The following is a 287336-nucleotide window of genomic DNA, read 5'->3' on the forward strand; positions in this document are numbered from 1 at the left end:
AACCAGGAAATTCTCCCAACTGGACCGCAGTTTGCCCGAGAAAAACCTGCAACAAGGAAAGAACTCAAGCGTGGTGAGTTAGCTTTCTTGTCGGCAGTGTTGCAATGGTGCAGCGAGCAACTCGTCGTCGAGTGGCAGCAGCAATGTGGAGTCACACAAGCAAGACAGCAGCCTCTCTGGCTTGGCTTTGCGAGCTGGTTGACGGCGATGAAAGCTATGGAAAGGACGGCAACAGCTCTTCAGGTTTGCGGAAGGGGAAGAAGCAACGGCATCTGGTGGGCTGAGCTTGGGCTTCGCTGCTGGTAGGACTCTTGATGGATCAGCAATGGCGACGGCGAAGGCAGGCATTGTGGTGGGGGTGAGGCTATGTGAGGATCGCGGAGATTAGGTGAGCGGTTCCAGGTTCCGGTTCGGTTCCATCTGGAACCTAGAACCTACTCCTTTTCGAGTACAGGTTCCAAAAATTTGGAACCTGGAACCTCCTACGTAAAACTAGAACCTGGAACCTGCCCACTGTCACAGGTTCTAGGGTCGTCTCTAGGTTCCAACAGGTTCTTTTTTTTTTTTTTTTTTTTTTTAATTTTCAGATTTGAACTATAACGCATGCGCATAAAAGAAATGTGGAGTAGTTTGAAGCAAGAATGATACCAAAATGAAACCATCAAATTGAGAATACATCAATTAAAAATGGTATTTATTATGCAGAATGAACCTTGGCATTATAAGCTGCTGCTTTGATGCCGAAGTCACACAAGAATTTGGCAATTGTCAAAGTTTCTTTCCTGTAGGGACGTAAATAGTAGGTCCATGATCTAATGACTCTTGCTGAAGCTTCAGCCTTTCCTCCAGTTCCATTGGTGAATCAAACATCTCAAAGAGAACCGCATACTCATGGCTTCAATTAGGAGATTCTCCACGTAATTCTCCACAGGGAACTGCAAGGGCCAATTGAATAGCACATCAAATTACAGGATGAATAAGTTCTAGCACAGTTTTCCGGACAATTTCCATTTTATGAGTAAGTTTTCATAAAGTCCCTTGCTCCACATCCTACAAGTATATATAAACAGCAATGGTAGAAACATCATGCCATAATCAGAATTCTGAAGATATTCCTCTTTAATAAGAAGTTATACCATCCCAATCATCCACACCCTGGAAGGTGTCCATTTCATCTTCTAAGTATTCAGGTCTAAGATGGTTAATCACCTGCCGGACAAATTAGGTAGTGCACGAGAAAGATCAGATCAGAAGAAAAGGGTGCCCTTATTCATTACTATCAATACTCTGCATACATTAAAGAATTACCTGAGTGACCATGCGGTTTTGGTGCTGCAGCCTCTCTGCTGATGAAACTAAAATAGAATCATGTATCCCCTTCATTGTTCAAGTTCATCTTTTGCCAATAACAAAAGAAACTTCAAGAATAGATGAAGGCTTTAGGAGAAGCTAACTTCGGTGTTCATTGGGATCAAAAACCATGTTGTGGCAAGTAGGGTTGCAGGGATAAGCGCCAATCAATCCAGCATTTACAAGATTTCATTCAAAACCCATAACAACCAAGTCATTTATGTAACCTTTCACCTGGACAAGCAATGGCATTTCCAATCATGATGAATCTGATAATACTTATATCATTGTAGATATTCCAGGATCTGTCCATTTACCTTCATCATATCATTCAATATGAGATGGGAGAGCACAAGAACAGCATTCTTCCTAACATATAGAGAAAGATCCATCGTAAACCCTCTCTAGCAGTGAAAATGTGTTCTGTCTCTGCAAGATCAGCGAGTTTAGTGGTTGCGAAGGATGTAGATCATAAATAGAGTGTGCATATAATAATATAGATATTTACCATGTTATGCGGAGCGCCATTCGAATGAGATCAAAGTACTCGAGGTAAAGTTGAAATATGTTTGAATAAAAGATTCCAAACACAGCACCCGAATGTTCTAATTTACTTCAAGAAACATCAATTTGGTCCTTCCAGATTTCTTCAGCTTCAAATCTACACTAGCCAGCCACTTTCAACATTCGTGAATATTCACTCCAAAACTAATCTGTATTTCCATGAGGTTACGAGTTGTTCACCCACCATTTCACGCTTCCCCATTGGCAAGAGTTTTAGCAAAACAGAGCCATGAATGATCCTTAACATCAAAATCACGTCATAAGTATACTTCCTGAGCTATGAAAACAATAAAAGAAAAGATAAGGATGTTCGACTTCATGTGAAATTAGTTATGACTGCAAGTCGGAGAGACAAACTTGGGACTTCGATGAGAAAGAATCGGCGTCGCCGGCTTCCGGCGCAGCAGCGGCGGTCGCGAGCGGAGACAGCAAAATCGGCGTCGCCGAGGCTTCCGCGCGAGCGAGCAGCCGGCGGTGGGTCGCGAAGACAAAGAATCGGCATCAAGCCGGGCTTCTAGCACGAGCAGGCGTGGGTCGCAGCGGAGACGCCAGACCTAAGGCTGCCGGGCCTTCTCCGCAGTGAGCGCTGGTGGTGGGTCGCGAGCGGAGACAGCAGAATCGGGCGCTGCCGGGGCTTCCGGCGCGAGCAGAGGCGGTGGGTCGCAAGCGGAGACGAGCTCGACTCAAATCTGCATGCGTCGGGTAGTCGGCGACGGCGTCGAGGCAGAGACGCGGAGCGACGAGCGTCGAACAGCGAGGGTTCGCGCGAGCGACGTCGGCACCGGCGTCCGCCGCGTCCGCGGCGGTGGCCTTGAGGGCGAGCGGCGTCCGGTGGCGAGACTCAAAGCGGCGTCCGGCGAGACTAAAACTGAAAGTGAAAGGGTCGGGAGTCTCGGGAGTCGGGAGGGGTCCTTTGGAACCGAAACCGGTTCCGCAATCGTTCTGTTCCGTTCCGTTCCCTGAAAATGGAACTGGAACCGAACCGGTCCTTTAAGAACCGGAACCGCGCTCACCCTAGCGGAGATGACAAGATCACCGCCGAAGGGAGTCAGCCGTGACTCTTTCTTCTTCTGTTTTTCTCAATGTGTGTGCGAACTCGTCACTCTCAAATTTTACCACTCTATGTATAATATGTCAGCTCCAAGTCAGTAAATACGTGCTGAATATTCTCTAATTGATTTTATCTCTTCAAATTGAATATCACCGCAAGTTTGTCGATTTCTTTCCTTTCTTGCTGTGAATAGAGCCAAGAGAATATCGCTGAGTTGGTGCGGTGATCCAGAGAATTCTTCTCTTTATTTTAGCACACATGGACAAAACCTCTTAGGTTACATTTGGTCGTCTGAATTTTTAATTGGGATAGAACTAGATAGGATAGGATATGAAATCCTGTGATTTTTTTATATTATGTCCATTGTTTGGTAAATCGCAGTATTAAAGTCGGATTTATTCACATCATATCATATACATTTTTTTGATTTAAATGGCATATCATTATAAATGAACATAAATGTTTTTTGTTTTTGTAAGTTAAATGAACCTAAATGTTTATAAATGGAGATGGTGAAAATCTCTCGTAACACTATTCTTTAATTTATTTTTATTTTATTTTTCCTCTTTTTTATATTATTTCTTTTTCCCCTTTCATCATTCTTTAATAAAATTTTATCAAATAGTAAAGTGTATTAACATACCTAAAATACAAAAATACCTAAAATATATAATAAATATAAATATTTAATTTAAAGGTTGAATGTTTATTATAAGATAGAATTATAGTTGAATATATAAATTAAAATAAGATTAACTAAACATAAATTTCTATTTTTAATTTTTAATTTCTTAAATTATAATTCAAATATTATTTATATTGAAATATAATTTCAATTTTGTTAATTTAATAAGTTTGCTATTCGAGAAAAATAACTTTTCTATTATAGATATTAGAAATCATATCCATCTTTATCACACCTCTCCTATGGGATAGTTTTATCCTATCTATATTCCCCTTATATCTGATTTTATCCCGTCCTAAGCGAAAGACCAAACGTAGAATGGATAAATCATATCATATCCGAATTTTATCCTAACCGCCAAACGCAGCCTAGTCTTCAATTGCTTTTGGTTCTTTTCTTTATTGATAAAAATCCTCGAGCGTCAAGCTGTATGATGTTCCTTCCAATATTCTCTCCTCTTGCCGACCAATCCTTCTTCTTTCAATTTGCCGAACATTGAAATATATTCAGCCATAATCTTGCTTAGTACAACATCGGGCAAATCTCTCACCACTGAATACATGACTACAATTTCCTTTCTTTAATCAAATTACTTCCCAAGGCAAATCAATATCTCAATTTGGCAACTTCCCAATGAATTTCAGGCCATGTGTGACATCCGAATTTCAACCCCGTCTTGATTATATGAAATGGGCATTTCGCCGATGCGCCGATGGTCATTTTACTCTAAGTTGGCCACTCACAGTTAACTAATCTATTAGGTGAAGCTGTTAAGGATATAAACGCGACAAACTAGAGAATCGATCGGAAATCGATCGCTCGACCGTAATAATCGGCAAGGGTCAATACGACGCCATTATAATCGAATTGCAATCGAATATAAGTCAATTCGACGGAAACGTGTAATTGAATTACGGGTGATTCCGCGTGATTGTGAAATTCGCATCGAACGGCACTAACCCGATTTTCTATCGAAATTATACTGGGACACGTAATTGAAACCCGTGATTTTTACGACAATCGAGAGTCGTCTACGAGTCGGAAATGCATAAACATGGATCGAAAATTATCAACCACGGGTCGAACGCGCTAAAATCCCTAAAACTACCCGATAGGTTAAGTTGTACTAAAATCGCATTCGGTCGATTTTAACCATGAAATTGAATTCATTTTCGGAATCGGACGTTCGAGCGTGTCACGATTCATTTATAGGACGTCGTCTCATCTTTCGAAGAATTTTCATCGAAAGGGGATTTTTTGAAAAATCACTTTCGAACAAATTGAAAAAGAAGAGGAAATTCGTATGGGTTGATTTGGTGGAATTTTTGGCTGCCCAAATGACTTATTTATGAGGAAATGAAGGAAATTAGTCATGGATGGCCTCTGACTTTGTTGGCCAAGACCGGCTTGGCACTTGAGTGCTTGATATTTTTGCTTGGCTTGCCATTGGCTATGCATTTGACTTATTGGTTTCCTCCTCTTTCCCTCTTTCTCTCTATTCTTTCATGCGCATCCCTTAGCCAGCTCTCTTTCTCTCACCCTCACCCCCGGTTCCTGTTCCTTCTTCTTGGCCACCGCACCAGCGACTCCATCATCACCGTTTACTCCATCTTCCATCATACCATCACTCTTACACCCAACTCCACCAATTCCACCATCAACACACCCATCATCCCTTTCACTTCCGCCAACGTCCACCAAGTAGTCGACCAGCCCTACCGCACACCTCCACCTTCAGCCCAACTCCAACCTCACCGCCTCGCCCAGGGCCACCGGGCCTAGCCACCCACAAAGCACCACACCACCATCACCAAGCAGCACCTCCATCCACCTCGCCCATAGAATCGACTGTAGCCTTTGGCTGAAGCCTTGTAAGGCTATTTTCCCCGCCATTTGAGCTCCGTTGGAGATACGGTAGTCTCGGGTCTTCACTACCTTCGAGTCGCCGTCGCCGTGAACCCGTTGCTACCTAATCCGATGAGTTAACTCCCTAATCCTTGATTAGGTAGTTAATTGCACTTAGGGGTTGGGATTAGTGTTAATTAGCTTGGTTAGATTAGTGTTTAGTTAGATTAGCCTTAAGATGGATTAGTGTTAATCTAGTTTGGTTATATTATCCTTAATATGGATTAGTGTTAATTTAGTCGGATAAATTAGTACTAATAAGGGTGGTTTAGCTTAGTTTAATGGATTTCTCTTCGGATTAGTTTACTAGACCTCGCTATTTGCTATTTTTGTGGATGAAATGTGCTGCGATTTTGAGGTTGCTTCCTTCTTGAAAATGTTCTAAACATCTTCAACTATAACATATATTTTACTCAAGATTTTAGGGATTTTAAAGAATAAGATTTCAGCTCGTTAATTGTAAAACTGAATCTCGGTTTGTGCTGGAAACTGTGACCTTTGGTGTTTAAAGGATTTTTATCAACTCTTAGGGTTCGATTTTCAAAGGGTTTCTTCACAAAAGTTGTTTATCATAATATAGTCAAATTTCAGGACACTGACACAATTTTGGTCACGGTTTGAGCGAATTACTACTTTTATTCTAGGAAGATCTGGGTCAATGTGTTTTCATGAAAAGTGTTCATTTAAGTGTCATTTATAACATATTTAAATTTGAGAATTTTCCAAACTCGTTCGGTTATGTTTCTGGAAATAAACTTAGAGACGTGTGAGTGGACTTGGTTTCGCCAGCTAGGTCAGAGAGGGTGGTCTGTGGTTGTTCTTCGTGTTTTGCTTGCTGAAAATTGTATGTTTTGTGATGGTTGACTTGTGGGGCATGCTGAGAACCTATGCATGATATGATCGGATTGATTGCTCTATGTTGGTTGTTTATTATTATTGCAAAAGGTGGCCTTATAGGCATTTAAATAGAAAAACAATTAGGTGTCAAGTTGAACACCAAAACGTATTTGCTCAATAAAACAATGAGGTTTTAAACTAGGTGCATGCAAAGTTTGACGGATTAATTTTGAGAAACATCAGATACTTTCTTTCCAAAGGTTTTGATAAAAAAATGGGATTACCCAAATTTAATCCAAAAAATGGTTGGGAAAGAAATAAATAAAAAGTTGGGTTTGATCAATTTATGCTCAATAAAACAATGAGGTTTTATATAGTAGCGTGCAAAATTTAAAGGTTTGATTTGAGTACGTGACCGCATACGAATTTATTTCAGAAATGAACAAAAAAAAGGAATTAAGGTTTATTGTTTTAAAAAGATTTTGGTGTTTTGGGCTAATTGACGGAAGATAAGAAATGGGTTGATTGATGGTGTGCTCGTGTGATAACTTAATACCCGGTGCGTATGAATATGCGGGGTAATGAACCGTCCGATGCATATGAATATGGATGATGCTCATTGTTGGATGCTCCCCACATAACGGATGCCGGTCGCTGGAGACCGGACCGATGCTTCTGTGTGGAATGTGCTGATGCGATGAATATGCGGGATGATGCAGTGCCCGATGGAGCGGACGATGCCCGGTATACCAATGATGATCGCTTTGAATGTAAGGTCATTTCTAAATAATGAACACGTTAATAATAGGGAGAATTGTTGATTATGGAACAAAATTGTGTGGCACAATATGGCATATGTCATAACGGCTTGGCCTTATAATCGGGACCCATGTGAATGTCTGATGAATGAGAATGATGTGTTCCAGTTATGAATTATGCTTGCGACATTTATAAATGCATATGTGATGAGCTAATGTGCATAGACGTGTTGAGGTGAGGTGAGTCTTGTATGGTGCCTGCTAGGATTACCTTCGAGGCGAATTTATGTCCTAATCGGGATTTAGGTTTTGACTCGCTAAAATTTTATCTCACCCCGTCGTGGGCTAACCTTTTCGGGGCCGTAGCGTGAGATCCGCCGTGTGCGAATGTGATGGGCGAGATGCGACACCTTTGGCTGGCCTTACCGTTAGCAAAGTTTAGGTGATCCTAATCCTTGAAGGTTTTTGAGAGGGTTGGTTGGAAGTTGCCGCGTAAGGACTTGTAAATCATTAAACTTCATAGGGTCAATAGTTGATAAGGAAATTATTGTTTTTGGGGAAATTGTTCCTTGTGTTTACTATCCCTAAATTGGTTGTTGACTCGGGTGTTGTATTTAATTTGCTTATGCATATGCTTAATTGAAAAATAGAAAGAATGGGTCGGCAACATGTTCTAGACGTCGCATTTTTAATCGACCACAGGCATGTGCGCACGCCAGGGTTCGGGTGTGACACCATGAGAATTAATAGGCTAAGTCAAATTTTCATCAATGCGGGCTTAACGGAAAAGTGCTAAAAAGTCCAAACCTTCATATTTGTGCCAATTTAGTCCTAAACTTTTGGTGCCAATTTAGTACTAAACATTTTTATTTAGTGCCGATTTACAAAAACGGCCAATTTTGGCTGAATTTTGCTGACTAGATGTCACCTAACCGACATGGCTTGATTGGCCGACGTGGACAACTTTTAATAATATTTTAATATTTTTGAATTTTTCTTTTTTTTTCTTTTTTCATTTTCCTTCCCTCCTCCGCCCGATCGCCGACCTCAACGTACCGACCTGGAGGCGACGGCCGGCAAGGTCAACTCCGCCGGGATCTTGCCACCACCTTGCTAGAGGGGTGTGAGGCAACCTCACTGCCAACGCCGCCTGCCGCAATCTAGAGGTCGAGCCTCACCGGCCATGGGCGAGGCTCTAGCAAGGATCGAGCCTCCCATGGCCGGCGAGGCTCGACCTCGCCAAATGATGGTCTGGTGGCGCCCGGCGAGGGCAAGCCTCACCGCCCAGCACAAGGTCGTTCTCGTGGCCACTAGCGAGGTGGCGGCAAGGTCGGTGAGGTCCAAATGGAGTCGACCTCGCTGGCTCACCGGGCCGATCGCTAAGATTCGTAATCGACTCGGAGGAGGGGAAGGAAAAAATAAAATAAATTCAAAAAATTAAAATATTATTAAAAGTTGTCTATGTCAACACCGATCAAGCTATCACAATGGCGGCCCGGGTCCACAAATCCGGCCAAAATTGGCCGGAAATGACTAAATCGGCACTAAGTAAAAGTTTTAAGATTAAATTGGCACCAAAAAAACGTTTATGACTAAATTGACACCAAAAAAAGATTTATGACTAAATTGGCACAAATACAAAAGGTTTATGACTTTTTTTTAACACTTTTCCCTGGGCTTAACTTATTTAAGCTCTAAACCATTTACCTAAGTTCATCTCGCGCCGCTTGATCAAATGCAATTAATTGAAATATGCTCATCATAACTATAGGCAATTTAACTTCATATTTTTACTAAGGATTAAAATTTAGTCCATAATTTTCTATGCAATGAGCCAATAAACTGGGTCCCGAGCGTGACCTTAAAAGGCTCGAACACCGGGAAAGTCCGCAGGCGGGTTCAAGCCTTGAAAAAGATTCTCGACCCCATTGTTCCTCCCGTCCTGAGCAATTTAATCTCATATTTTTACTAAGGATTAAAATTTAGTCCATAATTTTCTATGTAATGATTAACAAATGGGGCGTCAAAATTTAGGATGTCAATTATCTTTAAACCACATGTGCGCGGTGCACACAAATGAAGGAATACTTTACTTTTAGTGTGAGAAGCACCAAACAAACTTGTTAACATGATTGATTGTTGTTCTCCATTCACACTTATCATCAATAGTAACTATGCTACAAAAAACAATACAATGAGAGATGAGTTAATTGTATATAATTCATCAATCACCATATTCAATTTACACTGAAAATTGAAGTAAAAAAAATTCACTATCATGAGCATTATCTAGGTCGGAGAAGTCATGCAAATTTGTGGGAGAACCTACAATATCTCATGGATTTGTGGCCTTGGACAAGTGGAGATACTACCCAATCTAAGTAATTTAAAGAAACTAAGATGCCTTCAAGTAGAAAACTGTGGTGATCTGTTGAGATTCAAGGTGAACTATCACAATTTTGGAAGAATTGAATATTTCTTCCCAGAATCTTTAAAGAAGTTGCCTGGTCAAGCTTGAAGGGATTGCGAAGGGTTAAAATATATCGTTGTGGGAAATTGAATGTAGAGGCAATTTCTTTTGCTTAGAGATGTCAATTGAATTTGTGGGATAAGACTGTATCCGAATGTGAGGAGAAGATGACGGATAAGTGCACGTTGCTCTTGAAAGCTTCTTGATCCACGGCAACAAATTGTTCCCTTCGTTCAGGCTTTAAATGAATTGAGGTATGTTATTTTGTCGTGGCAACCAATGTTTTCCTTTTTTGCAATCAAATTCTTTTACAGATATAAAAAGTTTTACTTGTGTTTTTTAATGACCTTTTTGTGAGTTCATGTCTGGAAATCTGATGAAGTTTTATGATACCTCCAAACAAGTAGAGGGTTCTTAATTATGTACAAATATTTGTCTTTGTTTCCTAGTTTGGTTTGACTTTTAGCTGTATTTTGTTTGTTTGGTTTCTCCACGCTTTTATGTTTCCTAGCTGGAGGTATGCACGTCGATTGCATTATTTTTATTTGAAATCTAACAAATTATTAGAGATCCTTGTCGATTTGCTGCTTCATAAACTCGCTTCACATTGGAGATAACTTCGTTATGCTATAAATAATTAGATGGAATGTGTGTTGAAGCTCATATAACTATGATTCTCATCCTCGCAGCTTTACAAAGATAATCAACTCATTGTTGCAACTGTGAAGAAGACGTGTATACACTATTGATATCCTTATGTTTAGTTTATTTTCTAGGAAAGTTGCGCTTCTTAGTGGGATTTACAAATGTTATGGAGAAGTTATAAAATGAAGAAAGAGGAATTTCACTTGGCCGGCTAAATTCAGTAATATTGTTGCCTAGGACGATTATAAGTCTCACTTGGTGTTAGAAATCATGTAAATGAAACTCGTGTGATCTCCATTACTGCCTACATTTTCTAGAAATGGTTCTGCTTAGGTGATTATCTGTCATAGAAGCCCTTCCGCTCATCTCAAGCTGACAAGAAGTGTTGAGGGAGACATCTGCCAGTTTCTAATGTTGCTGTGAGGAATTAAAGCTTAAGAAACTTACAAAAAACTTTTTGTGTAGGGAGCTGTGGCTAACTGGGCAGCTGAATACATGAAGACTGAAGAAAAGCAGATAAAAGATGAAATTTGATGTTGACCGTATTCCCTCTCACAATCTTGGGGTGGTTAACCCTATATTATATCTGTTTTAGGGGGTAAAAAGGGCTATTTAGGCAAACCCTGATTGTGGTTTTTTTTTCTTTATTATGGCCCACAAAAATGATTATTACATCTCATCTAAATGTGTGTTCTCTTCATTGTTATGCAATAGAACTTGCTTATCAGTACCCTGATGGTCTTTTTTATAAGAAAACACTTGAAGGGCTTGTTTGGATAGGGAGAAAAATTGTGTGCTTAAAGGGCTGCTCGAGGTAGTATTAGTTACTCCTGCCAAAATCAAAATCAGTTCAAGGACCTCTCGATGTGAAAATGGTGTTCCAGATTGTCTTAGTCATGAGTATGATGGTCACTTGCAACACGAGAAACACAAATTGTTGGAATTCATGGAATGGGCTGTGTTGGAGAGATGACCCTCGCCAAACTAATCTACAATTAACTTTCACATGGTTTTGAGCACTATTGCTTGTTTTTTCCTGACATCCGTTGAAGCTTCAGATCCCAATGGCATTCAGTTCTTGCAGAATAACTCATCTCCAATATCCTTAAAGGAAATTGACAGAAACGAGTAATGTTGATGAAGGGATCAAGACAATTAAAGGTAGGCTATTTAGTAAAAGAATTCTTGTCTTATTTGATAATGTTGACCTGAAGAATCAATTGAATGCACTCAAGGGTAACATCTATGATATTCAGGCATTACTGAATTCTTTATTGCTGAATATCAAGCACCCAAGGATCTTGAAATTCTAAGTACTTTTGGATTATCATTTAATAAAATATTTTCCACTGGTCACTTGACATGGCTATTGAGACTCCCTTAGAAGCACCACAATGGCACAACTTCACTTGCTCAACTTCCCTTGTCGACTGGAGCTCTTATGGGCCCTGAATCCTAGTCTTTGGAAAAATGTAGATGTATAGAGAAGCTTCCGGAATCAATCAGCAATCGCTACTTGAGTTGGACGTCTCCTACACGTGCACTAAAGAGCTACCCGATTCAATGGGAAACATGAAGAGTCTGAAAGTAGCGAGGATCAATAAAAGTTCCATTGGAAAGATACCTAGTGCCTGATGGATGCTGTAAAAGCTTGAAGAAATAGATGCAGCAGGCAGCGAAAGCTTGCAATTGGAAATTCCAATAATTTGCATCTAGCCATTCGACCAGATGCTTAACTCGTGTCATGGTTGTTGCGACCTACCACCTTGAGGTTCAATCCCAAGGGAAGTAAATTTAGAGCTAATTGCCTCTGAGATGGTCTATGCTTCGAACAAATGATAGCCAGTAGATCCTCATTTGCTAATGCCACTATTGGACTATCAATCATAAACGTGGGCTCTCCTTAGCCCTTAGCCCATATCTTGCGTGATGGGTATTCATTTTAGAGTTTTTTACTAACACCCTAGGTGTCATCTAGGAGTCGTCACTGACCTCGTTTTTGGGGGGTCAGTTAGGTTACCCAATCGAGAAACAGGAGCATTTTCTCGATTTCTATAGAACTAGAGATTAATGAGCTCGGGGACTCGAGTTACGCTAATGTTTTTATTATCGTTCTTTTGATACCTAATTAGTTGAGTTGTTACCTAAATGATCATGCATTTGTTCTTTACCTTTTTCGTGGTAGTTAGATCTCATTAGGTGATCATGTGTGGACGGTCCATTAAGATATCTAAACTAGTTCTAATCACAGCATCTAAGAAATACAACAAACAATGAAAAGAAAGGGGGTTGCATAAACAACCAATGGACCGCCTTGGTGGTGCTGGTTTTGTATTTGGACCATTCAAATCACGGACAAGACATACAAACAACCATCCAATGCAAAACAAAGGCAAACTGTTGCGAAACGTAAGCGATTGAACAATAAAATCGACAAAATAAGAAAATAGATCGGACGTCAGATTTACGCGGTTCAGTCATAGTAAATTACATATACGGGTAAAGCAATAATGAATTTCACTATAGATCAAATAATATAATGGAAATTACAACTTTTGACACTTGATTTTTTAGTCTACGCATTGATAAAGGTAGAAAATTTGAAATTAGAGTTTCTGATCACAACGGAACCGTTTCCCAAAAACAAAGTGTTGTTTTTCGTTTCTTTCTTTTGTCTTGTCATTGTTAAACAATTTCTCATTCATTTCTAATGATTTGACCAAAAGTCAACCTCGAGTCAAAAGTTAGCTTTTTGCAAAAGAAGATTATAAATTACGCTAATTTCCCTTTAGCCAAATTAATTTTTAAAATTTTAAAGATTTGACTCAAAAATCAACTTTTAGGAAAAGTCAATTAAAGTGTTTGACTTGTGGTCATATCTTTGACAAAAAAAAAAATTGGAAAAGTAAAAAATCCACAAATGATCTCGTTTTTGTCTCAATTTGACTTTTGCATTAAAAATTTTGTGAAAATGGATTACGAACTTTGTTTTCTGAATTTTTTGGTTTAGGTTCAAAATTGGCAAAAAATAAATTATTTTTGTTCTAGTCATAATTATGCTTAGTTCTTTTTACGATATTTGGTCCAGGGGTCACTACACATTCAGTCGTCCAATCAATTTCAAAAACGGTGGTTTCTAAGTGTGAATTGTCATTTTTAACCTTAATTAGGGGGTCAAATTCAATTCTTCGTGATTTGCGAATAGGCACTTCCACTCCACTTATTTTTTTGAGATAAGTTAAAATCCGGGGTCTATTTTGGAAAATTGATTCAAGGACTTCTCAATTTGAGGAATTTAGTCTTCTTGAACATAAGAAAACTATGCTAATGAAATTCATTTGGAGAAATTCAAGTTGACCCATTCGAAACTACGGTTTAATGTAAAAAATTGAGGCTCAATTTCACCATTAAACCTCAAATACAATTTTAGCATAAAAGTCATGCCATCAATTCAAAGTCAATTTGGATACAATGAGTCACCCTAGGTATGGGCAATTAATCCAATAGATGCCTAGCGATATTAATTGAATCAAATTTCAATTAATTTGTAATTTTGAGCAAGAAATTACATGCCATTGTCCAATTTAGCTCAGAAAGTCCAATGACATGCACCCATGAGGTAAGTCTAATATTTGTCATGTTAATTATGTAATTAGGCCGATACAAAATTATCAGATTGCGTTTATATGGTTTCATTTGGCCTAATTTCATCAAAATTGGACCGTTTCTTTTTAAATGGGATTGTTTTTCCTCAAATTAGACAAGATTTCCTTTCAATTTAGTCCTTGAGAGTGTTTCAGAACCCCAAGGACCAAGCTGCCCAAGGAATAGCCGAACCGGTTGGACTAGTGCGACTGATCCGACCGACCACTAGCGGAAAAGGTTGGCTTGGCCTGTGACATCCTAAATTTCGACCCCGACTCGAATATATGAAATGGACATTTCGTCGATGCGTCTATGGTCCTTTTTCTCTGAGTTGGCCACTCACGAGTTAATTAACCTATCGGGTGAAGCCGTTAAGGGATATAAACGTGACAGACATGAGAATTTGATCTTAAATCTACTACTCGATTGTGATAATTGGCAAGGGTCAATGCGGCATCGTTTTAATTGATTAGTGATCGGATATAGGTCGATTCGATGGAATGGAGTGATTAAATTGTGGGTGATTCTGGGTGATCGCAAAATTCGCGTTGAATGGCACTAACCCGATTTTCAGTCGATTCTGTACTCGGTACCCGTAATTGAAACCTTACAATTTTTACGACAACCGAGAGTTGCCAACGAGTCGAAGATGCACAAATGTGGATCGAAAATTATCGACCACGGGTTAAATACGATAAAATCCCTAAAAGCTACCTAGTAGGTTAAATCGCGCTAAAATCGCGTCTGATCAATTTTAACCACGAAATTGAATTCAGTTTCGGGAATTGGATGTTCGAGCGTGTCACAATTTATTTTTAGGACCTCGTCTCATATTTTGGAAAATTTCTGTCATCGGTTCTCGGCAAAAAAAGAAAACAAAAGTGGAAATTCGGATGGCTGAGCAAAAAGGGATTTTCTACCTTCAATTTAGTTTGTTTTTGAAGAAATAAGAGCAAATTCTTCATTGGTGGACCATTGGCCTTTAGGGGCAAAGACTTTTGTGCCAAATTGATGATTACATTGGATATTTACATTGACTTATGTGGCTTTCTCTCTCCCCCTCTCTCTTCTCTCGCATGAAGACCCATCTGCACCAGACCATCCTTTTCTTCTGCCCATCTTCCTCACGTATCTCTCTCTCCCACTTCTCTCTCTCTCTCTCTTCTTTCCCCCCCATATGTGAACCCCTCACTACCGAACAACTCCCATTTTCCCCTGGTTCTATTTCTTTCATCCCTTGTTGCGGCACCACACTCCACCGAGCAACCTCTTCCCCACGTCTCCACCAATTCCACCCATAGCACCATCACGCCATCTCCTTTGTTGTTTCAGCCCCATCCTCACACCACCAGCAACTTCCCACCTCACGCTCAGCCACCAAGTCCATTGCAAGCCCCTCACGTCCGCAGCAGCTTCACGTCCAGCAACCACGTCCCAACCAGCAGCACCACTCACCAACCTCAGCCCGTGTCCAGCACCTCAGCCGAGCCGAACAGCAGCCAGCAAGCTCAGCCAAGCAGAACCACTTACCAGCCAAGCTATGAGCCTTGAGGGCTGATTTCAGCCTCATTTGGGCCACCGTAGGAATCGCCGTAGTCACGGGATCCCACCGCCGTCGCCGTGGACCCATTATCTCGCTAATCCGGTGAGTTAACTCCATAATCCTTGATTATGTTGTTAATTATACTTATGGGTTAGATTATTATTAATTAGCATGGTTAGATTAGTGCTAAGAAGGAATAATATTAATTTAGTTAGATTAGCTTAAATTTGGATCAGTTTATTGGACCCTCGCCGTTTACTATTTTTGTAGGGAAAAATGTGCTACGATTTTGAAGTTGCGTTCTTCTTGAGAAATGTTTTAGACATCTTTATCTATTACAGATATTTTTCTCAAGATTTTATGGATTTAAAAGAATGAGATTTCGACTTCGTTAAAAAAAAATACATAATCTCGGATTATGCTGAAACTTGTGACCTTTTGGTGTTGCAAGGATTTTTATCAACTCTTAGGGTCTATTTTCAAAAGGGTTTCTTCATGAAAGTTTTTGTCACATATTTTAGTTTAACATACTCAAATTTCAGATCAAACAGACATATTTTGGACCTCGAACCAAACTGATTTTGGAAAACAGACTTTCTGAACACGGTCACAGTTTTTGCAACGGATTGAGCAATTTACTGCTCTTAATCTAGAAAGATATGGGCTGAGGTGTCTTCATGAAAAATGTTTCGTTAGGTATCTTTTATAACATATTGAAATTTGAGAATTTTCCAAACTCATTTGGTTGGGTTTCTGGATTTAAACTTGGAAACGCGTGAGTGGCCCGGTTTCTGCTAATTCGGACCGGTTATGGTTTTGTGGTTGTTCTTGATGTTGTGATTGCTGAATAAGGTGTATTTAGTGATGTGGTGGACTTGTGGCATGCTTAGAGCTTATGTGTGAGATTATGAGGTGGATTGTTCCTTGTTGGTTGTTTATTGTTATTACAAAACATGACCTTTTGGACTATTAAATAGAAAATAAATGAGGTGTCGGGTCTAGACACCAAAAATTATTTGCCCAATGAAATAATGAGGTTTTAAACTAGGTGTGTGCAAATTTTGACGGATTAATTTTGAGTTCGTGAGCACCTATGAATTTATTTATAAACGTTTTGAATAAAAAAAAAGGGTTACTAAGGTTAGTTTTCAAAAGAGGGTGGTTGGAAAGGAAATTAGAAAAAGAATATGGTGTCGAGTTTGGATGCCAATTTTTATGTGCTCAATAAAACAATGAGGTTTTATACGAGGTGCGTGCAAAGTTTGGCGGGTTAATTTCAAATATGGGACCCTATACGAATTTATTTCGGAAGGTTTGAACAAAAAAAAAAGAGTTACTAAGTTTATTTTTAAAAGGGGATTTTGGTGTTTTGGCTATATGATGGAAGGTAAAAGTTGACTTGATCGATAATGTGCCTGCATGGTCAGGTTAATCAAGTTAATTAAACACAAATTATTTATTTAATTACGATTTATTTAATTAATTGTAATTTATTTAATTATTTATTATTTTCTTGAAATTATACCGGGATAGCTGGTCGTCGAATTTCGTGCTAATTGTTGTGGTGTAATCGGTTTATGCAATTGAGTGCTAATTTGCACAATTGAGTGATGATTGTTGATTTTCATTTATTATTTCAAAATTATGAAATTTTGGTATTTAATTAGAAAATATCGGGTGTCGGGTTTCGACCCGAAGATATTTTTAAATATTATATAAAATAGTGGGATTTTAAAAGGAAGAATATCAATTTTTAAGACTCGATCTAACCGTGTACTCACACATGATTATTTTCACTGGGTGTTTTTAATACGAAGAAAATAGGCCAAGCGCATTATCTTAATTGAAACATTTGAGTGCAATGCACAATGTCCTTGACCGGAATTGAATGATCGTGTAATGGTTATGAGAACCTGTCCCCGATGTGCATTAGGTAGACGTTGCCCCTATATGGGATTCCTATGGACAACGGATGCCGGTCACAGTAGAGGCTGGATCGATGCTTCTTCGGGATTGTCGTCTAGTGTAGACGTTGCCATGCTTAATGGGGTGAGACGATGCCTGGTTACGCCAAAAGACCGCCGAACATCAAGTAGGCCATGCCCAATGGGCCGTAATCAATTGGAACGTGTGAATGATTGAGATAAACGTGCCTGATTATACGACAAAATTGTGTGGCACGAAATGAAACATGTCATAACGATTTGACCTTATAATCAAGACCCTTGTGATTGATTGAGATTTGAGTGAGACATTCCAATTGATGCATATGCATTGAGTATATGAACTGTGCTGACGTGTAGGAAGGAACTGAGATAAGGTAAGTTTTCTGTGATGTGTGGTTAGACTATCTCTAGGCGAATTCTCATCCTAATCGGGGTTTAGGGTGTGGACTCATTGAGATTTGTTCTCACCTCATCATGGTTTGAACATTTTCAGGTCCCTAGTGTGGAGAACCGGAGCCCGAGGCTAAAGATTCCGGAGTGTAGGTAGCTTAGTAGTTTCTTTTGGAGACAGACGTGTGTATAAACCTATAGGTTGAACCTAATGTATTTATAATGTGTGTTTTGTGAAAATTGGTTGTCCTGCTTTTCTATCCCATGCTTGATTATTATCTGGGGTTTATTAGTTCGGTTTCGCATGTGCATAAAACAAAAGGGTCGGCGACGCATTTTGTGAATGTCGAAAAAATTTTAGTCGACCGCGGAGGGATGTGTGCGTGCTTGAGGTTCGGGGTGTGACATGGCCCTCCGCCGACCGGCTCTTGGTGTCAACGACCACCCATGGTTGTCCCATCATGTGTATTTCATTCCCGTGCCCTTCAAAATTTCATATTTTGCGAAAATGCCCATTGATTTTGTGAAATTACAGAATTACCCATAACTAAGCCTTGCAAATTTAGTTTAAAATTTTGTATTCGACACAGCGACACCATCTGGATGATCATATGACACATTTTAACCTTGATTAGCCTCTAATGGAATTAATTAGGCTATCCGATCAAGTTTTAGCCATCGGATTGAACCGATGGCTAAGATTCGATCTTGAAGGAGAGAGTATAAGACATTTTCCCTCCAAATCTTAAGGGGGTCTCATTTGCATATTTTCAGATCTGAAATTTCTAAATTCACTCTCTCCCCCCTTCCCTCTTTCTCTCTCTTCTTGACTACCGTCTATCTCTCCGGTGATCCTCAGCTCCCTTCTATCACTATCGAAGTAGTAGTGTGCATCCCAAATTTTCAATCCTGTATTCTATTAAATAAATCAAGCATTTCATCGATGCACCTATAGGGTTGTTTTCAGAGCTAATCATTCTCAAGATAATTAGACTATCTAGGGAAGCTATTAAGGAATTTTAATGCGATAGACTTGAGAATTTGACCAAGAATTAGCTTCTCGACCATGATCATCTTTAGAGGCCATTACGGCACAGTTAAAAATCAATTAGGGATTAGAGATAGGTCGGCTCAATTGAGGAAAAATACCAATTGGATCGGTGAGTTGTTGGTTGAATTTATAGAGGTCGAGAAGATTTGATTCGAAGAGAATTTGAAATGGAATTGAAGCAATTCCACCCAAATTCGTGTGCCCCCTCTAGCCTACAACAATTGGACCATTTCAATTAGTTCCTAGAAGGATTTGGTAGCTGATTTTTAGCCAAGGATGCAATTGGTGGTGGTGGATGGTCAAGGGGACCAAAAGGAGGAAGATAAGGCAAGTGGTGGCCCCCTTGTTCCCTCCCTCTCTCCTCCATCTCTTCCTCCCCCTCAAGACCGGTCGACAACCCCATTTCTTCCTCCATCTTGTTGTTTTCAAACCCTAGCAGCCAAGGAGAAGCCACCGCAACAAGCCCGCATGCCGCCAGGATCGCTTGCTGCCGCCGTTCGTCGCCGTGCGTCGCCGTTGCACCATGCATCACCGCGTGTGTCTCCGCCTTGTTGTGCCCAGCTCGCCGTCGTCCTTGGTTGTTCGTGCGCCGTCCAACACCATGAGCCACTTCCAGAGGTTCCTCCGATCACTGTGAGTTCCCGCTTGAACCCGATTTAGTCCCTTCAACCTTCCTCGGTCCATCATCGCCTCAAACCGAGCTGGTTTCCCTCTTTTCCAGCCAAGAACATAAGCTTAAGGAGTGGATTTTCCAGCAAGGGTTTAGCCCGTTTTGAGATCTTTCCCGGCCCCGAAAGTTAGGCTCGCTTTGGAGAAAAGTGAGCCCCATTGTGTCCCTGACGATTTGAGCCGATCGGATCATCGAACAAGTGAGTTTAACTCATTAATCCTCTCTTAGTAGGTTAATGACGCTTAAGGGTTGATTAGATTAAGTTAAGTATGATTAAGTGGTTAGTTAGATTAGATTAGTGAAACTTAATTAATTGTCAATGCATAGTAGGTGGTTAGTTAGTGCAATTAGGGCCTAGACGAGCTCTAGTATTTATCTAGAGTGACTTAGAAATTTTCCGGATCCATTTCGGCATTCAATTAGGCTTTTTCGAGCCTAAGTTGATTTATTGTCATTTATTTAATATTTTGTGTAATTATTTAATTATTTATTTATTTTCTAGAAATTAGACCGAGATAGCCAAAGGACTGGAATTTTATGCTGATTGTTGTGGTGTGGTTCGTTTATTTATTTGAGCTCTAATTTGTGCTAAATTGATTTAATTGTAATTTTAGGATTTTATTCCTAAATTAATTAATTTTTGGTAATTAATTGGAAAATTACCGGGCGTCGGTCTACAGCGCCAAAAATCTAATTTTGGACTGTTGAAAGTAGTGGGAAGATCAAAAGTGAAATTATTGTATTTTGGCTAAGACTGACCATGTACCCACACACAGGTATTTTTATTGGGTATGATAAAAATGATGAGTTGGTTGTATGGTGGAAGTGATATACTATATTGGCTTGGGGCCCTAATTTATCAGCTTTGGGTGCATATATAAATAGTATACCATAGTATCAGCTTTGGGCGAGCAATTTATTATTAGCTTTGGGTGAGCATATATAGTATACTATATTGGCATGAGGGCCCTAAATTATCAGTTTTGGGTGAGCATATATATAGTATACTATGTTATCAGCTTTGGGTGAGCTATACTATCTATTTATCAGTTTTGGGTGAGCAATCTTGATTTGATAGGACTTTATAGATAGTATTGAATGTACAGACCTGGGGAAGGTCGTGGTGACATATAATCGACTGAGTGAAATTGATCGACGATTCGATCTGAGTGAATAACTGTTTGAATTCTATTATCTGACAGGAAGGAACTGAGGCTAAGGTAAGTCTTTTGACCCGTGGTGTGCTTAGGCAGCCCTTAGGGTGTATTTTATTCCTAATCGAGTCTTAAGGAGGTAGAACTTGTTGAGACGTTGTCTCACCCCATTGTGGGATAACATTTCAGGTCCATAGATGATAGCACCTCCAGCTCCTCCCGAGCATTTTGGTATACCAGAGGAAATCACTGAGATAGGTTATCACATTCCGATACACCATCACTCTGAAGGCTTGGAATATGTACTGGTGAAATCCATCGTCTAGGTTGATGTGGGTGAACCCCAAAAAGTGCCCCATAAATACCGGCCGTGGTATCGCCATTACAATGATGGACGAAGGGTGGGCCCTTTACCGGAATCTAATGTATCTCTGTACGTTTTAGAGGTAGCGTTTGGGAAGGGGACAGCAGATCCCAAGGGTGGATCAGTGGTTGATGCGAAGGATCCTAAGCTCAAAGGCGATTTTGACTCTCCGATGTACTTAGCAGTGGGCTCTAGCTGGAGCATGAAAGAAGGAGAGATCGTTGAGTCAGAGGAGGATCCAGAGGAGGATCCTGGAGAGGATTGAAACCCCACCCTTGTTTGCAAGACTTGTGTACGAAACTAGCTTAAGTAGAACCTGACCTGTTAGTGTACTGTATGTATATATATGACTCAGTTGTTATATATGTATATAAGTGTGATGGTTTTTCAGGTTCAAGATTTTTAGTCCTACTCTCACATCCCAACTGTTTTATTGTCTGAGGATTTTATATTTGTTTTCGCATGCGTATTAAAATGAACAAGGTCGACAATGCGTCCTGGGACGTCACTATTTAATCGACCAATGAGGGATGGGCGCACGCTTGAGAATCGGGGTGTGACATCCCCGTTTAAGTGGTATCAGAGCAATGGTTAGAGATTTGAGTGATAATGTGCGATGGTTCATGGGATAGTAGTATAAAATGACATTTAAATTCATGTTGATGCATGTCTGTGGTAGCTAATTGGTAGACTTGCTTGTTGGTTAGATCACTCTATTTTTAATTCGGTATGGAATTCGGAGCAAGTTTCAGTAGATAAGGCTGAGCCATGAGTTATCAAGAGCAGCGAACTCCCACCAAGTGGACCATTAGGGCCGTGACTCGGGGTAGAACGTCGACTAGGGTTGGTACTCGAGGATGCCGAGATCGAGCACCAGCTCAAGTTAGCACGAGTGGAGTGGCATCGCCTCTCGTTGGTGCCAGGGTAGCAACCCCTAGTGATCCCAAAATTGAGGGGATCATGTAGGCGCTAGAAGCCATGAGAGATGTGATGGCACAGCAGGCACATAATTAAGTCGTTGTTGCTACTGCCGTAGTTGCCGCACCTGCTGTCGCACCTGCTGCCGCGCCTGCTAAGGTTCAACCTGAGAACGTAGTGGTGCAGAGAGAGAGAGGTCGATACACAAGGTGGAACAGTTTTTGAAGCTGAGCCCGCCAAGATTTACGGGTACCAGAGACCCCGAGGTCGCGTCTCTATGGATACAAGATCTGAAGAAGGCCTTTACACTCTTGATGTGCACTGAGGTAGAGAAGGTAACCCTAGTAGTATATCAATTGCAGGGCAATGCCAACACCTGGTGGAGAGCCGCTAGAGAAACAGTGTTTCCAGAAGGAGTGGTCCCATCGTGGGATGCATTCCTCCAGTCGTTTAATGAACAATACTTCTCGAAGAATGCCAAGGAGCGAGAAGATAGAAGAATTTCCGCGACTCCGTCGGGGGTCAATGATTGTTGACCAATATGGCGTCAAGTTTGCGAAGCTATCTCAGTATGCTCCGAGACTGATTGAAGACCTTGAGGAGAAGGCTCGAAGGTTCAAGAATGGCCTTCGATAAGAGTTAAAGCAGCTGCGGTGTTGTTCGATTTGGTTGATTACCAAGAAATCTATTGCTGAGCATAGCTGCTCGAAAAGAGCCTGAGTGAACAAGTCACCTCGTTTGGATCGAGGTTTACTTCGCACCGAGAAGGAATTTGCCAGGGAAAGAGGCCCATGCCTAGAGGTAGATTTCAAATTCCGCCTAATAGGAATGGTGGAATTGGAAAATTAGGGCCGAGTCAGAATGGCTTATGTCGCTTCTGTGGAAGGCGATATGGTACAGCTCCGTATCCTCGAAGATCGGGTGTTTGTTTTGGATTTGGCCAATAGGGTCACATGATCAGAGATTGTCCTAACATGCCAAGAGGACAATCGCAGTTGCTGTCGCTGCCGCAGATGGGTCAGATCAGACGGTATGCACCTCAGAATGTGCCACGGGGAGGACAGCTAAGACCACCAGTTCAAGGCACGGTGTATGCCATTACGCAGGGTTAGGCAGAAGTTGCACCTGACGTGATCACAGGTATGGTTTCACTAAACGACGATCCTGCTTACACTTTATTCGATCCAGGAGCAATATTGCCGAGCAATATGTTAAGTTGATAGCAGTCAGTCTTGTATTATTGGAGTCAACAGTTAGTATATCTACACTATTGAAGGATAAAGTGATTGCTTCTTTAGGTTGTTCTGGTTGCAAGCTAGTGATTGGTGAGTGAGAGGGGAAAATAGACTTGTTAGTCCTAGCCATGTATAACTTTGATTTGATAATTTGCATGGACTGGCTCACCAAACAACAAGCTAAGATGGATTGCTATCGCAAAGCGATTCAATTTGATCTGTTAAAGGGTGAGAGCTTCGAGTTTGTCGGAAATCGAGGAGGAACCCTCGATTATTTTGATCTCGTCGCCAGAGGCAACTCGTTTGTTAGACGAGGGTTGTCAAGGGTACCTGGTAACTCTCGTGGATATGATAGTAGAGGAGTTGAAGATGGAAGACATTATCGTGGTACAAGAATTTTCAGATGTTTTTCCAAAGGAATTGTCAAGATTACCGCCTATCGCGACCTCTTTTTTTTTTTTTTTCCGACGCCGCAATCGGGTACGAGCGCCTAAAGGAGGCTAATGGCTCGGCTGAATTTATTAAGCCTGGACTCTCCCAAGTCCACCAATTCGCGACTTAATGGTCCAAGTTTTTAACTTGTAAATCAATTTTTAAAATGGAGTCGCCACTAATCGATTTAGGGTGGGTTGATTAGAAACCCAAGCGAAGTATCGGAAGAAATACTCACTCCCGCGTAACCGAGAGAAATTAGGATCGGGGACTTGATTACACTAGTTAATCACTAATGCCCTTCGGTACCTAATCTTGTTTAAACCCGAGGCCTTTTGGATGTTCGAGGGATTTTTTCATGTATTTTGTGAAAAAAACATTTTTCGGGTCTTTTTCTCATTTTTTTTTACATAAAAAGAATTTTTGGATTTTTGATCTTTTTCTGAAAATATAAATCATTTTTTGGCTTTTTCTGACTTTTTTGGCTTTTTTAGGAAAATATGGACATTTTGATTTTTTTTTTTTTTTTTGGAAAATAAATTATTTTTTTGATTTTTTTAGTTTTATTTATTAAAATATTATTTTTATATTAAAATAATATAAAAAAAACCAGGTCAGCTCCTCGGGTTGGGTCCGACCCGCTTCGTCCGCCCGAGACACAAAACGGGCCCACGTTGCGGCCCGACTGGTTTTTTTTTCTCTTTCTCTTTTAATCGCAGCCTGACAAAGGGACACCCATCCTCGGAGCCCACGAGAGATTAGCCCACACGCAACTGGCCCAATCGACTTGCAGAGACCCAGACGCCTGGCCCGACGACCCGATCCGGCCAAACCCTACCCGATTAGAAGGTTTCGCCGACCCGGCTCGCGGCGCCTCTCTTTCCCACCTCTCTCTACTCGCGGTGCCTATGGAGACCGAAACTTCACCGGACAGACAGTGACGGTGGCGGCGATGACGGGCGACGGATCTGCGACGCAACGGCGACTAGGAAGATAGCAACGGTGGACTACTCGACAGGATGCGGTGCGGCGGTTCGGTAGTGGTGACGGGTGGAGATGTAGAGGGGAACAGCGGACGGAGTGCGACCGGCAGGATTGGATCCCGCGGTGGCTCGAGGCGATGAGCATGGATGGCGAGCGTCGGCTGATACCTGATTGTAGCGACGGCGCAACGTGGCGGCGAACGGCGGTGGTGACGAAGACAGGGCAGCGACGGCGCCTCAGCTCCCAGATCTGGCCCCTTTCCCTCTCTCTCCGAGTTTGCTCACTGTTCGGCCTTGGCTCCGCCCACGAGCACCTCCAACTCCGATCTCTTCCCTCTCACTCTGGCCAGATCCGAGCCTCCACCGGCCGGATTTGACCTCCTCGGACTCACTCGCCGGCGGCCTCCCCCGAAGTCTCTCGATGGGAGGTCAGCCGAGCTCGCGGCCCGAGTTCTCTCTCGCTTGCTCTTCGATTCCTCCCCCGAAGTCTCTCAGTGGGAAGATCTCAGAACTCGCTCTCTCTTCGTCGACGGAGGTGCTCCTCTATTTATAGGCGAGGAGGAGGCCGGTCGACGGAGGTTTGGCCGTCGGCTCTCGCACGCTGACTGGCCCTGGGTGCGGCTGAACCGGCGTAATCTTCGCTCCTCCAACAAAGCGTGCTCGGCATTGAAGGCAGCCATTAATAGCGCCTGAGATCCGTCATCTCTGGCCGACGTCGGCCTACCCTCCTTGGCCATAGGTTGTCTTCGAGCGCGTGAGTTGCGGAGGTGTAGGGGGAAGAAGGGAGAAGAAGGAAGAAGAAGAGGAGAAGGGGGCCGGGCTTTGGGGGAAAAGGCCGGGCCTTGGGCCTGCGTGGGAAAGAAAAGAATAGGGGCCGGGGCGCGAAGGCCCAACCCCGATAGGCTGCTTCTTCTTTTTTTATTTATTTGTTTTTTTGTTTATTATCCGAAAAAGGAAATATAAAAGAAATTAAGGCCTAATTAATAACCTAATCAAAATTTAGGTGTCAACACCGCCATAGAGAGAAATTGAGTTCGTAATCGAGCTAGCACCCGGGACAGAGCTAATCTCTATGGCTCCTCATTAGATGGTGTTATCTGAGTTGAATGAATTGAAGGTGCAGATGTAAGAGCTACTGAATAAGGGATTCATTCGTCCCAGTGCATCACCTTGGGGAGCACCAGTTTTGTTTGTGATGAAGAAAGATGGTTCGTTGCGCTTATGCATCAACTATCAGCAACTCAATCAGGTAACGATCAAGAACAAGTATCCACTCCCGAGGATCGATGATTTCTTCGATTAGTTGCAAGGAGCCTCGATATTTTTGAAGATCGATTTGACGATAGGATATCATCAGCTGAGAATTAGAAAGGAGGACATTCCTAAGTCAGCATATCGTACTCGGTATGGTCATTACATGTTCACAGTGATGCCATTCGGGTTGACGAATTCTCCAACTGCCTTCATGGATTTGATGAACCGAGTATTCAAAGAATATCTAGATTAGTTTGTGATCGTGTTCATCGATGATATTCTAGTGTATTCAAGAAGTGATGAAGAGTATGAGAGTCAACTGAGATTAGTGCTGCAAATGCTGAGAGTCCATTAGCTATACGCCAAGTTCAGCAAGTGTGAGTTTTGGTTGACTCGTGTTGCTTTCTTAGGTCACGTGATTTCATGCGAAGGAATCTCTGTGGACCCGAGCAAGATTGAAGCTGTGATCAACTGGCCAAGACTGACTATAGTGACAAAGATTAGAAGTTTTCTGAGTTTGGCATGTTATTGTAGATGGTTTGTGGAAGGGTTCTCATCATTAGCGTCGCCATTGACAAGACTCCTAAAGAAAGAAGAAAAGTTTGTGTGAACAGACAAGTATGAGCGTAGTTTCCAAGAGTTAAAGTAAAAGCTGACTATCGCACCTATACTGACCATTCCATCTGGTCCTGGAGGATTCGAGATCTACAGTGATATGTCGTTCAAAGGATTGGGTTGCGTACTGATGCAACATGGCCAAGTTGTTGCATACGCCTCCCGTCAGTTGAGACCTCATGAACAGAACTACCAGACGCATGACTTAGAACTCGCTGCAATTATTTTCGCCTTAAAGATTTGGAGACATTATCTGTGCAGAGAAAGATTCCAGATCTTGATGGACAATCAAAGTCTCAAGTACCTGTTCTCTCAGAAGGAGTTGAACATGAGACAATGCCGATGGATGGAATTACTAAAGGACTACGACTGTGATATTCTATATCACCTGGGAAAGGCGAACAAGGCCGCCGATGCTTTGAGTCGAAAGTCTTCAGTTGCTCATATATTGATTAAGGAGTAGAACCTAATCGAGAGAGCTTGAGATTCGGTATTCAAGTTTGAGGTAGGCCATCTTTTGAGTCTTATGGCCACTCTTAGAATTGAACCGGATGTCCATATCAGAATCAAGCTACTCCGACCGACAAACCTAGATGTGTAGAAGATTTTAGAAGAAGACACTGAGAAAAGAAAGGCTAACTTTTAGATTTCTGATGAAGGAATACTGAGGTTCCAAGGACGTGTGGTTGTACTTGACAATGTAGAGCTTAGAGAGGATATATTTTCAGAAGCACATCGTAACAGTTACAACATCCATCTTGGTAGTACCAAGATGTATAAGAATCTGTGTCAACATTATTGGTGGTTAGGTATAAAGGCGGACATCGTCAAGCATGTCGCCAAGTGTTTGACATATCAGCAGGTTAAAGCTCAACATTGCAAGCCGGGAAGACTTTTGCAACCTCTTGAGATCCCATAATGGAAATGGAAGCATATCACGATGGATTTCATGACTAGACTATCAAGGAGTTAGAGAGGAAATGATTCGATTTGGGTAGTAGTCAACAGATTGACGAAATTGGCTCACTTCATTGCAGTTCGAAAGGACCTCAGTTTGGATAAACACGGAAATCTGTATGTGCGTCAAGTAGTTCATTTGCATGGAGTGCTGATTACGATAACTTCAAACAGAGACCTGAGGTTTACCGCCGCTTTTTAGAAGAGTTTACATAGTGCTTTAAGTACCATGTTGCAATATAATACGGCATATCATCCTTAGACGGATGGCTAGTCAGAGAGAACTATTCAAACCCTCGAGGACATGCTACGAGCTTGTGTGCTAGACTTCAAAGGAAGTTGGGAAGAACAGCTACACCTGGTGAAATTTGCCTACAACAACAGTTATCGCCAGAGCATCCAGGATGGCTCCATTCGAAGTGTTGTATGACGAGTGTGCAGGACACCCGGTTGTTGGGATGAAGTTGGGGAAAGAAAGATTACAGACCTAGAGTGGTCCAGCTGTCAGTGGATGCCGTTGCAGTGATTAGAGATAGATTAAAGACCGCTCGAGCATACAAAAAAGTTACGCAGATAAGTGCTAGAGGTTATTGGAATTCCAAACTTGTGATCACGTTTTTCTGAAGGTGTCACCAATGAGGGGTAATTCGCGTTTTGGTAAGAAAGGAAAACTGAGTCCGAGATACGTAGGTTTGTTTGAAATTCTTGAGAGAATTTGGACCTTAACGTATCGTCTTGCGTTATCGCCGAGATTGGCGCAAGTGCACGACGTGGATGACCGTGTGTCATACATTGAAAGCCCGGTTTAGATCGTGGACAGGAAATATCAAGTTTTGTGTACAAAGACCATTCTGTTGGTCAAAGTGGTTTGGCAACACCACGGTACTGAATGAGCAACATGGGAGACTGAAGAGTCGATGAGACAGTTGTACCCCCACCTTTTTGCTTAAGTATTATAATGATTTAAATTTCGATGATAAAATTTTTATAAGAGGGGAAGAGTTGTGACATCCTAGATTTCAATCATGTTTTCTATTAAATAAATCGAGTATTTCATCGATGCACCTATAGGGCTGTTCTCAGAGCTGACCACTGTCGAGATAACTTGACTATCTAGGGAAGCCATTAAGGAATTTTAATAAGATAGACTTGAGAATTCGACCAGGAATCGGCTTCTCGACTGTGCTCTCTTTAAAGGCCATTACGGCATAGTTAAAAATCAATTAGGGATCAGAGATAGGTTGGCTTGACTGAGATGTGTAGCTAAATGTGGGTGACTCCACTAAATTGGAAAGTTCTTGTTAGTCGGAACTAGACTGATTTTTCTATTGTTTTGGTACCTTGTGTCCGTATTTGAATTCTCGAGATTTTCACGACAACCGAGAGTTGCCAATGTGTCGAGTGGGTTCATTGTGACTCGAAGAAAATCGACTATGGGTTATTTGCACTAAAAATTTCTGAAAGCTACCCGCAGTAGTTTAGGTCACGCTAAAATCGCACCGAATGGAAATTAACCGTGAATTTAAGTTCGATTTCAGAAATTGAAAGTTCTGTCATGTCACAATTAATTCTAGGAGTATCGACTCAGTCTCAGAAGATTTTTCTGCAAACTGAGACTTTTTGGAAAAAAGTCGTCTTAAGGCCATTTTTGTCCAGAAAATGTCAAGGATCGTTTTTTATTGCAAAATTGGAAAGCAAGTGGGATCAATTGGTAAGGAAAAATACCAATTGGTGAGAGTGCTAGTATGAACACCTAGAGGGGGTGAATAGGTGTAAAAACAAATTCTTTCTTTCCTTTAAAGCTTGAACCAGAACAATAATATAATTAAACAGATTAAAATACGAAATACGTAAAGAGATAAGGAAAGAGAATTGAAACACAAAGTTTATAGTGGTTCGGCTTAGATCAAGCCTACGTCCACTCTCCCACGCTAAGAGCCCACTGGCTAGATTTCACTAAGAATCAAAATAGATGTTACAATCTCACGTCCTCGAATCCACAGTGTAGAGACTCTACTATACTTTATCGAGATCTCACAAAATTCTCTCTTTTTAGTACAGTTGTATGCTCAATAAATGAAATAGCAAACAATAAAGAGCTTCAGACTTTGGAATTTTTCTATCTCGTACTCTCTCGAACAACTAGAGCGTCTTTCTTTTATACTCCTTCATACCTACATAATTGTTGGCACATTCCAAAGAAGTTCGTCCAATCTACCCGTTCGACCGAATTAATTAAGGAGATCTCGCGTTATTTAAGGAATATGAAGATAGCCTATCAATCATGTTCGCCCATACAATCAGGATCTAGGTTTCCATAAGTAGAACCTTCCAAGTATACTTCACTAATCAACGGATCTGTCTTACTCGATTTACTTGTCATATGAATAATAGATCTTTAAATGCTTTCTCCAACCGTGAGATAATCTCTGACCAGTCAAATCAAATCCTTAAGGATATCCTCATTTCTGGATATGACTTCTTCGATGATCTAGAAACTGTCAACGAGGATAGATTTTAAATCTTGAGTCTGGCGATCTTTAGTCTGGAAGTCCTCAGACTTTGATAGATGAGTTTGGAAGTCTTCAGACTAAAAACGTTTTGTCAACTTCAAAATACAGAATGAAGATTTCTCCAACAATCTCCCCATTTTTTTATGGCAACAAAACTTTCCTGCAGATTTAGACATTTTGACCTGCAAAACAACACTCAAGCAAACCAAGATTTTCTTGTACAAATATTAAAGATTAGAGAAAGATAGTAGCGAATCTGTAAATCTGCAATCACAGAAAACATGTCAGTCCTGAAAACACAACTATTTTTAGCATAATCAATAATAGCTTAAGTTACTTTAGCAGTGATGGTAGTCTAAACTAGTCCAAAACAAAATCACACCAAACAAATATAAAGTCCAAATCAAACAAAGATAATGTCAACACGAAAACATAAATCTACATAAACTTTTTCCCCTTTTTGGCAATAACAAAAAGTGGAGATCGAACAAAAGATGGTTTGAAAAAGATTGAGAGTTAAGGCTTCTTGGACAAGCAAACAAGCTCGTATTCTCCCATTGAGTGCATAGTCTTTTCAAGCTTGTCGAAACTTTGCTTCACACCTAAAATTCTTCACTCTGCACGTTAGACTGAACTCGATTCTTCAGGGTATTTAACTGTTCATGAAGAGACACTGAAGTGGCCTTAACAGCATTCTTGAGATCTAGCATCTCAAAACTCATAGCATATTGCTGATTCTGCACATCCAATAAAATTTCCAATAGTCTTGAAAAGTCTGTTGTTTGAGCAAGATTGTATCACTTGGACTAGCGAGTGAAATTCAAGGATTTTAAGAAATGCCAGGGCCTCGGTGGATGGTCCACCATGACTCTCTTTCGGATAATGGGAGGCATATATTTCTTCGTGGTCTGCTGCGAACGACTTACATCACTAGTAAATAAAGGTGAAGAGGTACATTTTTGTCCAACAGCTCCCCCTGTTTTGATGTCCTCAGGTGGAGTAGGTAAAGCTTCTTCAGCCTCAGAATGATGCGCTCCAACAGATTCATCTCCTCTTATCTCAGAATGACTAGACAGAGAGATAGCCAAAGTTGGCTCGAATGAGTCTTCTGCACCCTAATCTCCTTCTCTCTTCTTCTTCTGCTACTTCTTCTCCTTCTTCCACTTCTTCTTCTACTTCCTCCACTTCTTCTTTCTTCGATTCTTCTTGTCCCTCTTCTTCCTCTACTTCTGCTTCTTCTGTTTCTTCTTTCCTATGTTTCCCTCTGTTCTTCTTCTTTCTCAGATTCTTCTCTCTCTCTTCCTTCCTCTGACCCTTCTCCTCTCTCACGAAAGCCGACAAAAGTTTTTAAATTTTTCAAGGCAGATATAGTAAGCTCATCCTCATCGTCTTCATCTTCCGGAATGAGAGCTCTTTTCTTCTTTACAGGAGCAACCATGGGCTCCTTGCCTTGAGAGGAGATTTCTCCTTCATACGTTCCAGCACTTTGTTCAGCTTTTTTAAGCGCATCTTTGTCACCATTTTGAACCCAATCACCATTAGAGCTATGGCTTTCAGACTTAATGGTGCAGAGATATGAATTTTAAAGTGCCTGAAGAGTCTTGTAATAAGAGCAAAATAAGGAAGCTGTCCCTTATCCTTTGTCACAGTTCGATACATGTGGAACAAAGATGGTGTGAGGCAGAGAGAACTTAAAACCGCATATTGATTGCACACATTAATTTGGCTTCGTATCGAGAAACATTAGTCTTGGATGTCGATTTAGGACGGATGCAATTAATCATAATTTTGTGCAACAAAATGTTAGAGGCACTCATCCTTGAATAAGAAAGTTTTCTTTCCACATCTCTATCTCTCGCCAAAGACAATATAGCATGTGCAATGGACACACTAATCGGCTGGAAACTCGTTCTTTCCACCCCGATTATGTCAGCCAGAATGTCTGTAGTCACCAAAATTCCCTCTCCTTCACAGTGAAGATAAAACTTTGTGCATCCAAGAAAGATAGATTCGAATAAAAGTAAGCAGTAAGCTCTGGAAATGCAGCAGTGGATTCAGAACAGAACTTTTCCATTTGCAAAAGAGCAAACTTCTCTCTCGATTGACTTTTATTGAATCCAGGAAATCGAAATCAACAGTTTTAGGGTTCATCACCCCTCTCTTCAACAGACTTGCATAAACCTTTTTATGATTCTTGGATCTAAAAAGGTTTGAACCATCAGTAATGTTTGCAGCCACCCTAGACCTAGGTTGAAAGTGAGAATACAACCTTTTATCATCATCCAGTTTGTGGTTGATTCGCAGTGCCATATTTGGGGTCACTTGGAATATTTGCATACACTTTCTCAGCCGATCCTTTCTCCACAACTCCTAACCTCTCTAACTCTCTCAAAAACAGGGTTTCATTCTTAAACCCTCTATCTTTTAAGAACTCATCAATAAGAGACATTAGCGTCCCTCCTTTCTTCAAATTCGAGTAGAGTTTGTAAGCATTTTTTGGAGTTAGAGTTCTTATAGGTTCAGCCTCTTCTATGACTTCATCCGCTGGTCGATTTGGAGAAGGTTGACACTGTTGAGAAGGTTGTTGCTAACCTGGACGCATTGGAAGAGAATCTTCCTTCTTCCGTTAAGTCAAAGTGGGTAAGACCCTCAGGCATGCGATGTGGTCCCCTACTTGCAATCTTTGAAGACTTTCTTGAAGACATTGACATTCCAATAGAGAGAATCACCAACTTGTTTCGAAAAAGATGAAAACTTTCGAACGAATTGAGGGTGAAAGTGAAAGAAAATAGGAATTTTGTATTCTAGGGTTTCGGAGTAAAAGTGAAGAAGACGAAGCACAGTGGTATATAAAGCAAGTAAAGCGGGGTAATCGAAGCGTCACAAAAGGAAATAAAAAAAATGTATTTTCAAAAATAATAACTTCCCTTTATGAAATTAACTGATTTTAAAAAAAAAAATCGATAACTGCCTTTTTGAAATAAGAAGTAATTTAAGAAAGATAAAACCAATCGACTAATAGCCAATAGATAATCGTACCTTTTCAAATTAAAAATTAGAAACAACTTACAGTCGAGATTTGAGGTCTTCTGAGTCTGAGCATTTAAAGACTTCTAACTTTGAGTCTTGAAAGTATCCAGACTTTGCTAAGTAAGAGATATGATATTAAGTTTGGTATGAATAGACTCAAGTAGATTGTTATCCAGTGGCTTTGTAAATATATCCGCCAATTGATTCTTGGAGTCAATGAACTGGATCAATATTTCTCCATTTTGAACATGATCTCTAATAAAATGATGTCGAATCTCTATAAGCTTTGCTCTTGAATGAAGAATAGGATTCTTGGTAAGATTAAGCATGCTGGTGTTGTCACATTTGATCTCGGTGTAAGAGTCTTTGACTCCAAAGTCTCTCAGTTGTTGTTTTATCCATAAGATTTGAGAACAGCAACTTCCAAGAGCCACATATTTTGCTTCTACTGTTGAAAGAGCTACCTACTTTGTTTCCTTGAGAACCAGGATACTGTCCTATTGCCGAGTATTTGACAAGTATCGGAAGTGCTCTTCCTTTCAACTCTGGAACCTGCTAGATCTGCGTCTAAATATCCAAGGAGAGTAAAGTCTCCTTCTTTAGGATACCATAGACCTAACTTTGAAGAAGTTGCAACGTATTTGATGACGCGTTTTGCAGCACTTAGATGAGATTCTTTTGGATCTGATTGAAATTTGGCACACATGCAAACACTAAACAAAATGTCAGGTCTAGAAGCAGTAAGATAAATAAGTGAGCCAATAATACTCCTGTAAAGTTTCTGGTCAACTTTCTTTCCTCCTTCATCTTTATCAAGCTTCAAAGAACTAGACATTGGAATTTCAACCTTTTTGCAATTTTCTAAACATAACTTTTTAACAAGTTCTTTCGCATATTTTTCTTGGTGAATGAAAATTCCTTCCTTCAATTGCTTTACTTGTAAATCGAGAAAGAAGGATAATTCACCCATCATGCTCATTTCAAATTCATCCTGCATAGTCTTAGAAAATTTCTTGCATAGACTTTCGTTAGGAGAGCCAAAAATTATATCATCAACATAAATTTGAACAAACAAAAAAATTTTACCTTCCCTTTTGATAAACAGAGTTGTATCCACCTTACCTTTGGCAAAACCATTTTGAGTTAAGAAATTACTTAACTTATTGTACCAAGCTCGAGGTGCTTGTTTTAAACCATATAGAACATTTTTCAATCTGAATACATAATCCGGCTTCTTTGGGTCTTCAAAACCGGGGGGTTCCACATAGACTTCTTCTTGGATAAATCCATTTAGGAATGCGCTTTTGACGTCCATTTCGAATAACCTGAAATTTTTGTAACAAGCAAAAGTAAGTAATAATCTAATTGCTTCTAGCCTTGCTATTGGTGCGTAAGTCTTATCAAAGTCTATCCCTTCTTCTTGCGTATATCTTTTGGCCACGAGTCTTGCTTTGTTCCTTATAACTTTTCCTTTTTCGTCAATCTTGTTCCTGAAAACCCATTTTGCCCCAATAACAGATTTTCCTTTTGGTTTAGGAGTTAATTCCCAAACATCATTAACACTGAACTGTCTAAGCTCTTTTTGCATAGCTTCAATCCAGCGTTCTATTTCAGAAATAAAAACCACAACACTAGACTCTTCACGCCTTTTGGATCTTGTACGAATTCCTTCATCAATGTTACCAATGATGAGTTCTTTGGGATGACTAAACTTGTGCTTTCGGTTGCTGATAGGTTTGTCAGATTGTTCATCTTCCTTTTCAGTTGATTCTTCAACATTCGATTGTTGTTGTCCTTCTATAGTCTGAGCTGCTTCAGAGGAGGTAGACTTTGTAGAGTTTGGAGTAGGTTCAGACTCTTCAAGTTGAGTTTAAATTGATTGATTTTGCATAGAATCTTGAAATTTGACATTCATTGATTCTTCCACAGATTGAGATTTCTTGTTGTATACTCGTATGCTTTGTTGGAAGTTGAATATCCAATAAAGATTCATTTGTCTGACTTTTCTTCAAACTTACCAATTCGATCATTTGCATTTTTCAAAATAAAACATTTGCAACCAAACACATGAAAGTAAGAAACAATTGGCTTCTTTCCTTTGAAAAGGTCATAGGGAGTTTTCTCCAGAATTGGCTTTAAGACAATTCTGTTTATGATATAACAAGCTGTAGAAACAGCTTCAGCCCAAAAAGAGAAGAAATATTGCTTTCAATTAAAAGAGTTTTAGCCATTTCTTGCAAAGATCTATTATTTCTTTCCACAACTCCATTTTGCTCAGGAGTGTAGGAAGAAGAGAACATATGTTGAAAACCAGATTCTTCACAAAATGTAGTAAAGTCTTGATTCTCAAACTCACCTCTATGGTTTGTCCGAATGCTTGAAATAGCATACCATTTTTCATTCTGAATTTTTTTGGCAAACTTTGAAAAGTAGGAGAAGGTTTCAGACTTACTTGCCAAAAAGTAGACCTAAGTAAATCGTGCATAATCATCCACTATTACTAGGCAATATTTCTTTCCACCAATGCTTTGAGATCTCGTTGGTCCAATAGATCCATATGTAGGAGCTGCAGTACATGATTAGTGGAAACTTGATTTATTGGTTTAAAGGAATTTCTAACCTGTTTTCCCAACATACATGGTGTGCATAGGTCAGATTTTTTATACTTCAGGTTGGGAAGTCCACGAACAAGCTTCTTTGAAGAGATTTTGGCAATTTGCTTCATGTTGATATGGCCAAACTTACAATGCTAGAGATTTGCTTCATCTTGGATTGAGATTAGACATTGAAATCTTTCTAGATTGATATCCAAAAGATAGATATTCCCATGTCTTCGCCCAGTAAAGGATTGTGAAAGATCTTTACTAATGCCTGAACATATCCCTTCTTGAAAGTTGATCTTGAATCCAATGTCGCACAATTGGCTGATGCTGAGCAAGTTGTAGTTAAGTTCTTCCACTAAGGAGACATTATTGATTATGAGACTTCCAATTTTTTCAGTTCCTCTTCCAACAATTCTTCCTTTGCTGTTTCCGTCAAAAGAGACTTTTCCACTTGTTACATGTGTAAGATTGATAAAAAAATTTGAATCTCCAGTCATATGTCTTGAGCAACCACTATCCAAATACCATTTTACCTTTCTCTTGATAGTGACCTACATTTAAAGAAGAAACTCAAGCTTTCTTTGGTACCCACACTTTCTTAGGTCCAATAGAGTTAGTGCAATAAACAGTCTTGGCCCAAACCTTCTTAACAGGCTTCCAAACCATAGGACATTCTTTCTCAAAGTGTTCTGAGTTATTACACTGAGAACATCTAAGAGCACTTCGGCCAATAGGTTTTACAAAGACTTTTTGAAAATGATTCTTGTAAAAGATTTTTGTAGGTCTTTGTTTGATTCTTTCTTTTACTTTTGGAAAATCAATTAAAGGAATGGTTTCAGAGGTTATTCCCAATCCAGATTTATTAAAGTAACGTCTTTGTACTTGAAAGAATCTTTTCCAATTTCTCGAGATCCCATAGAAAACCTTTTGAAATACTCGAAATGTCATTTTTCAAAACTGTGTTTTCTTTTGAAAGAGAATCTGCATTTTCTTTTAGAGTGACGAAACTTTTATTCAGATTTTCAAAATTTTCTTTCCAAAGAGTTTCATGTTGCTTAAGTGTAATATTTTTTCCCTTTTTAGTTCGGAAATCCTCTTAAGAGAGACTTTGAGACTAAGACACAGTTCATCAATGTATTTTGAAACTTTAATAGGAATCTTTTAATTACTTAGCTCGATTTCACTATATGAATCTGAGTCTATATCAATTTCAGAGTCTGAGTCTGATTCTGATTATACCATTAAACAAATGTTGGCATAATCATCATCATCGCTTCGCATTCTGTATCACTCCAAGTTTCTGCTTTGAGTGCCTTTCTGTATTTCTCAACTTTTCCTTTCTTTTTCTTCAGCAAGGGACAGTTGGGTCTGATGTGTCCCTTTTCTTGCATTCAAAACAAATCACATCTTTATTTGAATCATCATCCTCAGCTGGTTTGTTTTGAAATCTTTAAGAACTTTGTTTCTTCCAATTGAATCTTCTTCCCTTTTTATTAAGTTTCCTAAATCTTCTTATCATGAAAGCAAGTTCTTCATTGTCCATATCATCTTTAGAATCTGTGACATCAAAATCTTTGTTAGATTTTAAAGCAACAGACTTCTTACCTTTGGGATCATCTTCTTCATTAATTTGCTCTACTTCATAAGATTGAAGTGTTCCAACCAATTTGTCAACGGAGAGTGGTATAATCCTTTGTGTTTCCCTTATTGAAGTCTTTATGTGATTCCATTCTTTGGAGAGTCCACGCAGCAATTTGTTAACCTTCATAGGTCCTGAGATTGGTTGACCTTGATATTCAAGACCGTTCACAATTTTTGTAAAACGTCTAAACATGTCAGTAATAGATTCTGCTGGCTTCATTTTGAAGGCTTCATATTGACCAAGCAGAATGTTGATTCCGGTTTCTTTTACTTGATCTATTCCTTCATAAGTAATGTGCAGTCTATCCCAGACTTCTTTAGCTGTTTCACAGGAAGATATGCTATTATATTCAGTAGGAGATAATGCACAATATAAGAAGTAAATTGCTTTTGCATCAAGAGCTTGTCTCTTGGTTATCTCTTCTTGAGTCATGTCGCAAGCTTCTGCAATTTCTTTCCCTCTTTCTGAAATTGTAGCTTTAGGAATGATTCATTTGTCTACCACATCCCATTCTAGAGGATCTTTTGATCGTAGGAATACCTTCATCTTGTTTTTCCATATGTTGTATTCCTTTCCATCAAAATAAGGCGGTCTTGTGTTGCTTTGACCTTCAACCAACCCTGGAGCCAACATATTAGCCATGGATCTTTAACTCTGAAGTAAAAACACTTCAAATAAATGAGTACACAAGCTCTGGTACCAATTGAGAGTGCTAGTATGAACACCTAAAGGGGGTGAATAGGTGTAAAACAAATTCTTTCTTTCCTTTAAAACTTGAACCAGAACAAGAATATAATTAAACATATTAAAATACAAAATATGTAAAGAGATAAGGAAAGAAGATTGAAACACGAGTTTATAGTGGTTCAGCTTAGACCAAGCCTACGTCCACTCTCTCACGCTAACAGCCCACCGACTGGATTTCATTAAGAATCAAAAGAGATGTTACAATCTCACGTCCTCGATTCCATAGTACAGAGACTCTACTACACTTCCTTGAGGTCTCACAAAATTCTCTCTTTTGAGTACAGTTGTATGCTCAACAAATGAAATAGCAAAGAGTAAAGAGCTTCAAACTTCATAATTTTTCTATCTCGTACTCTCTCGAACAACTAGAGTGTCTTTCTTTTATACTCCTTCATGCCTACGTAACCTTTGGCACCTTCCAAAGAAGTTCGTCCAATCTACCCGTTGGACCAAATCAATTAAGGAGATCCCGAGTTATTTAAGGAATATGAAGATAGCCCATCAATCATGTTTGCCCATACAATCAGGATCTAGATTTCCATACGTAGAACCTTCCAAGTATACTTCACCAATCAACGGATCTGTCTTACTCGATTTACTTGTCATACGAATAATATATCTTTAAATGCTTTCTCCAACCGTATGATAATCTCTGACCAGTCAAATCAAATCCTTAAGGATATCCTCATTTATGGATAAGACTTCTTGGATGATCTAGAAACTGTCAATGAGGGCAGACTTTAAATCTTAAGTCCGGCGATCTTCGCCTGAGAAGTCCTCAGACTTTGATAGATGAGTCTCGGAAGTCTTCAGACTAAAAACATTTTGAAGGAAGATTTCTCCAACAATTGGATCAGTGAGTTGTTGGTTGAATTTATAGAGGCCGAGAAGATTTGATTTGAAGAGAATTTGAAATGGAATTGAAGCAATTCCACCCAAATTCGTGTGCCCCCTCTAGCCTACAACAATTGGACCACTTCAATTAGTTCCTAGAAGGATTTGGTGGTTTGATTTTCAGCCAAGGATGCAGCTAGTGGTGGTGGATGGTCAAGGGAACCAAGAGGAGGAAGATATGGCAAGTGGTGGTCCCTATGTTCCCTCCCTCTCTCCTCCATCTCTTCCTCCCCCTCAAGACTGGTCGACAGCCCCATTTCTTCCTCCATCTTGCTGTTTTCAAACCCCAGCAGCCAAGGAGAAGCCACCGGAGCAAGCTCGCAAGCCACAAGGATCGCTCGCTGCCGTCGTTCGCCGCCTCCGCCCCGCACATGCGCCGCCACTACACCGCACCTCACCGTGTGTGTCTCTGCCTTGCCGCACCCGGTTGCCGCCATCCCTAGCTGTTCATGTGCCATCCAGCACCGTGAGCCGTTGCCAGAGCTTCCTCCGACCACCGTGAGTCCACGTTTGAACCCGGTTTAGTCCCCTCAACCTTCCTCAGTCCATCTTTGCCTCAAACCGAGCTAGTTTCCCTCTTTTCCAGCCAAGAACAGAAGCTTAATGAGTGGGTTTTCTAGCAAGGGTTTGGCCCGTTTTGAGGACTTTCCCGGCCCCGAAAGTTAGGCCCACTTTGGAGAAAAGTGAGCCCCGTTGTGTCCTCGACAATTTGAGCCGATGAATCGCCGAACAAGTGAGTTTAACTCACAAATCCTCGCTTAATAGGTTAATGATGCTTAAGGGTTGATTAGATCAAGTTATGTATGATTAGGTAGTTAGTTATATTAGGTTAGTGAAATTTAATTAATTGCCGATGCATGTTAGATGATTAGTTAGTGCAATTAGAGCCTAGATGAGCTCTAATATTTATCTAGAGTGACTAAAAAATTTTCTAGGTCCATTTCGGCATTCAATCAGGCTTTTTCGGGCCTAAGTTGATTTATTGGCATTTATTTAATATTTTATGTAATTATTTAATTAATTAATTATTTTCCAAAAATTAGACCGAGATAGTCGGTGATCAGAATTTTATGTTGATTGTTGTGGCATGGTTCGTTTATTTATTTGAGCTCTAATTTGTGCTGAATTGATTTAATTGTGATTTTAGGATTTTATTCATAAATTAATTAATTTTGGCAATTAATTGGAAAGTTACCAAGCGTCGGTCTATAGTGCCAAAAATCTAATTTTGGACTGTTGAAAGTAGTGGGAAGATCAACAGTGAAATTATTGTATTTTGGCTAAGATCGATCGTGTACCCACACACGAGTATTTTTATCGGGTATGATAAAAAATGATGAATTGGTTGTATGGTGGAAGTGCTATACTATATTGGCCTGGGAGCCCTAATTTATCAGTTTTGGGCGAGCATATAAATGTATACCATTGTACCAGCTTTGGGCAAGCATATATAATATACTATATTAACCTGGGGGCCTTAAATTATCAGCTTTGGATAAGCATATATATAGTATACTATATTATTAGCTTTGGGTGAGCTATACTATCTATTTATCAGCTTTGGAGGAGCAATTCTAATTTGATAGGACTTTATAGATAATATTGAATGTACTGACCAGAGGAAGGTCGTGATGACATGTAATCGACTGAGTCGATTGATTGATGATTCGATCTGAGTGAATAACTGTTTGAATTTTATTATCTGACAGGAAGGAACTGAGGCCAAGGTGAGTCCTCTGACTCATGGTGTGCTTAGACAGTCCTTAGGGCGTATTTTCTTCCTAATCGAGTCTTAGGGGGGTAGAACTCGCTGAGGCGTCGTCTCACCTTATTGTGGGATAACATTTCAGGTCCATATATGGTAGTTCCTCCAACTCCTCCCGAGCATTTTGGTATACTGGAGGAAATCACTAAGATAGGTTATCACATTCCGATACACCATCACCTTGAAGGCTTGGGATATGTACTGGTGAAATCTACTGTCTAGGTTGATGTGGGTGAACCCCAAAAGGTGCCCCACAAATACCGGTCATGGTATCGCCATTACAATGATGGACGAAGGGTGGGCCCTGTACCGGAATATGATGTATCTCTGTACGTTTTAAAGATAGCGTTCGGGAAGGGGACAATAGATCCCAAGGATGGATCAGTGGTTGATGCGAAGGATCCCAAGCTCAAAGGCGATTCTGACTCTTCGGTGTACTCAGCAGTGGGCTCCAGCTAGAGCATGAAAGAAAGAGAGATCGTTGAGGAGGAGGAGGAGGAGGAGGAGGAGGACCCAGAGGAGGATCCAGGAGAGGATTGAAACCCCACCCTTGTTTGCAAGACTTGTGTACTGAATTAGCTTGAGTAGAACCTGACCTGTTAGTGTACTGTATGTATATATTTGACTCAGTTGTTATATATGCATATAAGTGTGATGGTTTTTCAGGTTCGAGATTTTTAGTCCTACTTTCCTATCCCACTATTTTATTGTCTGGGGATTTTATATTTGCTTCCGCATGCTTATTAAAATGAACAGAAGTAACAGGGCCGACCGTCGCTCCTATCTTCCTATTTGGCGCCATCTCCTCCACAGGCATGAAGGATGGCTCTCAAGCCGGTGATTTGTTCAGCTCCTTTCTAGTCATCGATCGGCCCTTCAATGATCCCTTAGCTCGTTTCGATTGCTATGATGACAACTCTCAACTTGCACGGAAGCTCTAGGTGGTGGGCACTTGTTAGAGAGCCATTGGAGAAGCTCTGGTCACCGTTTTCCTCTCGGCGGTTTGAATCAATTCAAATCGAATCAATTCTCCTCACTAGCGAACCAGTGCCCAATTAGCCCCGATTCGACCCCTTCGTTGATCATTGAGGTCCTTAGAAGTTTCCTTGATGCCTCTAAGGTGCTGCGATAGCTTGGTGATAGCTTGATCAAGTTTGTTTCGTCAAAAGTCATGCAAAGGTAAACATCTAATCCCGAGTTCGATGAAGCGAGATCTCGTTTGGAGATCGAGGCTAGAGCTTGCACCTAAAGTTTGTTCAATAATGAGTATGCCTATTATAGGATGTTTGGGATGATCTAGAATGGATATGGATGATTAGTTATGGTTCCATGATGGTTGATTGCTTGATTGATGTTGTTTTGCAATTTCGGATCCCTGATTGGACGGTTTGAATGTTTTTCTTGGAACATGACGTTCGAAGAAAATTCAAATATCTTTCCAACAAGCCATAGAACGCCCTGATCCGATCTTGTTTGATATGGCTTTTGCTTGTCCACAGTCGAGTCCAGAATCTGCAATTTGCTTATTGTTCTGTTGATTTGTGGTTTGCACTAGTTTGTCGATTTTTGTGTTCTGATTTTGAAGGTTTCCTCATGAAAATTGCTCAAAATTGTTTTGATCATGACATATTTTTTTTCTAGATTTTTTGGAATATATTTGATTAGGAAAATCCTAAAAATATCGTCTTTATACTGATCTACCCTGTTTGAGCCCGATGTATGTTTGCTCAAAAAATGAGCTAGTAAACCATACTTGATTGGAGTTGCATCCTTCATGGAAATTATAGAACACTTCATAAGCTTTCTAATGAGGATCGTCATTCGCTAGTTCAATTGCTTGCACAAAGTCTTGTTTGGGCTGCTGTAATTTGAGATGTTAAATGTTTTGCTCCATTTTCCCATCTTCATGTAGATTTTTGTGGATCAACTTCATGAAAAAATGATCATGACATTGCATTCTATACATAGGAATTTTCGTGGACTTTAACGATGTCATTAGATCAATGAAAATCATCCATATTCTGTGCAACCCCTACTGCAATTGTGATTGCTTGTGTCCTTGTGAATATGCCTTCAAATGAGCTCCTTAAGAGAGAAATTGGTGCATGATGCCTTCTAGGCATATTAAGAGCACATCATAAGTTTCGAAATGATTTATGGCATGCATCATAGGTTTTTGCTATGTGAAAACAATTTACCAAGTTGACATGTTACTGTTGAAATTGTCATGTATTTTGTCATGAGTGTTTCTTAATGATAAGCTACCTATGGACGTTCGTGTGATTTTTTGTGCATCAATCTAGGGTTAGATGTCCCAACCAAACTTGCTCATTGCATTTCGCCCTACTTCATGTTTGAATGTCACAATTTTCATGCATCATTTATGTAGTTTAGTGAGACTATTATCATGCATTATGTTTTGCCATGCTTATGACTGATTTGCGCACTTCTGCAATTGCCTTCATTTGAGCATAAATTGACTTTAATTGAGCTTGATGTCTCCTAGAAAGTCTTAGGGAACATCTTGATCTTTCTAATGACTTCAATTTTGTATCATTTGCTTGTCATTTGACCCATTTTCCATTTTTGCAAAATTTGCTCTAAAACTTGTCATGAGTGAAATTCAGAATGCTCGTTCTGCTATTTTTGAGTCAGACCTTTTGTCATTTTCGTATGAATTTTTCAGTAAGGATTTTGAGGTCAAGTTCTCAATAGAATTTATTTGTCATTATCATGTCTATATTGTGGTGAAATTCCAAAATTTTTAGACATCGTCTACTAGGATAAATTGCCATTGATTTGCCATGATGTCCTGCTGCTCTATTCTGTTCATGATGCACAATCTTATGTTCTTGGATTTTTATTAATTCATGTGTAGTTTATCTTAGGGAACTTCCTTCATGGAAATTGTTCCTTATTAAGTGCTTGGTATGCCTCTGAATTAGCCTTGGCAATTAAATATGCCTCATAGCTATAATGGAATGATATTTCACTTGCACTATTTTCTTTTCAATTTGACATTGAACTCATCCAGTTTTGGGCCGTATTTAAAATGTCTGCGACATCCATTAGTAGTGCATGATATGTGTCCGAGATTAGCTTTAGCAATTAAATGCGTTCCATAGTCGAGATGTACCTATGTCAAACCATCTCATCATTTTGTTTCAAATACATCCTAAACATTTTTTAGGCATCACATGGATCCTACATGCATAACACCACTTCATTTTTGTAAAATGCATGTGAGGACTGAATAAGTGATCCGATGTCGGCTCACTAATTTACTTGATTGATTGAGAACCAAGGTCTGATGGCCTGTGTGCATGTTTACTTTTGATTATGCATGTGATTTTTAGATATATGCAAAGGTGCGATGCATGATCTCTATTTTGGGTCATACTTAGAATTCATTTTAGGGACCTGTAGCATCGGTTGCCATGTGAGAACACAAATGGTAGTCAATGGCTATAAGTCATTCTAAAAATGGATTGTGTAGGCGTCTTAGATGAATCGTTGCATGAATCACAAAGGTTGATTCCGAGGCCATGTTTGATCAATTAAATGCGTTAACTGGATTTCTTGATTGTGATTATTTTTGTCTATTTGTATTTGTGATTGTTTCTTTATGTATCGTTGTATGTACATTTTTTTCATATTGTAAATATCTAGTCTCAGTATTAAATTAGAATTAGAATAGGCCCATGGAGGTGACGATCTCGAATACATGAAGACAATGAATGGTCGATGTCCAATCCGACTCCATTTTGTATCATTCATTCCATGATATATATTTCAAGTTGCTTTATATTGCACAAACACCTAACAAGTTGCAGATTTCTTCCTTTGGCCTTACTTCCTATATTAGAATTGCATGTTAAATTTACCGCTTTTCTTAAACTATTCTGAGTGTTTACTAACTGCATTATCTTTAAATTTCAACCGATTGTCTTCTTTCCTTTTCTTTTTTAGTAGAAATAGGATGGCATGAAACCGACCATCCACGCATGATCATCTAGTCAATTTCTCATTTGCACGAAAAAATAAGAAGACACGCATGGACACTTTAGGAAACATGAGAAACTATTAGGATCGAAAGGGCGTTAGTAGAAATATTGACGTAACCCAGGTCTCTGAACTTTAGAATCTTTGGTTGCATAGATCTTGAGGGACCACTCTAGAGCCCCGATTGGGTTTTTCTAGCCGACCCCAAAAGCGAGACTAGTGGCGACTCCTAGAATCAAGTTTTAGGTTGTCTAATACAACTAATAATAAAATAAACCCGTTGTAAGGGGCATGGGTCTCGTAGATACTCACTATGGTTTAGCATACTTGATATGGTAGTAGTCTAAAAGGATAAAGTGATGTCAACTTTTTGGATGAAGAGTACGGTCGAGAGGGCTATCATGGTAAGAGTACCTATATAATCGTCATTCATATCCGATCTCCTTTTTAAGGTGAACCGTACATGCGGAAGCGAATCGTGACACAATTCCGCTATCACGTGAGGTGCGGGCTTAGGAGAGCTCATGATCGTGATTGAGTAAACTCATGTGGTTGATCCCAAAAGATAAGGTGATGACATCTTTTTGAGTAATATACCATGAGGGAGCTCTCATAGTCGAGAACTTTTAAACCCTACCTTCATGCCGTCCCTCGAGGATCTCCTCCTCCCTTGGGCATCGAAGGTTGGGTCGCGACAACAACTACACTCGAGTCACTTAAATATTATTAGTAATTCTCAAGTCCCAATTACACCCAATAACTCATGCAGTATTTAACCACATAATTCTTCATGAAATAATCTCTCGATCTCACTAAGGAGTTACACAAATCTATTATAAGATTAATTGACTTCAACACTAAAACTATTATGAAAACCCATGCCAAGCACTCGAAGTAAAACGATTCTTCAATATTTCTTTCATGATCAACATCGCAACCCATGAGTACATGTGTTTTATATATATATGCACTTTGCACTAAGAATCCAAGCCAACTTCTACAGAATTAAAATTAGGGTTAATTGATGTTGACCACTGTTTTGTGAACACAAATGATGGTTGATTATTATTAACCAACATTTAATCAATCAAGTGATTTGTGGTGGCCATTGCGTATGCAATGCAAAGGCCCGATGCCATTTTTTTTGGGAGAAGTACACTATCAGTGTCATAAGTTGTGTACGGCACTCACTTTGGTGACAAAAGTTTTCGTAGGATCACTTAAGTGCCAAATTGGAGGAAAAGTGATCACTTTGGTGCCACCGGCGAGAGATTACAGCCAAAATAATTACGTGGCTTTAATATTTATAAAAAAAAAAATCGACAAAGGCCTTTAAACGACGTCTTTTTCCGTCCTCCTTAAGAAAACAATGTCGTTTTGCCATCCTAAGTGGATGGCCTCGAGAAAATGATGTCGCACAACTCATTTGGCTTTTTTTTAAATATATATTTTGGGGTTGAAATTAGGGTTTTTTTGTCCAATCCTCGCCCAACGCCGACCGCCGTCGCTCGGCCTCTGTCACTCGGCCACCGTCGCTCGGCCTCCGTTGCTTAGCTGCCATCGCTCGGCCTCCATCGTAGTAGCACCGTGTCCCAATCTCGATAACATTTCACCAGCTTCAACGTCCTCAAATTCTTTGAGCCGGGACTGCGTCCAGCAGCTCCGAGTGGGCGTGGAGGGCGAGCCTCTAGTGGCTCTGGCCTTCGATCGCGAGCCAGTGGCGGCACATGGGGGAGCACTGGCCCGGGTCGCCGAAGCCTAGGTATTGGAAGACGCAGGCCAGGCACTCATCGGGGAGATCAAAGATGGAGAGGGAGAGATCATGGGCGGCGCACTCGTCGGCAGCCTCCCCGAGCACCAGCCGATCACGGCCTTCGACGTGGCCGCCGAGTGGCTGTCGTTGGGGTTAGGGTCGGAGCCGCAGCCGACGAGCACGGGGCCGTTTAGGACGGCAAGCGGTCCATCGCCGTTGGCTTATCTTCTCTCTCTCTCTCTCTCTCTCTCTCTCTCTCTCTCTCTCTCTCTCTCTCTCTCTCAATTTGGCGATTTAGGGTTTTGAATTGGGGGAGAGACACCAAACGGCATCATTTTGTTGTTTAAATACTAACTGTACTCTCTCGGCGAGCTACATTAGCTTCAAAAATTAATAAAAAAGTGCCACGTTGGATTTCCGGCCAACCAGATCGAAGTCGGCACTAAAATGATCATTTTTTCAAACTTTTTGGCACCAAAGTAAGCGCCGTACTCAACTTATAGCACTAATAGTGTACTTATCCAATTTTTCTTTTGATTCAATGAATTGTTTGTGTCAAAATATATCTCGAGTTTGAGCCTAAAGTAAAAATCTGAATTTCGAAATAGTAATAGTAATAGTAATAGTAATAGTATTAATAATAATAATAATAATAATAATAATAATAATAATAATAATAATAATAATAATAATAATAATAATAATAATAATAATAAAAAATGAATCCGAGGCCAAGTTTCGGAAATTAGCTTTCCTACTGAGGTTAATATGGATTTTGAATTTACTCGACTCGGTCAACAATGGGTAAGAGAAAGAAATAAAAGATACGGTGCCATAAGAAAGTCTTGGTACTTGGATTTTTCAACAATTTCACCCATTTTGAGATTGAAAGATTAGGAGTTCAATCTTGATGATTCTTGAATGCCTCAATGGGATGATTAAAATCACTAATGTAAATAATATTCATGTAATACCAATCTTGCCTGTATGAGAAAAGAACTGGATTTGTAAAAGCTCAACCAGTGTGTGAAAGGTTTTGTCTTCATTTTCATTAAATTGGGCGAGTGAAAAAAATGTTTCAGCTAGTTAGTGTTGACGAAATTAATTTCAACACATACTTGTTTGACCACCCGTTTAATGAAAGGATCAATAGCATTCTTATGAAACGGAAAAACTATGAACTCAAAGAAAACTAGAAGGAAAATCTTGCCCTTTAAAAGAGTATTAGCACTAGCAAAACACTTGTTGTGACTCGACCTTGGCCACTCGAGGGTGTTATGGGAAAAGGTCAAGTTTAGCAGTACTTGACTATGAGAGTTTCTCAGGGTACCTATTCCAAAATATGTCATCACTTTATCTTTTGGGATCAATCATGTGAGTTTACTTGGTCACGGTCGTGACCTCCTCCAAGCTTGTACCTCGGGTGATAGTGGAATTTGTCATGATTCTACCTCAACGTTATGGCACATCTTGATTGACCATGATGAGCCTCTCAAGATGTAATTCTGCTTAAGATGACATCGCTTCATTTTTTAGCTTCACCATCTCGAGTATGCTAAATCATGATCATGAACCTTTTCTTAAGGTTTATATTTTTTTATGATGATTGATTTATTATCTATGAGTTTAAGACAACTTAGATGATAGTCAGGAGTCACCACTAGCCTCATTTTTGGGGGTCAGCTAGAAACCCAATCGAGAGTCGAGAGTGGTCTTTTGATATCTGCGTAACTAAAGATTCTAAGATTCGGGGACTTGGGTTACGCTAATATTTCTTTTAGCTCCCTTTCGATACCTAACAGTTTGTCATGTTTCCTAAGGTGTTAATACACTTTTTTTTACTTTTTCATGCTAATGAAAAATTAACAAAGTGATCATGCGTGCATAGTCAATTTCATGCCATTCTACTTCTATCAAAAGAGAAAAAGGAAGAAAACAATCAATTGAATTTAAGGATGGTACGGTAAGTAAATAGCCGAGACAATTTTAAGGAAAGTGGTAAATCTAACACACAATCATAAACAAAAAGTAGATCAAAAGAAAGAAATCCACAACTCATCGGGTATTTATACAGCACAAAGCGACCCGAAACATATATTGGGGAATAAATGGTGCAAAACAAGATCAGATTGGACATTGACCATTTGTCGTCTTCATGACTTGGGGATCACCACTTCCATGGGCCTATTCTAAGCCTAATCTAATACTAGGACTAGGTACTTATAATGTGAAAGAAACAATCATCATTACAAACAAACAAGAACAATCACAATCACAAAATAATAGAAAATAGTTAAGAAATCAAGACAATATGTCTAATTGATAAACTTAGCCTCGAGATCGGCTTTTGTGATTCATGCAACAATCCACCTAGGACACCTACCCTATTTTTTTTTCAATGATTTATAGTCGTGAGCCACCATTTGTGTTCTCACGTGGCAATCAATACTAAAAAGTCCTCAAACAGGTTCTAAGGATGACCCAAAATATTCCAGGAGATCATTTATCGCACCTATGTATACATTTAAAAATCACATGCATAGCTTGAATGTAAACATGCATGTAGGCCATTGGATCCTAGTTCTCAATCAATCAAACAAGATTAGTGAGCTAACACTAGATCACTTATTTAGTTATCAAGCACCAAACAAAATCACATACATTTCTAACAAATGAAGTGATGTTGTGCATGTATGATCATGTAATGGCTCAAAATTTTTAGATGTATTTGAAACATTGATAAAGAAATGAGATATTTTGACATAGGTACATCTTGGTTATGGGATGCATTTAATTGCCAAAGCTAATCGGGGGCGCATATCACGCACTACTAATGGATGCCATAGGCATTTTAAATATAGTCCAAACCTAGACAAGTTCAATTTTAAATTAAAGAGAAAATAGTGCAAGTGAGATAGAATTCCATTATAGCTATGGGGCGCATTTAATTGCCAAGACTAATCTATGATGCATATCATACACTACTAATGGATGTTGCAAGCATTTAAATACGACCCAAACTTAATTGGAATCAATCTCAAATTGAAATTTTGAGGGATACTAAAACAGTTGATGTTGGAGGCATCACATACAGGAAAATTACATTAACATGCAAAATCAACTTTTGCCTTAAATTCGGAACAAATTGACAAAAAATCACTAAAAGACCTTTTCACTCTTCAAGGATTCTTTACAACAAAGATTGGGAAATTCGGAATAAATCTCATGAAGATGAATAATCCCAACTTAGCATGCAAGGCATCCAAAAAAATCCAAGAAAAGAATTGCATCTAAGAATCATCATAGAAACCATGAAATAGGGCAATCAAGATCAAAACAATCGGGATAGGATCCATGGATAATTGGTTAAGAAAATTACAAAACACCAAACACAATAAGGAGTAACCTGCATGAAGGAAGTTTCCTAAAATAAGCTACACATGAATTTATAATAATCTAAGATCACTAGGTAGTGCATCAGAAACAAAACAGGGCAGTAGGACATCATGGCAAATCAACAACAATTTGTCCTAGTAAACGATGTCTAAAAATTCTGAAATATTATAACATAGGCATGAAAACGACAAACAAATTTCATTGAGGACTCGACATCAAAATATTTACCAAAAATTCCTATAAATTTGACAAAAGGTCTGGCTCTGTAAGGGTAGAACAAGCATTCTAAATTTCACTCATGGCAAATTTCAAGGAAAACTTGGAAATATGTAAAATAAATCAAATGACATGTAAATGATGCAAAATCAGTGTCATTAGAAAGGTTAAAACGTGCCCTAAGACTTTCTAAGAGATGTTGAGTTCGATTAGGGTCAAATTCATGGTAAAATGATGGCAATTATCAAAGTGTGCAAATCAGTCATAAGCATGGCAGAAAATGATGCATGATAAGTGATTTCTTAGACTATCTAAATGATGAATGAAAATTGTGAAATCCTGAACACGACGCAGGGCTAAATATGACAAACGAGTTGGAAGAAGACATTTAACCCTAGATTGATGTACAAAAAATCATACAAATTCATTAACATCAATAGGTGACTTATCATTAAGAAGCACTTAGGACAAAATGTATGGCAATTTCAGTGAAGACATGTCAATTTGGTGCATGATTTTCACATGGCAAACGATCTTCAAATGAGGCATGCCATATATCCTTACAAAGCTTGTGATATATTATAAGTATGCCTAGAAGACATCACGCACTAATTTCACTATTAAGGAGCTCAATCGAAGACATTTTAATAGGTATATGATCAGCCATAATTGCAGAAAGGTTGCACAAAACATGAACTGTTTCCAATTATCTCACGACATGGTAAAATTCTAAAAAACTCCTACATCCAGAATGCAATGTCATGATTGTTTCTTGTGAAGACACCAAAGTCTAGTTCAGTTCACAAAGGCTTCAACGAAAATAAGAAAACAGGACAATGCAATCAACGTTTCAAATTGCAATAGCTTGAACATGTCTTTGCGCAAGCGATTGACCTAGTAAACGATGATCATATGGCATATCTAGTTAGAAAGCCTATGATGCATTCTACAACTTTTGTGAAGGACGGATATTCAATCGAACAATTTACTACCTCATTTCAGATCAAACACAAGTCTCACTCAAACAAGGTAGAATAGTATAGTGATGATTTTATTTTTTTTAAGATTTGCCTAATCAAATCAACTCCGAAAATTCTAGAAAAAAAGATATGTCATGACCAACATAATTTTGTACAACTCTCATGGAGAAACCATCTCCAAAATCAAAACACAAAAATAAGTAAAAAATCAGCAAACAGACAACACCTTCAAAAAATAAAATCACCAGAACATCACACAAATCCAGCATAAATCATCCAAATTTCGAGATGGATTTCAGGCACCAAATGAACTCCGTTCAAGGCCCGTAACATATCAAATCAAAACTATCAAACATGTCACGCCCCGATTCTCGAGCGTGTACCCATCCTTCTGTGTTCGATAAAATTTTGCGACTTCCCAGGACGAGTTGCTGATCCTTTCATTTTATTGCGCATGTGGAAGCAAACAAATATCCTATGACAGTAAACAGCTTGGGATAGAAAAGCAGGAAACGGATTCATAAACAAACCACGTTTTTATATACATGTTGAGTCATATACAAAAGACAGAAACCAAAAGACTTCAAGAGACCGACTCAAAAAGAAGCTATCCTATCTAACATACTCTATAGATTACCTCAGCTCGGCTCCAGATCCTCCGCTCTACGGTCCTGAAAATTTAAGCCCACGACGGGGTGATATATAAATCTTAGCGAGTTCACGCTCTAAACCCCGATTATGAGGGTAATACGTCTTAAAGCGTCCTAACCATACAACCACACAATTAGAATAGAGGACTTACCTTGCCTCAGTTCCTTACTACAAGTCAGTACAGTTCATATCATAACCATATGCATATAGCAACTTCACACATCAATTGAAGCAACTCACTTTCAAACAATTCACAAAAGTCCTTATTATAAAGCCAAATCATTATGACACGTCCCATACCATGCCACACAATTTAGTCCCAAAATCAGGCACGGGTAACTCATATCGGTGATTCTATCCACACCCAATATTCACTCTCAATAATCAAATTCCCAATTCAACTCGACATCCCCACTCAATATTTCAACTCAATACTCAATACTAGGCTCAAGGTTCTAGAGGTGCCCTCTCCCCACAAAGTTCTAACATCGCGTGGCACTTAGTCCCTGATCACAAATAGTTGTAGTACGAGGTACTAGAGGCAGCTCCCGCGAATTCACACTATTGTGTAGCACTTAGTTCTCAACTATACTAAACAATAGCTCGAGGTACTAGAGGTGGTTCCCACGAAGTCATGCTGTCATGTAGCACTTAGTTCTTGACTATAAAAAGCACTAGTACAAGATCCTAGAGATAACTCACACGAAGTCTCGCTATCGTGTAGCACTTAGTTCTTGACTATGCAAGACAGTGCCGCAAGGCTTCTAGAGGTGGCTCCCATGTGACTCATGTTGCCATGTAGCACTTAGACATTTACTACAAATAGGTCATGATAAAAGATACGAGAGGTGGCTCACACAAATTCTCATTATCCTGTAGCACTTAGTTCTTTACAGGCTCACAATCCATTGGGTTCTCTCAACACAACACACATCAACTCATCTTTCAATAGTCATCTTGCCATGGCTATAAACCATCACACGATTATTCATTCACGGCCAATGACATTGTGTTTCGTACTTAAATTCATTGATTAAAATAATGTCTTGGCATATTTTCTTCATATTAAAAATACCTGATAAAAATAATCGTGTGTGGGTACACGATCGGCCTAAATCCAAAAATGCAATAACTTTCCTTTCAAAAATCTCACTATTTATTATAGTGCCTAAAAACATTTTCGGCGTTAAAAACCGACGCCCCGGTATTTTTTTTGACTAAAAACTGAAATTATTCAATTTTGGGATAATTACCCAAAATTACAGCCGCCACACAATTTGCACAAAATAGCATCTGATTAAATGAACCAAGCACACAATTGCAATCAACACGAAATTCTCGTCACCGGCTATCCCAGGTATAATTTCGAAAAATATTTAATAAATAAATAATTACTAAAATTAATTAAATAAATCAATTTAAATACCGAAAATGCTAACTTAGGTCGTAATTGCTAAATTAAATACCGGAATGGGCCCGGAAAATTGCCGAACCAATCTAGATAAGTAATATGATCTATCTAGTCTCTAATTTAGCCATTCTAACCACCTAACATGCATAATTAACTAATTAAATCACTAATCTAATCTAACTAACCACATAATCCCTAATTAAATTAAACTAAACACCCATTAAATGTCATTAGCCTATTAAGTAGAGTTTAGTGCATAAACTCACCGGTTTAGCACGAAAACTAATTCACCGCGACGGCGGCCGAAACCTGAACTTTTGGCGGCGTCAACGGGCACTTGGACCGAGCCTAATAGGCCTTGCAAGCCCACGGCAACTGCTGGGCTTGGTCTTGGGCTTGGGCTACGACTGGGCTTGCTCCGCGAGCTTCAAGTGGGCTGAACCAAGAAAACAGCAATTTGCTAGGCTTCAAAACTGGGTTGAAATTCACATGGGCTGCTGCTAGTGCAAATTCAACTGGACTGGGAGATGGGCTGATTCTGGCCGAAGATGCTGGATGGAGTTGCTTCGTGGATGGAACAGGCGGAGAGAGAGAGAGAGAGAGAGATTGTGGACGCTAGCAGCGGCAAAGCAGAAGCTATTTCGGACGAGCTGCTGGGTCAACGTTGGGGCTACTTCAAGCGGATGAAGGTTGACTTGCGGAGTTAGATGGCGACGGCTGAATGGGAAGGGAGTTGGTGGAGACAACAGCTGGCGTGAGAGGGGGGAAATGATGAAGTTGGTCGAAGATGGGATGGAGTGGGTGAGTGGCTTTGCTGGCGTGGGGTATGCGGTCAATTGATCGATTGATGCTGACTTTGGTGAGCTGAATTGAAGACGTGAAGCGATGGAGTGGAGCAACTGCAGGGATTCGTCCAAGGAGGGGGGGCTCAACAGAGGAGGAAATGAAAGCAAAACAAAAGCAAGGTAGAAATGGATCAGGTTTTCGATTGAGATAGGAATTGCACGAAGAAGATGGAGGCCAGCTGAGACATGTCCGAGAAGCCATGGAAAAAAGGGCTTAAAGTCAATACAATTATCCTTTCAATTGATTGCTTGTCCCCTAATACTTTCTAGTATAAATTCCACCAATTAATCAAAATTTGATGCTAAAAATCCAGCCCCCTCTAGTAAGCTCCGAATTTCAAAATCTTAGACCTCAATTTCTTCATAAATTCCCCAAATCGACGTCCAAAATTACCAAGGAAAAAGCCCATACAATTTCTACAAGTCCCTTTCGCCAAGTAGCTCGGTAAGGAGGCCAAAAATTCCTTTAATTTGGTCCATCCGAATTTCCGTGATTTTCCAAATCATCCAAAACGAATTTTCGAAAAAATATCGGGCTCGCCGAAAAAATTCTTCAGGGGATGAGTCGACGTTCCTAAAATAAATGGTGATATGACAGAACTTTCAATTTCTAAAATCGGGTTCAATTTGTGGTTAATTTCAATCTGACGCGATTTAAGCGTGACCTTATCTACCGAGTAGCTTTTAGGAATTTTTTTGTGCAATTAACCCATGGTCGATTATTTTCGAGCCACATTGTACATCTTCGACTCATTGGCGACTCTCGGTTGTCGTGAAAATCTCAAGATTTCAAAAACGGACACTAGGTACCGAAATGACAGAAAAATCGATCTAATGCCGATCGATCGACGAGAATTTTGCAATCAAGTGGAATCACCCACACTTTGATCACATATCTCAGTCAAATCAACCTATCTCCGGTCTCTGATCGATTTCGACAGTGCCGTATTGACCCTCCCAGACTAGCATGGTCGAGCAATCGATTCTTGGTTGAATTCTCAAGTCCATTGCGTTAAAATCCTTTAATGGCTTCCCTAGATAGTCTAGTTATCTCATGAGTGATCAACTCAGAGAATAGTACTATAGACGCGTCGATAAAAGGCCCGATTCATTTAATCGAAAACAAAATCTGAAAAAATTCAGGCCGTCACAACTCATCCCCTCTTATAAAAATTTCATCCTCGAATTTAAACCATTCAAATCTTTAAACAAAAAGGTGGGGGTACAGTCGTTTCATCAACTCCTCAGTTTCCCAAGTTGCTCATTTAATGCCGTGGTGTTGCCATACCACTTTAACCAACGGAATGGTCTTGGTGCACAGAACTTGCTCCTTTCGATCCACAATCTGAACCGGGCTTTCAATGTACGACACTCTGTCGTCCACGTCCATTCCTCAAAATTAAAAACTTGGGTCGGGTCAAGCTCATACTTTCTCAACATCGACACATGAAAGACGTCATGCACTTGTGCTAGTCTCGGCGGTAATGCAAGACAATACGCTAGGATCCCGATTCTTTCAAGAATCTCAAATGGACCTATGTACCTCGGACTCAACTTTCCCTTCTTGCCAAAGCATGAAGTACCTCTCATCGGTGACACCTTTAAAAAGACGTGTTCACCAACTTTGAATTCTAATGGCCTTTGACGCTTATCGGCGTAGCTTTTCTGGCGACTCTAAGCGGTCTTCAATTTGTCTCTAATGACGGCAACTGCATCCACTGACTGCTGAAGCAACTCTGGGCCTGTGATATTTCGTTCTCCAACTTCATCCCAACAAACTGGCGTTCTACACGCTCTGCCATACAACGCTTCAAAATGAGCCATCTAAATGCTCTGCCGGTAGCTGTTGTTGTAGGTGAACTCAACAAGATGAAACTATTCCTCCCAGCTTCCCTTGAAATCCAACACGCAAGCTCACAGCATGTCTTCGAGGGTTTAAATCATCCTCTCAGACTGGCCATCCGTCTGAGGATGATGTGATGCCATACTATATTGTAGCTTCGTTCCTAAAGCACTTAGCAAGCTCTTCCAGAAGGTAGCTGTGAACCTCGGGTCTCTGTCTAATGTAATTGTCATCGGCACTCCATGCAGGCGAATGATCTTATGCACATACAACTCTACATGCCTATCCAAATCAAGATCCTTTCGAACTACGATGAAATGAGCCGACTTCGTCAGTCTGTCGACCACTACTCAAATGGAATCATTACCCCTCTAACTTCTTGGTAAGCTTGTCACAACATCCATTGTGATGTGCTCCCATTTCTCTTCTGGGATTTCAAAAGGTTGCAGAAGTCCTCCTGACTTATGATGCTGTGCATTCATTTGCTGACATGTCATACACTTGGCGACATGCTTGGCGATGTCCCCCTTCATACCGAACCACCAATAGTGTTTATGCAGATTTTGATACATCTTCGTACTGCCAAGATGAATGCCGTAACTACTACAATGAGCTTCCGATAAGATCTCCTCTTTAAGCTTTGCATCGTTAGGTACACAATTGTCCTCGAAACCTTAGTGTTTCGTGATCAGAAATATGAAAGTTAGCATTTCTCTTTTCGGTATCCTTTTGCAGGATCTTTTGGATCTCTGGATCTGTCAACTACAACGTCTTGATTCTTAGCTATGCTTCGGTTCAATTTTAAGGATGACCATAAGATTTGAAAGGTGGCCTACTTCAAATTTGAAAACCGAATCTCTAGCTCCTTCAAGTAGAATCCATTCTTTAAGTACCATCTGCGCAATCGATAATTTCCGACTCAAAGCATCTACGACCTTTAGTTCCTCCAACTTTGACAACGCCATTCGATAAGGGGCCTTAGAGGTTGGCTCCGTCCTAAGGGCCAACTCAAGTACGAGCTCGATGTCCCTTTCTAGGGTAGATCGGGTTATTTATTCAAGAAACATCTCAAAAAACTACGGTACCATGGCTATGTTCTCCATCTTTGGTTCCTCAAATGTCATATCCCTACAGTCACCAAATAAACTTGGCAACCCCCGTGTAACAAATGGGTTGCCTTAAGTGACAAGATAAAAGGAATTGAGGGTCCTCCTCGACTTTCGATAAATTCGATTTTTCATCCGTCAACTGGTCAACATGTATTACCTTATGACAATAATTTATTACAAAAAAAAGCTCCTTGAGCCAAACCTTTTTCATATCTGATATCAAAGTTATACATATGCAAAATCATCAAGTACAACTCTAATCAGCGATTCTCCTTTTTATGACTTCATTACAACTGACTGAAGTTCTATAAGCTTAACCAAAATTCATCTGCGCCACTCTGATAAAATTTCCCCAAAAACACTTTTCCCATGTTCGGTGCATGGCTCGGTTCATTCCTGTCCCCTTCGCCATCCTAGTGGCGTTCTATCTATGGTGCCTTCCCTTTGTCTTGTCCCATTAGTGGCGGTGGTAGCAGCTATGGTCCCATTTGCCTGCACGAACAATCCTTAAACTGGCGGTCTTGCTGGCCACATTTAAAACAAGCTCTTGTTCTGAGATGACATGGAATTGGACCATGTCTTTTCCTATAGAAACGACACACGTCGTTCGAGTTGTGCATTGACTTTCCGATCCCATCTTTTTTGTTGGGCGGAATGGGATATCTTCCTTCAGACACCGGCTTCTTCCCGAACCGATTACCATCTCTATTAGACCTAAACCGTGACTTAGATGCAGCAGCTTGTTCATTCCGGTCTCTCTATATCATCTAGACCCGTTCATACAGGTCGTTGTAGTTCCTCAAGTTGAGTAGTATCAACGAACTCCTCAGTTCTGGTCTGAGTCCATCTTTCAACCTTTTAGCTCGGTCTACTAGATCTTCGACCAATCTAGGGCGTACTGTGATAGTTCAATGAACTTTGCTTTGTACTGATCCACCGTCATTGTACCTTGGCGAAGGCGCTGGAATTCTGCCATCTTCAGTTCTCTGCCAGTCTCAGAAAAGTACTTACTGTTGAAAACCTCGACAAAGGCGTTCAACACTTCGGAACCATGCCTTTAGGAAACACTATACCTCTAGTGGCTCTCCACCATGTGCTTGCAATTCCCTTCAGTTGATAGACTGCAAGGACTAGCTTCTCTACCTCGGTGCACATCATCATGCAAAGACATTTTCCAATTCCTAGATCCAGAGGGCTGCAGCCTCGAGATCTCCCGCATCAATGAACTTTGGCGGGTTCAACTTCAAAAACTATTCCACCAACTTATGCATCGGCCTCATAGCGATCACGTTCCTAGGTGGAATCTCAGCAGGTACGGCAGCAGGTGTGGTAGCAGCAACAGCAGCATTGGCAATGATAGTAGCAGCAGCTGTAGCGGTGGCGATAATGGCGACGGCTTGATTCTGGGCCTATTGCCCCATCAAGTCTCTCATCACCTCTAGCGCCTACATTATCTCGACAGTTACCGGATTACTAGGTGTTGCTACACCAGCACCGACTGGAGGCGGTGCTACTCCACTAGCGGTAGCCTGAGCTGGCGCTCAATCACAACCACCTTGGGTACCGACCCTAGTCGGCGTCTTACACCGAGTTACCGGTCTAATGGTCCTCTTACTAGGAGTCTTCTACTCTTGATTACTCATGTTGTAGAATTTCTACAAAACCTGTTCCCAATTCCATACAAAATTAGAAACCGAGTAATCAACACAAAACAATCTACCAAACAACTATCACTCATATGCATCAGCATAAAATAGAGGTCATTCCTACTAACTATCCCAAGAACTCATCGCACCTTATCACTCCAAACATAGACCTTGCTCTAACGGGGATGTCACGCCCCGATCCTCGAGCACGTGCCCATTTCTCTATGGTCAATAAAATTTCGCGACTTCCCAGGACGAGTCACCGACCCTTTCATTTTATTGCACATGCGGATGGAACAAATATCCACTGATAGTAAATAGCTTGGGATAGAAAAACAGGAAACAGATTCACAAACAAACCACGCTTTTATATACACATTGAGTCATATACAAAAGACAGCAACCAAAAGACTTCAAGAGACCGACTCAAAAATAAGCTGTCCTATTTGATCTACTCTTCAGATCACCTCAGCTCGGCTCTAAACCCTTCGCTTTATGATCCTGAAAATTTAAGCACACAACGAGGTGAGATATAAATCTCAGCGAGTTCACGCTCTAAACCCCGATTAGGAGGATAATACGTCTCGAAGCGTCCTACCCATACAACCACATAATTAGAATAGAGGACTTACCTCGCCTTAGCTTCTTCATGCATGTCAGCACAATTCATATCATAACCATATGCATATAGCAACTTCACACATCAATTGAAGCAACTCACTTTCAAACAATTCACAAAAGTCCTGATTATAAGGCCAAATCGTTATAACACGCCCCATACCGTGCTACACAATTTCGTCCCATAATCAAGCATGGGTAACTCATATCGGTGGTTCAATCCACACCCGATATTCACTCTCAATAATCAAATTCCCAATTCAACTCAACATCCCCACTCAATATTCCGACTCAATACTCAATACTAGGCTCAAGGTTTTAGAGGTGCCCTCTCCCCACGAAGTTCTAACATCGCGTGGCACTTAGTCCCTAATCACAAATAGTCATAGTACGAGGTACTAGAGGTGGCTCCCATGAATTCACACTATCGTGTAGCACTTAGTTCTCAACTATACTAAACTATAGCTCGAGGTATTGGAGGTGGTTCCCACGAAGTCATGCTGTCATGTAACACTTAGTTCTTGACTATAAAAAGCACTAGTACAAGGTCCTAGAGGTAACTCACATGAAGTCTCGCTATCGTGTAGCACTTAGTTCTTGACTATGCAGGACAGTGCTGCAAGGCTTCTAGAGGTGGCTCTCATGTGACTCATGTCACCATGTAGCAATTAGACTTTTACTACAAATAGGCTATGATACAAGATACGAGAGGTGGCTCACACAAATTCTCATTATCGCGTAGCACTTAGTTGTTTACAGGCTCACAACCCATTGGGTTCTCTCAACATAACACACATCACCTCATCTTTCAATAGTCATCTTGCCATGACTATAAACCATCACACGATTATTCATTCACGGCCAATGACATTTTGCTTCATACTTAAATTCATTGATTAAAATAATGTCTTTGCCTATTTTCTTCATATTAAAAATACCCGATAAAAATAATCATGTGTGGGTACACGATCGGCCTGAACCCAAAAATGCAATAACTTTCTTTTCAAAAATCTTTCTATTTATTATAGTGCCTAAAAACATTTTTGGCGTTAAAAACCAACGCCCCGGTATTTTTTTTTACTAAAAACCAAAATTATTCATTTTGGGATAATTACCCAAAATTACAACCGCCACACAATTTGCACAAAATAGCATCCGATTAAATGAACCAAGCACACCATTGTAATCAGCACGAAATTCTCATCACTTAGGCTATCCCGGTCTAATTTTCCGAAAATATTTAATAAATAAATAATTACTAAAATTAATTAAATAAATCAATTTAAATACCAAAAATGCTAACTTAGGCCGTAATTGCTAAATTAAATACTGGAACGGGCTTGGAAAATTACCGAACCAATCTAGATAAATAATACGATCTATCTAGTCTCTAATTTAGCCATTCTAACCACCTAAGATGCATAATTAACTAATTAAATCGCTAATCTAATATAACTAACAACATAATCCCTGATTAACTTAAAATAAACACCCATTAAATGTCATTAGCCTATTAAGTAGAGTTTAGTGCATAAACTCATCGATTTAGCACGAAAACCAGTTCACCGCGATGGCGGCGCAATGGCGGTTGAAACCCGAACTTTTGGCGACATCAACGGGCACTTGGACCGGGCCTAAAAGGCCTTGCAAGCCCGTGGCAACTATTGGGCTTGGTCCTGGGCTTGGGCTGCGGCTAGGCTTTCTTCACAGGCTTCAAGTGGGCTGGACCAAGAAAACAACAATTTGCTAGGCTTCAAAACTGGGTTGAAATTCACGTGGGCTACTGGTGGTGCAAATTCAACTAAATTGGGCTGGGCTTGATTGCAAGTGGCTGAAGATGGGCTGATTTTGGCCGAAGACGATGGATGGAGTTGCTTCGTGGATGGAACAGGCAGAGAGAGAGAGAGAGAGAGAGAGAGAGAGAGAGAGAGAGAGAGAGAGAGAGAGAGATCGTGGACGCTGGTAGTGGCAAAACAGAAGTTGCTTCGAACGAGCTGTTGGGTCAACGTTAGGGCTGCTTCAAGTGGATCAAAAGCAAAAGCGTTCGGATGAGCTGCTGGGCACTTCAAGCGGATGAAGGTTGACTTGTGGAGTGAGTTGGCCACAGCTGCGTGGGAAGGGAGCCGGTGGAGATGGCGACTGGCGTGTTGGGGGGGAATGATCAAGTTGGTTGAAGATGGGATGTGGGATGGAGCGTGAGTGGCTTCTGGCGTGGGGTATGCAATCAATTGACCGATTGATGCTGACTTCGGTGAGTTGAATTGAAGACACAAAGCGGTGGAGTGGAGTAGTTGCAAGGATTCGTTCATGGACGGGGGGCTCAAACCAAGGCGGAAATGAAATTAAAGCAAAAGCAAGGCAGAAATGGATGAGGTCTTCAGCTGGGATAGGAATTGCATGAAGAAGATGGAGGCCGGCTGAGACATGTCCGAGAAGCCATGGAAAAATGGGCTTAAAGTCAACACAATTATCCTTTCAATTGATTGTTTGTCCCCTAATACTTTCTAGTATAAATTCCACCAATTAATCAAATTTTGATGCTAAAAATCTAGCCCCCTCTACTAAGCTCCGAATTTCAAAATCTTAGGCATCAATTTCTTCACAAATTCCCCAAATCGAAGTCCAAAATTGCCAAGGAAAAAGCCCATACAATTTCTGCAAGTCCCTTTCGCCAAGTAGCTCAGTAAGGAGGCCAAAAATTCCTTCAATTTGGTCCATCCAAATTTCCGTGATTTTCCTAATCATCCTAAATGAATTTCCGAAAAAATCCCGAGCTCGCTGAAAAAATTCTTCAGAGGATGAGTCGACGTTCCTAAAATAAATCGTGACATGACAGAACTTTCAATTTTTGAAATCGAGTTCAATTTCGCGGTTAATTTCAATCTGACGCGATTTAAACGTAACCTAATCTATCATGTAGCTTTTAGGAATTCTTTTGTGCAATTGACCCGTGGTCGATTACTTTTGAGCCACATTGTACATCTTTGACTCATTGGCGACTCTCGGTTGTCGTGAAAATCTCGAGATTTCAAATACGGACACCGGGTACCAAAATGACAGAAAAATCGGTCTAGTGCCGATCGACAAGAATTTTGCAATCAGGTGGAATCACCCACGCTTTGATTACATATCTTAGTCAAATTGACATATTTCCGATTTCTGATCGATTTTAACAGTGCCGTAATGACCCTTTAAAACTAGCAAGGTCGAGCAGTCGATTCTTGGTCGAATTCTCAAGTCCATTGCGTTAAAATCCCTTAATGGCTTCTCTAGATAATCTAGTTATCTCATAAGTGATCAGCTTAGAAAATAGCACTATAGGCACGTCAATGAAATGCCCAATTTATTTAATCGAAAACAAAATCTGAAAATTCAGGCTGTCATAGAACGTATATCGAATGTCTAAAACACCTCAAATGTCATGCCCCGACCCGCTTTGAGCGTGTAGTACCTATCGCTTCAACACTTATGGTCAATCAATTACGACATCCCAGGAGGCGTCGTTGACCCAATATGTAGTCACGATAAAACACACAATTGGAAATGTAAAAAAAAAATCTCCATTCCATCATCAAATAGGGATAGTAAAAACAAACATACTCATATATATGCATCATAATTCAAAGCCACACACACATCAAGTTCAAGAGTTAAACAAAAACTTCACCACATCCGATGCGCTTGACCGCACTTGTGACGTCCCAGGGCATCACGTACTAAGCGCAAGCGGAATTATAGTTATTATTATTATTATCTTCCTAACTAGTAATCTCCTTTAGATAACCCATAGCGTTTACCATTGAAGGTTAGCATGTATAACATGGATTACTTAAAATCTCAAGTTTATGTTATGAGGTTATCCTGCAATCACTCTACCTTCATTTAAGTATAGGCCAAATCATTCATGCACATAAACAAGAACACGAGAAACTTCATTACTTCTTATCATCATCAGGGCTTACAAAATTTATCAACCTGGACTCTTTCCTTGTTCATTGCCTATATATACAACATGTACATAACAAAAGTAAGGCATAACGAAAGTCAAGGATAAAGGGTGAGGGTATCTACTCCATGAGTTCCCATACCAGCCCGCATCTAACAAAAAACAAAAGTCAGTCAGCCTCTACACGATCCAAGGCGTCTAGGCGTCGTCCATTCCCACTCGAGGTCCTCTTGCTCCAAAGGGTTAAGGTCCGAACATCTCCCCTTCATGGTTGATAAACCATGCAACGAACGTCATCGGTAACAACTCAGCTCTACCGTCATCTAGCCATAAAGTTGCCTCATACTTGGAGAAAATCATGTCAATGTCAGGATCATACACGTCATGAAGAGAAACATCAAGACGGACTACCGCCCCGTATCGAGCTATTGGCGGTACATCCATGCTATCAATCTAAAAATGTAAGGTATGAGCAAACAACCTTGCCCAGTAAAGAATGATAAAACTCTAACTTAAACAATCCACAGTCATCAATATTGCAAGAGAATCATCAAACAATTTAGGATACTAAAGGAAGTACATCACAAGCATAAACAGTTGGATATTAACACATTATGTATATAATCACCTTATGAGCATCCATCTCTATGGTTACCTTTCTCAAACTCAATCTCATATCAAAATGCAATGTAGCAATAATAAATGGACTCACTCGCCAAATAGAATTATATTTAGTGAGCATATGATCCACCCTCGATCAATCACTAACCGGAATTCAACCGGCCCGATCGAGTCACTTTCGGAAGTTACCTCATCCGAACTTCCACAATATTTCTATCATGGGCGTCTCACTCCGAGGCATCCCAGCATCACTCAACCGAAGTCCTCCCAAGACCACACAGCAAGTGGCATCTCAGTATCACACAACCGAGGCATCCTTGATCACACACAAGGGCATCTCACTCCGAGGCATCTCAGTATCTCTCTACCGAGGCATCCAAGACCACGCAGCAAGGGCATCCCAAACTTCCGGGGGCATCACCGGTATCTCGGTACCGATGGGTTCATTCATCTTAAGCACACGTTTCACACCACCACACCTTTGATTAATGCATTTATCGTATGCAAAAGAAAAGACTCTAAAGTATCTATCTAACTCTCATGAACCTAGCACACGTGCGTGTCCAAATTATAAGATAAAACCCATTACTACATGTCACATTCCATGTCAAACAGATATTTATCCCATAATTAAGCACTATGCATCGCACTCATTGCACACACATGATACTATATGCATCTACACCTCAAATGATATATGAGACTTACTCTTACACAATTAACATCTATTAGATGTTTATTAGACTCTATGTGTTTCATACAAGTCTAATATAAAAGACACATCATCTAATATATGTTCTCGGGTCTAGACAGTTTACTAACTAAATGTACAGTTTCGGTTTCGGACATAGAAGGTATACTAATTCTTGTCGAAATATTACCAAATTTTAGTATGTTATACTTAAGACATAGAATAACAATTTCCGTGAAGAAACTTAAGTCTGATTCTCACTGTATTAAGAGTAACAATTGTCATAATCTTTACTAGCACCCTGTACCGACGTCCAGATTCTTTATCTACAAAGAAAATTGTTTCACTAGCCAATTCTTATCGATTTAATCTCAAATTTTGACACGTCATTACTTAAGATTTTTTCTACCATTTTCATTGAGGATTCAAATTCCAAATCTAACTAGGTAAATACAGAAAATTCGGATAATCAGTAAAGGTCATACCATTTCTCACAAAACAGTTTACTGGTTTTACTAAGTTCACCTCTATCTCTACGTTTTCTATATTCATATGGTTATAGCTACGTGTATAACTTGATCTTATAGATGTTCTATCATGTAGAATGGTTTCTATCTTATTTCCATTAACATACTTAAAGAAAATAACACAGAACATAAGACTCTATAATCATTTTCACCTAGAACAGAATAGATACACAAATTTTCTCTCTTCTAACTCAACTAAACAACTTGTCTATCCACAAATCTCTTCTAAAATACTCCAATGCTTACTCACAGCAACTTAAGACACCTTCAGCATGTCTTTCTCTAACAAATAATCAATCCACAACTCGGCTCGAAGTATAAACGCATCCGTGAGTTCACCCATCACAGTAAACACCATATCCATCCACTCGGCATCCATGTCATCACTTCACTCAACAAAACAGCATACTCACACTTGGATTTCAAAACATGCAAGGTTCAAAAACAACATGCAATGGCTTCTAACTTTAATCTAACACTTACTCAGCTTAGATTAACCACAAAACAGCAACTACAAACTAAATCCTTCACTGTTTGGATTGACCCGCAAGCTTTCTTGACAAAACAATGGATAACTTTCAATTTAAAGTTATATCTTTCCTTACCTTGTTCAGCTAGTAGACAACACAAAGATTCTTCAAGATCAACACCAAAATCTCGCATGCAAGAAGAAGAAGTCGCTGGTTTGCTTCTGGTTTTTTCGCTGCTCACCCGAGAGAAAAAGAAAGAAGAAGATGAAGATGGGTTGTTCGGTTTTATATGGAGAGAGAGAGAGAGAGAGGGTTACGAAACTTAAGTGGGAAATAGGTCTACAAAGCTAATCCCTAGGCTAGACTAATGATGAAGTTTGCTAATGATTATGTCTCTTGAGTTTTGCATGTCTTGGTTTGTGGGAATCAAAACCGTGGGTGTCGCATGCAAGAAGAAACGAGAGAGAGAGTGATGTGGCCTCCAAGCTTGTTCTCTCAAGTTTAATTTGTCACTCAAAATTAATTAGCCTCTAATCCGAGTCATTAGTCGGTTCATTAGTTTCTAATGTTTTTCAATTAATTTCCTTTTGTTTCTACTTGATTTCAATCCTTTTATGATTATACAAAGTCATGACATAACATATCAACTAGTCAATGTTAATCTATAAAGAATTCATCACAAAAACGCTAAAGTTAGAAATTGATATTAGCATTATAAACATTAATCAAGTTATCATAACTATAATCTATAAAATAAAATCATTCGGGCCTAAATATTCATCTCTGGCCCAACGGGTTTAATCTATAACAATTCCGGCCCACTAAACTAAATCTACAAATCTAATAATTCCGAACCTTGGACCGCTTCAAGCCAAGTCCAAGCCCATAATCTCTCATTCGATTTCTTAAGTCCAATTCGTGTGGCCCACTTACTTCTCAAGCCCACACGTTTTTCACGATCCATCGGGTTCACTTTCTGGCCCAATCTAATTAATCTAAGTTCCTAATGATCTAATTACACTAATGAAGGTCAATGAAATTTGGGATGTCACAGCACTACTACAACCTTCATCAAAAAGGGGCCCGGAGTACATCTACACCTCTAATATTATTAGGGTAGTTCAAAAGTACTATTACCCCACTACTACCTAAGCCTCTATGGCCTCCTATATCCATATTTCTAGCTCGATGATCAACTCGGGTTGAGCTCAAGGTCGGACACTTCCTCATCGGGAATGTTCCCTCCTTGGCATCCCAGTGATGCCTCCCCTTGAACCTTTGACACTCGGTGGACCATCAAAGTCGCAAATAGGACCATGGCTCTCATTGCCCACCTAGAAGTACCAGCCACAAATCAATGAGACACAAGGTTAGGTAGGCCCTCGTTGACCCAGATGGTCATGATGTAGCGCGTGTAATGCACGTTGGCCCCTTCCTCTACAAGATACTATGTCACCGCTTAACTGTGCTCTATGGGGTGGCCGAACCGGATTTGGCGGAATGGTTGAGCCATTCTTAAGGCTTGTAAATATTTAACAAACAACCATTAGATAAACTCAATGAGTGAACTTCCTAGATCTCACGTAAGGAAGTCGTTCACCTCGTAAACGCCCTATACATGCAATTTTTTATCGATCACAAAACATGACAAAGCTCTTCTCGCTTTACCCTAACTATTCACATGAAAACGAATCTATTATTCAAGGACATCAATATAAACACATAGGCAATTTCCATCATATAGTCCATGCTCTTGAGCCAAACATACAAATGCGCATTATGGTTTAGATCATGTGCTCATGCCATGCAATAATTCAGACCTAAACACATAAGAATCACATGCACTCTCCGTACAAATATGTCCAAATTATTATAGCCACTTAGGACCCAAGGCCAACCCAAAGGTTTGCAGTCATCCGACGTAATATCGTCTCGCCTCATTGAGCATGGCATCATCCCATGTAAAACGTATCAAGACGGTCATTTCTATAAGGAACTTCATTCCAAAATTCATCCGTGAATGGGATCCCGTTGACTTGGGAGCATCCGAACTTAATCGAGCATCATCCCTCATAAAACGCATCAGGACGAGTTCACACCCCGCATAAAACACATTGGGGTCTTAGATGATCACATGGGCATATCATCACACAATTCTTTTCATATCTTTCTTATTAATCCATGTAATACGCATGCAATATGCCACATCACTTGCCAAATGCCATCATGTTACACACGTGCATCATACTATATCATATGTAAATGCACCATTTAATTCATAACCCATGGCATATAGGCCACTTATCAAAATAGAATAAAGTCATCATAATCTTTCAAAATCATTTATCACGTGCCATCATAACCCATCACATAATTCATCATTCAATTAATATAACGTACACATCACGTATAATATCTCAAATACATACCACACATAATACATATAATCCATTTAGCACGTACATCACATAACCCATATAACACATTTAATATATAATTCGTACCCCATTTAACACATGCATCACATAATAGTCATATCTCCTTTTATGGCATTTTAAGACAACATGTCAACTTCCTTTAACATAACCTGATAGCTTATCGCTCTAATAATGATATCATCAAAACCCAATAATTTATCTTTAAAAATCTGATAGCCTATCGCCCTAAACATGATAACTTATCATCCAAGATCCGATAGCTTATCACCTAAGGTCCGATAACCTATTGTCAAAAGGTCCGATAACCTATTGTCAAAAGGTCCGATAACCTATCGTTAAAAGTCCGATAACCTATCACTTTAACCTCAATAAATTATTGGTAAAAGTTCGATAGCCTATCTAAGCCCAACAACCACTTATCACACAACATCCACTTATCACACTAATAAATCACTATTTAACCATAAACAAACCCTAAACTACTCCTTAAGTGCAATGATAACCCCAATCAAGGGCTAGAAAGCCACTCACACCCATGTTCGAGCTTCCACAAGCATTGAGGGAAGAGCGGCAAGGACGGACAGCAGCTGAGGGTTGCTGGTCGCACGTCCACAGGGCACGAGGGAGCTGGACGGTGGCTAGTCGGCGGCCTAGCGGTGGCACGACGGCGGTTCGGTTGTAGTTCAACATCCGGGCTTTGTGGGAGACCAAACCAAAGAAGAAATGAGCAAGAGGCGGCTGCCATGGGGGCTGGACAGCGGCATCCATAGCTTCAAAAGCTTGGCTACGGCGACGAAAATGGTGTGCGGAGGGCGGTGCGGCATCGGGGTTCAAAGGACGATCGCCGGGAATGGAAAACAAGAGGAAAATGAAGAGAAAAGCTTGCAAAAGAGGGCAATGGAGGTGTGGTGTTCGGCTGGTGCTATGGGGAGAGAGAAAAATGAGTTTGAGATTCAAAAGTGAGAAAATGAAGTGAGGGTGAGAGAGAGGATGAACCAATGGTGAGGGAGAGAGAAAGAAGAGAGAGTGAGAGAGGTCTTGTCCATTCAATGCATGGTACTTCAAGTCTTCCAAATCTCTCAAATCTAGGGTTCAATTATTGGGGAAGTGACGTCTTGAAGAGAGAAAATCCAAGGTAATTAATGAAGAGATTGCACTTGAGTGTGTAGGGCTTAAAATAGGCTAGACTAGGCTTCAAGCTTCTTTAAATCGCCACCCCCTCCACGCATGAGCTGCCTCTTGCCTTGCCAATTTCCACCTTTGCCCTTTTGTCCTAAGTCCAATGGAAGGGCATTTTGGCCTTTTCACCAAGATCTCGCACTATTCATGCATTATTCATGTCCTTGCATGCATTAAATGCCAAGATTATGCCATGATGGTCCTAAAGGCTAGAAGAGCGTATGGACTTCCCTTTTGGGCCACCCATTAAGGGTGTGGGCCCAATTGGGCCTCTTTGGCTGCCCACCCCTTGGGCATATGGCCTTGGGCCGCCCACTTGGGCTTGGGCCCATTGGGTCCTTGCTCGTGGCCCGTTCTCAATTCTCTAAATTTTTGCGTCTTGCCTATGAAAAACCGACCCGAGGGCCAGTCCTAAACGTAGATGGACATAGCCATGCCGACTTAAGGGCTGGCCAATGCCAACCCCCTAAGCCGACCAACCCTCCAAGGGGACGGTTTTGGCAAATATGGGGTGTGATGGCCGAACCTTGGGTGTACGTGATTCGGTTTTTTGAGGTGTACTTAATGATCCATTCTCCGACCCCAAAACCAACTTGGATAATAAAATTTTCTAGATCGTATTCTTAAGGAAAAAAAAAAGGACAAAGCGAAGAAAATTCTAGAACACCCTCATTAATGAAGGGGGTGATGTGTTCTTTGACTCTTCCAAAGTAATGATGAAATTGTAGATATCCTTGATGAGCAAGAAAAGGGTGGCGTACACAAGAACCAATCGGAGAGCAAAACCCAAGCCCCTCATTAATGACCGAAGAATCTAAATGCCAAGTTGGCAACTATGATGGCATCTTATCCAAACTTCATTAAATGCTCATTAGATGTGGGGTATAGGTGGACTTATGGAAGAGTGAAAAGTGGGCCATCATCAATGATGTCTAGAAGCTAGAATGCCAACCAAGGTCTTTTAGTTATGCTACCTCATTCTTTTAGGTGCAATTTTTGGACAAGTAGGCTTGCCAACTAAGGACCTCAGGCTAAACACTTGGAAAAATTAGAATGGACCATGTGGCTTGGTAATAATGACTTGAGATTTACCTTGGAGAAGAAATTGGTGACTCATAAGCTTAGGTGTCTTCTAGAATCTTAGATTATGATGAGCCTAGAAGATAGCCTTGGTGAACAAGGTAAAGGCCAACCAATTAGAAGATGACATTAGGCATCAAAGGGGCTTATGTGTCCCTTAAGACCATAGGCACATCATGAGCCTAAGTTGAGCCTTGGAGAGCAAGCCAATAAGTGGTCCAATAAAAAGATGACAAATGTTCTCTTAGAACCCTAGGCATGTCACCTTGTAAAATAGGCTTGCCACCTTGATACCATAGCTATGCCACTCTAAGAAATGTGATTGGATCGCTTAGATGAGTAATGATTAACTTGATGCCTATAAATAGGAGGAGCTCCCATTCATTTCCACCACTTGAGCCCACTTTCCAATTAATGCCTATCCTCCTTCTCCTTTCTCTTGGTCGCGCACCACCAACCTTTCAAGTCATTCAAGTTAGTTCTTGAGGTTTGCCCATGTAAGTAAGGTTCCTCTTTCTCTTCTTGGAAGGTAGATTTCTTTGTTGAGGCTAGCTAAGTGCTCATCCGTCAAGCCATGGGTGGTGTGTGACGTCTTTTGTTTTGTTTTACTTGTAATTGTGTTTTGCCATGTGCTTATGTCATGTACGTCCAGAAATGAAGCCGATGTTCGCTTGGATTGAGTTCATCCCAAGGCAAGACCGTCCAAACCATAAGGTTTTGAATCGGCATAAATAGTGTACTGGTTCTGAATCTCGCTTGGTGCGGGAATCGCCCAAGACCGCAAGGTCCTAGATCGACATTGAGGTGTGTCAATTCTAAACCTTGATCGATACGGGAATTGCCCAAATCCACGAGATCTTGGCAAGGTACAAAAGGGTGTCAATTCTAAGGTTCGATTTGGTGTGAAGACCTTGCACTTGATGTTGAATCAAACCAAGAGCCGAGGGTCATTCATGGTATGCGGTATGTTCACATCGGGTTAGAGCCGAGGTTTGTCAAGCTTGAGATCATCACTAAAGTGAGGTGTAACCAATCCTCGAGGTCTTGGATTGGTATTGAGGTGTGTCATTTCCGAGCCTTGTTCGATGCGGGGATCGACGCTAAGTGATCGATTCAAGTTATGAACCAAGGATCGTTTCCCAATATGTTTATTAGTTTAGTGTGAGGACTCACGGTACACACTAATAGATGAGCATGCCTTCAGGCCATACATGTGTTGTGTGACATCTTGATTTTCGGGTTCTGTTTTTTATTGAATAAGCCGGGCTTTTCATCGACGCGCCGATAGTTCTTTTCTCTGAGCTGATCACTCACGAGATAATTAGTCTATATAATGAAGCTGTTAAGGGATTTTAATGCAATAGACTTGAGAATTCAAAATCGAAATCGAATCGTGCTAATTTGCAAAGGTCATTACGACCGTGCTAATCGAGATAGATCGATTCGAAGAGTCATTACGGCACTATCAAAATCGTTCAGAGATCAGAGATAGTTCGATTCGACTGAGATATGTGATGAAAGCATGGGTGATTCCACTTGATTGCAAAATTCTCATTGATCGGCACTAGACCGATTTTTTTATCGTTTTTGGTACCTTGTGTCCGTATTTGAAACCTCAAAGAGATTTTCACAACAACCAAGAGTCGCTAATGTGTTGAAGATGTCAATATGACTCGAAAATAATCGACCACGGGAAGCCAAGGTGCTGCAAATTGGCTAAGGAAGACAGCCATGCATGGTGGGGCATAGAACTCAAGTGCTTTGGAAATTTTGTGGGCCCTCCTCATCTTCAGCAACCTCCTTCTTCCTCTTTGCTCCTCCTTTATCCATTGTTGAAGCTTTGGAAAGCTTGAGAGAACCAGAGAAACCAGCTCTCACATCTCTCTCTCTCTCTCTCCCCTCTTTAGCCCTAAGGAATTCGTAGCTCTTTCTCCCATGTTTTCCTCTTCTTCCTATTTTTGCTCCAGCTGACCTTTCTCCAAAAACCCGAATTAAAAGTTGTCTTCCCATGAGAATCAGCCTCCGTGCCACCCACCACCATGTCCTGGAGGTCCAATCCGTATGAAAGGACCCCGCCGCTCGCCAAACGGAGCCGCCGGCCGACCCGCCTGTCGACCGGAAGTAACCGCTCGCTGGACCACCTCCTTGTACACCCGCTTGCACTGTTTTGCAATTTTAGCCCGTCTTCTCCCATTTCGACCAAGCTTTCACCTAACCTAGCTACTAGCAGGTCCCCCTCGACCCCTAGGAGCCACCGGTCGCCGGCCAACCCCTCGCCAGAGCTCCGGCCATGCCCGTTCATCTTTGTTTCTCCTCTAGCAGTCTAGTTTTCAGAGTTTCAGTGGGAGTCTGAGTTTGTGGTTGTTGTTCCAGCCCCGAGACCACCTTGGATCGTTGTGGTTGAGGTTCCCGAGCATAGCCTTCATCGTCGCCTTCGCGTTCGTGTCTCCAGCCTGTTTAATGGGTGAGTTTAGCTCATAATCCTTTGATTAGTGCCTAAACTTGCTTATGGTTGGTTTAATTAGTGTTGATTCTAGTTTAGGAGATTTAATTAAGCTATGTTAGTCCTAAGATAGGTGGTTAGATGAATGGCTTAGATTAGTTTAATTTAATCATGCTTTATTTGTTTAATGTGGCTTATGTGGTTGATTAAACATGTTTAGCTCTAATTGATTGGTTGTTTATTTTAATTAATGTTTTTAATGATTTTTGGATTTAATTGTTTAGTTATTAAATTCTGAAATTTTACTGTTCACAAGTTACTGTTCACACACACTGTTCACGGGTTACTGTTCACGAAAGAATGTTCACATGCACTGTTCACCCGAGAATGAAAAGTTGACCAATTTCATGTGTTTTGATCTTATGAGGTGATTGAGTGTATAAATGCATGGGCATCCACATGAATCAAGTGATTTTTAGAAAAAAATGAATAATGGATTGTCTAAGAGACGTTAGAAGTGGACCGCCTTTAGGGGAAAATGATTTGAAATTATATTTGTAAGCATCGTGCATTGGTTAAATGCTCAAAGATAATAAGAGAGTTTTAGTGGTGTGCTTGCATGATTAAGAGGTGGAATCTATCACCCAACGGAAGTTTGGGGGCGATACCTGACGGGAGTCAAAAGCCGGTCGCAATAGATTATGGATTGATGTCCCTCTTTAGGATACCATCTGAACGGAAGTTCTCAACGAAGCCGTGCCTAACGGGGCGGGACGAAGCCCAATCTTTTTATAGGTAGCTCGGTGGAAGTCAAATGATCACTGACTAGAAAGTTAGCTATGGCCAGTAGGTCATTAATAACTAGAGCACGCGTGAGGTTGGGCTTTATTATGAGGTAAAATTGTGTGGCGTGGTATGGGACGTGTCATAACGATTTTACTTTATAATCGGGACCCGTGTGATCGATTGATGCATGGTAGGTGATGCATTTAAGTGCAAAAGCGTATGAGAATCATAGCATCATTAGTTTTGATTATGCATGAGTTGAGTATATTGTTTATGGCACATACGCATGAATCGATAACGTGCAGGGTGTGGCAATGGCCAAGTGAGATCGTTTGTGACACGACTCGTATGTGATTGATGAACTGCATCATCTAACGGCCATATACATTATGTGTATTGTGCTGAGATTTAACGTGCAGGGTATGGCATACCAGATAAGATTGCATGCAAACCGACTATGTAGTTAGTAGTTGACCCTAACTGTTGTGATTTGTTGATTGTTGGTTGTTAGTTGTGGTAAGTTTGTGTGGTGGTTCTAGAGAGATACCCTGAGTTGAGTTAGTGTTCTATCCGGGGGCTTAAGGGAGGACTCGCTGAGATTTTAATCTCACTGGTTATTGTATAACCATTTTCAAGTCCCTAGTGTGAAAAACCAGGAGCTTGAAGTGGAAGGGTCAAGAGCATAGGTGGCTCAATAGTTCTTTTTGAGATAGACCTTTTGTATAAGAACCTGAGGTGTTTATGAAAGTTTGTTTTGTGAAAATTGTTGTCATGCTTTTCTATCCCACATGTTTACTGTTTGGGGATTTTATTATACACTTCCGCATGTGAAATTAAAATAAAGGGTCGGCGATGAGTCCTAGGACATCGCTTTCTATTGACCAAGGAAGGGGTTGTTGTGTGCCTAGGGTTCAAGGCGTGACATGTTGACTAAGAGAAAAGATAAGAATCAACTTGTGTGATGCACTTATGCGTGTGCACTTAAAGAGGAAAAAGTGTCCGTCGTCACATAGCATCGGTGGCAATGCCTCGTTCATTGAACGGGATGCCCTAATTGAGCTAGGAAGCCCTTGAAAGTATGAGATGCCTAGCTTGATAGCTGGATGCCCTGGTTGAGCCAGGAAACCCCTGAAAGTATGGGAAGCCCCTAAGAGTATGGGATGCCTAGCTTGAGGCCAGATGCCCAACCTATAGTTAGAAGCCCTTGAAAGTATGAGAAGAACCATTTATACGATTAACGAACTTATTAACATGTTATTATGTGATGTTGAAAAGCTTGTTTGGTGAAATAGCTTATTTGGTAAGCTGAAAATGGATCACATATTAGGGGTGTGCAAAATACTCGGGATCCGCCTGGACCGCTTGAAACCGGCGGTTCTTGAAGGAACCGGTTCGGTTCCCGGTTCCATGGGTGGATCCGCCCGCCCGCCCACCCGGACCGGACCGATTCCCTTTTAATATTAAAAAAAATTACTAAAAGAAACCTAGGTCAAATCTCACCGTCTCATCTCACTTCTCTTCGTTTTCTTCTGCGGCTACCTCTCTCTCTCTCTGTCTCTTCCTCAGTTCCTCTCGCCATCTCGCCACTGCTGTCCGCCCCCTCGCACCGGTCGCCACCCGCCACAGCCTCTACTCCACCCAGTAGTGACCCGCGCTCTCGATTTCTCCATCGTCCCTCCTCTCCTCCATTAAATACAACGTCCCCACAGCTTCCGTCTCGACAAGGACTCCCTCACCTGCTGCTACCGCCGCTCCACTCAATTCCCGCCGCATTACTCGGGGCCTTCGCCGCCTCTCCCTCTCGAAGGTATGTCATCGTCATCGGTATCATCGACCGCTTGGTCTGCACGCGAAGTCGGACGCGATTGTTCGAGCTTGCGGACGTCGTTCTGTGCAATGGCGCCCTGAAGGTGCCGCGCCGTGCCTTGTCGTGCAGCGTCGATTAGGTAGCGCTCCGTGTCGTGTGCCGTTGCTATTTGCATGCGCTAGTGATTGATTGTGCTGTTTGTTTTATTGTTTGAAAATGCCGATTCTCGGGGACCCAAATTAGCTCTTTGGTTCGATTGGGAAAAAGGTCCGTTCTTTGCGGGAAAAAATGGAATTTTTGGAAGAGGGTAGAGGAGCTTGGCCGAGTTCGTGCTTCCCTATTTTGGGCCCATTTGGTTCAGCTTTAGGAAAATGCCCTTAAGAGAATGCAAATACTTTTGAGGTAAAGGGGTTTTCCGAAATGCTAAACTGTTTGGTAAATTATAACTGAAAAGTGCTTTAGGGAAATGCAATCTTGTTTGGAAAACATATATTTGAAAAGCCCTTTAGTGTGACCAAATTAAATTTTTAGTTTTAGTATTTTTAAAATTGCAAAAAAGAAACAATGACTATATAACCTTTTACATTTTTATGTTGAAAGTAATGTAAAATATATATATTAGTAAATTTATTTAAAGATTATATTAAAAAAATTTGATTATAGATTAGATGCAAAGCTAGAAAAATTAATTTTTTTTTTTTAGTATTTTAAAATTACAAAAAAAGAAACAATGACTATATAACATTTTACATTCCCATGTTGAGAGTAATGTAAAAGATATATATATATATATATATATATATATTAGTAAATTTATTTTAAAATTATATTAAAAGAATTTGATTATAGATTAGATGCAAAGCTAAAAAATTAAGTTTTTTTAGTATTTTTAAAATTGCAAAAAAGAAACAATGACTATTTAACCTTTTACATTTTCATGTTGAGAGTAATGTAAAATATATATATTATTAAATTTATTTAAAAATTATATTAAAAGAAATTGATTATAAATTAGATGCAAAGCTCAAAAAATTAAATTTTTAGTTTTAGTATTTTTAAAATTGTAAAAAGAAACAATGACTATATAACCTTTTACATTTTTATGTTGAGAGTAATGTAAAAGATATATATATATATATATATATATATATATATTGGTAAATTTATTTAAAAATTATATTAAAATAATTTGATTATAGATTAGATGCAAAGCTCAACTTTTGGCCTATGGTTCTTTTAGGTTTGTTTTCAACTTTGAATAAAAAAAAATTTAATTATTGTAGTATTAATCATCTTCGTTAAGTAATGATCATTCTAGTATATTGATAAAAAGTTGGGCTATTGATTGTCAAAAGATAAAAATGACCAAAAAAAAAAAAGGTGAACCCAACATTTGCAAAGGGTTTTTATTGTTTTTTAAAAAAATAAAAATAAAATCCGATGAAACTCCGTCGCCGATCAACGACGGTTAGGGTGTGGGGAAGATGATCGGTTTAAAAAAAAAAAAAAAAGAAGTCAATGGATGAACAATAAAGGTTGACTTGCATTTCAAATGCCAGCATTTGGCCAAGGACACCTCAAAATGCTGAACTAAACACCTAAATTGTTTCCCAAAGGGCTTTCAGCCCTGAAAGCCCCTTGGGAATGCTGAACCAAATGGGGCCTTTGTGCTTTACGTGAGTCCTCGGTGGTGACTAGGGAGTCAATCCATTGAGAATGCGATCGTGGTCCGGAGAAGAAGTTAATTTTGAGTGTGTTAGTGGTCTGTAATGGTTAATGCTGGGCTAGGCACTCGCGCGGAGTTCGATCGTGTGTTCATGGTCATTCGCCATAGCCATGGGTGTCCTGACTCATGACAGGGGCGTCCGCATTTTGTGATGCCTTTTAAAATAGTTAATTTCATGGCGTGATAAGTGTTTAAGGGTTGATAGTGCGTTGCTTGATTCAGGCGATTCATTAACATGTCAATGGAGGAATCCTATGATGCAATAACGCCAATAGTGGAATCAACATCACAAGAACATGAAGGAGATGAAAACTTTGAAAAAACATCCAAAACAAATAAGGTATCTAGTTCTTGTCCATGTCCTCCTCCTAGTAAGCGAAAATCAGCAGCTTGGCTTCATTTTCAAAAGGAACAACTCACACAAATGGGAAAGTTGATGTATTTTGCAATTACTGCGGATCCAAGTATTCGTACCACGTTGATAATGGTACTTCAAATATGTTGAAGCACTTGAGAAAGTGCAATAAGTATCCTCGCAATGTGGATAAAAGACCAAATTTGTTTGCATCACAAAGAGTAGATGGAACTCAAATGATAGGAGGAGATACTACTAGTAGTACTGGGAGTGGTGGAATGTTAACAACATGGAAGTTTAATCAGGAGAAGTGTAGGCAAATGCTTATTCGAATGATTATAATTGATGAATAACCATTTTTGATTGCTGAACATGTTGGATTTCATGATTATGTGAATCAATTACAACCTCTCTTCAAGCATATGTCGCGATTTACGGTGGCTAGGGATTGTATGAAGTTATTTTTTTGTGAAAAAAGAAATTTGAAGGCTTCTTTTCGTAAGCTTAATTCTAGGATCGCACTCACACGATTGATGCATGGAGTTCCATTCAGAATTTGAACTATATATGCCTTACTATACATTTTATTGATGAAAATTGAAAATTGCACAAAAGGATCATCAATTTTGTGATGATAGCTAGTCACAAGGGTATGGATATTGGGAGAGTAGTTGAGAAATGCATATATGAGTGGGGAATAGAGAAAAAAGTGTTCGCAATCACAATGGATAATGCTAGTTCAAATGATGTGGCCATTAATTATTTGAAAGAAAAAATTTCAAGAGAAAGGCTATTAATCTTAAATGGTGAATCTTTACACATGAGGTGCACGGCTCATATATTAAACTTGATTGTGAAGGATGGCTTGGCCGAGATACGTGATTCCATTGCACGTATTCGAAACGTGGTTAGGTATGTGAGGAGTTCTCCTATGAGAGCTAAGACTTTCGAGATTGCATTGAAAGTACAAGGATTACTTATAAGGGTTCAGTTTGTCTTGATGTCTCAACTAGGTGGAATTCCACTTACCTAATGTTAGAGAGTGCCATAAAGCTAAGAAAAGCTTTTGAAAGGATGGAAGAAGAAGATGTGTCTTTCTTGACTGAGCTTAATTCTGATACTTCAAGTAGTGTTGATTGGGAAAATACTATTGTTCTTTCTAATTTTTTGAAGAAGTTTTATGATACCACCAAGAAGATGTCTAGAACTTTGTATATCACTTCAACTGATTATTTTGTGGAGATAGCTTCTTTGTATAAATATTTGCGAGAAGCAACGAAGGCTTTTAATCATAGGGTGAGAGTTATGGGCTTGAAAATGAAAGATAAGTTTGACAAATATTATGGGAGTTTCGAAAAAGTAAATATGATGGCGTTGATTGCGGTAGCATTGGATCCTAGAAAAAAGCTGAATTATGTGAGGTATTGTTGTAAACTCATTTATGATGATGCTGCAGAAGTTGATGAGATGTTTGATAAGGTGAAGTTTGCCCTGAAACGTGTGTTTAAATTTTATGAGAAATCTTGTCACACTTCTAGAGACAAAAATTTGGATGGCGAATTGGTAAGTTCTACTAATAGCGGTAGTAGCTGCGATTCTTATTTCAATGAGGGAAATGAAGAGGACGATTGCAGCTTAAATTTCTATGTGCAAGAGCCTTCGTATGATGACTTTCTTAATGAGGAGAAGAAAAAGTCCGATGGCAACTTATCTGAGCTTGATCGATATCTTAAAGCTGAACTTGAAGATAGTCGTGATCTTGACATTTTGAAATGGTGGAGCGTTGCTGGCCAAAAGTTTAAAATCTTATCTTTGATGGCTTGGGATATTTTGTCTATTCCCGTTACTACCGTTGCTTCATAATCAACTTTCAGTACTTTTGGTCGTGTGCTTGATGGTTTTCGGAGTTCTTTGACTCCTAGAGTTGTGGAAGCTTTGATTTACACTCAAGATTGGTTGAGAACAATTCTTGAGCCGATTAATATTGAATAATGTATCGAAAATGCTGAAAAGTTTGAATTGGGTAAGTCCATATCATTTCATCATGTAATTCTTTTGTATATCTATTATCTAATAATTGAATACTTTATTTAATATCTTCTTTTTGTTAGATAAGGATGATGTTAGCAAGGAGATTAACAAGGAGATTGACAGTCCATAGAGTTTACAAGTTGAAGTGGAAGGAATATATGTGGTGAGATTTTCAATAATTGTTTGAGTGAAACCTGATTAATGTAGTTTCTTAAATTAGTTGCTGTTTTTGCTTTATGTTTTGATTTCTAGTTGTTGTAGCTTTTGGTTTCTAGTATATTACAGCAGGTCCTTGGTTCTTTAGCAGTGCCGCCTGGTAAGTGTAGAGATGGCTTATTTATTGGGCAGGTCGGTACCTTTTACATCCTTCAAATTATTGTAGGTGAAACTTTTAGAATTTTGTTGAAGTTGTTGGGACCTTCACATCTAGGCATTTAGCCTGCCATTCTAGAGAAAAGGTTGATTGGAAATCTTTACCAAGAACTATGTGTTATGTGGTTCTAGAGATACTTACAAGTGCGGTCGTAAAGAGCAGGATGGGTGGGTAGGTCGTTCTACTAGTCTCCGCAGCATATCTAATATGGACATGAGGTTATACAAAGTGGAGAATTTTAATTGCTTGAACACTGTCCATCTAACTTACTAGTCACTTTATGAACGTGGTTTCATTTGGAGGTTGACAATCTGAATTGCTTGCCCACACTCCTTGTCATATCTTATAGTAGTAGTTCACTATTGCAGCTTATGGAAGTTTTAGAGTTGTTGAAGTGTTTGCAGACAAAATTCTCTTCTAGTGAGTCTTTGAACTCCAATATGGTCTTTCCCAATTCTTTTGTTTATTTTTTCTCTAGGTTTGTCTGTCGAGGTTATTACAGAATGTTGGCCTTTTATATAAGAATATCCTTTCTCAGATTTTATTTAAAACTAATTATGATACACTACCTAATCATAGTCCAAAATGTGAAGATGCAGTGAAGTTTGACTACTATTTATGTCAAAGAAAGATATTCTACCTAACCTTTATATTTACCTCCATGCTCTCTAAGGTTTATCTGTAGTCCATTTTGCAAACAATTGATTTTCTCCTGTCAAGGGCTTATTTTAACTGGTGAGCCTATTTGTCAACATGCACTACCTGAGAGCATGAAAGCCTTCTTATTCCCCTTTGTAGAAAAGTCTTTTAGGTGTAACTATGATATAGGGTCATGAGGATGTCCTTAAGAAGTCCGGCCTACTTGTGACACTTGAAATATGCTAGGTGGACCAAGTTCATTGTTTTTTAACCTTTCCTCAAGGTTGTCCTTTCTATAGTCAAGCAAGACTGCCTTTTATTTGTTCCCATTCTTTCATTCTTGTTTTGCTCAATGTTGCTTACTATCTTCCTTTTAATGCAAAATTGGCTTTTTGGCCTTATTTGTTGGATGATTTAGATCTAAGAAAGCTCTTGCTTCTTTTGTTAGGTTTCCAGCTTACTACTACATGAAGTTCGCATTTCTGGTCTGGTTACAATGTCCATCGGGCAATGTAAGTTTGATATTCTCATTTACGCTATGTAAAATCTGTTGCTAAATCATTCATCGAAGATGTTTAACTGGGGAGCTTAAACTTTTTGGCTTGCTTTGATGATGCTTGTTGTGCGGTTGAGAATTGAGATCAATTATGTCCTCTCTTTTGATGTTGGGTTTTCCTTAGCTTAAGATTTTCATCTCGTTGTCGGTGAGACCGGATCCATGGATCCACCCAGGAATCGGACCGAACCGACGGTCCGGTTTCCAGGTGGATCCATTCAACAAACGGGTGGATCCCGGTTCCAATTTTTCGGAACCGGTCCTTAGCGGGCGGTTCCCGATTCTAGGTCGAGAACCGCCCGCCCAGACCATGCACACCCCTATCACATATAGATAGTTGAGAGATGGCAATGAACTTGCAATTGATCTGCCATCAACACTGTTTGCGAGTGTTTTACTTGCTGGGCTTTGATGATGGGATGCTTTCCTAGCAAATAACTAGGAATTTTACTTACTAAGTTTCCCCAAAACTCACTCCTCATCTTTCAGTCTTGTAAGCATGGAAGTCTCACGTCGGTTTTGGGAGCTGCAGTCACGCTAGAGGAAATAGGATTTCCCTTGGCCTATGTGGGAAACTTGTATTGTGATGTAAAAAGAAAAGAGGGCCCGTAGAGAAATGGCTTGTAAAAGCAGTTATAATATAATCAGTGTGTTCTATGTGATGTATGTTTCAATCTTCTAACTATTGTTTATCCAGGGAATTGTTTATTCACGTTCCCACATGTGCATGATACAAGACAAAAAGAATCGAGACGACGACAAGCCTGGGACGTCACGAAAATAACCTTTGTCGCTCGTGACCCTAGAGATAGAGTTGGGGTCGTGATAGCTGGACTGTTAGATCTGACTGTCGGACAGCTGGATCTGGACCCCAGATGGCCTCACCTGAAGTCGCCCACCTCAAGCGAGGTCGCTTGGGTTGCTCAACCCATGCGTCGCCTGAGGTCTAGCGACAGTTGCCAAGGTCAGGCAACCCTTAGGCGGTGGTCGCCAGCACATGCAACCCCTTAGCTAGCCGTCATCAGCCTCCGATTGACTTTTCTGTTCGACAGTCTTTGAAAAAGATGAATAGTAACCAAGGCCTAGACTTGCATTCCAAAATTGCAACTTCCCAAAATACTTCAGGACCTGCTTTGTACTAAAGGCCCTTAAAGTCCTTTGGAGATGCAATTGTATTTTTCCAAAGTTGAGCAAAAACATGAACCAAACGTGTTTGCATTTGGCCAAAGGACTTTAGAGTCCCAAAGCCCGTAGTAAATGCCAAACTAAATGGGGCCATGGTTTGGTTCAACACAATCTTTTAATTCCTTTTTTCCTTTTACCTCCAACAGACACTAGACGAGAAGGTGAGTTCACAAACAGAATTGCCCAAAAGGCTTTCATTGAGTTGTAAAAAGGCTTATCTTGCTGGAAACGAACTAATTATGTGACATCTTGAAAATTCAGGTTTTGATTTCGATCGGATAAGTCGGGCCTTTCATTAACACAACTATGGTGTTTTTTTTTCTGAGATGGCCACTTACAAGATAACTAACCTATCAGGTGAAGTCGTTAAGGGATTTTAAACGCAATAGACTTGAGAATTCAATTAGGAATCGATTGCTCGACCGTGCTAATCTGCAAGGGTCATTACGGTACTATTAAAAATCAATCGAAGATCAGAAATAGGTCGGTTCGACTAAGATGTGTGACTAAACGTGGGTGATTCCACTGATTTGCAAAATTCTCGTCGATTGGCACTAGTCGATTTTTCTGTCGTTTTGGCACCCTATGTCCGTATTTGAAATCTTGAGGTTTTCATGACAACCGAGAGTCATCAATGTGTTGATGAGGTACGTGTGGCTTGAAGAAAATTGACCACTGGTCAATTGCACTAAAAATTCCTAAAAACTACCTGGTAGGTTAAAATCGCGTCGATTGAAATTAACCGCGAATTTGAACCCTGATTTCAGAAATTGAAAGTTACGTCATGTCACGAATTATTTTAGAAACGTTGACTCATCTTTCGAGGAATTTTCGACTAGTTCGAAATTTTTACGGAAAATCGATAATGACGATTCATAAAACGAATGGAAATTCGAATTGGCCAAATCGAAGGAATTTTTGGCCTCATGTGTGAACTACTTGGTGAAAGGAAGTTGTGTAGGCTTTTTCTTCAACAAAATTGGATATCAATCGGTGAGATTTGTTACGAAATTGGATTCCGGGGAAAAAGGAAATAGAATTCGAAATTGAGGGCAATTCGTAGGTTTGAGGAGCTGTTGCATTTTGATAACCTTATTTAGACTTCAATTGGGACAAATTGGTGTGGAAATCGACATTGGATAACCAAGTAATATTATTGTGTGAAGTTGAACTAAAAATATTTGTGTTTTATTTAATTTTTCCCCTCCCCCTCTCTTTCCCTCTCTCCCTCACACGTTTTCCCCCTTGGCCAACAGTCCCCTGCAGCTTAGTCTTCTTCTACTTTATTTCTTTGACTTTCAATCACCCTTATCTCTCCATTTTTCACACGTTTCTTTCCTCCTTTTTGGCCGACAACCCCTGCTCCTTTTATCCATTTCCTCCCCTTCGGTCTCTCTCTCTCTCTCTCTCTCTCTCTCTCTCTCTCTCTCACTTGCATACGCCATCATCATCGAATCCCTCCCTCTTGGTTGCTTCTTTTCCTTTTTTTTATTTCTCTTGCCAGCTGCCCCACAAAGCAAACCTCCACACTTGTCCTCCAGCTGCTATCCCCCATCGAAGCCAACCTCCATGCTGTCCTCCAAGAACTTCGCAACAACGTCGGCCCATCTCCACCGCTCGGTCAACCACCCGCATCAACGACCATGTTCCAACTCCTTCACTGGTTCTCCTCACGGTCAGCTAGCCCATTCGAAGCCCCACAGCAGCTTCGATCTAGCGACATCAAGCTCCGCAACTTAGCCCATGCACGGCCAACCCTCTTGAAGCCACTGTTCAATCTCAGATTAGAACCGGAACAGCAAGACCATCTCAACCGCGGACTTGCGTGGCCGATTTTGGCCTCAATTTGGCCTCCTTTAGTGTCCTTGCTTTGGAGTTTATCGCCCTCCATCACGTCGCCGTCGTCGTGGTTCAGGCAAATCGTTAATCAAGTGAGTTTTACTCACTAATCCTTGCTTAGTAAGTTAGTAACGCTTAAGGGTTAATTAGTTTAGGTTAAGTATGTTTTAGGTGGTTAGTTAGAATATATTAGTGAATTAGTTAATCGTTTGTGCATGTTTGGTGGTTAGATTAGTGCAGTTAGCAAGTAGAGAGGCCGTAGTATTTATTTAGATAGGTTCGGAATTTTTCCGGACCCGTTTCGGTATTTAATTAGGCTTTTCTGACCTAAGTTGCATTTATTGGTATTTAATAATTAATTTCCGTAATTAATTAATTAATTAATTAATTAATTATGTTCCAAAAATTAGACCGGGATAGCCGATGACCATAATTTCATGCTGATTACAATGGTGTGTTCGGTTTATTTAATTGAAAGCTAGATTGTGCAAATTGAGTGTTGATTGTTATATTGGGTATTTATCCTAAAATTTATTAATTTCATTATTTAGTTAGAAAATTACCGAGCGTCGGTTTACAACACCAAAAATATTTGTATAGACTATATAATTAGTGGGGTTTTATAAAATAAAGATATTATATTTTTTGCCAAGGCCGACCGTGTACCCACACACAATTATTTTTATCGGGTATTCTTAACATGAAGAAAATAGGCCAAGAAATTATTTTAATTGAGGAGTTTAAGTGTGAAATACAATGTCATTGGCTATGGGTAAATAATCTTGTGATAGTTTTTAGTCATGGTAAGATGACTATTGAAAGATGAGGTCACAAATGATGTACGTGATGATAGGGATTGGGTCAAGAAAACCACCTAACATTGAGTAGGCCGTGCTCATTGGGCCGTGATTAACCGCCGAAATATGGCCATGCCTATCGAGCCGTGATTACCACCTAACCTAGGCTATGCCCATCGAGCCGTAATTTACCGCCGAACTTGGAATCGGCTATGTATGTTGGGCCGTGATTACCGCCTAACCTAGGCTGTGCCCATCGGATGGTGAATTACCGCCGAACTTGGAATCGGCTGTGCCCATCGGGTCGTGATTTACCACTGAACTTGGAATCGGTTGTGCCCATTAGGCCGTAATTACCGCCTATCATCGGTTATGCCCATTGGGCCATGATTAATCTGGTTACACTAGGAGACCGCCAAACATGGAATAGGCCGTGCCCGTGAGTGGCCGTGAATAACAATTGGATCGAGTGATTGATTGAAATATAGTGAGATGCGTTCCAATTGTTGAATGATGTCACTGCATATATGAGATATGCATTGTATTAACATGCAGGAAGGATCTAAGGCACAAAGGTAAGTCCTCTATTTCGTGTTTGTGCTTAGGCAACCCTTGGGACGTATTTTCTTCCTAGCCGGGGCTTAGGGGGTGAACTTTTTGAGATATTGTCTCACCCCATTGTGAGCTTAATTTTCAGATCCATAGGGTGAAGAACCCGAAGCTTGAGGTGGAAGGGCCAGGAGCATGAGTAGCTCAGAAGTTCTTGTCGGAGATAGACCCCTATACTTAGACCCTAGAGTTGGCATCTATTTGTAAAATCAGATTGATTGTAAAAGCTGAGTTGATTGATTTAAAATTTGTTGTCTTGCTTTTCTATCCCATGTATGTTATTGTCAGGGAATTAATAATTCGCTTCCGCATGCGCATTAAAATGAATGGGTCGGCGACGTGTCTGAGATGTCGCAATGTAATCAACCACCGAGGGATGGGCACAATCTTGGAGGATCGAGGCGTGACAAATTAGGTTAGTGTCAACCAACATGTGGACGTGATCATGGAAATAATAGGCACTCCAACAAGTGAAACAAGAATAGTTGGATTCCGTGGGATAGGTGGCATTAGAAAGGCAACTATTGCCAAAATCATCTGCAACTAGCTTTCACACGATTATGAGGATTGCCCATTTCATATGAAAACATTCAAGAAACTTCAAAACTCAAGGGTATTGAGTTCTTGTGAAAGATGGGAGGTTAAGCAAGCTGAAGTCCAACGGTGTCCTCTTCTTTGTGACAGCCTTATCATCATATATTGGTATCCTTTCTCGACTCAAGGCCTTTATTGTTTGGAGAACTTGGGAGACTTGTGGCTTCGAGACCTTCCGTAGAGGGAGATATTACCTGATCTAAATAATTTGAACAAGCTAAAGAGTCTTCAACTAGGAAATTATCATAATATGGTTGAAATTCAAGGCCAATTACCGAAAGCTTTGTAAGAATTGGAGATTTTGTGCAATGAGTCTTTTGGAAAGTTGCCTCACCGGATTTGAAAGACGATGTGGAGGCGATTTTTGAGTTAGATGCTCCGAGTCCAATCTGCGATGGGTTTAGGCTAATTATATTGGAGTCTTTTTCGTTTGAATCACATCCTTTATAGATATTGGACCTGAGCATGTCCTTAAAAGGCTTAGTCACTCCAGGGAGAACCTGGCAGGGGTGAGAGTCCCCAAGTGACTGGTTCGGAGGGATCCGTCAAAAACCCTCCCCAAGGGCTCTCCGCCCCAATCCTCATGGTTCGCCCAGAGGAAAGGATCCCCTAGTGATCCCGCGATGCCTACCCCAACTAACGACTGGTCGCGGTATTCCACCCCCGGCCTTGCACAGGTAAATTTTATTTGTCTAGCCTTTAACAGTATTAGTCTTGCTCGCTGTTTTGCACCGTTACTTTTATAAGGTAAGTGTCATGTGACTGCTCATTGAACGGGAACATGTTGTCTTTCGTTCTATCTCCTAGTTTTGGTTTGTGATATTTATTCTCTTTGATGGTTCTTTTTTTTTTTTTTTTTTTTTTGACGAGAACCAAAGCTGATGATATTAGATAATAGGCGAAGCTAATACAGCATGGGCATCAGTTCATAGTAAATCCGAAGAGCGAAGGGGGACAAGTCGCCCCGATTGATAGGAAGAAAATCAAAACGCCGGGCTTTTGCAACCCAAAGAACCCGATTAGAATTTCTACTATAGTGAGCAAAAGAAAGACCATAAATAGTCTCCAATTTGTGCTTGGCCCGGTCCACGAGGGGTTGCACTGACCAATTTAAGGTAGATGACGACAATAGACTGTCCACCAACAACCGACAATCAGATAAAAGAAGTATTTCTTTTTCTGGGGAATTGGGGATTAGGTTTGCAGAGATAAAATCTAGGGTTTCAACCAAAGCAACAGCCTCCGCTTGCTCAGCCGAACTTACCTCAATATGCTTTGCAAACCCATCGCGAATTTTACCAAAGGAATCTCTACAGACGCAAGCAATAGCAGCCCGAGGTCTTGTTCTTGTATGATGAGGACCAAAAGAAGAAGATCTTGTCTGGTAATAGCCGAAGTCAGCTTCAGTCGTCTCTCTGGATTGGGCGTGGCCAAATACCGAAGATAAAGCAGGCTGATGGATGAGATCAGGTCCGGGAAGAGGGGCTTCTCTTTCTTCAACAGCACAGGTGCGTGGGTTGTTAATATCTTCTTCCCTCTCTTCCGAATCGCAATGCCTTCCCTGGTGAGCGTTAGTGATGATGCTATGATGCTGCTGCTGAGCTGGGTAGTCAGATCTGGTAGATCTGAAGCTTCTGTCTTCGGTTGCAGGGGCCGTATGCATAGCTGTGTCGTTGCCGGTGCCGGAGCTCAAAGGAAAGTCTTCTGCCTCTTCCGAACTGCAAGTCTTGCCATGGTGGGCGTTATTTGTGGGTCTTGCGAGCATCAGTGGTGCTGGAAGTGCAGATATGGTGAAACTGAGAATTTGTTCGTCAGTTGCAGGGGTACCATCTTCGGCAGCGAAAATTCCGCAGGTCAGGGGAATGCGATCGGTGAGATCTGGTCGGGATCTCGGGCCTTCTTCCACAGCACAGGTACGTTGGTTCCTCGTTTCTTCTTCCCTTTCTTCCGGGTCGCAATGCCTACTGCGTTGAGCATCGATAGTGACTCTGAGGTTCTGCTGTATTACTGGGAAATCAGATCTGGTAGATCTGAGGGTTCTTTCCTCAGTTGCAGCTCTTTGATGGTTCTGCACTTCCTAAATTTACCCACCAAAGACTAGTCAAATCAATTTCAGAGGTATCATTGCCAAGGGCCTGCCTTCTTTTTCCAATTTTACTGAGTGGAGCTTTATAGGAAATCCATGTAAATTGCTGTTTACTGTATTGAATTTGAAGCTGTAACACCGACGCATTGAGCAGGGCAAAATTCTACGCTAAAAAACTGGAAAATTCCCGTGTCGATATCATTTCAAAGTTGCTGGTAATTATTCAATTTTATCGATGAAGGAAATATCACCAATAATTTGCTTGCTGCGTAAATCCCTAATGAATTACCAACACTATTAAAAAAATTCTACATTCCAATGAAGTAGTAAATTACCAACTCCTGTGAAATTTTATTATTGCTATAAGTAATTTAAGAACTTATCAATAGTCCAATGAAGTCGTAAATTACTAAACGAATTACCACCATTATAAGGAAATAAAATTGTTATTATTGAATGATCATAATACTTCACAAAAATAGAAATGATTGATCAGCAATGGAACAAAATCACCGTTTTTGTTCAAAATTTAGCAACATTCCAATGAAATAGTAAATTAGCCACTCCTCTCAAATTTTACCAATATAGTAAGTAAATTACTATCACTATCAAAAAATTACCACCATTCTAATAAATTAGTAAATTACCAACTTGTATTAAATTTTATTAGTGGGATAAGTAAATTACTAACGCTATAAATAATTTGCCCACATTCCAATGAAGTAATAAAGTACCAAGTCCTTTGCACGTCGACGGAGCCTTCACACCAGGGACGAACGACGGATCTGTAGCAGGGGTGTGTAGGGACGAGAATGGCGTGCTGCTCGACGGTTTTTCTCGCTCGGTAAAAGCGCAATCCCCTTTGCACGTCGAAACCCTAGCTGTTTGTGAAGGTCTGGAAATGGCAACGAAGTGGAGGAAGAAAGAAGGGTCACGTGGGGTTGCTGTTGCGTATGATTGCTCCACAACAGTTCAGACAATTTTGGGGATGGATTCTCCCCCTTGGGAAGTCAACTACGCAGTTCAAATGGGCCGAGTTGTGCTCATCTCTAATCCAGGTTTAAAATTGATCCATGAGCCGAGGGAGTTAAATAAAACCGCGGATTGAGTTGCAAAAGCCCATCTCCGCCAACCTCTACCTCGGAATTGGGTCTCTTGCCCCCTCAATCTCTTTTGGATGTTCTTTGTTCTGAAGCCCATTTGGGTTGTTCCTTGAATTTCACTACTTGAAATAATATGAGAAATCTTTTGACCAAAAAAAAAAAAAAAGTACCAGGTCCTTCGAAATATTTACCAGTGCCCTGGGCAACACCATCACAGGATCAACGGCAAAGGCTGTGGCCCATTATTTAAAAAATATGTGATGATTTTGATGTGGACCTATCCTAATATTTTGACAGGTCGAAAGGGGTACTTGAAAAGGCCAAAGGAAGCGTCAAGGAAACCGCTGATGAGCCTTATTTCGTAAAATAAACTATAGTTATATCATGTGCCATCCATAAAAAATTATGGCATAAATTACGTGCACGCTAATAATAATAAAAAAATTTAAATAAGAATTTGAAATGCCTTCAATTTCTTAAATAAAAAGATTTGAAATAAATATTATTTCAAATAAAGATTTTATTTCAAATATAGATCTAAAATAGTCATGTTAGTTTCAAAAAAAATAAAAATAAAACCTGACTTTATTGACTGGTTATGGCATTTCTGTCCTTTACATTTTTTATTTTCTTTCTTTTTCTTTCTTTTTTACTTTTTCTGTTTTTCAGTAAAATACACAGCTAAAAAAAAAGGAAAAAAAGGACTAAAACTTTATAAATAAAAAAAAGTACAGCGGAGGGGCCCTCCCTCCCACTGAGGTTTTTATTTATTTGTATTTTCTTTTCTTTTATTAAGTTTTAGCTCAAATAAAAAAAAATGGGTTAATACTCACTGAAAAGCTCAAAATTGGTACACCTTAGCAAATTTATCCAAAACTAATTTTTTGACCACCAAAACCTAAACTGATACACATTTGACAAATTTACCCCAAACTAATATACATGTAATAAATTTACCCTATATTAGTTTCCGTTAAATTTTATAATCAAATTATTAAGTTAAATGACACGTGATAATTGACCGACATACTAATTTGGGATTTTACTCTCCGTTTGTCACAGTTTATAATTTTTGTGATTTTTTGTGGTATTAATCCAATTTAACATATGGTATATTTATTATAAATGTACCGGTTTAAGATTTTGGTGGTCGAATAAATTAGTTTTGGATAAATTTGTCGTTGGTATAGGGTTTTTATAGTCGATTGGAATAAATTTGTCATAGTGTATATCAATTTAGGATTTTTCATAGATAAAAAAATAGTTTGGGGTAAATTTGTACACGCGTGCTAGGTTTGAAGTTTTCGGATATTAACCTTAAAAAAATTACGTGGGAGGCTCGCCCGTACCTTTTTCTTTTTTCTTTGAGTATTTTTGGAAAAAGTAGAAAAAAAGAAAGAAAATAAAAGATGTAAAGAATGAAAATACTTTTTAGCCGTCGGTGAATTTGGACTCTTTTTTAAAATTAATATGACAACTCCATATTCTTATTTAAAATATTATTCATTTTAGCTTCTCAAATGGAATTTTTTCTGAAAAAATATCATCTTTCTGCAATTTGGCAGTAGCAAAATCGACATCCAGTTGATAATAATCAACAGATTCCAGAAAATGACTTGGTTTTGGCCATTTGTGGTAGGTGGGTCGCGTTCCCGCGTGCGGGGGACCAAGAACTTCAAGTCGAGTGAAATATACATAGACACTCTAGAAAGCTGGAGGGGCAGGAGTCAGCAGCCTGGATATACCCTTATTACCCCTCCTTTGTAAAACCCCTCCCTCACCGGCTATCTGACTCCTCGTCTCCTCCGGACGCCCAAATCACACGCCGCTCTCGGTGGCTGGCCCCCACCACCACCACCACCCCCTAGCCCGTAAACCCTAACCTCCTCCTCTCGCGAAAACACCGGGCAATGGCGTCGTCCGCTTCTCCCTCCGACGCGACCAATGGCGCCGCCTCAGCCTCATCGACAAGCGCCTCTTCGCCCTCCGCGAGAAGCACAGCCGCATCCTCCAGGTGGAGGGGTCCATTGCCCAGGGAAAGACCACCAACAAGGAGCAGGAGGACGTCCTCCGCTCCAAGCCCTCCGTTCTCGCCTCCATCGACGAGCTCGAGAAGCTCCGCCCCCAGCTCTCCTCCGCCCTCCAGGAGGAGCTCTCCCTCGCCGCCCAGCGCCTCCCTCGCGACGACGACGCCCCCGCCGCCGCCCCCGAGAAAGGGGAGGCAAATAACAATGCAGCTGCAAACCATGGAACAGCAGGAGGCGCTTCTTCTACTCACCCTTCAACAGAAGGTCAAGGAATGGCTACTTCGTTAGGATATGACTATGAAGTATTCTTATCCTTTCATGGACCAGATACACGATCAGCTTTTACCGACTTCCTTTACACTAGTCTTAATAAGATGGGAATCCGCACATTTAAGGATGACAAAGAGCTCCAAGTTGGGGAAGAGTTTGCCCCAGAACTTCTCGAAGCAATTAAACAGTCGAAGATTTCAATACCTATCTTTTCGAAAGGTTATGCGTTTAGCCCATGGTGTCTCAAGGAGTTAGTCCAGATGGTCGAGTGCGAGAAAGTTGGAGGACAAAAGATCATGCCCATTTTTTATGATGTGGCACCTTCAGAGGTTCGATATCAAACTGGGGGTTACGCAAAGGCCTTTCTTTCACATGAAGAGAAGGGGCGATATGGCGAAGAGACGATAAACCAATGGAAGTCTGCTCTCAATGTAGTCGGGGCAATAAACGGATGGGACCTGCACAGTAAGGAGAAGAACAGGTGACTGCTTTTAACGTTCCATCTGATGTGCATTGTATCATTAAAACTGGATGCATATCAATCGGTTTCTTTTTCAGATTTGTGTTAGTCTTTTTAAAATTGAATTCAATGCTATTGAAGTTATCCCGTAGAAATCACGTAAAATAATGGCATAATCCCAATTTTGTCCTTTTTCATTCCAAACAACATTTTTTTTTTCGGATCAGGTCCTTCATTAACCATCTGTACAAACGCTGATTCATCTACAATGGAATAAAATCTTGAAGAACGCATTACGAATGTCTCTAGTTTCAAATTGGTCTTGTCAGAAACATGATATGGTTCAACATAGTTTTCTAACTTGTTGCGTTTTGATCTCCAACACTAGGCGAGAAGGTGAGTTCACCGAAACAGTTACCCATGAGGTTTCCAATATGTTGTCAAAGGCTTATGTGGAGGTATCAGACTCCTTGGTCCGCGTCGACCACCATTTGGATGCAATCATGAAAATGATAGGTGCTGGGACAAGTGAAACACGGATTATAGGAATCCACGGGATGGGTGGCATTGGAAAAACAACTATTGCCAAAATCATCTACAATGAGCTTTCCCACGACTTTGAGAATCGTTGCTTTCTTCGTGATATTCGAGAAGCTTCAAAAGGTAATGGCATTCAATGCTTGCAGAATCAGCTCATCTCTGACATCCTAAAAAAAAATGCATAGATGTAAAAGACGCTGACAAAGGGACTCAGATAATTAAAGAGAGGCTGTCCAATAAAAGAGTCCTCCTTGTTCTCGATGATGTGGAAAAAGAGAATCATATCGATGCACTTGTAGGTAAGTGTGATTGGTTACACAGGGGGAGCAAAATTATTGTTACCACAAGAAATGGAGGTATTGTTTGTCCTCCCAAGGTGGACCACAGTTATGAGCTTAGAAGGATGGATGACGATCTGTCTCTTAAACTTTTTAGCAAACATGCCTTCCAAAGAGATTCTCCTTTAGATGAGTATGTCCAGCAATCCAAGAGGGCAATAAGCATTGCTGGAGGTCTGCTGCTAGCTCTGAAGGTCATAGGCTCACTTTTATTTCACATTAGAAAGGAAAAGTGGGATAGCAAACTAGAGGAGTTGGAAAATGTTCCTCCTGAGGATGTTCAAAGTATGTTGAAAATAAGTTATAATGCGTTACGTGCTCGAGAAAAGCATATATTCCTCGATATAGCTTGTCTTTTCATTGGATATGACAAAGATATTGTGGTTCACTTCTGGGATAAATCTAAATTTTTTCCAGACAAAACTATGGAAGTTTTGCAAAACATGTCTTTGATAAGTATTGAAAAGGACAATAAAGTGTGGATGCATGACCAACTCAGAGACCTTGGAAGAGAAATAGTTTTTGAACAAAGTAACTTGAAAATAGAGAAGCAGAGTAGGGTGTGGAATCCTAAGGAAGGATCGGATTTGCTGAGGAGACATAAGGTAAAATCTCCCCCTATAGGAATGATCGCACTAAACTTAACCACTTAATACGGTGCACCTGAATAAATGCATTTGCCTTAAACTTTTTTGTTTTTAAATTTTATCTTTGGGCAGGGAAAAAGGAAAGTTGAAGCTCTTCGTCTCAAGTTGGACCATCAGAGGCAGTATCGGTTTACCTGTGAAGGCTTTGAGAGCCTATCACATCTAAGGTTCCTTGAAGTGGATGGTTCAAAGGAAAATTTTTGTGCAGAAGAGAGGCTTTATTGGCACGAATCGCCATCAAATGTTCTTCCAACTAATGAGAATTCAGATTTCCTTCCACAATTACGATGGCTTTCATGGCGTGACATTCCCCCAACATTTAACATCACAAATTTCTTTGTAGAGGATGTGGTTATTCTTGATCTATCTTGGAGTGAAATTACAGATGATTGGAAGGGGTGGAACCACATGAAGGTATGTTATATGCTAAATGACACTAATTATTCCGTCGTATTAAATTCGAAAGTGATTTTTGCATGATTTTTCTTTTACAGGTGTTGAAGATATTGAAAGTTTTGGACCTGTCCAATTATCGGAATCTTTAGATGTTGCCTGATGAGCTGGGTAGAGATCTTGCAAGCCTTGAATACCTATCTCTGGAATGTTGCATATCATTGCAAAGACTTCCGGATTCAATCGGATATTTGAAATCACTGATTGAGTTGGATATATTTGGCACGATGATCAAAGAACTACCCAATTGCATCGGAAAGTTGAAAATTTTGAAAAAAGTGAAGATGAGGAATTGTGACATAAGCAGAATACCCAATGCCCTTTGGACAATTGAGAACCTCGAAGAAATAGTTGCCAGATGTACACCTTCTTGTAGAGTCCATGTGAACATTGGTAGTTGCATCTACATGAGGATCTTGAGACTAAATGGTGCAGATATATGTGCGCTGCTGAGCCTTCCAGAAAGTCTTATTGAATTACAACTGTCTGAGTTGAATATGGACACATTTCCAGATCTCTCAGACCTCAATTTAAAGGAATTTGATCTTGGATTTGGCCGACCTGATTATGATGGGAAGTCTAATGGGCTTGTGGAATATCCCATACCACAGTGGATTGGGAACTTAAGCAAACTGGAGTCTCTGGCCCTGGAGTCTCATTATGTGACCACCTCAACAGACATTAGCTTCCCTCCTCAACTCAAGTCACTTTGCCTCAGATGCTCAAATTTGCGTTGCCTCCCGAGGCTTCCCTCAAGCTTATCATCCTTACATTTGGAATGTTGCGACTTACTTTGCTCAATGGAGGATCTATCGAATTTGAAGAAACTATCATCTCTCCATATTTCGCGTGCTACAATTACAAAGATTCAAGACCTTGGTTGTTTGGAGAACCTACGAGATTTGCAGCTTATGTCACTTGGACAGGTGGAGATACTACCTGATCTGAGCAATTTAAACAAACTACAGCATCTTCAAGTAGGATTTTGTAATCATTTGGTTGAGATTCAAGGTGAACTACCACGGTGTTTGGATAGATTGCATATTTCTTCATGTGATTCTTTACAGAAGTTGCCCGATCTGTCAAGCTTGATGGGAGAGCAAGATGTTGAAATAAAGGATTGCAGAAAATTAAATGTGGAGACAATTCATGGATTTGTGCAGAAGAATCCACGAGATTTGCAGCTTGTGGGCTTTGAACAGCTGCAGATCCTACTTGATCTAAGTAATTTAAAGGAGCTCAAACGTCTTCGAGTAGAAAACTGTTGTTATCTTGTTGAGATTCAAGGCGAATTACCACAATCTTTGGAAGAATTGGAGATTTCTTCTTGTGAATCTTTACAAAAGTTGCCTGATCTGTCAACCTTACAGGGACTGCAAAGGGTAAAAATGTATCGTTGCGGGAAATTGAAAAAAGACGAAATTCGTTGGCTTTGCTTGAAGAAGGGGGTCGAATTTGTGGGACAATACAATTAATGGTCGAATTTGTGGGATAATGCAGTTAATGTTCGAATTTGTGGGAGAATATAATTAATCTGTTACTGAATCTGAATCTGAGGGAGAAGACCGACAAACCTGAATCTGAGGGAGAAGATGATGGATAAGTGCACACTGCTCTTGAAAGCTTCTTGATCCACGACCACAAATTGTTCCCTTGTGTTCAAACTTTAAACGAATTGAGGTAAGTTATTTCATCTGACAACCAGTGTTTCCTTTTTTTTGCAATCAAATTCTTTCGCAGATATGAACAGAGAAGTTTACATTTTATTGACCTTTTTGCGAGTTCATGTCTGAAAATCTGATGAAGGTATTGAAATTATGATACCTCCGAACAACCGGAGGGTTCTTAATTATGTGCAAATATTCATATTCTTTTCCTAGTTAGGTTTGGCTATTTAGCTATATTTTCTTTGGATGGTTTCTCTTTGCTTTTATCTTTCCCAGCTTGGAATATGCATGTCGATTGCATCGTTTTAATTTGATTTGTATCAAATTATTAGAGATCCTTGTGGATTTGCTGCTTCAAATATTTTGAAGTTGATAACTTCAGTTCGCATTGGAGATAACTTCATTATGCTGTAAACAATTGGATGGAATGTGTGTTGGAAAGTCATATAACTATGGTTCTCATCCCAAAACTTTATAATCAAGTCATTGTTGCAACTGTGAAGAAGACAAGTACTCTATACTGATATGCTTGTATTCAGTTTATTTTCCAGGAAAGGTGTGCTTCTTAGTGGGATTTGCCAATGTTATGGGGAAGTCATAAAACGAAGAAAGATGAATTTCGCTTGGGTAGCTGCATCAATAGCTGGTGCGGCCAAACTTCTGTTTGTGACAGGAGAAGGGAACTATTTAGCTTCTCCAAGGTATCATAAATCACTGTGCAGCTAAGGCTAAATTTCAGTAATATCGGTGCTTGGGACATATAATAAATCTCCCTTGGGTTAGAAATTTTTAAATGAAACTCGTGTGTGATCTTTATTATTGTCTACATTTTCTGAAAATGGTTATGCTTAGGTGATTATCTATCATAGAAACCCTTCCATTCACCTCAAGTTACACTAGAGGATTCTTTTATGGTTTGACAAGAAGTGCTAAGGTTGACAAGGAGGGAGTGCTCCCTGCGGAGATGGGAGACAACTCAAACTGACCAGCTATGGGAGACTCGAAAAAAAAAAAAAAAAGTGCGACCAGCCTTTTGCCGGTTTCTAATGTTGCCGAGAGGAATTAAAGGTTAGATGAACTCACAAAAACTTTTCTGCACAGGGAGTTGCGGCTAATTAGGCAGCTGTACAAATGAAGACCGAATAAAGGAAAATGAAGATGACATGCAATGTTGACTGGTTCTCTTACACAATCTTGAGGTGATAAACTGTTCATTCATCTGTCAGGAACTCGAAGATTAATGAGGGAAGTCATTGCCTACTGATGACTATGTTAAATCTGTGGAACTCGATGTAAAGTATCACTTGAACTATTTGCCCTTTTTTTCAGAAAAATCATTAGAGCAGGGCAGAGGATTTCATTTTGTAATTGGGGGAATGCATTCCTTTTTTTCTTTTTTTTTTTTTTTTGGGGGGAGGGGGAGTAGTAAAAGTGCTAATTAGGCAAACCTTATTGTTTCATTTTTCCCTTTTTGTGGGGCCATAAAAATGAATATTGCATTTCAGCTAAAAGAGTGCTCACTTCATTGATATGCTGTAAAACTTGCTTATCTGTACTGAAATGTTTATGAGGAAACACTTGAAGGGCTTGTCTGGACAGGGAAAAATTGTTTGCGCTTGAAGGGGTATTCAAGGTAGTCTTAGTTGCACTTACCAAAACAAGTTCATGGACCTTTCGATGTGAAAACGGTGTTGAAGGTAGTCTTAGACATGAGTATGAAAGGCACTTGCAACACAGGAAACAAGAATTGTTGGAATTTATGGATCATGTGGCGTTGGAAACACAATTCTTGCCAGAATGATCTACAATCAACTTTCACATGGGTTTTGAGCACTGTTACTTACCTACTAACATAGTTGAAACTTCAGAGCTCAAGGGCATCCAGTACTTGTAGAATCAACTCATCTTCGATGTCCTCGAAAGGAAATTGACAAAAATAAGAAATGTTGGTGAATGATCAAGACAATGGAAGATAGGCTGTTGAGTAAAAGATTTCTCATCGTTTTTTATGATGTTGATCACATGTAGTTGAATGCACTCATCAGTAGCATCAATGATATTCAGGCATTACTGAATTCTAAGTGCTGAATATCAAGCTCTAAATGATATTGAAATTCTCAGTGCTTCACATCGTTCATCAATGAAGATGATCTTTTCCGTTGGTCGCTTGACATCTCTATGGAGGCTTTCTCTTAGAAGAACCATAATTACACAACTTTCCCTGTCCGTTGAAGAACAAGCCATGACTAACTTGTCTTTGAACGATTGTATAGAGAGGCTTCTGGACTCAATTGGCAATGAGTAGTAGCTAACTTGAATTGGATATCTCCTATACATGCATTAAAGAGCTACCTGATTCGATGGGAAGCATGTAAAGTTTAAAAATAGTGAGGCTGAATGATTGTTCCATGGGAAAAATACCTGCTGCCTTATTGATGCAGTAAAAGCTTGAAGAGAGAGATGCAGCACACGGTGAAAACTTAAAATTGGAAATTCCAAATGATTTTTATCTGGCCATCTGACTAGATGCCCTGTGTAAAATGATCAACTTGTGGAAGATCCAATGCCATGGTGAGTAGTGAGATTAAATCAACTGGATTCTTTGACCTTATTGTCTGCTGTTGTAACCACCTTATCAACAGATATTGTTCAGCTTTCTCATCTCAAAAGACTAGAACTCCGGGGTTAACTTGCTTGTGCCTCCTAAGATTTCCCTTGAGTTCATCTTTTTTACATGTTGAATCTTGAGAACAGCAATGGATCTCTCAAATTTGAAGAGACTGTCAGAGCTAAGAATTGGGAAGTCTGCAATAACGAAGACTCAAGGCCTTGACTGCTTGGAGAATCTCCAAATTCCGTTGATATTGAACGACGGGAGAGTTTTCCTGACATGACTCATTTGAAGAAGTTAAAGCGTCAGTTGCATAGATTATTGTGGTAATATGCATTATGCTCATCGCAAACTACCAGAATCTCTGGATTAATTGTTGATCGAAGGCCTTGTCATCCTTGATGTAAGTTTATCTGGTTGAAATACTTGGCAGAGGGGTTTAACGTGTGAGGCCTCTTACCATTTCAACTTGAAGAGGTTCAAATGATGCATCGTTGGGCTGCAGAGGAGATCTTTTTCCAATAAGGAGTGCATGTGGTACTTGAAAGGTCCTGCATCTACAATCAAGTTTCTTGTCAAGGAACCCATTGAAACTTAAACAAATTGCTTATTTCCCTATCTCATCTCAGCAGACATTTATTATCGTCTTCCTAGGAATTATGTTCTTTTTACATAAATGAGAATCGCACTTTGGCAAGTTGACTTGAAATCTGACGTTCTTGTACCGTTGAATAGTTATTACAGGCTGTTTTTGCTACCATTTTCTACCTTTAAGATGGATGGCTGTAAACTACTGATGAAATGGGACCATGGTTTTTTCAATCTATTTCATGACTTAGAGTTGGTTTAGATATATTTCCTTTTGATGATTTTGGCTAATTGAGTTACCAGTAAAAGACTAGTCGAATTGATGATTTTGGCTAATTAATTTTGTCAATTTACACATTGGTCACTTATGTGGGATCTTTGATGCTTTAGGTTTCAACATTGATAAGGAGAATTGCTGAACGACAGAAGAGTCTGTATGACGGGACAGCCTAAGTTCTTTCTCTCAATAATTAGTGAGAAATTTATGGGGTCATACTGTGTAGGTGAGCTGTGGCTAACTCGGTTTATGCATAAGAGTTGATGACCAATCGACCTAAGTAAATAAAGATATGAGTGAGACGGCAGTATATCTTTCCCGATCTTTTGGTTCCATACTACGGCTTTTACCGCAGCGCACAAACTCTAGATTATCATTTAGTGCCAAGGACTTAACTGGTGTCTTGCACGATGTGCTTTGAATGGGCATATTTGGCAATATACGCTTTGTTATGGTAAAGGAATTTCAGTTTTTCAGGTTTCCACTGATTTTATTCCTGCATATCAGAGAAAGAAGATGAAAGCTTACAAGTTCCAAAGGACGATCAGTTCATTCTTATATGTGGAAGCCAATATATTTACCTCCTTGAAATTTAACAGAGGTTGCCGGTGGAAACAATGCGAACTTCAGACAACCTCATCATTTTTTCCATGATGGCTTTATTCAATTCCTTCCGGGAAACAGTTTTTAAGAACTTGCTTGTACCGATAAATCTTATGTTCCAATGTGCCAGTAAAACAGTTTTGAGAAAGTGGTCTCCATTGACAGTTTGTTCACCTTATAAAACAGCTTAATTGCCTAACAATGCAAGTCTCATAGTTCCAGGATTCACACATATGCCAATTTTGTCAAGTTCTACCCGTAAATAACTTAGCTCAGAATCCCCAACCCTTGGTAGATTTTGTCGAGTCTGGTAAATGAAGCCATAGGCCCAAGATTAGATTGACAGGTCACTTGCGAGCACATTCATTCAATAAAAATAAGGGTTGATACCTTAAAAAACCCCAAACCGGTACACTTATGACATATTTACCCCAAACTATTTTTTTGACTATGAAAAACCCCAAACTGGTACACCTCTGACAAATTTACCCCGATTGACTATTAAAAACCATAAACTAATATATTTATGACAAATTTACCCTAAACTAATTTATTTGACAACAAAAAATCACAAATTGATAAATTTGTGACAAATATACCCTCTCATAAATTGGATTAATACTACAAAAAAAATTCAAAAATAAAAAAACAGAGCTAAAATCCTAAATTGCATTTTTAACTTAATAATTTGACAAAATTAAAAGGATTTGATTTTGGGTAAATTTGTCACAAATTTGTCACAAATGTACCAGTTTATGACTTTTTAGGATATTAACAAAAATAAAGCATTTACAAGGATTTACATTCATTCGTAGTGATTTTCAGTGGAGCTCCTGTGCATCTTGCGATGGACATGAACTGATAGATGGAGTGCATTATGTGAACAAACTTCATCACAGAGCTCCCTGATGATCTTTGAGGAACCAGATGCTGAACTAGAAGCAATTTAAATTAAGTTGCTCTTGGCATCGGAGTTTGAAGGCAGCCTCAGTGCAGAAGTTGAAGGATTTTGGAAAGCATAAATTTCCTTTGACATCTTTGCTTCCCTATTCGTCCATGACGATTTTGCACGATCCCTGTGGCTCAGCCATTAATTCCACCCCATAGTAGACTAAATGATCCACAATGCTATTACCAGTTACCAGTCAACAGAAACACACTCTCATCAGTCGTCCACAAATATTCCTGGTAATAAAGGATTGGTTCTCTAGAACAAGCTGGTCTGTCACATGACTTACTGCACCAGCATGATTAATTCACAATTGAATAAGTAGCTACAACTGAAACTACCTCCTTCCCTGCTGCATGATGAATCTTCTCCAGAGCTATCACAAATTTTCTTAACCTGATAAATCAGACTATAAAATCCTACATTATACAACCATACCTACAACAAAGGGAAGATTTCAATTACATGTGAACACTACAATGTAAAGAGTACGATCAATCACCTGAGAACTAAGTGGAATCAAATCATTTCCACGTTATCTCACATCAATATGTTTATCTGTAGCTGTCTTTGAGCTAGTTGCCCATAACTATAAGCATTAGTAGACATACATAATTAAAATGTGTAATGCTATTTTCGTAGCTTAAGAGTAGGTCATCAGCCATCACAGAGTGACACAGAGAGAGAGAGAGAGAGAGAGAGAGAGAGAGTAAACAGTTAAACCTTATTACATGTCTTAAATTTGGATTTGGTGCGAAAAGCTCATGATGCCTTCACAAGCACGAGAGGAATCAGTTAAATATTTTTCTAAAAGTTCATGAGTACTACAAAATACCCTGCTTTGTTAAGAAGATAAACAAACAAAAACAGAAAAAAATTGTACGCTGAAAATAGTGGGAGTACTGCAATAAAACTTCACCAGTTAGATTGGTTGAAAGAAATGCGAAGCACATCAAATTCAGTCAGCAACAATTCCCCATGACTTATTAGATATTTCGTCAAGATTGAAGCCATACCTCTCTAAGCGATGGTATGTCTTCTGAGGGAACCGAGAATAGCATGAAGGCAAATGAGCAACAATATCATGTCCATTAGTAAAACGTATTGTATTTGGTACAGTCACTGTAATAAAACGAAAACATTGCATTGCCAATTTGAGGTTGTCCAAATGTTAGAACGTGAACATTCCGTGCATCATGATTGACCTGGAAATTAAGGATACCCAGTTATATAAGTAAAATAAAGCGAGAACTGGTCTGGAAAAAAAGCTTCAGCACACTTAATTAGACAGCCAAATAACTTGAATGTTAATACATCAATGGCACTTTCAGGACAGGGAAAACAACACTATGCATTAATACCCACATGTAGCATTTAACATATAAAGGTGAACAATGAACAGCCCTTCTCTCCATGAGGGTTGAAGGTCTAGCATTACTCTGTCAAGATCCCATCCATAATTTTCCCCACACCAAGCCCCATACCCACAACAAAACAAATTCCAAATCCGCCCCGAGAAAGGGTGTTAATATTATTGAATAGTGAATTTGAATTTGGGGGTGAATTTACAATGAAGGTGCATTTAACTGCTTCCACAAGAAGCACTTGGATGTCAGTGGGCTGAGTCACATCCTGCTAATGACATAAACAAAAAATTCCAGGTTCATTAATTCCAGGTTCATGGTGAAAATGAACCCTCGAACTCCGAAACTTACTGTCATAAATAGCAACAGAGAAACTAAATCTTAAAAAGGGCCACGACACACAGGCATGACGTCACAATCGGCTCAGAACAATTTTCAGCAAGAAACCAGAAAACAATGTACAATTTAAATCATTTAAATGTTACAATTGCCACTAATACTTCGAGAAAAGGCATAGTCTATACTTCATGTGACCTATGATCCTATCAAAGCATGAGCTTTTGTACAATTTGAAGACAAGATAAAGTTTGACTCTAAAAAATCACCACTTTTCATGGAGAAGAGAATCAATGGGACATGAATTTGAGGCGGGTACCATTTCTGGTACCAGTTCCGCAACAGGTGCCTAGAAAAGTACCCTGGACCGATCTGTCAAAGAAAGCCGAGACAAAAAGCCTAATATGGACATCTTAGAATTGGCCCCAGCCTACAACATATCTGGCCTTGTAGTCCGACTGAAGAGGAGCTGCCTCATTTGATTCGAGAGAGAGAGAGAAATTGCGCACAAAGCACAAATTTAGGATCGATATATAATCTCTCTTAAAATGCATTAATGCTTCAAGAACACATGATATAAATTTGAGCTTCAAGTGCCTAAAAAAGTTAATTGTCCAGACCATAAACATATCAACACTCCTATAAAGTTTCCCGCAAGTAAACTTTGTCCCGAATACTTGGATGTCTTTATCCACTATATTTAGGTATTCGACCGGGTTGAAGCTCCAAAGCTTAACATATAAGACTCAATTCAGACAACTACATACCTCAACTATTGATGGTTCGCGTAAAGGGCTGTTTGCACCCTATCCTGCTTATGCTTTGTCTATGGGTTGATTTACCAAAAAAGAAAAAAAAAAGGAAAAAAAAAAAGATGCTGCTTGTTACAAATTGTAAATATAAATATGAGAGCCATAGAAAGTTCAAGATCCACATGAAGAGTCTAAACTCTTCAAGGCAGATTTGGCAGAGAATTCCAGAAAACTCTGAAAAGACCAAAACTGAACAGTTGGAAGAACATATAGAACCAATAAAAATCACAAGTCCCAGCCATAAAGATTTTTCAGCTATCTTACCACAAGATCAAGTCTACAAAAAGGATGCCATAGCTCCTCCCATAGAATGCCCTGTCACCATGACATTGATGTCTCCATACATATCCTTGGCTCTTATAACGACATCCAAAATACCAGGTCGAATTGTTGTATTGTTATAAGCATAATAAAATCCACGATGAACCTAAGCAACAACCAATAGATTAGGACTCTGACTGTTTACAATCACACTCTTGCTGCGATATCGGTGGAGTATGCATCTGCTATAAGTGTTCTTTATAAAAAAATTTGCAATAACCTAGAGCTTGTTGCTATTATATCCAGGCACCATTTCAAAACCACAAATTGTAATTAGATGCAAAGCTTTTTATTTTGCAGGTTTACATGTTAGATTTGACCGAACTTTTTAGTCGGACATGTCCTTGATGCGATGGAAAGACCGAGGGAATTTGATTTGTTTAAACTATAACATCGTTACTAAGGTTGCATGAAGAATGGATCCTCAGTACAAGCGGGGGTTGAAAGTCATTCAACCGATAGCTGACGTCCAGCACTGCTTAAAGGTATATAATTCATGTTCCAGTGGCCTACGAATTTGCGATTCTCGTGATGCCTCTCTGTTTGAATTTTATCTAATTGTTTGTCACTATTCCTAATCCAGCATACAAATAACTGAAGGCATATGTTGCAGTGGCCAAGGACCTTAACGCTGTGGTTATAGCTATCAGAGGTACTGAAGAACAAAGGTATGCATGTTAACTTTGGCTATTCTTCCTTTTACAATTGACACACGAAGGAGTTGATGAAAACTTAAGAGGAGAGCAGCCTCGAGGAATGCATACACAAGGTACATCGGTCTGCTGTCCATACGAAGGGAAAAGGGTGAATCATTTCCACCAAGACATGAAAGTTACTTTCTTGTAATTTTACATGGAGTCGCGAGGAGATCACATGCTTTGCTCAGGTTGTTCTATGAAAAATTCTGTCACCTCTCTTTATTATTTGAGCTGTTCAGTTAGTGAATACTTCTATGTATGTCTGCCACATACAGAATTGCGTTGAAGATCTCTACTGGAGCTTGAAATAAACTACCCTCGCATGCCTGGTGCCACGGTGAGTTCTAGAGATGACGAATCAAGTGAGGGGATCAAATTTGAGTAAACATCAACTCATACAATATATCAGTATATTCTTGCCTTCCTTCTTCGTGAACTTAAAGAATTATATATTCAATGCAATGCAATGAAAGGGGAATAAGTGAACAACATAAGGCTCAGCTTTCCCATATAAAGCTGCTCCACTAAAACCTACAGGCAACAGTCATCACTTAGCTGGAGAAAAGCTGAATAGCTGATATTCAATCAGAGACACTCAACAAATTTTATCCCCAAAGTAGAAACAGCAGAATATCAAACAAACATAAGGAAATTCTATCAATCCAAACATATTCCAGGTGCAGGCATTGATCCAAAGTCTGTAACCCAAGGCCTTAAGAAAACCAAGCAAATATGACACAATGCTCGTCAATTATAGTTTGCCCCATTCGATCAGGCATTACAGCTTCACAGCACAGTCAACGACTCAACGATTTCCTCCAACCCTGAAATGCCCAATCCCCCAAATTCACAATACAAATTTCACCGTCCAAGCTCAAAACCGACCTACTCAATCGTAGAGCCCGTCGATTCACACGTTATCCTAACCGGAACTTCCAAATCCAAATCAAGTCAGAGCATCAGAGCAGTAACTGACACATGAACATGAATAGAGGCAGCCGAGGTTAATTGGGCAGCCGTACAGATGAAGACCTGATAAAGGCAGATGAAGGAAGGCATTCAACGTCGACCGTACTCATCATGTCGACAGCCAGAAACTTGAAGATGAGAGAGGGAAATTGTTGCCGGCTGATGAAATCATATACAGCTCGATGTGAAGCTTCAGTTGAGCGCTTCCCTCTATCGTTCAGAGAACTCATTGGAGCTGGTTCCGGGGATCAATTTTGCAATTCGAGGATTCATACGTAATTTTCTTTTTTGGGGGTAGAAGGGATATGTAGCCAAATATAATTGTTTTTTTCTTTTATCTTTCTTATGGGTCCATAAAAATAAATATTTTAAATTTTATTTAAATATCTCACATAAATACAAGTTTTGAATTTTTAGTATTACAAAAAGGTTTGAAATAAATATATTGAGGTGGGTATAATTGCAGGTTTTTTGTGGCATCTTTGAAAATTATTACATAAATTATGTGTTATCGGTAATTAAAGTTGGGCTTTACGCCCTTCCTTTTGAATAGCCCGTCCTCGTCCCCGATCCTTATGGGATCTTTTATGTCTAGGTGCCGCTTTATTGGGCTTTTGTTTTAAAAACTATTGACTTTTAATAATATCATAAAGTATTTCGATAAAAAAAAAAGGTAATTAAAGTTGGAAGTTGAAACGATTACAAATGGCAAGCAAAGTACAAAATGTGCTAGGACAAGATAAATGATAGTTTTTTTTTTTTTTTTTACTTTTACCCCAACCGAATACTTCATGTATTTTTTTTTTCGATTGCAAAAAACTCGAAAATGGTAAATTTGTGATAAATATACCATTTGCTAAATTGGATTAATACAACAAAAAAATCACAAAAATTTTTGCCACTTTCTTTGTGACAAACGGGGCATAAAATCCTAAATTGATATCTTTCTCAAATGAAATCACGTGTAATTTAACTTAATAATTTGAGAATAAAATTTAATAAAAACTAGCATAGGGTAAATTTGTCACAAGTGTACCGGTTTATGGTAAATTTGTCAAAAGTATACCAGTTTAGGGTTTTTTGTGGTCAAAAAAAGTTTGGGATAAATTTGTCACAAGTGTACCAGTTTGGGGTAGGGTATTAACCCACAAAATAAATTATAGTCTTTTTTTTTTTTTTACTTTCCTTCATGTATTTGAGAGAGCAAAGGTTCGCGCGTCTTCCATGACTTACATGGACCAAAACGCAATATATGGACCGAGGACTCCGCCACATGCCCCCGTGCTCAAATCTTCCATGACTTACATGGACCAAAATGCAATACAATGAGTTAATATGCAGGCTTTTGTGCTTTTCTTCGTAAATTTTTGATTGAATAATTAGGTTCAATTGAATTTTTCTATAAGCAAGTGAATAAACAGGCAAAATTAAATAAGATAAAAAGGAGGATATTTGATATTGGTTAATTCAGAAGCTACGCTTGCAATTAAATTAGTACAACAGCACCGTGCATGTCACGTAGATATCAGAATCGTGTATGGGTTTGCCATACCAAGCGGTCTAATGAGGGTGAGAAGAGAACTATCCACTTGAATTTAGCTTGCATCTTAGTCCGTTCATCACTACAGTACTAATAATCCATCACACACCCAAGACAAATTCTGAAAAAGAGTCCAAATCCGCACTAGTTTAAAAAATTGCATGGAAAAGAGAAACCCCTTAACCTGCCCAGTTACCAATTGCCCTTGTTTATGACATTAGCTAGTAACATCGTAATATTCATCAGTTTCTAAAAGTAGCAACGTTCATTAATTCAATCAACTTATAGCATATTATCAAAGAAATAATGATTTTACTATGTCACTGCTTTGTTGATGGTCGTAAATCGCCCAGCTTTTTGGAACTTACATCAATATATATGACTAGAAGTATAGCAGGTCGCATGATTTTATCACCATTATTTAGAATTTACAACTCCTATTACAAGTTTACTATGGACAAAATATTGTTCCGTTTTGAGAAACTAGAATATTAAACACATCCTGTTAGTTAACTCACTGGTGGATTATTTGAGATTTTCAATATTTATGCTTTACGTCCTGTTAATTAGATCCATGTTGCTATAGAGACAGTTTACAAAGATAGTCTCTGGGGTTCGGGATAAACTTGTGGGAAAAAGCGAATGGATCCCTTCGTCCACAAAATGCGAACAAATCACAAGGACATATAGCAGAGCAATTGTTTGAATTCATAGGATCTTGTACTCCATGAGGAACACTTTGGAGACCTCTTGCCTCCGAAATTCTTTGTATGTGATGGGATGACAGAATGTCTTGATCAAATAAATTATAAAAGAAACTCATTGTAACCATACAACTTGTGAGCATGCACTCAACTCTTAAATTCATGGTGTCTCTAGTATTTAGTTCATCTGGCAAAGTGCAAGGACTCTAGGGGACACAAAAACAGAGAAGAACATGCCTATTTTCTAAGACGTGGCGCCTGCCAAAGTTCGATGATGAGTACCTTATCTCTGTAGAATTCGCTGCTATGTCTCTCATGTTCTAAAATATAGTGAGTTAAATCTATGAAGTTAAACCACTAGTAAATCTTGCTAAAAGTGGCATTATTTGATTAAGAGTTTTACTTGTTCTGAACCTAACAAGACCATCTTTTATCCCTTTCCTTTTCCTTGCAAACAACGTCATTCAATTCAAGTCATTATCACTGACATTTGGCCCCATTAATCCATCCATAATTGAGTTAGAAATGTTGAAAGAATCCACTTCGAATAGGTTATTGTGGTATTTTTAATTGGGTATTTCTGGAGCATAGTTTGGTTGGACGTGATTTTTATCTCCTAGCATTGCTACCTCCAACAAATATCAGGAATGAAGGAGAGTTTTCGACAAGGTGGCCAAGGAGGTTTTCTGTGAGTTGAAAAAGGTTTATTTCAGGTGGTCGCTCCACGGTCATCGCGGATCCCCAAAGAAAAGTGGCAGTCAAATTGAAGGAGTTCGAAAAAGTTCGTGAAGAGGAAGTTCAACGTAAGTGCAAGTGAGTTACAGTACTTTAGGAGCGTGAATGATAATTATATTATTTTAATAATCAAATTTTTATTAGAAATTAATTTTTCTACTTCTATTCCCTCAACTAATTTTTGAGCAAAAATATACGTTTGATAACAATACAAAATTTATATTCTTAGAATAGAAATTCGTTTAATGACGACACAAAATTTCTCCATTCCAAGTGACGGTGAGAGGTGGCCAATGGCAAGCAACCGGCGGTGAGCAACAAGCATTCGGTGGCCGGCGATAGGCAAGTGGTGGGCGGCGACGCGCCATGAGCAAGTAATGAGAAAATTTTTATTTCTCACTTTTGTTTCAAATATAAAAAAAAATTTAAAATTTTAATTTCTTCTGATTTTATTCTAAACATATTCTTGAAGTAAAAATTTGTTCAAAATATAGAAAAATGAGAGTATGTTACTAAATAGATTTATGTTCCAAATCTGTTTTCAGAATAATGAAAATAGAAAAATAAAATAATAAAATAATTATCATACGTGCTCTAAATGATTGGTAAAAGTAAATTTTTCTTGATTTAGTTATTAATTGAAGTGAATAATAGTCCCACAACATGTTTTATTTTCTCACTCTCGTGCGTCATTTCTATGTGAAATTAAATGATTTGGATCTTTTTTCAGATTTAGCTAAAACATTATCTAATGTCAAGACGGGCGCATTTGGTTACCAGGCAGGTGCGGGGGTTTCTCTTTTTTCTTGTGCATAACTAGCACGCTTTCGGACTTTATTCAAGAATCTGTCTTGAGTGTGTGGCGGATTAGTAACGTAGTGGTGCTGGACTAAAATGCAAGATAATTTCAAGTAGATATTCAAAAGGCCCTTGTCGGCCCTTTGCCGGCCCTTACCATGGTGGCGAGGGTGGCCCTCGCTAGATCAGGCGGGGCGACCCTCACCCAGCCCTTTTCGACATCACCAATGGCCGACTAAAATGCTCTTGATCGGCTGAAAAATTAGGCCTTTATTTCAAACAGACACAATCACTTCACTTCACTTCATTTCATATTCTCATTTGAAAATAATATCACTTCAAACTCTTATTTAAAAAAATGATGAAACTTCAACCCATTGTTTTGAAATAAAATCCATTTAGATCTTTATTTAAAATTTTCTCATAAATCAATCCCTCATCTGGCTCAAGTCAAATTTTATAAGCACAAAACAAATTTATACATGGCTTTATTTTTCTTACTAAGCTCATACACTACTCATTCACTTTAAAGAAATGAAAAAAAAAAAAAAAAAAAGATAATTGTGTTATTTATTTTTGTGATCCCACATTTTAGACCCATATTTTCTCTTAAAGTTACAACTATTCGACATGAAATTTTTCCACACTTCGTACCCTTCGTGACAACCACCCATTTGGTGACCGTCTTGATGGAAGACGAGATATAAATAGGAACGTACGTTCATTTCTGACGGATGATGACAATGTCTAACTCAAACTCTCTCATTCATAATAAACCATCAAGATGCGAGAGTGAATTGGGGTAGTAGCGTGTCCCCAATCTTCTTTAATTTCAGGTTTTCGACGAACTTAAACAAGAACAATGGCTGGAGGTTTGTCTTTAATCGATCCTAGCTTCCGCATTTGAATTATTTTATCTTACATTTGGTATCAGAGCATGTTAAAGGCCTCTGCCTTGTTTTTGTTGTATTTTTGTGTGTTTTCGGTGTATTTTCGGGTTTTTGTAACATGAACAGTAATTCGGAGTTATGAGGCCAAGAGAGAAACTCGCAAATTCCGGCGACCCACCCCTTGATTTCGGACCCGTACGGTCGCACCGCCATGAGGAATATTAGCCATGAGTTATTTCAGCATATCGGTGTTCGCCGGAGGCTAATCGGGCGGCGGAAGTCGCAGTGGTTGAGGATTTGTGTTTTTGGGAATTTTCGTCTGATTTTGGGGCCAATTTTTGCTCATTTTCGCCGAAACTTGGACCCATGTGATCGTACCGGCATGCTCTTCAAAACCCATTATTTATTTCTGTCTGGGATGGGCTGCCGGAGAAGAAACGGGGGCGAAACCGCAGCGGAACGGCGAAAAACGGCGAAGAAAACGACTCTGTCGCGCGAGGAAGAAGGCGCGTGGGCTCCACGCGCGCGCTACAATTGCAGGCGCGTGGAACCCACGCGCCACACGCCGTTCGCGCGCGCAAACGCTGTGCACCCGCGGCTCCTTTTTTACACTTTTGCCCCAAATTTTTCATGTTTTTGCAATCTTGCCCTTGGCCAATTTATTTATTTACTGTTCTGCCCTTGATGTATTTATTTATTATGTCATTTCATGCATTTTTTTTATGAATATTTTATGCATGAAATTTAATGTCCAATGATTCATATAATTAATTAATTAGAGAGTAGCCACAGCATCTTTAATTAATTAAATTATATATTAAAAAGCTCCGGATCATATTTAGAAATGGACATTGATTGTAATTAATTATATTAATATGATGAATTTTATCCCATAGGAATTTTCATTATATTAATATGATTAATTAGGATTAAATATTATATTATTTTTCTTAATTTACCCACAGGGATTAAGAAAAGGCATATAATATGGTAGTTTCTTCATGAAGTAATTATGAATCTATTTAAATTAAAAACTTAGCCCACAGATAGTTTTTATGTTATGTGATTCATATTGTGACATGTTTACATTGGTAAAACATGATTTATTTATATTTGCCTCAAATTTTGTGACATAAGCATGATTATTTGATATGTAGTTTCGCAACCTGTGAATTTCTCTGAATTTAAGTTTGATGTTCCTATACTGAATGGTGAGAACTATAAAGTTTGGAATGAGTCAGTTCTTCTTCAATTGGGGTGGATGGACATTGACTATGCTATAAGGAAAGACGAACCACCTGCTCCCTGCGATTCGAGCACTCCCAGTGAGATAGCTCTTTATAACCAATGGGAGCGGTCCAACCGCGTTTGTGCCATGTTTATAAGAGCTAAGATATCTCCTAGTATTCGTGGTTCGGTTGCTCGGCATGGCAATGCTAAGGCTTTATTGGAGGCCATAGATGCGCAGTTTGAAAGTTACGAGAAGGCGCATGCCATGACCCTGATTATGAAGTTTTCATCATTGAAGCTCACTAGTGTTAGAGGTGTGCGTGAGCACATCATGCAAATGAGGAACATTGCAGCTCAACTTAAGAACCTTGAGGTTGAGATATCTGAATCCTTCCTTGTGTATTATATTCTGAACATTCTCCCACAACAGTATGTTCCTTTCAAGATCTCTTATAACACACATAAGAATAAATGGTCTATTAATGAACTCATGACCATGTGTGTTCAAGAGGAAGAAAGACTGGTTATGGAATTGGGAGAAAATGCTCATTTGGCAATACAAGGAAAGAATAAGGGCTATGGCAAGTATAAGGGAAAAGGTAAAATACCTCTCCAAGCTGACATTAAGAAAGAATCCAAATGCTTCTTTTGTAAACAGAAGGGGCATATAAGGAAGGATTGTGTCAAATTTAAGGCCTGGCTCGAGAAGAAAGGTAATCCAATCTCTTGTGTTTGTTATGAATCTAATATGACTCATGTAAGTCACAACACTTGGTGGATTGATTCTGGATCTACAATCCATATTTCGAATTCCATGCAGGGTTTTCAAAACCACAGGAAGCCAGTGGGAAGTGAACAAAGCATCTATTCAGGAAACAAGATGCGTTCGCATGTGGAAGTTATTGGGACATATAGACTAGTTCTCAATAGTGGTTTTGTTTTAAATTTGGAAAAGACCTTTTATGTTCCTAGTTTTTCTAGAAACTTAATTTCAATTTCAAGACTTGTACCTTTGGGATACTCTTTTAACTTTTCAGATTCAAACTTCTTTTATCATTTAAATCTGAAATTGTCGGGAGTGGTACTTTGTCGATGGTCTTTTTTTCGAATTAATTTACAAGACAATGCCTATTATGATGCGATGCATGTTCATGATAAAGCTGGTATAAAACGATGTGTTGTGAAAGAACATTCCTCTATGTTGTGGCATCGGAGATTGGGACATATCTCCATAGAAAGAATTAAGCGATTAGTAAATGATGGAGTACTCGGTACTTTAGATTTTACTGATTGTGATATTTGTGTGGACTGCATAAAGGGAAACGGACTAACAAGACAAAGAAAGGTGCCAAGAGGAGTACAGAAATATTAGAAATCATACACACGGATATTTGTAGTCCGGATATGGACTCATGTGGTCAGAAATACTTCATCTCCTTCATAGATGATTATTCACGTTATATGTATCTCTACTTGATTCATAATAAGTATGAAGCATTAGATGCCTTTAAGGTATTTAAGGCAGAAGTATAGAAACAATGCAATAAGCAAATTAAGATCGTGAGATCAGATAGAGGTGGAGAATCCTATGGTAGATACACTGAAGATGGACAAGCACCTAGTCCATTTGCAAGATTTCTTCAAGAGCATGGGATAGTTGCCCAATATACTATGCATGGTTGTCCGGACCAAAATGGCGTAGCGGAAAGAAGAAATCGGACCTTATTAGACATGGTGCGTAGTATGCTTAGCAGCTCCAAACTTCCTAAATCCTTGTGGACTGAAGCACTTAAGACGGCAATGTACATATTAAACCGAGTTCCGACCAAGGCTGTCCCAAAGACACCTTTTGAGTTATTTAAGGGTTGGAAACCGAGTTTGCATCATGTGCGCGTTTGGGGATGCCCGTCTGAAGTGAGAGTTTATAATCCACAAGAAAAAGTTGGACCCAAGGACCATAAGTGGGTATTTCATTAGATATGCCGAAAGGTCTAAGGGATACATGTTTTATTGTCCATCTCACACCACTAGGATTGTGGAATCAAGAAACGCTAAATTTCTTGAAAATGACTTGATCAGTGGGAGCGATCGATCGAAGGACCTTGATCCTAAGAAAGATCATACAGATACTCAACATTCCACCTCAAGTTTAAGATTGGTTGTTGCTCATAATGCCCCTTCAGTTCAACCGGCTATTGAACAACCAATCGTTGAAGTTCCACAACCTGCGATATTGATCTAGAAGATCCAGGTTGTTCAGCAATTACCAAAACCGTTGAACAACCGGTTGAGCAACACGCTCCTCAAGAGAATGTTGATGCAACATTGAGAAGATCTTCTAGAATAAAGAAATCGGCTATTCCTAGTGATTATATTGTGTATTTACAAGAGTCTGACTACAATATTGGAGCTGAGAATGACCCTAAAACGTTTTCACAAGCCATGGATAGTGATAAATCCAATTTGTGGTACAATGCCATGAAGGAAGAGATGAGTTCTATGGCATCTAACAAAGTCTGGGATTTGGTTGAGTTACCTAATGGTGTGAAGGCCATTGGTTGTAAATGGGTCTTCAAAACTAAGAATGATTCATTGGGTAACATTGAAAGATATAAAGCTAGACTTGTTGCCAAAGGATTCACTCAAAGGGAAGGAATCGATTACACGGAGACTTTTTCTCCTGTATCTAAGAAAGATTCTCTTCGTATTGTTTTGGCTTTGGTTGCCCATTTTGATATGGAATTACATCAGATGGATGTGAAAACGGCGTTCCTCAATGGAGAACTAGAGGAGGAGGTTTACATGAAACAACCTGAAGGATTCTCCTCTAGTAAAGGTGAGCATTTGGTGTGCAAGCTTAAGAAATCTATATATGGCTTGAAACAAGCATCCCGCCAATGGTACTTAAGGTTCCATGAAGTCATCTCTTCATTCGGTTTTGTAGAGAATGTCATGGATCAATGTATATACCAGAAGGTCAGTGGGAGCAAAATTTGTTTCCTTGTACTGTATGTGGATGATATACTACTTGCAACCAATGATAAGGGGTTGTTACATGAGGTGAAACAATTTCTCTCTAAGAGTTTTGACATGAAGGATATGGGTGATGCATCTTATATCATTGGCATTAAGATCCATAGAGATAGGCCTCGAGGCATTTTAGGACTATCTTAAGAAACCTATATCAATAAGGTCCTAGAGAGATTTCGGATGAAAAATTGTTCACCAAGTATAGCACCCATTGTGAAGGGTGACAGGTTCAATTTGAACCAATGCCCGAAGAACGATCTAGAAAGGGAACAAATGTACAACATTCCATATGCTTCTGCTGTTGGAAGCTTGATGTATGCTCAGGTTTGCACTCGACCGGACATCGCTTTTTCTGTGGGAATGTTGGGAAGATATCAGAGTAATCCAGGTTTAAACCACTGGAGAGCTGCAAAGAAAGTGATGAGATACCTTCAAGGTACCAAAGACTATATGCTTATGTATAAACGGACTGACAACTTGGAAGTGGTCGGTTATTCGGATGCGGATTTTGCGGGTTGCGTTGATTCACGAAAATCAACATCTTGATACATTTTTATGTTAGCTGACGGAGCCGTGTCATGGAGAAGTGCCAAGCAGACTTTGACTGCTACTTCCACTATGGAGGCTGAGTTCGTTTCTTGTTTTGAGGTTACCTCACATGGTGTATGGTTGAAGAGTTTCATTGCTGGGCTTAGAATTATTGATTCAATTTCTAGGCCATTAAGAATATATTGTAACAATTCAGCTGCGGTTTTTATGGCTAAAAATGCCAAAAGTGGCAGTCGAAGTAAGCATATCGACATTAAGTATTTAGCCATAAGGGAACGTGTTAAGGAGAATAAAGTGGTCATTGAACACGTTAGCACCGAATTGATGATAGCTGATCCTTTAACTAAAGGCATGCCACCAATGAAGTATAAGGATCATGTGACTAGTATGGGAATAGGTCTCATCATGTAATTTGTCGTCATATGAACGATTTTTGTTGTATGAAACTCATGTTCAGTTGTAATGTTGATTCTCAATTTTTGTGTACACATTTTGTTGTTTATGAGAATAACATTTATCCTTGATTCTAGAATAAACATGGGGTTTATTCATTAAGATATGTTGTCACATATAGGCTGACATTAAAGAAATAAGATGCATTGTGTTACATTGAAGATATTACTCACTCTTAGAGGACATGTCGCCATGATCCATGTGTTTTGTTTCTTTTCTTTAAGCATAAAGTTTTCGTGGAATTAGTTGGATAATCTGTATGATGAAAATGATGGGATCAAGTGGGAGAATGTTATTTATTTTTGTGATCCCACATTTTAGACCTATATTTTCTCTTAAAGTTACGACTATTCGACATGAAGTTTTTTCACGCTTCGTACCCTTTCGTGACAACCGCCCATTTGGTGACCGTATTGATGGAAAACGAGATATAAATAGGAACGTACGTTCATTTCTGACGGGTGATGACAAGGTCTAACTCAAACTCTCTCATTCATAATACACCATCAGTACGAGAGTGAATTGGGGTAGTAGCATGTCTCCAATCTTCTTTAATTTCAGGTTTTCTAACGAACTTAAACAAGAACAATGGCTGGAGGTTTGTCTTTAATCGATCCTGGCTTCCGCATTTGAATTATTTTGTCTTACAAATTGAACATGAAAAGATTCTAATCCAACCCCCAAGTGAAAAAGAATCATCACATTTTTTATGAATTCATAGGTTTAAATTGTGTCACAAGCAAATCTCTGACCAGCTAATATCTTTAGTGTTTGTCATCTAATGTAGAAAGACTTTTAGACTTTGGTAAGGTTACGATGACAAACTCCTACACTTACGATTGAACTAATTAACAATGACTCAAATTGAATATTTCGTGATTGATGATCATCTCCTCCTAACTTTTTTCTATATCGAAACAAAAATTCACGACCCATTGTGATGCGGGCGGCCAGGCTGAGTCGGACCTACCCCACCTCGAGCCGGGGGTCCATCTCGCCGTGAGCCAAGCGGTGGCTTCAATTCCCACAGAGGGAAACGAGATATACATTTCCCCCGCACCGCCTGGCGGGAAATTTTTGCACCACTGGCATGAAACCAAAAGCGAAAAAAAGGGAAAAAGAAAAATTGAAACCAAAACAAAAACAAAAATGAAAAGCGAAAAACAATTCAAAACAAAAAATACGCAAAGCGCGACCCCTCCCCTGCTTCCTCCCAGATTCGGACATTCATTCAGATGAAAATAAAACGGCTGCGATCCTTTCACCATCCCACTCCCTCCCTCCCTCCCTCCCTCCCTCCCTCCATCTCTCTCTCTCTCTCTCTCTCTCTCTCTCTAGAACAAGCACCGACGACCTCAATCAACCGATCGATCGGCCGGTCGCCGCCGTCACAGGCTTTCAGCACCGCCGTGGCGAAACCCTCGAAGCAGCGGGCGCCGCCCGACGGCTCCGAGGAGCAGCGGCAGCAGCTCAATAAGCCCGGTCAACAAGAAGGAGCTCGAGGCCCGTCGGACCGCCCAGCCCGAAGTGGATGTCGCCGCCGCGGCCGCCGACGCCGACGAGAATGTCGGGGCCGAGGAGGACGACGATGAGGTTCAAGGTTCGCCAGCGCCGTTCTTGCTGTATTAGTTGAATTAGGCAATTTCACACTCCATCCTTGAGAAATCTCTTGGAGTACTCCGTGAGAAGACCCCAAATGTATGGATCATAACAAATGGCTTCAAAACTTTTCCATAGGAAAAAGGATGTCAAATAGCACGAGTAAACCGATAAATTGAGAGCAGCAATGCGGACAAAATGATAATAATAAAGAACAAGTTGATTTTATTCATGTAAAGAGTATTTTTCGTATGGTTAACAGTTAAGCGCTTTAATGGTGTACTACGTGATGATAATGACATCTTTTTCAGTATAAACAGCTTGATAGCAGGACAATCGGCATGAAAGTGAACCTGAAGAAAGTATCGGCCGTGCTGGGTTGCAATGGCAAGTTATTCTTTTTCCAGAGCTTCATAGCTTCCTGCAGGAGTGTAGCATCTTTGAGCTATTTAGCATAATGCTGCATTTCCATACCCCAAGTTAACAGAAGAAATGGGTAAACAAAACGAAAGAAAATCACTCTATATAAGTACATATCATCATTACAGATATATGGTTTGTAGAGCCAATTGTAAGGGTCTATCCATGGACATTATTCTTCCGCGAGGCCTTCTTACCTACAATTTTGTCAGCCCTTAGTTTCTACCGTGAAGGACTAAGTGCGCCATGGTGATTTAACTTCTTAGGCAAAATAAGGATTAAGAGATATTGATGCGGATTAGATTATGTGCTCCCAGTGACAATTAATTGTTGTAATCTCTTGACATGAGACACACTATGGAAATGCAATTTGATTTGATTTATTTTGCTTGGAATTAATGAAGAGCTTAATTACTAGAATCAGCTTGAATGTAGACCACTAAAGCTATCGGTTTATAAAAACACGGTTTGCCTAAAGTGAACACTTTAGGCTAAGCTTCAATAACGAATTAAATTACTTGAATTGGAGGTGTCATTCAAGAAATCAAAGGTTTGTAGAGCCAGCAATTGGTGGAAAGATCAATTTACGGAACAAAGTGTATGACACATGTTAAGTTGGATTGAGCTTAATTATGTCCGAGACATGAACAAGTTAACAAGTTTGCACGTGAAAAATAAAGAAGTCATGATTGACACTTTAAACCAATATAAACACATTGAAGCATGTCGAGGAAGTTGACATGTTACTCCCACAAGATACATTTATACACATCTAACAATGTTATATGTACTTTAAATCGAATGTGGTTTCATAAAATGATATATGAAAAACTCTTTGAAGAATTGACAATCTTTGCAATGAAAAAAAAGAAATGTTCATTATCAACTATTGAAAGATTAAAAACTTTACTTCTCAAATGGAGCAAGAAGTTAACTGACAAAATCCACGTAGGTTCTGCAAGACATCAAAGAGAAGTGTAATATCCTCTGTCTTTGCAATTTTTAATGAGGCACCACGTCCATGCATTTGGAGCCATTGTTCTTTTCATATTAATGGAGTCAAGGATTTCACAATACATCTCCTTCATGACCTCTGCATAATATAATTAATAAGAATTAAATATCAGATAACAACACAATTCGTCAAGAGAGCTCACCACACATTTAAATGAAAAAAGGAAAAACCGGTGGGTGTTTCTCCTTTCTAGCACTCGCTCCAGAACAATACGGTAAATTCGACATTATTGAAGGGGCTGCAGGCGAGCTATTACAGGCAAACTAATATGAAGCAAACACAATGAAAACAATAAAAAGATGACGTCTCTATATTCACAAGCGCAATCCCTGAAAGCATAATCATTCCTGATCTATATGTACTCTCCTCTTCAACTCGACTGCACCAAGTACACACCCCTCGAATGAGTTACTCAGATTTCTCCCCCGTCTGTAGACATCAAACTTAACCTTAAAGCTCCCTACTAACAAAGAACCATCACTCTGGCATTTACAATCCACGTCAAAATTCCTCAGCAGCAAAAAAAGAAAATCCTAACAGACAACAAGCACACTACCTATGGAACTGAGGGACTGAGCAGCGGAGGAGAAGGAGCTGCGATTTTGATATGCATGGACACAAATTTGAGCACATTCCACGACTTGGTTATCATAAGGGGAGAGGAATCCACCTGAGCTGAAATGAATCGGAGGCTTGGAAATGAGGTAGTGTCTACGAGCTCTCAAGACGGCGTGCATGGCTTCAAAGCCATTGAATCACGAGTTGACAAGTTCTCAAGCCTGAAAGTCGTGGTGTTTTTTTTTTTCGGGTCATATGAAGGTCGTGGTGTGGCTAAGCGATTTTTTTAATACTTATACAAGCTTTGAGGAATAATACTTTTGATCACTCAATCTATTTCTAATAATAAATACTTAAACAAAAACATACGTTTTAGATACTCGGAGATATTGCATTGAACTAACATTCTTCTCTCCAAAAAAAAAAAATTAACATTCTCAATTCTACTCCAAATTCTAGGACATTTTTTTTCTTTTCTTTGTTTATTTTCTTATGCCACATCATATATTCTTGGTTCATTACCAAGACCATAACTTATGAGTATTTATACTACACCAGCAATTGCACATTGAAATCTTCCTTCTCCCTCAAAATTTGAATTTGACTCATTATACTCGGGTGTTACATTTCTTTGGCTTTGAACAAAGTTCGCAAAAGACTTGACCTTCTGCATTTCCCTTTTCCTGACTTGTACATTAAAAAATCCCACCCCTTAGAATGGTAACTGGGCCACCCCGGCCCAGACCCAGCACAGACTGCCCCTTTCGGGCCCGAACCCGTGAGGGGCCCTACCAGGCCAGGCCTGTTAGCAATAAGGGGCTGTGCCAATGCCCGGGTACTGGTCCAAAGCCCTTCTTCTTTTTCAAGGGTGACTGTAATCAGAACAAAAAAGTGAAAATAGTGACGGTAATGTAAGATCTTGATGATGATTTTTCATGAATTTCATAGAGAAAAGAAATTCCTCGTAGCACGGGAAAAGAAGGGGCACGGGATGGAGCAGTTATGAACTTTTTCTTGCCGCTGAAATGAATCTTTCTTTTTTTCCTATCGCGCTTCTTTTGACTAAAATCTCGCGGACAGCCAAAAAGGCATACTAAAAGTATTGATGGCTCTTCTTTTCAACATTAGCAATGGCTCCATCTTCTTTTTCTTTGTTTCATTACTTTAGGTTGGGTTTAGTTCAACCTCTTCATTATCACTTTGCTTTGTACCTCTTTGGCAATTTCGCCGTGAATGGTGGTTTAGGTCCTCAAGGAATTGCTTTATGCTAACAATTATGGAATTTTTTTTTCCCAAAAAGATGTGCATTTTTACTCGGTAAGCAATTGCCCTCTATCAATTGAAGTTTAACAAATAAGTTCTAATGTGTGCTAAAATTGATATGACAAATAAGTTCTTATGTGTGCTAAAATTGATGTATTAATTGATAGATCAAATCTTGTTTAACATTTAGCAAGTGAATATATGGATTTATAAAAATAGATACTATACAACCATGAAAATCTAGATAGTCCTCATTTTCTTTTAAAAATCACTTTTGGAAAAAGTGAAAGTTGATATTCTAGAAAATCTTGAACTTTCCACTTGCTATAAAAAAATGTCCTGAACATTCGACTTTAACACAAAGTATGTGAGCTTTCATTTTAATATAAAATTTAATGACCTTTCAACTTTATCAAGTTAATTTAGACATTGTAGGAGGATGTCCATATTGTAGATTTGACAAATTTGTTCAAAAGATCAATCAAAGTTTCTATATTGGCCCCCTATCAACGTATAACAGCATTTGTCTGAGACAATAAGGTCTTCTAATCAACACTAGCTAGACTTTAACCATTAAAGAAAGACTTGGACAATGAGGTCTTCTAATTAACACTAGCTAGACTTTTTTATCTTTTTTGTGGCCCATAGGAACAAGACCCACTTTGCTTTATACCTGGAAACTGCTATTTTTGCAGCCAAAATTGTTCTCACAACACCAGAACCCTTACTATTGCTACTCATTCTATAGAATATAGTAAAATAAATATTAAAATTTTGAACCCAAATTATTAAAATAAACACAATATATTGGGTATAAAAGTAGTTTCTAGAATCATATTAATCTAAAAGATTAATCAGGTGATTATTGGTACTATATAGATAAGGAAGTTGCTTTTGCAAATGTTGTGGAACTAGAATTCCTAAATTTCTAGGGTTGAAAGAAGCCTTATTCATGTTCTAAACGTTATCTTTTTATTCTAATGTAAAGCCAAATACTTGAATTTGGTCTCCTCCCCTCATGATATTCATTGTACCCGTGACAGATATTATTCTCTTTAATGAGTAAGATGAGGTAAAATTGTTGTCTAATGGGCAGAGACAGAAAGCATCTTTTTGCCTGGCCAATGCATTAATATCATTGAAGAAGGAGGATTAGAAGAAACTAATGACAACACCTCTAAACGGGGAAGTGGAGTTGTGAACCAGAGCTTGCAACTAACTACCCATTAGCTGCAACAACAAAACCTATTCAGATTCCTTGATAAGATGCCTATTCTAGTTCCTTAATTTTCCGTGGGAAAGGAATAAAAGGTCTTATAGTGGAACCGCATCTATGCAAGAAGTCTTTCTTTTCCTTTAATGAGGTGGGAGTTAAGGCGGTGGATCCCACCTATTTCCCTTCTTCACCTACCTTTTGAGCTACTGGAGAAAGCTCAATTTCAATAAAAATAGAAGAAGTCTAATTTCAAAAATCTGCAATGAGACTCTTGGATTTGAATTACTAAAACAAATGTCTAGTGAAGTAAAATCCAAGCTAAAGCCATCAAAAATTAAATTTGATCTTTCATTGATCTCAACTCAAGAAATTTGATCTTTTCATCCACTCAATCATCTTGAATAATGTTTCCAATCATAAAAATTTTCTATTGCGCTCAAGATCTATACTTGTAAAGATTTGTAGATTTATGAGTTTCATAATGGAACACTAGTGAAATTTTATTTTTCCTCTTTTGCTCCATGTGCTTCCTCGATGTAGTCCTTCCTTATCAAGTATCAACGGGTTCGGATTAATCAACATCTTTACCGATTGAAATCTGAAGGTCTCGTTGTTGTTGGCGTATTCATCACTCATGCACGCGCCGGCAACTTCGAGGAAGTCGGCTCATCAACCACCAGGAACGACCATTGGCATGGGGTTGGCTTTTGGAGGCGTGTGAGCAGAGCAGTGACAATGAGGGAAGATCAAGGATCTGGAGCGAGGAAGAAATGGGCAAAAGGTCAAGGAAGGAATCGTCGTGGAGTTTAAAAAAGTTTACCTAGAAAAAAAAGAAAGAAAGATAAATATTCTAACGGACATGTTGAATATTTTGGTCTTTTCACTTTAACAATTGCGTATTAAGGTCTACGAAAATAAATCTATCCTAATATACTAGCTCGTACCCAGGTATTCGGTCAATTTTTGTAACTATTAGTATGCAAACCATGGATTTATAAAAAATGATCGATGCGTTGGCATGTGCTTATTGCTTCTTAGTCAATTTTAATATCTCCCTGGGAGTGGAAGAAATATCGAAAAATGAATGTTTGGCACATAAAAGTATGATCTAACGTTTTTTGTCCAGGTTATGATAGATATTTGAGGAATCAATCCACTAGATCCATGCATTTTATCCATTTTCTAGCAAAATAAAGGCACACGTGTAACAAAAATACAATTTGTTCGAAAGAAGAGTGCTATTTGAATCATTTTAATTAGGAAAACAATTAGGAAAATCGAGGATGATGAAATTGGCCCCTTTTTGGTAATCTAGATTAATAGGTGGCAGCATGCTGTCAGACTCTTTTTGAATATCACGTGGTCAATTATTTAGTCAACATATAGCTGCCATCTTTTTTTGTTTTTTTTTAGCTGACATTAAATATACTAGTATATAAAGTAAAAAGAATATCCTACTTTTAGGGATCTCAATATGATTAAGTACTTATCTATAAATATTAAATCCACCATCAAATGCTCAAGTTAATAATTGGCAAATAAAGAGGTGATGGTACATAAATTTTTCAATTGGAACGATGGTTTCCCCACCTTTAGTTCTCCACTTTGAATAATATGAATAGATTTATTTATTAAAATAAAAATCAATAGTCTCTCAAAATGTGATAGGAATTGCACCATTAGTTTATAGTTCTGATAGGCTTGCAAAGCTCTTAATAATTCTATATATAAGTTTTATTTGCATAGCCTTAGACAGTATGAGTCTTACTCGCTGTTTTGCATCATAAAACTTTTAAGGGCCATACGAATGCTCACGAGACGGACGTGTTATCTTTTGTTCTATCAGCTTGTTTTGTTTTGTCAAATTTGTATCCTTAGATGGTTTTGCGTTCGCCAATTTACCCAAGTAAAGACTATTAAAATAAATTTTAAAGGCACTATTGTTTTTTCAATTTCACTAAATGGTACTTTATCCAATCCTTGTGGATTGTTGCTTCCAATCTATAACTTGGAGCCTATTGTCACGGGACGAAAGAGAGTCGACCCGAGAGATTAAAGTTGCCCGAGTCACCGCGCGGTCACGATCCCAATTGATCGGCCTATGACACTATGCCCATGCTTTGTGCAGGGCGATATTGTGCTGTCCGTTGGCTAAAAAATTGGAAATTTTCAATTTTGTTGGTAATATATATAAGCGACAAATAGCTTGTCGAGTAAATCCATAGTAAATTACCAACACTGTCGGTATTTTACCAACATTTCAATAAAAGAAATAAATTGCATGAACATGAATTGCAATTACCTCTCTACCCATTTGCGGCGATTAAGCATGCCAAAACCGTCACTCCCCCCCACGACCTGTTCCCGCTCCATATTCTACAAGAGAAATGCATCGAACTGGGTTATCGAGAAAATGAATACTTGACATAAAAAAAAAAAAAAAAAGAAGGAGAAGAAGTTAAATCTCCGTACGTTTCACATAAGGCAAACAATTACACGCAATCAAAGGAGGCGATCATGCAGCGAGATAGAGGGATTGATTGCGATCTTTGTCTATTATTGTTCAAATGCAAAACCTCGATTCCAGTTTCGCAGGTTCGCGGATTTTATGGTGATTTTCGCGACGGATGGCGACTGAAAGCTATGGCAAGCTGAGGCAAAGGAAGGAAAGGATGACGATTTTACAGATTTTTTCCTGATTTGCCCTCCTGATCTTATTCTGTTGGTGGTCACTTTCGGTGATATCGTTATTTGCGTGAGGGCACCGAAGGAAGTTTAGTTAGAAATTCAAATTTGGGGTTCTGTCTTCTGTCTTTTGGAGCTTCCCTCTCTTTGATGTCTCCACATTAGCACTTCGGCTCTGCTTTAGTTCGATTAGTTTTAATATCCTTTATTTGTTTATTTACATTTTTTCAAGGTATATGAAAATGAAATCACTTCTAGAAGCACCGCAAAGGCATGTTCGATTTTAAAAGACAACTCTTTTCGTTTTTTTTTTTTTAATTTGTTTTATTGTAACTTTCAATTCACCCTCTGCAAAGAGGTAGGGCAACTCTTTTCAATTACATATGTCTACTTTTCTCAATTTGGCTTAATAAACGGTGGAAGAGGAGAGCTCCATTGAACAAAAGTAGTTGTTCCTTCAGAGTATAGGACCATGAGCCACTCCAGATAAAAGGACGTATCCGGTTTTATTAAAAATGCGGTCCTTAATCTAAGTTTCTATATATGAAGGCGAGGACAGTTGCCGTGAAGGATGAGAAATTACACGAAAAATAAAAACAGGCTTTTACGATCGATGGCGGAAGCGGCGGGAGCCAATAGCAATGCTAATCCTGAAGAGGTCGAGTTTGCCAAAATGTTTGCAAGGCTGAATAGAAATGGCAGGGGATACACTAGGGAATGATAAGATCTTGATTGGGGCTCAGGACCATTGTGATAGGGATTACTTATGTTATAGTCGTCATTAATTCATGTCCCTCCAGAGAAATGCACCATGCCTAGGCGATTGTCAATGAATGAACACATTTCATAATTCATGTCAAGTCAATGCAAAGCCTCTACGGTCAAACATTCGTATTGTAACTGCAAATTGAGACGTTCCTGTGTACAAGAGACCGTAGCTCTTTGTCCAAAAAAATATCAACTTTATCACAATTTGAGGCAAATGTACATGTGTACCAATTTAGGATAAATGTGGTACATATGTACTAATTTGAGAATTTTTGTGAAAGTATGTAATGAATATATCTATTTTGGGATTTTTTGTGGTAATATCCCTAAAGTCACATCAAATCCACGTCAGTTTCATTCACCTAGCACTGTATATGCAAGCTGCCACGTAGGGATAGATAGGTATTTTTGGGTTACCAGTACAAGTTTAGAGATATTGATAACACAAAAAATTGAGGCATCAATGCTACACTGGGTAAAATTTAGGCTTTTTGATGGAATTTTCTCAAACTAGGTTAGCTTCGTTTGCCAATTAGTGTCCACACAAATGGACATGTCCAAATTTTAATGAGCAATGAATTTTAATGAAGTTACTTATACAAGTTAGGGATTTTGATTATGTGACCCATCGCCATTAGGAGCCCTCACCTCCGTGCGTCAATCCACCATAGCGATGTTAAATCCTCCGCCGTTCGAGTTGTCCACTACACCTCCGTCTCTTTACATCTCCATGTGGGCTCACGACTTATGCCGATGGAAGTCGCAACCACCGTCGATTCACTCCGATGGAGGTCGCTAGCCTCATATGGCCACACATTCGAGGTTACGTGAGGCAAGCCACCTCCATGACCACGGTGTGGGAGCTCAAGTCGGTCGATTTGCTTGATTCTTGGAGCAATTGAGAGAGAAACCCTGGCCGTACTTATCATTACAATCAATACAAAAAATAACTAAACAGACTCCCTCGCCTCGAGAAATGCACTTGCGGTATTTTCGCAGCAGCAAAAGAGAAATGCAGCGATGCACTTGATGATCTGCAAGATTCCAGAAAATCACAGGAATGACTCGTATGGCCAGATGGGAAGCGGTTTTCTCCAAAATAGGCCCGACTGGACGCCGTAACCCCGAAGGTGTCAGCATTAGCCGAAAGAAATAAGACAGAACAGCGTGGGGACGGTGCAAGAAGACTGAAAGCAATGATTGGCCCAAGTCAAAGTCTACGAAGGCTTGGACTACCAACAGTCCATGATGAACCAGCTTGCTCAAGAAGGAATCGCACCAATGATTGACTCAAGTCTAAGAAGACTTGGCCTACCAAAGGCACACACTAAAGCATTGGTGGGACTTCTTTCCCACGTTAGGATGACCCCATCTTCTTTCTCCTTTGCTGCATTGCTTTATATCTTTTCATCATTCACCTTGCTTTTTAACGAGAATTTTCCTCGGATTCTTCGAGGCAGTTTTGCTGTGAATGACCATTGAGGTCCCTGGTGGCTTAATTACTATGAAAATTTTGTAAAATAACATGCTTTCGACGTTTCACATAACAGATAGCATTCTAATTATAACTGTTAGCAATATGTGGATTTTTTTTTAATGTTGTTAAGAATATGTACACTTTTACTTAATAAGCACGAGCTCTTTATTATTTGAAGTTTAACCAATAAATCTAGCTTATTTACAAGTAATTTAAATAAGTATACTAAAATCGATACATTAAGTGATATGATCAAATCATGATTTATCAAGAGTGATATGATCAAATCATGATTTATCAAGAGTGTTTTTGAACTCATCAAGTCATCATGATTAATAATTTTAATCTTAAATGTTGTTTTTGGTCACACTTGGCTTTATGCCTGAAAAGATTTGGGGTGTGCATGTTTTCGTTTCTTTTTTGTTTAAGAACAGATTTTTGTTTTTTATTTCTAACAAAAAGAACAAAACGTGTTTGTTTGCGTTTCTATTTAAAACAAAAAAAGAATAAAAACGTGTTTGTTTGCGTTTCTGTTTAAAAACTGTTTTTTTGTTTTCAAAACAAAATTGGAACGAGAAAAAGAAAAAAAAAAAACTTACTTCTCCGTTCCAGAAACACTTCTTGATGGGCTAAAAAGAACAAAAATGAAAAGAAAAAAACGAAACACTTCTCCGTTCGTTCGTGCCCTTCTCCGTTCGTTCGTGTTCGTGCCCTTCTCCGTTCACCACCGGCTGACTCTCCGGCGCCGACAGCAGGTGCTCCTTCACCGGCTGCTCCTCCTTTGAGGTAAGTTTCTGCTGGTCCTCCTTCTCCGTTCGACGAGGGCTTCGGCGAGAGCCACCCCTCGCAAATCTGGGCTACGGCTGCTCGGGGCTCGAGCGCGACAGCTCGCTCGAGCCCCAAGCGAGCGTTGCTCGCCTAGATCTGCGGCAGATCTGGGCGACGGCTGCTCGCTGGAGCTGCTCTGCCGAGCTCGAGCTGCTGTGGTCGCTCGGCAGAGCAGTGTCTCTGCCAGCTCGAGCGAGCAGAAGGAGCCCCAAGCGAGCGTTGGTCGCCCAGATCTGCGGCAGATCTGGGCGACGGCTGCTCGCTGGAGCTGCTTTGCCGAGCGAGAGCTGCTGTGGTCGCTCGGCAGAGCAGCGACGCTCGAGCGAGCGTCCCTGCGTTGGTCGCCCAGAGTTGCTCTGCCGAGCTCGAGCTGCTCTGCTCGCTCGGCAGAGCAGCGACGCTCGCTCGAGCGGCAGAGCAACGACGCTCGCTCGAGCTACTCTGCCAGCTCGCGCGAGCGTCGCTGCTCTGCTTGCTCGGCAGAGCAGCTCTGCCAGCTCGCTCGAGCGGCAGAGCAATGACGCTCGTTCAAGCTGCTCTGCCAGCTCGAGCGAGCGTGGCTGCTCTGCTCGCTCGGCAGAGTGAGCTCTGCCGAGCTCGAGCTGCTCTGCTCGCTCGGCAGAGCAGCGACACTTGCTGGAGTTGCTCTGCTCGCTTGAGCGAGCGTCGCTCCTTTGATCGCTCGAGTGAGCATCGCGAGCAGAGCAGCAACACTCTGCTCGCTCGAGCGACCCGGCTGTAAATTTCTTTTGTAATATGCTGAGTAACTTTGATCCAAAAGATCGCCCTACTGCTGAAGAGGTTGAGATCTTATCTGTCTTCATTTTATCTGATCATTTTAGTATGCTTGTTCTTTAGTTAGAGATACCTGATTGCCTATTATCTTCCCGTACTTTCCTTGGTGTTGTGTAGTCTGTACTAAAGAATATGACCTTTTTGTAGGCATTAGCAGATCCATATTTCAAAGGACTAGCCAAAATTGAAAGGGAACCTTCATGCCAGCCCATTACAAAGATGGAATTCGAGTTTGAGAGACGAAGGGTTACCAAGGAGGATATATGGGAGCTAATTTTCTGAGAAATCCTTGAATATCGCCCTCAACTTCTTAAGGACTACATGAATGGAACTGAGAGGACCAATTTTCCATATCCGAGGTCAGTACCACTTTTATTGGGTGTAGTCAATCTGTCTCTCGGTTCTCTTTGTTGCTTGAAGAACATTGTCAATGCCCATAATGATTGCTATAACTTGATCTGTCCGCTGTTTCTTCAGTTGACTCACTGGTTGCTCCACCTTGATCTTTGCTTTTGTCTATGTTGTGTACAGCGTCGTCGATCAATTTAGGAAGCAGTTTGCGCAGCTGGAGGAAAATGGTGGTAAAAGTGGTGCTTCAGCCCCTCTAGAAAGAAAGCACGTGTCTTTGCCAAGGTACATTTGGGTTTCATGCCCCCTTCTTTGTTTTGCTCGCATCAAATTGTATGTCTTGTGTTTGTATCTGAGTTTTGAACCGTGACATTGCATGCCTTGCGCAATCACAGGTCTACCGTAGTACATTCGAATTCAGTTCTGCCAAAGGAACAACCAAAAATAAACAGCTATAAAGATCAGCCAACTCAGGCCGAGGAAGTGAACCCATCCAGGAACTTCCAAGCAACCCAATTCCAATCGGTAGTTAACCTTCTTCCATGCACATTTGCTTTTACTAGTGAATGGGTGATTCTCGTGCTGATATTGTCGCTGCTCAGCCAAACCAGGAAGAGTCGTGGGCCCAGTTGTTCCATACGAGAACAGGCACATTGCGAAAGATGTGTATGATCCTCGAACGATGATCTGAGGTACCATCTTCCCCTCGCAGCCAATGCCTCCTGCATATTGCTACAATAAAGCGAGCATGGGAAAGCAAGAACGGCATGGGACCGAAGCCGACAGAGAAGTGGCTGCTGCCCATGCCAAGCAGATTCCACACTGTGGGATTGCAGCGAAGTTAGCGACAGACGTTGCCATAAACATAGACACGAACCCGTTCTTTATGACAAGGATAGGTGGGGGCAAAATGGAGAATGGCAAGGAGAGGGTTGCAATAGACGCAAACTTTTTAGCGGCAAAGACACAGTATGGCGGGATTGGTGCTGCAGCTGCCGTTGCTTAGGATAAGTATTGCAAATAAAATGGCAAGGGATCACAATATGCATGAGATTTGTTGACTTCACACCTTTGTTGGTTTCTGTTTACTTAGTGGTAACCATCTGAAGAAGCCAACTTTACTGAATGCCAAATTGATGTCACTATTCCCTGCATTAACAAGACTTCTCTGGACCTTAATGCTGAAGTCTCATGATGTATTAGAAATTACTCTGGGTCTATTAAGAGGTAACTATGAATTTGTTCCATGGACAAGGGTCTCCAATATTCAGTAATTGATTTAATACATTCTTTTTGTTTGTTGTTACAGAGTTCCTTTGCCATCTCCAGTGCTGATCTTTTTGGCAACAGTTCAGATTCTGCTCTGGACGTTTCTGCAAGTGACCTCATCAACAAGCTCTTTCCAGGTAATGTTCTACCATGCTGCAGCATTTGTCATTTAATCGTGGTATTGGTTTTGGGCTGATTTTTTAGGAATATATACTGTAATCCTAATTGCGAGGTATAGATTTGCAACTTGGATGTGGCTTCGTATGGCCTGGGCACTTTCTAGCTATTGAAGCAGTAGTCCCATCCTTGTGATGGGGGATCCAAGCCCCACACCTTGTGATTGAAATCATGTTCCCATGCCACCTCACTCCGATTTCTTTGGCTTCTCCAATTTAATTACTATTTCCTTTTGTGTCTTCATGAATTTCATCTGAGTTTTCATCTGCCACTAGTTTCTGGTTTCTCTTTTGGCTAAATCAGGTGGGTTTGTACTAAGTTTAGTTTTTCGCCTTCTGATTTTCACAGGCTCAGCAGGATATCTCTTCCCTTAAGAACATCGCGGGAGAGACTAGAAAGAAGCTAAGTTCCTTTGCGTCCTCCTTCATAAATGATCTCCAAGACAGAGTCCTCTAATTTGCAGGTCCTCTTGGTCCCGGAGAAGTGGAGTCCGACCCATCATCGCCCGATTATGTAATGGATGTGAAGGAGAGCTTTTAAGAAATTCTTTTCAGGAGACAAGTAAAGAATTTACTTTGATCTAAGACAGTTTGAGAGTATTTTGTAGCACAGGTATTGCTTTAAAGAATGATATGTCGCCTTTTGTCAGTTACACAACTGAGCTTTTTGTCGAGCCTCATACTATTGTGCATTGGCTTGATAACAAGTTTCTGATAAAGCATTGCCCATAGGTAGCGATTTGCTTAATTGCTTTGTGTGTAAAAGTGATGGTTTTTTGGCGGGCTTATGATTCGCGACCAAAATATTTGTGCTTCTATCTAATTAGAGTTTGTCGTCAATCCAAACATTAGGCGAATGGCTTTGAATATGGTAGTGACTTTGGCCCCCGTCTCGTCAAAGCTAAATTATGAGGAGGAAGAGGAAAGGGCAAAATGTCTCTGTGGATGTAGAAACTAGAGCGCATGACATTTTTCTCTTTACAATTAACAAGGGCGATCTACGGACCAGGGCATTTCACATTAGAGCTGGAAAAGAAGTGTAGAAGGATTGGAGGTTTGTTAGTACGAATGCTTAATCAGAGACACCGAGTTTACTTCCTGTTGACACCTAAATTTTGGCAATTTAGTTTATTTATTTATTGCATAGGAAATTAAGGGTTAATTTTATTAATTGCATAACATATAGATTTAGGTTGTATTTATTTTGTTATTTGAGTTTTTGCATTTTAATGGACCAGGTGGTGGATGAGTTCGAATTAGATGGATCGGGGCCCACGAAAGAGCGGGTTGCCCGTATTTTTAATAATTAAAAATTATCTCAAAAATATAATATTTTAAAAATTTCCGAGAGATATGAATCTTTTTTTAGATAGGGCGGATGGTTAAAAAAATATTGCGATATTGTAATTTATCTTTGCGAGATTTGGATTTCGAGAAAATATTTATCATAATCTCGAATTTTTATCAATAGTGATTAGTTGGTTAAAATATATCGCGGATGTAGATTTGAAGGGGAAATCTAAAACTTATCCCCTACCCCCTATAAAAGCAAGTGTACGAAGGAGGAAGAGGGGAGCTTCGCTGAAAAATTAAGAAAAAGTCAAGAGAGAAGAGCAGAAAAAAGGAAAAAGCTTCTGCAAAAAGGGAGAGAAAAGAGAAGTACAGAGAGAAAGTGACGTGAGAGGGGACAGGTGAGTGAAAAGAATAAAAAAGAAGAAAAGGGTGCTGTTCATCTTCTTCTTCCGGCAGCCGGCCACCGCTCCCTCCGCCCGAGATCCAGCCACGACGCCACGACGCCACGCTGCCGCACCCCTGCGCCGTCGCCACCCCGCCGCCCACGTCGCGTCCCCGCCTCTCCGCGACATCACCGCTATCCCGATCTGCCCACTTGAGAGCCCTGACGACCACAGATCCGAGCTGGTCGTCGCTCCACCGCCAAGTGAGCCCCCGCACTGGCCCGCATCTCCTCTGTTGCTCGTGCCGCGTCACCACCAGGTCCCTCGCTCGCCATCACCGAGCACCACCGACGCTGCTCCTGCTCCGTTCGCTTCTGCTCCCGCCACCGCCGTTCCGCCAGTAGCCGTGCACCAGCGCTGCCGCCTCGTCGCTCCACCTCGAGACCTCTGCCCACGACGCCCGAGTTCAGTGCCAGGGTCCGTCCTCCACGCTCACCGAGCCTCTGCCGCGTCTCTGCCACTGCCCGATCTGCTGACTGACCCGCGACGCCCTTGGAGGCCGAGTTTCTTCACGCCCAATCGACGCCGCGACCCGTCTGTTCCCGCGGCCCCGCCAATCGACGCCGCAGCCCGACGACCACCGCGATCAACACCCACGGAGACCCTCTGCAACGCCGCTGCCCCTCGCCGGACCTTCGCCGGAGTCCCGACCGCGACGCCCTTACCGGAGCCGAAGATCAGCCGCACGAGCAAGCTGTGGGTGAAGAAAGCAGGAAAAGGAAAGAAAAAGAAAAAGGAAAAGAAATTAGGTAGTTTTTTTTTTCTTTTTATATTTACTTTATTTTGTTTATATTATGTAGTTTAATTATTTAACTGAATCCAAATGTTTACTGTATGAGTCTTGTAAGCATTATCCGCAGGATCTTCTCCATAATTATTATAATTATTAATTTGACCCGTAAGATGTCGGGTCATTTTTTTAATTATTTTAATTTTTGGAGTTTGTTGATAGTTTTTTAAGTACTAAATCAATATAATTATTAATCTAATCCGTAAGAATTCGGATCAGATTTTTAGTTATTTTGAACCATTTGTTGTGATAATTAGGGTTAGGATAATCATTAATTTAACTCCGTGAGACAACAGTTATTTTTTCGATTATTTTGATCCTTTACTTGATTGCATATCTTGATTGTTTAGATTTACTGCTTAGGTGATAATGACTTGTTTTAGAGAATCACTAAAAAAATCTAAAAATATATTTGAATTAGGATTCAGTTTGTTTTAGATTGTTATCTTGCATAGCTAGGATAGGGATCTTAATTCGAAAAATATAAAAAATGCATTAATTTAGAATTTTAGTTGCATGTTTAATTACGTGGCAATTTTACATTTTGAATTTTAAATAAAAATAAAAGATAAAAAAAGTCATGCATATGTCATGTAGAATTAGGGCTTGCTCTGCACGTCATTGCATATTAGATCAATTACATGTTAGATTAAGATAATATCTTAGTTTAAATTAGGATTTAATGTGACTTGATCCTTAGTTTAAATTAAATAGAATGTTAATCTAGCTAGATCATTTTTGCATTTTTAAATAAAAATATCAAATGCATGTCATGTAGGTTCATTTAATTAGAACTTACTCTTCATTAGACTAAATCATTTAATAAATGTCGCATGACATATAACTCGCGTGCTAAATCATATGCGGCATGTCATCTTAGTTTAAATAATTTTGTATGTCATTGTATCGCATTGCATGTCATTAGAATTAGGTCATTTAGATGGCATTTAATTATTGCATTTCTTCATGTCATATAGTTTAGGTCATGCTGCCATGTCATCTTAGATGCATTGTATAAGTCATGATTTTCATTAAATAAAATGAAAACAAAAAATGAAATTGCGTGTTAATTAGAAATCATATCTAGGGCTGCTGATGTGAATTCTGATTTAACAATGCAGATGATTTTCTTGCTCCTAGGTATGTTTTGCAATATTTAATTGCTTTCTTGAGTGTTAAATTGGTGGTATGCGCACATGTATGATCACCTCACACGTTAGGAAGTTAAATTAAAATCAATTCAATTGCCAAACATTTTTGAAAATAAAAAGAATGATACCGAAAGGGCATTAGAGAAATCTAATGTAATCAAGTCCCCGTACTTAGTCTCGGTTCGTAGAGTAACGTAATTCTCCCATTATTTTACTTAGGTGTCTAATCGACCTACCATAAACTGATTAGTGGCGACTCCTAAATAAAATCAATTTGCATGTTAAGAATTCAAACCTAAGTCGCGAATTGGTATGGGCTTGGGAGAGCCCGAGTTAAGTTTAGGCTTAACAATCCATTAGCCAAACTCTAGGTGGTTCATAACCCGAAAAATTGGTTGCGACACTTCCCATCATTAAATTGCTTTACTAGTGGAAGGGAGGAAGGCGATCACGATGCTCGTCGATAATGCCAATCAAGAGTCCTGAGTCAACCAAGAAGAGAAGATTACACAAGTTGGCGTTTATCGTGTTTCCATCCTTTGTCGAGCAAAATGATCATTTTAGGGGAACACTAAATACGTTTTTCGCTTTTAAGGAAATGGTTGTTTACATATCACTATCGTTGCAAATGTCATTCGCAAGCCTTTAAGCGAAACCTGCTATTGAATATACCAGATAGTCTTTCCAAGTAAACTCATTTTGGCATATTGCTTAAGGTTTGGACGTGTTTATGGTTTTTAATTGGCTCAGGGTGCTTTTAGGTGAGTATAAGATTTTGGATTTATGGATGGGCAATTCTTAGGAGAAAATGACATTTTTGTAAATAGAGACTCGAGGATGATTGATTAATGCAAAGACGTAAAATTAATGAGCATTTCATGAGAATGATCATGTTCTAATGTTTGTCTTCACTCACCATAACAAAATAAAATTAATGAGCATTTCATGAGAATGAGAATTCAATATCAAGTTTAAATTTTATTTAAAAAAAAAAAGCATTTTTGAAAAATTTAAAACAGATATTTTGTCTGATGCTTCTAAACGTGTGTTTACTGTTCTTTTTCTATTCTAGGAACAGAAATTGAGTGTAGTTACCAAACGCGTTTCGTTCTTTTTTTATTTCAAGAACAATTTTTTTTTACACTTACCAAACGCGTTCTTTTTGTTCAAAAACTATTCCTCGAACAAAACACTTTTTATTTATTTATTTATTTCTGTTCCCTTAACAACTTATGAATTTTGGAATGGAACATATTTACACCTCTAGATCTAGCGAGATTTTGTTTTCTATTGTGAAACATGGAATGTTTAATTACCACAAAATTGATTTAGAAAATCAAAAAAAATACTTGCAAATAAACACCATCTGTTGAGAATCTTTGAATAGTCTAGCCAATCGTATCATCAATCAATGAAAAGTTGATACTATCTAATTTAATTAAATGGAAAGTATGAAAGTGTCGTATACATGTGGTTTTTGTATTGCATCGAAATACAATCATTAGATTATGAATTGCATGAGATTGGTCGGTGTGATCTTGATACGGATGCCAACAATCTAAAACCTAAGCTCCATGTTCCTCATTTTCGTGGCATTAGCATTAGCTACCTTTCTCATAAAGAAAGAGAGAAAAACATAAGATAGAACAGCGTATGGTTGGTGCGAGAAGATTGGAGGGACTAAGTCAGAAGTCTACGAAGACTTGGACTACCAATAGTCCATGATGAACCAGCTTTGCTCCAAGAAGGAATCACACCCACGATTCATTCATCCGGTAACTTTGACCCTCAAAGTCATCCTTCCATAAACATAAGGATTTTATCAAAAAGATGGGAAAAAAATGTCATTAGATCACTCGGTAAAATCCAACAATAACTCATCGTTCTCCCATTCACCCACAAAATTTACATGGTAACAAATCGATCTCCAATTCTTGTATTCATCGATAATTTCATCACACCATTTCCTCCAATCATATACTATTATATGAAAATAGAAAATTAAAAAAAAAAAAATTCTTAGGGTGTCTTTATCTCGTTGAGAATTTTTTTTTTTTTTTTGTCTCGGAAAATGCTTTTAGGAAACTTAATTTCAGATAAAGGGAATCATAAGGATTTGATTACGGTGAAAACAAGTTAAAAAAAAAAACTGATTTGATTATAATTGATAATAAGTGAATACACTAAATGTGGCTTGTATCCTTAAAAGTAACACGGAATGACTAATAGACTGGAATCAATATTGTCTTCATTTATTCTATAATCCATCAAAACAACAACGATTACAAAAAAAATTAAGAAAGAAATTATGAAACCATATTTGTAAAATATAGATATGATGGTGCTTTCGGAATATAGAAAATTTGAGAATTAATAAAGTATATTCATCTCACTTCGAAGGGTAGCAAGAAAATAAGGGTAATGATTCCTTCTTGTCAAGTCGTTTTTTTTTTTTTCGGTAAACTTATTGTTTTTAAAGTTAATACCACAAAAATCTCAAATTGATATATTCATGATAAATTTAATCTTTATTAGTTTCTGTTAAATTGGATTAATATTATGAAAAAGCACAAATTAGTGCACATGTAATAAATAGAGAGTAAAATCCCAAATTAATACACCCGTCGATTGTCAAAATTTGATGTATTCTCTTATTGATTTGACTTTGAATGAATCTGCCATTTATTTGGGGGGCAAAAGTCGATCCTAATCCCAAAATTTTTACACCATGGAGTCCAATGATTTTCCGCACTAAGAAATGTAAATAATTGTCAACTTCGGCGGGCTTGAGTGATGCTTTAAGGAAGCATCCTTATTGACCAAATTTTGTAGCAAAACTAGCTCACGATTCTCTATGCATATTTCACCCAGTTGTGTGGCTTCTAAGTTCAATGACCTATCCAAAAGTCATTCAAAAAGATCTTTCCTTTTTATTTCCTTTATATTTATGTGGTGAAAGAACGAAGGTCTTTGATAATTAAGGCCCGCATCTAACACAAAAAGTCTCTCTCCTTTAAAAAGAAGAGGAGTTAGGCAGTGGGATCCCACCGGTTTTCTCTTCTTCTTGAAGCTTTTGAGCTACATTGAAGGAATTCAAATGGAAGGAGTATGATTTTAAAAAAAAATCTGCAACAAAACTTTCAGACTTTCATTTTACTAAAATAAAAGTTTAACATAGTAATAATCAAAGCTAAAGCTATCGGAGAACAAATCGTTAGTTTTGAATCAATGAATTTGATATTTCTCGAGAGTAATTTTTCACTCATCAAGTTATCGTGATTAATAACTTTAATCATATATTTTCTTTTTGTCAGATTCGGATATACATCTGAAAAGACTTTAGAGCTCATGAATTCTGGAATGGAATAGTTTCACATCTAGCGGGATTTCATTTTTCCTCCTTGGCTGCCCCACCATGTTCTTCCTCCATGTCGTCCTTATCAAATACCCATCGTTTTATAATTTTAGTTTGTTGAGACGAGATCAGATAAAGAAAGATCATAGGCCGAGGGTCAATTCAAAGATCGGTGATTGCAGTTGTCGTGATCAAAATCAGATTATAGACCGCTCAGTGCTGCCAAAAAAGTTGTATTGTTGAGCATTGAAGACCCTGAAAGTTTCAAATTGGGATACCTTCCGCTTCAGCAAGGAGGGGAGAAATCTGGAACCGAGGTACGTAGTTTCCTTTGAGATTCTGAAAAGAATCGGGATCCTAACGTATTGTCTTGCGTTGCTGCCGGGGTAGGCACAAATGCATGACGTCTTTCACGTGTCGAGGTTGAGGACGTACGAACCTGACTCGATTCACGTGCTAAATCTTGAAGAATTAGACGTGAACGACAAAGTGTCGTACATAAAAAGTCGGTTCAGTTGTTGGTTCAGATGAATCGGATTCAGTGAAGCAAGATAGTCCCCTTGGTCAAAGTGGTTTGACAATGCCACGAGACTAAAGAAGCAACCGAGGAAAGTGAGACTAGATGAGACGACGATACCCCCACCTTTTTGTTTAAGGATTAGTAAAGGTTTAAATTTCGAGGACGAAATTTTTATAAGAAGGGAAGAGTTGTGACATCCTGAATTTCGGCCCCGTCCCAAATATATGAAATGGGCATTTCGCCGGCACGCCTGGTCCTTTTTCTCTCGGGCGATTACTCACGAGTTAATCAATCTATTGGTAAAGCCGTTAAGGGATAAAATCGCGGTAAAATCCCTAAAAGCTACTCGATAGGTTGGATTGGACTAGAATTGCGTTCGGTTGATTTTAACCACGAAATGGAATTCGGTTTTGGAAATCGAACGTTCGAGCATGTCACGGTTCATGTATAGGACGTCGTTTTGTCTTTTGGAGAAATTCCATTGAGTTCGGGATTTTTACGGAAAATCATTGCGGACGATTCGGAAAATAAACGGAAATTCGGATGAGCATTATTAGAGGAATTTTGGGTCACCAAATTTAAGTCAATGGTGAGGAGATGGTGCAAATTCGTAGGGGTGATGGACTACTGCAGTTCGGTCCTCAAATTGACTTCATTTGGTGTGGAATTGTGGAGAAATTGACCCTTGTGTGACCCATTGGAAAGGTTGGCTGAAAATGGGCATAATTATCTACAACAAAATGATTTAATTTGGGTGAAATTGGAGCAAATTCTCCATTGGTTGGGCTAAAGACTTTTATGATTTGTTAATCATGAATGAGATATTTTGTTTTGACTTGACTCCCTCTCATTCGGCTTCTCCAGCAAGTCTCGCCGACTTCATCTCCACGGCACCTCTCTCATTCTTATCTCTTCTATTTCTACTTTCCTCTATTCTCTTTCCTTTCGGTCGAACCAGACCGAAACAGCTCCGTCCTCTCTCCTCTATCCCTCTGCCACCTTGCTGTTTCTTTTGCACGCACACAACACCACCGAATTCCCCATTCAGCCGACCCACCGAGTTCTCCTCTGCACACCAACCTGCTCCACTATGCTTGGTTTCCCACAGTCAATCTTCAGCAGAAGTCTTCAAGCGACACCACTTGGTTGACCTGGCAAAGCCACCGAGCGAAGCCCTCACTGATTCGCTCAGCCCACATCCCACGAAGCAGCCGCGCCACTCGTCCGTTCCTCCTCATCTCCGGTCAACGTTCAGCGAAGAGGAAGACCGTGTGCTAGCTGCCGCGCGTCTGCCGCAACTCGGACGAAGCTGCTTCTTCTTCAACGCCAGCGAAGACCGCTTGACCACCCGTCCCCACCGAAGACGCCGGCTCCTCCTTTGCTGTTTCAGTCTTCCTTCGTTCAGCCCAACGAGTTTCAACGGCTAGCTCACCCTCTCCATCCACGCGTCCAGCAAACCGAATCAACGCGTCTCAGTTGCTTCGGTCAAATCCCCAAGTCGAAGCCCTCCATCGTTGACTCCGCTTGTGCCCTTGCTGCTTCACTGATCCGCGTGTCTTCGCCATCAACTGCACAGAGCTGCACGCGTGCAATCGAGCGGCCCATCTCCAGCGAATTCAGCCACCGAAGCTGCTTCCGTTTTATTCGTTCGTGGCCCATCTCTTCTCTTCCGGCCCAGCATCACCGAAGCAGAAGCCCATCTTCACTGCAGCAGCCCAATCCCAGCAGCAGCCCTCACGAGTTTCATTTAGGCCCAGCAGCTCCTTTAAGTCGCGGAGCAGCCTAGTGAAATCGGCAGCCCATCTTGAAGCCCGACCCAATTTAGTGAAGTCCAGCAAGCCCATTTTGAAGCCCAAGCCTGCGAAGCAAGGCCTTTCGGCCCGGTCCGAGTGTCCGTCAACGTCGCCGAAAATTCAGATTTCGGCCGTCGTCGCGGTGTTCTGGTCTTCGCTTCGCCAAGTGAGTAATCTCACTAATCCTTGCAAAAACTAATGATGCTTATTGATTATATTTAATTAAGTACAATTAGGTGGTTAGATTAGCATGTATTAGTGATTATTAGTTAATTGCATTGCATATTAGTTAGGTGGTTAGTGTACTTAGCTAGAGAACTGCCTATACTATTTATTGAATCCATCTTGGGATTTTTCCCGACCCTTATCGAGCTTCGATTAGGCATTTTGGGCCTAAATTGGATTTGTCGTATTTATTTATTAATTTTCGAAACTAATTATTTAATTATTTATTTTTCGGAAATTAGGCAAGGATAGCCGACGACCGAAATTTTATGCCGATCGTCGTGGTGCATATTTAATTGAATTCTACATTGTGTTGAATTGAATAAATTGTGGATTTTTAGGACATATTCCTAAATGAGTTGATTTTGAGTAATTGATTGAAGAACAACCGAGTATCGGTTGTCAGTGTTTAATTGATTGGTGAACTACGGAAAATTGTGAAAGTTGAGTAAGATTGGTGAATATGGGAAAATGTCCCAAAATTAGGAAGTGTCGTTATTTGAAAGGAAAATAACCGTGTGAGGTTGTGAGTTTAATAGAAATGCCGAGTGGGGCCGTGATGCCACTACATATATAATTGCCGAGTGGGGCCGTGATGCCACTACAGATACAATTGCTGAGTGGGGCTGTGATGCCACTAAATCTAAGAAAATTGCTCGGTGGGGCCGTGATTACCACCTATAAATAAGTTGTGTCCTTTAGGACCAGGATTTATAGCCAAGAAATTGATAGGCTAGGCTCATTGAGCTGTTAGTAAGAATTTGAAATGGAATGACTAAAATGACCGATGAGTAGTCTTGTTGTCATGTAATCGAATAAGTCGATTGATCAATGATTTGATCCGATGTTGTGAATTGACTGATTGAGTGGAAATGACCTTGCGATAGTTCGAATGACATGTAATCGACTCGGTCGATTTGATTGACGCTTCAATCTGCGATGTGACTATTTGAGTGCCTATTGAACTATGCTAATATGCATGTGGAATCTGAAGCCAAGGTAAGTCCTCTGACTCGTGCGTGTATAGGCAGCCCATATAGCGTATTGGTTTCCTAATCGAGTCTTAGTGGGGGTAGAACTTGCTGAGACGTAATCTCATCCCAGTTGTGGGACAACATTTTAGGCCCGTCGGTGAGCCTGTGAAGAAGGAACCAGAAGACGACGATGAGCTGGTAAAAGATGAAGAGCTTGAAGGATGTGAACTTAGTAAAGAAGAGTCAGAAGAGGATCAGGATGATCCTAAGTACGACCCGGATGAGGATTAAGATCCCATCCTCTTTTGTGAACCTCGTGTTGTGTATATAGAGTGTAACTAGAATGTTATGAATAGTCTTGTGAATATACTTTGAGTTATGCCATGTATAAAGGTTTGGTTGTGGATTTCAATATGAAAAATATGGCATTGCACCACCCGCGGTGGTGGCGTAAGTGGTTGAGCAAGGGAACTTTTCACGAGAGGTCCCGAGTTCGATCCACGGCGTCGTCGAGCTTTAAGTGCAAGCCGTGTCTTACCCGGGGCACGTGGGTGGTGGGTCCTCACGTGTCTCCCTAGGGTTTATCCCAGTCGCGAAGCGGCGTACGGGGGTTCCCTAGGTCATCAAAAAAAAAAATGGCATTGCTTTTCTATCCCATTGTGTTATTGTCTGGGGATTTATAACTGCTTCTGCATGTGCTTAATAAACGAAAGGGTCGGCGATACTTAGTCCTGGGATATCGCATTATAAAATCGACCATGAAGAAGGATGTATGCGTGCCCGAGGATCGGGGCGTGACAATTTTCCTAAAAGACATTTTCTAGAAATATCACATTTTTTCGCAAATAAACAGAGCCTTAAACTACATTGATTTTATAGTAGTATGAAAACCCTGGGCAAGAATTTAAACAGCCACCAAAGTGCAGGATTCTTACTTAAATTTCGTGCATCAAATAAAAAGCTGTGTATCGGTATTTAAATATGAACTCAAAAGGGAGAGTGGAGGGCCAAATCTCCAAATCCAACCTTAGAAAGGAGCGATTTTTGTTCTTGAAAATGAGAAGAGACAACCTTTTATCAAAGCGTACAAGCTTCGTCGGTCTCGGAGAACCTATGCATCACAGCACATGAAATTTGAGACTACCTTTGCTTCTCGTACTTACTCCATCCTGATCTTGGGCGCTACCTCTCATCTCTGTCATTCCACCATTCGCCTGTGTGTTTCAAGCTTGAAACCTTCTTCTTGTTAACTAACAAAATTAAGTGGTAATAAATTACCAATTTTTATGAAATTTTATCAGTGTGATAAGTGAATTACTAAGTTTATCAAAATTTTACCAATATTCCAATGAAGTAGTAAATTATCTCATTTGAAATTTTACTAGTGCTGTAATTAATTATCAGCATCATTAGAAATTTATCAACATACCAATAAAGTAGTAAATTACCGACTCCTACAAAATTTTATGAGTGCGGTAAGAAGGTTACCAACATAATCAAGAATTTACGAAATTTACATGCACTATCAAATTTTAGCAGTTTGTTAAGTAAATTACCAGCACTATCAAGAATTCACCAAAATACCAATTAAGTGGTTAATTACCAACTCTTATTAGCAGTATTGTAAATAAATTACCAGCATGTTCAAGAATTTAAAAACATTTTAATGATGTAGTAGATTATCAACTCCTCTGAAATTTACCAGTGTCATAAACAAATTACTAGCACTATAAAAATAATACCAATATATCAATGAAGTAGTTAACCAACTCTTATGAAATTTTACCTGTGTGGTTAGTAAATTGCCAACTCTTATCAGTTGCAATCACCTTGCGGTTTTACACTCTATCGTAAGATGAAGTTGAAAACAAAAAGATCATTGAATCACATAAGGTGATCAAATCATAATGATAGAGTCATGGAGGTTAGATTTAAACTACTTAAACAAATACACTTGTTCAAATCCAATTGGAACGCGGCGCTATATGTGAAATAATGGCTACAATATTGGCACTTAATTTTTATTTTAACACAGCAAATGATTAGTAGTGTATCGGTATTTTATTTTGAACTCGGATTTCCTATAAACTAATGGTCTCACAATGTCTGCAACTCCTTGACAGAGAAAATTTCAAGACTGTTAGTATATAGGAAAGTGGAGGGGCACATTCCCAGGACCAACATCAGAAAGAATCAACTTTCATGCTTAGACATGAGAGTAATCTTTTTTTCTTTTTTTTTCCGTAATCGTAATTTATGAACTTGGAGCGTAGTGCTAATGCAAGAATCATTCATTGTGGACATCTTTATTTTTGAGATGCCTGACAATGTTGGCATTTGCCTGTCCTAATTTGATGGAGTAATCATATAGGTAGCTGAAATTTTATATTCATTCTTCCCTAGATAGAGCGGACTCTCAACAACCGCGATTAGATTATTGAACAAACAAGTTTTTATCAGAAGCATTCACAAAGTTGCTGATGAACCTTATTTTATGTTTTTTTTTTTTTTTTGGTAAGAACCTTATTTTATGTTTTATGCTGAACAACACAAGATCACGCTACTGTTTGGCTATACATTGGACAAAATGTGGAGTGTGTACTGCTCATTGTTACTTTGTCATTCTCAAATCACGTCGCAATATCATTTCAAAACATTATTATCGTGCCTAGCAAACTAGCGGAGTTCTTATCGCGGCTCTTGTGTGGCATATTTAGTCATCTCAGAACTTCTAATTGGTGTCTCACAGTCAACAATATTAACAAATAGAAAGCTCCATCAATACAAATAACCATCAATATCACAAGTAAACATTCACATGATCGACCGGCATAAGTAAATTCATACTTGACAGTTACCTAAATATGTTCGTATGTTACTAACAAATAAATATTGAAATGATGTAAATAATCTACTAAAAATTTAGGGTGCGTTTGGTTCAGCATTTGGAAAGCTCATTGGGAAAATGCAAAACTGTTTAGCCTAAAGGGCTTTGGAGGAAATGCAAAGACTGTTTGGTAAATTTTGCTTTGAAATGCAACTTTGAAAGAAATGCTGTTTGGTAGAAAACACATTTGCAAAGCTCTTTGGTGATTAATCTAAATATTTTAATTTTTATTTGTTTAAAATTAAAAAAAAATAATGTTTGCAACTTTTTAAATTTATATTTGATAATCATGTTAAAGATGTTGTGTAAACAATTTTATTAAAATTACAATTTCTTTTCTTTTGCTAAAAAATATCAAATGGAAAAAATTTATGTACTCTCTTTCTAAATTGCAAGAAGAATACTTTCATTAGAAGAATACTTTCATTACAATAAAAACAAGATAACATATGTTTTGAGGAAAGAAGCTCATTATCCTTAAAAATTACAAACATCTTTAGTTACTTCCTAAATTCATAGCAATGAGAAAGACCCTCATACAGAACACCATCCCCATATTCATAGAGCTGGAGAGATTACTCGAGAGCAAGAAGAGCCCCCTCACAGGTTCCCTCATGGATTGCCTCCGTCTCCTCCTCAAGGACTACAAGAATGAGATAGATGAAATATCAGTTGCTCATAAGCAGCTCCAAAGAGAGCTCTTATATGACATGCAGAAACATGAATTTGCAAAGGCCAGATCAGAAGCTGCAGAGACCGTTGCTGTAATGGGAAAATCAGGGAATAATCATATGCCTCAGGCTTCCAATGCTCCCAGTGGAGTGCCGCGCCAGAACAAGTCCTCTAATGAATTGCAGAGCAATTCTAGAGTGGCTTCGGCTCTGGCAGACGCTGCAGTGAGGCCACAGCACGGTCTGTGCTCAAGGACGTAAACAGAGGGACTTTCACGCCAGCTCTTAGTTCTCTCAAAGTTCCCAAGGTCAAGTCTTGCAATGGACCGACAGGTAGTGGGGGCGCTCCAAGCAATCGTCCCAGAGAAGTAATGGAATCTTTAAGAAGGCAGCCCTTTAGTTCTGATGATGAAGGTTAGAGCCAGCTAATGGATCATGTGCCGTTCTGCTTCACCTGAAAATGAAAGCCATTGTGAATTATCTAGAAATGTTGTGCAAGTTTGTACCATGAATAGCCACCAAACAGAGCAAGAGACCACGAGCTAGAATAAAAGGAATAGGATTCTAATCGATGGACATTTAAGCGAGACAATCCTAAATTCTTTTACTGCATTTGGAAATATCCTTTTCAAAGTTTAAAACTGACAATGTGTGAGGAATGAGAGGAGCAAAGCAATAGCAACCAGAAGGCCCAAACATAAAAAAACTCACCGATAATAAATGGAGTCAAATAGTTAACAGTTGTTGAATATAACTGATACTGTAGGTGAACTCAATTTCGTTGGTCGATCAGCTCTACAGCAGCAAATAATACGAGAATTCGGTGGAGGAACACCCAACAAAAGCAGTAAATAAAACAAAGAGAAATCTGCCAATCGCAGATAACTTAATTAAGTGGTCAAAAGAATACCGAAACACCATGAATCTATGCTCTCATTCTAATTGAAAGCACACTCACCATTCTGATTCAAGATGATGAAGAGAGAGGGATCCGGTATGACAAGATTCAAATGGATGGTTGCTTTTATTTATTTATTTGGCTATTCTTTTCCCTAGAGTGTGAGTTCTCTCCTTTCTGTGGCCCTGTCTAATGCAATAGAAAGCAGGATTCAAATAAATGCCTGTCTCTGTACCGTCAAAACCTCTTTATTCTTTCGTCCAAGTCAACTGAAAATGGGAGTGAAGTAGATTGTTATTTTTCTTTTCGTTTCTCTTTTACCAGTTATTTTCAGGCACACAACTTTGTAACGAACCTGAAAAAACCAGGCTACTCCTAGATTTCTAGTGGTTCTTGGGATCTATGAAGTTGTTAACCAAGAGTATCCCTCTTCTAAGTAAGTTTGCAATAATAATTAATCACGGGCTAGTGCTAGATATTTCTACATTTCCCACGTAATACTGGTAAGATGAGAAATCAAGGGCCTTGCAACATCACTCGATCAGAAACTTCACGTGAAGCATTCTCTCTCCATAGGCTTAGAGACACCCAGATGAGGAGAAGAATCAATTGTTACTACGCAATCTACACAAATCTGCAGAGCGAACACTCCTGTAAACCTTGAAACGGCAATAAGGCTAATCTATCGCGGGCGTAGAATCAAACGAAATGGAAAAGGAACAGATCGATCTAACGAACGAGGAGCAAACAATCAGATCTGAGAGATTTACAGATCTAACCTGAAAACGGAAACGAGAAAGAAAAAAAGCAAACTGATCTCAGACGGAGAGCGACGGAGATGCTAGAAAGAGAGAGAGAGAGTTTAAAAGTATTCGTTACCTCGGGGAAGCGATCGAGAGGCTGGGATTTGTGCCGAGGAGACCGCCACTACCCAAACCTTACTACCCACAAGCAGGGGAAAAACGTGCGAGGATGCAGGGAATCGAGCGGAGGCGATGGTCGGAGTGGTCGTGTCGGAGGGAGGGAGGAGTCGAATTGCGAGCTGCTGCATCCTCCGTTTCAGAAGATCGAAGTAAGAACAAACCCAGATGAGGAGAAGAATTGAGCTGAGGAAACAAACCCAGATGAAGAGAAGAATCGAGCGGAGGAAACAAACCCAGATTTTTCGTCGGCAATTCTGAAGGTGCTGGAGATTGTCGTTAACGGATCTGAAGTCGGCGTCGTCATGGGGGCTCTTGGGAGAGTGAGCGTGAGGACTCGAGCGTGTGTTTCTGGAGGTGCAAGGAGAAGCTCTTGGTTTTGTTTTTTATAAAGGGGTAAATTTGGGTTTCTAATGATTTTTTTAGGATAAAAAAGGGACTTCACGAAATTTCATTAATGAAGGCCTTCAGCATTCCGAAAATGCTGAAAGCTTAATGCTGGTCTCTACCAGCATTGAGCTTTCAGCATCCTGGCCAACTTTCAACTCAAAGCTAATTGGAAAATGGTTGCCAAATGCCTCTTTTTTTTCCCCCCAAGCTTTCAGGGAGTGAAAGAGAACTTTTTTAAATGCCCAACCAAACGCACCCTAAAACTCCCTTTGAGATAGGCTATAATGATGCTTTTTATTAAACAATTGTAGCACACTGGCTTAGTTTAATGACCTACAGAGATCTCCATTTGTTAATTTTGGCTTCCAAATTTGTCCATCTCTGGCTGCTTCTGCTTTCGTTGCTGTGCCGTTCAGTTTTTCTTGAAGAGAAGAAGACGAAGGGAGATCAATGGAGAGGAATGCAAAAAAAACAACGCATCCGTCAAAATGATGGAATAGCAATAGGCCCTTTCTGTACTCACATATCAACAGACATTCACAAAATGGCCACTTCATCAGGATATGACTATGAAGTATTCTTGAGCTTCACAGGAAAAGATACTCACGCAGGGTTTACCAACTTCTTTTACACTATTATGATAGATGCAGGAATCCGCACATCTAAGGGTGACGAAGAGCTCCACATTGGGGAAGAGTTTGCCCCAGAACTTCTTCAAGCAATTAAGCAGTCAAAAATCTCAATACCTATATTTTCGAAAGGTTATGCCTCTAGCATATGGTGTCTAAAGGAGCTAGTCCTCATGGTTGAGTGCCGGAAAAATGGAAGACAAAAGATCATATGCCGATTTTTTATGATGTGGCACCTTAAGAGGTTCGTCACCAAACTGGAGGTTATGCAGAGGCCTTTCTTTTGCATGAAGAGAAGCAACGATACGACGAAGATACTATCCATGAGTGGAAGGCTGCTCTCAATGCAGTTGGGGCAATAAACGGATGGGACTTGCATAGCAAGACCAATAGGTGACTTCTCTTAGCATTCCATCTCAAGTGCCTTCTATCAATAAAACTCGATGCATTTGATTTGGTTTCTTTTATAGATTTCCATTAGTTTGGTTGAAAGTATTGAATTTTATGCTACAGAAATCACGCTAAATAATGGCACGGTCCCAAATTCATCATTTTTCATTCCATGCAACATATTTTTATTTTAGGCCATTCATTAACTCTTAGTACCTAGGCTAGTTCATGTACAATAAAATAAATCCTTGAAGAATACATGCCGGAGAGGTCTGTAGTTTTCAATTTTGCTCTTGTCAGATTCAACACAATGTTCTAACTCATTGCCTTTTGACCTTCAACAAACACTAGGCAAGAAGGTGAGTTTGCAAAAGACGTCACTGCGGAGGTTTTTAGAGAATTGAAAAAGGCTTATTTGGTGGTATCAGATTGCTTGGTCAGTGTTGACAGCCAAGTAGATAAAATCATGGAGATGATAAGTGCTCAACCAAGTGAAACACGGATTATAGGAATTCATGGGATGGGTGGCATTAGAAAGACGACTATTGCCAAAATCATCTACAATCGACTTTTATGCAATTTCAAGGATTGTGGCTTTCTGTCCAACATCCGCGAAACGTCAGAACGCAAGGGCATTGAATGCTTGCAGAATCAACTCATCTCTAACATCCTTAAATTGAAACTGATGGATATAAACAACGTAGATGAAGGGATTGAGACAATAAAAAATAGGTTGTCCAATAAAAGAGTCCTTCTCCTTCTCAATGATGTGGAAAAGCAGGATCATATGAATGCACTTATAGGAAACCATGATTGGTATGGTAAAGAGAGCAAAATTATCATTACTACAAGAAAGAAAGATGTTCTCATTCCCCAAGTTGACTACACTTATGAGGTCAATGGCATGAATGATCGTCAATCTCTTTAACTTTTTAGCAAACATGCCTTCGGAAGAGATTCCCCTTTAGATGAATATATTGACCAATCCAAGAGGGCAATAGGCATTGCCAGGGGTCTTCCGCTAGCCCTTGAAGTCATAGGTTCACTTTTATCTAGCAAAAATAAGAAAATGTGGGATGCCACATTGAAGATGCTAGAAAGTGTTCCTCACGATCATGTTCAAAAGAAACTGAAAATAAGCTATGATGCATTAGATGATCGGCAGAAACATATATTCCTCGATATAGCTTGTTTTTTCATTGGATATGACAAAGACATTGTGGCTCATTTCTGGGATGAATCTAAATTTCCGGAAGTAGCTTTGGAAGTTTTGCAAAACATGTCTTTGATTAAAATTGAAGAGGATAATAAAGTGTGGATGCATGACCAACTTAGAGATCTCGGCAGAGAAATGGTTCATCAAGAAAGTGAGATGAAAATAAAGAAGCAAAGTAGGGTGTGGGTTCCTGAGGAAGCATTAGATTTGCTAAGGAGACATGAGGTAAAATCCCCGTGCAATAAAAATCTTCAAGTTACTTATAAACATTTTCTTTTAAAAAAAAAAAACTAGTTAAATTTTGTCTTATTTAGCACCATTCTAACCTACTCCACCAATATTTTTGTTCTTTCATGATTAAAGGAATGATAGTACTCAACCCCTTAAAATAATGAACTTGATTAAATGTGTTTTGCTTCAACTCTTTTGTTTTTAAATTTTTCCTTTGGGCAGGGAAAAACAAAAGTTGAAGCTCTTCGTCTCCACTTTGACCATGAGCGGCAGTATCGTTTTACCTATAAGGACTTTGAAAGAATATCAAAACTAAGGTTTTTTCAAGTTGAAGGTTCAGAGGAATATTTTTGTGCAAAAGAGAGGCTTCTCTGGCATAATCAGCCATCAAACGTTCTTCCAATTGATGTTTCCCAGGAGAATTCGAAACTCCTTCCACAATTACGATGGCTTTCTTGGCCTAAAATTCCTCGAACATTTAAGATTACAAATTTCTCCATGCAGGATGTGGTTTTTCTTGATCTATCAAGGAGTGAAATTACACATGTTTGGAAGGGGTGGAGCCACATGAGGGTATGTTATATGCTAGATAGCACTTGTTATTTCATCTTATTGGATTCTAAGTAATCTTTGCATGATTTTTCTTTTCATAGGTGATGAAGAATTTGAAAGTTATGAATCTGACCAATTGTGTTTGCTTGGAGAGAACCCCCGATCTCTCTGCTCATTCAAAATTAGAACGTTTGATCCTACAAGATTGTGGCAAATTAGTTGAAATTGATGAGTCGATTTGTCAATTGAAAAGCTTAGTTTTCTTAGATGTAAGCTATTGTCAAAATCTTCAGAGGTTGCCGGACGAGATGGGTAGAAATCTTGCAAGTCTCGAATACCTATATTTGAACCATTGCGAATCGTTGAGGAGGCTTCCGAATACAATAGGAAATTTGAAATCCTTGAATGAGTTGGATATAGAGGGAACGGGGATCGGGGAACTCCCTGATTCCATTGGACAGTTGAAAAATTTGAAAGTAGTGAACATAAGTTGGAGTTTCATAAGCAAAATACCTGATGCCCTCTGGACAATGGAGAAGCTCGAAGTAATAGAAGCCAAAGCTAAGTATCATTTTGATGTGGAAATTGGCAATGACATCTATAGAAATCGATCGTTGAGGATCTTGAAATTGATCAGGGGTAGAATATACATAGTACCGAGGCTTCCTGAAAGTCTTACCAATCTAGAGTTATCTAACTTGTACATGAATACATTTCCAGATCTCTCAAACCTGACTAATTTAAAAAAATTATGGCTTTGCTTCGAGCCACGTGATTCTAATGGGGAATCTGATGGGCCTGTGGAAGAAGATCCGATGCCGCTGCAGATTGAAAATTTAAGCAAACCGGGAGTGTCTAGACCTACTCGTCCATACGTGGCCACCTTACCAACAGATATTAGAAGTCTCCTTCCCCAACTCGAGTCACTTAGGGCGCGCATGACAAAATTTATATTCTAGAAATTGATTTCTGACCAGAAATTGATTTCTCAATTTCTATTCCCCGGACAAGTTTCTGAGCAAAAAAACCCGTTTAATAACGACTCAAAATTTCTATTTTGAAACAGAAATCTATTTGATAACATAATAAAATTTATATTTCTAGGAATAAAAATTGATTAGATAACAACATAGGAAATACTCAAATACAAAAGAATAGTCAAAATAATACTAAAACAACATAGGAAATCCTCAAATACAAAATAATAGTCGAAATAATACTAATACATTACAAAATTTGAAAATACAATTTCATGGAATTTCCTATTACATGTGCTTACGTTTCCTATTACGTAATATTTTCTTTCAAAAAATAAACAACGTGGCAAAAAAAAAAATTGAAATTCAATTGTAGTGAATATGTCATTATGTTTTTGCCGAAATTGATTTCACATTAATCAAATAAGTCTAATGATAGCCATGATTATAATAGTCTAATCTCCTAAAAAAATCCTAACTTCAAGTCTAATTCCAATTTCTTTCCAAATTTTGTTAAAAAAATCCTCACCATATTAAAAAATCGTCACCAATTTTTCAAAATTATCAACACTAGGATTATATAAAAATTTATTATCAAAATCTGTATTTTCAATTCCCACCATCTAGCCCAATGGTTAAGATTTTCAATCAATATTGATTCAAATGATTATATTAAAAAATCATTAAAATATTTTGGACTAAATTAACTATTTCTATTTCTATTTCAATATTAGTGATCTAAAATATTTTGGACTAAATTGAAAAGTTGAGAAAAAAAAATTCTATTTCTATTTCAGAAACGAGAAGTTAAAATTTCAGCTTCGATTTCTTCGATTTCTCTTTTACGGAATAGAAATCTGTTTCAGAAATAGAGAAATCGAATTGTGTTACCAAACGGATTGCTTCCAAACCCGCTCCGGGGAACGAGAAAACAGAAAAATCGAGAAACATAAATTTTATCATGCGCGCCCTTAACCTCTACTGCCCTAATTTGCGTTCCCTGCCTCCCCTCCCCTCTAGTTTATCATGCTTGAAATTGTTCAATGGATGCATGACCACCTTACCCACGGATATGAGTAGTTTCCTTCCTCGACTCGAGATACTTCACCTCTGGTGCCCTAATTTGTGTTGCCTCCCGAGCCTTCCCTCCAGTTTATTACGCTTACATTTGGGGGAGACCAAGTTGTGTTGTTCCATGGAGGATCTATCGAATATGAAGACACTATCATATTTTTACATCCATGATTGTGCAATCTCAGAGATTCGAGGCCTTGATTGCTTGGAGAACCTAGGAGAATTGTGGCTTTCGAAACTTCAACAGGTGGAGATATTACCTGATCTAAGTAATCTCAACAAGCTAAAGCAGCTTAATGTATTTAATTGTGGTAATCCAGTCAAGATTCAAGGCGAATTCCCACCATCTTTGGATTCATTGCATATTTGTGACTGTGAATCTTTATAGAAGTTGCCTGATCTGTCAAGCTGGAAGGGACTGCGAAGAGTTACAATATATTGTTGTGGGAAATTAAATCTGGAGGCAATTTCTTCGCTTTGCTTGGAGAAGGGGGTCGTATTCGAGGGAGATGACAACAAATCTGGATGCAAATTTCTGGAAGAGGAATCTTTTCTAAGCTCCTTGATCCCCTACCGCAAACGTCCTCCCGTGTGCAAACGTCAAATGAATTGAGGTAAGTCATTTCGTCTAACGACTGATGTTTTCCCTTTTCTATAATCAATCTCTTTCACGGGTATGAAAGAGAAGCCTCACATGCACTTTTTAAAATTACCTTTTCGCGAGTTGTCATCTGTAAGTCTAATGAAGGCATTGAAGTTATGGCACCTCCATAGTCGTTTTTTTAGCTATATTCTTGAGGGATGGTTTCTCCTTGGTTTTATGTTTCCCAGCTGGAGGTATGCATCTCGATTGCATTGTTTTTATTTGATATGAAAAAAATTATCAGAGATCCTTGTTGATTTGTTGTTTCACATTATCGAAGTTGATAACCTCGCTTCGCATTTGAGATGACTTCGTTATGCTCTAAACAATTAGATGGAATGTGTGCTGGAAGGTCATATAAGTATGGTTCTCATCCTATAAATTTACAGTATAAGCAACTCATTGTTGCAACTATGAAGTAGACAAACCCTCTGTGTTGATATGCTTATGTTCAGTTTATTTTCCTGGAAAGGCATGCTTCTTATTGGGATTTGCAAATGCTAGGTAGAAGTTATAAAATGAAGAAAGACAAGTTCCACTTGGGTAGCGGCATCAATAGTTGGTGCAGCAGAGGTTCCATCTGTGACAGGAGAGTAGAACTATTTAGTTTCTCCAAGGTATCATAGAGCATCTTGTAGTTAAGGCTAAATTTCGGTAATATCAATGCCTATTGCCTAGGACATATGATAAGTCTCACTGGGGTCAGAAATCATGTAAATGGACTCTTGTGTGATCTCAACTGTTGCCTACATTTCTAGAATTGGTTATGCCTAGGTGATTATCTGTAATTGAAGTAGAAGCCCTTCCATTCACCTCTAGTTATACTAGAAGGTTTTAAGATTGACAAGAAGTGCTCAGGGAGACATCTCAAACGACTGCCTTTCTGCCAGTTTCTAATGTTGCTAAGAGGAATTAAAGTTTGAAAAACTTACAAAAAGGAGCTGTGGCTAATTGGGCAGTTGTATGAATGAAGACCAAATATAGGAAAATGAAGATGACATTCAAAGTGAAGTTTTACGTCCACCTTTTAATTACTTTTTTGTGAATTAATGCCTGGAAATCTGAAGAAGGTATCGGAATTATGGTACCTCTGTACAACTAGAGGGTTCTTAATTTTGTACAAATGTATGTTTTCTTTTCTTAGTTTGGTTTGGCTTTTTTAGCTAAATTATCTGTGAATGGTTTCTCCTTGCTTTTATGTTTCCCAGCTGGAGGTATGCAAGTCGATTGCATCTTATTGTTTGATCTATGACAATTCATTAGAGATCATCATCGATTTGCTGCTTCACATATTTCCAAGTTGATACTCTCTGCTTCGCATTGGAGATAACTTTGATATACTGTAAACAATTAGATGGAATGTGTGTTGGAAGGTCATAGCACTATGGTTCTCATTGTGGAATTTTACAGCATAATCAAATGATTGTTGCAACTGTGAAGATGACAGACTCTGTATCAATCTGCTTATGTTCAATTTATTTTCCAGGAAAGGGCGAGGTTCTTAGTGGGATTTACAAATGTTGTGGAGAAGTTATAAAATGAAGAAAGAGGAATTTCACTTGGGTAGTGGCATCAATAGTTGGTTCAGCAAAGCTTCCATCTATGATAGGAGACGAGAGCTATCTAGCTTCTCCAAGGTATTATAAATCATCTTATAGTCAAGGCTAAATTTTGGTACTATTAGTGCATAGGACAAGTGATAAGTCTCACTTGGGGTCTGAAATCATGTAAATCGACCCTTGTGTGATCTCCATAATTGCCTCCATTTTCTTATAATGGTTATGCCTAGGTGGTTACCTGTAGTAGGAGTCCTTCCATTCACCTCAAGTAATATTAGAGGATTCTTTTAGGTTTTAAGATTGATAAGAAGCATTAAGGGGTCTATCTCAAACCACTGCCTTTTTGCTGGTTTATGATGTTGCTAAGAGGAATCAAAGTTAGCAAAAACTCACAGAACTTTCTGTTCCAGGAGCTATGGCTACTTGGGCAACTTTTACAAATGAAGACCAAATGAAGACCGAATGAAGGACGTTGAAGGATGACATTTAATTTGGACTGTAATCCCTTTCACAATCTTGGGTTGGTAAACCATGCATTCATCTGTTTTTTTTTTTTTTTTTTTTTTGGTAAAGACCATGCATTCATCTGTTGAGAGCCAGAAACTTGAAGATCAGTGAGGGAAGTCGTTGCCTATTAATGAAATTGTTAAATCTGTTTAACTTTATCTGAAGTTTCAGTTGGATGGTTTGCTCTTTTTCTTCCAAGAAATCATTAGAGTAGGTTAGAGGGATTTATTTTGCAATTTGGGGCATCATACGTAATGTTTTTGGGGGATAAAAAGGTTTATTTATGCAAACCAGATTGTTTATTAATCTTTTTTTGTGGGGCCATAGGAATGAATATTGCTTTTCATCGAAATGCATGTTCCCTTCATTGATATGCAATAGAACTTGCTTATCAGTACCCAAATGTTCTTTAAATAGGAAACAATTGAAGGGCTTGTCTGGATAGGGATAAGTATTGGGTGCGTATTGGGTGCGCCTAAAGTGGAGTTCAAGGGAGTCTTAGTTGCACCTGCCAAAACCATTTTGGACTTTTCAATGTGAAAATGGTGTTCAAGGTAGTCTTAGTCGTGAGAATAATGGGCACTCACTCACAAGAAACACGAATTGTTGGAATTCAGGGAATGGATGGTGTTAGAAAGACCGCTCTTGCCCAAATCATCTGCAATCAGCCTTCACAATCACTGTTGCTTTCTTTCTACACCGTGAAACTTTAGAGATCAAGGGCATTGAGCACTTGCACAATCAACTCATTCTGCATGTCCTCAAAAGGAAATCAATAGAAATAAGTAATGTTAATGGAGGGATCAAGATTATGAAAGATAGGCTGTCTAGTAAAAAAGTACTCATTCTTTTGTATGATGTTGATAAGAAGAATCAATTGAATGTACTCATGGGTAATCGTGATTGGTTTGATGGGGAAGCAGGCTTATATATATATACCATTCAATGTTGATGAAATTGATTGGTAGTACGTTATTATTGTTATGGATTTCGACTAATCTCTTTAAATTTTTAGAAAACATTCCATGTAGAAGTGGAATTTTCACTTTGAAGAAGTTGGGAAGAGTTCTTTATGCAGAAGTTAATAATAAGTTGAAATAAGTTACAAGGCATTAGATGGCGGAAAAAAGAAAAATTTTCTCAATATAGCTTGTCTTTTGGTCGGATATGACAAAGACATCATGGTTCATGTTGGAATGAGCTCGCATATTTTCTAGAAGAAGCTATGGAAGTCCTAGAGAACATGTCCTTGATAACAAATCTTGAGGATTACAAGATATGGATGCATGATCAGCTAAAAGGCCTAGGAAGAGAAATCACCTGTCAAAATGGTGGTATGGATATAGAGAAGCAGAGTAGACTGTGGAATCACAAAGAAGCATTAGATGAGAAGCCAGGTAAGATTCTGCTATGATCTATTTCCAAGTTCAACAACACAAGTAATATGCCCCTTTAATTTGGTGACTTATTTCTGTTACTCCATTTTCTTTAGCACCGTACTCATCTACCGCACTAATATTTAACGTCCTGTAATGCTATGGGAGGATTTTACTCGGCCTTTATAATAAATTATTTGGAAGCCATGTGTGTTCCTTTTGGCGGGAGAAAGACAAACTCGAAGCTCTCTGTCTCAAGCTTGACCATCGATGACAATACCGCCAGGACTTTTGGAGACTTTCCAACCCAAGATTCTCTCAAGTGCATAGTGTAAACTTGCAGGTTGAACTTATGGAAGACCTTCGTGCACAAATGAGGCTTTTCTTTGACACAACATTCCGTCGAATGTTCTTCCAACATGTGTTTTCTAGAAGAAGTCACGTTTCCTTCCCGAATTGCGATGGCGGGCACGACACTCCTCCCATATTCAAATAACCAATTTTCGTTTACGAGTATAGTCCTCTCAGTTTGTCATGAAACAAAGTTACAGAGAAATGGGATCATTGGAGCCACATTAAGCTATGATAATGCTGTGGATCATCTCTTATACATTGCGTTGTATCTCGGGAGAATTACCAAAAAAGTCCTAAACCTATTGCAATTGTGCCAATTCAGTCCTAAACTTTTTTTTTTTTGCCAATTTAGTCCTAAACCTTTTACAGTTGTGTCAATTCAGTCCATCCGGCCAAAATTGGCCGGCCGGCGCCGACGTGGACCGGCGAACGCGACGTGGCATTTTTAAATATTTTTAATTTTTTTTTTCGAATTTTTAATATTTTTTTGGAATTTTTAATTCTTTTTTTCTTTTTCTTTTTTTCCATCATCTTCTTCGCCTCCCGGCCGGCCGGAGGCGAGGGCCGAGGTCAGCCTCGCCGGCCGCTGGCGAGGGTGAGGCCTCGCCAGATCCGGCGAGCTCGGCCCTCGCCAAGGCTGGGGCGGAGGCGGGGAGGCGGTCGACCGGGCGGGGAGAGGGAATCGGGGGGAGGCGAAGCCGAGCTGAGGAGACGATCGGACGCCCGATTTGAGGGCCGGTCCGAGGGACGTCGAAGCTCGCTGCATCGCTCGGTTGCAAGCGGACGCCGCCATTGACGCGGAGGTTCGGCTGACGGAATCTAAGAGCTTCGCGGCGGTCGGAATCAAGCCGAGCCGTTCGTTCTGGTGGGGCGAATCGGGGGGAATTCGGCGGAGGGACTCGTCTTCTTCGTCACGGCGCGCGAGGGCGTCCGGTCGTCTCCTCAAGTCGGCTCCGCCTCCCCGATTCCCTCTCCCCGCCCGATCGACCCGCCTCCCCGCTCCGCCGCTTCTTCTCTTCCGGGTCTCTCTCTCCCTCCCCGTCTCCGCCCCGCCTTGGCGAGGGCCGAGCTCGCCGGATCTGGTGGGGCCTTGCCCTCGCCGGTGGCGGGCGAGGCCGAGCTCGCCGAGATCCGGCGGGGCCTCGCCCTCGCCAACGGCCGGCGAGGCCGAGCTCGCCCGATGCAGGCGGGGCCTCGCCCGCCGGCCCTTGCCTCCGGCCGGCGGGGGCGAGCCTCGCCATTGGCCGGCGAGGCCGACCTCGCCCGATCTAGCGAGGCCTCGCCCTCGCCGCCCTTGCCTCCGGCCGGCGGGGGGCGAGCCTCGCCGGCCCTCGCCTCCGGCCGGCGCCGGCCGGCCGAGAGGTGAAGAAGATTATGGAAAAAAAAAGAAAAAAAAAGAATTAAAAAATTCCAAAAAATATTAAAAATTCGAAAAAAATTTAAAAAAATATTTAAAAATGCCACGTCGGCGCCGGCCGGCCAATTTTGGCCGGATGGACTGAATTGACACAGCTGTAAAAGGTTTAGGACTAAATTGGCTAAAAAAAAGTTTATGACTGAATTGGCACAATTACAATAGGTTTAGGACTTTTTGGTAATTCTCCCATTGTATCTCTGTTAGATCCAAACCTTATCTTAGCAAGCTCTCTCTATCACAGATGGCAAAGAGATTATGCGTCATGGATCTAACATGTTGCAAACACTTCTAATAGAACTCCCAACTTCTCTCTACATTTTAATTTAGAACGACTAACCTGGAGTGGTTATGTGAAAGCTTGGTCCAAATTGACGATCCGTTGGTTGGTTGAATCACTTAGCTTCCTTAAATGTGAAGCACTGCAGGAAACTTCACAACCTACTGGATATGCTCGAAAAATTGGAATCTTTAAAGGAACTCCTGATTGATTGCACATTGATACAAAAAAATCCCTGAATATCAAGCACTGACGGATCTCGAAATTAATTATTCATCATTGAAGATAAACAATTACACAATTTCCCATCAACTGGAGCTCTTACAAGCCTTGAATACACAAATTGATGCTAGTATTGTTACGTTCAAGTACATTAATCGTGTTAATTTACATGATGGTCATTAATGTGAGATCTTTGGAAATTGCTAGTTTGTACTTTAGATTTGAGGCCAATACCCACGCCTTATAAAATTATACTTTGTTACAATTTAAACAACCAAGGATATAATCAACTGTGTAGGCTGTAATCGGTTATAAAAGATCTTTCATTCACCTTTTGATTATCCTAAAGGAGCTTTAGGTTTTTATTGATAAGGAGAATCGTTCCCTGACGGAATTCCCACATGACGGTTTGAGCTTTTTCTCTGGAATAAGAGATGGGGTCTTTCTGTGCAGGTAAACTATGGCTAACTCAATTAATGCTTATAATTAACAACCAACTGACCAAGTAAAGGAAGATACGAGTAAAATGACAGAACAATAGTTCTTTCCCAACATTTTGGTATTATACTCTAGCCTTTACCGTAATGTACAAACTCTACCTAATCATACAGTGTCAAGGACTTGGTCTCTTGCACAATGTGCTTTAAACGTCATAATGCGCTATATATGTTTTGAAATGAAGAAGGAAAATTGGTTTTTCAGGTTTCCACTATTGTTAATTCCTGCATATTAGAAAAAAAGAAGAAGGTAAAAGCTTACAACTCTCATTCCGAAAGCTGATTAGATTATTGTTTTATATCAATGCCAAGACGATATAAATTGTTTACCTCCTAAAAGTTGACATTTAGCAGAGGTTGCCAGTGGAAATGATGCAAGACAAGGTCATCATCTGTTTCCAAGATGGCTGATTTAACGGTTCATCTGCATAACTAGGCCAGGAAACAGTTGAAGTACTTACTTTGGCCAAAAAATCTTATGCGCCAATATGTTTGTAGCGTTAAGGTAAGGTCACAACTTGAGAAGTGGTCTCTTGAGAAGTGGTCTCTCGAGATGGTCTTTGTTTCACCTTATAAAACCAGTTAATTGCCTATCCGTGCAAGTATCACAGTTCTAAAATTTCAACCATCTGCCAATTTTGCGAAGTTCAACACGAGTTCAAAAACCCAAAAAAGAAAAAGAAAAAAAAGAAGGAAATAGCTGTGTGATTCAACTATGAATCGCTTAGCTCAGCATCCACACCTTATGTCTGGTAAACACCACAGGCCCAAGATTAGATTGACAAGCAAACATGCGAACACATTCATTCAATTGAAATCCTGGAGTTGTATTTACAAGGAATTCAACTTTATGCTATTTACATTCAGAGTGAATTTGAGTAGAGCTCCTATGCATCTTCTGATGGATATGATCGATGGAAAGTATTTCCTGACCAAACTTCATCACAGAGGTCCCTGATGATCTATGACAAACCAGGTGCTGACCCAGGACCATTTCAGCTTAAGTTGCTCTTGACATCAAAGTCTGCAGCCTCAATGCAGAAGAAGAAGGATTCCTAGAAAGCATAAGATTTCCTTTAACATCTTCACCTCTATATTCTGTCAATAGTGCATCCACAACGATTTTACATGATCCCCATGTCTCAGCCATTAATTCCACACTATAGTAAGACTAAATGGTCTAGAATGTTGTTCCATTTGCCAATCTGAAGAAACACACCCTCATCAGTTGTCCACAATATTCCTGGTAACAAATGGACATTCTCCAGAACAAGCTGGTCTATCACACAACTTATTGCATGCAGCATGATAAATCCACAAAAATAATTGCGTGAACAAGTAGCTACGACTGAAACTAGCTCCTTACTTGCTGCATGATGGAGATTCTCCAGATGTATCCCAATCTTTCTCAAACTGATAAACCAGACTGCCAAAATCCTATATTATACAGCCATACCTACAACAAAGGGAAGATTACAATTACATGTGAACACTGTTATGAGTATAATTAGTCACCAGAGAGGCAGGTGGAATCAAATCATTTTCACATTATCTCACATCAATATGTTTATCCGTGGCTATCCTTGAGCTAGTCAGCAATAGTTACAAGCATTAGTGTACATACATAATTTAAGAGTGCATAATTGCACAGAGATTAAGACTAGGTAATCTCACACGCGTGTGCGTGCGAACACAGAGACACACAGACAGAGAATACACAGCTAACATTGTATGTGTCTTAAAACTTTGGAATCGGTATGAAAGACTCATGACAGCTTTTGCAGGAACAAGAGTTATTCAAATATTTTTGAAAGGTCATGAATCCTACAAAATACCCTGCTTTGTTAAGAAGATAAACGAACAAGACAATTATAATTTATACGCTGAATACAATGTCGGAATGTATGAGACTTCACTGGCTATATAGGTCAATAGAAATGCGAAGCAAACGTCAAATTCAGTCAGCAACAATTCCCCATAATTTATTTGATATTCCATCAAAATCAAAGCTATACCTATCTAGGGAAGTGATGGTATGTCTCCTGTGGGAACCGAGAATAGTACAGCGGCAAATGAGGCACAACAAGAAGTCCAGTAGTAATTAGTAATGTTATTGGCACACGGTCACTGTAGCAGGACAAAAACACTGCATTGCCAATACGAGGTTGTCCAAATGTTAAAACCTGAACATTCCATGCTCCATGATTGACCTGGAAATGAAGAGTTTCAGTTATATAAGTAAACCAAGCAAATGCTGGTCTGGAAAAAACAGCTTCAGCACACATAATTAGACAGTCAAATTACTTGAAAATTAATACACAATGGCCCTTTCAAGACAAGGAAAAAAAACACTTTTCGTCAACAACCATGTATTACATTTTACATACAAAGGTGAACGATAGAGTAGCCCTTTCTCTCCATGGGGGTTGAAGGTCTAGCATTAACTCCATCAAGATCCCATCCATAATTTTCCCAACACCAAACCGCACACAACAAAACCAAACCCACCCTCGGCACCAAAAAAAAGGTGCTAATAATATGGAATAGTGAGATTGGGCGTGAATTTACAATGGAGGCACAATTCATTGCTTCCACAAGAAGCACTTGGATGTTGGTGGGGTGAGTCACATCCTGCTAATAACATAAACATTTCAGGTTCGTGATGAAAATGCCCCTTGAACTACAAAACTTACCGTCATAAACAGCAAAGGAGAAACTAAATCTTAAAAAGGACCAGGATGCATGGCCATGATGTCACAATTGGCTGGAAACAATTTTAAGCAAAAAACCACAAAAAAAGAAAAGAAAAGGAAAGTAAAATTTTAAATCATTTAAAAGTGTTACTACAAGATGCTATACTTGCTACTAATACTATGAGAAAAGGTATAGTCTAAAGTTCATGCAACCTAGATCATATCATAGGCCACACAAACATTTGTATAATCAGACTCCCAAGATAAAGTTTAACTCTCAAAAATCACCACTTGTCATGGCGATGAGAATCAATGGGACATGAATTTGGATTAAGTTCCATTTCTGGACCAGTAGTGCGACAGGTGCCTAGAAAAGTACCCTGGACCCCTCTGTCCAATAAAACTGAGAGAAAAGACATAATTTAGACATCTTAGAATTGGCTCCAGCCTACAACATATCTGGCTCTGTAGTCCAACTGAAAAGGAGTTGCTTCTTTTGGTTAGAGAGAGACAGAGACAAAAACAGCACACAAAACGCATATTTAAGATCAATATATAATCTATCTTCAAATGCATTAGCACTTCAAGATTACATGACATAAAATTTGAGCTTCAAGTGCTTTAAAAAGTTATATGTCCAGACCATAAGCATATCAACAATCCCATAAAGTTTCTAGCAAGTAAACTTTGTAATGACTAATTGGAAGTGTCTTTAACCACTATATCTAGGTATTCAACCAACTCGAAGCTCCATAGCTTAACAGGTAAGACTCAATTCACACAACTAGATACTTCACCAATTGGTGGTTCAAGTAAAGGGCTGTTTGCGCCCCATTCTGCTTGTGTTGTCTATGGGTTGATTTACCAAAGACGAAAGAAAACAAGATACTGTCTATAACAAATTGAAAAAGCAAATACGAGAGCAATGGAAAGTTCAAGACCCACATAAAGAGCCTAGACTCTTGAACACAGATTTGGCAGAGAATTCCAGATGACTCTTGGCAGATTATAAACTGGATACTTGGAATAACACGATAGTAAAAAAATAAAATAAAATAAAATTCACAAGTCCCAACTATAACAGTTTTTTGACTATCTTACCACAAGATCAAGTCTGCAAAAGGATGCCACAGCCCCTCCCATAGAATGCCCTGTCACGGGTGTCAATGGTTCGGTTCGGTTTTCTTGAAAACCAAACCGAACAATTAGGGTGCACGCTCGAGCATAATTGTATAAACAGCCAATCCATAGAGCAAATCTTAAGCATCAAGAGCTCTAGTATCAGCCTTTATTCCATCCAAGATTTCATGACTCCGCCCCAACCATATTCAGATTCCAATAAAAAAATAACAAAACGGGGGTCAAACTTTTGAAGGGAAAAGACCAGCACTACCCAGCCCCAACAAACTGGCATTGCCAATTTCATCACCACCCACCAAAACAAACGCACAGAACTCCCAATCGAAACCACGGAAGGAAAAAGAAGTTGGACCACAATCGCCAACGGAAACCCATGACAGGTCCTTCATCAAGCACTCTTTCGTCCGTTAGAAAAAGAAAAGAGAAGAAGAAGAGACAACCTAGAGAGATGGAGATTGGAAGCGGTTGGGGGTTACAGAGGGGAGAAGCTCGAGGATGAGTGGGTTAAAATAGAGAGGGAGAAGGGACCAAACTCGTCGGTTGAGCTTCACTTTGGGGAGCGAATCATCAACGCACAGAGGGAGCGAGAGATGCGAATGTGTGTTTTTCCTCTTTTGGTTTCTTGGAGCGACGAATCTGTATTGAGCGCCCAAGGCCAAGAGTTCGCTTTGAGGGGAGAAAAGGAGAGAGAGAGATTCGAAGGAAACGAAAGATTAAGAGCATTTTTTACTTTTTAGGGCTTCGAGAGTGATTTTTTATTTGGACGGTTGAATTCGGTTCACCGAACCAAATCAATAAAATCCGAACCGATGAAAAAGGAAATCTGATATTTCTTATTATTCAAACCAAAAACTAAATACATAAAATTTTGGTTCGATTCATATTTCGATTTGATTTTTCTGTTCGACACACCTAATCACCATGACGTTGATGTATATAAATTCTTGGCTCTTATAACAGCATCCAAAATACCAGGTTGAATTGTCGTATCATGATAAGCATAATAAAATCCACAATGAACCTAAACAAAGCTTAATTAAGACTGCAACTCAATCCAAATAAGAAGTATTCATAGCTTAAAAGAGACTAATTACCTTTGGAACTCACTATGGCACTAGGCATGCCGGGGTAGTTTATGTCGAGCTATTTCCAGCAGAGATCTTCAACCCAATTCTATACGGTGTGGAAATAAATAGAAGTAATCACTAACCAAAAAGCTCAAACAACTTTTCCAAGAACAAATTTAGTGAAGTATGTGATCTCCTCATGACTCCACCTAAAATTACAAGCACATAACTTTCATGTCTCCGTGGAAATGATTCGCTATTTTCCCTTCTTATGGACAGCAGACCTATGTGCTTTGTGTATGTTTTCACAGTAGGCTACTCTTCTTAGCTTAAATTTTCAGCAAATCCTTTGCATGTCAAATGTGAGAGGAAGAATTGCTAAAGTTAACATGCATACCTATGTTCTTGAGTACGTTTGAAAGCTGTAAACACAGCTTTAAGATCCTGACCCCATAATATATGCCTACTGGCAATATATATTGATTAGAAATAAAGACAAAAATTAGATGAAATTCAAACATAGAGGCATCACAAGCATCGCAAATTGGTAGCCATTGCAACGCAAATGTCAAATATTAGCTCAATGACCTTGAACACCTGATTTCAGATCCAAAGGTATAAATAACAAGTCAGAAGCTAATAAGAGAAGGCAACATATGCCCACAAAATCCCATTTGAAGAATTGGCCATTTAGTACTGAGGACCTATTCTGTAAGCAACTTTAGCAACAGTGTCATATTAAACCGTAAGTCTCCTCTTTCCCATAAAGCTACTCCACTGAAACCTACAAGCTATGGTCCATTACTTGACTGGAAAAAAGCTAAACATCTTATAGTCAACTACTCTGAGATACTCAACGGATCTTATTCCCCAAGTAGAAATAGCAGGTTGAAATTCTTGTGTCGAACAAATAGAAGGAAATTCGATTGAATTGACCCTATTCCAGTGGTAGCATCGATCCAAACTCGGTAATCCAAGACCTTAACAAAATCAACCAAATACAACACAACGCTATCAGTCATACGCTTTAAAAACATCCAAATCTACACCTAACGGATCATTCAGCTATAGTTTGCCCCCATTCGATCAGGCACTATAGCTCCACCACACGGTCAACGATTCCCCCAACCCTGAAATGCCTAATTAGCCAAATTCACTACACAGATCTCACTTCCCCAGGCTCAAAACTGACGTACTCGATACTAAAGTATGTCCACATGAACCTTTTCATGATCCAGACTCTCAATCCAAATCAAGTCAAGGATCGCAACCATAATTGATTACATGAACACGAATTGCAATGGAGCATTTTCAGACCAACCATCACCCTCAACCAGGACCTGTCCCGCTCCTCATTATTCTGTATGAGGGACAGATCGAACATCATCGTCAAGGGAAAAAAAAAATGACATCACACAACAAAAAAAAAAATTCAATCTCCGTACCTTTCCATATACGCACAACGATCACACTCGATCAAATGGCGCGATCGCCCGGCGAGATGGAGAGGTCGATTGCGGTCTTTGGTCTCGTAAGTTTGTAGACTCTACAGTGATTTTCGCGACGGATAGCAATCGAAAGCTTCGGCGACTTGGGGGGAAAGGAAGGAGGGGGACGATGGATTTGCTGATTTTCCTAATTTGCCCTCGAGCACTTGCTCTGTCGGCGGGCATATTCGGTGTCACGTTTGGTGATTTTGTCGTTTCCGTGAGGGCAATGCAAGAAGTTTAGCTAAGATGAGACGTGCTCCCGGACAAGTTTGCGTTCTCCCTCTCTCCTCGTTTAGCGGTTCCTTTGATGTCTTTCGAATGGGCACTTCGACTCGGCATGGTTCAATTAAGTCAATGTTACTTATCCATTCATGGATATTGGTGGAGGTATATAAAAATGCGATTACTCTATTATGATCACAAGAAGCTTGAGTTAGATATTTTCGATTCCAAGCTCGGATCAATCTCAAGCTAGAATTATGCAAAACTTTTCTTTGAATTCGAAAAGAATATGATTCAACATATGTGGCAAGCGAGCTGAGCTTAATTATGGATTATGGAACCCCCCATCTCTCATGCTGAGAGAGACTTTGAGAACGCAACTTGCCATGACGTATCAATTCTTGAATATTCGTTGAAGCTTATATGGAAGTGGATTCAATAGTTTTTACTTTTTTAGAGATCAAATGTAAATACTCTATCTTCTGTTCAGCTCCCTTGAATTAAAGACTTTGAGGGCTTACTTTGTAGGGCAATAGTTTAGTGGACTCATACACTTACTAATGGATCGAGTGGTTATGACTCAAATAAGATATTTTGTAATGGATATAACACTTTATGTCACAACAAAAATGGATAAATCGTATTGATCATCTCTTCTAACATCTTTTTTTTATTTATAAGGGAAAAAGAAAATCGCAAAGCAGGGAGGCCAAGTCGGATCACCCCCAATCCTCATGCAGCTCAACGATTGTTGTTTCTGCTGAGGTTGGCCACTCGTACTAGCGCAAAACGATTGACTCACTTGAGGTTGCCCTGTGTGTGGTGATGGCTGCTACCATCGTTGTTTTTGCCGTTCTGTTCCAAGATCTCTTCCAGAGAAGAGTGAAAGCAGCAAGTAATATCACCGGAGAGGGCAATCCAAATAATGATACCGCCATAAAACCATGGAGCAGCGCGAACGGAGAAATGATTTTGAATAGAATGACGAAACAAGGATAAGATGTCCCTCAAAAGTGTTCTTACTGGTAGATGAATCTAACGCTGGATAACTCGGTCAGTACCTCCTCTCAGAGGACTTCAAACGAACAGAAAGTATTGTAAGAACAACTGGTGTGAACCCCCGACTAATTGGCAAAGGGGTGCATGATTTTTTAGGGAAGTTATGTCGACTAACTTGCTAGAGGGAAAATAGTCTGACATGGATTTCTGCCTACAAAGGGATTGATGCATGACCTCAATAAAGCATATGCTTGAATGTCAAGGATTGAAGAGTCTACAAATTCTCTGTGCTTGACATGGACTCCTGCCTTAATTGAGTATTCTGCAGTCAGAAATTCCAGGCCTTGAGAATCTGGAAGTCTTAGAACTTTGGTGCTGAACAAACTCATCAACTAGGCAAATTGGGTGGTCTGAGTGGCTTGAGGAAACTAATGGCTTTTCATTTACATCATTGTGGTAATCCGGTTGACCGAATTTGTTGGAAAATTTATGGATCTCCACCGACAACTCAGTCCTGAAGTTTCCTAATGTATCGACGTCAAAGAAATTAAAACGGATAGGCATACTTTACCATAGGTGATTTGGAAATTCAGCACGTTATGGAGTTGCTTGATCGAACTTGGCAAGTTTCTGCAAGAGAGAAAACAATGGATACCTGCTCTGTTGAGTACTTTTTTCTGATAAGAAGCGCCTTCTATTCTGTTACAGATATGAATTACTCTGAGGTTTATGCAAATTTTCCCTTCATGTGCACTTCGCATGTTGACTTCTTATATGGTTTTATAATTCTATATACCCTTATTCAGATCTTCTTTGTTTTAATTTGGTTTGGTTAGGATGTTTCGGTGGCTTTGATTGCTAATTAACTTACGCAATGAGGTCGAGTCAATTTGTATAACTTCTAAGTGCATTATCTTGTCAATTTACTATATGGTGATTTATTGGAGGAATCCTTATAATTGTTGCCTCATATTACTAAATCTGAAGTTGTTCGATGCCCATGCTTCACGCAGGAGAACGTTAACTTCATCACACTGTATAGGATAAATATTTGTTATAAAAAGTGTGAAATATCTCAGCACCGAGGGCATCACCTCTACGACAATAACCTTCTAAAAAATGCAATGTCAAGAAGATAAATACTCTACATCGATTAATGCATGTCCAGTTTGTTTTTCGGGTAGAGCATTGCTCTTAAGTTGGATTCACATGAGTTGAAGAGAAGGTGTAATGATTCCACGTGGCATGTATTGATGATATTGTCGAAGAGAAAAATAACTTGAAGCACCTCTGGATTGTCTTCCTCTTACCTGAGCTGTCATGGACCGGTATCTTCATAACCAAATTTTTCTTAGGTGATTGCTGCATGAAAAGTGTTTCTATTAACTGTTTCATTATGCAGTCAAAGGATCGGCTTTTCTATCAATTAAGGGACTCTGCTCAAGGATTCATGACATTTTGCTTGATTCTCAGCTAGCTTCCCAACATGCAAATACAGTATCTTTGTTTCATGAGGTAATTAGTATCCACTTTCTAATAATATTGCTGAGAAACAGTGTAACTAAAGGATGATATCTCTAACTTTGGCTAAGGATAATAGCTTTCTTTTATTATGACAGACATGTTGCACTTGCCGGCTTTGGAATCAGTTGTCATTCTGTTCTCCAAATTGCTCATGTGGATTCTGATCATCTGTTTTTCCTTTGCAATTGTAAACTGTTTTCTTCGGTGTTACCAAATGTGGCGGACTGCATAGCCACAGTTAAGATAGCGCAGGTATGTCTTCACTTTCCCCTTTGTGGTGGAAGTCGCCTTCGTCTTCATTTTCTTCAAAACAATCTGATCTTATGTGGTTTTCACGTGGATGTAGGATTCTACCATTATTAAGTCTCATGCATATATCTAGGCGACATTACTCCAGTAAATAAGAGTTTCATTAAGTTATCCATTAAGAGTTCCAGAGTTTAGATAGCACACATTGCCTTCGCAATGTGAAGAAGCCGAATTTTTCTTTTCCTTAAATCTTTGAAGTTTCGATGGTTCTCCTGATGTGGGCTCTGCATTAATCAGACTGTTGCGTTCAGATGATGTTTTTCTGACTCGATGCACTTGAGGCAATTACCTTGTACTTGGTTTACTCTCTTACTAAGTAGATCATCCAAACCAGAGGTATCAGTTGATACCATCCCAAGGATTTTATATTTTAGTCAACACAGCCATTTCTTGTATGTGCGAGCAAGAGCAAGTTTATATATGGCATTGATTAGTTGACACGGTCTTAAGAGTCCTAGATTGTCTTAGATCCTCTCTGCAAATGCAATTTAGATATTCATCTTGCACAGCGGATCAATAATCTATTTGATACATTTTCAAATTTAGGTTCACGTCAGTGCTTCAGAGTGCCTTTTGGAGATGATCACCCTCTGTAGGCAGCTTCCTTCAACGTTCAGGACAGATGCAGGTTGGAAGGATTTGCTGGACCATCTACATGAGGTGGAAAAGGATGAACAAGCCAAGTCCTGGCTTAAGAGATGCATCCATTTACTAGAGGCTTCATAGAGGAAATGGGAGAGCGAATTGGTTTCAAAGAAGGGTGCGAAGAGAGTTCTGGCCACTGCAGGTGAATCATGATAAATGGGTAAAATCAGTAAAAGAGCTGGAGTGAGGAGGTAAATTCCAAATGTGTAATGATCGATCTTGACTGTTTGTGAATCAAGGCTGACGCCACCTTAGTAACCTTTTGGATAAACTAAAATGTTTGAATCAAGGCAGAAGCAAGAATTAAGCAAAGCAAAAGCAGAGCTTAGCTAGACATGTTTTAGGGGGTACACACGTTGGCCCTGCATATCTCAAGCACGTGGTAATTACAGATTTAAATAGATATCGCACAGGCTTGATATCTTTCACTGAAGGAGCCGACTACTATGTTCCTTTTCACTCTCATTTAGTTCTGTATGTTCTTATTAGCAAACACCTAATAATTCTGAACTAACCAATCCGATCTTCAGTGCATAAGATAATCTTCTTCTTCTTCGTTTCCTGTTTGAAAACGAACATGCTATTGTTTTTGTTTTTTCCATAGTTTTTGGTTTTTAAGGTAGAATGAATTCTTGGGAGCAGGAATCCTGATCCATCTAATGATTGGTGATCTGATGCAGCCTGTTACGCCTCGTTACTCCATCTAATATTACAAGCACATGATTTTCCTGTCTGTCTCGGCGGAAATGATTCACCCTTTTCCCTTCTTATGGACAGTAGACCTGTGTGCCCTGTGTACCCATTCACCAGAGGCCGCTCTTCTTAGCTTAAATTTTCATCAAATCCTTTGCATGTCAATTATAAGGGGAGGAACTGCAAAAGTTAACATGCATACCTACATTCTTGAGTACCTTTGAAAGCTATAACCGTGGCACTAAGGTCCTTGGCCACCCCCAACATATGCCTACAAATGATATACACACGCACACATTGTTTGAAATAGAGACAAACTAGTAGATGAAATTCAAACATAAAGCCATCACAAGCATCGCAAATTGGTAGGCCACTACGACACAATTATATGCCTATAAGCAGTGTTGAATATCAGCTATTAATTCAATTACCTCGAATCCCTTCTCTGAAGTCAAAAAACATTAATAACCAGTTCAAAAGCTACTAAGTCCCCCGCATGCTTCACAGAAAGTGTGACATATTTGAAAGTCATTTTTTTAATAAAAGTGACAATATTTTCTGGTATTTGACTGAGAGTTGAAAGGAAAATATCTTCTTTTTTTTCTTTTCTAAATAAACATGCATTTCCCATGTTTGGTCTCTAGCCCAGCCTCTGCAAACCCGGGTCTATAGGCCGGGCTCGGGCCCAAGTCCATCAAGGCCGAACATTAGACTCCGTGCCTGTGCCTCCTTGTGCCCTGGCCGAGATCTATTGAGCCGAAGCGCAAAATACTATTGGAATCATAAAGATGTGGGCTTACTATATAAAGTTTGGATTGTTGAGTTTCAACTATTCTAATCCGTGAGTAAATTGATCCGTAAAGTGACACTAAAATTTATTCCTTCGCCTAAATTCCTCGTAGAAGAAAAAAAGACAAGTTGATTTATTCTCCATAGAGAAGGCAAACATTATCCAAAAAAGGAATTTCATCCTTCTTAATATTGGGTGCGTTTAGGAACCACTTTTGAATAAAGTCTTTAGGAAAATACAAAGACCTTTGAGTTAAATGTATTTTCCAAAATGCAAACCGTGTTTGGTAAATTGTACTTTGAAAGTCTTTTGTGAAATACTTTGAGCAAAATGGTGTTTGGGGAATTACATTTACAAAGGAGTTTTGTGGTAAAAAAAAATTATCAAAAGAAAATAAAAATTGACCAACAAGGGCAACAGCCACCGGCAACCTTCGGCGACCCTAGATCTAGGGCGGCGAGGTCGCGCTCATCACGCGACGCTGCCTCGACCTCCAGTGACCCCAGATCTAGGGCAGCGACGTCGCACGGGTCACGCAACGCCACCTCGACCTCCGGCGACTTAGATCCAGGGTGTCGAGGTCACGAAAGGGCCTCGCCACCGCGGATCTGGGGCAGCGAGGTCACAGGAGGTCGCACAACATCGCCGCAACGCAGATCCGGGCGGCGAGCTCGCGCGACCTAGATCTGGTTGCCATTCAAGCCTCGGCACCAGATCTAGTCGCGACCAGACTTGCGACCAGATGGGTCGCGCGGCCCCGGTGAGCTTCGTGCGGAGGTCGCGGTGCGGCAAGCAACGGTCGCCGGCAACCGCATCTGGTCGCAACCAGATCTACGACTCGCGGAGGTCGCCCGACTCTCCAATGACGATCGCCTAGGTCGCGGCGTCCCTCTAGCAGTCGTTGGCTCAGAGAAGATGAACAGTGCTCATACAAGGGCACACATCCGGAAAAACAAAAAATTCATGAGGACAATTTCGGAAAAAAAATGAACAATGTTGCGTGGGCATGCTGAGAAAGCTGAAAGCCCAAGGCAGGTCCTCACCTGCCTTGGGCTTTCAGCCTTAAAAATGCTAGCTTTGCCATTAAGTTATTTTCAAAATTTTTTCCCAAACACCATTATTTTGGCCCAATGGGCTTTGGACCCCCAAAGAGCTTTGGGAAGTCATTATGCCCTAAAATCATAAATAATTAAACAAAAAAAAAAACTCAAGATTAGTAGCCTAACTTGTTTTCTTCCAATTTTCAAATCTCAAGATTAGTAGGCAAACATTATCCAGTCATTCATGCTTCCTTTTTAAATCTGCAATTCGCCATCCTCAAGACAATGCTTCAACATCGGCCAATCAATCACAAGCTAATCACTATTAAAAGGAATAGTAGCTAAAGACCACAATCTGCTGCCATTAGCTCCAAATGTTGATTCTGCGCTCCTTTAGAGCGCTCTCCATGTAATTGGTGATACCGGAGAGCCAATCGCCGTTCTGCTTAGCGACCGCAGTGCTTGTGACGGCATTGGAGGAGGACGAGATGGCAGCATCAGAGATCGCGTAGAGCAAACCCTTGGTCCTGCCGAAGAGCTCCTTGACGAAGACCAAGAGGCGGAAGGAAGGAGGAAATGAAGCTCTGAAGGAAGGACATGAGAAAGAAGTCCTAACGTGAAAAAAGATTGGATTTTCCCAAGAAGGACTGGAAAATTTCTTTGACCACATTTTCCACCCTCAGAACACCAGAAATTTTGAAAAAAGTTTTCCCTAAAAAATATATCTCAAGAATTGACCATTTAGTAATCATGATCTATTCTTCACACGATCTTAGCAACAATGTCAAGTTAAAACATATTGAATTACCTTAGTCTTTCCATGACAAATAGAACCACGTCCAACTAAAAAGTTCTATCTAATGTGACATGTAAACCTACAAAAAAAAAATGCTTTGGATATATATAATTACAATTTTATTGTTTTGAAACAGTGAAACCCGATAGGTAATAATAAGTTTTAAGTAAATGCAAAAAATTTTATAAAGAACACTTACAACAGATGCACTTACGACAGATGCATACTCCACCAATATCGTGTTGTGAGCCCAAGACCTCACTCTTAAGTTCTGCATTTACTAGTTAAGAAATTTTCTGATTGAAAATGCGGTCACAAGCTCATTCAATTACAAGCAATGAAGCAAGTTCTTACGTCAGCTTGCAAGCTATTTAGACAAATCAAGCAAGGAAATCACTTTGAGGAAACATCCATCAAAACAATATTTTAGTATATTTTTGCCTTCGTCTTCGTGAACTTGAAGAACTGTATAAATAGTGCAATGCAATGAAAGAGGAATAAATAAACAACATAAGGCTCCTCTTTCCCATAAAGCTAGGCCCCTAAAACCCACAGGCAATAGTGCACTGGAGAGAAGATGAAAAGTTGATATTCAATCACTGTGAGTTGCTCAACAAGTTTTATCCCCAAAGTTAAAACGGCATAAGAATATTTGTATTGGACAAATGTAAGGAAACTTGACAAATCTGATAACATTCTAGGTGCAGCATTGATCCTAACTCGATAAACTACAGTGAGAGAGATCATTTAGCTAAAGTTTCCCCCTAGTCAATCAGGCGCTATAGCTCCACAACACAATATAGTATTCCCCCAACCTCGAAATGCCTAATCCCCCGAATTCACAATACAAATTTCACCATCCAACCTCAAAACTGACGTACCAAATCCTAGAGCCTGTCTAAATTGAGCTTAAGAGCAAATTATAGAAAGGATTCTTCTTGGGTTGAGAGAGGGTTTGAGAAGGCGACTTGCTATCACTTCTTGGGTTGTACTGGATGCAATAGTTTTTGGTTTTTATTTTAAAGATAAATATACTTATAATATTTTGAGTTGAGTCACTTGGTCTCAAATTTATGAACTATTCATAAGTACATTTGGAGCCAGTGAGGTCAAGTCAAATTTTCTGACTTCCAAGTGCATTATTTTGTCGATTTACACTATGGTCATTTATCGGAGATTTTCTTATAAATTGCTGCTTCTTATTGCTGAATCTGAAGCTGGTCAATCCCAATGCTTCATGAAAGAGAACATTGACTTCATCACACCGTATAGGAAGAACTACTTGTTATAAACAGTGTGAAAAATCTCAGCACTCTTGGCATCACCTCTACGGCAATAATCTTCTCAAAATTGCAATGTGAAGATGACAAATACTCTTCATCGATAAACACATGTCCAGTTTGTTTTTCGGGTAAAGCACAGCTCTTAATTGGATTGATAGGAGTTGAAGACAAGGTGTAACAGTTCTTAATTAAATTTTAAAAATATATCCAGTTGCAAATGGACTTAGTCTGACATTTATGCATTGTTTAGGTAAATTTAAAATAATGACATAAATCGTTTAATTTCAAATAAATAGAAATGTGGCAAAAAAATTTCCAATTCTAAAATTTTAACATTGAATAGTCTCACGCAGTTTGCAAGTTCTTATATTTTTGCATCTTTCTTTTCTTTTGTAATTGATAATATACAAACATTAACCGAGAGAAATAAAGAACTTTCAAACTTGAGATAGAAGGGAGAGTCAATTTTTTTCTTTTTCTACCGTTATAGTCATTGGAGAGGCTTCACTGAAGTAATGCTAGTCATCAGAGAAGCTTCTGAGTTCGATTGATGATTTGGAAATGCTAATTGAATTGGATGGTCACATCAAGTTCGGGAGCTTATTTACTACACTTGTTAGTGGCTCAAAGTTTTAATACGACACTCATGAATAAATATTTCCATACGTTGACATAAGATTGTACTCACACAATTGTTAGTGGCTCAAAGTTTTAATACGGCACTCATGAATAAATTTTTCCATACTTTGACATAAGACTGTACTCACACATGGATTATGTGTACTCTATCTTAATAGTATTTTGTATAATAATTAGCACAAAGCATGGATTTATGTCTAACTACAATGCTTGGTGATGAGCAATTCATAGACACTAACAAAGGTTAAATGTGAAGGATGGTTACCCCTTGAAATAAACATAATCTTTTTTTTTTTAATTCGATCGATTGTGAGGAGAGTGCTTTTGACGAAAATCAAGCCAGATAATTCCACTAGGCTTTATGCTTCAGTGTCAATTCGGGCCTGGCCCTAATCAGCCCATCAAATTAGATCAATCGGAGTTCACCTTAATTAAGATGGGGGAAAACAGACTTGGTTGGAAGTTTGATGTTTGCTTTTGTTGACTTGACTTTGAATGAATTATTTGGGGGGCAAAAGTAGATTCTCATCCCAAAATTTCTAGTGCAGTGATTTTTTGCGTCAAGAAACATAAATGATTGTCGACTTTGACGAGCTAGAGGATGCTTCGAGGAAGCATCCTTACTAACTAATTTTGCAGCAAAACTAGCCCATGACTCTCTCTCTCTCTCTCGGAATATTCACCCAATCCTTTGGCTTTTTAGTTCAATGACCTCCAAAAAAATCATTCAAAAAATCTTCCTTTGTAGTTCCTTAATCTTCCTCATGAACAAAGTTCTTGATAGTTAAGGCCCACAGCTAATATGAGAAGTCTTTCTTTTCCTCTAAAAGAGTAGGAGTTAGGTAGTGGGATTCTACTTATTTTCTCTTCTTCCCCAAGCTTTAGCTAATGGAGGAAGCTCAATTTCAATTCAAATGGAAGGAGTCTGATTTTGAAAGAATTTGCAATGAAACTTTTGGACACTTGTTTTACTAACACAAAATTTTAATGGAGTATAATTAAACCTAAAGCTATTGGAAGACAAAATTGATCTTCCATTGATCTCAATTCCATAAATTTGATATTTTCCAAGAGTCTTTTGTGACTCACCAAGTTTTCAAGATTAATAACTTTAATCTTGAACTTTCTTTTTATCAAATTCATATCTATGTCTAGAAAGATCTAAGAACTTAAGAATTTCGAAATGGAACAATTCTACACCTCCAAATCTAGTGAGATTTTATTTCTCCTCTTTGGCTCCCCAAGGTTCATATCAATCAACATTTGTACCGATTGAAATCCAAAGGTCTTGCCAGTGTTGGTGCATTCACATCACTCATGCAATTGCCAGCAACTTTGAGGAGGTCATTCAAAATTACCAGGGGCATGGGGTTTTTAGGGTTTTGGAAGGATGTGACTAGAGTCTTTTGGTATATGAGCATGCTTATAATTGTAAGCTGTACTCTTTTGATTTCTAGATTTTGTTTTACATTGCAGCTTTTTTGGGATTTATTTGCTTTGAAGCTTTATACCTTCTTCTCATATTTGATTATGACAAACAAACAAAAAAATTCCTTTCGATCAAAAAATTAAATAAAATCCAAACTCATGTATACCAATGGATAAGGTGGGCCCTATGGAAAATTCACCCGATCTACTGATGCACAAGTTGGGTTTACATGCATAGATAATACCTTGATAGATAGAGAGAGAGAGAGAGAGAGAGTTGTGATATGTACAGGCAAAGACGTGAGTGTGCCTTGTGTAGTGCCATTCCTACAATATGGGGGCAAGTGTGTGGGCATTTACGAAGACAAGTGTTGTCAAAAAATCCAATTGAAGATATATTTACAGTAAGTTAAGTATAAAGTAATCCCACAAAAAGCGAATAAATTAAAATTCAATAATACAAAAAGAACCAGAAGAGTTTCTTTTAATATTATGTTTTAGACACCGAAAGCGACTCAACTGCTCCCCATCTCTTTAGAATTCCACTAATTCTTATTTTCTTCTTTTGGAATTTGAATCCCACTAATTTATTTACCTCCCAATCGTAGTGCTCCCCCATCAGAACGTGAGCTTGGACAACCAATCAAAGGCCAGGCATCTTTTTCTATGGGCTTTAGCCCCATCAATCTGCAAAGCGTCTCAAGTACAATGGGCCAAGGACGAATCAGAAAAGCCCATAAGCTTTCCTCTTCGCTGCACCAATGAGCGCTTCGCCGTCCCCAAAGCTAGGGGTGTAAACGGTTCGGTTCGGTTCGGTTTTTGAAAACCGAACCGAACCGAACCGTTAGAGAAAATTTCCGAACCGAACCGAACCGAACCGAACCGAACCATTCGGTTGGGTTGGGTTCGGTTCGGTTTTTCGGTTTCGGTTTTCGGTTTTTTTTTTTTTTTTTTTTTTTTTTTTTTTTTTTTTTTTTCAGGACGGCTTACCTTCTATATAAGCTCCTTGAAGCATTGATTGACGTTCTCTCTAGTTTTTGTGCTATATTCAAGAAACGAGCATCTATGTCTTTGAGCTAGATCTCTTCATTCTTCCCTTGTTACAACCCTTTCACTCTCCTGAAATTATCACATCATGAGAAGCGAGATGACTTCTCTTCGAAGAGAAGTCAAGCAAGAAGAAACCAGGGAGGATAAGAAGCGACGATGAGGACGGAAACTCGGAATGTTGTGTGAGAATTCTTTGGAAGGAAGATGGCGTCCCGAGATGTGGTTTCTTTTGTGGGCTTGTTCCAGTTGAGCCTGGAAATGGCTCGAGTTTTGCATTGCTTCCAATCTAGTTGGGTTTCAAAAGGAAGCGAAAGCTTCACTTTTGACTTTCTGGATTTCATGGGCAACTGGTCTAGATAAAAAACTACCCTGCTTTTAGCTTTTCCAATCTTAATTTGTTCCTAGAAGGAATATTTGGTCCTACATGTAGTGTAGCGATTTTAAGTGTTTTTTTTTTACACTAGTGATTCATAAATATAGCCATAAGCATATGAAATCGTGATAAAGTATGCTAACAACTTATCTTCTCATTTGAATGTTCTACTATAGTCTTATGCCTCTCATCACATTTCACTCAACAAGTATACCCATTTAGTCTAGGAAATTGTCCTTCTCCAAGGACAAGAGAATGAAGACTTGCTGAGACTTCAAAAAGATGCTGTGTAGCATCCCCATTGTACAACAAAAATCAGTGTTGACAAAGCTCTGAAACAGGGATTCTGTTCACCAAAGAAGAAGAGAAAAAGAAGAAGAAAGAATCCCGGATTAACAATAACTCAAAGGAAACTAGTGCTTTTCATCCATAAAACAAGTATCATAGGGCAATTAATTATTGCAAGAATCCAAATTATAGTCATGGCAAGGAGCAAAAGTAAATCACATTAGACATCCATTCAGTCACTTCTAAAAACCCCACGATGCTGAGACAAAGCAACAACATATATCTCCATTATATTACAACCACTTCTTCTATATGATTCAAACTACAGAGTTCTCCAATGGCTCAAGGCCATTCTGCCTCGGGAATGGCAAGTTTCTCACGCATCTCCACAGGAGTTGTGTGCACGCTAAGCCCAATAACCACAATGCTGCTCCTTTCTTTTGTATACCCTGACCAAAACAATTGAAATAAAATTAGTGATCTCAACTTAGGAATCTGATGTCACAATATATACTTTTCGCTTCTGTGTTTTCTATTTACATCATTGCTTGAAAAGGAAGAAAGTCACTCTCTATGAACATGCAGGATTGTTTTAAGCTCAACATATCTAAGAAGAGAGGGAAATAAGTAGTTCCACCTCAAAGGTGAAGAAAGGGGCACATCACCATAGGAACAGAATAAAATCCAAATTGCTCAAACCCCAGACTAGATTCTCAAGTTCAATCAAATCATTATGGTTTTAACCCAATTTGGACATCAAAACATCAAGAGAAATTACCTCTTCGAGCTTTCTTCGAGCTTAAAGACGACATTCAATCATCAAGAGAAATTGCTATTGAATTCAGGTCCATGGTCGTAGATGACAACTCTGCATTAAATTCACAATGAAAATAAGAATTGAAATATCAATTGTAATATTGAAAAATATAAATATTCCATGGTTATTTTTTTCTCACCCGACTCAAAATTTTCAAGTTCTTCTAAGTTCTCCTCGATCGATTGTGAAAGTGGTGCAGATCGTAGCCAATCTTGAGTACATATAAGAGCTTCTACCATCAGTGGGGTCAAAGAGCTACGAAATACATCAAGTACTCGACCCCCGGTGCTGCATGCAGACTCTGATGCTACAGTGGAGATGGGCACGGCCAAAATATCTCGAGCAATAGAAGATAAGATAGGATATCTAGAAGAATTAACTTTCCACCAATTTAATATATCAAAGGTGGAGCTATACCGTTCACATCCTTCTTCTAAATACTTATCTAATTCAGATTTTTCTTCCACATATTCTTGTCCCGTTTGGCTAAGATACATTGCAGTCATAATGTCCGCACCAACCACAGGAGACATTGAAACGTTCACTGTCCTTGTCCCCTTTAATCTCATGTTGCTTTGGGGGCATGTACCGGTGCGATATTGCTCAAATAATAACGTCAAAGATTTTGTCACTCTATCTCACAAAGTTTCTGCCCGATTGCCGTCATACACTTTATTAATCATCCATTTCACATACTCCATCTTATGTCGAGGGTCAAGTATACATGCAATGAACCATGTGAGATTTATGTTGTTCACATTCCCAAAATACTTATTGAACTTAATCTTCATTCTCTTGGCTATTTCTTGCAAACTCCTATCCTCATCCTCACAATATTTATCAATCATCATATAAATCCCATAGACATCTTTTGCCATATCATTGCAAGTGACGTAAGAAAAGCCCGATACTTTTAAAGTTGCATCATAAAACAACTTCAAGAAAGGAAGAAATCTACGGGCATAATCCCAATCATCATCAGTAGGCAATCCTCTCACCTTGGAAAGCTCTTCGGCAAATCTTCTATCCTGAATATCTAATGAGATGAAGGCATTTCGAAACTTCAAAGCCACTTCCAACATCAAGTTATATGTAATAGACGCCTTTCATTCACCTCAAGTTATATTAGATGACTTTTTTGGGTTTAAGGATTGACAAGAAGTGCTAAGGGAGACATCTCAAATGACTGGCTTCTTGCCGGTTTCTAATGTTGCTGATGGATATTAATGTTTAAGAAACTTACAAACATTTTTCTTACGTTTTTGGGCAGTTGTATAGATGGAGACTGAAGAAAGGCAGATGATGGATGAAACTTGATGTTGACCGGATTCCCACTCATATTCTTGGGGTGGTATGCCCTGTATTCATCTGTTTTGGGGGGTAAAAGGGCTATCTAGGCAAATCTGATCATGTATTTTTCCTTTATTTGGGCCCACAAAAATGATTATTACATTTCATCTTAATGTGTTTTCTGTTCATTCTTATGCAATAGAACTTGCTTATCATAACCAGATGTTATTTTTCGAGAAAACACCTGAAGGGCTTGTCTGGACTGGGAGAAAAATTGTGTGTTCTTAGAGTGGTGCTTGAGGTAGTCTTAGTTGCTCCTGCCAAAACCAGTTCATGGACCTCTCGATGTGAAGATGGCGTTCAAGGTAGTCTTAGTCATGAGTATGATAGGCACTCACAACCCAAGAATCATGGATTGTTGGAATTCATGGAATGGACAGTGTTGGAAGGACAACTTTCGCCTAGCTTGTATATAATCAGCTTGCACATGGTTTTGAGAACTGCTGCTTTTTTTTTTCTTTTTTTTTGTTTCCTAACATCCGTTAAACTTCAGAGCTCAAGGCCATTCAGCTCTTGCAGAATAACTCATCTCCAATATCCTCAAAAGGAAATTGACAGAAATAAGTAATGTTTATGAAGAGATCGAGACAATTAAAGATAGGCTTTTTAGTAAAAGAGTTCTTGTCCTTTTTGATGATGTTGACCAGAAGAATCAATTGAATGCACTCGTGGGTAACATCTGTGATATTTGGGCATTACTGAATTCTTCAATGCGGAATATCAAGCATTGAAGGATCTTGAAATTCTCAGTGTTTTTTCGTTTGTCATTGAATATCGGTGCTTTTGGTTGATCGAAGGTGCTGCCATCTTGAAATACTTTGCAGAAAGGGATGACATGTGGGAGGCCTCTGATCGTTTCAACTTGAAAAGGTTCAAATTATGCAATGTCTGGCTTGCTTAGAAGATTCAGCCATTTCTCGAAAAATTTAGGAGATAATGTCAGCAGAGGAGTTCACTATCCAATAAGAAGTGGATGTGGTACTTGAAAGGTCCTGCTTTCCTAACCAAGTCTGTTGTCAATGAATATTTAAAACTTAAAGAAATTGCTTATTGTCCTATGTCATCTCAGCAGAAATTCATTGTTGTCTTATTGATGCTATGTTACTACATTCAAGTACATTATGGTGCTACTACAGTCAAGTGCATTACTTTTATCAATTTATGTGTTGGTCATTTATGTGAGAGATTGGAACTTGCTGGTATGTACTTTAAATTTGAACCTTACAACCATGCCTTATGAAACTCAACTTTGTTATGCCTCAAACAATGAAGGATATAGTCAAATGTGTAGGTTTTAATCCGTGACAAAAGCTCTTTCATTCACTTTCGGTTACCTAGGAATGGAGCTTTAGGTTTTGACATTAGTAAGGAGAATCGCTGAACAATAAAAGAGTCCTATATGACTGCCTGCGCTCTTTCTCTTGGTAATAAGCGAGAAAAACTTACGGGATCTTTCTATAAAGGTAAGCTGGGGCTACCGCTATTAACTCATAGATTTGACAATGGTATATCTTTCCCAATGTTTTAGTGCTATACTTTGGCTTTTACTGTCATGTACAAACTCCAGCTTACCGTACAATGTCAAAAGTTTAACTGTTCTCTTGCTCAATGTGCTTTGAATGGTCACAATTGACAATTTTTGCTTTGAAATGATGAGGGAATTTCAGTTTTCCAGTTTCCACTAATATTAATTCCAGCATATCAAAAATAGAAGGTAAAAGCTTATGGCTGTCATTCCAAAGGCCGATCAGATCATTCTTACATGTCTAAGCCAAGATGATATAAATTGTTTACCTCCTAAAAGTTAAATTTCGGCCACGCTTGCCAATTGAAATTATGCAAACTTCAGACAAGATCATCATTTGTTTCCAAGATGGCCTGATTTAACAATTAATCTACGTAATTTCCTACTAGGGAACAGTTGAAGTACTTGGTTGCACCGATTTGCCAATGAGCCAGTAGTAGAAGATAAGGCCACTAATTAAAAAGTGTTCTCCGTGGACAATCTTTATTTCACCTTATAAAACCGGTTAATCACGAAACCGTGCAAGTCTTACAGTTCCCGAATTCACACACACATCTGACAATTTTGCGAAGTTCAACACGAGTTTAACCCCAAAAAAAGAAAAATTGAAAAGAAAAAAGGAAAAAAGGAAAAAGGCTGCGTGATTCAACTATGGATAGCTCAGCTCAGCATGCACACATCATTATTAGGTTTTATCGAGTCTGACAGGTAAACTAGCAAGCGCATTTATTCAATAGGTATCACAGACTTGTATTTACAAGGACGATACATGCAACTTCCTGCTTTTTACATTCCAAGTGAATTTCAGTAGAGATCCTGTGCATCTTGTGATGGACATGGAAGAAGATTGATGGATGCATTAAATGAATAAATTTTATCTAGAGCTACCTAATGATCTTCAAGAAATTAGGTGCTTACTTAGGAGCATTTCGCATTAAGTTACTCTTGGCATCGAAGTCTTGACACAGCCTCAACGCAGAAGAAGAAGGACTCCTGGAAAGCGTAAGGTTTTCTTTGTCTTCGCTTCCATATTCCTTCAATCATGTGTCCATGATGATCTTGCACAATCCCCATGTCTCCGCCGTTAATTCTACACCATAGTAGACTAAATGGTCTGCGAGGCCGTTGCTAGTTACCAATCTGCAGGAACACACTCTGATGAGTCATCCATAAATATTTCCAGTAATGAAGAACAGGCATTCTTTAGAACAAGCTGGTCTATCACATGAGCTATTGCACCTAGCATGATAAATCCACAAATTAATTGCTTGTAACAGGTAGCTACGACTGAAACTACCTCCTTACCTGCTGCACATTGGATCTTTCTCTAGAGCGATCACAAACTTTCTCGACCTGATAAACCAAACTACCAAATCCTATATTGTACAGCCACGCCTACAAAAAAAGAAGGATTCAAATCACATGTGAACATTGACATAGAAAAGATTAAGATTATCACCATACAAGCAGGTGGAATCAAATTATTTTCACATTATCTCACATCAATATGCTTATCCATGGCTGTCATTGAGCTAATCGACAATAATTATAGGCATTAGTAGACATGCATAATTTAAATGAGTAATAATACATTGTAATTGCACAGAACTTAAGACTAGGTGATCAGCCATCATCATCATCATAGAGAGAGAGAGAGAGAGTAAATAATTCACATTATTACGCGTATTAAATTTTGGAATTGGTACGAGAAACTCATGATATAGGAATGAGAAGAATTCCTTAAATATTGTTAAAAAGGTCATGAGTACTACGAATTGCCCTACTTTGTTAAGAAGATAAAATAAACAAAACAGTTAAAATTTATACGCTGAAAAAAGTAAGAGTATGAATATTGTTCGAAAAGATAAGATTTCTCCAGTTTAGATAGGCTGAAATAAATGCAAAGCAAACGTCCTATGCAGTCAGCGACAATTCCCCATAATTTACACGATATTCCGTCAAGATCAAAGTCATAGCACCCTAGGGAAGTGATGGTATATCTTCCATGGAAACCAAGAATAGTACGGAGGCAAATGAGGCACAATATCATGTCCATTACTTATATGTATTGTATTTGGCATGCGGTAGTAAGAAAAAAACATCGCATTGCCAATACAGGGTTGTGCTGATGTCAAAACCTGGACAATCTATGCTTCTTGGTTTACCAGGAAATTAAGCGTCCTTAGTTATATAAGTAAATCAAGCGAGTGCTGGTTTGGAAAAAGCAGCTTCCGCACACGTAATTAGACAGCCAAATTACTTAATAATTTCACAAGATGAAAGAGTACTATGCATCAATAACCATATATTGCATTTCACATACGAAGGTGAAGGATAGAACAGCCATCTCTCTCCATAAGGTTGGAGGTCTAGCGTTAATCTGTCTAGATCCCATCCATAATTTTCCCAAAACCAAACCCCACAGCCACAACAAAACCCACCAAGCCTCACCCCCACAAAAAGGTGTTAATAATATGGAATGGTGGGAATGGGGTGAATTCACAACCAATGCGCATTTAAATGCTTCCACAAGAAGCACTTGGATGTTGGTGAGGTGAGTCATATCCTGCCAAAAACACAAACAAAAAATTCCAGGTTCGTGGTGAAATTGCCCCTTGAACCTCAAAACTTAGTCATAAATAGCAAAGGAGAAACTAAATGTTAAAAAGGGCCATAACGCATGCAAAGGGTCACGACCCATGGGCATGACGTCACAATCAGCTCCGAACAATTTTCAGCAAGAAACCAGCAAACAAAAATGACATTTTAAACCATCCAAATGTCCAGACAAGACGTAACTTATGATCCTATTGTAGGCCACATGAATGTCCGTATAATTTGAGTCCAATCCAAAGTTTGACCATAAAAAATCACAGCTTGACATGGAGAAGAGAATTAATGAGATATGACTTTGGGGTGGGCACCATTTCTAGTACCAGTTCCACAACAAGTGCCTAGAAAACTCTGGACACTCTGTCCAATAAAGCAGAGACAAAAAGCATAACTTAGACATTTTAGAATTGGCTCTAGCCTACAACATATTTGGCTTGTATTCGGACTGAAAAGGAGCTGCTTCTTTTGGATAGAAAGAGACAGATAGAAACAACACACAGAACACAGATTTAGGATCAATATATTCTAGTTTAAAATGCATTAACCCTTCAAGATTACACGACATAGATTTGAGCTTCAAGTGCTTGCAAAAGCTATATAGCCAGACCATAAACATATCAATATTCCCATAAAGTTTCCAGCAAGTAAACTTTGTAATGATTAGTTGGAAGTCTTTATCCACTATATATGGGTATTTAGTCAACTTGAAGCTACATGGCTTAACGTGTAAGATAATTCACACAACTAAAAACGTAGACCCTAGGTGGTTCAGGTAAAGGGATGTTTGCAACCCATTTTGCTTGTGTTTTGTCTATGGGTCCATTTACCAAAAAAGACAAAAAAAAAGAGAAAGAAAGAAAAAAACAAGATGCTGATCAATTGTAAATATAAATATGAAGCCATGGAAAGTTCAAGGTATCCAGAGTTTAAACTCTTCAAGGCAGAGTCGGCAGGGAATTCCAAGTAATTCTTAAAAGACCAAAACTGAAAAAATGGAAGAACACAATAGAGAAGAACCAATATCTGAACCACGACAATTTTTTAACTGTGTTACCACAAGATCAAATCAGCAAAAGGATGCCATATCCCCTCCCATAGAATGACCTATCACCATGATGTTGATGTCTCTATATAAATCCTTGGCTCTTTTAATAGCATCCAAAGTACCAGGTTGAATTGTTGTATTGTGATAAGCATAGTAAATCCATGATGAACGTAAGCAAAGACAACAGAATAAGAATGTAATTCATTCCAAATTGGAAGTATCCACAACTTATCATCTCTAGAACTCACCATGGCACCACGCATGCCAGGGTAGTTTATGTCAAGCTGTTTCCAATAGAGATCTTCAACCCAATTCTATATGCTGTAGACATAAATAGAAGTAATCACTAAATGAAAAGCTCAAACAACTTTTCCAAGAACAAAATTAGTGAAGTGTGTGATCTCCTCATGACAAAATCTAAAATTACAAGCACATAACATTCACGTCTTGATGGAAATGATTCACTGTTTTCCCTTCTTATGGACAGCAGACCCATGTATTTTGTGTACACATTCACTGGAGGCTACTCTTCTTAGCTTAAATTTTCATGAAATCCTTCACACGTCAATGTAAGATGAATAATTGCTAAAGTTAAAATGCATACCTATGTTCTTGAGTACCTTTGAAAGCTATAACTGCAGCAATAAGGTCCTGGGCTATATATATATGAAATAAAGACAAAAAATTAGATGAAATTCAAACATAAAGGCATCATAAGCATTGCAAATTGGTCGCCACTGCGACACGAATTATATACATGTAAGTAATGCTAGACGTCAACTATCAGTTCAATGACTTCGAACCCCTAATTTCATATCCAAAGGCATTAATAACTAGTTAGAGGCTAATAAGGGAAGGCAACATATGCCCACAAAATCTCATCTCAAGAATTGGCCATTTAGTACAGAGGACCCATTCTTTACGCAACCTTAGCAACAATGTCATATCAAAACGTAGTCAAATTACCTTTTTTTCCATCACAACTAGGACACATCCAACTAAAAAGTTATGTATTGAAATGGTGAAACCCAAAGGGTAATAACAACAAGCTCTAGGTAAATGTGAAAATCTTTATAATGGACACTTACAGCAGATGCATACTCCACCACCATCGTAGCAAGAGTGTGATTGTAAATAGCTGTATGAGCCTTGGACCTCACTTTAAGTTCTGCATTTACCAGTTGAGAAAAATTCATATTGAAAATGCAGTCACAAGCTCATTCAATTACAAGCAAAGAAGCAAGGCTGTTATGTGTCTAGCAAACTATTTTGACATCATGTGGGAGGAAGCTTCAAGGAAACATCAACTCAAAACAACATTTCAGTAAATTTCTACCCTTCCTCCTTTGTGAACTTAAAGAACTATATATCAATGCGATGAAAGGCGAATAAGTAAACAACATAAGGCTCCTCTTTCCCATAAAGCTACTCTGCTGTAATCTACAAGCTACGGTCCATTACTCAACAAGAGAAAAGCTGAATAGCCAATAGTCGATCGCTGTGCAATACTCGAAAAATTTTATCCCCAAAGTAGAAACAGCAAGATGAAATCTGTATCGAACAAATATAAGGAAATTCAATCGATCTGACCATATTCCAGTGGTAGCGTTGATCCAGACTTGGTAATCCAAGAGCTTTACAAATCCAACCAAATACAACACGATGCTCAGTCAATCACATGCTTTGAAAACATCCAAATCTACACCAGAGGGATCATTCAACTATAGTTTGCCCCCATTCAATCAAGCACCACAGCTCCACAACACGGTCAACGATTCCCCCAAACCTTGAAATGCTTAATCAGCCAAATCCACTACACAAATCTCACTTCCCCAGGCTCAAAACTGACGTACTCGATACAAGAGCCTGTCTATATGAACCTTATCGCAATCTAGACTCCCAATCCAAATCAAGTCGGAGGATCACAACCATAACTGATTACATGAACACGAGTTGCAATGTAAGTATTATCAGAATCACCATCACCCTCAACCATGATCAATTCAACTCCACATTATTCTGCAAGAGGGACGGATCGAACAACGTCATCGAAGGAAGGAAAAAGAAATGATAACACGCAACAAAAGAAATTCCAATCTCCGCAACCTTTCCATATACGCAAGACGATCACGCGCAATCAAATGGCGCGATCGCCCGGCGAGATGGAGAGGTCGGTTGCGGTCTTTGTATCTGTATTGCTCGAATTCAAACCTCGAATCCTGGTCTTCGCGGCGTTCGTGGACTCTCTAGCGATTTTCACGACAAATGGCGACAAATGGCGATCGAAAGCTACGGCGACTTGGCGGGAAAGGAGGGCGAGGATGACAAGTTTACCGATTTTCCTGATTTGCTCTCGGGCGCTTGTTCTGTTGGCGGGTATATTCGGTGTCATGTCTAGTGATTTTGTGGTTTATGTGAGGGCAATGAAGGAAGTTTTGCTAAAATGAGACGTGCTCCTGGACCAATTTGCGTTCTCTCTGTCTCTCTTCTTTTGGCGCTTCCTTTGATGTCTTTCAAATGAGCACTTTGACTCAGCTTGGTTCAGTTAGTGGGTTCGAACTAGAATTATGAAAAATGCACTAAAATTAGAGTCAATATTACCTTTTTTTAATTGATATTCATGGAGGTATATAAAGATGCGGAGTACTCTAATATGATCATAAGCTTATTGAGATAATGTTTTGCAATTCCAAGCTCAAATCTGTCTCATAACTCGAATTATTCAAGACTTTTTTTTTTTGTCAATATTATTCAAACTTGGAAAGAATGCAATTTGACATGTGTGAATCAAGTGGAGATTAATTATGGATTGTGGAACCACAATTCGAGGACATGGCTTATTATGACATATCGATTCTTAAATATTCTTTGAAACTTTATAGAAGTGGATTCAGTAGTTTTTATTTTTTTTAGACAAATGTACATACAATAGTTTTAGCTGAGTCGTTTTATCTAAAATTTACAAAATATTTATAGCGCAAATACGATTGGACTGATCACCATATTATAAAATGATACCATCGCCATCTCATAACTGCTTGATTGATAAATGAGTCATACAATTATAGGGATTGAAAACTTTACTTTATGTGTAAAAGATTATTAAATAAAAGAAAAAGGTCCCTAATCTTTGAGAACAAAGTCATTGGACTTTTTTCACGGGCTATATTCAAAGTAAAAAGAGTTCTGACCTCACGCAACAAAAGTCACGTGACGTCATTTTAAAAATATCAAAGAGTGTGAATGATTTTTATTTTTAAATTACATTTAGCTCGCACAAACAACCCTGCCTCTTGCGGGGCGTGGGAGTCGAAACCCACTCATGAAAATTACACGTCCCACCCCATCCCCCGAGAAGGTGGGATTTGAACCCCTCACCTCCCCCTTCCATGTTGGAAGGGTGGCCACTGGGCCGAATCTGCATAGGAAGTTAAAGAATAAGTTTGGTGGCTCTCACGGATTTATATTCATAGTCAAATGTTTATAAAATCAAAAAAAAAATCAGTACACCAAAAAAAAAAAAGTGCAAGTTAAAGAATAAGTGAAATTCAAGAGAAATTACTGGAAGAGTAAATTAATCAATTTTATAGAAACCAATCTTCAAATCTCTTCCTTTATTGGTAACATGTACGCATCGATCCCTCATTCTCCTTAAGTCAAATTTTATAAGCACAAAACAAAATTATAGATCACTCCTTTTTTTATCAGGCTCATGTGCCGCTCATTCACTTTGAAAGTATATATATATAAAAAAAAAAAAAAACCCAAATTGAACGTGAAAAAGCCGTAATCGCAATCCAACCCCAAGCATGGCAACCCAATGATGAAGGGATCATGCCACCTTCCATTAATTCGCGAGTTCAAATCATGTCGCAAATGAACTTTTAACCACTTAGTATTTCAAGCATTCACAACATTCTATGGAAAGATTTTTAAGCTTTTGGCATATTAGTTATGATGATAGACTCGCACACCTGACGATGGACCGAGTGATTATGGCTAAAATGAGATATTTTATGATGCACATAACACTTTATGTAATGATGAGAATGGATAATTGTATTGATCATCTCTTCCCACATTTTTTAACTTATCAAGAAAAAAAACAATTGCAATCCATTGGGACTCGGGCAGGGAGGCCAAGTTGGACCTCCCCCAATCCTTGGGCCAGTGGGTCCATCCTGCTTGTAAGCCCACATTAGCTTCAATTTCCACGGCAGGAAACGAAAATACATTTCCCTCCACCGGCTGGCGGGAAGTTTTCACATCACCCGCATAAAATGAAAATGGGAAAAAACAACCGCAATAAAAAAACTACTACAAAAATAATAATGATAAAAGTGAAAAACTATTTAAAACAAAATTATGAAAAAACGACTCTGATCGAACGACCCACTCCTCTCTCCTCCTCATCCTCCTCCACTTGCTCAAATCTTCTTTGTTTAATTTTTGTTTGTTTAGATGTTTCAGTGGCTTTGAATTGCTAATTAACTTACCAAGTGAGGTCAAGTCAAGTTATGTAAATTCCAAGTCCATTATCTTGTTAATTTACAATGCGGTGATTTATCTGAAATACCTTATAAATTATTATTTCGTCTTACTAAATTTGAAATCGGTCAATGCCCATGCTTTCTATAGGAGGACGTTAACTTCATTATACTGTATACATTAAAGTAGCCGTTACAATGTGTACGAAAGTATCACACTAATAGCAATGTGAAGAAGACAAATAATCTACATTGGTAAATGCATGTCCAGTTTCTTTTTTTTTTTTAGGTAAAGCACGGCTCTTTATTGGATTCACAAGAGTTGAAGAGAAGGCGTAGCAATTCTTAATTAAATTTAAAAAAAAAATTATAGTTGCGAATGAACTTGGTCTGACATTATCTGATGTTGAGGTAAATATGATATAATGATCCAAACTGTTTAGTTTCAAATAAATAGAAGCGTGGCAAAAAAAATTCCAATTCTAAAAGTATAACATGGAATAGTCTGGCGTTGTTCGCAAGTTCTTATATTTTTCGCCTCTTTCTTTTCTTTTGTAGTAGATAATCCATAAGCATTAACCGAGAGACTAAGGAGCCACTCCTTCAAAAACATTATCTAAAATAAAGAACTTTCATACTTAATATTGGGAGGAGTCAATATCTTTTCCCATATACGTTGACATAAGACTGTACCCACACATTGATTTTGTGTACTTTCTCTTAATAGTATTCTGTATAATAATTAGCACAAAGCATGGATTTTGTCTAACTAGATCACTTTGTGACAAGCAATTTGTTGACACTAACAAGGGATTAAATGCGAAGGATGGCTTATCATGAAATAAACATGATCTTTTCTTTATTTGATTGATCGCCAGGGGGAGAGCTTTGACGTAGATCAAGCAACATAATTTTATTGGGCTTGATGTTTTGAAGTCAATTCAGGCCTTGGCCCAATCAACTCTTTAAACTGGATAGACCGAAGTTCACCTTAATTAGGATGGGGGAAACGAACTTGGTTGGAAGTTCCATGTCTGCTTTTGTTGACTTTGACTTTGAATGAATCCGCCCATTTTTCTAGGGGCAAAAGTCGATTCTCATACCCACAATTTCTGCACCGCGCCGACCAGTGATTTTCCGTGTCAAGAAACGTAAATAATTGTCGACTTTGATGGCCTGGAATGATGCTTCGAGGAAGCATCCTTACTGACTGATTTTGTAGCAAAACTGGCCCACGACTCTTTGCATGTTCAGTCGATCATTTGGCTTCTGAGTTCAAATTCATTTTTGGTACCTCAAGATTATGTGGGAAAAGAATAGAGGTCTTGATAATTAGGCCCACAAATGCATGAAAAGTCTTTCTTTTCCTTCCAAATGTGTATGCGTTAAGGTAGTGGTACCCCACCTGTTTTCTCTTCTTTTTGAAGCCTTTGAGCTATAACGGAGGAAGCTCAATTTCAATTCAAATGGAAGGAGTATAATTTTTAAAAAATCCACAATGAGACTTTTGGACTTTTGATTTACTAAAATAAAAGTTTCATGGAGTGATAATCAAAGCTAAAGCTATCGAAGAAATTTGGTTTTCTTTTGATCTCAAATCGATGAATTTAATACTTCTTAAGAGCCTTTTTTGCCTCATTGAATACTAATAACTTTAATTTGTCAGATTTGGATGTACATCTAAATAGACTTAAAGTATTATTAAGAACTTTAATCTGTCAGATTCGGACGTACATCTAAAAAGACTTAAAGAGCTTGTGAATTCTGGAACGGAGCAGATTTAGACCTTCGGATCTTGCGAGATTTTACTTTTCCTCCTTGGCTGCCCCACCATTTCGTCCGTGTCTTCCTCATCAAATAACAATAGGTTTGTTCAGTCCACATCAGTACCCATCGAAATATGAAGGTCCTTCCTCTTAAAAAAATAAAAAAATAAAATCTGGAGGTCTTGCTGTTGTTGGAGCATTCACATCAATCATGCACTCCCCGGCAACTTCGAGGAGGTCAGCTCGTCAATCACCGGGAACGACCATGGCCATGGGCATGGGGTTAGGGTTTTGGAGGCGTGTGAGCAGAGAGCAGTGACGACGAGGGGAAGATCAAGGATTTGGAGCAAAGGAAGAAACGTGCGAAAGGTCAAGGAAGGATGTGGAAGGAGCTTGTCGTGGAGTTTAAATGAAGTATACCTAGAAAAGAAACTAAACAAAAGGAAAAGATAAAAAAAATCTAACCCTGGGCATGTTGAATATTTTGGCCTCTTCATCCACGTAAAGAGAAATCCGTCATATGCTTTGTTCTCCCCAAAAGAAGTAAGGCCAAAAGTGAAATGCTACGGAGAAGGTGGATGAATGGTGAAGTCTCAAGTGCGTAGCTGAAAAGGCTATAGAGGCAAAAGCAAGAATTTATATTTTTATTCCACTTTTTTTTTTTAAGTTAAAATTGTAGCTCGTTTCTTTTGCAAGAAAGACCGCATAAGTGGATCATCTCTTTTCTTGAACCCTAAAAGTTGCTAAGTCCAGTTTTTTTTTCAAAAGCTTAAACTTTGACTCTAAAAATTGCAGAGTTCATATTTTAAGTTCATCGTTGTCCAAGCAAAACGCCACAACATCCGTCTTGGACCAAATTTGATGAAATGTATTTTTTAGTTACCACACAAATTTCGGATTTTGATGATATAAAAACAATTTGGATAATCCTTACCAGAAAGAAAAAAACAATTTGGATAATTGATATTACGGTAAATATAAAAGTTAGGATTTTTTATGGAACCGCCCACTCGCCATCATCAACTTTGCTGCCCACCCATTGCCATCACAAGCCCTCAACTTCGTGCATCAATCCATCGGCGAGTTAACGCCTCACTCACTCGAGTCTTTTTTCTACGCCTCCGTATCTTTTTCTTTCCGCGTAAAGTTCATAACCTATGTCCATGGAATTCGCGACCGGCAGAGGTCGCTAGCCTCGCACGGCCAAATCTGAGGTTGCATGGGCGCGGTGTCGGGGCTCCACTTAGTTAATTCACTTGATTTTTTTAGTAACGGAGAGAGGCCCTCAGCCCTGTTTATTATTAAAATCAACACCTAAAAAGAAAAAAAGGATAAAAAAATTCCTCGACATGAGGGGCATTTGGGTAATCTTGCAGTAGCAAAAAGACAGGATGTGATTGATAGGGGAGAGAGAGAGGAGCCGAGGGAAAAGGACAAGGGATTGTGATCATGGTGGACGGAACGCAGAAATGTCGGTGGTCACATGACTCACATGGGGTGACTGATGATATCGTGGGCAGTGGAGCAGAAGTCAGTTAATAACAAAAAGATGTTAAATCAATCAGGGCTCACGCGTACCGTTGGATGAGATGGACCCATTACGGAAAATTCACATGAGCCATCTGTGCATGAGCTGCATTCGCACGCGCTGGTGCGCGGGCGGACAAGACCCGCTCCAATAATAGGGAGGAAGTGAAGACTGAAGAGAGCTGTAAATCCAGTCCATATGCCACGTTTGGCAAGGGCAAATTCCGAAATGATGGAATTCCAGCCCACGCGTCCCGATTGAAATTGCCATATTTTCCGAAACTTCTGTCGTATTTTTCAGGTTTGGAGAGCACGAAAAAGGGAAGAGGCGTTTTCCCCAAAATAGCCCCGATTCTTTTTCCCTGACTCTGAGACACACCCCTATCCCGAAAATGACGCCTCAATTATGTAAAAGCAAAGCCGAGAGTGGGTCCCGTACCCCATCACTCCTGTAAATTTGTTGGCAAGTGCCTGGGCATTATTGCCATACAGTGTTGTCGGATAATTTAATGGAAGAAGGAAGACGTGTTAGACACCGTGCGGTCCCGTTTCAGGGTGAAAGCAAACTCTGCAGAGTTAGCCAATCCTGTCCTCTATGTTTAATGACCCGGAGTGATCTCCATTTATAATTCTGACTCCGATTTAGATTTCGCCACGTGCTATGCTAATTTTGCTGCTATACAGTTCGAATTGTTTTCTCCGAGAGAGGATCGAGAGAGATCAATGGAGGAGAGGCAATGATTGGTTTATTCTTATTGGATTGATCGTTATCCAAACCGTAAAAAGCTTATGATATTGTACGTGCCAACTCTTTACGAGCGTCTTTGGTTGGCTAAAGAATGGTGGATAGAAATTGATTATGGCAAATGCAACTAATTTTGGTTTCTGTCAAGTCAATATCACGAAACTTCAGTTGCAAAGCGGCTATTTTTCTATTGTGAAATATATAATTTTTAGTTACCACGACATTTATCTATAAACTTAGAAATACTTCCAAACAAACAATATTTGTTCAAAAACATTTCAATTTTTAAATAATCTAATCAATCGTGTCATCGATCAATAAAAAAAGTTGTTACTGTCTTAATTTAACTAAATGGAAAGTACAAAAGTGTGGTGTGTGTGTGTATATATATAGATCGGCCTTGCATTGAAATACAATCATTAGATTAAAAATTGCATGAGATTGGCTGATGTGATCTTGATACAAACGCCGATGATCCGAGCCTAAGCCCCACTATGCTTCGTTTTAACGTGGCATTAACATTCGCTGCTACTCTTAGAAGGAGAGGGAAAAATAAGACAGAACAGCGCACGGGTGGTGCAAGAAGATTGAAACATCATGGGATTAGAAGGGCAAAGTCAATGTCTATGAAGACTTGGAATACTAATGGTCCATGATAAACTAGCTATGCTCCGAGAAGGAATCACACCGAATGATTCATTTATCTCATACTTTGTGCCTCACAGCAAACTTCCATGAACGTCGAGATTTAATCAAAAAGAAAAAAAAAGTCTCTAGATCACTCTATCAAATCCAACACTGATTTATTGTTCTCTCATTCACCGGCAAAAAAAGGGGAAATTGATTTCCAATTCTCATATTCACCGATAATTTCATCTTGCAATTTCCTCTGGTCAAATACCATCAATTGAAAATTGAAAATTATATAAAAACAAACTCTTAAGGCGTGTTTATCTCAATGATGATTTTTTTGTTACAGGAAATTTTTTTTAGGAAATTCAATTTTATAGAAGGTAAATCAGAAAAAAAAAAAATCGTTTATGTTGAAAACTAGTTGAAAAAATTAATTTTATCGTAATTGGTAATAAGTGAATCCACTAAATGTGGCTTGTATTGTTAAAAGTAATATATAATGACTAATAAACCAGAATCGATATTGTCTTCATTTATTATGCAATCCATTAGCATAACAACGATTGCAAAGAAATTAGGATAGAAATAAGGGAAAATGATTCCTTTTTATCAAGTCATTTCCTCTAAGCTTATTATTTTTAGCTTATGGTAAATGCTTTCCATCGATCGAATAGTTTTACATAATTCAAACATTGAAAGTATGGAAAAAAATTTCAAAAATGATTTTTCATCAAACAAACTGACCTCGACTTAAATAATGAAGGAAGAAGGTGAGAGAGAATTCCATCTTTTGTTTTCTTTTTTTGGGAAGTATTACCCTTTGGAAAAAAAATTGTACAAATGTTTGCAAGCTAACGTTGTTGATGAATCTAGACAAAAAAAAAAAGATGTTGATATATGTCAAATTTGAAGGACAATGGACCATATAATTTATGCCAATAAAGAGATCCAAAGTGAACAATGATATTACTTTATACCCTTTCCTGTCCCGAAAAGGAGAAGAGCATAAGTGAAATGCTAAAAAGAAGGTGGACGAATGTAAGGCCTCAAGCGCGTAGTGGAAAATGACAAAAGAAAAGTAGGAATATACTCCAATCCATTTTACTTCTCTTAAAATAAGTTGAAAAACACTTATCTAAAAGTATTGATTGCTTCGTCAATATTGATCACTAAGTAGATAAAATCAAGAAAATGACGAGGGCGCAAATAAGTGAAATACTTATTATTGGAATTTATGAGATGACTGGCAGTGAAAAGATGATTATTGTCAAAATCATATGCAATTAACTTTCACACGATTTCGGAAATTGTTGCTTTCATCCTGATATTCAAGACTTGTGACTGCAATCAGAACAAAAGGAAAGATGGGAAAACAATATCTCAATGACGATGTTTCACGGACATAATTAGGAAACGAAATTCCTCGAGGCCCGGAAAAAGAAGAGGGCAAAATAGGAAGGAGCAATAATTAATAATTTCTTGCCACCGAAATGCATCCCATGTTTCTGCCTTTTTCCCGCACGGGCTCTTTTGACTAAATCTTGCCGACAACACAAAGGTAGGCTAATTTCAAAGCATGGGCGGGTTAACTTTCCCATGTTAGCGGGACCCACATTTTCTTTTTTCCTTTGCTTTGGTGCTTTATTTCTTTTCATCATCACTTTGCTTTTTCGACAAGATTTTCGTTGGATTCTTGCGGGCCGGTTTCATCATGAATGACGATTGAGGTCCCCGTGAGTTAATTACTTTGATAGTTGATTGATTGGTGGCCACCATTTGATCAATGATTTTTTTGTCAGCAGCATTTGATAAATGATTCCATGACACATTCAATATTTTTCCAGGGACTTATAATGAGAATTTGTAAAATAACATGACTTCACCGTTGTACATGACAGATGTGGATTTTCATTTACTTTTACTTTGAATGAATCCACCCATTTATTTGGGGGCAAAAGTCCATTCTGATCCCAAAATTCTGCACCACATAGTTCAATGATTTTCCAAGTTAAGAAACATACATAATTGTTGACTTCGAGGGGTTGGAGTGAAGCTTCGAGAAATCATCCTTACTGACCCATGTTACAACAAAATTGGCTCACAACTCTATGCATATACACCTTATCCTTTAGGTAGTGGGATCCCACATGTTTCCTCTTCTTCTTAGAGCTTTTGACCTATAATGGAGGAAGCTCAATTTCGATTCAAATGGAAGGAGCCTGATTTTAAAAAAATTCAACAAGACTTTTGGACTTTCATTTTACTATAACAATAGTTTAGTGGAGTGTAATCAAAGTTAAAGCTATCGGAAACAAATTTGGACTTCTTTTGATCTCAATTCAAAGAATCTGATACTTCCATTAGTTTTTTTTTTATTCATCGGCTTGATATGATTAATAACTTCAAATTTTTTTTTTTATATGTTTGAAAAGATTTGAGAATTTATGAATTTCGGAGTGGGAACCTTTTTACACCTTTAAATTTGGTAAGATTTTATTTTTCCTCCCTGGCTCCACCACATGCTTCCTCCATGTTGTCCTCATCAAAGTATCAATCAGTTCGTTTAATCAACAGCTGTACCCTATTGAGGTCTGAAGGCCTTGTTGGTGCTAGTGCATTCACATCGCTCATGCACTGGCCCGCAACTTTGAGGAGGTTAGCTCATCAACTATGAGGGGCATGGGGTTAGGTTAGGATTTTGGAAAATCATGGGATTTGGCGCAAGGAAGAAATGTGCAGTTTTAAGCTTGTCATTGATCAAGCAAACCGCCACATCGGATCTTCAACATCCATCATGGACCAAACTTTGATGGAACGTATATTTTTGGTTATCATACAAGTTTTGGATTTTGATGATACAAAAATAATTTGGATAATTGGCATTGCGACGAATATAAAGGTTAGGAATTTTTAGAGAACCGCCAATTGCTGTCGTCAAATTTGCCGCTAACCCATGACCATCACAAGCTCTCAACTTTGCGCGTCAATCCATTGGCGTGTTAACGCCTTGCCCACTCAAGTCTGTCTTCTACACCTTCGTCTCTTTTTCTTTTCGCATAGAGCTCATAATCTATGTCCATGGAATTCGCAATCGACAAAAGTCGCTAACCTCGCATGGTCACAGATCTGGGTTGCTCGGCCGCCTGTATGGGCCTTGACTTAGTGAGTTCGCTCGATTTTCTAAACAACGGTGAGGGTCCCTTGGCTCTGTTTATCATTAAAATTAATATCCAAAAGGAAAAAGATATATAAATTTCTCGCCATGAGGGCATTTGGGTCTTTTGCCAGTAGCATAAAGACAAATGCAATTGATTTCGAGTGTAGTGAAACAGAGGAAAATGGGGTCGTGATTATGGATGGATGGAGCGGGTGCTGTCAGCGCTCGGTGATCACATGGGGTGCTGTCAACTTTTGTTGACTTGGCTTTGAATGAATTATTTGGGGGCAAAAGTCAATTCTCAATCCAAAATTTCTACACCACATGACCCAGTGATTTTCTGCGTTAAGAAATGTAAATAATTTGTCAACTTTGGCCGGCTGCAGTGATTCCAGAAAGTATCCTTACTGACCAATTTTGCAGTAAAACTGGCCCACAACTCCCTGCATATTCAGCCAAATCTTTGGCTTCCAAGTTCAGCGACCTCCCAGAAAGTCATTAAGGGCGTGCATGGAAACACTCCCAAAAAGTGTTTCCGGCACACTTTGTACGGAAAGTGTCTTTTAACAAAAAAGGAACAGAAACGCGTTTGGTTGCGTTTTGTTCTTTTTGTTTTTGTTTCGGAACAAAATAGGAACAGAAAAAAAACAACAAATTGTTGTTTCTTGTTCCAGAAAACAAAAATGAAGAAACATTTTGGGCGAGCTTCTTCTCTCTCTTCTTCTTCTCTTCTTCTTTTCTTCTTTTTTTCTTCTTTTCTCTTTCGCCGGTCGCCGGCCTCGGCCATGGCCGGCGACCGGCCGTCGAGGCTCGGCCTCGCTCAGATCCGGCGAGGCCGAGCGTCGCCGGCCCCCGGCGAGGCTCGGCGTCGCCGGCGCGGGCGAGGCCAAGCGTCGCCGGCCCCGGCGAGGCTCGGGCTCGCCGGATCTGGGCGAGCTCGAGCTCGCCCAGCCATGGCGAGGCTCGGGCTCGCCGGATCTGGGCGAGCCCGAGCTCGCCCAGCCATGGCGAGGCTCGGGCTCGCCGGATCTGGGCGAGCCCGAGCTCGCCCAGCCAAGGCGAGGCTCGGCCTCGCCCGCGCCGGCGACGCCGAGCCTCGCCATGGCTGGGCGAGCTCGGGCTCGCCCAGATCCGGCGAGCCCGAGCCTCGCCATGGCTGGGCGAGCTCGAGCTCGCCCAGATCCGGCGAGCCCGAGCCTCGCCGGGGGCCGGCGACGCTCGGCCTCGCCGGATCTGGGCGAGGCCGAGCTCGCCCAGCCAAGGCGAGGCCGAGCCTCGCCCAACCACGGCGAGCCTCCGCCTCGCCGAGGGCCGGCGAGCCTCGCCGTGGCTGGGCGAGGCTGCCGGCCCCGTCGGCCGGTCGCCGGAGGCCGGTGACCGGCCGAAAAAAGGAAAAAATAAAAAGAAAGGAAAAAATAAAAAATAAAATAAAAATGTTTAAAAAATTAAAAGAAACAAAAAAAGAATAAAATTTACCAAACGTGTTTCTGTTCATTTTTATTCTTGACCAAACGTTACCAAACGCGTTCTTTTGTTTCAAAAATCGTTAACAAACACTTTTTTTGTTTCGTTAGAACAAAAAAGAAACAAAACGTTACCATTCGCACCCTAAGAAAATCTTCCCTTCTAATAGTTTTGTGGTGAAGGAACAAAGATCTTGATAATTAAGGCCCGCCTTTGTACGAAAAGTCGTTCTTTTCCTTTCAAAAAGAAGAGGAGTTTAGGCAATGGATCCCACCTATATTCTCTTCTTCCCCGAGCTTTTGAGCTAACAGATGAAACTTAATTTTGATTTGGATGGAAGGAGTCTAATTTTAAAAGAATCTGCAACAAGACTTTTGGAATTTCGTTTTTACTAAAACAAAATTTTAGTGGAGTATAATCAAAGCTAAAGTTATGGGAAAACAAATTTGATACTTCCAAGAGTCTTTTTTAACTCATTGAGTTATTGTGATTAATAACTTTAATCTTAATTTTTTTGTCACGCTTGGATTTATGCCTGAAAAGATTTAAGAATTTATGAATTTCAAAATGGAACAATTTTACACCTCCAAATCTAGCAAGATTTTGTCTTCTATCGTAACACATGAAATGTTTAGTTATCACGAAATTGATTTAGAAAATAGAAAAATACTTGCAACAAACGTAATAAATACTTTGGCCAATCATGTCACCAATCAACAAAGAAGTTGATATTGTATGATTTAACTAAATGGAATTGGAATGTGTTGCATATATATAGTCTTGTGTTGCATCGAAATACAATTACTATATTAAGAATTGCCTGGTCGATATGATCTTGAGAGAAAAGAATCAGAATGGCATGCGGGGCGGTGCGAGAAGACTGAAACCAATGATTGACCCAAGTCAAAGTCTACAAAGACTTGGACTACCAACAGTCCATGATGGACTAGCTTGCTCAAGAAGGAATCACACCAATGGTTGACCCAAGTCGACGAAGACTTGGACTACCAAAGGCACACGCTAAAGCATTGGCGGGACTTCCTTTCCACATTAGGATGTCCCCATCTTTTTTTTCCTTTGCTTTTATTGCTTTATTTATTTTCATTACCACTTTGCTTTCTAACAAAAATTTCCCCTGGATTCTTCGAGGCGGTTTCGCCGTGAATGACTATTGAGGTTCCCGATGGGTTACTTACTATGAGAATTTAGTGAAATAATATGCATTCAACGTTTCACATAACAAATGACATTTTAATTACAAGTTCTATCAATATGTAGATTTTTTTTAATATTGTTAAAAATATGTGCACTTTTACTCGATAAGCACGAGCTCTTCATCGTTTGAAGTTTAACCAATAAATCTAGGTTATCTACAAGTAATTTAAATAAGTATACTAGAATCGATACATTAAGTGACATGATCAAATAATGTTTGAAGTTTAACCAATAAATCTAGGTTATCTACAAGTAATTTAAATAAGTATACTAGAATCGATACATTAAGTGACATGATCAAATAATGATTTACCAAGAGTGTTTTTGGACTCATCAAGTCATCGTAAGTAATAACTTTTTTTTGGTCACCCTCAAATTTATGCCTGAAAAGATTTAAGAACTTATGAATTTCGAAATGGACATCTTTACACCTCCAGATCTAGTGAGATTTTGTTTTCTATTGTGAAACATGGAATGTTTAATTACCACAAAATAAAAAAATACTTGCAAACAAACATCGTCTGCTGAAAAATACTTTGATTTTTAAATAATCTAGCTAACCGTATCATCAATCAATAAACAAGTTGATACCGTCTAATTTAATTAAATGAAAAGTACGAAAGTGTCGTATACATGTGATTTTCGTTGCATCGAAATATAATCATTAGATTATGAATTGCATGAGATTGGTCGATGTGATTTTGATACGGACGCCAACAATCTAAATCCTAAGCTCCCTGTGCCTCGTTTTAACGCGGCATTAACATTAGCTACCTTTCTCAGAAAGAGAGAAAAACATAAGACGGAACGGCGTACGGTTGATGCAAGAAGACTGGAACATCACGGGATTAGAGGGGTGTCAAAAGTCTACGAAGACTTGGACTACCAACAGTCCATTACGAACCAGCTTTGCTCCAAGAAGAAATCACACCCATGATTCATTCATTTGGTAACTTTGTCCCTCAAAGTCATACTTCCATAAACATAGGGATTTTATCAAAAAGAAGGAAAAAAAATGTCACTAAATCACTTTGTAAAATCCAACAATGACTCATCGTTCTCCCATTCACCCGCAAAATTTATATGGTAACAAATTGATCTCCAATTCTCATATTCATCGATAATTTCATCACACCATTTCCTCCAATCATATGCTGTCATACGAAAAAAAAATCTTACGATATCTTTATCTCACAAAGAATTTTTCCGTCTCGGGAAAATGCTTTTAGGAAATTAAATTTCAGATAAAGGGAATCAAAAGAATTTGATTGCTTTGAAAACAAGTTTTTTTAAAAAAAAAAAAAAACTGATTTTATCATAATTGGTAATAAGTGAATCTACTAAATGCGGCTTGTATCGTTAAAAGTAACACAGAATGACTAATAAATTGGAATTGATTTCGTCTTTGTTTATTCTATAATCCATCAAAATAACAACGATTACAAAGAAATTAAGATAGAAATTTTGAAACCATACTTGTAAAATATAGATATGATCGTGCTTTGTGAATGCTGAGAATTTGAGAATTAATAAAGTATATTCATCTCACTTCGAAGGGTAGCAAGAAAATGAGGGTAACGATTCCTTCTTGCAATTCGTTTTTCTATAAGCTTATTGTTTGTAGGATTAATACAACGAAAAATCTCAAATTAGTACACCCTTGATAACACAAAAAATCTCAAACTCACATATTTGTGACAAATTTAATATCTTTTAGTTTTTGTTATATTGAGTTAAGACTATGAAAAAATACAAACTAGTGCACATGTAACAAATAGAGAGCAAAACCCCAAACTAATACATCCATCAATTGTCAAAATTTGATGTATGCTTTTGTTGACTTGACTTTGAATGAATTCGCCATTTATTTGGGGGGCAAAAGTTGATTCTAATCCCAAAATTTCTGCACCACAAAGTCCACTGATTTTCCGCATTAAGAAACGTAAATAAGTATCAACTTTGGCGGGCTAGAGCAATGCTTCAGGGAATCATCCTTATCGACCAAATTTTGCAACAAAACTGGCCCACGACTCTCTCTAAATAATTCACCTAGTCCTGTGGCTTCCAAATTCAATGACCTACCCAAAAGTCATTCAAAAAGATCTTTCCTTTTCATTTCCTTAATATTTCTATGGTGAAGGAACAAAGGTCTTTGTTAAGGCTTGCATCTAACACGAAAAGTCTCTCTTTTATTTAAAAAAGTAGAAGCAGCGGGATCCCACATGTTTTCTCTTCTTCGTGAAGCTTTTGAGCTATAATGGAGGAAACTCAATTTCAATTTGAATGGAAGGAGTATGATTATAAAAATACCCGCAACAAAACTTTTGGACTTTTGTTTTACTAAAACAAACAAAACTTTTGGACTTTTGTTTTACTAAAATAAAAGTTTAGTGGAGTAATAATCAAAGCTAAAGCTATCGTAGAACAAATTTGATCTTCCATTGGTCTCGAATCAATGAATTTGATATTTTTCAAGAGTATTTTTTGACTCATCGAGTCAAGTGATTAATAACTTCAATCATAAATTTTCTTTTTGTCAAATTCGGATGTATGTCTAAAAAGACTTTAGAGCTTATGAATTCCGAAATGGAACAGCTTCACATCTAGCGTGATTTCACTTTTCCTCCTTGGCTGCCCCACCATGTGCTTCCTTCATGTCGTCCTTATCAAATACCAATCGTTTAATCGACGTCCGTACCCATCGAAAATTGAAGGTCTTGCTGGTGTTGGAGCATTCACATCAATCATGCACTCCCTGCCAACTTTGAGGGCGTTAGCTGGTCAATTACGAGGAATGACCATGGCCATGGGGCTAGGGTTTTGGAGGCGTGAGCAGAGAGCAATGACAACAAGGGAAGATCGAGGATTTGGAGTAAAGGAAGAAACGTGCAAAGGTCAAGGAAGGATGTGGAAGGAGTTGCCGTGGAGTTTAAACGAAGTTTACCTAGAAAAGAAACTATATAAAAGGAAAAGATAAAAAAAATTCTAAACCTGATCGTGTTGAATATTTTGGTCTCTTCATCCAAATAAAGAGAGATCCATCATAGGCTTTCTTCTCCCGAAAAGGAGTGAGACCAAAAGTGAAATGCTAAAATCAAGGGGGAAGAATGGTAAAGTCTCGAGCGCGAAGCGGAAAAGGATAAAAGCAAAGCAATAATTTATATTTCCATTCCACTTTTCTTTTGAAGTTAAAATTGTAGCTTGTTCCTTTTGCAAGAAAGACCGTGCACAGGATTATCTCACTTCTTGAACCCTAAAAGTTGCTAAGTCCAGTTTCCTGAACCCTAAAAATTGCTAAGTTCAGATTTTTAAGTGCATCGTTGTTCAAGTAAAATACCACGTCAAATTCTCAACATCCATCTTGGACCAAACTTTCATGGAATGTATTGTCTGGTTACCCTATAAATTTTGGATTTTGATGATATAAATATAGTGGGAATAATTGATATTGTGGTAAATATAAAGGTTGGGATGGAACTGCCCACTTGCTGTTGTCGAATTTCCCGTGCGCTCATTGCTATCACAAGCCCTCAACTTTGCGTGTCAATCCATCGGCAAGTTAACGCTTACCCGCTTGAGTCTGTCCTCTACACTTTCGTCTCTTTTTTTCTTTCCGCGTAGAGCTCATATCCTATGTCCAAGAAATTCGCGACCAGCAGAGGTCGCCAGCCTCGCACGGGTACCCGTGTGGCTGCATGCTCGCGGCGTTGGGGCTTTGACTTAATTAATTCGCTTGATTTTTTTGGGAATGGAGAGAGCCACTCGGCCCCGTTTATCATTAAAATCAATATCAGAAAAAAAAAGGATAAATAAATTCCTCGCCAAGGGGGGCATTTGGGTATTTTGGCGGCAGCAAAAAGACAGAATGCAATTGATAGGGGAGAGAGGGGAGCAGAGGAAAAGGACGTGTCGTGATCATGGTGCGCGTTCTGTCAGCTGTCGGTGGTCACATTGGGGGAGTGATGATATCGTGTGCAGTAGTGAAGCCAGGCTGCTGATAAAAAAGTTCTCCTTCTCATCTCTGGAGAGGCAATTGTGATGTGGTACGGGGATTACTCCTAGAAACAAAGATGTTCTCCATGCTTCCGAATTTGATTGCAGTACTAACTTAACGGCATTAATCCCAATCAAACTCTTCAACTTCTATTGGCAGACCGTGTAATCATCTGCTGGGAGCCAGAAACTTGAAAGACTAGTGAGGGAAGTCATTGCCTTTTGATGGAATAGTTAAATCTATTGGAACTCGATGTGAAGTTTTAGTAGAATGGTTTGCCTTTTTTTTTTTTTTTTTTTCTCTCTCCAAGAAATTATTAGAACTAGATACAAGGATTCATTTTGCAATCTGGGGCATCATATGCAGAATTTTTGAAAACCATGTACCTAAGAAAATAACTACCATCACTGCCACAATTAGAATTTGAAATCCAAGTTAAGGATGCGCTCATTTCGAGGAAATGAGTGATTTGAAATATAATTTTTGAAAGATGATCATTTATACCGTTTGAAAAAATTATTCATTGAAAAATATTTCTATTGTCAATAACAATTTATGCCTAACTATTTTCGTAGGCGATGAAAATTTTTTTCCATCCATTTATTTTTCTGAATCATATAAGCGATCATTTTTTGAAAAATATTTTACAAATCACTCATTTTCCTTAAAACGAACGCACCTTGAGTTTGGAAAAATTTCATTATGGACTCTCGATGGTAAATTGATTAATATTCTATCTTGTAATATGAGAAACGACCTAATTTTTTTATGACATGTTCATGTATTCCACATCTCTTGTTTATGGAATTCATATACTCTTTATATACATCTGGTCTTTATCCACTTATTGGCTTAGTATTCTGAATTGATATGATAGTAGAGTTGATATAATACCAAAGTTAAGTTATGCTCCAGTGTATTTCGCTTGTGCAACCCCCTCTGTCAAATTCTACATGTTATTATTATTATTATTATTATTATTATTATTATTATTATTATTATTATTATATGGCGAAAAGGTTTAGAGTAGGCAAGGATTTGCACAAAAGTGTGAAGAGCGAGCTGCACCTCCAAAAACATCATCTGAAACACTTATTAGTTGAGATCCAAGAGATGTCAATATTTTGTTAATTATCCTAGTCATTGAAGAGGCTTCACCAAACTTTTGCGAGTCATTGAAGCGGAATCCGAGTTTGATTGGTGAGAATAAATCGGAGTCCCGTGCTTTTCTGGATAATGAAGAAGCTCGAAGAGCACATATTTGGAAGTGGAAGTATCAAATGGAAGTTGCTTGATGTATATGCAGTACCAAGGCTTATTTCGAAAAGTCTCGTCCATCAACATTTGTTAGAATTGCCCAAGAGCACGTTTCCAGTGAAACCATTGAAAGCTTGAAAACTAAATTAAAATCTGAATATAAATTATAATCTCAACCGAGAGGTAATTTTATTGGTCAGCGGAAATAGAACTGGGAGATGGAAGTTAAATGAAAACTCCATTACTCATAAAGAAAGTGGGGTAGCCTTTGATACGTTTTCAAAATATAATTTTTAAGGAAATACATTCGTAAAACTTATATTAAATTTATTATAGTTATAAAATTAGATTTGATTAATAATTAAAGTTGGGATTTGAAATTCGCATCAGTGGAATTTGGATGCTATAGAAAAACTCAAATTAAAATAATCTCGGTTAGAAATGGCGAGCAAAGTATAAAATGTGTTAAGATAAAGTAAAACGATAGTCTAATTTGAAAATTAGAAATTTGTCCTCAAACTAGTAATGGACAATCTTTTAGAGAATTTATGTCAATAAGAGAAAGCAAAGGTCCGTACGTCTTCAATGACTTACATTGACCAAATGCAGTATGATGATATAATTTGCACACTTTTGTGCTTTTGTTCGAAACTATATATATTCAATTTAGTGTTCTCTATAAGCAATTGAATAAATCGGTAGACATTAAATAAGATAAAAAGGAGGACATTTGATATAGCTTATTTTAGTAACAACACTGGCAATTAAATCAGCATAATCAGATCCATATATCAGAATCATCACAGTTAAAGTAGAGAAAATAGTTGCAACGAGGCATGTCATGTAGCTATTGTGATTTTGCACGGGTTTGCTAGACCCACTTGGTGTAGCGAGATTGTGAACTGTCTACTTGAATATATCATGCATTTTAAGACAGGCTATATGCGATGTGAACAAATGTTTTAAAAAAAAAATGCCAAATGATGTTGATCAAGGACTTTCCTAATATTTTAATTAATGACATGGGAGGCTCTCAACAACCGCGATTAGAATAGCAAAGAAATCAAGGAAGCATCTTGGAATTGCCTGATGAACCTTATTTTATACTTTAGGTGTCGATAACTTGAAAGAATCCCTCCATATTATTTCACTAATGAACCTTATATTATGCATTGGGTGTTAAAAAGTGACTCCACCAAGTAACATGGAAATCAATCAAAATTTATGCCATAAAATACATGGTCAACTAACTTACTATTTAAAAAAAAAAAAATTAGCCTCTGGCCACGAGGGCATTGGAATAATTTGGCAGCAGCAAAATAGACATCCAGATGATGATGATGATCAACCGATTCCAGAAAATAACGCGGTTTTGGCCTTTTGTGGTGTGCGTGTGCGTGTGAATCAGGCGGAGGATCAACTCACACGACCCCACCCGACGGGGCTGTTTTCCCTAAAATAGCCCCGACTCGACACCCAAACCCCAAAAGTGACACTACAATTATGTACAAGCAAGGACGCGATGCGGGCAAGTGCGCAGGGCATTCATCGCGACACAAACTTGGCCAGAAACTCCACGAAGACAAGGATTATTAAAGTTCGAAGGAATAATAAACGAAAGCACTCTGATTGCTCCCATCTTTTTAATATTTTATTTTAGGCATCGAAACCACTCGATTGCTCCCATCTTTTTAGAATTCCACTAGTTTATCTGGCCACGTTGGCCGTGAATGACCATTGGGGTAGCCAAGAAATGGTTTTGTGCTACTAGTCAAGCCGGTGGGTTAAGTACTTTGATAGTTGATTGATAAATGTTTCTTCTGGCCAGCATTTGATAATTTGTTATTTTGGCCATAAATGATTCAGACCGCAATTTAACATTTTAGAGAGGTTTTTCAATGAGAATTTATAAATTAACATGCTTTCAATGTTTCACATGACATATTTTACTCCATGGCAGTTCTTATTATAATTCCTAGCAAAATGCGGATTTTTTTCAATTTTGTCCAAAAAGATGTGCAATTTTACTTCATAAGCACTCGCTTTCTATCTTTTGGAGTTTGAAAGGATAAATAAGTCTAGTTTATTTACAATTATTGTTAATAAGTATACTTAAGTTCATATATCAAGTGATATGATCGGATTATAATTTAATATTTAGCAAGCGAATAGATAGATTTATGAAAATAGACTATTGCAAGCGTGAAAATCCGGATGGTTCTCATTTTCTTCTAAAAAAATCATTTTAGGAAAAAGTGAATTATCCAGATCTCTTTACCAAAAAAAAAAAAAAGAATTATCCAGATCTCTTTAACCTAATATTTCAGAGATTATTTGACTTTCCACTTGCTATTAAAAGTGATTTTTTTAATATCATGACCTTCCAACTATATTAAGTCAATTTAAACATCGCAAGATAATGTCCACATCATACAATTGATGAATAAGTTCAATAGATAATTTTAGAGTTTCTGCCTTGGCCCCGTGTCTGAATTATGCCATAACGGCCCTTGTCTTTTAGTTTTGGGTTTATTTCTTTCTCATTTCTTATGCGATGACTATAAGCCCATTGTAACTGTTTCCGGTCAATGAATTACCAATTTATATCTTAGCTTTGTAAGTTTAAATTATTGGGTGCGGTTCTGCTTACCAACTTCAATTGGATAAATCTAACCATTAAAGAAATACTTACCATACTAACACAATGAGGTCTTCTAATCAACACTAGCAACACTTTTTCTTGGGGCCCACAGGAACAAGACCCCCTTTACTTAATACTTCAGGGGAAAAATCTCAAATAGGAATACAAAGTGGCCACATTTTTTCAAAAGAAGACTTGAGTAGAGTCTCAAATAAGACCCCAAAGTAGTCATTTAGTCTCAAAAAATGACCTGACTTGCCGGCTGGCGAACTGATGCATTTTCAACGTGTATTCTAGCAACATGATCTAGGGTATTTTTGTCCAAAAAATATCCTCTTTTCGTTTTCCTTCTCCCATTCATCTTCTTCTTGATCTATTGTCCCTATTCATGGTCTTTTTTGTCAATGTTGAAGATAGGCATTGCCCCAATTCAACAACATTAGAAGTGGGGAAGGGTCAGCGAAGGTCTCGGGACCGGCGAGGGTTGGCCTTGCCTAGGGCCAGCGAGGGCTTGACGCCCATCGTCGGCAGTAGGCGCTAGCAATGGGCGAGGGCTTATAGGCCTTGGCCCGCCCTTACCAATGGCTGGTGAGGTGGGCGAGCCCTTACCGGCCTCGCCGAACTCACTAAGGGCGAAACCACCATGCAATGGCGTCTTCTTCTTCTTCCTCCTCTTTGTCTCCGCTTCCCTTGCATGGAGCAACTTGGACGTGCTCCTGAAGCTTAAAACCGCCTTGGTCGAGCCTCCCTCGCCACTATCAGCGACTAGGTCGACTCCTCCTCCTCCTTCTTGTTGCCACCCTTTTCGCATTGCTCCTTCACTGGAGTCACGTGCGACGCCGACTCGTGGGTCATCTCTCTCAACATCACCTCTGTCGGCCTCTTGGGCTACATCCCACCCGAAATCAGCCTTCTCTGCAACCTCGTCAACCTCACACTCGCCACCAACAACCTCATCAAGACCCTCCTACCAAAGCTCAGTAGGCCCACCTCCCTCCGGTTCCTCAACCTCTTCGGGATCTTCCCCAGCAGAGTCCTGCGGGAGATAACCTAGCTCGAAGAACTCAACTTGGGCAACGACAAGTTCATGGGCCCGTTGTCGCCGGAGGTGGCAGGGCTAAAGAAGCTGAAGTGGCTCAATCTCGCCGGCAATTACTTCACTAACGAGATACTGGAGGTTTGCTCGAAGATGGAGAAGATGAACAGGGAAAAGGAAAACGAAAAGAGAATATTTTTTGGACAAAAATACCCTTATTAAGTCACTGGAAGACGCATTAGAAATGCATTAGTTCACCAGCCAGCGAGTTAGGTCCTTTTTTTGAGACTAAATGATTACTTCGGGTCTTTATTTGAGACGGACTCCACTTCAGGTCTTTTTTTGAGAAAAGGAAGCCACTTCGGGTCCTTATTTGAGATTTTTCCCTACTTTAGGACTCGATCTCATAATATTAAATAGAAGTGAATTTAGAATTATACAACTCAAAACATAAAGATTAACAGAAGATATTTGAACTGAGGTAGATTTTAGAAGCATAGTAATCTAAAAGATTAATTAGGCGATTATCGGCACTATATAAATAAGGAAGTAGCTTTTGCGATTGATGTGGAATCAAACTCTTAAATTTTTAGGGTTGATAGAAGTTCTATTGAAGTTCTAAATGTTATCTTTTTTTTTTATGCCGAGAATCCAGGCCTAGCTCACCTTATAGAAGCACAGCACCTATCAGTACCTCGGGGAGACTGGCCCAGTAACCTACCCCTGGGACACCCACTTAAGTCATGAAACCGCTCTAGGAGTTTCGAACCCCTGACCATTTGGTCCGCAGTGATGCAAACGAGCACGACTCAACCAACGCAGCCATGCGTGGATGGGTTCTAAACGTTATCTAATTTTTTTTTTTTTTGGTGAAAACGTTATCTATTTATACTAATGTAAAGCCAAAACCTTGAAACTCACGTCTACACTCAAAATATCCAGTGTACCCCTATCAAATACCATTCAAATTAATGAGTAAGATGGGGTAGAACTGTTATCCAACGGGTAGAGATGGAAAGCAATGGTTTTTTTTTTTATTATTATTCTTTTTTTTGGCAACTAGACGCATCAATACCTAGGGGTGACCAATTTTAAGGTCAGTCAAGATTCTATCTAAAACCCAGAGCCTACCTTGCATACTCTAGAACTTAGAACCTATCATGTCATAGATTTTAAGGTGGGTTTCAAAGTTTATCTAAGTTTCACATATATTCTTAATTGCACGATTCTAGTAAACCATCATCTCTAATGATCAACATTTGCTGTTACGATTCACTAACCACAATTTATATTTAAATACACAAAGAATATGAAACAATGACAAACTAGAAGTTTCAATCATAGATATTGTTGTAAATGAAAGCTTAAATTAGTGGTTTTAAATTACACAGTCATTGTCAGACTTCATAGAATACCATATGATTGCGTGAAGACATAGAATAAGGTTACTTGGAACCTGAAACCTACTTGTCGGAATTAATTTCCTAATTTTTAGAACCTGAAACTTACCTTACATTCCTTGAACCCGATACCGAAATCCTAGAACCATGACTAACAAAGGAAATAGAAGAAGCAAATGACAACAAATCTAAATGTGGAAGTGGAAGTTGTGAATCCGAGCTTAATACCAGCTAGCTGCAAAAGCAAAAACTATTCAATATCCTTAATGAGACGGATATTCTAATGCCCTAGTACTCCGTGCCGAAGGAATAAGGTCTTGATTTTACATGAGAAGTCTTTCTGCTCCTGTAAAAGAGTAGGAGTTAGACAGTGGAACCCATTTATTTTCTCTTTTTCCCCAAGCTTTTCAGCTAAGAGAGGAAGCTCAATTTCAATAAAATCTGCAACGATGACTTCGAACTTTCGATGACTAAAGCTAAAGCCTAGTGGAGTATAATCAAAGCAAAAGTTATTTGAAAACAAATTTGATCTTTTAGTGGTCTTGATTCAAGGAGTTTGATACTTTTTAAGGTAATTTTCATCTATCATCATGTCATCCTGATTAATAATTTCGATCTCAATGATTTTTCTTAACACTTGGAACTGTATAAAAAGATTTATGGATTTATAAGTTCTAGAATAAACGGGCTGGAGTGATGTTGCATCAAATCAATCTTAATGACCAATTGTAGCAAACGAGACCCAACTCTCTGCATGTTGGGTGCCTTGGGTTTTGTCTATTGAAGTAAGACCCCATAAATCACGCTGAAAAAGCAGCACGGTTTGATTTCAATTCAAATTCTTCATAAGTCCACGTGGACCCTTTGCATTCCAACCACATTTTTCTAGTACAGGTACTTATTCATTAACACTCGGTACAAAAGGCTAATTCATCTATAACTGAATTGAATTATTTAGGAAATTCATTTCACATATGTTTGCAGTTTCTAATTTGGTCATGCCGGAACATGGTCTAGATCAAGACAATCTTTTAATTCCTTTTTTCCTTTTACCTCCAACAGACACTAGACGAGAAGGTGAGTTCACAAACAAAATTGCCCAGAAAGTTTTCACTGAGTTGAAAAAAGGCTTATCTCGCTGGAAACGAACTAATTAGGTTAGTGTCGACCAACATGTGGACGGGATCATGGAAATAATAGGCGCTCCAACAAGTGAAACGAGATTAGTTGGATTCTGTGGGATGGGTGGCATTAGAAAGGCAACTATTGCCAAAATCATCACAATTAGCTTTCACACAATTATGAGGATTGTCCATTTCGTACGAAAACATTCGAGAAACTGCAAAACTCAAGGGTATTGAGTTCTTGTGAAAGATGGGAGGTCAAGCAAGCCGAAGTCCAAAGCTGTCCTCTGCTTTTGTGACCGCCTTATCATCAGATATTGTATCCTTTCTCGACTCAAGGCCTTTATTGTTTGGAGAACTTGGGAGACTTGTGGCTTCGAGACCTTCCATAGAGGGAGATATTGAAGTCTTCAACTAGGAAATTATCACAATATGGTTGAAATTCAAGGCCAATTACCTAAAGCTTTGCAAGAATTGGAGATTTTGTGCAGTGAGTCTTTTGGAAAATTGCCTCGCCGGATTTGAAAGACGATGTGGAGGCGATTTTTGAGTTAGATGCTCCGAGTCCAATCTGCGGTGGGTTTAGGCTAATTATATTGGAGTTTTTTTCGTTTGAATCACATCCTTTATAGATATGAACTACGAAAAGTTGCACAGGTAAATTTTATTTGTCTAGCCTTTAACAGTATTAGTCTTACTCGCTGTTTTGCACCATTAATTTTATAAGGTAAGGGCCATGTGACTGCTCATTGAACGGGAACACGTTGTCTTTCGTTCTGTCTCCTAGTTTTGGTTTGTGATATTTATTCTCTTTGATGATTCTGCACTTCCTTAATTTACCCACCAAAGACTAGTCAAATCAATTTTAGAGGTATTATTGCCAAGGGCCTGCCTTCTTTTTCCAATTTTACTGAGTGGAGCTTTATAGGAGATCCATGTAAATTGTTGTTTCCTGTATTGAATTTGAAGCTGGGACACCGATGCTTTGAGCAGGGCAAAATTCTACGCTAAAAAACTGGAAAATTCCCGTGTCGGTATCATTTCAAAGTTGCTGGTAATTATTCAATTTTATCAATGAAGGAAATATCACCAATAATTTGCTTGATGGGTAAGTCCCTAATGAATTACCAACACTATTAAAATTTTGTCTACATTCCAATGAAGTAGTAAATTACCAATCCTGTGAAATTTTATTATTGATGTAAGTAATTTAAGAACTTATCAATAGTCCAACGAAGTCGTAAATTACTAAACGAATTACCACCATTATAAGGAAATAAAATTATTATTATTATTATTGAATGATTATAATACTTCACAAAAATAGAAATGATTGACCAGCAATGGAACAAAATCACCGTTTTTTTCAAAATTTAGCAACATTCCAATGATAATAAATTAGCCACTCCTCTCGAAGTTTACCAATATAGTAAGTAAATTACTATCACCATCAGCAAATTACCAGCATTCTAATAAATTAGTAAATTACCAACTTGTATTAAATTTTACTAGTGGGATAAGTAAATTACTAACGCTATAAATAATTTGCCCACATTCCAATGGAGTAATAAAGTACCAAGTCCTTCGAAATATTTACCAGTGCCGTAGGCAACACCATCACGGGATCAACGGCAAAGGCTGTGGCCCATTATTTAAAAAATACGTGATGATTTTGATGTGGACCTATCCTAATATTTTGACAGGTCGAAAGGGTACTTGGAAAGGGCAAAGGAAGCGTCATGGAAACCGCTGATGAGCCTTATTTTGTACAATAAACTACGGTTATATCATGTGCCATCCATAAAAAATTATGGCATAAATTACATGCACATTAATAATAATGAAAAATTCAAGTAAGAATACAAAGTGTCTTCAGTGTTTTAAATAAAGATTTGAAATAAATATTATTTTAAATAAAGATCTTATTTCAAATATATATATAAAATAGTCATGTCAGTTTCGAAGAAAAACCTGACCTTATTAAGTTAATGGCATTTTTGTCCTTTATATTTTTATCTTCTTTCTTTTTCTTTCTTTTTTACTTTTTCTTTTTTCAGTAAAATACACAACTAAAAAAAGGGAAAAAAAAAAGACTAAAACTTAAAATAAAAAAAGTACAGGGAGGGGCCCTCCCGCCCGCTGAGGTTATTTATTTATTTATTTGAATTTTCTTTTCTTTTATTAAGTTTTAGCTCAAATTAAAAAAAAAATATTCACGTGGGAGGCCCGCCCATACCTTTTTCTTTTTTTTTTTAAGTTTTAACTTTTTTTCTTTTTTGAGTATTTTTGGAAAATAAAGAAAATAGAAGATGTAAAGAACGAAAATACTTTTCTAGCAATAGGTGAATTTGGACTATTTTTAAAATTGATATGATCATTTCATATTCTTATTTAAAATATTATTCATTTTAGCTTCTCAACTGGAATTTTTTCTGAAAAAATATCATCTTTCTGCAATTTGGCAGCAGCAAAATCGACATCCGATTGATAATGATCAACAGATTCCAGAAAATGACTTGGTTTTGGCCATTTGTGGTGCGTGGGTCGCGTGCCTGCGTGCGGGGGACTTCAAGTCGACCAAGAACTTCAAGTCGAGTAAAATATAGATAGATAAATCTCGAAAGCCGGAGGGGCAGGAGTCAGCAGTCTTGATATATCCTTTATTACCCCTCCTCCTTTATATAAACCCCTCCCTCACCCGCTATCCGACTCCTCTGTCTCCTCCAGACGCCCAAATCACACGCCGCTCTCGGTCGCTGCCTGCCCCCCCCCCACACCACCCCGTAGCCCGTAAACCCTAACCGCCTCCTCTCGCGAAACCACCGGGCAATGGCGTCGTCCGCTTCTCCCTCCGACGCGACCAACGGCCCCGTCCTCAGCCTCATCAACAAGCGCCTCTGCGCCCTCCGCAAGGAGCACAGCCGCATCCTCCAGGTGGAGGGCTCCATTGCCCAGGGAAAGACCATCAACAAGGAGCAGGAGGACGTCCTCCGCTCCAAGCCCTCCGTTCTCGCCTCCATCGACGAGCTCGAGAAGCTCCGCCCCCAGCTCTCCTCCGCCCTCCAGGAGGAGCTCTCCCTCGCCGCCCAGCGCCTCCCTCGCGACGACGACGCCCCCGAGAAAGGGGAGGCAAATAACAATGCTGCTGCAAACCATGGAACAGCAGGAGGCGCTTCTTCTACTCACCCTTCAACAGAAGGTCAAGGAAGGGCTACTTCGTTAGGATATGACTATGAAGTATTCTTGTCCTTTCATGGACCAGATACACGACCAGGTTTTACCGACTTCCTTTACACTAATCTTGATGATGCGGGAATCCGCACATTTAAGGATGACAAAGAGCTCCGAGTTGGGGAAGAGTTTGCCCCAGAACTTCTCGAAGCAATTAAACAGTCGAAGATTTCAATACCTATCTTTTCGAAAGGTTATGCCTCTAGCCCATGGTGTCTCAAGGAGTTAGTCCAGATGGTCGACTGCCAGCAAGTTGGAAGACAAACAATCATGCCCATTTTTTATGATGTGGCACCTTCAGAGGTTCGATATCAAAATGAAGGTTACGCAAAGGCCTTTCTTTCACATGAAGAGAAGGGGCGATATAGCGAAGAGACGATAAGTCAATGGAAGGCTGCTCTCAATGTAGTCGGCGCAATAAACGGATGGGACCTGCACAATAAGGAGAAGAACAGGTGACTGCTTTTAACATTCCATCTGATGTGCATTGTATCATTAAAGCTGGATGCGTATCAATCGGTTTCTTTTTCAGATTTGTGTTAGTCTTTTTAAGATTGAATTTAATGCTATTGAAGTCATCCCGTAGGAATCACGTAAAATAATGGCATAATCCCAATTTTGTACTTTTTCATTCCAAACAACATTTGTTTTTCGGATCAGGTCCTTCATTAACTATCTGTACAAACGCTGATTCATCTACAATGGAATAATATCTTGAAGAACGCATTACGAATATGTCTCTAGTTTCAAAGTGGTCTTGTCAGAACATGGTATGGTTCAACATAGTTTTCTAACTTGTTGCGTTTTGATCTCCAACACTAGGCGAGAAGGTGAGTTCGCCAGAACAGTTATCCAGGAGATTTCCAATATGTTGTCAAAGGCTTATCCGGAGGTATCAGACTCCTTGGTCTGCATCGACCACCATGTGGATGCGATCATGAAAATGATAGGTGCTGAGACAAGTGAAACACGGATTATAGGAATCCACGGGATGGGTGGCATTGGAAAAACGACTATTGCCAAAGTCATCTACAATAAGCTTTCCCATGACTTTGAGAATCATTGCTTTCTTCGTGATATTCGAGAAACGTCAAAAGGTAATGGCATTCAATGCTTGCAGAATCAGCTCATCTATGACATCCTCAAAAAAAAATGCGTAGATATCAAAGACGCTGACAAAGGGACTCAGATAATTAAAGAGAGGCTGTCCAATAAAAGAGTCCTCCTTGTTCTCGATGATGTGGAAAAAGAGAATCATATCGATGCACTTGTAGGTAAGTGTGATTGGTTACACAGGGGGAGCAAAATTATTGTTACCACAAGAAACGGAGCTATTGTCTGTCCTCCCAAGGTGGACCACAGTTATGAGCTTAGAAGGATGGATGACGATCTGTCTCTTAAACTTTTTAGCAAACATGCCTTCCAAAAAGATTCTCCTTTAGATGTGTATATCCACCAATCCAAGAGGGCAATAAGCATTGCTGGAGGTCTGCCGCTAGCTCTGAAGGTCATAGGCTCACTTTTATTTCACATTAAAAAGGAAAAGTGGGATAGCAAATTAGAGGAGTTAGAAAATGTTCCTCCTGAGGATGTTCAGAGTATGTTGAAAATAAGTTATAATGCGTTACGTGTTCGAGAAAAGCATATATTCCTCGATATAGCTTGTCTTTTCATTGGATATGACAAAGACACTGTGGTTCACTTCTGGGATAAATCTAAATTTTTTCCGGACAAGGCTTTGGAAGTTTTGCAGAACATGTCTTTGATAAGTATTGAAAAGGACAATAAAGTGTGGATGCATGACCAACTCAGAGACCTTGGAAGAGAAATAGTTTTCGAACAAAGTAACTTGAAAATAGAGAAGCAGAGCAGGGTGTGGAATCCTAAGGAAGGATTGGATTTGCTGAGGAGACATAAGGTAAAATCTCCCCCTATAGGATTGGTTGTACTGAACTTAACCGCTTAATATAGTGCACCTGGATATATGCGTTTGCCTTAAACTTTTTTGTTTTTGAATTTTTCCTTTGGGCAGGGAAAAAGGAAAGTTGAAGCTCTTCGTCTCAAGTTGGACCATCGGCGGCAGTACCGGTTTACCTGTGAAGGCTTTGAGAGCCTATCACATCTAAGGTTCCTTGAAGTGGATGGTTCAAAGGAAAATTTTTGTGCAGAAGAGAGGCTTTATTGGCATGAATCGCCATCAAATGTTCTTCCAACTAATGAGAATTCAGATTTCCTTCCACAATTACGATGGCTCTCATGGCGTGACATTCCCCCAACATTTAACATCACAAATTTCTTTGTAGAGGATGTGGTTATTCTTGATCTATCTTGGAGTGAAATTACAGATGATTGGAAGGGGTGGAACCACATGAAGGTATGTTATATGCTAAATGACACTTATTATTCCATCGTATTAGATTTGAAAGTGATTTTTGCATGTTTTTGTTTTACAGGTGATGAAGATATTGAAAGTTTTGGACTTGTCCCATTGTCAGAAACTTCAGATGTTGCCTGATGAGCTGGGTAGAGATCTTGCAAGCCTTGAATATCTATATCTGAAATGTTGCAAATCATTGCAGAGGCTTCCGAACTCAATCGGAAATTTGAAATCACTGATTGAGTTGGATATATCTAGCACGATGATCAAAGAACTACCCGATTGCATCGGAAAGTTGAAAAATTTGAAAAAAGTGAAGATGAGTTATTGTGACATAAGCACAATACCCAATGCCCTTTGGACGATTGAGAACCTCGAAGAAATAGTTGCCAAATGTACATCTTTTTGTAGAGTCCATGTGAACATTGGCAGTTGCATCTACATGAGGATCTTGAGACTAAATGGTGCAGATATATGTGCACTGCCGAGGCTTCCAGAAAGTCTTATTGAATTACAACTGTCTGAGTTGAACATGGACACGTTTCCAGATCTCTCAAACCTCACTAATTTAAAGGAATTTGATCTTGGATTTGGCCGACCTGATTATGATGGGAAGTCTAATGGGCTTGTGGAATATCCCATACCACAGTGGATTGGGAACTTAAGCAAACTGGAGTCTCTGGCCCTGGAGTCTCATTATGTGACCACCTCAACAGACATTAGCCTCCCTCCTCAACTCAAGTCACTTTGCCTCAAATGCTCCAATTTGCGTTGCCTCCCAAGGCTTCCCTCCAGCTTATCATCTCTCCATATTTCGCGTGCTACAATTACAAAGATTCAAGACCTTGGTTGTTTGGAGAACCTACGAGATTTGCAGCTTATGTCACTTGGACAGGTGGAGATACTACCTGATCTGAGCAATTTAAACAAACTACAGCGTCTTCAAGTAGGATTTTGTAATCATTTGGTTGAGATTCAAGGTGAACTACCACGGTGTTTGGATAGATTGCATATTTCTTCCTGTGATTCTTTACAGAAGTTGCCTGATCTGTCAAGCTTGATGGGAGAGCAAGATGTTGAAATAAAGAATTGCAGAAAATTAAATGTGGAGGCAATTCATGGATTTGTGCAGAAGAATCCACGAAATTTGCAGCTTGTGGGCTTTGAACAGCTGCAGATCCTACTTGATCTAAGTAATTTAAAGGAGCTCAAACGTCTTCGAGTAGAAAACTGTTGTTATCTTGTTGAGATTCAAGGCGAATTACCACAATCTTTGGAAGAATTGGAGATTTCTTCCTGTGAATCTTTACAAAAGTTGCCTGATCTGTCAACCTTAAAGGGACTGCGAAGGGTAAAAATGTATCGTTGTGGGAAATTGAAAAAAGACGAAATTCGTTGGCTTTGCTTGAAGAAGGGGGTCGAATTTGTGGGATAATACAATTAATGGTCGAATTTGTGGGATAATACAGTTAATGGTCGAATTTGTGGGAGAATATAATTAATCCGTTACTGAATCTGAATCTGAGGGAGAAGACCGACAAACCTGAATCTGAGGGGGAAGATGATGGATAAATGCACACTGCTCTTGAAAGCTTCTTGATCCACGACCACAAATTGTTCCCTTGTGTTCAAACTTTAAACGAATTGGGGTTAAGTTATTTCATCTGACAACCAGTGTTTCCTTTTTTTGCAATCAAATTCTTTCGCAGATATGAACAGAGAAGTTTACATTTTATTGACCTTTTTGCAAGTTCATGTCTGAAAACCTGATGAAGGTATTGAAATTATGATACCTCCGAACAACCGGAGGGTTCTTAATTATGTGCAAATATTCATATTCTTTTCCTAGTTAGGTTTGGCTATTTAGCTATATTTTCTTTGGATGGTTTCTCTTTGCTTTTATCTTTCCCAGCTTGGAATATGCATGTCAATTGCATCGTTTTAATTTGATTTGTATCAAATTATTAGAGATCCTTGTGGATTTGCTGCTTCACATATTTTGAAGTTGATAACTTCAGTTTGCATTGGAGATAACTTCATTATGCTGTAAACAATTAGATGGAATGTGTGTTGGAAAGTCATATAACTATGGTTCTCATCCCAAAACTTTTACAGCATAATCAAGTCATTGTTGCAACTGTGAAGAAGACAGGTACTCTATACTGATATGCTTGTATTCAGTTTATTTTCCAGGAAAGGTGTGCTTCTTAGTGGGATTTGCCAATGTTATGGGGAAATCATAAAACGAAGAAAGATGAATTTCGCTTGGGTAGCTGCATCAATAGTTGGTGCGGCCAAACTTATGTTTGTGACAGGAGAAGGGAACTATTTAGCTTCTCCAAGGTATCATAAATCACTGTGCAGTTAAGGCTAAATTTCAGTAATATCGGTGCTTGGGACATATAATAAATCTCCCTTGGGTTAGAAATTTTTTAAATGAAACTCGTGTGTGATCTTTATTATTGTCTACATTTTCTGAAAATGGTTATGCTTAGGTGATTATCTATCATAGAAACCCTTCCATTCACCTCAAGTTACACTAGAGGATTCTTTTAGGTTGTAAGGTTGACAAGAAGTGCTATGGGAGACAACTCAAACGACCAGCCTTTTGCCGGTTTCTAATGTTGCCGAGAGGAATTAAAGGTTAGATGAACTCACAAAAACCTTTCTGCACAGGGAGTTGCGGCTAATTAGGCAGCTGTACAAATGAAGACCGAATAAAGGAAAATGAAGATGTCATGCAATGTTGACTAGTTCTCTTTCACAATCTTGAGGTGATAAACTGTGCATTCATCTGTCAGGAACTCGAAGATTAATGAGGGAAGTCATTGCCTACTGATGAATATGTTAAATCTGTGGAACTCGATGTAAAGTATCACTTGAACTATTTGCCCTTTTTTCAGAAAAATCATTAGAGCAGGGGCAGAGGATTTCATTTTGTAATTGGGGAATACATTCCTTTTTTTTTTTTTTTTTTTTTTTTTTTTTTTTGGGGGGGGAGTAGTAAAAGTGCTAATTAGGCAAACCTTATTGTTTCATTTTTCCCTTTTTGTGGGGCCATAAAAATGAATATTGCATTTCAGCTAAAAGAGTGCTCACTTCATTGATATGCTGTAAAAGTTGCTTATCTGTACTGAAATGTTATGAGGAAACACTTGAAGGGCTTGTCTGGACAGGGAAAAATTGTTTGCGCTTGAAGGGGTATTCAAGGTAGTCTTAGTTGCACTTACCAAAACAAGTTCAAGGACCTTTCGATGTGAAAACGGTGTTGAAGGTAGTCTTAGACATGAGTATGAAAGGCACTTGCAACACAGGAAACAAGAATTGTTGGAATCTATGGATCATGCGGTGTTGGAAACACAATTCTTGCCAGAATGATCTACAATCAACTTTCACATGGGTTTTGAGCACTGTTACTTACCTACTAACATAGTTGAAACTTCAGAGCTCAAGGGCATCCAGTACTTGCAGAATCAACTCATCTTCGATGTCCTCGAAAGGAAATTGACAAAAATAAGAAATGTCGGTGAATGATCAAGACAATTGAAGATAGGCTGTTGAGTAAAAGATTTCTCGTCCTTTTTTATGATGTTGATCACATGTAGTTGAATGCACTCATCGGTAGCATCAATGATATTCAGGGCATTACTGAATTCTAAGTGCTGAATATCAAGCACTAAATGATCTCGAAATTCTCTGTGTTTCACATCGTTCATCGATGAAGATGATCTTTTCCATTGGTCGCTTGACATCTCTATGGAGGCTTTCTCTTAGAAGAACCATAATTACACAACTTTCCCTGTCCGTTGAAGAACAAGCCATGACTAACTTGTCTTTGAACGATTGTATAGAGAGGCTTCTGGACTCAATTGGCAATGAGTAGTAGCTAACTTGAATTGGATATCTCCTATACATGCATTAAAGAGCTACCTGATTCGATGGGAAGCATGTAAAGTTTAAAAATAGTGAGGCTGAATGATTGTTCCATGGGAAAAATACCTACTGCCCTATTGATGCAGTAAAAGCTTGAAGAGAGAGATGCAGCACACGGTGAAAACTTACAATTGGAAATTCCAAATGATTTGTATCTGGCCATCTGACTAGATGCTTCTCCTGTGTAAAATGATCAACTTGTGGAAGATCCAATGCCATGGTGAGTAGTGTGATTAAATCAACTGGATTCTTTGACCTTATTGTCTGCTCCTTATCAACAGATATTGTTCAGCTTTCTCATCTCAAAAGACTAGAACTCCGGGGTTAACTTGCTTGTGCCTCCTAAGACTTCCCTTGAGTTCATCTTTTTGTACGTGTTGAATCTTGAGAACAGCAATGGATCTCTCAAATTTGAAGAGACTGTCAGAGCTAAGAATTGGGAAGTCTGCAATAACGAAGACTCAAGGCCTTGACTGCTTGGAGAATCTCCAAATTCCGTTGATATTGAACGACGGGAGAGTTTTCCTGACATGACTCATTTGAAGAAGTTAAAGCGTCAGTGCACTAGATTATTGTGGTAATATGCATTATGCTCATCGCAAACTACCAGAATCTCTGGATTAATTGTTGATCGAAGGCCTTGTCATCCTTGATGTAAGTTTATCTGGTTGAAATACTTGGCAGAGGGGTTTAACGTGTGAGGCCTCTTACCATTTCAACTTGAAGAGGTTCAAATGATGCATTGTCGGGCTGCAGAGATCTTTTTCCAATAAGGAGTGCATGTGGTACTTGAAAGGTCCTGCATCCACAATCAAGTTTCTTGTCAAGGAACCCATTGAAACTTAAACAAATTGCTTATTTCCCTATCTCATCTCAGCAGACATTTATTATCGTCTTCCTAGGAATTATGTTCTTTTTACATAAATGAGAATCGCACTTTGGCAAGTTGACTTGAAATCTGACGTTCTTGTACCGTTGAATAGTTATTACAGGCTGTTTTTGCTACCATTTTCTACCTTTAAGATGGATGGCTGTAAACTACTGATGAAATGGGACCATGGTTTTTTCAATCTATTTCATGACTTAGAGTTGCTTTAGATATATTTCCTTTTGATGATTTTGGCTAATTGAGTTACCAGTAAAAGACTAGTCAAATTGATGCTAGTGTTGCTTCATTCAAGTGCATTAATTTTGTCAATTTACTCGTTGGTCACTTATGTGGGATCTTTGATGCTTTAGTTTTCAACATTGATAAGGAGAATTGCTGAACGACAGAACAGTCTATGACGGGACGGCCTAAGTTCTTTCTCTCAATAATTAGTAAGAGAAATTTATGGGGTCATACTGTGTAGGTGAGCTGTGGCTAACTCGGTTTATGCATAAGAGTTGATGACCAATCGACCTAAGTAAAGAAAGATATGAGTGAGACGGCAGTATATCTTTCCCGATCTTTTGGTTCCATACTCCGGCTTTTACCGCAGCGCACAAACTCTAGCTTATCATCTAATGCCAAGGACTTAACTGGTCTCTTGCACGATGTGCTTTGAATGGGCATATTTGGCAATATACGCTTTGTTATGGTAAAGGAATTTCAGTTTTTCAGGTTTCCACTGATTTTATTCCTGCATATCAGAGAAAGAAGATGAAAGCTTACAAGTTCCAAAGGACGATCAGTTCATTCTTATATGTGGAAGCCAATATATAAAATGTTTACCTCCTTGAAATTTAGCAGAGGTTGCCGGTGGAAACAATGCGAACTTCAGACAACCTCATCATTTTTTCCATGATGGCTTTATTTAATTCCTTCCGGGAAACAGTTTTTAAGAACTTGCTTGTACCGATAAATCTTATGTTCCAATGTGCCAGTAAAACAGTTTTGAGAAAGTGGTCTCCATTGACAGTTTGTTCACCTTATAAAACAGCTTAATTGCCTAACCATGCAAGTCTCATAGTTCCAGGATTCACACATATGCCAAATTTGTCAAGTTCTACCCATAAATAACTTAGCTCAGAATCCCCAACCCTTGGTAGATTTTGTCAAGTCTGGCAAATTAAGCCGTAGGCCCAAGATTAGATTGACAGGTCACTTGCGAGCACATTCATTCAATAAAAATCAAGAGTTGCATTTACAAGGATGATACATTCGACTTCATGCTATTTACATTCGTAGTGATTTTCAATGGAGCTCCTGTGCATCTTGCGACAGATGTGAACTGATAGATGGAGTGCATTATGTGAACAAACTTCATCACAGAGCTCCCTGATGATCTTTGAGGAACCAGGTGCTGAACCAGAAGCAATTTAAATTAAGTTGCTCTTGGCATCGGAGTTTGAAGGCAGCCTCAGTGCAGCAGTTGAAGGATTCCTGGAAAGCATAAAATTTCCTTTGACATCTTTGCTTCCCTATTCATCCATGACGATTTTGCACATCCCTGTGTCTCAACCATTAAATGGTCCGCAATGCTGTTACCAGTTACCAGTCAACAGAAACACACTCTCATCAGTCGTCCACAAATATTCCTGGCAATAAAGGATTGGTTCTCTAGAACAAGCTGGTCTGTCACATGACTTACTGCACCAGCATGATTAATTCACAATTGAATAAGTAGCTACAACTGAAACTACCTCCTTCCCTGCTGCATGATGAATCTTCTCCAGAGAGCTATCACAAATTTTCTTAACCTGATAAATCAGACTATAAAATCCGACATTATACAACCATACCTACAACAAAGGGAAGATTTCAATTACATGTGAACACTACAATGTAAAGAGTACGATCAGTCACCTGAGAACTAAGTGGAATCAAATCATTTCCACATTATCTCACATCAATATGTTTTTCTGTAGCTGTCTTTGAGCTAGTTGCCCATAACTATAAGCATTAGTAAACATACATAATTAGAATGTGTAATGCTATTTTGCGTAGCTTAAGAGTAGGTCATCAGCCATCGCAGAGTGACACAGAGAGAGAGAGAGAGAGAGAGAGAGTAAACAGTTAAACCTTATTACATGTCTTAAATTTGGATTTGGTGCGAAAAACTCATGATGGCTTCACAAGCACGAGAGGAATTGGTTAAATATTTTTCTAAAAGTTCATGAGTACTACAAAATACCCTGCTTTGTTAAGAAGATAAACAAACAAAACAGAAAAAAATTGTACGCTGAAAATAGTGGGAGTACTGCAATAAAACTTCACCAGTTAGATTGGTTGAAAGAAATGCGAAGCACATCAATTCAGTCAGCAACAATTCCCCATGACTTATTAGATATTTTGTCAAGATTGAAGCCATACCTCTCTAAGCGATGGTACGTCTTCTGAGGGAACCGAGAATAGCATGAAGGCAAATGAGCAACAATATCATGTCCATTAGTAAAACGTATTGTATTTGGTACAGTCACTGTAATAAAACGAAAACATTGCATTCCCAATTTGAGGTTGTCCAAATGTTAGAACATGAACTTCCGTGCATCATGATTGACCTGGAAATTAAGGATACCCAGTTATATAAGTAAAATAAAGCGAGAACTGGTCTGGAAAAAAAGCTTCAGCACACTTAATTAGACAGTCAAATAACTTGAATGTTAATACATCAATGGCACTTTCAGGACAAGGAAAACAACACTATGCATTAATACCCACATGTAGCATTTAACATATAAAGGTGAACAATGAACAGCCCTTCTCTCCATGAGGGTTGAAGGTCTAGCATTACTCTGTCAAGATCCCATCCATAATTTTCCCCACACCAAGCCCCGTACCCACAACAAAACAAATTCCAAATCCGCCCCGAGAAAGGGTGTTAATATTATTGAATAGTGAATTCGAATTTGGGGGTGAATTTACAACCAAGGTGCATTTAACTGCTTCCACAAGAAGCACTTGGATGTCAGTGGGCTGAGTCACATCCTGCTAATGACATAAACAAAAAATTCCAGGTTCATGGTGAAAATGAACCCTCGAACTCCGAAACTTACTGTCATAAATAGCAACAGAGAAACTAAATCTTAAAATGGGCCACGACACACAGGCATGACGTCACAATCGGCTCAGAACAATTTTCAGCAAGAAACCAGAAAGCAATGTACAATTTAAATCATTTAAATGTTACAATTGCCACTAATACTTCGAGAAAAGGCATAGTCTATACTTCATGCGACCTATGATCCTATCAAAGCATGAGCTTTTGTATAATTTGAGCCCAAGATAAAGTTTGACTCTAAAAAATCACCACTTTTCATGGAGAAGAGAATCAATGGGACATGAATTTGAGGTGGGTACCATTTCTGGTACCAGTTCCGCAACAGGTGCCTAGAAAAGTACCCTGGACCAATCTGTCAAAGAAAGACGAGACAAAAAGCCTAATATGCACATCTTAGAATTGGCTCCAGCCTACAACATATCCGGCCCTGTAGTCCGACTGAAGAGGAGCTGCCTCATTCGATTTGATTCGATTAGATTCGAGAGAGAGAGAGAGAGATAGAAATTGCGCACAGAGCACAAATTTAGGATCAATATATAATCTCTCTTAAAATGCATTACTGCTTCAAGAATACATGATATAAATTTGAGCTTCAAGTGCCTAAAAAAGTTAATTGTCCAGACCATAAACATATCAACACTCCTATAAAGTTTCCCGCAAGTAAACTTTGTCCCAAATACTTGGATGTCATTATCCACTATATTTAGGTATTCAACCAGGTTGAAGCTCCAAAGCTTAACATATAAGACTCAATTCACACAACTACATACCTCAATTATTGATGGTTCGCGTAAAGGGCTGTTTGCACCCTATCCTGCTTATGTTTTGTCTATGGGTTGATTTACCAAAAAAGAAAAAAGAAAAAAGGAAAAAAAAAAAAAAGATGCTGTCTATAACAAATTGTAGATATAAATATGAGAGCCATAGAAAGTTCAAGATCCACATGAAGAGTCTAGACTCTTCAAGGCAGATTTGGCAGAGAATTCCAGAAAACTCTGAAAAGACCAAAACTGAACAGTTGGAAGAACATATAGAACCAATAAAAATCACAAGTCCCAGCCATAAAGATTTTTCAGCTATCTTACCACAAGATCAAGTCTACAAAAGGATGCCATAGCTCCTCCCATAGAATGCCCTGTCACCATGACATTGATGTCTCCATACATATCCTTGGCTCTTATAACGGCATCCAAAATACCAGGTAGAATTGTCGTATTGTTATAAGCATAATAAAATCCACGATGAACCTAAGCAATGACCAATAGATTAGGACTGTGACTGTTTACAATCACACTCTTGCTGCGATATCGGTGGAGTATGCATCTGCTATAAGTGTTCTTTATAAAAAATTTCACATTAACCTAGAGCTTGTTGCTATTATATTCAGGCACCATTTCAAAACCACAAATTGTAATTAGATGCAAAGCTTTTTATTTTGCAGGTTTACATGTTAGATTTGACCGAACTTTTTAGTCGGACATGTCCTTGATGCAATGGAAAGACCGAGGGAATTTGATTTGTTTAAACTATAACATCTTTACTAAGGTTGCATGACGAATGGATCCTCAGTACAAGCAGGGGTTGAAAGTCATTCAACCAATAGCTGATGTCCAGCACTGCTTATAGGAATATAATTCATGTTGCAGTGGCCTACGAATTTGCAATTCTCGTGATGCCTCTCTGTTTGAATTTTATCTAATTGTTTGTCACTATTCCTAAACCAGCATACATAATACTGAAGGCATATGTTGCAGTGGCCAAGGACCTTAATGCTGTGGTTATAGCTATCAGAGGTACTGAAGAACAAAGGTATGCATGTTAACTTTGGCTATTCTTCCTTTTACAATTGACACACGAAGGAGTTGATGAAAACTTAAGAGGAGAGCAGCCTCGAGGAATGCATACACAAGGTACATCGGTCTGCTGTCCATACGAAGGGAAAAGGGTGAATCATTTCCACCAAGACATGAAAGTTACTTTCTTGTAATTTTACATGGAGTCGCGAGGAGATCACATGCTTTGCTCAGGTTGTTCTATGAAAAATTCTGTCACCTCTCTTTATTATTTGAGCTGTTCAGTTAGTGAATACTTCTATGTATGTCTGCCACATACAGAATTGCGTTGAAGATCTCTACTGGAGCTTGAAATAAACTACCCTCGCATGCCTGGTGCCATGGTGAGTTCTAGAGATGACGAATCAAGTGAGGGGATCAAATTTGAGTAAACATCAACTCATGCAATATATCAGTATATTCTTGCCTTCCTTCTTCGTGAACTTAAGGAACTATATATTCAATGCAATGCGATGAAAGGAGAATAAGTGAACAACATCTCAGCTTTCCCATAAAGCTGCTCCACTAAAACCTACAGGCAACAGTCATCACTCAGCTGGAGAAAAGCTGAATAGCTGATATTCAATCAGAAACTCAACAAATTTTATCCCCAAAGTAGAAACAGCAGAATATCAAACAAACATAAGGAAATTCTATCAATCCAAACATATTCCAGGTGCAGGCATTGATCCAAAGTCTGTAACCCGAGGCCTTAAGAAAACCAAGCAAATACGACACAATGCTCGTCGGTTATAGTTTGCCCCATTCGATCAGGCACTACAGCTTCACGGCACAGTCAACGATTTCCCCCAACCCTGAAATGCCCAATCCCCCAAATTCACAATACAAATTTCACCGTCCAAAGCTCAAAACCGACCTACTCAATCGTAGAGCCTGTCGATTCACACGTTATCCCAACCAGAACTCCCAAATCCAAATCAAGTCAGAGCATCAGAGCAGTAACTGACACATGAACATGAATAGAGGCAGCCGTATAGATGAAGACCTGATAAAGGCAGATGAAGGAAGGCATTCAACGTCGACCGTACTCATCATGTCGACAGCCAGAAACTTGAAGATGAGAGAGGGGAAATTGTTGCCGGCTGATGAAATCATATACAGCTCGATGTGAAGCTTCAGTTGAGCGCTTCCCTCTATCGTTCAGAGAACTCATTGGAGCTGGTTCCGGAAATCAATTTTGCAATTCGAGGATTCATACGTAATTTTCTTTTTTGGGGGGTAGAAGGGATATGTAGCCAAATATAATTGTTTTTTTTCTTTTATCTTTCTTATGGGTCCATAAAAATAAATATTTTAAATTTTATTTAAATATCTCACATAAATACAAATTTTGGATTTTTAGTATCACAAAAAGTTTGAAATAAATATACTGAGGTGGATATAATTGCAGGTTTTTTGTGGCATCTTTGAAATTTATTACATAAATTATATGTTATCAGTAATTAAAGTTGGGCTTTACGCCCTTCCTTTTGAATAGCCCGTCCTCGTCCCCGAATCCTTATGGGATCTTTTATGTCTAGATGCCGCTTTATTGGGCTTTTGTTTTAAAAACTATTGACTTTTAATAATATCATAAAGTATTTCGATAAAAAAAAAAAGGTAATTAAAGTTGGAAGTTGAAACGATTACAAATGGCAAGCAAAGTACAAAATGTGCTAGGACAAGATAAATGATAGTTTTTTTTTTTTTTTTTTTTACTTTCGAATACTTCATGTATTTTTTTTTTTTTTGTCATACTCTAATTTTACTCTAACACTCACTTTCGATTTTTGCCATTCTCCTTGCAGGGCGTGGGAGTCAAAACCTACTCCTAAAATGAAATCATCCCCACCCCAATCCCCCTGAGAATGTGGAGATTTGAACCCCCAACCCCCTTTCCAAATTGAAAAGATGGACACTGGTCCGCACATCTTCCATGACTTACATGGACCAAAATGCAATACAATGAGTTAATATGCAGGCTTTTGTGCTTTTCTTCGTAAATTTTTGATTGAATAATTAGGTTCAATTGAATGTTTTCTATAAGCAAGTGAATAAACAGGCAAAATTAAATAAGATAAAAAGGAGGATATTTGATATTGGTTAATTCAGAAGCTACGCTTGCAATTAAATTAGTACAACAGCACCGTGCATGTCACGTAGATACCACTACGAGGCATTAAATTATGAGAAAAAGAAAATCCTTGTCAATGTAGCTTGTCTTTTCATCAGATATGACAAAGACATCGTCATTCATGTTGGAATGTAGCCTGCTTATTTTCTAGAAGAAGCTATGCAAGTCCTAGAGAACACGTCCTTGATAATGATTCTTGAGGATAACAAGATATGGATGCATGATCAGCTACAAGGCTTAGGAAGAGAAATCACCTGTCAAAATGGTGGTATGGAAATAGAGAAGCAGAGTAGACTATTGAATTACGAAGAAGCATTAGATTTGCTGGTCAGAACCAAGGCAAAATTCTGTTACGATCTATTTCCAAGTTCAACAACACAAGTAATATGCCCTTCTCATTAGGCGACTTACTTTGAGTACTCTAATTTCTTTAGCACCGTACTCATCTGCTGCGCTAATATTCAACATTCTGTAAAGTAATGGGAGGATTTTCTCGACCCTTGAGAAAAAAAATGAACTGGAAGTGATTTGTTTTCCTTTGGCGCGAGAAAGAAAAAGCCGAAGCGCTGTGTCTCGAGTTTGACCACCAGCGACCATACTGCCAGGACTTTTGGAGACTTTCCAACCTAGGATTCTCTCGAGTTGATAGTGTAAACTTGCAGGTTGCACTTATGGAAGACCTTCGGGCACAAATGAGTCGAATGTTCATGCACGAATGAGGTCGAATGAACTTATGGACTTTTGGCACAACAGGCCGTCGAATGTTCTTCCAAAATGTGTTTTCAAAAAGAAGTCACCTTTCCTTCCCGAATTGCGATGGCGGGGATGACACTCCTCTCTCATGTTCAAAATAACCAATTTTTCTGTTGCGAATATAGTCTTTCTCAATCTGTCATGGAGCAAAGTTACAAAGAAATGGGATGGTTGGAGCCACACATTAAGGTATAAGATATATGCTGAGGAACATCTAGCATATATTGCATTGTATCTCATTATATCCGAAACTTATCCTAGCAAAGCTCTTTCTATTGTAGATAGCAAAGAAACCAAGGATCTAACGGGATGCAAAACACCTTTATAGACCTCCGGACTTCTCTCTGCATGTTAATTTAGAACGATTGACCTGCTACAGTTATGTGAAAGCTAGGTCCAAATTGATGATCCATTGGTCAGTTGAATCGCTTAGCTTCCTTAAATGCGAAGCACTGCTGGAAACTTCGCAACCTATTGGACGAGCCTGGAAAACTGGAATATTTAAAGGAACTCCTGGTTGATTGCACAATTGTATAGGAATCTCTAAATATCAAGCATTGAAGGATCTCGAAATTCTTCACATTGCTCATCATTGAAGATAATTAATTACTCAACTTCCCATCAACTAGAGCTATTACGTGCCTTTAATAGACAAATTGATGCTAGTATTATTATATTAAGTGCATTAGTTTTGTTAAATTACATCTTGGTCATTTATGTGAGATCTTTGAAAAACTGCTAGTTTGTACTTTAAATCTGAGGTCAATACCCATGCCTTATAAAATTTAACTTTGTTACACCTTAAATAATATAAGATATAATCAAGTGTGTAGGCTGTAATTGGTGACAAAAGCTCTTTCATTCACCTTTTGATTATCCTTGAGGAGCTTTAGTTTCAATACTGATAAGGAGAATCATTCCCTGACAAAAGTCCTACTTACTTTTGCCAAGAAATTTTATGTGCCAATGTGCCTGTAGCAAAAGGCAAGGTCACAGCTTGAGAAGTGGCCTCCCGAGACAGTCTTTGTTTCACCTTATAGAACCGATTAATTGCCTAACCATGCAAGTCTCTCAGTTCCAAAATTTCACGCATCTACTAATTTTGCTAAGTTCAACACGAGTTCAATCCCCCCAATAAAGGGATAAAAAAAAAAGAAGTAAAATAGTTTCGTGATTCAACTATGAATAGCTCAACTCAGCATCCTCACATCAAGTCTGGTAAACAGCCACAGGCCCAGGATTGGATCGACAGGCAAACATGCGCACACATTCATTCAATTGAAATCACAGAGTTGTAGTTACAAGGATGATATATTCAACTTTGTGCTATTTACATGCAGAGTGAATTTGAGTAGAGCTCCTATGCATCTTCTGATGAATATGGACAACAAATCAATGGAATGAATTTCGTGGCCAAACTTCATCACAGAGGTCCCTGATTCTGAATGTAGCCTCAATGCAGAAGAAGGATTCCTGGAAAGCATAAGATTTCCTCGACATTTTCACCTCCATATTCTGTCAATAGTGGGTCCATGACAATTTTGCATGATCCCCATGTCTCAACCATTAATTCCACAGTATAGTAAGACTAAATGGTCTACAGTGTTGTTCCAGTTATCAATCTTCAGAAACACGCCCTCATCAGTTGTCCACAAATATTCCTGGTAAGATATGGATATTCTCCGAAACAAGCTGATCTATCACACGACTTATTGCATCTAGCATGATAAATCCACAAAATAATTGCTTGACCAAGTAGCTACAACTGAAACTAGCTCCTTACTTGCTGTATGATGGATCTTCTCCAGATGTATCACAATCTTTCTCAACCTGATAAACCAAACTACCAAATCCTATATTATACAGCCATACCTACAACAAAGGGAAGATTACAATTACATGGGAACACTGTTATGAATACGATTAGTCACCAGAGAGGCAGGTGGAATCAAATCATTTTCACATTATCTCACATCAATATGTTTTTACATGGCTATCTTTGAGCTAATCACCAATAATTATAAGCATTAGTGTACTTACATAATTTAAGAGTGTATAATTGCACAGAGATTAAGACTAGGTAATCACCCATCTCACACACACACACACACAAATATATGGCAAACATTATACGTGCCTTGAACTTTGGAATCGGTACGAAAGACTCATGATGGCTTTTGCAGGAATGAGAGTTACTCAAATATTTCCAAAAGATCATGAATCCTACTAACTACCCTGCTTTGTTAAGAAGACAAACAAACAAGACAGTTATAATTTATACGCTGAATACAATGTTGGAATATATGAGACTTCACTGGTTATATAGGTTGAAAGAAATGCAAAGCAAAAGTCAAATTCAGTCACCAACAATTCCCCATAATTTATTTGATATTCTGTCAAGATCAAAGCTATACCTATCTAGGGAAGTGATGGTACTTCTGTGGGAACCGAGAATAGTACGAAGGCAAATGAGGCACAACATCAAGTCCAGTACTAATTTGTAATGTTTTTGGTACACAGTCACTGCATTAAAACACAAACACGGTATTGCAAATATGAAGTTGTCCAAATGTTAAAACCTGAACATTCAGTGCTTCATGATTGACCTGGAAATGAAGTGTTTCAGTTATATAAGTAAATCAAGCAGACGCTGGTCTGGAAAAACAGCTTCAGCACACTAGACAGCCAAATAACTTGAATATTAATACACCAATGGTCCTTTCAAGATGGGGAACAAAAACACTTTGCATCAATAACCATATATTACATTTCACATACAAAGATGAACAATAGAATAGCCCTTTCTCTCCATGAGGGTTGAAGGTCTAGTGTTAACACTGTTAAGATCCCATCCATAATTTTCCCAACACCAAAACCCACACACAACAAAACCAAACCCACCCTTAGCACCCAAAAAAGGTGTTAATAATATGGAATAGTGAGATTGGGAGTCAATTTACAACCAAGGTGCAATTAATTGCTTCCACAAGAAGCACTTGGATGTTGATGGGGTGACTCACATCCTGCTTATAATATAAACATTCCAGGTTCATGGTAAAAATGCCCTTTAACTACAAAACTTACCGTCATAAACAGCAAAGGAGAAACTAAATCTCAAAAAGGACTACAATGCATGGGCATGACGTCACAATTGGCTTGAAACAATTTTCAGCAAGAAACCAGAAAGCAAAAGTGAAATTTTAAATCATTTAAAAGTACTAGGACAAGATGTTATACTTGCTACTAATACTTTGAGAAAGGGTATAGTCTAAAGTTCATGCACCCTATGATCATATCATAGGCCACATGAACATTTGTATAATCAGACTCCAAGATAAAGTTTAACTCACAAAAATCACCACTTGTCATGGAGATGAGAATCGATGGGACATGAATTTGGATTGGGTACCATTTCTGGGACCACTCTGTCCAATAAAGCTGAGAGAAAAGGCATACTTCTGACATCTTTGAATTAGCTCCAGTGTACAACATATCTGGCTCTGTAGTCCAACTGAAAAAGAGCTGCTCCTTTTGATTAGAGAGAGACAGAGACAAAAACAGCACACCAAACATACATTTAGGATCGATATATAATATATTTTAAAATGCATTAGCACTTCAAGATTATGACATAAAATTTGAGCTTTGAGTGCTTTAAAAAGTTATTAGTCCAAACCATAAGCATATCAACAATCCCATAAAGTTTCCAGCAAGTAGACTTTGTAATGATTAGTTGGAAGTGTCTTTAACCACTATATTTAGGTATTCAACCAACTTGAAGCTCCATAACTTAAAAGGTAAGACTTGATTCACACAACTAGATCTTCAACAATTGATGGTTCAAGTAAAGGGCTGTTTGCACCCCATTCTGTTCGTGCTTTGTCTATTGGTTGATTTACCAAAAATGAAAGAAAACAAGATGCTGTCTATAACGAATTGAAAATGTAAATATGAGAGGAATAGAAAGTTCAAGATCCACATAAAGAGCCTAGACTCTTCAACACAGATTTGGCAGAGAATTCCAGATGACTCTTAACAGATTATAACTGGACAGTTGGAAGAACACGATAGAAAAAAAAACCAACAAAATTCACAAGTCCTGACTATAACAGTTTTTAACTATCTTACCACAAGATCAAGTCTGCAAAAGGATGCCATAGCCTTTCCCATAGAATTCCCTGTTGCCATGACGTTGATGTCTCCATATAAATCCTTGGCTCTTATAACAGCATCCAAAATACCAGGTCGAATTGTCGTATCACGATAAGCATAATAAAATCCATGATGAACCTAAGCAAAGATTAATTAAGACTGTAAATCAATCCAAATAAGAAGTATCCACAGCTTGCAGGAGGCCAATCAACTCTAGAGCTCACCATGGCACGAGGCATGCCAGGGTAGTTTATGTCAAGCTGTTTCCAGTAGAGATCTTCAACCCAATTCTGTGTGCTGTTGACATAAATAGAAGTAGCCACAGCATTAAGTTCCATGGCCACCCCAACATATGCCAATATATATATATATTTAGAAATAGAGACAAACAAGCATCGCAAATTGTTAGATGACTGCAGCACGAATTATACCTGCAAGCAGTGCTGAACACAAACTATCAATTCAATGACTCTGAACCTCTGCTTTCATATCTAAAGGTATAATGACCAGTTCAGAAGCTACTAAAAGGAAGCAGCATATATGCCCACAAAATGTCATCTCAAGAATTGGCCATTTAGTGCTGAGGACCCATTCTTCTGGTAACCTTAGCAACAATGTCATATTAAAACACATTAAGTTACCTTGGTCTTTCCATCACATCTAGGACAAGTCCAACTATTAAGTTTTGGCAAATCTGACGTGAACCTGCAAAATAAAAAGCTTTGCATCTAGTTACAATGTTACTGTATTGAAATGGTGAAACCTGAAGGGTGATAACAAAAACAAGCTCTAGGTAAATGTGAAAATCTTTATAAAGAACACTTACAGCAGATGCATACTCCACCACCATTGTTGAAACAGTGACTGTTAACAGCTTCATGAGCCTTGAAGCTCACTCTAAGTTCTACATTTACCAGTTGAAATAAATTTCAGATTGAAAATGCAGTCACAAGCTCATTCAATGACAAGCAACGAAGCAAGTTTCTTATATCTCTAGCAAGATACTTCGACAAATCAAGTAGAGGAACACTTGAAGGGAACAACATATTAAGACAATATTTCAGTATTTTTCTAACGTCCTTCTTCTTGAACATAAAGAGCTATATATTCAATGCAACACAATGAAAAGGGAATAAGTAAACAACATGAGGCCCCTCTTTCACGTAGAGCTACTCCTCTGAAACCTACAAGCCACAGTCCATTACTCAACTGGAGAAAAGCTGAATAGCTGATAGCCAATCACTGTAAGATACTCAACAAATTTTACCCCCAAAGTAGACACAGCGGGTGAAATTTTTATGGAACACAATATCATTCCCATTAGTTATATGTATCATATTGCATTGCCAACACGAGGATGTCCGAATGTCAAAACCTGGACAATCTGTGCTTCATGATTTACCTCGAAATTATAAGTGTCCTTAGTTATATAAATAAAACAAGCAAGTGCTGGTCTGGAAATACTTGAATGTTAATACTTTCACAAGGGGAAAAAATACTATGTGTCAATAACCATAAATTGCATTTCACATACGAAGGTGAATGATAGAACAACCCTTTCTCTCTGTGAGGGTTTGGAGGTCTAGCATTACTCTGTCTAGATCCCATCAGAATTTTCCCAAAACCAAACCCAACAGCCACAACAGAACCCACCCCACCCTCAACCCCAAGAAAAGGTGTTAATAATATGGAATAGTGAGATTGGGGTTGTATTTACGACCTAGGCACATTTAAATGCTTCCACAAGAAGCACTTGGATGGTGGAGTGAGTCATATCCGGCAAATGACATAAACAAAAAATGCGAGGTTCATGGTGAAAGTGCCCCTTGAATTCCAAAACTTACAGCCATTTTTTAGCAAAGGAGAAACTAAATCTTAAAAAGGGCCACAACGCATGGAAAGGGCCACGGCCCATGGACAAAACGTCACAATCGGCTCACACAATTTTCAGCAAGAGACCAGCTAACAACAATGGCATTTTAAATCATCCAAGTGTTTGGACAAGATGTCATAGTTGCTATTGATAATTCGAGAGAACGTTTAGTCTAAAGTTCATGCAACCTATGATCGTATCATAGGCCATGTGAATGTCTATAATCTGAGTCCAAGACAAAGTTTGACCCTAAAAAATCATGACATGTCATGGAGAAGAGAATTAATGGGACATGACTTTGGGGTGGGTGGGTACCATTTATGGCATCAGTTCCACAACAGGTGCCTAGAAAACTCTGGACCACTCTGTCCAATATAGACAAAAAGCATAAGGTAGACATTTTAGAATTGGCTCCACCCTACAACATGTCTGGCCTGTAGCCCAACTAAAAGGAGCTACTTCTTTTGGTTAAAGAGTGACAGATGGAAACGGTGCATGGAACACTGATTTAGGATAAATATATTCTAGTTTAAAATGCATTAGCACTTCAAGATTATATGGCATAACATTCGAGCATCAAGTGCTTGCAAAAGTTATATATCCAGACCATAAACATATCAATGATCCCATAAAGTTTCCAGCAAGTAAACTTTGTAATGATTAGTTGGAAGTCTTTATCCACTATATTTAGGTATTCAGCCAACTTGAAGTTCCATGGCTTAACATGTAAGACAATTCACACAATTAAATACGTAGACCATAGGTGGTTCAAGTAAAGGGTTTTTTGCAACCCATTCTGCTTGTATTTTGTCTACATATTGATTTACCTAAAAAAAAAAAAAAAAAAAAAAGATGCTGACCAATGGTGAATATAAAAGTGAAGCCATAGAAAGTTCAAGATATCCAGAGTATCCAGAGTCTAGACTCTTGAAGGCAGAGTTGGCAGAGGATTCCAGGTATCTCAAGGGAAGAACACGGTAGAGAAGAACCAATATCCAAACTATAACAAGCTTTTAACCGCAAAAGGATGCCATAGGCCCTACCGTAGAATACCCTGTCACCATGACATTGAGGTCTATATATAAATCCTTGGCTCCTTTAACAGCATCCGAAGTACCAGGTCGCATCGTCGTATTGTGATAAGACTGTAACTCATTCCAAATTAGAAGTATCCACAACTTGCAAGAGGCTAACAATCTCTAGAACTCACCATGGACCCAGGTGTGTAGGGGTAGTTTAGGTCAAGTTGTTTCCAGTAGAAATCTTCAACCCAATTCTGCATGCTAAAGACATAAATATAAGTAACCACTAGCTGAAAAGCTCAAACTTTTCCAAGAACAAAATTAGTAAAGTATGTGATCTCCTCATAACTCCATCTGAAATTACAAGCACATAACTTTCATGTCTTGGTGGAAATGATTCACTGTTTTCCCTTCTCATGGACAGCAGACCCATAGGCTTTGTGTACGCATTCACCGAAGGCTACTCTTCTTAGCTTAAATTTTCATCAAATTCTTTGCATGTCAATTGTAAGAGGAATGATTGCTAAAGTTAACATGCATACCCATGTTCTCGAGTACATTTGAAAGTTGTAACCGCAGCACTAAGGTCCTGCCACCCCAAAATATGCCTACAGGTAATTTATAATGATTAGAAATAAAAGACAAAAAATTAGATGAAACTCAAACATGGAGGCATCACAAGCATCGCAAATTGGTCAGCCTCCGCCACACAAATTATATACCTTTATGCAATGTTGGACATCAACTATCAGTTCAATGACTTTGAACACCTGCTTTCAAATCCAAAGGCATTGAAGCTAATAAGAGAAGGCAGCATATGCCCACAAAATCTCATCTCAAGAATTGGCCATTTAGTACTGTACTGAGGACCTATTCTTTAAGTTTATGCAACCTTAGCAACAATGTCATATTCAAATGTAGTCAAATTACCTTGGACTTTCCATATCAACTAGGACATGTCCAACTAAAAAGTTCTGTCGAATCTGACATGTAAAAATAAAAAGCTTAGCATCTAGTTACAATGTCATTGTATTGAAATGGTGAAACCTGAAGGGTAATGACCACAACAAGCTCTAGGTATATGTGAAAATCTTTATAAAGAACACTTACAACAGATGCATACTCCACCACCATCGTCGCAAGAGTGCGATTGTAAACAGCTGTATGAGCCTCGGACCTCACTCTAAGTTCTGCATTTACCAGTTGAGAAAATTTCATATTGAAAATGCAGTCGCAAACTCATTCAATTACATGCAATGAAGCAAATCTCTTATGTCTCTACCAAGCTATTTCGACAAAATCAAGTGAGAGGAACACTTTAAGAAAACATCAACTGAAAACAATATTTCAGTATATTCCTGCAATCCTTGTTTGTGAACTTAAAGAACTATATATTCAAGGCAATGCGACATAAGGGGAATAAGTAAACAACATAAGGCTCCTCTTTCAAATAAAGCTACTCCATGGAAACCTACAAGCTACAGTCCATTACTTGACTGCAGAAAAGCTGAATAGCTTATAGTCGATCACTGTGAGATACTCAAAACAAATTTTATCCCCAAAATGGAAACAGCAGGATGAAATTTGCATTGAACAAACATAAGGAAATTCGATCGTACTGACCATATTCCAGTTGCAGCGTCGATCCAAACTTGGTAATCCAAGAGCTTAACAGGACCATCCAAATACAACACAACACTGTCATTCATATGCTTTGAAAACATCAAATCTACACTAGAGGGATCATTCAGCTATAATATGCCCCACTCAATCAGGCACTACAGCACCACAACACGGTCAACTATTCCCCCAACCCTGAAATGCCTAATCAGCCAAATTCACTACACAAATCTCACTTCCCCAGGCTCAAAACCAACCTACTCGATGCTAGAGCCGGTCTATACGAACCTTATCATGATCCAGACTCCCAATGCGAATCAAGTCAAAGGATCACAACCGTAACTAATTACACGAACATGAGTTGCAATGAAGCATTGTTAGAACCACCATCGCTGTCAACCACAACCTGTTCCGCTCCACATTATTCTGCAAGAGGGAAGGATCGAACAGCATCGTCGAGAAAAAAACACGATATCGTGCAACATAAGAAATTCCAATCTCCACAACCTTTCCTTCCATATACGCAAAACGGTCACGCGCGATCGAATGGCGCGATCGCCAGGCGAGATGGAGAGATCGATTGCGGTCTTTTGTCCGTATTGCTCGAATTCAAACCTCGGATTCTGGTCTCGCAGGTGAGTGGACTCTAATACTCTATAGTGATTTTCGCGACGGATGGCGATCGAAAGCTCCACCGACTTCGGGGCGGGAGGAAGGAGGGGGACGATGGATTTGCTGATTTTCCTTATTTGCACTCGGGCGCTTGCTCTGTTGGCGGGCGTACTCGGTGTCACGTCCGGTGATTTCGTCGTTTCCGTGAGGGCAATGAAGGAAGTTTGGCTAAAATGAGGCGTGCTCCTGGACAAATTTCCGTTCTCTCTGTCTCTCTTCTTTTGGCGCTTCCTTTGATGTCTTTCAAATGAGCACTTTTGACTCTGCTTGGTTCAATTATAGGGTTCAAACTAGAATTACGAAAATAACACGAAAACTAGAGCGAATATTACTTATCCATTTATTGATATTCGTGGAAGTATATAAAGATGCGGATTACTCTATTATGATAGCAAGCTTATTGAGATAATTTTTTGCAATTCCAAGCTCGAATCCATCTCATAACTCGAATTATTAAAAACTTCGTTTTATTGATATTATTCAAACTTGAAAAGAATGTAATTTGACATGTGTGAAAAGCAAGTGGAACTTAATTGTGGACTGTGGAACCACAGTTTGAGAACATGGCTTATCCATGACATATCGATTCTTGAATATTCTTTGAAACTTAATGGAAGTGGATTTGATAGTTTTATTTTTTTTTAGATAAATATATATACAATAGTTTGAGCTGAGTTGTTTTATATAAAATTTACAAAATATTTATAGCAATAATATGACGAACTAATCACCATACTATAAAATGATGCTATCATCATTTCATAATTACTTAATTGATAAATGAGTTGTACAATCATGGGGAATGAAAACTTTACTTTAACTTTACATGTAAAAGATAAAATATTATTAAATAAAAGAAAAAGGTCCACAATCTTTGAGAACAAAAGTCATTGGACTTTTTTCACGGGCTAAGTTTGAAATAAAAAGAGTTGTAATCTCACACAACAAAAGTCACATGATGTCATTTTAAAAATATCAAAAAGAGTGTAAATGATTTTTATTTTTAAACCGCAATTAGCTCACACAAACAAAATAATATAAGAACCACACCCCAATGCGTGGTATATGCAATGTTTGGTTGCTCTCACGGATTTATATTCATAATCAAATGATTATAAAATCACAGAAAAATCAGTACACCAAAAAAAAAAAAAGAAGTGGAAGTTAAAGAATAAGTGAAATTCAAGAGAAATTATTGAGAAGAGTAAATTAATCAACTTTATAGAAACCAATCTTCAAATCTCTTCCTTTATTGGTAACATATACGCATCAATCCCTCATTCGCCTGAAGTCAAATCTTATAAGCACGAGACAGACTTATAGATCACTCCTTTTTTATCAAGTTCATTTACCGTTCGTTCACTTTGGAGTATAAAAAAACCAAAATTGAAAGGAAAAAGTCGCATACACAATCCAACCCCAACCCCAAGCACGACAACCCAATGGTGAAGGGATCATGCCATCTTCCATTAATTCACCAGTTCGAATCATGTCGCGAGTGAACTTTTCACTAGTTAGTATTTCAGGCATTCACAACGTTCCATGGAAAGATTTTTAAGCTTTTGGCATATTAGTTACAATGATAGGCTTACACACTTGACATGGACTGAGTTGTTATGTCTCAAATGAGATATTTTGAGATAGACATAACACTTTATGTAATGACAAGAATGGATAATTGTTTTTGATCATCTCTTCCCACATTTTTTAATTTATCAAAAGTTCTCATAAGCAACTAAATATGTTCTCCAAGCATGACAAGCTTGAGGTAAAAAAAAATAGGGAAAATTTAAAAAACAACCGAAATGCACTCATTTTCTTAAATAAGGGCCCGAAGTGGACTCTGTTTTAAATAAAGACTTGAAGTGGTCTTGATTGTTTCAAATAAGGGCAATGACCTTATTGGTCACCGCTTGGCTAATTTTTCAATTGGTTACGAGTGTTTTCATCCAAATTTTCTTCTCTTTTTTTCTCGTCTCTTCTTTTTTCTTTTTTGGCGTTGGCCGGCAGCAGCTGGCAAAGGCTGACGAAGGCTCAACAACCTTCACCGGCCATTGGGAAGGGCTGGCGAGGGCTCGCAAGCACTCACCGGTAGTGGGTGAGGACTTGAAAGCCCTCACGGATGGCCGCGAGGGGTGGCCTCTGCCCAGTGAGATAGGTGAGGCCATCCCTCGCTGTGGCCAGCATGGGTGGCCCTTGCCCAACCCTCTGTGGGCATCACCAATGGCCAAAAACCAAAGAAAAAAAAAAAACCAGAAAAAAAGGAAGAAAAAAACAAAGTTAAAAAAATGGTAAATGACAAAAATACCTTAACTATTGGAAAGTCAAGCTCTTATTTGAAAATGAACATGCATACTTTAAACTTTATTCAAACATACACAATTATTTCAATTCCTTATTTAAGAAAGTGATGGCACTTCACGTCCTTATTTGAAATAATATCAATTTCGAGCTCTTATTTGAGAAAATGAGGACACTTCGGGTACCTTTTTGGAATTTTCCCAAAGATTATTTGAGAACCAAAACATACAACAAAATGATTGTGCAAATGAAAAGGTAAGTAGCAACAATCGAATGCACAAGAAGAATCAGGTGACTATATTAGCAAGATATAAAATTTTGACCTTAGCACACAAGTTGTGTGGATAAAGCTCTCCAAAATCAAGAGCCCTTGCACGCACACATGCTTTTGTGACTTCCCGACGGTTGTAGTTAAAATTCTCATGAATTTGAAGATTTGACAATCTCTATGATGAAAGAAAAAACCAGGTTAATTTATCGACTACTCAAAAATTAAAACTATACTTCTCAAATGGAGCAAGAGGTCAACTGACAAATCTGCGTAGGTTCTGCAAGACATCACAGAGAAGCTTAATATCCTCTCTGTTCTTGCAATTTTCGATCATCAACCACGTCCATGCATTTGGAGCCACTTTTTTTTTTTTTTAACAGATTCAAGAAATTTATCATAGATGTCCTTCACGGTCTCTGCATAATATTACAAGAATCAAATATCAGAGAAAGAACTACACAATTTGTCAAGACACAAATTAGATGGGAAAAAGATCAAAACATGTGGGTTCCTCCTTTTCGGTCCTTGCTTCAAAAATATGGTAAACTCGAAATTATCGAATAAGGGGCTGAGGCAACCTATTGCCATTAGCCGGCCCTGTGAATTTCAACGACATCACATCAACACCTTTTACTGCCAAGAGAAATGCAGCTCCATTTTGTATCAACAAACTGATTCAACCCAGAACTGATATTTAAGAATATGAAGCACTCAACTTGAAGAAACAGTTCGACTGACAATGATTAAGAATCTAACCATCCCAAACCGATTTAACACAATAAAAATACGACATCTCAATTAAACAAGCACAATCAGATAATCATCCCTCGAACGAGTTACTAAACCAGACTTCCTCATCAGTTACTCATAATTCTTCATCAATCATCTCCACCCCCCCCATATCTAGACATCAAACTCAACCTAAAAAAAGCCCCCGCTAACAAAGAACCATCGCTCCGGCATCTACAATCCACGTCGAGATCCCTCGGCAGCAATAAACAAAAAAATCTAACGGACGAGAAGCGTGCTACCTGCGAAACCGAGGGACTGAGCAGTGGAGGAGAAGGAGGAGCTGCGATCTCGACGTGCCTGCGCCCGAATCCGAGCGCATTCCGCGACTCGGCGGTCATTCGGAGGGACGAATCCAGCCGAGCCGAGATGAACCGGAGGCTTGAGAATGCGACAGAGCCTGCGAGCTCTCGCGGCGGCGTGCATAGCTCCGGCGTGATCGAAGAATCAACGAGCCGACGAGTTCCTCGCGCCGGAAGGTCCGTGCTGTTGCCGAGCGAGGTTTTTCGGCCGCTCAGGGTTTTGCGAGGAGGAAGAAGAAATGAGGTAATGTTCGCCTGCGGCGGCGTCTATGGCCACTTACGGTGTGGAACATTCAGAAAACTTTTGCAAACGACACTCTCAAATGGAAATGGACAAATGTTTAGAAATGCTTATTATTTAGCCTAAAAAAAAAAAAAGTTATGGCATGTTGAGAGAAATTTAAATTCCATTTGGGAAGGAAAGTCTTTGTGGGATTAATTGACGATATCTTGATTATTCATTTTACTAACATTATTATAATTCATCTCCACAAAAAAGATGATATTTAGCTTTCTAAGTTGATTTTTTGGGATTAATTGGCCCATTTTGATTTAGTGGTTCTGGAGAGAACTTGTACGTGTATTTGGAATATCGTATAAGTTGAATTTTCTACGTGATTAAGTGCAAACAATTTCATATTTGACGCCATATGAATTTTGTGATTTATAAGGTAGATGATATTGGAAAATATAAAAAACAATATTTCTCATTTTTAACCCAATGACTTATTATGTACCTCTAAGTTTAAATATATCAAATACATATGAGTTTTACCTTTGGAGACCCTTTCCACTTCTGCATCAATTTGCCTTGCATTCTTGGTTTTTTCTCAAAAAAATGTCTATCCCCATCCTAAATTCTTATATCCAAAAAAAAGCACTCCAAGCCACCTGAAAATTAAACCACTCAAACGTGGAGCAAAAAACTAAAAAATGTTTACAAGAAGGGACGGTTTAATCTTTCAATATATTATATTGTTCGCCCTACTTAGATGCATGCGAAAGTTAATTGTAAACAAGGTTTTTTCATTGAACTACCCACAGTAAGGTTGGGTTGAAAATAGCAAAAAAAAAAAAACCCACCCACAGATTATAATAAGAAACGAGCTGTCGTTTTCTAGATTCGAGGGAAATACTCCCCTTTTTAACTTGAGCTGCAACTGTCTCCCCTCCACCCCCTATACACAACAGAAAAAACTCCTTCCTTTTGTCAGCCACGGAAACGGACCGCTTAAGCAAATCAAAACTCCAACAGACAAAGAGGAAAAAACCCAAAACTTCATTACAATCTGATGCATAAAGGGAGAGGGGATCAATCCTCCAATCTTAATTCCTTTCGATTGACATTCTTTTTTACAAAAATGGGTTGTGGGGAGTCGAAGCATGCTGTTGCTACCGGAAACACCATAACCAAAAGCAGGAGTTCAAGCACACATCCAGCGAAGAACAAACAAGTGGAACAAAACGTTCCTCAGATGGAAGCAATTGGGAATGACGCGGCATTACTTGTGTGACAAGAAATCAATAATGCGGTGAGCCAGGATACAGGAACTGCAGCTGATGTTAAGGACATAACTGAACATCCCGGGCCCAAACAAGAAGAAGAGAACAAAGGAGAAGAGACAAAGGCCGAGGATGAAGACAAAGAGGAAGAGAAGCATGTCGAGGAAGAGAAGGAGATCGAGCTGGAGCAAGAGTTAGAGCCAGAGATGAAACCGGTAGTAGAAGAGGAAGAGGCAGAGCCTGGGAGATTCATATCCTGCGACTCGCCGGATCATTACTTCTCTCCGAGAAGAGATGAGGAAGCGCTGGAAGGGAACGCGTCTGAGGGGCTCTCCTCCGAGTACAACTCACCCTGGCATGAACCGGTGAAGGAGGGCGAGTACAGTAAAGTGAGTTGTGGAAGAGAAGAATCCAACTGGACTGGAAAAGGCAGAGGAATGGAAGAAGGAAATTGACTCCGCTCCTGATGAGGTAATTGAATGAGTCTTGTGAGATTTAATGGCTGAGTTCTAATAATAGAGACATGTATTCAGGATCAAAAGGTCACGGTTGCAGGTTCGCAGACATATGTCTTAACATGGATTATGTTTTATGCTAATCTACACAACCCGTTTTTTTCCCTTGATTTTGATACATTTACTGTGCATTTGGACATTGACGCGAAGGCCAAGAAGTACAAACATCTCAGACTTGACTGTTTGAGCTGGTTTTCTGATCGAGATGGTTGACTCTAGAAAAAGTTTACGGAACCATGTTTCTGTGCAGGAAGTCGTGGCTGATTTAGCAAGTGGAGAAGTAGCGAAGAGCAACTGAATCGAAGAAGCAGCATTGTGAGAACAATTTCCATAACTAATCTCAAGCAGCCTTTTATGTGTTAGTTACTTAGAATAACAGTCATGTAGTTTGGTTCTAGATGCTGAAAATTGTCAGAACAGAGAGCAGACTTGAGGTTGGAGCCTGGAATGCAATTTATATCATTTGATATGCGTGCATTGGGGCTGGAGAAATGATCCTAATTTCTATGTAAAAGAAACTCCCAAGGGATGCTGTCACCTTGCGGTGTTACACTCTCAGAAGACAGTTGAAATCAAAAGGATCCTTGAATCACATAAGGTGATCAAATCATAATCAAAGAGTCGTGGAGGCTAGATTTAAAGTACTTAAAACAAGTACACTAGCTCAAATGCAATTTGAACATCTAGCTATATCTGAAATAATGACTACGACATTGGCACTTCATTTTAAGACATCAAGTGAATAGCGGCAGTGTATCAAAATTTTATTCTAAACTTGGAATACCTAAAACTAATGTTCTCACAATATCTGAATGCAAGTCCTTGGCGGAGAAAATTTCGTGACTGGTAGTTTGGAAAGTGGAGGGCCACATCTCCAGAACCACATCAGAAAGATCCAATTTTCATGCTTAGATATAAGTAGAGCAATTTTTTTCCTAATTGTAGTCTGTGAGCTCGGAGCCTAGTATGATCACATTTTCAATGATCACTCAACGTGGACATCTTTATTTCTGAGATGCCTAACAATGTGGGAATGTGCCTGTCCTAATTTTGATGGATTAGTTATAACAGAAGCTGAGGTTCGGTATCAATTCTTCCCCAGATAGAGGGGATTCTCAATCATCCTGACTAGATTATTGAAAAAAGATATATCTATATCAAAATCATCCACGAAATTGTTGATGACCCTTACACTATGCATTAGAAGATGAAAAACACGAAACCCCACTGCTCTTTGGCTGTATATCGGAAAAAATAGAGTTACTGAGAATTGTTGATTTTGTCACTATCAAATTACGTTGCGATATCCTATCGAAACAGGATAACCGTGTCTAGCAAATCAGCTTATAATTAATTATCCCTGGAGATTGTCTTCTCTGCCGTTTATTTCAAGGATTTCTTCAAGAGAAGACTTTAAGTAGGCATTACTTGAAATGGTGCTACAAAAAAAAAAAAAAAATGAAGCAGCTGTAACAATGGAATGGTAGACCCGTCTACTTGCATATACGCTCGAAAAAAAATACAGGAAATGAAGGTTTGATCAGGATTTGATTACAAGGGTTTGTTGAGCTTTATGGGATTATATACTTGAGCAGGTATTACCGACTTCCTTTATATCGGCTTGATCTATGCAGGAATCCGTGCTTACAGAGATGATGAAGAACCGTGCATTGGGGGTAGAGATTGGCATTAAGCTTCTCCAAGCAATCAAGCGGTCAAGATGTCCATATCGATTTTGTCAAAACATTATGCCTTTATTGAATGGTGTCTCAAGGAGTTGGTTTAGATGCTGGAGTGCAAGAAAACCAAGAGACAGAACATCATGCTAGTTTTCTTGGATGTGGAACCTTCTGAGGTTTGGTAGCAAGAAACAAGAGGTGATACGGTGATGGAACTATTAGCGAACGGAAGGCCACTCCATGGAAGTTCGAGCACTAAAGGGAGGGGACGTATAAAGCATGCCCGACAGATCATTCAGAAATCATGCCAAAAATGGCATTGTTCACCGGGGTTTGACTTTTTCTTAGCTTAAGTATATGTTGTAAGTCCATTTTCATTCTTTCACTTGGCGAATAATTTCAACACGGATTCTGTCCAAACGAGGTCTTAAATTTTTCTAATTTGGTTTTGCCTGACAATCCGTTGGTCAACCCAAATTTCCAATTCCAAGTGTTCTTCTACTCCCCAAGTATCAGCCTCAAAAGTGACTTAGAGAAAACATTCATCAATATGGTTTTTAGCGAGTTGAAAAAGGGTTATTCAGTATTATTGGATTGCTTGGTTAAAGTAGATAACCGCATGAGTGAAATCATGAGAATGATTGGCCCTTATATAGATGAAACATTGATTGCTGGTACCCATGGAGTGGGCGGTGCTAGAAAGACCACTCTTGTCATAATGATCTACAATCAACTTTCACCTGATTTCGAAGATTGTTGTTTCCTTTCTAACATTTTAGAAACTTCGAAGGTGAAGGGTGGTGAGTAATTGCAGAATTAGCTCATCTCTGACATCCTCAAAAGGAAATGGACAAATATAAGTAACCGTGATGAAGGGATTAAGATGATTAAAGATAGGCTGTGTTTCGAAAGGCTTCTTTTCATCAATGATGTCGAAATAAAGAATCAATTGAATGCATTGATGGGCAAGGGTGATTGGTTTTGTGAAGGAAGTAAGCTTATCATCTCTAGAGAAACAAATAGGTTTTCAATGTCCTGAAGTGGATTGGACCTATGAAATTAATTGCATGGATTTTGACAAATCTCTTCAATCTTTCGGCAAACATGCCTTTAGAAGAGATTGTCTTTTGGATGATTATCTTGCCCACACCAGAAATGCAGTATGCACTACTGGAGGTTCCTCTAACTCTCGAGATTGTTCTTTCTTGATTAAAGGAACGATAGTACTCCAACCCCTTAAAATAGTGAATTTGAATAAATGCATTTCACTTAAACTCTTTTGTTTTTAAAATTTTCCATTGGGCAGGGACAAACAAAAGTTGAAGCTCTTCGTCTCCACTTTGACCATGAGCGGCATTACTACTTTACCTATAAGGACTTTGAGAAAATATCTAATCTAAGGTTTCTTCAAGTTGACGATTGGAAGGAATACTTTCGTGCAGAAGAGAGGCTTCTTTGGCATGAATCGCTATCAAATGTTCTTCCAATTGATAATTTCCAGGAGAATTCAGATCTCCTTCCACAATTACGATGACTTTCTTGGCCTAAAATTCCCCCAACATTTAAGATTACAAATTTCTCCATGAAGAATGTGGTTATTCTTGATCTATCAAAGAGTAAAATTACGCACGATTGGAAGGGGTGGAGCCATATGAAGGTATGTTATATGCTAGACAACACTTATCATTTCGTCTTATTAGATTATAAGTAATCTTTGCATAATTTTTCTTTTTCATAGGTGATGAAAATTTGAAAGTTATGAATTTGACCAGATGCGTTTGCTTGGAGAGAACCCCCGACTTCTCTGCTCATTCAAAATTAGAAAGTTTGATCTTACGGGACTTGTCACAAATTAGTTGAAATTGACAAGTCGATTTGTCAATTGAAAAGCTTAATTTTTTTAGATGTAACATCTTGTGTGAATCTTCGAAGGTTGCCAGACAAGATGGGTAGAGATCTTGCAAGTCTCAAATACCTATATATGAGCGATTGTGAGTCGTTGGAGGGGCTTCCGAATACAATCGGAAATTTGGAATCATTGAATGAGTTGAATATAAGTGGAACGGGGATTAAGGAACTCCCTAATACGCTCTGGACATTAGAGAAGCTCGAAGTAATAGAAGGCAAAATGATGCATCATTTTCATATGGAAATCGGCAATTGCATATATAGAAATCGATCTCTGAGGATCTTGAAATTGTATGGTATGACAATACATGTGGTATCGAGGCTTCCCGAAAGTCTTACAATTCTAAAGTTGTCTACATTTTACACAGATGAGCCGCTAGATCTCTCAAACCTGCCTAATTTAAAAGAATTATGGCTGGACTTCAGGCCATCTTCTAATGAATTATGGCTGAACTTCAGGGCATGTGATTTGATGGGGGAATCCGATGGGCCTGTGGAAGAGGCTCTTTCGATGCCATTGCAAACCGAGAATTTAAGCAAACTAGAATCCCTATCCCTGAGCTCTCGGTACGCGAACACCATACAAATAGATATGAGAAGTCTCCTCCCCCGACTCCGGGATCTCTCACTCTCGAGGTGCCCTAATTTGCGTTGCCTCCCGAGCCTTCCCTTCACTTTATCATCCTTATAATTGGAATCTGAATGCTTGACCACCTTACCCATGGATATAAGTAGTCTCCTTCCTTGACTCCAGTCACTTTCACTCAAGTGCCCTAATCTGCATTGCCTCCTGAGCCTTCCCTGCAGTTTATTAGAGTTACATTTGTGCGCATTCAAGTCGGGTTGTTCCATGGAGGATCTATTGAATCTGAAGATACTATCAATTCTTTCCATCTGTTACTGTGCTATCTCAGAGATTCGAGGCCTTGATCGTTTGGAGAACCTACGAGTATTGTCGCTTTTGGAACTTCAAAAGGTGGAGATATTACCCAATGTAAGTAATCTCAATAAATTAGTGTCTTCAAGTATTTGTTTGTTGTGATCTGGTTGAGATTCAAGGTGAACTCCCACCATCTTTGGAAGAATTGGTTATTCATGAATGTGGATCTTTACAAAAGTTGCCTGATTTGTCAAGCTTGAAGAGACTGCAAAAAGTTAAAATAATGAAGCAAATTGTAGCTGCTGACTTCTTTCTTCTTCATTAAGTATACTTAATTCATAAGCAAGTGTAGTATAGTAATCTAGAGTTTTCCAAAAATGGATCATATTTTAACAATTTGCGATAAGTCTGGGAAAAGATCGCATTGTCTAATGAATATCGCGTTGATGTAAATATCAAGTTGCTATAACTTTGCCCAGAACGTGTAATTTTGTCTCCGGGATATTCTATCAAACAAGTTGACTGCATGGAGTAACTTGAATTAAAAGCACACAAAGTCAACTCTTCTCTCTACCGTATGATTCGACGAGCGATACCCCGAGAATCTTGAGCAAAAGGCACACAAAATTCACTTTCTCAGAAGACAGACATGGGGAAGTGCAGTTTTCTGATTCGATCAATCTACTGGGAAGGGAGCAGGGCATCGGCGAGCGGGAGGAAGCTGAAGACGCCGTCAGAGGCATGAGTGCGCCCGTAGAGGGCAAGGAAGGATTGTCGACGAAGGGCCAGCGTACAAGCTAGGCCCGGTGGCTAATGAGAGACGGCCATTTGAGGGCATGTGCAAGATCACGATGTCGAACAAAATCAAGGTGTTCTTTCGCAACACAAACACTTTTGAGTTGCTCAAGATCTGCGCTTCTCCGTGTGTATATTTTGTCTTCACCTACATTTAGAGACGATGGAGGCCACGACCGCAAAGATCTGCGCTTTCCCCGCGAGGAACGCATGACCCACGGCGGTGACTAGGCGCCACCGCCGTCACCACCGCAATCTTGCCCGTTCGCATGTTCTCCGTGCGTGAATATATATATAAGACTGTCGATGATATTAGCTCACGTATAATGACGTGGCAGTCTACGTGTTTAAGAGGAGGGAAGGGAAAAAAAATCAGAAAAATCATAAGAAACCAAACGTCCTCTTTGTCCACCTTAAATTGTCGACCGTACCGCATAAGACTGTCGATGATAATTGAATCATCACGTCACCGATTTTCATAGAAAATCAGTTAAAGGAATTATGTTTGAATTATCAAAATGTTTAAGATTAAATTAATAAAGTTGAAAATTTTAAAATTAAATTCCATACAATAAGTTAAAGATTGATTTAGTAATTTCTCAAATCACACTCTAACAGGACATGCTAACCCAACCCCGAGGATTAGAAAGTAGGAAGGACGAATAAAAATTATGATCGTTATCTTCAAATTACTTCAAATATTTCTCCTTTTATCGTATAGAGTTTGACTCCGAAAGATCAAATATTGTTTAATTATTCAATTCCACTACAGAAAAATTGTTCATGGATCCCAATATAATTAAAAGTGACATGAACTCAAGAGAGAATGACAAGTTGACAACAGAAGATAGGATCGAATATTACGTACTTATACATTAAATAGGTTACTAGTAATTCTGCCCTAACTTGGTAGCACTCTTTGTAAATTTTTGTGACGATGGTCAATTTTTCTAAAATCTTAAGCCTATTTATCGAAGGCATGGTCAATATTTAAATACTCTAACGCTACCCTCATGCATAAGCTAAATATTGGTCTAAGACTAAAGTGTAGAAATATCTAATTGAAGAGGCAAATAGAGACTTGATAAGACTTGAATGCGGGAACTCTTGCTTAGGCATTGTTTAAAATCTAAGTACTCCAACACTCTTCATGCATTAGATTTCGGCTAATATACTCAATGTATACTATAGAATTTGTGCTTATATATATCAATGGAATACTTATAGAATTGGATATTCATACATTACTCAAGTAAGTATACAAACCATTATGATAGAACATAAGTGGTAAACTAGAATAGAAATGATGACTAATGATCAAGCTTTTTACCCTTTTATCAATTGATGATTGTAATTCAAATAGAACCAAGTGTGATTAATTTAACTGTATTTAGTATTATACACGGAATGGTGACAGGTTGGATCGTCATTAAGAGATGACATTCACAATGCTAAAGAGATCTCACTGTAATTATCATTCTATTTATTTAAATTGTGAACCATTTCCACTTTATAAAAGAGAAATCAATTGAAGACGAGCTGATGATACTTGGTCACCTAGGAGAAACATCTGAAAGGGTCACTTCATTAACAGTGGAAGTTTTGTGAATTAGATTGATAGGATTGAGTGTTCTCACATTTCTCCCAACTGAGAATGCAGGCAAAGATGGTCGGATAAGTGGGATAGTATCGGCTCCTAGCATATGAACCACATGCGACATGGTTCGTCGATCTATTGGGTCTTCTTGAACGCACAATAGACCGATGTGTATGCACTTTACCACTTGAACTGCATCACATGACTCTTTGATTGATGGATCGGTAAGTTCCAAACTTCGACCTTCGGACCACAACTTCCATGTCTGTCATTTTGGAAGGGAAGTAAGCAAAGATAATTGCACATAATTCTAAGGTTTCATATTAAAAAAGTGTGGTGACTAGGAACATACAAGGGTGAGAAGGCTTTCACCGTGCTCTTGGATATGAAAACCGTTATTCTTTCGCCCACTTATCATCTCTAGCAAGAGAACTCCAAAACTGAAGACATCTAATTTAACAGAAAATAGTCCTTGCATCGCATATTCCGGTGCCATGTATCCACTGATTGAAATTATGCGATGAAGTGCAATTACTTGGAAGTAAGAAACAATGAAAAGCTATTTTCTATATTTAAACTTCTGTAATATGTATATGCTCATTTTGGTGTTGTTGAGCTGATCATCAGAGTTCTTTGTTGGCCTAGTGAATCATTCAAACATATGACAGATGTAGAAAGATATTAAAGAACTTACTATGTTCCAACAACCCTATTCGTGTTGGCCTCATCTTGATTTACACCAAAGATCCTTGCCATTCCGAAATCAGATATTTTTGGATTCATCTCGCCATCTAGTAAAAGATTACTAGCTTTCAGATTCCTATGGATAATTCTTAGGCGAGAATCCTCATGTAGATATAGAAGCCCCCGAGCTATTCCAAAGGTGATGTTCATGCGCATCTTCCAGTCTAAAGATTGCCCCATAGTTGAACCTGTCGATCATGAGAGACTCAAATGAACATCAACTATATAAAACTAAAATTAACTAGCTAAAATATTCATTGCATCTGCTAAAGCTCAAACCAAAAAGGAAGACATCCAGGCTTTTGTTGGGCATGTATTCATATCTCAAGAGTTTTTCATGCTCTTCCAAGCAGCATCCCAATAATCAAACAAGGTTCCTATGTCGTAGTCTAGCAATCGAGATCACTTCGTTCTTAAACTTGATAAGTCCTTGGCCTGAGGTTCTTGAAAGCCTTTTAACTGCAATTTATTTTCCATCTGCCATTGTGCCTTGAAACAGGGTAATGTCAGTAGTGAAATCCCTATATGAGAATTAGCAATGATAACCAAATTCGAATCAGTTCATGTTCGGATAATAACCTCCAGTTTTCCCAATTTTCCCATAAACAGGTGTTGAGTCGCTTCAATGCTTATCTTGTACACGGGGCCAAACCCACCTTCCCCAATTTTACATTCATTGGAGAAGTTTTGTGTGGCCACACGTATAATGTCTAATCGTATCAGAGATAATTCTTGAGAAGCCACCAGCTTTTCTCCTCGAGATCTTTCCTTTGAAAAATCTTCTCCAATTTCTCGTCTTAGATGAAGTAACTGAACCTTTGGGCTGTTTTCCTTCTCTGAGAGTCCAAGAGCTTACTCTCATTAGATAAAGGTTAGAAGATGGTCATTCCAATGGCAAGCAAGATGAATTCACTCATACCTTTCTTCAATCTCTTTGTCCTCCTTAAAAATATAAACGAACCCATGATGATTATTAGTAACCCCGATCCAATTACTGAGCTAACTATTGCAATCCATGGATTTCGTTTGACCCTTGTCAAGAAAGGAAAATTCCTTGCATCTAAACATACCACAAATCCGCAGACTCTTTCTTTCACCAAGTGTAAATAGTACCAAGAACTCGTTGAAAGCAAGAGAGTATGATCATAGTTAAGATCGTAAAAGAAAGTCAAGTGCAATATGATATAGAAAAAAACTTATATTGAGAATTAGAAGAAACGGAATGACACCATTATACGCTTACCATGACAAATTGTGTGCCCATTTTGAGAATTAGATAACTCGTACCTTCACTGCCGGACTCAGTGCTGGTTTTGTTTGTTGTAGAAGGTGCCGGTGCTTGTCCTTTAGGTTCCCCACTAAGATTCATTTGGTACCGTACATTACAACTCAGCTGAAGAATTCTTGCACCTCCCCTTTTAAAATGAAGAGCAGGTGCATGCGTCACACGTGCACGTGGGGCCGATGCGAAGACGCAGGCTCGTGCATCGCACGTGCGCGCGGGGCCGATGCGAAGACGCAGGCGCGTGTGTCGCACGTGTGCGCGAGGCCGATGCGCGCACGTGTGATGCACGTGCACAGGGGCCACTGATGGTGGTACCGTACATTACAACTTAGCTGAAGAATTCTCGCACCTCCCCTTTTAAAATGAAGAGCAAGCGCGTGTGTCGCACATGCGCGCGGGACCGATGCAAAGACGCAGGCGTGTGCATCGCACGTGCGCACGGGGCCGATGCGTGCACGGGCGACACACGTGCACGCGGGGCTGATGCGTGCACGTGCACAGGGGCCGCCGATGGTGTGTGCGCGGCACATGCCAGCTGACGTCATCGTGACGTCAGCTACACATGTGTTCCGCACGTGCCGGGTCGGTCCGTCCGACCTGGCGACCCGACCCGGTTGATCTCGACCGGCTAACCGTTGACCGTTGACGATCGTTGACCATTGACTGTTGACGACCGTTGACCAACGTTGACTGTTGACTTTGACCGTTGACCCAAAAAAAAGAAAAAGAAAAAAAAGAATGTGTTTCTTTTTCCAATTAAGTTTATGTGGATTATATGTAATCCCTTATTTGTTCTGCATTTGTTGCAGGAACAATGCCTCCCCTTAGGTTGCGCACACCTATTCGCGCAATTACCAATGAACAAAAGGAAATGCTTTCTAAGTTAATAGCTGATGACTGATCATCGTTAGGAGAGTGACGACTTAATTGATCACGTTCTTGAAGTCAATGGGAAAATACAAAAGGTCATATGGAATGGTCATTTCATGCCACAGTCTGAGATTGTGCGATTATTCATGAACACTCTTCCACAAGAATGGGAAGGAGTGTTGAATCGCGTATGGGAAGTCAACAGAGCTGCTTTGTATAGGAAAATAGTGATGGATTTTATAGATGATTATTACTGGATTGTTACAAGGGAAAAGATCAAGAAATTGAACAAAAGAGGATCTTTCCCAGTTCGCATATTGACTTGGTGCTAGATGTTTTTGTTGGTCTTTATTTAGTGTGTTTTGTGGACATCTTATATAATGTTATCTACCTAGTTATTGTTGGTGTGTTAACTGATATGTTAGTTGTATTATGTGAAAGCATTATTATTATATTATTGTTTGATATCAAGTACTATTTGCTTTCTGTTATTATTAACTATTGTGGGTAGTTCATACAAATTTTTGTAATTTCAAAGAATTTATTTTGCATAGAATATTATATTAATAATAGCTCCAAGTTAGGATTTTGGATGATGATTGGAAACATAGTGACCTTTTGATTCTAAAACCTTACTTGAAATTTTTTATTAATATGATGGTTTTGTGCAAAATGGATGCATAAATTATAGGCATTAATAATTCGTGCATATATGTCTGATATGTTCAGATCAATGGCTTCAGCCACAAAGAGCATAGTTGTTGAGCTGAATAAGGTGAGAAGCTCAATGACGATAACTATGAAATATGGCACATGAAAATCCAATATGTGCTGGAAGAGTAAGAGGCACTAGAAGCTCTTAACCTGACCATGGTAGAACCTGAAGAAGGAAATACTGCACAACATAAGAGAGATAAGGAAGCATTTGTTGCATGGAAAAAAAAAACTCTCTTGCTCATATTACGTTGTTGAGTAGCATAGAAAATGACGACATGCGAGAGTTTAGGCGTTTTGAGAATGCCAAGGAAATGTGGGAAGCATTGACAGCAAGATTTGATCATACTTCGGTGATCAGACTGAGGCAGTTCACTATTAGGTTTGACTCTTATAAGAAGCCTCATGGTCAGACCATGAAGCAACACCTTAGAAAGATGTCAAACATGATTAATAAGCTGAAGATGTTGGCCATGTCCTGACTGATGAGCAGCAAGTGAAAGCAGTGATTTGTTCCTTACCTCAGAGTTGGGAGCATATGAAGGTACACCTGACCCATAATGAGAATATCAAAACCTTTGAGGATGCAGTGCGTCATCTTGAGCTAGAAGAGGACCGCCTCTTGGCAACTAAGCCGGAAGCTGAAATCTATCATACTGGTTCTAGCTCACATGGAGCTTCGAGCTTCAAGCGCAAACATCCTAACTGGTTCGATAAAGGGAAAGGCAAGGAAGCAGGTCCTTTAGGGAAGAAACCTAAGCTTGACCAACATAAAAGAGGAAAGCGTCTTCAAATGAAGAAGCTTACAAGAGTGAAGTGTTACAATTGTGACAAGAAGGGTCACTATGCTCGCGACTGTCATGAGCCAAAGAATGTATACACCCCTTGTACTTTTCAGAACTTTGCTTATGTGTCGAGTTCTGTATTCTTAACTGAGTCTAATCCTTTGTGGACTGTGGATTTAGGAGCAATAGACCATGTAGCGAAGGATAGAGAATCCTTCGTGGAATTTCGACGAGTACCGACTGGAACTAAGTGGATCTATGTAGAAAACAACTCCAGAGCAAAAGTAAAAGGGACTGGCATCTATCAATTGAACATGCGTGGTGGACGCACTTTGTTCCTACATGATGTATTGTATATTCCGGAGATTCATCAGAATTTAGTGTCTGTTTTAGTGTTGGTCAAGCTAGGTTTTAATATGAACTTCCATAATAGGGTGTGGATTTGTTTTTGGATACAAATTTCTATGGTTGTGGTTATTTTCTGGATTGTTTCATTGTATTAGATATTGACTATGTTAATGCAAATGTTTGTTATTCCCTTCGCATGTCTCCTAATTCATATGATAATGATGTGAATGTGTGGCATGCTAGACTTGGTCATATTGGCCAACAACGTATGAATAGACTAGCCAAAGAGGGTTTGTTGGGCAACATTGAAAAAGTCATTTTGCCCATATGTGAGCATTGCATAGTAGGGAAAACGACAATGAAACCATTTAGAAAATGTAAAAGAGCTAAATTTCCTCTGCATTTAATCCATTCTAACGTCTGTGGTCCAATGAATGTGAGAGGAAGGCATGGGGCTGTTTATTTCATCACTTTTATAGATGATTATACTCGATTCGAATATGTCTATTTGATTTCTCATAAATATGAAGCATTAAGTTGTTTCAAAAGATTTATGAACTTAGTAGAAAATCAATTAGACAAGAAAATAAAAGCATTGAGATCCGATCGAGATCGAGAATATTTATCTAATGAGTTCAGAAAACTATGTGATGAAAAAGGAATAGAAAGACAGTTGTCTATTCCATATACTCCTCAACAAAATGGTATTGCGGAAAGAAGAAACAGAACCCTACTAGAAATGATTAGGTCTATGATAGCGCATACTAATTTACCTATCACTTTTTGGAGTGATGCATTATTAACTGCTGCCTATATACTTAACTGGGTGCCTTCCAAATCAGTTACTTCCACTCCATATGAGTTATGGACAGGTAGAAAACAAAACTTAAGTTTTCTTAAGCCATGGGGTTGTGCTGCCTATACTCATGAGCCCTCTCACAAGTTTGGGAAATTGGGTCCCAAAGGAAAGAAGAGTATTTTCATAAGATACTCGGAACACTCGAAAGGGTATGTGTTTATAGGTGAGCATGAAAGTGGAAGTATAACTTAATTCGAATCACGGGATATCACATTCTTAAAGAATGAATTTCCTAATAAGGGCGAAATAGGTGATGATTTCTCCCTATTTGAAATCTTGGATCATGATAATGAACTTAATGGAGTTCGTCCAAGTGAGAGTAACATGAGAAGTGATGAATTTAATTCAACTCACTCTCAATTACAACCACATGATGAGATGATATCGTCATTATCTAATCTGAGTGGGAGCATGATGAGGAATGATGTGCAAAGTGTACAATCTCCCATACGGTAAACAAGTCATAAAAGTATTCCCCGTCGACGTTTTGACATCAAAGGGGAAACTTTCATGGTTGCTCCACAAGATGAGGATGAGCCAAGAAATATTAATGAGGCTCTAACTTGCCCTAGTAAGGAAAAATGGATTCATGCAATGGAAGAGGAAATTGAGTCAATGAAGTCAAACCAAGTTTGGAAACTGCTTGATTTTCCAAAAGGACGCAAAGCTATTGGGAACAAGTAGGTTCTCAAAATAAAGCGTAAAGTTGATGGCTCAATAGAAAGGCAAAAGGCTTGCATTGTGGCGAAGGGGTATAATTAACAAGAATGAATTGATTAGGAAGAAACATTTTCTCCTGTATTGAGATTTACTTCGATTCACATTATTCTAGCAATAGTGGCTAGTATGATCTTGAGTTATATCAAATGGATATAAAGACTACTTTCCTCAATGGAGAATTAGAGGAAGAAATATATATAGAACAACCTGATGGTTTCATAATGAAATGCCAAGAAAAAAAGGTATGTCGACTTTTGAGATCGATATATGGCCTTAAGCAGTCATCAAGACAATGGTATATACATTTTCATAATGCCATAATGGCATATAATTTTACAATGATAGATGATGATCATTGTGTATATATCAAAAGATCCAAAGATCAATTTGTGATCATATCATTATATGTTGATAATATACTATTTATCGGAAGCAATATGGAGTTTGTTAATACTGTCAAGAGTTGGTTGTCTTCCAACTTTGAGATGAAGGATATCGGTGAGGCTGCATACATTCATGGAGTTAAGATTTCAAGAGATCGTTCGAAGAGATCGTGATCTATTTTGCAAGAAACATACATCAATAATGTTCTTGAAGATTTCGTATGCAAGATTGTAAGCCCATAGACACTCCTATTGCAAAAGGTGAAGGATTGAGCCATAGACTGTGTCCAAAGACTCCACAAGAGAATGAATAAATGAAACATGTTCCTTATGCTAGTGATGTTGGGAGCTTGATGTACACTATGATGTGTACAAGACCTAACATATGTTTTGCAGTTGGAATGGTGAGTAGATACCAATCCAATACAGGTCAAGTACATTAGAAAACCATTAAAAGAATACTGTGGTATCTTAATGGAACCGCTGATTACAAGCTGAATTACCAAGGAAATGATCTTCGACTTGAAGGCTATTCAGATGCTGATTGGGAGGAGATTTAGATGAAAGGAAATCTACCTCTGGATTTGCTTTCTTAATGAACAATGGCGCCATATCATGAAGCAGTAAGAAGCAAACGTGTATAGTCTTGTCCACGATGGAAGCTGAGTTCGTGGCATTATTAGTAGCGGTACAAGAAGGAGTTTAGCTTAAGAGATTTTTGGATCATTTAGGTATTATTAAGAAAGCTGCAAATCCATTATTGGTTAACTGTGATAGCCAAGCAGTTATAGCGTACACCAAAGATCCAAAGTATCATGGCAAGACCAAACATATAGATACCAAGTATAACTTTGTCAAAGATATGGTTACACGAAAGGATGTGGACTTACAGTATATATCTACGCATAGAATGGTAACAGATCCTATGACAAAGCCAATACCTAGATATGTATTTTGTGGTCATGTAAAATCTCTAGAATTGTGTAGAGCCTGATGTACTGGATATTGTAATTTCCCTGAGTTGTTCACATTTATGAACTTGTGTTTTTATTATTAATGCCTATGAATCTTTGTTTGACCTTTATGCATCTTAATGCTTAGTGCATTACATTAAGTTGAGAAAGTATGTCAAACAGCTATAAGATTAGCCCACTCACACGGGTAATCGCCTCTATTTACTATGTGATAAATAGAGATGAGACGGTTTTTAAGTTTATTAGCTAGGTGATAATCGAGAGCTCAAGCTTAAAATATATATGTCGCCTTAACTAAGTGTTAAGATGAGAACATGATATGTACTATGTCCGAAAGTGAAACACCCCACATATTTTAATTTATCTGTTTAAGATGCCAGGTGTGAGTTTTGATAAATTTTGTGAATGAGTAGATATGTGAACTCAAGTTAGACATTGGGTATGTCTGAACTATCATCTGTACAGTATTGAAGGTGTAGACATATGCTCAATGGGAAATGAGTTAATACCGTAATACGTATTTCATACTATATATGCATGAGACGACCAATAAGAGTGGCAAAAGTTTGATCTCAACTTTTATGCTGTGTGAGACTCTTGAGGAAAAGAGTTCCTCAATTTTAGTGCCCTCATGACTTTTACTTATTCTCAAGATTTCTATTTAGTGTTTGCTATCTTAGGATGTTGTCAATGGTCGTGAGTTGATTTGATCTAATGGGACATTTCTAGAAAAGTAAGCTGAACAGAAATTGAGAGTTTGAATGAAAGAGGAAGATCGAATTTGAAGAATCACATTGTAGTTTTGTATTTACTGGTCGACCAATTATGACTATTTTTAGGATAATCATAATTGTGAATATAATATATATATATATATATATATATCATTGTTTAAAAGAGATTAAGAGAGATATAAATGTGATTGATCGATCTAAGATACTGCATACTAAATCTACTCAAAGTATGATGTCAATTATGAGCTGCTATATATTCCTAACAGATGTATAGTAACGAGCTCTCAAAGTATGCTGGTCGCACGAATTATTCATTGGTATGGACGTTGCAAAGAGGTAAAGAGAATCCTGTTCGGCCCACCATATACGAGTGGGAGATTATAGTTTTATTTATTTGTATGATGATGGGCTTAAGGCCCGTCCGCCCATGTTGGGCCTAAAAGCCCGGCCTGCTAGATAATGACTCATATATGAAGAGGTTTTATGTTGAGGGGTTATGACTTTTGGGGGAACGTATTACGTTGAAGAGTGTTGGAGCCAGCATTAAATAAAAAAACAAAAAGAAAAGAAAAAGAACAAAAAGGAAGTGGAGTGTCGTGCGTGAAGTTGGGGCGTCCGAAAAGAGGAGGAGAGAGAAACAAAAAAATTGCAAGGGAGAAGAGAGAAGAAAAGAAGAGGGCTGCAACTTTGCGGCTTTAATTTGAAGGCCAAATATTGACGGAATCGGCTCAAATTTCAGTATGTTGTTCGTGAGACCGAGGGCTACGAGTTGATGGTTTTTGTTCATCGAGAACCGTTTCCGAATTCTCCAGTTGCGGTTAAGGTTTTCTTACTCCAAATTTATTTATCTACCTATGTTATGAGAAGAAGATGATTGTAATGTTGATGTTGATCCTCTAGTGTGTGACTAGAGAAGAATACTTTGTGTATCATACTATTATTGGTGATTAGTAGATGTTTTTGGGCGATCCGTGGTTTTTCCCGCATCGGATTTTCCACGTTAAATCTTTGGTGTTGTTATTTGCTTTGTCTATTTATCATTTCGGCGTTATGTTTGCATTTTGTGAGGCTATACATTGCTGGTTATTGCTGGGGGTTGAGAGATTTTAAGTTGATTTAGTATCGGGGGAGAAATTGATCTTGGATTGTGTTTGGCCGTGGTGAATTGTGTCCCCGGGTTCTCCCCAACAAGTGGTATCAGAGCACGGTTGAATTTTAGTATTAAATGGAAGAAACCAGCAGCACCATGTTTAAGTTAAATGTCTCGAATTATTTTATTTGGAAGCCTCAGATGGAAGATGTGTTATATTGCAAATACTTATTTGATCCCATTGAGGGTGATGAAGCCAAAGGAGATAAGGAAGATAAAGAATGGGAGAGAATGAATCGGAAAACCGTTGGGTTTATCCGACAATGGATTGATAATAGTGTGTTTCATCATGTTGCTCAAGAAACAAGGGCGGACACTTTGTGGAAGAAATTACAAGATTTTTATGAGAGAAAAACTCCACAAAATAAAGCTATTCTAGTTAAGCGACTTGTGAATTTGAGATACAAGGAGGGGAGTAACATGGCAAAACACTTGAGTGAATTTCAAGATGTTGTAAATCAATTGACAAATCTTGAGATTGATCTTGGTGATGAATTGCAATCATGCTTATTACTTGGTACTCTTCCTGATAGTTTGGACACCTTGGTTGTGGCATTAAATAACTCGGCTCATTTTGGTGTGCTTTCTATGAGCATGGTTAAAGAAAGCTTGTTCAATGAAGAAACAAGAAGAAAAGGCTTGAATTATGCTTCTACATCGGATGCTCTTGTTATGAAAATAGGGCGAGAAGTCAATCAAGAAGGTTTCAAAGAAATGATACCCAAGGCAAGTCAAGAGAAAGGTCGAAATCAAGACCGAAGAGGAGTGTCAAGTATTATAATTGCAGCAAAATGGGACATCATGCAAAAGAGTGTCGGTTGCCAAAGAGAGATAGATTCCATGATAGAAATGGAGATCAAAAGAAAGAAGAGAAATAAGCTACAACGGTGGTTGCATCCGATGGTGATATTGTGTTCGTATGTGATGAGGGATATGTGAATTTTATATGCCAAGACTCTACGTGGGTTGTTGATTCCGCAGTCTCCTTTCATGTCACCTCACGGTGTGATTACTTTACTTCTTATCGCGGCGGCAACTTTGGTTGCATTAGGATGGGAAATAGTGATGTTTCCAAGGTTATTGGCATGGGAGATGTTTATTTGGAAACTGACGTCGGATGTAATTTGGTTTTGAAAAATGTGAGACACGTTCTGGATATTCGACTTCACTTGATCTCTACAGGTGCCTTAGATGATGATGGTTATTGTAATTCCTTCTTTGATGGCAAATGGAAGTTGACTAAAGGTTCCATGATAGTGGCAGAAGGTAAGAAGACAAGCTCTCTCTACACCATGCAAGCTGACTTGATTAAAGAAGAGGTAAATGCAGTGGAGGATTCCTCGGTTGATTTATGGCATATGAGGCTAGGTCATCTTAGCAAGAAAGGACTTGAAACTCTTGCTAGAAAGAACCTTTTACCTTTGAATGAGAAAAATCTAAAGGAATGCACTCATTGTCTTACAGGTAAGTAACATAGATTCTCATTTCATAGTTCATTTCCACACATGAAATCAAATGTACTTGATTTAGTTCACATTGATGTTTGTTGCATGGATGCTAGAACTCTTGGAGGTGCATTATACTTTGACATTTATTGATGACTGTTCTAAAAAAGTTTGGGCTATTACTTTGAAATCTAAAGATCAAGTACTTGCTACTTTCAAACAATTTCATGTCAATATGGAGAGAGAAATCGGGAAGAAGCTTAAATGTGTTCGGACTGACAACGGTGGTGAATATAGATGCCCATTTGAACACTATTGCAGGGATTATGGTATCAAGCTTGAGAAGATTGTTCCAAAAACACCACAGCATAATAGAGTAGCAAAGAGAATGAACCGGACAATTAATGATTGGATTCGGTGTATGCTTTCTCATACGAAGTTACCTAAGTCATTTTAGGGTGAAGCGATAAGAACAGCAGTGGACTTGATAAATCTATCTCCATCAGTTCCTCTTAAGGGGGATGTTCCACAAAGATTTTGGAGTGGCAAAGATGTTTCCTATAGCCATCTAAAAGTGTTTGGTTGTCGGGCATTTGTGCATGTTCTAAGAGATGAAAGATCCAAGCTTGATGACAAGTCTAAACAGTGTATCTTCTTAGGTTATGGACATGAAGAGTTTGGCTACAGGTTATGAGATCCAATTGCAAAGAAAGTCATTAGAAGCCGAGATGTGATGTTTTGTGAGTATCAAACTATTGAAGACATTGACAAGGTGGAGAGACCAAAGAATACAGCTCAACGTTCAATTAGTATCAGCCAAAATCCTTCTAATGTTGATAGAAATCATTGGGGAGAAGTGCATGAATGTCATGAAGATGGTGAGTCCTCACATAATGTTGATTCTTCAACTGATACAGGTGAAATAGCTGAGCAAGAGCAATCTATCCTACCTCAAGTTAGAAGATTTGAAAGAGAGCGTAGGCCTTCTCAAAAATATTTACCGCATGAGTATGTGTTACTCACTGATGCAGGGGAGCCAGAAACTTATGAAGATGCTATATTAATGTGAACGAAAGAATGAGTGGCATGAAGCCATGCAAGAGGAGCTTAAATCCTTGCATGAGAACCACACATTTGAATTGGTGAAGTTGCCTCAGGGTAAGAGAACACTCACAAATAAGTGGGTGTACAAGTTGAAGACGGAAGAAAATAGTTTACAACCACGATACAAAGCTAGACTTGTTGTGAAGGGCTTTCGTCAAAAAAAGGGCATAGACTTTGAAGAGATTTTTTGCACCAGTTGTAAAGATGTCTTCTATTCATGTTGTTCTTGGGTTGGCCACCAGTTTGAATTTAGAAATTGAACAACTTGATATAAAGACGGCCTTTCTTCATGGAGACCTAGAAGAAGAGATATATATATAAAGCAACCAGAGGACTTTGAAGTTAAAGGCAAGGAGCACCTTGTATGTAGATTGAGGAAAAGCTTATATGGTCTCAAGCAAGCGCCAAGGCAATGGTATATGAAGTTTGAATCATTCATGGAAGAACAAGGATACGGTAAGACAAACTCCAATTCTTGTGTCTTTCTGAAAAAAATTTCAGATAATGATCTTCTTATTCTTCTACTTTATGTGGATGATATGTTGATTGTTGGGCATGATGCCAAGAAAATCAAGAGCTTGAAAAATGAGTTGAGTAAAGCTTTTGCAATGAAAGACCTAGGCCCGGCTAAGCAAATCTTAGACATGAGAATTACTCGTGATAGGAAGAATAAGAAATTGTGGTTATCTCAATAGAAGTATATTGAAAAGGTGCTTGAAAGATTCAACATGAGCACATGTAAACCGGTGAGTACTCCACTTGCAGGCCATTTCAAGATGAGTAGTAATGAGTGTCCTTCAAGTGAGAAAGAGAAGGTTGAGATGATGAAAATTCCTTATGCATCGGCCGTGGGTAGTTTGATGTACGCCATGGTTTGTACAAAACCGGATATTGCTCATGCAGTTGGTGTTGTGAGTAGATTTCTCTCTAATCCAGGTAAGGAGCATTGGACCACTGTTAAATGGATTTTAAGATATTTTAGAGGTATTTCTACACTTTGCTTGTACTATGGAAATGCAAAGCCTGAGTTGAGTGGCTTCTCGGATGCGGACTATGCCGGTGATGTTGATTCCCAAAAATCCACATTAGGTTTTATAATAATCTTTGCAAGGGGAGCTATTTCATGGCAATCGAGATTGCAAAAATGTACCGCTTTGTCTACAACTGAAGCGAAATATATTGCTATTACTGAAAGAGGTAAAGAACTTTTGTGAATGCAAAAATTCCTACAAGAGTTGGGCTTGAAGCAAGAGAAGTTTGTTCTATATTGCGATAACATGAGTGCCATTCATCTTAGCAAGAATCCGGTGTTTCATTCAAGATCGAAGCATGTTGATGTGAAGTATCATTGGATCCGAGAAAAGCTAGAAGAGAAGCTCTTCCTACTTGAGAAAGTTCATACCGACAATAATAAGTCCGACATGATGACCAAAGCCTTGCCCGTGATGAAGCTTAACACTTGTAGAAGAAAAGCGGGCATGATGAACCTTCCCACATGAGGTGGAGGGGGAGATTTGTTGGCTGGGTCCACCTTCATGTGGGGCCCAGCCAGCATTAAATAAAAAAACAAAAAGAAAAGAAAAAGAACAAAAAGGAAGTGGAGTGTCGTGCGTGAAGTTGGGGCGTCCGAAAAGAGGAGGAGAGAGAAACAAAAAAACTGCAAGGGAGAAGAGAGAAGAAAGGAAGAGGGCTGCAACTTTGCAGCTTTGATTCAAGGCCAAATATTGACGGAATCGGCTCAAATTTCAGTATGTTGTTCGTGAGACCGAGGGCTACGAGTTGATAGTTTTTGTTCGTCGAGAACCGTCTCCGAATTCTCCAGTTGCGGTTAAGGTTTTCTTACTCCAAATTTGTTTATCTACCTATGTGGTGAGAAGAAGATGATTGTAATGTTGATGTTGATCCTCTAGTATGTGACTAGAGAAGAATACTTTGTGGATCCTACTAATCTTGGTGATTAGTGGATGTTTTTGGGCGGTCCGTGGTTTTTCCCGCATCGGGTTTTCCATGTTAAATCTTTGGTGTCGTTATTTGCTTTGTCTACTTATCATTTCGACGTTATATTTGCATTTTGTGAGGCTATACATTGCTGGTTATTGCTGGGGATTGAGAGATTTTAAGTTGATTTAGTATCGGGGGAGAAATTGATCTTGGATTGTGTTTGGCCGTGGTGAATTGTGTCCCCGGGTTCTCCCCAACAAAGAGTTACGTCTCTTGAAGGAGACATATTTAAGAGAGAAAAGAAAAGAGAGGAACGTACCTTTTCAAGTGAACGTACGTCAATCTCTCTCTCTCCCTCAAAAAAGAAGAAAATAGAAAAGAACGCTCTGTTTTTCTCCCTCTAATAGCAACAGCACGCTCCTTGGTAGACCGGGATCAGATTCTTCCTCGAACTTCAACATCGGTGTTTAATCTGTGGACAATAAGATACGCTCGATTCCGTGGTGTGTCTTTGATCGGTGATACATGTTCTTCCTGGGCTCGTCTTCCGCATTCGTTTTAGGGGTTCGATTTAGTGTCAAATCCGTTTTAGAGAATCCAATATTCCCAACAGAATGCCATCTTGAGGTTTGAACGACCTAAATTTATTGTCCCCTTCTTCAAAACAAGGATGCAACCTCATTATTTACCCTCTAGACGATGAAGATCAATCATATTTGTACGTATCCTTGACCGGAGTAGAGAGATTCTTGATAATACACCTAATAATAATGACAATGGTAATTCCATAATTGCCCATCAAGTACAAGCAGTCAAATGAAGAACTCAAAGCACAGAGTCGATGCCCTGGACAAAGAGAAGATAATGCATAGTTACACAATGGTGGAAGGAGGTGAATTCGCTGACAAGATCGAGACGATCTCTTATGAAATCAAGATGGTGGCATCTCTTGATGGGGGCTGTAAGGGCATGAACGTTAGCAAGTACCACCCAAAACCAGGGGTTTTGATCAATGAGGAAAAGATCAAAGCCGGGAAAGAGAAGGCCACGGCTGTCTTCAAGGCCGCAGAGGCTTTATCTCTTGGCCAACCTCGAGGGCTACGCCTAAAAGCTTTTAATTGTATTATTGTCTCTGTTTGAACCAAATTTTGCATCTCTCTTTGGGGATCAATTTAAGTTCTGCTAATTGTAATGTGGTCCTCTATATGTGAAAACCCTTGATTGAAAGTGCTAATGGTTTTGCTATTACAATAAGGTTTCTCCAATTCTACTATACGTGATAGTACTTTGGCCATTTAAAAATGCCACAGAGCACAATTAAGGTATAATGGTGTTGCGGTGATGCATATATCAAATATACCTTGCAAATTAATAAATGAGAATGTTTTCACGCTTTTGACGAAATTTGGATGTACTTCGCATAGGGTAGCATTTTTCCTTCAATTGATCGCATTCAATGATTCAAGACATTAAATTTTAGAGAATTCCATCTATCTAAAATTGATGTGTGATGTATATTGTTTTGATTCAAAAGAAAGTTTATTTGGATTTGGCCTTTCTTTGCAATGTAATTTTAACCCAAATAGCTCTATCACTAGAATAGAGGATAAGATATTTATAATATTTCTGTATAAACATGAAAAGAGTTTCCCTGATTGAGTATATAAGCACTATCATTAATGATCGTGGTCAACTATGCTAAATCTACAACAATTTTAGCTTGTGATAGATCTGATCGACGCCATCCATTCTTTCTTTCCTTTCCTTTCTTTCCAGTTATAGTAATATATGAAACTTATGAAGCCAACTGTTCATTATCAAATTGGAGCCAGCTTTTAATGGGAAATCAATGAAGCACAAAACACCTTCTTTAGCATCCTCTTGGTCGAGAAATGACAAAGCCTCGACAGCGACACGCATGCAAACACTTGGATTATTTGTGGTCGGATACATTGATTGACCCAATATAATAAATCACAGCAACATCAAAAGGCATAAGAGAATATCCTTGAGAACACATGACAAAGTGGCCAATCAATCATAAATTGAGCCGAGACCTCTTAGTTCTTTTTTAACTTCAGCATTAAATTGGATATTTGTAAAGTTATACGATAGCCCTTCATTTTTTTCAGCCTTAGGAACCGGCTGATCCATCTTAGAAAGCTTATTTGTCGATGCAAGTGGGGTTGATGAGTGCATTCTCTTTGTTTGCCAGGCCCTTCCATTCGATAATTAAGGTACATCAGCGAGGTTAAGATTTAGCATGCGGACACGAAGTTGCCATGGTAGGACGAGGAAGTAATCTTTAAGAATCCTCTCGGATTAAGTGGACTTCTCGAAAAATTTGTGCACTTTAAGACGAACAGATGCAACACGAATCGAATGCCGGCGAGTTTTATTCACTAAACCATGCCCGCTTTGAGAATGACGCCCTATCCTGAGCAACTCGGGCATTTTTAATTTTCCTTCGAATCACGACGAAGAAAGACATCTTTGGGGCTTTGGAGCCAATAGAAAATACTCCTGATTCAACGAGGACTTCGATTCGTAATTTCACTAGCGAGTCCTTAGAGATCGATCATGGGTGTGTTCTTCTGATGAGTTCATCGGCGAGATTGTTTAAGGCCTTGATTGTGGACTTCATCCCCAAGCTCATGCCTCAAGCTATCAAGAGCATTTCGTCCAGTTGGAAGCATCAGGCAAATCAATTTCGCTGAAGGTGAATCTTTCTCGAGGGTTTTCCCAATCTTGCGTAATGTTTTTTCATTTAAAAAAAAAGCGATAAGATGACCCATCAAAAAGAAAACATGGCGATCGTTAAAATGTTGATTAGAGAAATTTTCCTAGAGATGTTATATGTCTTGTGATTAATTCAAATCTAAGTAGTACGTTTGTCCCATTTCATATGTAGGTAGCCAACTCAGCTGCATGAAGAAAACGAGTAGACGAGCTAGCATGCGGGACACGAAGTTGCCATGGTAGGACGAGGAAGTAATCTTTAAGAATCCTCTCGGATTAAGTGGACTTCTCGAAAAATTTGAGTTAGGCAAAAATACACCCAATTAGTTTATTCAAACTCCGCCTCCAATAAAGAAAAACCCAAATGCTTATATTGAAAAGAAGTCTCTGTTTTCCCCTCCTTTGAGGCTGGTCTTCTAGTCTGATTTGGCAGTTTTGACTGAGATGGCTGGCCATTATTGACTCAACACCCCAATTCTTTAAATTAATGAAGAAAAAACGTATGCCAACTATTTGTCAAGTTGAGTACAGGTTTTGGGTTGAATTTGAGTCTGGGTCTGTTCTTCTGCTGGTAAAAACCAAGTGCCTTACACAGATGGTTTTACCTAGCATCAGCAACAGCTGTATATTCTTACAGCTTCAAGTTCCAATTCTAATCCATGGCAGACGAGGACTATATTGGTAATTCGGAATGCTATTGTAGGACGGTTCTCTTCACTAGAAAAGTTTAAACTCTGTGAACGTGTCTTCGAAATTTTTCATACCCTCACGTTGCTCAAGAAATGCCACTTCAGTCAATAGCACTACACACAAAGTGGGGAGTGATTATGGAGATAAAAAGACAGATCGTTGGCCTTCAAGTCAAGTCGATTACTTTGTGTAGTTGTCGTGCAGCATCCGCCAGTAGTATGATTCGGCGAGATGCTTCCCGGGCAAAGATTGAATCTTTGACTCTGAGATCAGTATGAGGCTGCTGTCGATGACAGCTCCACGTCCACATGTGTGATTATGAAAACTTAGACCTGCTGGTGACACGTAGAAGTCTGTATACATCGAGGAAACTGCTCGCATATGCATCTACAGACAAGAACACTCTGCTCCAAATATTACTCAGTCTTGACGTTTCTGCACATAACGCAGCGTCTGTGCCAAAAAGCTGATATTTAATCTCAGAATTTTGTGAATCTGAACTGTTGAAGTGAATGTAGCATGTCAATTGTAAGGGGAGGAATTGCAAAAGCTAACATGCATACCTATGTTCTTGGGTACCTCTGAAAGCTATAACCATAGCATTAAGGTCCTTGGCCACTCCAACATATGCCTATATATACAAAATAGTTTAGAAAAGAGACAAAAGATTAGATGCAATTCAAACATAGAAGCATCACAAGCATCCAAATTGATAGGCCACTGTACAGCGATTTATATACCTGTAAGCAATGCTGAACGTCAACTATCAGTTCAATGACTTCGAATCCCTGCTTTCATATCAAAAAGGCATTAATAAACAGTTCAGAAACTCATAAGACGAAGTAGCATATGCCCACAAAATCTCATCTTAGGAATTGGGTATTTAGTACTAAAGATCCATTCTTCATGCAACCTTAGCAACAATGCTATATCAAAAAGTAGTCAAATTACCTTGGTCTTTCCATCACATCTAGGACATGTCCAACTTAAAAGTTCCGTCAAATCTGACATGTAAACCTGCCATAGAGAGCTTTGCATTAAATTACAATTTTATTGTGTTGAAATGGTGGAACCTGATGCGTAACAATAATAAGCTCTAGGTAAATTTGATATTTTTTTTTAATGAGCACTTACGGCCGATGCATACTCCACCAATATCATGGCGAGAGTGTGATTGTAAACAGCTTTATGAGCCTTGGACCTCACTCTGAGTTCTGCATTTACCGGAAGATAAAATTCCAGATTGAAATGTGGTCACGAGCTCATTCAATCACAAGCAATGAATCGAGTTTCTTATGTCTCTAGCAAGCTATTTTGACGAATCAAGCGAGGGGAACGCTTTAAGGAAATATCAACTCAAAACAACACTCGGTATATTTTTGCAGTCCTTCTTTGTGAACTGAGAGAACTATTTACACAATGCTATGCGATGAAGAGGGATAAGTGAAGAACATAAGTTTCCACTTTTCAATAAAGATGCTCCACGAAAACCTACCGGCAACAGTCCATAACTCAACCAAACAAAATCTGAATACCTGATATTCAATCACTCTAAGACACTCAACAAATTATATCCCCAAAGTAGAAACGGCAGAATGAGACTTGCATCAAACAAATATAAGGAAATTCGATCAATCTGACCATATTCCAGGCGTAGCATTGATCCAAACTCAGTAATCTAAGGGCTAAAAAGAACCAACCAAACACAACTCAACGCTCGTCCTTCGTATGCTTTGAAAACACCCAATTGTACACAAGAGGGATCATATAGCTATATAGTTTTGCCCCATTCAATCAGGTACTCCAGCTCCACGACACAATCAACGATTTCCCCGAACCCTGAAATGCCTAATCCCTTAAATTCACAATACAAATCTCATTGTCCGTGCTAAAAAACTGACGTACTCAATCCTAGCGCCTTTCTATTCGCGCCTTGTCACAATCAAAACTCCCCATCGGAGAATCAGAGCAGTTGACTGATGCACGAACGCGAACTGCAATTACCTCTCGCCTCTCTTGCGGCAACCAAGCACGTCAGAACAACCATCAACCTCAACCACGACTCAGTCCGCTCCATATCCTGCAACAGAAAATGGATCCAACAGCGTCGTCGAGAAAGGGACAAAAAAAGAAGCACGAAATCACGCAAAAAAAAAAAAACAAAAAAAACAAAAAAAACCTCCAATCTCCGCACCTTTCATGTACGCAAACAATCACGCGCTATCAAAACGGCGCGAATGGACTTTTATTTTGGCGATTGAGAGCCGCAGTGACTTGTTGGGGGCGAAGGGAAGCGCAGGACGGCGACGAATTTACGTATCATTCCTGATTTGCCCTCGGTTTCTTCCTCCGTCGGCGGGCATATTCCGTGTCGCGTTCGGTGATTTCGTCGCTCGAGCGAAGGCAACGAAGGAAGTTCATATGAAATCGGGGACCGTTGAGAATGAATGAGGGGTGCATGATAACCAAAATTTCTGTTCGAAATAATTTTTCTATTCCGCACTTACTTCGAATGTAAAACCCGTTTCAAACCTACTCAATTTTTCTATTTCTAAATGATTTCTATTCTAGAAATTGATTTGAAGAGAAATCATAAATATAAATTTTCTACTTCGATTTCTGGAAGAAAAATCATAAATAATTTCTCCCACTAAACCCTAATTTCGGTGAGTCCTCCCTCATCTTCTCTACGTCTCTGCCTCCTCCTCCTCATCCGCCTCTCCTCATTTTATTCATTTAAAAATAAAAATAAATTTATTAGAAATTTATTAAAATAAATAAATTATTTTTATTTTTACCTTGAGTGTTTTGCCAAATAATTTTTATTTTTATTTTTTTTATTCATTTTAAAATAAATTTATTCGTAAAATAAAATAAAATAGAATAAATAAAATAAATAAATTTATTTTTAAGGATATTTTAATTTTAAAATAAAATGATATTTATTATTTATTTTTTATGATTTATTATATTTTATTCTTTTTTTTTTTGTTACTAAATCATTTTTATTTTTATTTTTATATTAAAGGTCATCAATCGTCGCCCGCCGTCCGAAAGAAAGAAATTTTGTGTCATTATCAAACGAATTTCTATTTTTAGAGTATAAATTTTGTGTCGTTATCAAACGGTTGTTTTTGTTTAGAAACTCTTTTAGAAATAGAAATAGAAAAATTTATTTCTTCTTAAACTACTTCCGGAACAGAATGGTTGTCATGCGCGCCCGAATGACCGGGTGGCGATTTCTTCTGTTTTCTTTTGCCTTTGGACAAAATTTGGGATTTTGTCTCTCTTTTTGGAGCTTCCCTTGGGTTTCTCCATGTCAGCACTTTGACTCGTGGCTTGGCTCAAACTAGAATTCCAACAACAACAAAAAAGCTAAAGTTAATGCTAATATTCGTGGAGGTATATGGAAATGCAAGTACTACTTCGGACGAATTTTTAGAATTCAAGCTCAAATCGATCTAATAACTCGACTTATTCGAATTTGAAAAGAGTGCGAGTATGCTTGAGTGACTGGTGAGTTGAGCTTCATTGCAAATCGTGGAACCTACTTCTCTTGATTTATGGGAGAGCTGCAGAAGGCGACTTGCCATATTTATTGATTCTCAATGCTCTTGGTGTTCTTATTGTGTTGGATACAGTAGTTGTTATTTGGGTTGATACCATAAAAAACTCCAAACTGACATACACGTGACAAATTTACTCATTATTAGTCAGTGTTAATTTACTCTAAATTTACCATAAATTAATTTTTGATCACTAAAAACTTATACCAATACACCTATGACAAATTTACTCATTACTAGTCAGTGTTAAAATTTATTATTAAATTGTATTGCTAATGGATATACTAGTTTAAAATTTTACATTCCATTAGTTTACATTAAAATGTTAAATTGCCGAGTTTGATGACAATTGACATATGTACAAATTTAAGGTTTTACCTTCCATTTATTATAGTTATCACGGTATTGATCCAATTAAACGAAAATTAACGAAATATAAATTTGCCATAAATGTACTATATTTAAGGTTTTTGTAGTAAGTTCATCAAATGTATACAAGTTTTGGATTTTTTATGGTTAAAACATTAATTCAGGATAAATTTATCGCGAATGCATCAATTTTGAATTTTTCATGATATTAACTCTTTCTATTTTTTAGAATTTCAAGTTTAGTTGCTTTGTCTAAAATATACAAACTACTCATAACATGAGCACGTTTAGAACTGATCACTACCTTAAAAATTACAGCATTATCGTCTTATAGTTGCTCAATGGAATGTATGAGTCATACGAATATCGTGATTAAATGTTTTACATATAAAAAGAACATGAAGTACAATGAGTTTCTAATCTCGAACAAAAAGGTTGCAAGTGCACATTTTAAGAGGACAAAGATTGCAAATGAATTTTTATTTTTGATTTTGCATTTAGCTCACAGTAATAATATAAATAAGAACATTAATATGAGGTGCGTGCCATATTCGGTGGCTCTCACAAATTTATATCGGCAGGGGAATATTTATAAAACTACAGTGAAATCACTATAGAAAACCTAAGTAAGATTGACACCAACACGCGATGCGATACAAAACAACACCCAAACATGTCATCTCTCAAAAATAAAGAATTCACACGCTTGACATGTTGTATATTATACTCATATTTTATATATAGTTAATAAATTATTATTTTTATGATTATTTCAATCAATTAATCTGATTCAAATTCACAAATAAATAAATAATAATAAAATCACATAATAAATTTACACTAAAAACATTAATTCATAATTTATTAATATCCTTTATTGTTTCAATTTGACAAATTCAACTCTATTTCAATAAATCCATAAAAATTTGAAAGAAAAAACAAGTAATTCATATTATAGACCCGCGTGTCGACGTGTAGAAAGAAAGAAGAAAAAACTTGAAGGTAAATTGTGTATCATAAAAGTGAGAGTCAAAAGAGAAAATGAGAAAATATTAGGTTTTTCTTCTTTCTTAATTTTTAATTTTTATTATTGATTGTTATTTTTTAATATATATTTTAACCATTCATTTATTAAAAAATTTTAAAATTGACCTCGCATATTGGAATCACGTGTCGAAAATTAATATGCCGAAATTCTCCGACTCGAGTATCAAAGAGTGTTGAAAAATTGATTAGATGTTGGATTTTTCGACACGTATTAACCAAAAGTGTTGGACACGTATCGAAACATCAACAATACACAAAAACTTCAAGAAAGTGTTAATGTTTCATAGCAAAAAAACAATAGGTGGGAGTTAAGAAAAAGGTGATGTTCAAGAAAAATTATCATGAAGAGCAAAATAATCAATTTCATAGACACCCAATCTTTTCCTTTATATGTAGTAGAGATAAATGAATTAGTGTGACTTAGGTCAAACTTTACAAGCACAAAACTGATTAATAATTTAATACACTGCTCATTTTTTGTTGCTAGGCCTATACACTACTTGTTTGCTTTATAAAAAGAAGACATGAACACGAAAAAATAGCAAACCCACCCCCGAACATGTTAGCTCAATGATAAAGAGGCCGCATGGCCCTTCGCGGGTTCATAAATTCAAGCCATATCAAGAATGAATTTTCGACTAGTTAGAATCTTGAGCATTTATAATCTCCTTCCAAACTTATAGCATGTTGATAAAATTTATAGCGATGGACTCATACATGTATTAATAAACATATTAGTTGTGTTTCAAACTAAACGCACTATAATGATTAAGGAATCTGATTATGGTGATATCAAGAGTGAATAGCCATAGTGATCATATTTTCGTACTTCTTTGTTTATCAGAAAAATTTCGCAACCCATCAGGGCGTGGGCGGCGAGGCCAGGCCGGACCACCCGCCTGATCCTCGAGCCGCGGGTCCATCTCGCGCGCTGGCTAGCGCTGGCTCTAATTCCCGTGGCGGGAACGAAATTACATTTCTCCCCTCCCCCTCTGACTGGCGGGAAATTTTCGCACCCAGTCGCAGATAACGAAACCGAATAATGGGAAAAAAAAGAAAAAACCGAAATAAAAAAAAAAACCCAATGGATAATTAAAAATCAGAATAAAAGCGAAGGGACTATTTAAAACAAAATTACGAAAAAGCGAAAACCCTCCTCCCCCTCCTCGCTTCCTCCATTTTCGGACACCGACTCCGATCGAACGAACCACTCATCGGCCTCCGCCCCCTTTTTAATTCCGATCGTCGCTTCGGATTTCGATTCGGCCTCTCTCCCTCTCTCTCTCTCTCTCTAGAAAGAGCAGCGACGAACTCATCGATCGACCGATCCCGCCGATCTCCGCCGTGAGCAGGTCTTCGGCACCGATCGCCATGGCGAGGCCCTCGAAGCAGCAGGCGTCGTCCGACGATGCCCTGTCGGACGGGTCCGAGGAGGAGGAGCAGCCGCAGCTCGACGAGCCCGTCAACGAGGAGGACGAGGAGGAGCTCGACGCCGTCGCCCGCTCCGCCAGCTCCGCTGACGACGACGACGCCGCCCCTCCCGCCGACGACGACGCCGACGAGAATGGCGAGGCCGAGGAGGAGGAGGACGACCATGAGGTTCGGTTGCTCGGCTGCTCCTGTTTGTTCTTTTACTGGATTAGTTGGGAATTTCGGCGCTGGATCTCTCGTTTGCTTGCTAGGGTTTGCGGGGTCCGGCGCGGTTGTGGGTCTCTCTGGTGTTTTGCGCTAGGAGGTGGATGGGTGCTTCGTGTTTGAATGCGAGTTTTTCAAGAAGTTTTAGAATGAGCGTTGGATTTCGACCGAGGATGTTCGGTTAGACGCTCGAGACAAGTTTCTACTGGTCTCTCGTGATTCTTTTACTGCATTCGTTTCTGCAGATTGGCGCTTGCTGTATTGATCCTCCGCTTTGCTATTGAATGCGCAGAATGAAAAGTATATACGTGTACTGCAAGGTTAAATTAGCACAAGAGTTGAAGCATTTTGGAAGTGAACTTGTTTCTTGCTCTTCGTTTGGGGTTTATTATTTTCTGGCATACTCTGGGTTGGATGAAGAAGAGCGGAAGTTGAGAGTGTCTCTCGCTCATAGTGAAGGCATGGTGTTCAACCTTCATGTTGTGCATGCCAAAAACTACGCCTTTGAGAGGGATTTCTGTTTATTTTATTTTCTTTCTTTCTTTTTTTCCTGGTTGGTTGGTTGATTTTGCATCTCCATGGCTAGAGTACTTGAGCAGAGCTGCAACTTTTCATGTTTCTAATATTCGGAGCTGATGACTTGGGTTTTCCCCTTTTATTTCAACATTTCCTTGTGAAGTTGTGATCGAAAGCTTCATCAATCACCTCTCACCATATACAAAGTGGGAAACGATGGCGAACAGAGCTTGTCTAACTTGCTCTGCTTCTGTCTTTACATACACATGACTTCTTAAGTTGGCAAGTGCTTCCATACGTCTGAAATGTTGTTAGATACTTGTAACTATGACTTAGTGAGTATCAGAAGTGTTGCCTCTACTTATTTATTTTTGCATTCTTTTTCCTCATTCATTGCACAGGAAGATAATGGTGAAACAGAAGTTAGCAAGATGAAAAGGCCAGGATCCGTGAAATGCAAAAGTTGAAGAAGCAGAAGATTCAGGAAATATTGGATCAGCAAAATGCCGCTATTGATGCCGATATGGTGCCTTTCCATTCTTAAAATGACTATTTCTTGCATTATTTTGAGTTCATGTATTGATTATGCCAGTAACATTTTCTTGTTTTTGAAATGGTTTTTCAAGAATAATAAGGTAAAAGGGCAGTTGAAGTATCTTCTGCAGCAAACTGAGATTTTTGCTCATTTTGCCAGAGGAAACCAGTCCGCTTCACAGAAAATTAAAGGAAGGTACCATTACCAATGACCATTCTCTCTGTATTTTGTGCATTGCAGATATGATCTCTTGTACATATGTTCCTTTTGACAACCTGCTGAACAATGTCTACATAGGTCCTAACTTTCTTCATACTTCATAGTTGCTTAATTGGGACTGAAAGCTTTGTTTGATCCTTGATGGGCCTTTTGCTATATATTAATAATTGCCTAATGGTGGAATTCTTTAGAGAAAAGGTGCCTATGGTCCAGTGGTCTAACCCTTGCTACACTTCCAATTACATTTGGTGTTGAGGTTCCATATTCAAAGGGAATTGGGATTTGGTATCATTTATGCAAATTAATGATGCTCAATTGTAACCTTATATTGATTGTTCTGTCCCAGTGGACAAATGAACATCTGCTCATGTTTAAAAGTGAAGAAAACATGTTTGTGAAGTTCAAGTCATCATTTGCCAGACCATTTCTGTGTTCAGCATTCATGTTTGTTCAGTGACGTTTTTCTTTGCTTGATTTGTAGGGGTTGTCATGAATCTAAAATAATTGAAGAGGAAGAGGATGAAGAATGTCTTAAGGAGGAAGAAGATGGCTTGTCTGGTATGGGAAACGCGCAGCTGCTGACACAACCCTCTTGTAATCTCTCTCTCTCTGTGGTTTGATTGAAAGAAGGATAGTCTTTGCTGCTCATATCTCTGCTGTACCCCTGCTTTGGCTTGGAGAAGCTGTAATGTTTGCTGCAATTTCAGAATGCTAATAATGAGGGATTGTAAATGTTCTCTTTGTTGACATGATTCCTTATCACTAACAATTATAATACTCCAAGTACTTACTTTGGTGTTGACTAAGTAGAGATTTTTGACATCCCTTCCTGGCCCTTGTCTAGGTGGGAACCTCTTGCACTGGGGACACCCTTTATTGTATTGTCGTCTGGCTCCAGAGAGATTCTGTTTTGCTCTGATTTATGCAATTATCTTGCCAACAGGATATCTCCAGCAAATATAAGTTAACTGCTTTCTTAAGTTCTATTTGTATGGTTTTTTGCAGGTATACAAGGGAAGATCAGGGATTACTAGCTTGCTGGATTGAATTGGCTCATAAGATTGTATGAGAATGGCATTAACAGAATACTTGCAGATCAGATGAAATGGTAGGTCACGGGCTGCAGCATTTAGACGTGTGCAGTATGGAAGCTGGAAAGGCTAGAAGATGCAGAGCTCAGAGAAATTTGCTAATAGAAATTCCAATGATATCTTAGAGATATTCATCTTGTAAGATCTTGAAATTGACATGTGCTGAGATAACCAATTATCGAGGCTCCTAGAAAGTCTTATATGCCTACAATACTCATACCGAGTTGATGATGGCATTTCTGGTCTCTCCAACTTGAAAAGCTTGAGAGATTCGTCCTGGGCTAGCCAATAACTCTCTTCCCCCAGTTGACTAGGAACTTGAAAAGATTGTGGAAGATTCTATCCCCGGTGGATTGGTAGGTTAAAGAGATTGGAGTCTTTGAAGTTGTCCTCTTCGATAATGACCACCTTATCGCAAGATATTCCGCAACTTTCTCATCTCTAGAGAGTTGAACTCTGTCGGGAATGTCTGTAGTGCCTCCCGAGGCTTCCCTCGAGTTTACCGTCCATATGTATTAGACATTTCCTATCAGTAGGTACATTAATAGACCTATCAACCTTGAAGAAACTGTAAGAACTAATTGAGTATTGTGCAGTTACAGAGATTCAAAGCCTTGAAAGTCTGGAGAATCTTAAAACTTTGGAGCTGAACGAGCTCCACTGACTGGACAAATTGGCCGACTGAGTGGCTTGAAGAAACTAATGGCTTTTCATTTACATCATCGTAATGATCTGGTTGACCGGAATCACCGGACCATTTGTCCATCTTCTCCAGCAGAAAAGAATGGACACTTGCTCTGTTGAGTACTTTTTTATTTTGGATAAGAGGTGCTTCTTATTCTGATGTACATATGTGTAACAAAGAGGTTTATGTAAATCTTTTTAAGTTCACTTTGCATGTTGACTAGTGATAGTTCTGCAAGTACCCTTGTTCAGATTTTCTTTGTTTTAATTTGGTTTAGATGTGTTAATGGCTTTGAATTGCTAATTGACTTACCTCATGAGGTCAAGTCAAATTATATGAACTCCAAGTGCATTATTTTGTCAATTTACTATGTGATGATTTATTTGAGGTACCTTATAAATTGATACTTCATCTTACTGAATTTGAAACTGGTCAATGCCCATACTTCGTGTAGGAGAATTTTAGCGTAGCTGTTACAATGTGCATGAAAGCATCTCGGCACTTGTGGCATCACCTCTATGGTAATAACAAACACAAAATTGCAACATGAAGAAGAATAATAATCTACATAGGTAAACACATGTCCAATTTGGTTTTTGGGTAAAGCAGATTTCTTAACTGGATTCACACAAGATGAAGAGAAGTGGTAATGATTCTTAAATAAATTAAAGAAATGTTCCAGTTCCAACTTGGTCCGGCATTATTTAATGTTTACGTAAATATGAAATAATGACACAATCATTAAATTTCAAATGAATAGAAGTGTGGCAAAACTTTTTCCAAGTCTAAATATATAACATGGAATGATCTTGCGCCGTCTGCAAGTTCTTATCTTTTTCCTCTTTTTATATCTTTTGTAATAGATAATCCACAAGCATTAACCGAGATAATGAAGAGCCACAACTTTCAAAAACACTATTTGAAATAGAGAACTTTCATACTTGAGATCAGAAGTCAATCTATCTATATAATCATTATAGTCATTAGAGAGGCTTCACAAAACATTTTGCCAATCACTAAAGAGGCTTCCGAGTTTGATTGGGAATTTAGAAATGCTGGTTGAGTTGGATTCCAAATGGGATTTAACAAGTCACATCAAATTTGTGAGCTTATTTACCAGACTTGTAGAGGCCCAAAGTTCTAATACAGCACTCATGAATAATTTTTCCCATCTACATTGACACAAGACTATGCTTACACATTGGTTTTGTGTACTCTATTTTAATAGTATTTTGTACAATAATCAGCACAAAGCATGGATTTATAGGGGTTAAATGCGAATGTTGCTTCACCTCGAATAAATGTGATTTTTATAATTTGATTGGTAGCCGGGGAGTGTCTTGGATGAAGATCAAGCCCGATAATTCCATCGAGCTTCATGTTTTGGTGTCAATTCGGGCCTGGGCCCTCTTAGCCCCATTAAACTGGATCGATCGAGTTCGCCTTGATTAAGATTTAGTTTTTTTTTTGGGGGGGGCACAACAAATTTGTTTGGAAGTTCCATGTCTACTTTTGTTGACTTTGACTTTGAATGAATCTGCCCATTCATTTGGGGGCAAAAGTGGATTCTCATCCCCAAAATTCTGCACCACATAGTAAGTGATTTTCTGCATTAGAGAAACGTAAATAATTGTCAACTAACGGGCTGGAGTGATGCTTCGAGGAAACATCCTTATTAACTAATGTACAACAAAACTAGCCCACAACTCTTATTCAGCCAATCCCGTGGCTTCTTCAAAGTTAAATGACCTACCAAAATGTCATTCAAAATATCTTCATTTTTACTACCTTAAGATTATGTGGTATAGGAACAAAGGCCTTGATAGTTCAGGCCTGCACCTATACGAAAAGTCATTCTTTTCCTTCAAAAATAGTAGGAGTTAGGTAGTGGGATCACCACCTGTTTTCTCTTTTTCTTGGAGCTTTTGAGCTATAATGGGGGAAGCTCAATTTTGATTCAAATGGAAGGAGTTTGTTTCAAAGAAAACTGCAACGAGACTTTTGGAGTTTCGTTTTACTAAAACAAATGTCTAAGGGAGTATATTCGAAGCTAAAATTATCAGAAAACAAATTCAATCTTCCGTTGATCTCAATTCAAGGATTTTGATACTTCCAAGGAATTTTTTTGACTCATGACATAATTAAAAACTTTAATCTTAATTCATTTTGTCATGCTTGGATCTATATCAAAAAAGATTTGAGAACTTATTAATTCCGAAATGAGAATTATTTACACATTCTGATCTAGCAAGATTTTATTTTTCCTTCCCGGCTTTACCATCACGTGCCTCCTCCATGTTCTCCTTATCAAACTATCAATCAGTTCGTTTAATCAACATTTGTATCCCATCGAGATCTGAAGGTCTTGCTGGTGTTGGCGCATTCACATTGGTCATGCACTAGCCTGCAACTTTGAGGAGGTCAGCTCATCAAAGTTACCAGTAAAAGACAGGTCAAATTGATGTTATGTTACCACATTCAAGTGCAACATAGTGCTACTACATTCAAGTGCATTACTTTTGTCAATTTATGCATTGGTCATTTATGTGAGATCATTGGAACTTGCTTGTCCGTACTTTAAATTTGAACATTATAACGATGCCTTGTGAAGCATAACTTTGTTATACGTCAAACAATGAAGGACATAGTCAAACGTGTAGATTTTAATCCCTGACAAAATCTCTTTCATTCACTTTTTGGTTACCTAGGAATGGAGCTTTAGATTTTGACATTGTTAAGGAGAATCGCTAAACAACAAAAGAGTCCTATATGTCTGCCTAAGCTCTTTCTCTTGGTAAGGCTCTTTCTCTAGGTAATAAGTAAGAAAAACTTATGGGATGTTTCTATAAAGGTAAGCTGGGGCTATGGCTATTAACTCGTAGATTTGAAGATAGTATATATTTCCCAACGTTTTGGTGCTATACTCTGGCTTTTGCTGCAATGTACAAACTCCTGCTTATCGTACAATCTCAAAGGTTTAACTGTTCTCTTGCACGATGTGCTTTGAATTGTCAGAATTGGCAATTTATGCTTTGAAATGATAAAGGAATTTCATTTTTTCCGGTTTCCGCTAATGTTAACTTCGGCAATCAAAAGTAGAAGGTAAAAACTCACAGCTCTCATTCCAAAGGCCGCTTAGATCATTCTTACATGTCTAAACCAAGATGATATAAATTATTTACCTCCTAAAAGTTGAAATTCAGCAAAGGTTGCCAATTGAAATGACGTAAACTTCAGACAAGATCATCATTTGTTTCAAGATGGCTTGATTTAACTGTTAATTTGCATAATTGCCTACCAAGGAATAGTTGAAGTACTTGGTTGCGTGGATGTGCCAATGAGCTAGTAGTAGAAAGTAAGGTCACTGATTGAAAAGTGTTCTCCCTATACAATCTTTATTTCACCTTATAAAACCGGTTAATCGCAATACCACGCAAGTCTTACAGTTCCATAGCTCACACACATCTGCCGATTTTGTGCACTTCAACACTAGTTCAACCCCAAAAAAAGGAAAAAAAAAAGAAGAGGAAAAAAGTTGCGTGATTCAGCTGTGGATAGCTTAGCTCAGCTCAGCATGCACACATCTTTATTAGGTTTTATCGAGTCTGACACGTAAACTTGTGAGCGCATTCATTCAATAGGCATCACATAGTTGTATTTACAAGGATGATACATGCAACTTCCTGCTTTTTACATTACAAGTGAATTTCGGTAGAGATCCTATGCATATTGTGATGGACATGGAAAAGATTGATGGAATGCATTACGAGAATAAAATTCATCCAGAGCTGCCTAAAGATCTTCATGAAATTAGGTGCTTACTTAGGAGCATTTTACGTTGAGTTACTCTTGGCATCAGAGTCTTAACAGAGCCTCAATGCAGAAGCAGGACTCCTGGAAAGCATATGGTTTCCTTTGTCTTCGCTTCCATATTCCTTCAATCGTGGGTCCTTGATGATTTTGCACGATCCCCTTGTCTCCGCCAATAATTCTACACCGTAGTAGACTAAATGGTCTGTGAGGCTGTTACCAGTTACCAATCTGCAGGAACACATTCTGATAAGTCATCCGTAAATATTTCCAGTAATAAAGAACTGGCATTCTCTAGAAGAAGCTGGTCTGTCACGAGTTATTGCACCTAGCATGATAAATCCACAAAATAATTGCTTGTAACAGGTAGCTACGACTAAAACTACCTCCTTGCCTGTTGCACGTTGGACCATCTCCAAAGGCATCGCAAACTTTCTCGACCTGATAAACCAAACAAACAAATCCTATATTATACAACCATGCCTACAAAAAAAGGATTCCAATTACATGTGAACACTGACATGCAGGTGGAATCAAATTATTTTCACATTATCTCACATCAATATGTTTATCCATGGCTGTCATTGAGATAGTCACCAATGATTACAGGCATTAGTAGACATACATAATTTAAATGAGTAATACCTTATAATTGCACAAAGCTTAAGACTAGGTCATCAGCCATCACAGAGAGAGAGAGAGTAAATGATACACATTATTACGCGTCTTAAATTTTGGAATTGGTATGATTGCCTTATGGGAATGAGAAGAGTTCCTAAAATATTGTTAAAAAGGTCATGAGTACCACGAACTACCCTACTTTGTTAAGAAGATAAAACAAAACAAAACAGATAAAATTTAAACACTGAAAAAAGTAAGAGTACAAACATTGTTGGAAAAGGGGAAAAGTGCCAAAAAAGTTATAAATCTTTTGTTTTTGTGCCGATTTAGTCCTAAACCTTTTTTTGGTGCCGATTTAGTCCTAAACCTTTTTACGTTGTATCAATTCAGTTATTTCCGGCCAAAATTGGCCGGAATTTGCTGACTAGACGTCGGCCGGCTGACGTGGCCCGATCGGCGCCGACGTAGACTATTTTTAATAATATTTTTCAATTTTTTAATTTTTAATTTTTAATTTTTTTAAATTTTTTTTCTTTTTGTCTTCTCATCTTCTTCCTCCAGCCGGTCGCGGACCTCGGCGACCGACTAGAGACGACTATTGGTCGGCGAGGTCGAGGTCAACCTCGCCGGCCACCTCGCCGGGCCGCGAGGGCTGCCTCGCGCCGGGCGGCGAGGCTCGCCTTCGTCGGATCTAGCGAGGCTCGAGCCTCGCCCATGGCCGGCAAGGCTCGACCTCACCAGATCCGGCGAGGCTCAACCGCGCCCGCCTGGCGCGAGGCCGCCCTCGAGGCCTGGGTGGCGAGGCTCGCCCTCGCCGGATCTGGCGAGGGTCGGGCCTCGCCCATGGCTGGCGAGGGCGAGCCCCGCCAGCTCGGCGCTTGGAGCATGGGGAGGAGAGCGAAGCCGACAATGGCGAAGCTCGGCGAAGGAGACATTGCGGAGCACGAGCCGAAGTCAGCGGTGCTGCTCGGCGGCAATGACGACGACGATGACGATGAGGAAGCGAACGAAGACCTGAGCTTGAAAATCGTCGAGAAGGCGCTCTCGGTGTGCGCCGCGAAGCTCGCCTCCACGCCACCGGGCGTCGACGTGTCGGAGGAGGACGAAGATAGGCCTCGGTTCCGTAAGACCTCGAGGACCGAATCCGCCGCCTCCTCGCGCCGAGCTGGCGAGGCTCGCCTCGCCGGCCATGGGCGGGCGAGGCGAGCCTCGCCACCCAAGCCTCGAGGGCGGCCTCGCGCCGGGCGGGCGAGGCTCTCCCTCGGGATCTGGCGAGGGCGAGCCTCGCCGCCCGCGCGAGGTCGCCCTCGCGCCACCGGCGAGGTGGCCGGCGAGGTCGACCTCAACCTCGCCGGCCGTCGCCTCTTCGGCCGGTCGCCGAGGTCCGGTGACCGGCTGGAGGAAGAAGATGAGAAGACAAAAAGAAAAAAAATTACAAAAATTAAAAATTAAAATTAAAAATTAAAAATTTTAAAAATATTAAAATATTATTAAAAGTAGTCCACGTCAGCGCGCGATAGGGCCACGTCAGCCGGCCGGTGTCTAGTCAGCAAATTCCGACCAATTTTGGCTGGAAAGAACTGTATTGGCACAACGTAAAAATGTTTAGGACTAAATCGGCACAAAAAAAAGGTTTAGGACTAAATCGGCACAAAAACAAAAGGTTTAGAACTTTTTTGGTACTTTTCCGTTGGAAAAGATAAGACTTCTCCAGTTAGATAGGTTGAAATAAACGCAAAGTAAACGTAAAATGTAGTCAGCAACAATTCCCCATAATTTACGTGATATTCCATCAAGATCAAAGTCATACCGCCCTAGGGAAGTGATGGTATATCTTCCGTGGGAACCAAGAATAATACGAAGGCAAATGAAGCGCAATCTCATGTCCATTATTTATATGTATCGTATTTGGCGTGCTGTAGTAAGAAAAAAACATTGCGTTGCCTATACGGGGTTGTGCAAATGTCAAAACCTGGACAATTTGTGCTTCTTGGTTTACTGGGAAATTAAGCATCCTTAGTTATCTAAGTAAATCAAGCGAGTGCTGGTTTGGAAAAAAAACAGCTTCAGCACACGTAATTAGACAGCCAAATTACTTGAATGTTAATAATTTCACAAGAGGAAAAACTAACCGACCAAAAAAAAAAAAAACAAGAGGAAAACTACTATGCATCAATGACCATATATTGCATTTCACATACGAAAGTGAACGATGGAACAGCCCTTTCTCTCCATAAGGGTTGGAGGTCTAGCATTACTCTGTTTGGATCCCATCCATAATTTTCCCAAAACCAAACCCCACAGCCACAACAAAACCCACCCAAGCCTCACCCCAACAAAAAGTTGTTAATAATATGGAATAGTGGGATTGGGGGTTAATTTACAACCAATGCGCAATTAAATGCTTCCACAAGAAGCACTTGGATGTTGGTGGGGTGAGTCATATCCTGCTCAAAACATGAACAAAACATTCCAGGTTCATGGTAAAATTGCCCCTTGAACCTCAAAACTTACAGTCATAAATAGCAAAGGAGAAACTAAATGTTAAAAAGGGCCATCACGCATGCAAAGGGCCACGACCCATGGGCATGATGTCACAATCGGCTCAGAACAATTTTCAGCAAGAAACCAGCAAACAAAAATCACATTTTAAATCATCCAAGTGTTCGGACAAGGTGTAACTTATGATCCTATTGTAGGCACATGAATGTCTGTATAGTCTGAGTCCAATCCAAAGTTTGACCCTCAAAAATCACAACTTGACATGGAGAAGAGATTTAGCAGGACATGACTTTGGGGTAGGCACCATTTCTAGTACCAGTTCCACAACAGGTGCCTAGAAAACTCTAGACACTGTCCAATAAAGCAGAGACAAAAAGCATAACTTAGACATTTTAGAATTGGCTCCAGCCTACAACATATATGGCTTGTATTCGGACTGAAAAGGAGTTGCTTTTTTTGGTTAGAAAGAGACAGATAGAAACAACGCACAGAACACAGATTTAGGATGAATATATTCTAGTTTAAAATGCATTAACACTTCAAGACCACACGACATAGATTTTGAGCTTCAAGTGCTTGCAAAAGTTAAATAGCTAGACCATAAGCATATCAATATACCCATAAAGTTTGGGATAAGTACACTATCAATGGCAAAACTTGTGTACGGCGCTTACTTTGGTGCCAAAAGTTTCCGTCATATCATTTAAGTGCCAAATCGAAGGAAAAACGATCACTTTGGTGCTACCGGCGAAAGATTTCGGCCAAAATGATTACGTGGCTTTTTCTTAAAAAAAAAAAAAATCGATAGGGGCTTTAAACAACGTCGTTTTACCGTCCTACATGGATGGCTTTACGGAAACGACGCCATTTAGCTCACATGGGGATTGAAATTAGGGGTTTCCGCCGCTCGGCCACCATTGTTCGTCTGCCGTCGCTCGGCCACTATCGCTCGGCCAGCATTGCTCGGCCATCGTCGCTCGGCTACCGTCGCTTAGCCACCATTGTTAGGGGTGAGCGTGGTTCCCGGGTAGAACCGAGAACCAAGGAACCGAACCGCAGGTTCTGGTTCGGTTCCCGGTTCTAAAGGGACCGGTTCCGGCTCCGGTCGGAACCGGTTAGGTTAGGGTTCCTAAAATTTGAAAGCCCCCAAATCATTAACCCTCGCCCAGTTGTCCTCTCCCGTTCTCTGCCTCTGCTCCGTCCCCAACACTGCTCGCCCTCAATGCCACCGCCGGACGCCGCTCGCCCTCGACGCCGCCGCCGGACGCCGCTTGTCTTGCCGCAGGATGCCAATCGCTCCCCGCCCCTGCCCTTGCCTCCCTGGACGCTGTCACCCCTGCTCGCCTCGCCGCTAAGCCGTTGGACGCCGCTTGCCCTCGACGTCGCCACTGGATGCCGCTTGCCCTTGACGCCACCGCTAGACGCGGCTTGATCCCCCGGTGGACGCCTCTCGCCGCTCGCCGCTTGTCCAATCGCCCCCGACACTGCTCGCCGCTCACCCAGCCGCCCCCGACGTTGCCCGCCGCTCTCCCAGCAGCCCCGACGCCGCTCGCCTGGTCACCCTCGACACTGCTCGCCCCCGACGCCTAAGCACATCATATGCCTCCCGCTTGGTCAGTCCTCTACAACAATTTGGTACCATTTATTGAAAGAATCGAGTCAAATAATACACTTGAAGATAGTTCGGGATTGTGATCATATCATGAATTTTCATCATGGGCTTGTATCATGTGATGGGGAATCTTCAAGTTGAATATCATATGAGAGAGGTCCTCAAAGATTTATGTGGCACTTCTACACCATTGTAGTCCCAAGTGCTTGTTGATCTAACTTAATGTTTTATTTTCTTTCAGGTACCCCTTTCAACATATTGAAGAAATTTGATGGAGAAACAATAACAGAGGTTGTTCGTCTCCATCCTTGCCTTGCAAGGATGAGATACCGTGTTAAGAGATTGCCTCGGTATCTCATTCTCCATATGCAGAGATTTACGAAAAACAATTTTTTTGTGGAGAAGAACCCAACTCTAGGTAAGCTTTTTGAAGCTGATGATTTTAATTGGAAAAAAAATGGGGAACTTTGATGATGATCATATCAGCCATTTCATAATGCTGCGATTTGATTTAGAAGACAATATGAAGTGGCGGATGTGAAATGTTGATCAAATTAGTACTTTTAAGTATCTGATTACTTATGATTGCTTTTGCAGTTAATTTTCCTGTCAAGAACTTGGAATTGAAGGACTACATTCCATTACCTGCACTAGGAGATGAGGAGAGGCTGCGATCAAAGTATGATTTGATTGCCAACGTTGTTCATGATGGCAAACTTGGTGAAGGTTCTTATAGGGTTTTTGTTTGGCGGAAGTCTGAAGAACTTTGGTAAATCTCTCTCTCTCCCTCTCTGTGATTTTTGGGGAAATAAGAGTGCAATTGTTGTGTAGATTTAAAAGTCCTACATTATGCTTTAGGTATGAGATGTAGGATCTGCATGTTTCAGAAATGCTTCCTCATATGGTTGCACTCTTATAGGCATACATGCAGATATATGAGTAACATCAGCAGGACAATTTTGGTGGCAAATTTTTTCAATGCCTTCTGCTTTGCAACTTTGAGACCCTAATGGTGCTGGACTTTAGATCTTCTAAAAAGAAGTTTGATATGTATGTGAGACTACCTGTCAGATTTGTCTCCTCGGAGCAGCTAGGGTTTTTGATGAACCTTAAATTTAGGATATCTTGTTGTGCTGAGATGACTGACGGCGTAAACCTGCATTCTGTTGATTGTATATGATCATTAGCGAAACCTTAAGCTTAGGTTACTTTGAGTAATTAAAAAGGGTGGATGCGGCGTATCTCTGATATCTACAGTAATTATATAGTTCTTAGGTTTGTTTTCCTTTCCACGTTTTTCGGTTGGCTGCCTTGTGCAATGGAAAGGCAAACATATTGATATCTGATATTTTTCCCTTTTGTTTATGTTATTTTTCACTAGCATGTACTTCCTAGTGAATGATTTCAGATAGACTATTGAGGCAAACTTGCATATATTCTTGCTGGTTCGTCAGATTCTTCTAAATTTTGCGCTTGTCTACCTGTTAAGCATATCGATGAAATGACATGACCACTAAGTCTCGAGTCTTCATGACCTCGGTGAGTGGACTCGAGTCTTCTTTCTCATTTGCAGATGCTGCCCACCAATCAAAGCCAACTTGAATAGTTGAGGTTGCATAGAATTTCCCTCATGCTCTTATGCTTTTGGCATCGAGTGAGTCGAGTTGCGTTTGCAACTACATGCTCTTTTCTTTTACAGGCACCGTACTTTTGCCCTGTTCTTTCCATCATTGTTTCGCTAATTCTTTTTATCATATTTCATTTGACAGAAGATGATTTAGA

At 39.1% G+C, this 287336-nt stretch overlaps 8 protein-coding genes, 6 long non-coding RNA genes and 2 pseudogenes across 29 annotated transcripts in view; 6 read left to right on the forward strand and 10 right to left on the reverse strand.

The window, feature by feature from the left end:
• Positions 1 to 888: 888 nt before the first annotated feature.
• On the reverse strand, positions 889 to 1744 carry LOC120286570. Its single transcript, XR_005545208.1, has 3 exons — positions 1668 to 1744; positions 1137 to 1209; positions 889 to 935 (listed from the first exon to the last, which is right to left on the reverse strand). It is a non-coding gene; the product is annotated as an uncharacterized LOC120286570 (long non-coding RNA).
• Positions 1745 to 86852: 85108 nt separating this feature from the next.
• LOC120287785 lies at positions 86853 to 87833 on the forward strand. Of its 2 annotated transcripts, XM_039301161.1 has the most exons (3): positions 86855 to 87286; positions 87429 to 87691; positions 87807 to 87833. In XM_039301161.1, the coding sequence occupies exons 1-3, from the start codon at positions 87235 to 87237 to the stop codon at positions 87810 to 87812; spliced, it is 321 nt and encodes a 106-aa protein (XP_039157095.1). In that variant the 5' UTR covers positions 86855 to 87234; the 3' UTR covers positions 87813 to 87833. The 2 variants fall into 2 exon arrangements, with proteins under 2 accessions (XP_039157094.1, XP_039157095.1); XM_039301160.1 differs by having other exon boundaries at positions 86853 to 87286; positions 87429 to 87827.
• A 2745-nt stretch (positions 87834 to 90578) lies between these two features.
• LOC104414991 (disease resistance protein RPV1-like) lies at positions 90579 to 92608 on the forward strand. The gene is made up of 3 exons (XM_039300130.1): positions 90579 to 90730; positions 90927 to 91745; positions 92113 to 92608. Exons 1-3 carry the CDS (start codon positions 90579 to 90581, stop codon positions 92447 to 92449), a joined length of 1308 nt encoding a protein of 435 aa, XP_039156064.1. The 3' UTR covers positions 92450 to 92608.
• Positions 92609 to 94236: 1628 nt separating this feature from the next.
• Positions 94237 to 96578, forward strand: LOC120287549. 2 transcript variants are annotated; one of them, XR_005545676.1, is made up of 3 exons: positions 94237 to 95382; positions 95909 to 96070; positions 96471 to 96578. It is a non-coding gene; the product is annotated as an uncharacterized LOC120287549 (long non-coding RNA). The 2 variants fall into 2 exon arrangements; XR_005545677.1 differs by lacking the exon at positions 96471 to 96578 and adding an exon at positions 96222 to 96281.
• Positions 96579 to 101230: 4652 nt separating this feature from the next.
• LOC120287354 lies at positions 101231 to 170908 on the reverse strand (annotated as a pseudogene).
• Positions 143079 to 145669, reverse strand: LOC104433540. 3 transcript variants are annotated; one of them, XR_005545782.1, is made up of 4 exons: positions 145400 to 145669; positions 145123 to 145288; positions 144057 to 144140; positions 143942 to 143952 (listed from the first exon to the last, which is right to left on the reverse strand). XR_005545782.1 is itself a non-coding variant. In XM_039300650.1 (3 exons), exons 1-3 carry the CDS (start codon positions 145468 to 145470, stop codon positions 143771 to 143773), a joined length of 327 nt encoding a protein of 108 aa, XP_039156584.1. In that variant the 5' UTR covers positions 145471 to 145668; the 3' UTR covers positions 143079 to 143770. The 3 variants fall into 3 exon arrangements, 2 of the variants coding, with proteins under 2 accessions (XP_039156584.1, XP_039156585.1); XM_039300650.1 differs by lacking the exons at positions 143942 to 143952; positions 144057 to 144140 and adding an exon at positions 143079 to 143799 and having other exon boundaries at positions 145123 to 145349; positions 145400 to 145668; XM_039300651.1 differs by lacking the exon at positions 143942 to 143952 and having other exon boundaries at positions 144030 to 144140; positions 145123 to 145349; positions 145400 to 145648.
• On the reverse strand, positions 158268 to 161592 carry LOC120287631. Its single transcript, XR_005545783.1, has 4 exons — positions 161269 to 161592; positions 159490 to 159684; positions 158841 to 158930; positions 158268 to 158679 (listed from the first exon to the last, which is right to left on the reverse strand). It is a non-coding gene; the product is annotated as an uncharacterized LOC120287631 (long non-coding RNA).
• A 5150-nt stretch (positions 170909 to 176058) lies between the features above and the next one.
• On the reverse strand, positions 176059 to 177841 carry LOC104444854. The gene is made up of 3 exons (XR_005545573.1): positions 176900 to 177841; positions 176722 to 176811; positions 176059 to 176392 (listed from the first exon to the last, which is right to left on the reverse strand). It is a non-coding gene; the product is annotated as an uncharacterized LOC104444854 (long non-coding RNA).
• Positions 177842 to 180633: 2792 nt separating this feature from the next.
• On the reverse strand, positions 180634 to 206990 carry LOC104417467 (annotated as a pseudogene).
• Positions 206991 to 212568: 5578 nt separating this feature from the next.
• On the forward strand, positions 212569 to 218327 carry LOC120287355 (disease resistance protein RPV1-like). Its single transcript, XM_039300131.1, has 5 exons — positions 212569 to 213425; positions 213793 to 214888; positions 215003 to 215344; positions 215424 to 216996; positions 217529 to 218327. The coding sequence occupies exons 1-4, from the start codon at positions 212569 to 212571 to the stop codon at positions 216780 to 216782; spliced, it is 3654 nt and encodes a 1217-aa protein (XP_039156065.1). The 3' UTR covers positions 216783 to 216996; positions 217529 to 218327.
• Positions 218328 to 221355: 3028 nt separating this feature from the next.
• LOC120287667 lies at positions 221356 to 223020 on the reverse strand. Its single transcript, XR_005545900.1, has 3 exons — positions 222576 to 223020; positions 221906 to 222004; positions 221356 to 221743 (listed from the first exon to the last, which is right to left on the reverse strand). It is a non-coding gene; the product is annotated as an uncharacterized LOC120287667 (long non-coding RNA).
• Positions 223021 to 223123: 103 nt separating this feature from the next.
• LOC104415044 (lipase-like) lies at positions 223124 to 233684 on the reverse strand. 6 transcript variants are annotated; one of them, XM_039300818.1, is made up of 6 exons: positions 232961 to 233684; positions 232776 to 232839; positions 232359 to 232431; positions 232111 to 232272; positions 231404 to 231504; positions 223124 to 223611 (listed from the first exon to the last, which is right to left on the reverse strand). In XM_039300818.1, the coding sequence occupies exons 2-6, from the start codon at positions 232787 to 232789 to the stop codon at positions 223593 to 223595; spliced, it is 369 nt and encodes a 122-aa protein (XP_039156752.1). In that variant the 5' UTR covers positions 232790 to 232839; positions 232961 to 233684; the 3' UTR covers positions 223124 to 223592. The 6 variants fall into 6 exon arrangements, 4 of the variants coding, with proteins under 4 accessions (XP_039156752.1, XP_039156751.1, XP_039156750.1 ...); XM_039300817.1 differs by having other exon boundaries at positions 231404 to 231510; XR_005545897.1 differs by lacking the exon at positions 223124 to 223611 and adding an exon at positions 229230 to 229854 and having other exon boundaries at positions 230397 to 231510.
• Positions 233685 to 241051: 7367 nt separating this feature from the next.
• LOC120287356 (cilia- and flagella-associated protein 251-like) lies at positions 241052 to 242942 on the forward strand. Its single transcript, XM_039300132.1, has 2 exons — positions 241052 to 241228; positions 242526 to 242942. Exons 1-2 carry the CDS (start codon positions 241052 to 241054, stop codon positions 242940 to 242942), a joined length of 594 nt encoding a protein of 197 aa, XP_039156066.1.
• Positions 242943 to 249817: 6875 nt separating this feature from the next.
• Positions 249818 to 251024, reverse strand: LOC108953878 (cysteine-rich receptor-like protein kinase 8). Its single transcript, XM_039300133.1, has 4 exons — positions 250885 to 251024; positions 250556 to 250793; positions 250214 to 250364; positions 249818 to 250126 (listed from the first exon to the last, which is right to left on the reverse strand). The coding sequence occupies exons 1-4, from the start codon at positions 250916 to 250918 to the stop codon at positions 249818 to 249820; spliced, it is 732 nt and encodes a 243-aa protein (XP_039156067.1). The 5' UTR covers positions 250919 to 251024.
• Positions 251025 to 267863: 16839 nt separating this feature from the next.
• On the reverse strand, positions 267864 to 268935 carry LOC104417462. Its single transcript, XR_005545899.1, has 4 exons — positions 268481 to 268935; positions 268298 to 268363; positions 268087 to 268134; positions 267864 to 267977 (listed from the first exon to the last, which is right to left on the reverse strand). It is a non-coding gene; the product is annotated as an uncharacterized LOC104417462 (long non-coding RNA).
• A 4515-nt stretch (positions 268936 to 273450) lies between these two features.
• LOC104438252 (ISWI chromatin-remodeling complex ATPase CHR11-like) overlaps positions 273451 to 287336 on the forward strand; it is a 133762-nt gene continuing 119876 nt past the window's right edge. Inside the window, exons 1-5 of one of the 7 annotated variants that reach the window (XM_039300838.1) lie at positions 273451 to 274761; positions 274881 to 275005; positions 275106 to 275209; positions 275715 to 275827; positions 276078 to 276232. In XM_039300838.1, the coding sequence (XP_039156772.1) occupies positions 274934 to 275005; positions 275106 to 275209; positions 275715 to 275827; positions 276078 to 276196 (408 nt within the window). In that variant the 5' untranslated portion in view covers positions 273451 to 274761; positions 274881 to 274933 and the 3' untranslated portion in view covers positions 276197 to 276232. The other 6 variants (XM_039300837.1, XM_039300839.1, XM_039300840.1 and 3 more) reach the window with 6 other exon arrangements.

Source organism: Eucalyptus grandis, chromosome 8, assembly GCF_016545825.1.
Source record: "Eucalyptus grandis isolate ANBG69807.140 chromosome 8, ASM1654582v1, whole genome shotgun sequence".
NCBI lineage: Eukaryota > Viridiplantae > Streptophyta > Magnoliopsida > Myrtales > Myrtaceae > Eucalyptus > Eucalyptus grandis.

Bases quoted from the DNA above. Each gene is read 5' to 3' on its own strand.
- LOC120287785 (XM_039301160.1), top strand. From the start codon at position 87,235: ATGGATGAGATCAGGTCCGGGAAGAGGGGCTTCTCTTTCTTCAACAGC. The intron at 87,287-87,428 runs GTGCGTGGGTTG...CTTCGGTTGCAG, and splicing joins CTCTTTCTTCAACAGCACAG to GGGCCGTATGCATAGCTGTG.
- LOC104414991 (XM_039300130.1), top strand. From the start codon at position 90,579: ATGACTTGGTTTTGGCCATTTGTGGTAGGTGGGTCGCGTTCCCGCGTG. The intron at 90,731-90,926 runs GTAAAACCCCTC...GCGCCGCCTCAG, and splicing joins ACCCTTATTACCCCTCCTTT to CCTCATCGACAAGCGCCTCT. The intron at 91,746-92,112 runs GTGACTGCTTTT...CTCCAACACTAG, and splicing joins CACAGTAAGGAGAAGAACAG to GCGAGAAGGTGAGTTCACCG.
- LOC104433540 (XM_039300650.1), bottom strand. From the start codon at position 145,470: ATGACGACGCCGACTTCAGATCCGTTAACGACAATCTCCAGCACCTTC. The intron at 145,350-145,399 runs GTTTGTTTCCTC...TTGTTTCCTCAG, and splicing joins ATTGCCGACGAAAAATCTGG to CTCAATTCTTCTCCTCATCT. The intron at 143,800-145,122 runs GTAACGAATACT...TTTCATTTTCAG, and splicing joins CTCTCGATCGCTTCCCCGAG to GTGAAGCAGAACGGCACATG.
- LOC120287355 (XM_039300131.1), top strand. From the start codon at position 212,569: ATGGCGTCGTCCGCTTCTCCCTCCGACGCGACCAACGGCCCCGTCCTC. The intron at 213,426-213,792 runs GTGACTGCTTTT...CTCCAACACTAG, and splicing joins CACAATAAGGAGAAGAACAG to GCGAGAAGGTGAGTTCGCCA. The intron at 215,345-215,423 runs GTATGTTATATG...TTTGTTTTACAG, and splicing joins AGGGGTGGAACCACATGAAG to GTGATGAAGATATTGAAAGT.
- LOC104415044 (XM_039300815.1), bottom strand. The intron at 232,273-232,358 runs GTGAGCTCTAGA...ATCTTTGCTTAG, and splicing joins CTGGCATGCCTCGTGCCATG to GTTCATCATGGATTTTATTA. The intron at 231,511-232,110 runs GTAAGATAGTTA...TCTAATCAAAAG, and splicing joins TTTGCAGACTTGATCTTGTG to GAGCAGCTCTTTTTCAGTTG.
- LOC120287356 (XM_039300132.1), top strand. From the start codon at position 241,052: ATGAACCGGAGGCTTGAGAATGCGACAGAGCCTGCGAGCTCTCGCGGC. The intron at 241,229-242,525 runs GTAATGTTCGCC...GCGGTGAGCCAG, and splicing joins GAGGAGGAAGAAGAAATGAG to GATACAGGAACTGCAGCTGA.
- LOC108953878 (XM_039300133.1), bottom strand. From the start codon at position 250,918: ATGCCCAACAAAAGCCTGGATGTCTTCCTTTTTG. The intron at 250,794-250,884 runs GTTTGAGCTTTA...CATGATCGACAG, and splicing joins CCTGGATGTCTTCCTTTTTG to GTTCAACTATGGGGCAATCT. The intron at 250,127-250,213 runs GTATGTTCCTAG...CCAAAATGACAG, and splicing joins GTGAAAGCCTTCTCACCCTT to ACATGGAAGTTGTGGTCCGA.